The following is a 288358-nucleotide window of genomic DNA, read 5'->3' as shown; positions in this document are numbered from 1 at the left end:
GAGTGCATGGCCATTTTGCCTGGGACTTGGAAGTGCTATTGATTCTCAGTGCTAACTGAATTTGTCAGCCTGTAAGTGCATTTTAATGTGTGGGGATTTTGTTTAGATAAAACATACTACACTATGTTCTCTATCTTGGCAATTCCTTTGCATGTATCTGGAGGCGAAGTGGGCAAGAGCTGGAGAAGATGGGATGGGAATGCTGTGCTGCAGGGCAACCGAAAGTGGGGTACCCCTGTTCTTTCTGTATGGGGCCCAGGTGGGGTTAATAACAGGAAAAATGCCCTCTGCAGCTCTCTGCAGCAGCTGAAAGCTGGTTTCTCCGCCCCCCCCTCCCACCAGCTTTCAGCTGCCAGAGGGAGAGAAACACAGAGCACAGTTCTATAATTAAATCTTATGGTTGGCATTGAAATGAAAATTGCCCGCTATTTATATGTAAAACAAACGGGCATTTGTATGTAAATTAGGTTGGCATTTTAAGACCTGTCGGGATTCATAAGCAAATCATGCCCCTCCTCTGCTTGCCACCCACCTAGATGATGTAAATAGGTGGTTTCAGTCCTGCAGCAGAGGTGAGTACAGTGAAGGGGGTTATTACTTGGGATGCAAAGGTGAACTGAGAGGGTGCAGAGGTATACAGAGAGAAGGGATCATCATTTAGGGTACAAAGGTTAGCAGAGGAGGGTTTAGTATGACAATGTAAGCATAGGGGGCATGTAGAGGTAAACAGGGAAGGGGGGAGAGTTGGAGTGCAGAGATTAGCAGAGGTGGGATTTGGGGTGCAGAGGTTAGTAGAGGAGTGGGTTGGGGACAGAGGTTACCAGTGGAGGGATTTGGGGTGCAAAGGTTAGTAAAGGAGGGGTTTGGGGGGCAAAAGTTAGAAAAGGTGGGATTTGGGGTGCAGAGATTAGAAAAATAGGGGTTTGGGAGACAGAGGTTAGCAGAGGTGGTATTTGGGGTGCAGAGGTTAGTAGAGGAGGGGTTTAGGCATAGGTTATTAGAGGAGGGGTTTGGGGGACAGAGGCTAGTAGAGGAGGATTTTGGGAGCAGAGCTGAAGAGAAAGTGGTTTGGAGTGCAGAGGTTAGCAGGCAGAGATCTGGGGGGGGTGTAGAAGTTAGTAGAGTGGAGGGCTGGGGTGCAGAAGGTAGCAGGGGGATTTGGGATGCAAAGGTGAACTGAACGGGAGATAAGAAAGCCGAGATGAGCAGAGAGATGGGGGAGGTCACTGTAAATACACCTGTTGCATTGCTGGTCAGTGTAAAGATCTCCCTTACATTGGGGGTTGGTGTAAATACTCCTGTTGTGTTGACATCAGTTACATTGGGGGTCAGTGTATGGTCCCCTATTACCCCGTCCACACAAAACAGAAGACAGAATCTCCTCTGGCTATTGTGTTTGGACAACGGCAGCCGTGGCTGTCTGAATACCCAGACAGTGACTGTATCTGACGCTATGATACATCTGATTGTTTTGCTTATAATTTTCCATCCAATTCCTTCAATTTTAAAGCCAAATTTGTTGAGCTGTTCAACTGATTCGGCAAGAATTTTGTAAGTTACTCTATGTTTGTTTCTGCTAATAACGATTTTAGTGTTTTTTTAGTAAAAATATAATTTTTATATTTTTTTGGGGGGGGGGGCTGTACAGGGCCCTGTGATTTCTAACAGCAGCCCTGCTGTCCTGACATTTTTGGGCCTCGACAGGATTGATTTTCATATGATAGTTTGTGGACTCTATATAACTTTCATACAAACTCAATAATAAACACTGATTTAAGTTATTTTTACCAAAGAAATGTAGAATAGTAGAATACATTCTGGCCTAAATTTATGAAGAAAGATAATTTATTTGCAAAATTTTGTTTAATTACCAAAAAAATTAAAAACACAGTGATTAAATACCACCAAAAGAAATCCCTGTTTGTGTGAAAAAATCATAAAAATGTTATATGGGTATAGTGTTGCATTTCCACTCAATTGTCATTCAAAGTGCAATAGCACTGAAAACTGGCCTGGGCAGGAAGGGAGTAAAAGCACCCAATATTGAAGTCAGTGCTGTAGCGTGGGGTGGTAGCCAGGGCGTTAGCATAAAAGTCTCAACTTCCGCTGTGCCTGCCATTTCAACTCCTGCCTGTGCTGTCATTGTGAGCCTCAGCCTATCATTCCTTGTAAGTTGCACTGGCTGTGCTCCGCCTCCTGAGTCAGACGACCACTCGCCATCTATTAGCAAACTCTGGCTGTTTGAGCTCAGCAATGGGAGCCCTGTGATTGGCTGAACTGGGCCACATGTGGGAGCGGTTGTGAGTGATCAGGGTCATGCAGCCGCTTGCTCTCACCTCACTGTCCAGGCCTCACCTCTGGGCCTCTGAATCTCCTCCTCATCTGTTACATTCAGCACGGGATACAAAAAGAGCCCTAGTACCAGGTGAGTGGTCGCGTTTCACTATCGGGGCCAGGCTGGCAGGAGACAAGCAAGGACATAGAATCCTAGGGGGGAGAAATAGTTTAGTAGGATCTTAGCTTTCTCTACCATCAGCAGTAATAAATGGCTGTGGCAAAGCCAGGAGAGGGAGGCACAGGCTGGAAGTGGAGCCATAACCCTCCCCACCACCTCACTGCACTCCAAAAGCTTCTGTATTGCTGTTAATGGCTAAACTTCCATCTTGTAGGTTTTGGAGTCAAAGAAGCTCACCCCTAGCCACTCCAGTGCCTCATCACTAACCTTGCATTACTTCTAGTGCTACAACTGTTGAACTAAAATTAGTGGACACAGCCTGCTTCCATCACCATGTGATCTATACTGTCCCCTCAGTACTCCATTCCCTGTCACCAGTATTTTTCCCAAAAACCTTTAATCTGCCCTACATGAACCCGAATAGAGAGCCTGTCATTGCAGCAAACTGTCAATGGCAGGATGCACCTGATCTCAAATATGTGGGCCAGTAGGCATGGGCAGAGGTGGTGCATATCTTTACCACAAAGTAGTTAAACCTAGTTGTGGATAGGCAGCACGTTATGAGGAGTAAACCTATTGAATTTGTGGTACCACCACGAGTTGGGGGAGATTTGGCCACATTTGCCTTCTATACCTTTCATCCTATTCCACCCCTGCCCCCTCCTCCTTGTCCTCCTCTCTGGATCCTTTTTCCAAGGACACACCCTTTACATTATCAACACCACCATTTGGACCTCCCAAGCACAAAAGAGTATAAAGCAATGCACAAACTAAGTGGTAGAGGGCGTGGCCAGAATAGTGGATGAGACCATTTCTCAACATTGGACTCCTTGGTTGTTTCCATCCCTTAACTTGTATTGGCGGACACTGGAATTGCTCGGACCCATGCTCCCCTCTTCTCACTTGTCTGTGGGGTGATCCTTTTTCTTCTATCCATAGCTTGGAGTGGTACCATAAGGTATACTTTTTGCAAGCTAAGTGGTGTTAAACTTGTTTACCTAGGTCAAGACAGGCAAGGTCATGTGTAACAATGTGCCAAACACATTAGTAGCCCTTCATCTGGGAAAGCACACACACGTACCTTCCTTAGGCCCCATGATGAACCCAGTTGTCCAATATTTGCTGGAATTTTTTGGCTCAGGGACAGGGGTATAGAGTCATAGGGTGAGGAAGGCCAAAAGGAGAAAAAGGAAGGGCTTCATAGGAGAAAGAGGATGGGCTTCTCCCAAAATCAATATCAGCTGAACAGTGCAGAACATTGGTGGCGAGAGGCTTTGACTAAAAAATAGATGAGCAAATAGGCAAGACTTCCTTTCTATCACATCTCCATCCTTGGGACACAGATGTGGGAAGAGGAGGTTTGTGCTGGCACAGGAGAAGAGCAGGACGGGGAGAAATAATCAATGGTCTGTAACAATGGTCTGTTACATTGGTCCACAGACAATGGTCTGTGGATGCTGGGAATAATCAGAGGACATTGTTGTGTTCCTGACCCAAAGGAATCTGGGTCTTCAATGTTAGGCAGGCTGTCTTGTAACTTTCTGTGCTTACAGAATGACCCTCATATAGTTCATATCAAAAATACTGATCATTACAGGGTTGCCTCCCTTTTAGATCCACACTACAAGGCCAAAATGACAGAACACATCCCACCAGAAAAGAAGGAAGCCAAAATGCATCACTATGAGGAAGCATTTTAGGGTTCTTGTACAGAGCCTTTCCCAGTGGCAGCAGGGATGCATGCATCTGCTCTCTATTGCAGCTCTGCAACCCGTGGCAGACAAGCAAAAAACAGCTGTAGTACCACCACCACCAGAAAGGGAGGTCTAACTGAGGTGTTAAAACATTTTTTTAGGCCAATGCAGCCAGGCCTAGCCCCAGGTAGTCTCCCATCAGACTCTGACTGACCTGACCTGTGTCAATGTGTGTGTCTTCCTGACTTCCCCCCAGACTAAAGCAGAAGCTGGAGCCCTACTCAAACAAGGTTACTGGGATTGCAGTGTGCACCTTCACGAATAGTGCTGAGGCCTTCAAGTTCTTGTGACTGATGTGTGATGTGTGCAAGGCCCAGGAGACCTCAACGCCATCATCTTCCTGCACCTCCCAGGGGGACACACCATCCCTCAAGGCTGACATTTGCAGGTATTCTTTAGTGCCCTAAAATGGTAAAAATGGCATGGGTAGCTGGGCACGGCAATAATGGGACATGAAAAATAAAAATTCAGTGGGGAGCAGATATTTTAATAAGCCTTAAATGCCACATTAAAAATGCACAGTACCTTTAAATAACATGCTTGAGAGATGTTTTAAACCTGCACATGAAGTGGTACACCCAATGTACTCCAGCAAAAATGGTATTAAAAAAAAAAGCTATTGCTGCTTAACCACTTGCCGCCCTCCCACAGTACAGTGCAGCTGCTAAGGGAAAGTGACATAGAGGTATGTTGCCGCCTACTTCCGGTATGTCTGCCTCCTGCCCGGCGCCTACTGCGATTGCACACAGCGGGAGCCTGTCAGCAAGTCCTGGCCAATGATTCATGACTGTGATCTGCTCAAGAGCTCTTGTCTCTTGAGTTCTGAACCAAGGGAGTGATCTGTCAGTTTCTCATGTCTGCAAAATAGGAGTTTTTGAGCACTTTTTTTTAGCAGGTTTGCAAATAGTACAGGTTTTTTTTTCAGGTGTTTTTCATTTTGCATTTTTACTGTGGCCAATATAAACAGCTATTATTCGAGCTGAAAACACTTGAAAAAAAACACTAGAAAAACACTTGAAAAACTGATCATTCCCACTGTTCAGGACTTTTCCATTCAAGTCTATGGGGAAAAAATGCTAAGATCTGCCTGCAAAGTAGCACAAGTACTTTTTTGAGTGATAGGTGTTTTGCTACAGGAGACAGAACAATCAAATGTGAACAGGGGCAATTGAAAATAATGGGATTTTACTTGTTGAGTGTTTCTGAGCATTGAGTTTAGAGCTGAAAAATGTTCAAATGTGAACGGGGTCTCAGAACCCTGGCAGATCTGAGTGTTTTGTCCCCATAGACTTGAATGGAAAACGCCTGAACAGTGGGGATGAGCATTTTTAAAGCGTATTTTCAAGTATTTTATCAGGCTCTTTCAGCTCAAACAGCAGCCATTTGTAATTTTATGTCCGCAGTAAAAATGACTAAATGAAAAACACCTGAAAAAAACGCCTATAATATTTACAAATCTACTAAAAAAAACCTCTCCAAAACACCTGGAAAAAAAAATGCTTGAAAAAAATGCCTGAAAAATGCTCAGCTTAGTGTGAATGGGGCCTTAATAAAAGAAGCACACATTACAGTGTGGGTACAGCATTGCATGACCACGCAATCGCTAGTAGAACAGTGCCAAATTGCAAAAAAAATGGCCTTATCACGAAGGGGGTAAAATCTTCTAGAGCTCAAGTGGTTAACCACTTTCCCTCCGGAAGATTTACCCTCCTCTATGACCAGGCTATTTTTTGCTATACAGCGCTGTGCTACTTTAACTGAAATTGCGTGGTTACACACAAATAAAATTTCTTTTGGTGGTATTTGATCATCACTGAAGTTTTTATTTTTTGTTTTATAAATGAAAAAAGACCGAAAGTAAAAAAAAAGCTATATTTTTTAACTTTTTGCTACAAAACATATCCAATAAAAAGTAAGAAAAATAAAATTTCTTCATATACTTAGGCCAAAATGTATTCTGATACATGTCTTTTATAAAAACAATCTCAATAAGTGTATAATAATTGATATGTGTGAAAGTTATAGCGTCTAAAAAAAGGCATTATACAGTATACACTGGATTTTTTATTTATTTATTTTTTATGCTAGTAAAGGTGGCGATCAGAGACTTATAGCAGTACTGCGGCAGGCATTCTGACACTAACTGGCATGGGGTGTGAACTGACTAACTGCCACTGACATCTACTGTACAGTGACACTAATACAGTGATCAGTGCTAATAAAAAGAACTAACACTGTACTAATGACACTGGGCTGGAAGGAATTACCACCTGGGATGATCAAAGGGTTAACTGTGATAGGGAGTGTTTTTACTGTGTACTTTGTTGTGTTTTACTAAGGAACTTGCTGGTTTTTAGCAGCAGGTTCCCACTGTTATTTACACTCACAGATCTCTCCCCTGTCAGCTGCTCTGCTGATAATTGAGTCCTGGCCATGAATCACTGGCTGGGACCAGGTGATTGACATCTTCAGGGAGCCAGGCACAGCGCAGGTAGGGCTGCATGTGTGTGTCCCTACCTGAAAATGCAAAATCACGTATGATACATTTTACCTTGCTTCCCAGGCCCCCCTGTGTGCTCCCACAGGGCTGCCAGCTTCCCTCCTCTCATTCTTACTTACAGCTGCAAGCACACAATAGGATCCTTCAGGACGAAGAATGGGGGAAGGGTCCAAAAAACATGTCATATTTACCAGTCCATTTCTTTCCTGAATGAGCACAATAAATAATCAGTCCTGATCACTCACTGTGATAACTGAAGCACAGTAAACAGGTTTTTTTTTTTGGGGGGGGGGGCCCTGTCAGGTTGACTGTATATGGACTCTGTGGTTTCTAACAGCAGCCCTGCCCACCCCCACAGATTGTAACATTCACTGGACGAGAGATGTAGGAGTGAGGCCTTTGCCCTCATCAACAACTCAATATTAAGCCAGGGCACCTCAGATTGATACCCCTCTCATGTTGGGGCAAGTGGACTGTTATGGTTCAGGAGAGAGAGCTGAACACTGCTAAGCAGCCAGGGTGCATGCTTGGAGCAGATACCATGCTGCTTTTTATTTATTTCTTTTTACATACAAGACTACACTTTTTTTGTTTGTTTTGCATGGGGTTCCCCTTAAAAATCAATATCAGACCCCTAACTAGGGGGTCAAGTATGGATTGAAAGGGGGGCCCATGTCTGTTTTTGTTTTTTTTACATGGGGTCTCCCTCAACATACAGTACACACCAGACCCTTATCTAGTCATGCGGCCTGATTGGCCAGAAAGGGATGACAAGTGTGCACCCCTTCTCCTGAAAACATATTAGGCAAAATGCCCTGCAGAAGAAAAAAAACAGTGTGGTGTCACCCCAAAAACTATACTAGACCCTTATTCTAGCTAGGGGTTTAATATGGATTTTCATGGAAGACCCTGTGCAAAAATGTGTATGTCCCTAACTACACCACACTTGCTGACTGGCTTGGATGTAGAAGGGGCTAGTAGTAGCATATGTGGCAATGACACAGAATCCTATTTCTAGCAAGTCAAACCACAATTGATTAGCTCAACACAATTTTACATTATATAGAAGGCAGCAACTTGTTAAAAAGGGGATATGGAAGCACAATAGAAAATATTTGTCAGAGAATCTAGAAGCAATATTATCCAAAAGAAGATCAGTAAATTAAACTCATCTACTTTACCAACTACTAGACTCTGCCAATCCCTCCACTAGCTTCCGATTGCCCTTCAAATTAATTCAAAATACTAACAACAACATACAAAGCCATTCACAACTCTGCCCTGAGCTACATCACCAATCTAGTCTCCAAATATCACCCAAACTGTCCTCTCCCTCCTCCCAAGACTCCCTGCTCTCTCTTCAGGACTTCTCCAGAGCCTTTCCTATCTACTGGAACCAGGGGTGGACTGACCATTTGGAAACTTGGGCACTGCCAGAGGGCCCAGGGTCGGTAGGGGGCCCCATGAGATGCCCCTGGTACCTTTTTCATAGGCTTTTTTTGAGTTTGGGCAAGGACATAGGGGCCCCATGATCCCCTATTGCCCGGGGGCCCCATGAGTTGTCAGTCCACCCCTGACTGGAACTCTACCTTAAATTGTCTGGCTATCTCCTACTCTGGCCACCTTTAGGCAATCCTTGAAAATCCAATTCTTCAGGGAAGCCTTAACTCTTCCATCTGCTCATCACCCACAGTTATTACCCTTTGTATTACGTGCCCCACCCTATTAGATTGCAAGCTCTTATGAGCTTATTAGGCCCTCTTAACCCTCTTGTATTTTATTGTATTGAAACTGTACTGACTCCCTTTAGATTGTAAAAGCTGTGCACAAAACATAATAATAATAAAAAAAAAAACAATCAATAAGCACCCATAGCTAAAATGTTCAGATTTTGAGTAGACACAGTCTATGTTAATTGATTTACAATAAATACAATTAATTACATGCATGAAATAAAAAAATGAATAATTGTCATTGGATGAAATACTAAAATAAATGATGAAGTTTTCTATTTATCAGTATTATAGTTATGTCATTTTACCTTTATTATTTGTATTTATTAACTGCTCTATCCTATTCATACATCAGTTAAGATGAAGGCATCATATTTTTTAGCTAGCTAGGCAATCATTGATTTTGTGCCATTAGGTGTAATATGTTTCTATTAGAATGCACTCAATTCAAACTTTACTTGTTAAGCTGATAAATAACACAAACTGCTAAATGTGATTTAAAAGTGATAAATGACTTACACCCATTCAGTCAGCCATGGCTGCAGGGTATTAAGTAAAAATATTTTACTTTGTACATAATTAAAAAAAACTGAAATGCCTTTCTTTGAGTACTTTCTGCACATTTCATTTATTTTTAATTCCGCAAATACTTTATTGAAAAGAATACAAACATAAAGGTCCAAAGACCCACGGGATCTTAACAGTGTGACACAAAAAATAAGAATAATACTATTTGGTAGTATATAGAAGCATCAATATACAGTGTATATACACATGAATCTTCCTAGCCGGTTTCTGAGACATCAGTGGAGGCGCATGATATAACATCTTTTAAAAAATTTCGAGTACTATCCAAGAAACATAAACATAAGTACCATAAGTGGTATTGAGCCAGAGTCTTGGGACCAGGGAAGTAAATTGCATGAAGCCCAGATGTCAAGGCAGAATAAGTCTCAAGAAACACTTCAGGAAACTTGACAATACAGCTGGTGGTCCTTTATGGGAAAACCAGCTGAGCCACGCACATATCAGGGGAACAGTATAAGAACAGAAGAGAAAAAAAGGTGGTAGGAGGGATAGGGGGAGGGAAAGGGGGGAAGAGAGAGGCAGTGGGCGGGGGGGGGAGGAAGGAACAGAGGGGATAAAGGACAGAAGAGGGGGATTGGGGTGGGTAATAAGGAGGGCAGGGCAACAAGGGTAAGTTCTCCACTCACCTGGCCTCTCCATCATTGACCTCCAACGTTAGAGTATTGAAGCGCTAGTATGCAAATAGGAGGCTTCTTCTCTCGTACATATGTGCCAGGAGTTGGTGCCCATTAGGTGGTTGTATTCTGTTGTGGTTTGAAAATGCAACCAGCAAGACCAGCATGTGGTCAAGATGGTGATCAACTGCTCCATCTCAACAATTGTGTTGAATCTATGAAGCCATTCGCAAACAGATGGAGCCTTGGCAGAGCCCCATAATGCTAGAATACCAAGCCTGGCTGTATTCAACATGTGCATGACCAGAGATTTAAAGTATGACCATCTAGGGAGAGTAGTGTGATGTAAGAGGAATTGTGCAGGGTCGAAGTCTAAGGTGTACATAAAGACTTGGATGGTCACGTGGTGTACTTTGACCCAGAAGTTTTGCAGTTCAGAACAGGTCCACCAAATATGCATTAGCGTGTCAGGTTCCACTTCACATCTCCAAAACAGGTTTGATATGGAGGGTGAGAACTACCTGCATGAAGTTTGCATGTACTCTCTGTGTCTGCATGGGTTTCCTCTGGGTATTCCAGTTTCTTCCCACACTCCAAAGATATGCTGGTAGGTTAATTGGAACATGTCTAAATTGGCCCTAGCATGTGTATGTATGAATGTGAGTTAGAGACCTTAGATTGTAAGCTCCTTGAAGGCAGGGATCAATGTGAATGTAATATATATGTATATATCGCTGCGTAAATTGATGGCGATATATAAGTACCTGTAATAAATAAGTAAATAATAGTACTTGAACAAATTTGTGAACAGCAGGCCAAGATTCACAAATGTCGTTGCACGTACATTCACAAAATCAGAACTGGCACACATTGGTTTACTTCAAAAAAAGTGCATCTGTATTTATATATGTCCCCACTTGTATCCTCAGAACAGTTAACATCTTAAGGAGGTCCAGAGGAACACAAGAAACACTCATAAAGTGTTTTTAGCACCATCACTGCTTGTACCACATATGGCAGCCTAAGTGACCAGCATTTTTCCACACTGGAATAATGCCAGTCACAGCTAGGGCACACAAAAAGAATTGTTTTCTATGTGTCCTATTAACACTACAAAGCTGCCCAGAGTTGTGCTGCAGTGATAGGCGATATAAATGCAGCCATGCTGCCTCTTATTGCAGTGCACTGGACAAAATATCATTGTACAGCAGTGTGTTTAGTATGCAGTAAATGCAGCAGGGAACAGTGCTGGGTCAAAAGAAGACTCAGGCAGTGTCAAGGAGAGAACAGAGAATGCATTAGGGTAAAAAAACTTTAACATTTGCAATCACTTTAAGAGGCCAGACAACTCCCTGCACTGCTATTGTTGCCAGTTTGGACATTAATTTGTTTGGATAAACCAGATAAATGCTTTGTTGAGCCCGTCAATCCTCTTATTTTAGTGGAATAGTAAGTAAGTCTTCTTAGTATTGAAAAGCTGAAAACATATTTCTCTGAAATTAAACATAAGCAAGCATGAAACTTAGGCAAAAAAGACATTGGCACGGCATGGTTTACAGTGGTTTTTATACCCATAGTTCCTAGCACCGCTATGACTCAGGCAAAAAGCTGTTTCCATCTCTTCTGTAGCCAATCTGGAAAAGGGATTGGTAAAGCACATACAAGTCACAATCTCCGCATTGGATAATGTAGGTATTCTGAAATTATTCTGCTCATCATCTCCCCTTTTCCATTCACAGAATGCCTTATATTCTGTGAAAAGAATGCAAAACATTTTATGAAAGGAGAGTTTCAGCTCCGGTTGTTCATTGCTTTCAGTGGTGTGCAGTTTTAATAACAGTTTAGTGAAAAAATAGAAAGCTCTTAACCAGAATAAAGCTACTGGGGCTTTTTAGGCACAATACCAGCAAAACTGCATACACAAGTTATAAAAAATCAAAGCTTTATTAAAAATCAATAAAAAACCATGATTGTAATATAAAGATTGAGCATCAAAAGATCCCTATTGATAAAAACATGTAACCATTACATATTGTGGCTATACAGAAGATCAAGCTTATTATAAATCGCTCCAAGAATTCCATAGATAATACAACAGGTAAATATGTAGCTCATATGTAGTTTCTTTAGGGTTTTCTCCAATGTGTTTCACAGAAAAAAAGCATGCTTCCTTAGGGAGATTTAACACACATCTCAAGAATTGTAACTAGAGCCATAATAATCAAACAGAGCACATAAAAAAGCGAAAGCCGAAAACATCAATATATTTACATTTACCGGGAGATAGCATCTGGCTGTTCGTGACATATGATCATTCAAGTCTAGAAAGGACCCTTCCACCCTTCCAAAAGATTGCAAAAGAGGAATATAGGCCAAGTGGGCAGTTACATTGAGCCCCTTCTGTCTAGAAAAAGAAAAGGACAAAACAGTAATAGAGAGGAAAAAAGAAAAAAAAAAAAAAAAAAGAGGTGGTGGCATTCTCAACCAAAAATGAGCTTACATACATTTCAATGAAGAAAGATGGGGGACCCAAGGTATAAACTAGTTAGATACACATATCCACTCATTCAAAAGATGACTGAGTACCAACAATCTCCAAACTACACACCTACTTCCCAAAATAGTTTCCACACAAAAAAGAAATACATAAATTGGGACCCCATATATAAGGTCAGGTCATCCCATAGTAAAATTCTCCATCCATGCAAAAGTGGTAAACATATATCCATTTAGGCAAATGAGACCAAATTAAATATCTTGCCAAAAGGGAGGCAAAATATGCACAAGCCATAAAGGTAATCAACAATAGTTACTATGGTCACAGAGCTTTCCAGCCTTAAGTTTCAGCCTCCGTGCATATTCCCAGAGGTAGTAAGTATGATGGTATGCGCGTTCCATAGTGGAGCCCAACAGTAGACTCCCTTTTTCTTCTATAGGGGCTTTAAATAGCTGAAAGGGAGCCACAGGTGGTGCTTTACCTGCACTTCACGTGTGCAACTGCGACGTCATCGCGTATGTGCCGTGCCGTGATGTCATGGACATGTGTTGCGCTGTGATGTCATGGACATGCGTCAAAACGTCTTTGGGTTTGGGGTTCTATCCTGCAAAAAACTTTGATGCGTTTGAGTCAGTGAAGGACATTCATTTGTTTTCAAGAAAATTGCAAAATTGAGGGTCTTACATGAGAAGAATAAGGCTCGCAAGAGCTGTATTCAAAGCCTTGATTTTTCCAACTATAAAAAACAGGATTTCATAGCCCTCCAGGAACTCATTGAGCTACTGGAAGAAAGAGATAACATGGAATATATTGATGAAATTGATAAATGGGATCTGGACAAGTTGTTAACAGTGGATGAGAATCCATCTAGTCCAGCCTAATTTCCTTTACAAAATGTTTTTAGATAAAAACATTTCCCTCTTTGACCTTAAATGGCAATATTCTTGCTTTTGTTAAACAGACAGCTAAGGAAATCATGAACAAACCTGTCACTAATAGCTCTGGGCAAAACCTGAGCAGGACTCATGCTCAGGCATTAGAAAGTTTGAAGAAGAGAAAGGTCTTGGTTATCAAACCCTCTGATAAAGGCAGCAACATCGTAATTATGTCCAATGACCAGTATGTCATGATGTGCCAACATATCCTTAAAAACACAGAATGAAATAAAATGATCTCTCAGCATCATATAAACTAAGCTCAACAAACTTACTATAACATCATTAATAATGCTCTGCAAAAAAAATCTTATCCCTAAAAGTACCTGGGAATTTTTAAACAATGAATGGCAAGGCCTACCTACCTTCTACACCCTCCAAAAGGTACACAAGAACTTAACAAAACCTCCAGGTAGATGGATAATATCAGGTTGTGGTGGGCTTACAGAAAATGCCAGTATTTTAGCAGACATGCATCTTAGACAACATGTCACTAGTCTGCATTCCTACACCAAGGACACCATACATCTGTTACAGATAAGTGAAGACGTGCAAGCCCCTGATAATACATGGTTGGTAGCTTTAGATGTGGAAGCTTTGGACAGTAGTATCCCACATCTTAAGGGCTTGAATGTGGTCAATATGTTCCTGCAGGAAAGAAGTAAGGACCAGGCTTAGTATAATAGGTTGTTCTTGAGATTGTAATACAATCTCAGAAATAACTACTTTACTTTTGACGGTTCCCACTTCCTCCAGGTACAGGGTATAGTGATGGGAACATGCTGTGCCCCATCATACGCCAATCTGTACCTGGAGGGGGTGGGAATGTCAATTCTTTGGTGATGAGTTTCTCTCAATGTATCTGTGCCATGTTTTATCCTAACCCAGGTACATCGATGACATTCTCATACTCTGGAATGGTACAAAGGAACTTTTGGAGACCTTCATTAAATGAATGGGGACAAATGATTACAATTTGACCTTTACAATGACCTGTGATCAAAAACAAATCTCATTCTTAGATTTGGGAATTTTTGTATAGGAGGACCATTTTCTAGATTCCACCCTGTAGCGGAAGGCTACAGCCGGAAATACTATTTTGAGGGCAAACAATGGACATCCATAAAATTTAATAAGGTCCATACTCTACAGCCAATATCTAAGCCTCGAACACAACTGTTCTTACCAAGTAGACTTTAAACATGAGGCTGATGTATTGAAGGCTAGATTGTTGGTCCGGATATATTCAAATAAAGCTATGAAAAAAGCATATCAACGAGCCAACCAGTAACCTCATGCAGACCTAATTTTAGAAACATCTCATCCCAAGAAAGATATGGTGGCTACTACAAAACTAATTATGCGTTTTAACAGACAGCAACAACAAATCTGTCATATTATTAACAAATATTGGTATCTACTAAAAGCTGATCCGGTTGTGTCTATATGTATAAGTAACAAAGCGTAAATAGTATAAAGCAGGAACAAATACATCAGAGATGTACTGGTACATAGTCACTTTTTTTTTTTAAACCAGTTTTTATTGCAAGTTTGTAAAATAAGTACAAGAATACAAACTAGATATCTAAATTGTTCAGCCTACATTTAGACAGAGAACAAAAGCCAGTGTAACAGTTACAATGGGAAAAACAGTGTCAGAAATAGACATAAAAGATACAATATGGCAGTAAAAAGAGCTGAACCTTAAAGCTGAGCAAATCCCTAGGAATGGAAGATTGGTAGTGGAAGCCTGAAGAACCGTATATCTCTCAACAAGAAGACATTTGAACAGAATTTCTATAAGGGCTAGATACCTTAGAGACGAGCGTGAACGCCACTCTTGGACAGGGAGGAGGGTATCTGTGGGGTGGGGCTAAAAGGTGGGTTGGATACTTGGATTTTGGAGTATTGGTTAGATGTGCCTTGAGATACTAATCTGTATAACGGAAGGGTTCCATATGAGCGGCTAATTCAGCAGTTGCAAAGGAATGCTGCATGAAGCGCCTCCATCTTGAGATACAGCGACATGTGGACTTGAGGTTTTGAGTGATGGTGTCAAGTTTCTCCAAGTTGAATAGATTAGTTAGCATCTGTGTCACCATTTTGAGAGATAGGGGGTTTGGATGGATCCAAGCTTGCATAAGGGTTCTGCGAGCTACTAAAAGACAAATGTGTATCCACTGGGGAAGAGAGGTAGGATGTGCCGAATTCATAGGGTCCTGGTAGCTGAAAAGACAGAGCATGGGATCTGTGGAAATTGCAATGTTGTATAACTGATTAATGTACCGTAGAACTCAATCCCAGAAAGAGGAAACTCTAGCACATTCCCACAAATGATGAAACAAGGTAGGTTGAATGTAGCCACACCAAGGACATGCTGGGAGGGCAGATACAGCCGAGTTTGCTAAGAAAGAATAATAGGCCCGGTGGATGATTTTAAATTGAGTTTCGCCCCATGTTTCACAGATGACAAGTGAAGCAAACTTTCTATATCCCGACAGTATTTTATCTGGTGTGTCGTCTGTAGACAGTATGGGGGTCCATGGTTTAAATGGAGTAAATTAATAAACACTATAATACATTAATCAAAACAATATTACACCAACATAGTAAAGCAAACAAAAAAAAAATATTACTTACAAAACATCAATACATTTTATTAAATAAATTATAATACATAATATAGATAAATTACAAATGATGGCTAGATACCACAGGAATAGATAATGTTCTAATGCAAGCTATTCAAAGAGAATGGCTTGAGGTAGAAACAGTTTAAAACTTAACCCCTTCACGCCTAAGGGTAAAACAAATCTAAATGCCTAAGCACAATTCTGCAACGTTGACATGTGATAGTAAAACCGTACATATCATCACAACTACTTTGTACATTCAGGTGGATTATACCTTGTTTTTTTCAGGACAAATTGGGCTTTCATTTGGTGGTAAATGGTAATGGATATCTCCTGATTTTTTTTTATTATCAAAGGAAAACTGGCCCAAAATAGTAAAAAAAAAATTGTTTTTTTTTTATTTAGCTGTGTGTTTCTTGTTACGACCATAACCTACCTCCATATAACAACCCAAAATAAATTCTCCAGCTCTTGACAATCGCAGAAATACCATATATGTGTATGTTATTTGTTGTTTGTACCCGTAGTACAGCCTAGAAACAATAGTGCGCAATTAGCGTTAATGTCAGTGTCAGTGTGTTTTAGGTAAAAAAAAAAAAAAAGACAAAAACAAAATGCGCACTATTGTTTCTAGGCTGTACTACGGGTTCAAATAACATACACATATATGGTATTCTGCGATTGACAAGAGCTGGAGAATTTATTTTGGGTTGTACTCTAAACTGCAACAACGAATAGACTCCTGCTATCTCTGGGTAAATTGCTGCTATCTGCTCTCTCCACTCTAAACTGTAACAATGCATAGATTCCTGTTAATTTCAGAACAAATAGTGTGTATATATTTTTGTCTATGTTGATTAGTTCTCACCTCTGGTTGCACTCTTTTTATGACTGTGGCCTGTGTCTGGTCTGTGTTTGAGAAACATCCCCCCTATTCATGTGATCCTTATCAGTTCCTAATTAGGGCGGGGAAGAGTGCTCATTTGACCATCTCCCTATAAATTTAGATCAGCTCAGGGGGGTGATCACAGATTGGGGGGGGGAATAGTCACAGATAGGGGTGCTGTTTTTGAGTGAGTGTTGCTTTTGATGGAGTGCTAAGAAGCAGTTGAACACAGCAGTTTAACTAAAGCAGGATAACTCAAGCAGCAGGAAGATACAAGAGCAAGAAACTCTACTGCATGCTGGACAGACTGCAAGCAAACACCCTGGAAAACATCTCTTACAAGTCTGAGTCCCATTCTGTGTACCTTTTAATATGTCCCCTCTACTGCTCCTTTTCATATTACTTTCCTGCGTTCCCAAAATCTCACTTCTTTACCCCTCTGCTCCACCCCAAAACTTGTACATCTCACCCTCACTGCTACCATCTCCCTACTACTGCTCTCATCACCTCCTGCTGATACTTCACTCACCTGCTGACCCAAACACCAGGACAGGAAGGCATGTGCACAGGTATATATATCCTGCTCCGATCTTACTTTCCTCACCCTTCTTCTTCTCCTAACCTCTGGGGATATCTCCCCTAACCCGGGTCCTCCAGTATCTCACCCCCACACCAGGCTTCCTCTTTCTTCCAGGAATAGCCGCAATCCCCTTAATTTAATATCAGTCCCCGTGCTCCCAAAAACCACCCTCCCTTTTTCATGTGCGCTCTGGAATGCCTGCTCTGTCTGTAATAAGCTCACGTCTGTCCATGACCTTTTTGTCTCCCGCGACCTTAACCTACTAGCAATTACAGAAACCTGGCTTCAAGCAGCAGATTCTTCTTCTCCCTTCGCACTTTCCTATAGAGGCCTTTTCTAGACCCACTTACCCAGACCCAGTGGTCGGAAAGGTGGTGGAGTTGGTTTGCTTCTATCCCCACTGAGCACCTTTCAAGTCCTCCCTAACCCTCCCTCTCTATCCTTCTCTTTTTTCGAGACTCACTGCATCCGGCTGTTTTCTCCCATTTCTCTGAGGATTGCAGTGATCTATCGGCCTCCTGGACTGGTGTCCCGCTTTCTTGATGATTTCTCCCCCTGGCTACCGTACTTTCTCTCCTCTGAACTACCCACTATCATTCTCGGAGATTTTAACATCCCTATAAATGTGAACAACCCAGCTACATCCCAACTCTTCAACTTAACCTCATCTTTTGCATTAGCACAATGTATACAGTCCTCCACTCACTCTGATGGGAATACATTAGACCTTGTTTTCTCCTGTCTTTGCACTCAATACAACATCACAAACACCCCCTTTCCTTTCTCTGATTACAATCTCATCACCTTCACAGTGTCCTCATCTTCAAACACCTATCCCTCCAAGCAGCAAACAATTACCCGCAGAAACCTTCACAACATGAACCCTGCTCCTTTCCACTCTGCAACTGACCAACTCTAGGACAGAATCTCTTCCCTGTCTTGCCCTGACTTGGCCACTACTGTCTACAACAGTTCGCTTTCATCCACATTAGACTCACTTGCTCCTCTAACAACACGAAGCATCAGGCCCCGACCATTACAACCTTGGCAGACTGATGACACCAGAAATCTTAAACGACATAGCCGTGTGCTGGAGCGATTGTGGCGTAAAACCAAATCTCAACAAGCATTCACCCTATATAAATCTGCTTTATTAACATACAATTCCTCCCTTCATGCTGCCAAACAAGCCTACTTTGTCACTCTTATTAATATCTTGTCATCCAGTCCTCGTCGTCTCTTCTCTACTTTTACTCTACTTTCTACTTCTACTCTACTTTCTTCACCTTCGCCTCCACCCAGTACCTCACTCACTGCTCATGAGATTGCGAATCATTTCAAAAACAAGATTGATGCAATTCATAGGGGCATCGCCACTGCACAGACATCCATCCCACTTAGTATACCTGATACTAAAAATCCCTCAACACTTTCCTCTTTTGATCTTGCTACTACCGAAGAGGTCACTAAGGTTTTCTCAGAAGCCCATCTCACTACCTGCCCCCTGGATCCTGTCTCCTCACAACTACTATGGTCACCCACTTTTTCTAACCTATGCTCCCTCACTCACATCTTCAATATTTCCCTCTCTACTGGTGCCTTCCCCTCCCCTCTAAAGCATGCACACCTCACTCCCATACTTAAAAAGCCCTCCCTGGACCCCATCAACCTGAACAACTTAAGACCCATCTCCCTGCTGCCATTTACATCTAAACTCCTAGAACGCTTAGTCAACAATCGCCTGAGCTCCTGCCTCACTGACAACAACCTTCTTGACCCTCTACAGTCTGGCTTTTGCTCACTACACTCCACTGAAACTGCCCTACTAAAACTCACTAATGATCTACTAACTGCTAAAACCAATGGCCACTACTCCGTACTTTTACTACTTGACCTCTCTGCGGCTTTTGATACGGTTGACCATCCCCTCCTCCTCAAAAAACTCCACTCTCTTGGCCTCAGAGACTCTGCTCTCTCCTGGTTCTCCTCCTACCTATCGCAGCGCTCCTTCAGCATTACCTATAACCCTGCCTCCTCCTCTTCATTCCCTATTTCTGTAGGGGTCCCTCAAGGTTTTGTCCTTGGACCCCTTCTCTTCTCCCTCTACACCTCCTCCCTTGGTCACTTGATAAACTCCCATGGCTTTAAGTACCATCTCTATGCTGATGACACACAAATCTATCTTTCTACCCCTCACCTCTTCAATCTCCTCTCGCATTACTAACCTACTAAGTGACATATCGGCATGGATGTCACTCCACTTCCTCAAACTCAGTCTTTCCAAAACTGAGCTCTTAGTATTCCCTCCAGCCCGTGCCCCCTCCCCTGACTTCTCCATCAAGATCAATAACACAATCATCCCTCCCCTCCCCTCCCGCCAGGGTACTAGGTGTAATCCTAGACTCCCATCTGTCCTTTCAGTCCCAAATCCATTCACTGTCCAAATCTTGTAGACTTCACCTCCGCAACATCTCCAAGATACGCCCTTTCCTAACCTCGGAAACCACTAAGCAACTTATTCACTCCCTTGTTATAGCTCGCCTTAAATATTGTAACTCCCTCCCAGGGGCAGACTGACAACTCATGGGGCCCCCGGGCAATAGGGGATCATGGGGCCCCTGTGTCCTCACCCACACTCAAACTGCACGCAAAAAAGCCTATGAAAGGTACCAGGGGCATCTCATGGGGCCCCCTACTGACCCTGGGCCCTCGGGCAGTGCCCGACTTCCCAAATGCTCAGTCCACCCCTGCTCCCTTCTCATTGGCCTACCTAATCGCAGGCTATCCCCTCTTCAGTCTATCATGAATGCTGCTGCCAGAATCATCCACCTTACTAACTGTTCTGTATCTGCCACCCCTCTCTGTCAATCCCTCCACTGGCTTCCCATTGCCCAACGGATAAAATTCAAAACATTAACAATAGCGTATAAAGCCATTTATAACTCTGCCCCAAATTACATCACCGATCTTGTCTCTAAATGTCACCCAAACCGTACTCTCCACTCCTCGCAAGACCTCCTGCTCTCTAGCTCCCTTGTCTCCTCCTCCCATGCTTGTCTCTAGGACTTCTCCAGAGCTTCCGCCATCCTCTGGAACTCTCTACCCCAATTCATCAAACTATCGCCTACTCTGCTCACTTTTAGGCGATCTCCGAAAACCTATCCCTTTAGGGAAGCCTATCCTGCCCTCAGCTGATAATGGAATATTCTATTCTTCCAACCAGTCCATCCCCCACAGTTACTACCTTTTGTACCACTAGCCCCTCCCTCCTAGATTGTAAGCTCCAAGAAGCAGGGCCCTCCTATCCCTCTTGTATTGAACTGTATTGTTGCTGTATTGTCTCCCGTTATATTGTAAAGCGCTGCGCAAACTGTTGGCGCTATATAAATCCTGTATAATAATAATAACAATATTTGAATGATCCAGAGTTCTCTGTAACGTATCATAAAATACAGTATGTCAGTATCTTATGAGTAAAAGTAATAAATTAGAAAATGTGATCTCAAAATTGTTGCATCACAGTTTCTTCATTTTAGGAAACACAAACCACAATACTTGTTAATGTTTTGAAGTCCTATTGCTGCTCTACATTTTCATCTTATTTGTCATAACTGTTACCATCTATTTAACATTTTTTATAAATAATTTGTACTATCAAAATGTACCTGAATACTGCTGTGGCATTTATAAACAACAATACTATCGAAGTCATAAAGTTGCATAATTTCAGATGATTCTAATTATGACTAATTTATGTGTATATGTATACATATACAGTATATGTAGCTACAATTTGTTCTGCAGTGCTGTACAAAGTAAAAAATTTAGACATTTAACCATAACATGCAGAAACACAAGACTACTAGCACTGATAAAGAAACATGCAAATATCAAATAAGAAAATAACAACTTATTAAAACAGTTTTGTATAAGATTGTACATGTCTTTGAAAGCATGAGAAGCGCATATATTTGGTCTAGCACATTGAAGTCAGGCCATTTCATACTGGGTCAGGGAGTAAGGTGTTTGCATAGTTTAATTTTTTTAGCAACGACCAGGTGGTAAGAGTATTCTTTAAATTCCCTGACAGCCTGTCAACCAATAATTTTGGCTGTTAACACTGGTCATGGGCTTTGAGAAGTTAATGCAATGATCACAGAAAACATCTTTGTGCCACAAGATTTTTTCCTGTTTGTTAAATGAAAATGTAAGCCAAAAAAAAAGAGAAAAAAGCGCACAGCTGCAAACGTCTGCAGTGAATTCGTAATGCTTAGGATCTGAGCCAAGGCAAATATAATATGTATAGCAGACATTTGCCTATGAATTAACTGTTGCTACTAGCGATTTTATGTGTTCTACAATGCACACACACACAACATTCTAAAACTAAGCAAAAGTATAAAACAAATGTCTAAAATGTAATTTTTGCACATTTTACTTACTGCATTCAATGGTTCAGCTGTAATTTTCACAAGTGTTTATCTATAAGAATGTACTTTTTATGGCCTATACATTCTGATATTTATAATTGTCACATAAAATGCATTAATATCTTACCAATGGTAATTTTTTTTTAAAAAATAAATTTTTTTTAATTTATCAATAGAAATACCTTATTTCCTCAAAAGATAACAAATTTGTTTTTTACAGTATTATAAAGTTATTGAAGAGAGACCCACCTTTAATGTCTCCTTAAATTTCCTAAAATATGATTCCTTTCCAAAACATCTACATTATTCTGCAGTCACACCAAATAAGATTTACATTTCCAGTCAATGTACATTTTTGAAAACGGAATGGAATTCACCATTCTTATTCATTACTTTTAATGTTTACATACTCTACTTATAAGTGTAATGAAATGTAGGCTGAAATTGCATACTGGTAAAAATTAACACCTTAAAGGTGTTTTCCTTTTATAAATGCTTAGAAGAGGATGAATGTTTTCATGTTTAAAAGGATTGAAAACTTTTTTTTTTTTTTTTGAGGAGCTGCCAAAAATGTCAAGAAAATTATACTTAGAGAAATATACTTTTCCTTTTTTGTTCATGTAGAACAGCAAGCTATGTTCACCCACAGGCAGTAACAGCTAGCCAAAAAACCTGTACAATATGTAAAAAAAATCACTACTGCCAATTCATTCTTATAAGCTTACTTTGAAGAAGTCTTAATGTCAATGTGATGTCCTCGTAACTTCAAAAATAACTTTAGCAGAAGAGAATGAAGAATGATCACTGTGGCATAAGATGTCGAGCTAAAGACCTAGCACATCAATGTGCAGCTTTTCTGTCTGTGGAGATTATTCACTCAGTCAGCACATTCCAACAGTGGTTTTTAATGCCAGATAAACGGTGAAGGATAAAAGGTGGCAACAAGAGTACATGTCGTCAGGCTACAGTTAATGAAATTTGCATTTGTTTTATTCAGTAATTCTACTCATTAATATTTACTACTAGCCCAAAAATAACAATCAGTACAACCATATGTATCACATTTATTCATTTATACTGCACACAAGCAATACAATTTACAAATCAGCAGCATACGCATATTTTCCCATTTTCCTTTCTTTTATTTCCATCTCTTTTCTCTGCCAGCATACCTGCATGAACTCTTGAAAATAGTCCTTTTCTTTGGGGGCTTTATGCATAATCTTCTTAAAAAGATAAGGCCATTCTTGTGTTTACACTATACAAAGTTTTGAAAAACAGGTTAAGTATAAGAATGATATTAATCACAACACTAATCTGTGAAAAAGAGCCTGAATCGGATTAGGAGACTATATATTAACAGATGAACTGCTATTTGTATTACTACAATACAGAACTCAAGGCCATTCTATCCAAAGATACTAACATCGGAACAATAATACAACCATTAAGTTGTTTTTACTTAAGATACTGTTACATATTGATAAGAAATATGCGGTACTTGCATGTATTTGTGGATGCCGACACAAAGCTTTACTCCATTTTCCTTAATTTAACATGATTTAAAGATGATTTCAAGCATCAAGTCTTTCCCTCTCAACCAGGGGTGGACTGACCATTTGGAAACTCGGGCCCTGCCTGAGGGCCCGGGGTCAGTAGGGGGCTTCATGAGATGCCCCTGGTACCTTTTTCATAGGCTATTTTTAGTTTGGGCAAGGACACAGGGGCCCCATGATCCCCTATTGCCCGGGGGCCCCATGAGTTGTCAGTCCACCACTGCTCTCAACCCCTGAATAAATGTCATTTTATTATATTTAAAAAATCCTAGTTTAAAAGCTCACTTCTCTCTTCCTCACTGCAGAGTAGGAAGGTCCTTCTTCCGGATCCTCATCATTTGAGTGACATGGGGTACCAGTTGTCAAGTGATGAGTTCCTCTCAGGTGATGAGATCCTCTCAGGTTCTTAGAGTAGAGTGACATAATTAAGTGACTACAACGGGACCGGTTGGAGCAAGAACAGACTGTAGTGCCAAAAATTGATGAAGTAGGCAGAGGCAAGAGGTAGGATTGGGAAGGTGGTTTAACTTTTCTATGATATAGGTTTTAAGAAATACTGTGATTTAAGCATTGCATATAATGTTTTGTGAGCCTACATGCTTATTATTGCATCAGCTGCTTATAATAGCTTGCAGTACCACGGTTCTTCAGGATGCACATGATCTGAGTGACATGGGCTACCAGTTGTCAAGTGATGAGATCCTCTCAGGTGATGAGATGCTCTCAGGTGATGAGATGCTCTCAGGTTCTTAAGAGTACAGTGACATAATTGACTACAACAGGACTGGTTGGAGCAAGAACAGACTGAAGTGACAAAAATTGATGAAGTAGGCAGAGGCAGGAGGTAGGATTGGGAGAGTGGTTTAACTTTTCTATGATATGGGTTTTAAGAAATGCTGTGATTTAAACAACGTATATAATTTTTTCATCAGCTGCTTACAATAATTCTCAGTACCACGGTTCTGAAATAACCACTAGATCCCACCTTGTGTCCTTATTTTTGTCAATTTGTGCTGATGTTACACAATGTTGTCCTTCAATATTTCTTCAAAAATATATAATAGGGTTAGTAATAGTTGGTAATTGGACCCTTTTATTTTCCTAAATAACTGACAGATGAAGAACAGCTTCCTGTATCCTGTAGGAATTCCTCCAAGTATAGTGTATTTGGTTATGTACGTAGCTAGTAACTCTGACTTTTGCACAAAAACTTTGAAAAATCAATTTCTTTACCATGTCTCTAGGCCTCTGGGAGTTCCAATTCTGCTCTTTCCTCTTCCAACTCTTCCCTCTGGCTATACACACTCACAGAGGCCAGAGGGGAGAGCTGGAGCAGGGGAGAACACAGTAGGAAATTTCAAGGTCCAGAAACCGGGAACCAAAACTAAAGAGGGTCTCTGTATTCTGCTTCCTGGAGACAGGTAGTAAAAGTAAGTGGGAGCACTGGGAGACAGAATGACTTTCAGTTGTAATTTTTATTATCATTGCTCACGGATTGTAACACTTGCCTATTTGCTGCTAGCAATTGCAACATTTGCCTGTCTACTGCCCAAGTACTGTCACAGTTATCGTTTTGTTGCCTGTCTATCATCAAGATTGCCCATTTTTTTTTTTGTATTGTCATGACAGCTCATTTTTTTCACTGTATGTTGCCATTATTGTCTGTTTGCTGCAAGCTTTTTGTAATGGTGTCAAGGTCCTACCTTTCCTCAGACCTTGTGCTGCTCCATGTGCTGGCATCCATCTTAGGTGTCTGCAAAGCATTGAGAGATCCTTTATGCTTTCAGTCCTCTGCAGCTCCTCCCCCAGGAGGTGGCCGACTTATCACATATAAGTCTGCTGTTTGTGGCTGTCCATTGCATTCATGTCCTGTCTGTTGCACAGCAGCAAGCTCCTGTTTAGCTACTCATTGCTTTCCTGGATACCGACTCAGCTTTGGCTAAGACTCCTTCTGGCTTCTGACCCCGGCTCTGGCGACCATTCTTCCTGGCTCCTGATCCCGGCTCTGTCGACGATTCTTCCTGGCTCTTGACCCCGGCTTTGGCTATGATTTCCGCTGTTTGACTTGCATAGACTCTTGTCTTATTTTTATATTAATAAACCTACCTTTAATTGCACCTCCTTGTGTGTCTGGCTCCTCGCTCCCTGACAAATGGCTACCCATTTATTACCTGAGAAGGGAAGCAGTTGCCCGTTGGTTGCTCGCTAACAATTGCTCATTTGTTGCCCACATATTGTCACTATTGTACATTTGTTGTCTACGTATTGTCACTGTTATCCATTTGTTGTTTGCATATTGTCACAATTGCCCATTTGTTGTCTGCACATTGTAAAACTTGCCCATTTGTTTTCTGAGTATGGAACAATTGCCTGTTTGCTGCCTGTGTATTGTTAGGATTGATAAAAGTGTGCATCTGATTTAGTCTTATTACAGCAATGCTGGAATTAGCCTGTCAGTTGTTATGCTAATTTTGTGACAATATAACATGTTTGTATTGCCCTGCCACTAGAGGGAGAGAACAAAAGTGCTTCGGAATTGCAAGTGAATATATGAGTATTACAAAATCCAACTGCCAACACTTTATTAACAAGAAAACAGGTAAAAAGCAGGAAGAATCAAGGATTCCATCATACTCAGTATTAGATCACAACTATCATTACAACCACGAAAAGTCAACTTTCCACTCATGGACTCTCTATTATTAGTTGCCTACACCATGTAAAACAATGTTGCTAGGTGGCCCAGGCCACCTGCAACCTAGCAACCATTTACACCTTTTGTGAGCTGCAAGCAATCTTGGTTGTGAGGATGCACGCTTCCTAACAATGTTATTGATTGCTAGAACAATAATGTCCTGATAATGTCATTGATCAAATATGACCACTCTCCTTTGTTTACATTCAAATGCTAACCAGCATAATGTCATTCATGACAAGAGAATCATCAGGAGCAGATTATCAGCTTGGAGCATTGTGTTATTGTTTTCAGGTCATTGGAGAGTCATTCATCTTGATTGACAATAAATCTACATTGCTTGATCTTAGATCTGCATGATAGAAAATTTGGTGTGGTCTGTGTTTTAGTGTTCCGTTCAATGGCCATGTTTTTTTTTTTTGGGGGGGGTAGACTTAATTTTCTTTAACTTTAAGCATGGATTCCCTCCTAACATACAGTATATACCAGACTCTCATCATGAATAAGAGTCTGGTATGGATTTTGCAGGAGACCCCACATTGTTTTTTTTCTGTGGGGTTACCCCTTAAAATCCATACCAGACCCACATCAAGGTTTAAAATATGGTTATGGTATTGATTTTGGAGGGGACTGCACCTTTTTTCATCTCATTAAAGAAAAGGGTCTGGTATAGATGTTGAGTCAAATCCCTAAGCCGCTTTGTTTACAAACATACAGCCGGGAAATTATATTTAATAAGAAATACTTTTTCCCTCTTCCTAATGCCTCTTTTCAGGGTACTTTGAGTGTTCCCTTTTTTGTGCAGGTTTAAGACATCATGCAAAGTATGCTATTTAAAGGATGTATACTTTTAATTTTGTATCTTTATTAGTGGTATTGAAGAAACATTTAGCTATTCTGGAGCAGGCTTTGGTCCAGTTATCAAGTGATATTGAGTGTTTAAAGTCTTGCTCTCAGAGTCCTGTATATGAAGGAAGGGAGTGTGATGAGTGGGTATTCATAGTTGAGTATAAGAGAGATGTGAGCTTAGAGGAAACCCTGGGTGTAAAGGCAGACATGTAAAAAAAATGAGATTCTATAGGGGAAATATGAATTTTTAGAAAGTGAGGTTTTACAGTATAGTGTCGGCAATGTAAGCATCTGTAATTCTTCATTTAGGGAGAATTCTGATATGCTTGTAGGTCTGATCATGATGGGAATTGGCATGAATTAAGTGGCCGACATGCATGAATCAATGTGATGTCCACTAAGAAAAGAACCTGGAATTTTCAATCCTCAGTGAAAAAAGAGGTGGTTGTGGGACAGGAGTATACTGGAGTATTATACCTCAACACGTAATTTTAGGCTATGAAGCATCAAAGGGCTAACTTAAGGATGTTGCTCAAGCTATTCTTAGTTGTTTGTGTTCATATGAAGGAGAAAATCTGATCTTAAAGAAAATGTGGATAATGCATCCCATACAGGAAGGGTTTGAAAGAAATTTAAGGTCTTGGGCAGCAGAATCATTTTCACTGCAATGATACAACCCATCCAAGACAGGGAAGGTACGTTCCAAGTCTTTAGAACAGTAGACACAGAACAAAATAGAGGGTAATAGATCAAAGCAATGAATAATGTGGAGTAAACTTTGCTCCCAGGTAGTTAAGTGCCATGGATGTCCAGGGAAAGGGGAAATTCTGGCAGATATAAAACACATTTCAGTGAAGGAGAGTAATTTTCAGGGCTAGATACTTGAACTGATTTATTTTGTTTGTTTTCAAAGTAGCATGGAGCTGTATGTTACATGTTAGTAAAAAGGATATGTAGCGACTGTATGGACTCAATCGAACATCTGAGTTTGACAGGTGTGCATGTTTCTGGGGCTACTGTCTGTTTCTGCGGATACTCACCAGTTCCTGCATGCTGGTCAAACTTGGATATGTAGTAGAGTCCAGACAGTGTTACATCTCTATTATTTATGATTAGCCTAGGCTGCCGGCACACAGCTACATTCTGCTCCAAAAAGGTAATCAAATGGCTGTTGCATGCTGCCTGAGCCATGGCACCCAGGTGAATGAGCCCTAAACCCAGAAATTGCACAAACTGATCTAGGACCGGGCAAAAGTCAGGGAGGGATATGCAGGGGTTAGAGAGGATGAAGAGTGCATCATCTGCAAAGAAACAAAAAGGTCTTGTAAGTGTCAACTGATAAAAGAAATCCAGAGACTTTATTTTGTTGTAGCAGATGTATAAGAGGTACTACTCTCCTGATGTTGTCTGTAGCTTGATGCTCAGGGACAAACCCCACCTGGTTCCTGTATACTAGGGATTGCAGGTATTGACTGAGCCTAGACTTTTCCAAGCCACTTCATGTCATCATTCAAGAGAAAGCTCAAATGGAAACCTTGTTGCTTCTCTTTTCTTTGCACATTTTTTGGAGCATTGCAATATGAGTCTCTGGAAAGTGTGGTGATGGGGATGTATCAAAAACAGGGGTAGTCCCTGTAGGGGGTAGCTTTAAGTATAATGCCAAAATTGAATCTCCCATTACCATCAGAATTCCACACTGATGTCCAGAGATTATTTTTTGAACATATGGGAGAATAACCTGTTCTGAAATCTTTTAGATGCATAATTTGTGATCAAGGTGACTTAAAAATGGTACCTTCAAAATATTTACCTGTTGTACCAGTGATCTCCTAGGTGCATGTAAAGGGATAGTTGTGACAAAATGTGATAAGGGCTCCCCAAACCACATTCTGGGTATTGGACATAATATATGAAGCTTTGAAAAAGGGTTAGGGAAAAATGAGTCAAGGATGAAAAAAGAAGGGGGGGATGAGGGATGCATAACACAAATGTGAGACTAGTGGTCAGAACCAGACAGTTAAAATATAATCAGCTGTGCTGAGTGCTAAAAGAAGTGCTCTCAGAAGTGCTGCACATACATCACAAACATGTAAAGCCTGTTGTGTATCTGTTTTAAAAATCTATCCAGCTATCCAAGTAAAGGCATGCCTCCCCACCATATATTAGCCCCAAAAAAGTCTCTCAAGGTTCCATGCACTCCCAGGGGATAGCCTGTACTGAGTGAAAAAAAGGAAAGTCAAAACAGGATAACATAACAAAACTAAAACTCACTGTTCCTCACCGTTCTCATGATCATTGACACTCCACGAGGTGAGATCTTGCATGGTGCACCAGACCTAGGGAGACTGACAGTTATTTTGTGTTTCTTCCATTTGCGAATGATTGCACCAACTGTTGTCACCTTCTCACCAAGCTGCTTGGCGATAGTTTGGTAGCCCAGTACAGCCTTGTGTAGGTCTACAATCTTGTACTGTTTTTTCAGATTACAATCTTGTCCCTGACATCCTTGGACAGCTCTTTGGTCTTTGCCTTGGTGGAAAGTTTGGAATCTGATTGTTTGATTGCTCCTGTGGACAGGTGTCTTTTATACAGGTAACAAAATGAGATTAGCAGCACTCCCTTTAAGAGACTGCTTCTAATCTCAGCTTGTTACCTGTATGAAAGAAACCTGGTAGCCAGAAATCATGCTGAATGATAGGGGATCAAATACTTATTTCCCTCATGAACATGCAAATCAGTGCATAATTTGTTAGAAATGCATTTCTTTTGAGATTTATTTTGCTATTCTGTCTCTCAGTGTCACAATACACCTACCATTCGATTTTTAGACTGATCATTTCTTTGTGAGTAGGCAAACATTCAAAATCAGCAAGGGATCAAATACTTATTTCCTTCACTATATATATATATATATATATATATATATATATATGCATATATGCTAATTTAGTTTAGTTTACTTTACAGATTTTAATAAAATGTTAGAATAATTCTATATATTTAATAGAATACATTATTACATTGCATAAAACTTTTATTCAATCTAATCTATGAAAACTGTGAAGAACTATGGCTCCACTTGCAATAATACATTCATTTATTCGGTTGGACATTAAATTAAAATGTGATGTTTAATGGCTTTTTGAGGAATGTTAGTTCTGGCTTGGATTACTCAGATTACTTGAACAGTTAATTCTGCAATATTTTGCACCTGGAGTTCACTTGAAGTAATCCCACTCATATTGCAAATGTGTTCAGCTGTAGACAACTCACAGTGAAATGTATGCAGTCCACTGTTTCATTTCCAGCAAAATCAGTGTATGTCTTGTGAGAGCTGCATTACAAATGTGGGTATTAGGTTATTGCACAATGCCTTTTTCAGTTGAGTGGTATTACATCAGGGCTTATCACTTTTAGAGATGAGGTTCTCTTTCCAGTCTAATATGGGTTTGAGGTAAACCCTCCATATTCACAGATCCACCAAACTCCTACAGGAATTCACTATAGTAGCCCTAGTACATTGCCTAGCTTTTGAATTTAAGTCAACTGGCTTACAAGGGCCAATAAGGAGGCTTTTAAATAAGCCACACCCACATCATAAAAGGTTGGGTTATCATGAGCCACATTGACAATATAATTTAGTTGCAATAGGGAAATCATAGGTTGGACAGCTGATAATGTATATGGAGGGTTTAGTCAAGGGATAGTAGGCACTGGTTGGTTCCTTAAAGTAGACGTAAGCCCTTACTGTATGTAATGTAGATAGAAAAATGCTGTGTATCATGCAGGGTCGGTGCTAGACTATTTTGAGCCCTAGGCAAGACCAGCTACTTGCACCTCCCCTCCCCCCTCAAAAAAATTTATTTTTTTAAAAACAGTAGAAAATATTAAATCAACAAAACATGAAACTGTTAAATTCCTTTTAATTTGCAAAAATAAGTACCATAAAATGCCACCAGCACCAATATTAAAAGAAAAATATATAGTAACCAAATATAAATGAACTGTATTAACCAATCAGACAGAGGAACTAAAAAAAAAAGAGACATAGTTACAAAATTCCACAGTGATCAGCAGCTGCAAGCTGGATTGCAGTAGAAGACTGAGCCTGAGGGGAACACTGGAAGGAGTGCAAGCTCAGCTTCCACACTTGACCTCGCATCCAGCATCTTTCTCTGTCTTTTCTTCCTCCCCCTCTGCCACCCATCTCTTCAACTGAAGGATCATTCATGACATGGCGGCATCCCACACAATCAATCAGCATCTGCTCCCTCATCCCAACCATTGTCCGACCCCCTCCTCCTTCTGTCACCTCCGTGACCTGTCAAGTTTACTACCGCTTTAATCTCTTAGAGTAGAACTATAAGCAAAACTTTTGGATAGAATAAGGGAGGATTATAACCCCTATCAGTTTATTTCCCTCTATTTACCTTGACTTCCTGCCCAATTGCCAAAACAGGAAGTGAGAGGAAATCCCTGCAAATTAAGGGAATTTCTTGATACCCCCCGAGGTCTTTAGTGTCCCATTGGAAGATTCCTCTTCTATTACTTTTCTGGAGACAACCCAAAATCTGATATTTTCTTTTACTTTCACTTACATAGTTACATAGTTATATTGGTAAAGTGAAGACACCAGTCCATCAGTTCAACCTGTGTAGGTGTGAGTATGTGTGTTTATGCCAATGCCATTTCCCATATCCCTGCATATCACTAGCCATTCCACTGCATTTTGGAAGGGAAGGCAGCCTTTGGTTGTATTTTTTTTACCTGAAGCTATGCCACCAGGGCCTTGACTTTACTGAATAAATATAAGAACATTCAACTGGCTGCTGAGTGCCTTGGAAAATAAAGACTATGTTGGCCGAGCAGGGGAACTGCAAATGTGCCTGGTCTTTGCTGCAAGCAGCCCAACCACTGCATCAATACCAAAAAATATGGTATATTTGAAATAAACATTTAGAAAGTTGTGGGTGGTCAAAGTATATTTTTGTTTTGCAAAGTGTGTTTTTTGTTTTGCAGCTCCCAATGACAACTGATGCCCACTGCTATATGGAGTTACACTGCCCACATACATTTGCAGCTATTCTCTATCAAATAATACACTTGAATTTTTATTTCAAAGTTATACTTGTCATGCCTGTCTTCTGTTATTGCGGCTCAACCAAGCTGCTTTCATATTGTCCAGCCACTGAACAATAATTACAGTTGCAAGAAAAAGTATGTGAACCCCTTGGGATTACGTGGAGTTTTGCATGAATTGGGCATAAAATGTGCTCTGAACATCATCTAAGTCACAATAGAAGAACACAGTCTGCTGAACATAATACTACACAAACATTAGCTGTTGACATGGTTTAATTGCACATAACATGTAAACATTCACAGTGCAGGGAGGAAAAAGTATGTGAACCTTTGGACTTAATAACTGGTTGACCCTCCTTTGGCAGCAATAACCTCAACCAAATGTTTCCTGTAGTTGCAGATCAGACCTGCACAACGATCTGGTGTAATTTTGGACCACTCCTCTTCACAAAACTGTTTCAGTGTAGCAATATTCTTGGGATGTCTGGTGTGAATCGCTCTCTTAAGGTCATGCCACAGCATTTCAATCAGGTTGAGGTCAGGACTCTGACTGGGCCACTTCAGAAGGCGTATTCTGTGCTGTTGCAGCCATTGTTTTGTTGAATTACTTGTATGCTTTGGGTCATTGTCCTGTTGCATCACCTATCGTCTGCGGAGCTTCAGTTGGCGGACAGATGGTCGTACGTTTTCCTGCAAAACGTCTTGATAAACTCTGGAATTCATTTTCCCATCAATGACAACAATCCGTCCAGGCCCTGAGGCAGCAAAGCAGCCGCAAACCATGATGCTCCCTCCGCCATGTTTTACAGTGGGGATGAGGTTTTGATGTTGGTGTGCTGTGCCTTTTTTTCTCCACACATAGTGTTGTGTGTTCTTCCCAAACAACTCAATCTTGGTTTCATCTGTCCACAGTATATTTTGCCAGTAGTGCTGTGGAACATCCAGGTGCTCTTTTGCAAACTTCAAACGTGCTGCAATATTCTTTTTGGACAGCAATGGCTTCCTCCGTGGTGTCCTCCCATGTACTCCATTCTTGTTTAATGTTTTCCTTATTGTAGATGTGTCAACAAAAATGTTAGCATGTGCCAGAGATTTCTGTAGGTCTTTAGCTGACACTCTGGGATTCTTCTTTACCTCATGCAGCATTCTGCGCTGTGCTCTTGCAGTCATTTTTACAGGACGACCACGTCTAGGGAGAGTAACAACAGTGCTAAACTTTCTCCATTTGTAGACAGTCTGTCTTACCGTGGACACATGAATATCAAGGCTTTTGGAGATACTTTTGTAACCCTTTCCAGCTTCATGCAAGTCAACAATTCTTGATCGTAGGTCTTCTGAGAGCTCTTTTCTGTGAGGCATGGTTCACATCAGACAGTGCTTCTTGAAACCAGTAAACCCAAAACAGGTGTGTGTTTTTTTAAGGGCAGGACAGCTGTCAGCAACACATCCAATATCATCACACTGATGGGAGTCAAGGTTGGCTCACTCCTGGCTCCAATTAGCTCTGGGAGAAGTCATTAAGCTAGGGCCTCACATATTTTTTCCTCCCTGCACTGTGAATGTTTACATGTTATGTGCAATTAAACCATGGCAACATCTAATGTTTGTGTAGTATTATGTTCAGCAGACTGTGTTCTTCTATTATTGTTACTTAGATGACGTTCAGAGCACATTTTATGCCCAATTCATGCAAAACTCCACGTAATCCCAAGGGGTTCACATACTTTTTCTTGCAACTGTATGTCTATTATTTCTCAGATAATACATACTAATTGTACTGCAGGATCAAACTTGCCTTGTCTATTTCTATTTGCTGCTTATTTGAGTGCTCGTGTAATGTTCATATGCTAGCCACTTTCTACTAAACACATATTTGAAATCTATATTTTGAACATTTTGGGAAAAATTTGGGGTATGGTGATGGGAGGGGGTGTTGGAGAATGTGAAACTGTGTTTTTGAAGTTCTTTGCACATTTTGTTTTGATATTTTATTCAACTTTTAATTCAATGCAGTGTGGTATTGCAAAAATAAGCCCGCAAAAATAAAATTCAGTTGTTTTTCTACTGGACAATCTATACAAAGTTGAGGGCTTTAAGTTTTATTTTTTAAAGTACACATTCCTATAGCTTTTAGACCTGTTATGATGGTTAATTTCACTAGTCATATCAGGCCTATTACTGCTGGTTAAAAAGCTGTCATGGCCAAAAATATCCCCCAATTTTTTTTTTCAAGTTCAAATGAATCAGATTGAAGTGCTGCTGTTGTATGTACAGTAATTTCAATTTAAAATGTCAATTACACATACAAAATATATGATGTTAAAATTTGCTGTCGCTAATGCTGTCTATGAACATTGTACTGTTCCTTAATAGAACTTACAAGCCTCTTTGAAGCATGTCATTTAAAGCATTTTAGTTTTGTTAAATGTCCACCATGGCAGTGCCCAGCTCCCCGAGCCCTTTTTGACAATAGGTTGCTTATTAGCCTTGACTATGGCCAGACTGTAGTATCAAGATTTGCCTGCTATAGATTTCAGTGGGGTTCACTAATTCAAGGGTTCAAGGTTTCCAGATCTCAAACAGGATACAATGGACCTGTCACCCAAAGAAATCAGAAGTCTTGCTGGTTTATCTGTCAATGAAATGTTGAACCTGCGTGTAGCTTGAAGCAAGATAGTTACCAAGACACCTAAGCAACCAACGTTTTCAGGAGGAAAAGCCAGCAGTGGTAACCTCTATACTTCTCTTATTTCTAATTTCTTTTATAAAGATGTATTTTTTTATTGACTAAAGTTGTAACAATAGAATTGGAGGACAACAGAACCTAGACATGCAATACAGTGGGATACAATAGGGATGAGTGTGATTTTCATATTAAAGTCATCTCAGTCTCATAATTTATGATTAGATTTACCATTTAAAAAATATTGTCTGGAAATGACAATACACCCCTAGACAGATTTTAGGGTTAAATCAAACTCCTTGTTTGGTTACAGGCTGAGATCTCAGATTAGCAGTATTTCTGTGTCCTATGCCCCCGATTGGACTCTTCCGAAAAGTATGTGCAAATTATTTAGGTCACAGACAGTAGTAGCTCAGAATTTAAGCCTTCAGGTCTCAGTCTGTGACAGCATTTTCTAGGAGGGAGAGGATTTGTGTGTGGAAACAGCTTGAGGTGATTGTAGCCGTATTAGTGCACTTGCGACAGAAACAATTGAGTACTGCCTGGACCTTGAAGAAGGGGACATACCCCGAAAGCTTGTCCTCAATTGTATGTTAGTGCAAATAAAAAAAGTATCACGTCAGTACTCAATTGTTTGTGTGGAAACAGGAATGTAACAGACCTGAACTAGTGCTCCATATATTCCTAGTAAGATTTCTACAATTAAAGGAACTTCAATAAAGGACCATCAGACTCAGTTTCTGTCTGAATATTTGTGGAAGTAGAGAGCATACAGTTAAATGCAGCATGTTGCAGGCTGTTCTTTAGTAGCATGTGACACAAAAATAAAGCTCATGTATATTTCCAAAATATTTACATTTTTTGTTCATCAAGCGGATAGGGACCAGGATAGGGAACATGTAAATGAAGGGAGTATGTTTTACAGTAATTCAATATTCTGAGTTCTACCATAATCCTCACATGCAGTTTATGCATAAAGATAAAAAACCTTCTGTGTGCAGCAGCCCTCCCCAGCCTCCAATACTTAACTAAGCCCCATAACTTACATGAGTGCCCATCAGTGGTGCTGGCCAGTGCTGTTCAGTGCTGCCTGTTATTGCCCATCAGTGCCCATCATTGCTGCCTATCAGTTCCCATTGGTGCTGCCTATCAGTGCAACCTCATCAGCACCTCCACATCAGTGCCCACCAGTGCTGCCTCATCAGTGCCCATCAGTGCTGCCTATTTGCCCATCAGTGCAGACGCATCAGTGAAGAAGAAATATTACCTTTTGCAAAATTTTAAATTAGGATTTTTTTTTTCAAAAACTTTGGTCTTTTGTTTGTTCATTTAGCAAAACATAAAAAACACAGTGGTGATTAAATACCACCAAAAGAAAGCTCTATTTGTGTGAAAACAAAAAATTTCTTATGGGTGTAGTGTTGCATGACCGCACAATTGTCATTTAAAGTACGACAGCGCTGTTTTGCATATCATTTTTAGGAGTACAAATAGTATCATAACCAGTTTAAGACCAGCCCATTGTAGCTTTACTGCTAGAGGGTGGCCGCACTGTGCAGATTCATGTATATAGTCGTGATTCTGAATTTCTGGATAAGTGGCGCGTGTGCTTGCCCGCTTGTGTTGTGATTAATCACAGCACAGCTTGCTCCTGACATAGTTACATAGTACGTCTGGCTCAAAAAAGACAAAAGTCCATCCAGTTCAACCATTAAAAAAAAATTGTTAGAATTCTACACCCACAGTTGATCCAGAGGAAAGCAAAAAAAACCAACAAAGCATGATCCAATTTGCTCCTGCAGGGGAAAAAATTCCTTCCTGATCCCTCGAGAGCAATCGGATATTCCCTGGATCAACTTTACCTATAAATGTTAGTATCCAGTTGACCTTATCTTGGATTCTGCTTCTGACTTGGCACCAGTTCATGACCTGACTTTGTTCCTGACTTTGGCACTGCTCATGATTTGGTACATGTTGATGACCCTGGCAAATCCTGTGACAATGTTTCTGTCTCTGATCTTGGCTTCCCAACCTGTTTGAGTGCCTGCCTCTCTGTCTGCTGTAGCAGCTCTGCGCACCACTGAGTGTTCCTGTCTCAAGTCTGCTGACAGCTCTGACAAGCCACATGTCCTGGACTTGCAGCGCCTTGCCCCTTTAACCTTAGCTAGACTACTGTGCACGCCTACTGTTCTGAACCTGATGGTCTTCCAGACTCCTTGGGACCACATCTCCTGCTGCAAGTTCTCCTATCAACATCTGCTTGCACTTGTGTTCCTCCTGTCCCTTGGCACCCTTTATTCCACTCTCAGTGGAGTCTGGGCTGGAGATACAAGAGATTATACCTTATAATTTCGGTCAATTCTCAGGTATGTGACAGTTTGCTAGATCTTTTGGCAATCACCTCCTTTGCTGTCTTGTTATAGTATTACTTGTAGCAATTGTGCATACAGAGATGGACGCGGTCACCCATCTTGTTAAGGATCCTCCATCTTGTATCATTTCTACTCCCAAACCAGCCTCCCTCAAATTTCCCCCCTCCCTCAGGAATGTGGTCTGGATGATGCCAGAGATCAGAGGCTCAGCAGGAAAGCTTAATGGTTATAAATCTCACTAGCTGGTGCCCGGGTGTCTGTTAGCTTCTCAATCTGAGATATCGTAAAGCCGTAAACCAACTCCTTCACTGAGCTTCAAAGACATCATATTCAAAATCCACTTTCCCCTATGATTTCATATCTTTGAATATGAAAGACTTACAAGGAGACCAGGCATATATTCAGATCGGTCACTTTAATACAAGTCGGCTGATATTTTACGCCCCCTAGCTGGAATCTACATGAGAGCAGAAAATGATATCACCTTAACCGCCATAAAGCAGGTATGTCATATTTCATATCTAGACGTTCAGCAGATGCTTCAGCATATTAATCTACTAGTGGTTAGGCTGCTACATGCACCGAGGGTAAGTTATGGATCATGATATAAATTGCGAGGAATTTTGGTTCTAGCTTGGGTCTCTGCCTCCAACACCCTCCCCAATTGAGGCGATTGGTTCTCTGCTTCAAGGAGACACCCTGCTGAGTTTCTAGAAAGGCTGTTATGCTTGGAGCAGAAAGTTAAGCTGAGTAGGTCGTGTTGAAGTTGAATAATCCTCCCTTTTAACATCAGAACCAACTTTGGGAGATAAGGCACCCTTTTGGCTCAGGAAACTTGATCTTCTGAACCCAGGACTCCTGGCAAGTACTTTATCTCTTTAAATTTCTTTCTGTTATCTCTTTGCTGTGTTATTGCTCTCTGTATATTTATACATATATATTGGCTACATCTTTTTCTGTAAATATTTTTATTGCACCCTTTTGACCTTTTAGTAATAAATCTTACTTTCTGAAAGTGTTGAACTGTTTCTAAAGCTCTTTAATGCAAACAAAGAATCCCTGCCTCTGAAGAGCTCTACTGTGTGTTTTAAACGTCTGCACACATCTGTCTGTGGTGACATTGTGTATACAAACAAATATTCAAACATCATAGTGTTATTGCTGATATTGCCGAGTTTTTTCTTTCTCTGTACAAAAAGGAGGTGGTGGCAGTGTGAAGGGTTAATTGCGTAATTAACCTGACCCAGTAACAATCGCTCCCAGTCTGCAGGTACACAGATTGTGGTCCATTAGCTGGAAAATCTTTGGGCAGGGTGCAGCTGGGTGTGGCATTGTTACGCACGTGACAGCGTGGTTTTAGATTGGCTAGTCCTTCGATCACGAGTTTGGTGAGAAGGGCTGGGGTCTGACGCCGCGATCATTACATTACTCACAATAAAAGAAAGTAACCAAATATAGCTTGGATCTAAAAGATATAAATGTACCAGAGAAGCAACCGAGATTTTTATCAAATAGCACAGTTACATGGGTACATATTTTGTCAGGCTGAAAAAAGACACCATCTTGTTGATGTTATTACCTATACATTTTATACAGTTAAGTTTTGTTCATTTAGGAATGCATCCAGCTGTTTTTGAAAACAATCTACTGAGCTAATCAAAACCAATTCTTGAGTGAGCCTATCCCACATTTTCACAGCTTTTACTGTAAAGAATCAATTCTGTATCTGAAAGTTATATCTCTTTCCTACAGACGTAAAGAATGCCCCCTTGTTCTTTGTGATGACCTTAAATGAATAACTCCACCAAGATTACCATATGGACCCCTTATGTATTTATACATGGTGATCATATCCCCTCTTAAAGGCCTCCTATCAAGAGAGAATAAATTCAGTTCTGCTAATCTTTCCTCATAGCTGTGCTCCTCCATGTCTCTTTTCCATTGGGTTACCATTCTCTGCAGTTTTTCTATTTTACCAAATATCCTTTTGTGTACCCAAAACTGAACTGCATATTCTAGATGAGGTTTTACTAATACTTTGCAGAGAGGAAAAATAATGTCTTTCTCTCGAATTAAACAGTGCATCGAGGTTATCTTGTACTTTGGAGATGTCCTATGAGGAGGTTATTCCACTACACACCTTGGTGTCATCAGCAAACACAGAAATTGTACCTTTCATCCCAAGCATTATATCATTTATGAATAGGTTAAAAATGAGGGTCACAACACTGAACCTTGGGGTATTAGTGGTAATAACCTTCGAACTTTCAGAATATGAATCATGAATCACTACTTTCTGAACACGGACTTTTTTTATCCATTTACACTCTGACTTTTCTAAGCCTATAGCCTATAACTTGCATGATAGCCATGTGCGGGGAACTGTGCCAAACACTTTTGCAAAGTCCAAGTGTACTATATCCACAGCCACTCCTTTATCCAAGTTTTGGCTTTAAAATAAAAGATCTCAACTCTTCGAGGACACATGGGTGTAAGCCACCTGGTCAAGGTGCTTTAATAGTTTTGGTGCCATTACAGAGGAGTAGCCCTTATAACATTTGATGGGCAAATCATCAGCCCCAAAGACCTCACAGTTAGGGTAAAAATGCATGGAGTCAAGAATTTCCATTGTTGTGAATGTTGATAGCTGTGGAAGTGTATATGGGTATAAATGTCATGGAAGGCTTAGTTCACATTGTTAGGGGCTGTTACCAGTTGCCCTTTGGAGTCAAAGATTTGAGTGATGCTAGGTGGCTGCTGTTTGATTTTGAAAAGAAGGCTAATTATTTACCAGTTTTTCCAGCTGCTCATAAATATATTATATATATTATATAGAAGAATGCCTTGGCCTCCAAGGACATTTTTCGCTGAGTATATGCATGTTGCCAGCATTGTTTAGAAGCAGGTGAAGGTTTCCTCACATATTCTGCCTCAGTTTTGAGCATTAAATTAGCTGAACACTATACAGTGTTGATTATCTTCCCATGTGCATATGCTTTCTAAGGAATCCAAGCTTGAGGTGATTGCAGCCGTATTAGTGCATTTGTGACAGAAACAATTGAGTACTGTCCATGATTCCAAGCTAACAATACATCAGCAGTACAGTTTAGTTAAAAAAAGACCATATAAGGGTAAGGTCTGCATCCTTTGGGGAAAAAAGTGAGAACTAAAAGGAAATACATTTTCACAATGTTAAAGGGGTATTAATCCTCATTGCAATTAAATAATAAGAGTGAGAGAGAGTACTCCAAGAGCAGTCTTGGCATGAATGCAGCTTCTTGAAAGAAAGGAAAGATAGAATGGGAAACATATGCATAGTTGATCAGCTCCATCTCCACTGCAAGGGTCAGCTGCTCATTTATTCTAGGGGACAGTAAGAGCACTGTTACTTACCTGATCCTCAGGTCTCCTCAGCACTCTTCCTTACTCTATCCTGGGCCATCTTTAATATTGATTAGACTCCGGGCAAACATTTTCTTGGACTCCCATGCAGTTTCGATCTCCATCTACTCTGACACACACAATAAATAGTAGCAGATCAGGCAGTGATTGCGATTGGTTGCCGAAGGTTACAGCATATCATTTCCGCTCATTGACTGGTTGCGAGAGGTTACTGCACACAGTACTGCTCACGGATTAGTTGCTAGTGGTTACAGCACATGATTTCTGCTTGTTGATTGGTTGCTAAAGGTTACTGCACATCATTTCGGCTCACTGGTTGGTTACTAGAGGTTAACGCACATCATTATTGCTCACTGATTGGTTGATAGAGATTACAGCAGATCACTACTGTTTACTAATTGGTTGCTAGAGGCTAGTGTACATTATTATTGCTCACTGATTGGATGCTATTGATTACTGTGCATCATTACCACTCACTTATTGATTGCTAGAGGTTACAGCACATCATTACAGCTCACTGATTGGTTGCTAGAAGTTAAAACACTTAATTACGTCTTACTGATTGGTTGCTGAAGGTTACAGCACATCATCTCCTCATTGCCTGCACACCATGGACTGAGAAGGTGAGGGGACTCACCAATACTTACCATCAATGTAAAGGAAAATTTGCACTGACCACCAATGTAACGAAGAATTGACACTGACAACTAATGTAATGGGGGATTTTATACCAACAACCAATACACTGGCCAACAATGTAAGGGGGAGTTTACAGTGACCACCAATGTAACGGGGCTTCTACATGGACCATAATTGTAAGAGAAGATTTGAAACTGACCACAAATGCAAGTTAGGATTTTGCCTATGACAGCCAATCACAGCAGTCACATGACCTGAATGCCCACCTCTGTCTCCCAGCAGCTAGAAGCTCTTAAAGGGCAGGGAGGCTTTAGTACGAAGGGGTTAAAAAGCAGTTAACCCTTGCAGTTGGGCTGCCCTCACACTTTTAGTTTTGCTGGTGTTCAGCTTTAACGCCTTCCCACCGCTGTAATACAGCTCATGCCACTGGTCAGAGCGGTCCTATTGGACAGGAGAGCTCGGGAAAGGCAGTGGTGGAAGAGGGAACCCCTTCAACGGCCTGTAGAAGTAATTGCGTGGCTGTACAGCTGCTGTAAATTTTAATACCGGGATAATGCCTGCAGGTGCAAGCATCATTCCAGTATAACCACTGAAAGCCCAGGATGTCATATGAGGTCCATGCGGGTGAAGTGGTTAAACAGTCAAAGTAACTAACCATCCTGCACTACAGTTGACACGTCTGGGCAGCAATAACTGTTGTAAACATGCATTATAAAAAAAGTGTTAATTTACATATATTGGGATTTTTTTAGCAAAGACATGTAGCAGAATACATTTTGGCCTACATTTATGAAGAAATGTTATTTTTAACATTTTTTTAGTGGATATGTTTTACAGCAAAAAGTTAAAAATATAGTTTTTTTCTCAAAATTGCTGCTCTTTTTTTGTTTATAGCACAAAAAATAAAAAACGCACATGTGATCAAATACCACTGAATGAAAGCTCTATTTGTGGAAAAAAAGGCCATAAATTTAATTTAACAATGTACATTGTTGTATGACCGCGCAATTGTCAGTTAAAGTAACGCAGTGTCGTATTGCAAACAATGGCCTGGTCAGGAAGGAGGGTAAATCCTCTGGAGGGCGAGTGGTTAAATGGATAGTGAAGAGAAACTTCATATCAGTGACAGTGAGCTGTTAAAAACACTAGTTGTTCCATACTGTTCTGCAAAACTTGATGTGTGAAAATGTCACATCTTTTGAATCACACTGTCATTAGTGTAAGTAGGACACCACAGAGATATCTATAAAGGGTTGTGCTACAGTTTTGAATATTAGTTTTTCCTATAAAAATTCTGGCTTGTGCCCTCCTGCCTCATGGACCTTAATAGTGGCTATTGAAGCTGCCCATAACAGTGATGGGCCAACAGAAAGGGACACAAGGGTAAAAGCTGGGCAAGATCAAACAACATGAAAGCTAGCCATTGTTTTACAATACATGAGTCCTGGGATGCAAAGGTGAAATACAGGAGATTAGAGGTGATGTGCAGGCATCTACAAGCGCCTTTTATTTGCTATACGCAATGGTTTAAAAACATTTATTCTCCCACAGGGGCACTTAGGGTGTGTTAGAAAGATATTTAAATTAGCATTCCATTCTGCATTTTTACTGCTCTAGACTAATTGTTGATTTATTGCAGTACAAATTAAGTTACTGGACAAATCTTCATGAAACATGGCAGATTTATTACTATTGCCCTCTAAATTTGCCTTAGGTTTATGTGTATTTGGATAAAGGTGGCGGTGTAAAATGTTTGAAGACACCGGTCATGAAGGTCAACAACTGTAAATACTTGTGACATATCAAGTATCACAGAAGTGTCCTCACCTGTGTTGCTACTTGAAGTAATTGACGTACATTTTGACAGAACAATGGTACAAACATTTACTCAAAACATTTCCTAAATTTCAGACAAACAAGGTATCAAAGTTACAGAGTCACATGAAAAAGTACATGTTTTCAACGTGAAAAAATAATGGCTCTTAATAATAAAAGTCTTTTTGACTAACATGGGGAAAACTACTGATTATCTATCTATCTATCTATATATCGTATTGTAGATTTATAAACATTTATATATATATTGTATTCCTTATCTTACAATTCAGAACATAATTGTGTTGTACCTTTTGTGTTGCCTTCTTGTAGTGCTGATGAAGTAAATCCATTTGAATTCCCGAACTACAATGACTTTAAGGGCTCGTTCACACTAGGCTGTTTTGCCAACGCTTGCCAAACGCCCCTATAGCGTTTGGCAAGCGTTGGTCCGGTGTTTGCGGAGCGTTTTTAACGCTCGGCAAACGCTCCGCAAACGCCGCATGTGCGGTTTAGCGGCGGTTGCTAGGCGTTTGCCGAGTGTTAATAACGCCCCACAAACGTCTATAATGCATTTGAGTGGTGTTACCGCTCCGCAAACGCCCCGCAACCGCGTCGCAACCGCACCGCAAACGCCGGCCGGGCGTTTGTGGAGCGGCACCATAGACGAGAATAGGAGGCTTCAAAGCCTCCTGACTCGACCAGAGGCGACCGTTTTGCCACGACGCAACGCGACGCGACGCAAACGCTCCTGTTAGAACAGCACCATGTGCTGTAATGTGCAGAGCTGGCAGAGGCGTTTGGGAAGCGGTAAAAACGCTTCCCAAACGCCTCTCTGCCGCCTGCACACAAGGCTAGTGTGAACGTAGCCTAAGAGAATGTGACTGTTAAGAAAAACAGCTTCTGGACTTTACATAATGTGCCTGGTATTTTCTTCCTTGTACACCCATCTATCTGAGACATGCAGTGTTTTATGAGTGTTACTCCCATGAGATTGAGATCCACCTAAAAGCTAACCTTCTCCTATACCATACCCCTAGCAACCTCTGAGGTAACCCTAGGGCTCTATGGAATCCTGGTTGAGAAACCCTGCTCTAGACAATATTGCTATTCCTAGTGCTGAAATATTCCTGAATACCAAAGTATAAAATATCATTTTAGGAGAAGATTAAATATGGTTCAGCTCTGCCCTATGCCCTGAAATGTATTATAAAATGTACTATTTATTAATTTACAGAAGGTGCTTTAAAGCTGGTGTTAAGGTATCAGAGGAAATGTGGATTTCTACAGAGAAACTCTCTAGACATGCATTAAAAGCCTTCATAGAAATAGTTGTGTTTCATAAAATAATATGCTAAAATTAGGTCATATGATTTGGGTGTCCTGTTTATAAGTTTAAAAGATTCAACCTAGGAGGAGGAGCTGCTGCCAAGGATCTAGTGATAAGAACTGTAGATAGTATATGTGATATAGTGTTAACAGATGGAAATGGAGAGTCTCCCTTTGGTGAGAGCTACACAAGTAGCATGTATTAATGTAGGACTTAAACCAAAGTTTTGTTTTAAAATTTGATAGAGTAAGGGAGGGTTATAACCCTTTCCTGTTTCTTTTGTGTTACATTGAGGAAATTTTCTTTCATGTCCTGTCCCATAGTCACAACAGGAAGTGAGAGGATATCCCTCTTAATTAGGGGACATCCCTGGTTGTCACCAGAACTAGTGTCCTCAGTGAAAGATTCCCCCTCTATTCCTGTTCTGTGGACAACTCATAATTTGGGATTTTTTTTCATTTCATTCCCAGTGCCAGCAGTCACAAGGACAAATAAAGTGGGTGAATCTATCTAATAGTGACAAAGAGAACAATAAACACCTGACAGACGTTCTAATCACTTTCAACTTCATCCAAAACTAAAAAAAAGTTTGGGCTTTAATTAGACTTTATTTCTAATCTTTTTATTGAAAAAAAGGTTTCATATCATACAGAGGTTAAGAGGTAATAACATCAAAAATATAAACAGGAAAAGGAAGAACAACAAAAAAAAAATGTGGGAGAAATGGCACTTAAGAAATCACATACAGAAGATTACCAGGTGTTGTAGGCAGCAATGCAGTACAGCTAAGGCATCCTATGTAAATTAGGTGAGCAAGCATGTTAGGGAGGGGTGAAAAATCAAAAGAATTAACCTATATAATTCTTAGATTATAGCCATGGATTCCATGCAGATGTGAATATGCTAAAAGTATAATTATTTAGAATGTACAGACATTCAAACCAACAGTTATAGTTCAGGTCATAAATTATATCAGATACTATATATTAAGCACTGTTAGAGATCTCCAGTTTCACACAATGTTAAGTTTAGAAAGGAGAATCTGTAAAATTTGCTCTAACTGATTTAGAATGATAATTTATGCCGAGATACAGGTTAGTATGTGCTTGGAACAGCTTGTGGTGATGAAGTTTCTTGTGAATGCAGGCATAAAACTCATGGATATCTACAGATGACTTCAAGCACGGTAGAGTGATGAGAAGACATTTGAATGCTGTAAATGTTTCAAAGATGGCTGTACGTCTGTCAGTGACGATTCCGGCTGTGGTGGTTCCCAGCCTTCAGAAGTCATTCCTGTGAACATTCAGTGCATGGAACACCAGGATTGGATAATTGATGCATGATCTGTCGTGAAATTGCACAAGAGACAAATCTTTCTGTGGTCAGCATTTCTGCATTGATGAAGAAGTGAAGCAGACTGTCCTAGGATAGTTCAGGCATAATGACAAATCTTTCTAAGCTGAAGCTTTCCAGGCATTAGTTAAACTCTGTGATAAGTGTATAAATGTAGCAGGGGAGTATGTCACAATTTTTGGGAAAATGAAGGAATTCATTTTTTTTAAAAACATACTGTCACCAGTGCAGTACAGCGTCATCACATAACTATCGTGGCAGTGATCAGGGACACTGACTGGTGACAGTATGTTTAAAAAATATTAATCATTTTTTTTTTCAATTTTATTTTTTAAGAGTTTTTTTTTTACATACTGTGACCAGAGAATACAGTGTTACCATAGTAACACTATACTATTCTGGAGAGGTGATCAGGATTTATTTTTTGTACACACTATAATTTCTTATAACAGTGAATTTCACTATTATAAACAACCTTTTTTTCTGACTGAATCTATTCATTCAGTGTTTACTATTGTTATTAACTGTGACTTGACCACAGCTAATCACGTGGTATAGTAGCACTGTAATTGGCCCTGTCTGTGCCATGTGATCACTGCGACCAATCACAGAGACCAATACAACAGTACACAATGAATGGCATGAATGAACACCATCCATAATTGCCATGTGATCTACTATGATTGGTCAATGGGCAGTAGACTGATCCATCATCCGCTGTTTCTGGTGGACACAGTGGGTGACAGAAGCACTGCAGCATGACTCGAGTGGTGAGCGTGAGGCGCATTCTGGGGAGGAAGTCCTATGATATCTACCCAGAACAGTGAATGTTCTGCCTGGCTTTCATTTTACTATAAGCCAGTTGGGAAGGTGGTAAGAAGTTTGATGTGCTTCTCATGTTTGTACATTAGCAAAGTACAAAGATCACATCTAAGTTTAAATAATTTAGCAGAGTTGGAAGAAGAGAGCTCCCTTTTGTTGATCTCTTCAGTTTCCCAAATTTCTTGAATGAGCGAGTCACACTGCTGAGTCCATCTAATTTTCGCATGGGAGCACAGCTGAATCGCTATCACTCGCATAAATGCCTTATGGGTAGTCCAATTGGTAAGCACACTAACATCAGGGGTATCATTCAGTGCAAAGTAATTGGTTAAGGCCTCAGAAAGTGAATGCTGGTAGTCAGGATCAGATAGGAGGTAGATACTCATCCTCCACAGAGGAGAAGATTTAGAGTAATGAGAATCAAATATTTGCAAGGTTATGGAAGCATGATCTTTCTAAGTGATTGTTTCTATGGATGAGGAGATAACAAGGGAGAGACCATCTGTCCATAATGAGCATGTCAATCCTAGAATAAAGTGGTGAGGGGTGGAGAAAAAAAGAGTAGTCCTTCTCCACACCATGTTGACATCTCCAAATTTCATAAAGATCACGACTCATCATCTAGCGGAAGCTGTGGAGTCCATCACTGTTCAGTGATGAGTAGGAAAGTTGCCATTGTAGCGCAGAGTTTTCAAATATGTGCCATGCCAAACAAGAAGGAACAAGTGGAAACAAACAGCGAACGCTTTACAAAACAGCTCAGAAAAAATACAGAGAAACATGTGCAATTGCAGAATCAGATTGCATAAGCCAGAGGGCGAAAGAGAGTAAAAGTTTACGGTGGGGACCGAAAATAATAGGTGGAGACCCAAGAGTTTTCCTAGGTGCCTTGAAGGCAATACTAAGAAAATGGGTGCTGGTCACGACTACTCCATGGAAAACATCGAAGGAGTTGACTTGTTGGGTAGAAGATCATCTGAGGAGAACATGTTCCAAGTCCGCAGAAGTTGTAAGCCCTTCTCTAAGAAGTGCACCACATGGGTCTTGCCTTGGCTGATGATGATTAACTTTGTAGGATGATTCCACTGATACTTGATGTAATAGTCGCAAATGGCCTTTATGATAGTTAGAAGTTGGCATCAAGATTGAATGGTAAAGGTAGTGAAGATAAGTCTGTATAGAGGGTAACTCCAGCAAATGTTTAAGATAATTTAGGTTGTTTTCTGGTGGCAGCCATGACACTTTCTTTAACAAAAAAAATGTACTTGAGCAAGTACATTTTGCAGGATGTTATCAGAAAGAAATGTCGGTTTGGGAATTCTTTGGGCTATAACTATGAGCAAATCCAATTCCGTGCTTCTGGAAGAAGTTTAGCCATAAGTTGATGCACAAATCATCCAGAATGGGCTGAGTTGCTGTCTTGGGTATGCCACTAAATTTAATCTTGTGTATGTCCGCATCGTGTTAATTAAAAACATCTAGAAGATCGTTGTGCGCATGGCAGATATCACTGATTTTTTTCTTCAGCATAAGTCACTCTAACAGACAGGTCTTGAACAGCTGTGGAAATATTAGAGACCATGGAGGACATATCTAATGGTAAATATTCTCTTGGGGAGAGTAACATATCCTTGAGGTCTGCAAGTGTAGCAGGCTAAGTGGAGGCAGGAAATTCTTCTAATATCCACAATAGCAATGTGTGAGTAGGAACAGCAGCAGGGGCGGATTGACTATTTGGAAACTCGGGCACTGCCCGAGGGCCTGGGGTCAGTATGGGGCCCCATGAGATGCCCCTGGTACCTTTTTCATAGGCTTTATTGAGTTTGGGCAAGGACACAGGGGCCCCATGATCCCCTATTGCCTGGGAGCCCCATGAGTTGTCAGTCCGCCCCTGGACAGCAGTCATAGGGCCATGCATATCCCTTCCAAGTTCCTCACCTGTTTTAGACTTTTAGTTTTGGCTGGTCTATGAGTTGTGGAGGTACTCAAGGAAGATTGTAGCTGAGAGTGAGGAGTAGCAGGGTCGAGGAGACAGTGCTGGCTGTATGTGGATCCCAGGAGTTGTGATAAGAGACATGCTATCACCGCCATGTTGCTGAGATCGCTTCCCAGCCAAATGGTAGAAATCAGTTAGTTTTTGGGGTCTAGAATGAGCATTGTTTGCAAGGTTCTGGTCTGCCTGCAGGTGCAGCCAAGATGAAGAAGATGACTCCCCTGTTGCTGTGAAAGCCGCTGAAGCAATGTCTTTGTTGGAGCTCCTCTAACAAGCATAAATGCAAGTCCATGGCTGGCCATGCTTCCCCCTTTAGTTAGACTGAGTACACACAAATGCAGCCCTGAAAGATCATGCATGATTAGTTACTTCTACATGCTACTTCTGTAGCTTATTCATTGTGTAGCATACACCATACCAAGGCATTTGTAACATCTCTTAGCATTAAATTGCATCAGTTAGTGATTAATCATAGAAAGTTTTAATAGCATGAGCAAGCTACTAAAATTTTTCCTTGTAGCTTTGGTAGCATGACCGAACTACTAAAATTCTTCCATGAAGCTTAGATCTTCATCTGCCAAGATACTGTAACAATGTCAGTTGCTTTTGAATCAGATAGTGGTATGTTTTCCCCCTTGTGTTATTCCCTGGAGTCTAAAAACTAGGACACTTATATTACTTAATGTCTGACTGTACAGACTATGTAAGATTGAGTAAGGAAGAGATACAGAGTAACGCTTATGTTAATATAGGTTTTCTCTCACTTACTACTTCTTTTTACTTCTTGCACCTCTTCACTTCATGGACTATTTTTCTTCTTTAGTGACTATTAATTACTTGTCATGTTTCACCTCACTGATATGCTACTATGGCCTATTTTCTCTACCCTGTTATTATGTCAAGTATGTTTAATGGCCCTTTAAAACTAACAAAGAAACCAGCAATGTGGTTGGGCCTATCTGCCTTAGGCAATTCAGGCACTCCACATGAATGCTACAAATGAATTCCTGTTTATTACTGTGGAACAAAGTGCATGGAAGTGATTCTGAAGATGTGCCCTTTGATAGCTGTGAGTTATTGTAATGCACCAATGACATATTTAAATACTAAATTGATACACCATCATCAGTACTTCCCCTTATAAAGAAAACAATGTGTTTATAGTACTGTAACTTTAAGTTAAGTCTCCGTTATTGGTTTTATGGTAAATATTACTAAATTAACCAAATAAAGTGCTGATATAGCAAAACAGTCAGGGTTTCATTCTTTAATACAACTGAAAAATGAAAACTGTTTGGGTGTAGTATTTGCTCCAGTTATGATAAAATAATTTACTTATTTGTTGTTTTCTGCTGAACACAAAAATAATTAAAATGTTGTCAAAATTTGCTCATGTTGAGACCAGGTACTGACCCCTCTAGCGCAGCCACCTAAGGCACTGTCCCACAAGAACCACATGGTGCTTTCAGTCCCACTTTGACCAAGGACTCATTGGGGTTTATTTACTAAAGGCAAATATACTCTGCACTTTAAGTGCTCTTGCTCCAGAGCTTAGTAAATGAAGTAAAGTTTCTCTTTGCAAAGAATACCCAACCATGTGCAAAGAACATAAAAAAAGCTTGCACATGATTGGATAATAGAAATCAGCAGAGCTTCCACTCATTTCAGAGCTTTCCGTCAGATCCAGAGCAAGTGCACTTGCAGAGCATGGACTATTTACCTCTAGTAAATCAACCCCGATATACCCACCTCCTTCAGAAACCTGGCACAAACTGCCATTTTGTGTTGGGTGAAAAAGAGAGGGCAAAAGTGTAAAAAGGAGAGAGTGAAAAATGGTAATGGGTTTTAAACAACTATAAAAAGTCTCTATTTTTTCCAAAACACCATTATTTTTCTCTCAAGAGCAGTGACAGTCTGTTTCCACAAGCTGTTAAAACTCCTCAGCATTGTTTTGGTACAGTAAAATACTAAATCTGAACTCTAGTAAAAATAAAAATAGTTTCCCCAAAGATGCCTCTCCTCGCCACTCCATCAGTCACAAAGTCATCAAATGCAATGCATAACCCCCTAGTCCTACATTGGAAGTGAGAATGAAGATGGCTGGCCCACAACCTGGAGAACAGAAAGGTGTGACATCTGCCACCGAATCACATTATGTGGTAAGTATGACTGCTTTTTCTATTACTTTTAGACAGAAATGAGCATTTAATAATTTCAGCAGGTCTTCAGTGGCAAAATACCTTTAGTCTACGCACTAGGATAATCCATTCCTAAAACCAGTGTACTAAAAGCTACATTATTAACAAAAAAGTGATTTATTTTGATATACTGCTAATAAAGTCTAGTCTCAAACTTAGTGTACTTAAACCTACATTTTAAGTCAAAATTTGGGGTTATACATGTCAAAATGTGCTTTTGTAGTTCCAGGAACTTACTATCTATATGCACAGCATGGTAAAAGCAGCTACTGGTGAAAAAATGTAAGCTTGTTTTGTCATATTTCCTAGCTATTTAAGGTTCAAGAGCAGACTATCCACACCATAACTGTACAGAAAAAGCTGCATTTTTTTGTGGTTCAAATGGGATAAGTTTGGAACAAATCTGTACATTTGTATTTTATTCCCAGGAACTGACACCTCTGGACATTTTTTTACTGAATTCAGGAAGAGTACTGTGGGGACAAGGAGGATAAAAGTGGGGTGTGGATGGTGCTGTTGAGATGAGTTGGAAGGCTTATACATGATTCTGGAAACATAAATCTTTATTTTGTAGTTAAAAATGGATCTCAGTCTGAGTTAGAAAAACTTAAACCCAAAACCTTTGACTTGTGAATGTGCTTTGCACAAGAGAAAAAAAAGGAGCGTTATAGTAAGCAAATGTCATATATTTATATAGAAAAGAGAAACAAATAAACTGCTAGAAAAAAATATTCCAACTACTACTGTACCTGCTCTATATTATGGCATGTGCACAATTTTTTGAGTTTTTTAAAACTAAATCTGAATCCATTTTGGTGAGTGAACACTTAGTTATCACCTTAAAAAAAAAAAGTAATGTTTTTAATTTTCATGGTATACCCTTATAAAATTGCTCTATATATATTGCGTGTTAACCATTTCTAAATTCTAATTCAAATTCTAATTTTTAATTCTTCATTTTTTGGGGGTTTTAGGATACAGGTTGGTGTTTATCATAAATTTAAGTATCCTTTTTGTTGTATATTGTGGTTGGCTTTTTGACTCCATGAGAATACCTCCTCAGAGCAGCATGGGTCCTACTGTAGGTAATATCTCATTCTCAATGAGATATGGGTAATATAATTATACTTGAGGATCCCCATGAAAGCTTAGAGGAAAGCAAAATCAGCATGAAGCAGGTCAAAAGAGAACAAGTGCAAGTTAAATGCACCTTGCAATGAATCGTGAATGATCTCAGAAGTGTCTCAAACTAATGTCAAAAGCAAGCTGCATTTTCCTAACAACATAAGCCGAAAGCCCATTGACACAGGTCCTCAACAACATTGATGAATCTGAACTCACAAAATGGAACAAATTGGATGAATAATGGTCAGAACAAGTATTTGATAGTTTTCGCTTCCTGACATCTACATATTAAATGAAAAACATACTTGTGTTTGCTACCTGATATCTTGCTATCTACAGTACACTGGAGTGAAAGAGATGTGTGGCTGTACCAGGATAAATTGTTTGAGCCAGACTTTGAAATGATGGTGAAAGCAAGCCAGACTTTGAAATGATGCCTTCTAAAATGCTGCCACAAAAAATATCAATCACCAAGACAAAAAGGATCAGCATTACCCTTTCTTGGTCTAAATTTCTACCAAACTGCAATTGAATATTTCCTTTGTATTCTGCAACGTGCACATACTGTATGTGAGTACAGATATTAGGTTTCCCAGATTTTTTTCAACTGTGAAATGTACATTCAGTATACTCACTACTTTATATATATTTAGAACATTCCTAAAAATGTTCATCCTCCATAAATCCATACTAAGACACAAAATGCTGTTTATATCCGTATTTACTCTTATAAAGAAACCTCTGAACAATCATTTATATTTCTTTTGTTCTGGCTCCTCAAGTGAAGTAATGTGAAATGACAGCATTGTATTTATGTTGTTGGAAAAGAAATATCTTGTATAGGCTTGCTAATGACTGGAGTAGTTACAAAATCATAATCGCTTGTAACTGCATTTAAAAGATTGTAAATTTAGTCCAAGCTTGCAAAAGGTAATATACTCCAGGTGTGATTTGCAGGTAGAGTCACTCAGACAGACTCTCACTTTCTCCTTTGTGACAGGTTGGTTAAAGTCTACATATTTACAACAGTCGTGACAAATTGTTACCGCACCTGGGCTGTAATTTATCAGATTTATGGGAAATGCCTTTGAGGTTTTACACTGACTCTTTACTTCATAAGATTTAGATTTTATCAGAGCACAGAGCAGCAGTGTCCTAGAATACACCTCATAAGAACAAATGGTTACTTGCAGACATCTGTGAACCTTTCTATACTTAGGTGACCTAGTACATCTTATCAGCATTTAACCTGCAAGTAAAACAGTTTTTCTTGGTGTGAGCTTTAATGGCTTTAAAGATATTTCACACCAAATAAAAAACGGTTTTAGCTGTATCCCTTTTTTCACAGATATAAATCATCAGTAAGCTTGTTTTAGATCTGGAGACTGTTACTTACCACCTCTTTTTTGTTTGCCTCATAATTTCCATTTCGTCTTTGATTGTGGCCAACTTTTTGTATACATCATGCAAAAAATGTAGTATTAGTTTAAATTGATGAATAATTATTCATTTATCCAATGATTGCTAAGAACATCAGAATTTACTATAGTGTGCTAACACCTTACACTTTTCTATAACCCAAGATACAATCAAGACTGTGAACAGACTAATATAGGCATTGAAAACAAAATCCATGAATGTTCCATCATGCCATTTTTGACCTTTTGCTCTCTCCTCTTTCAGACAATGCAGGTTAGTATTGTTGTTGCACCTTTACTTATTTGGTATGCGGCTAATAACTTTGAAGTGCTGTCTCATCTGAAAGAGAATGTAAAGTGGTTTTATAGTTTTAATTTTAAAAATTAAATGTTTGAAAATATTTTTTTAGCCTAGGTAATTATGAAATGTTGCATATTAATAAGTTGGATTGTTAATGCATCCAGTGGGAGGTATTCTGGGTTTCTTAGCAAATTTTTTCCATAGTCTCTTAAAGTGAATTCCAGCTTATACCTAACTAACTAACTAACTAGCTAACTAACTAACCTTCCACTACCCCAACACCTATGCTAACTAACCTGTGCAAGAAAGATGTACATACTTATTTTCAGGCCGCTCCAGTCTAGTCACGTGATCTTCCCTGTGTAAGCCAGTAGCAGCTACAGGGAAGAGTTCTCTGACAATATTTAGTAAAGTCTGGACCTGAGACATCACCCATAGGCTTCAATGGCCCATACATTGTTGGATTTTCCTCTTCTCCCCTGCAACCATGTTGGATGACACAGGGAAGCCAGATCACTTGACCGAACTGGAGCAACTTGCAAATAGGTAAGTGTATACATCTTTCTTATACAGATTAGTTAGCATAGGTGTTAGTGGAGGGGGGGGGGAGTTTTATAGATTAAGTTCACCTCTTTAAAAAAAATAATAATAAAAGCACATCTTTTTGCAGTTAAAAAAATTTAATTTTTTTTTTATATTAGGAGCTTGTAAAGTATTGCACCCACTATCAGAAGATTGCAGGTGCAATCTAAGGCTCCTGCAGACTGTCAATGTAGCTGTCTGCCCTTACTTGCAAGCTAACATGCTTTACGCTAAAGCAGCCCATGTATTTTTTTAATCTGCTGCCAATGTGCTGTAAGGCATATGTGTGACAAAGGCAGTGCCTGACCCCTGCCCTCCTCACCAACTCATGACAAAGGACCAGCCAATCTCACACTGTGCTGTCACTTGCGTAACAATGCCACCCTCAACTGCACCCTGCACAGAGATTTTCCAGCTTGCGGGACCACACTCTATGTGCTAGCAGCCTAAGAGCGATTGTCACTGGGTTAATTAATTATGCAATTAACCCTTCAACTACAAACTGCCACCAGATAGCTTTGGGACTATCAACCCTTCCTAAAATGTTAGCAAGAACAAATGTGCACAATAAACGTCTGTAACATACACTGTCACCACAGACAGGTATATTCAGATAATTATTATGTACAGTAGCACTCTAAAAGAGGCAGGGATTCTTTAGTTTGCATTAAAAGCCTTAGAGATAATTTTAACACTTTTCAAAATAGGGTTTATTAATGAAAAGGTCAAATGGTGCAATCAAAATATTTACAGAAAGGGATGTTACAAAGAAATAAAGTGAACAATAAAGCAACAGAGGAATAAAATAAAAAGGCATTAAGAAGGCAGAATACTTGCAAAGTCCTTGGTTTTAGCAGAGTTTAATTGTCCAAGCAAAATATTGCCGTGGCTCTCTTGGGTGTTCCTTGGTTGATGGTAAAAACGAGAGCTACCTTACTAAATCCTGACCATCCCTTTTCTGTGATACCAAGTTGGTGTGGACAGAGACCAACTGACCAATAATCCGATTTAGGGGATGGGTGCTAGGAGGTCACCAAGTTTATGACCAAGGCCCAACTACAGGTTCATACTAATATTAACAACTTCCAGTATGTACAGGTGGTATTCTAGCAAATGGCAGATTAACAGTCAGAATTATATTTCAAACCCAGGAAAACCAAACACAGTATACCTTGTCACCCAAATGGCAGGAGACTGCTTTCTTCCCTTTCATATGTGCTAACATAGTCATGTATGACCTTGATTTGTTTGGTATGATATTTCCCATTCAAATATATACCTATTATTAATGTGTCTTGTTCCTGTTGAACTCTATGAATTGTATGTGGAGTTGTTAAGTTGTGGAATAGACATTTTATGGCGTGCTCTGCATTCCTAGAGCCTCAATGGCCTTACACATCATGTGTGACAGCTTGACTGAATTGTTATGATTTTATGATAGAGCAGAGGAAAGTGTTTTTCATGGTTTATGGAAACAGACATCCTGCCAAGACTAATTAGCTGTTTACAGCTCTCACCAGGTCTGGACGCTATCTATTTGTATTTTAGTTAACCACTTACCCGCCGCCTTATAGCAGATATACTGGTACACAGCTGAACGTGTGTGCAAAATCACGTATATATATATGAGATTTTGCATTTCCAGATAGGGGGCGTGTGCAAGCCGCGTGCACGCCCTACCCGCGCCGCCATTCATGGCTGTGGGCGTCAATCACTGGGTCCTGTCCGATGATTACCTGCTGGTGCCCAGTGATTAGCAGAGATAGCCGACAGGGAGGAGGGCTGCATTGTTTACCAAGAGCCCTCCTCCCTGTGGGTTTGGGCACACTGCTCTGGATGGCTGAGTGAAGTACACACTCCCACCCCCTAGTAAAACCCTTTGATTGTGAGTCATTGTTAACCCCTTCCTGCCCAGTGCCATTAGTACAGTGTCAGTGCTTTTTTTGAACACTGATCTGTATTGGTGTCCCTGGCCAGTTCCCCCCAGTGTCAGAATGCCCGCCGCAGTCTCGCAGTCCCCCAGTCCCGCAGTCCCGCTATAAGTCGTTGATCACCGCTATAAGTTGCTGATCACCACCATAAGTTGCTGATCACCGCCATTATTAGTATGAAAAAAAATCCAGTATCTATACCGCATTTGTAAATGCTATAACTTTCAAGTAAACCAATTAATTTACATGTATTGGGATTTTTTTGGGACTTGGTGTCATCCTTTTTCCATATGGGGTACCACTTATACGTGGAAACATTTTTATTCAAGCGTGCCGCTATTTAGACATTTCTACAATCTTGGAATTGGCGCATGGGGCACCATGCGACCTAGTGTGTGCCCACCATTAGAAGTGGGCGGATGCAGGGTGGTATATTCTTATGGTGGGCATACCACAAACTTTTTCTGGCAGAGATATCTTCTCTTTTTTTCATTCAGCCCACAGGCTGCATAAAAAAGAACATAGCATATATACCCAACAAGGACCAGCGACGTACTGGTAAATCACTGGACTTTGAATGGTTATGCCAGGATGATGCCTACAGCTGCAGGCACCATCCTGGTATCGTTTTTTTCAGCCGGCGATTGGATTTCATGCAAAAGCAATCCTAGTGGCTAAGTAGATGCAGGATTGCTTTTACAAGCAGCAGGAGATGATAAACTCCCTCCCCAACTCCCTTCCACTGCCTTCTTGGGCAGTCCCGTGCCATCAGGGGAACCTGAGAATGCAGCCGGTGTTTCTGCCAGCTGACCATAGAGATGATTGGAGACCGGAATGGTGCCAATCATCTCTATAGTCTAAGAAATCGGAATCTACGAGCATTTCATCACTTCAGTTTCGCAGGATATAAACAGCGCCATTTGTAAATTGGTAAAGCCTCTGATCACACTGATCTTGGTGAGATTAAATAAGGGCAAATGTGATATCTAAAGTCTGATAGACCGCAGATTTCTCAAAAAAGAATATATAACAATGTCCATTGAAGTTATAGGGGATATTTGCATTCCCTGTGATAGCATTAAAAGTGATAAAAAAATGAAGGGGACAGTGTAAAAATAATTTAAAAAATCAAGATAATTAAAAAAAAAAGCCCCCTCGCCCCCCTGCGAGTGCACCTGCGTGCTTGAGCATTGACCCTGTGCCAGTATGTAAACATGCATGTGAGATATTGTCAGGAACGTCAGATCAAGGGCAGTAATTCTAGCACTAGACCTCCTCTGTAAATCTAAAATGGTAGCTTATAAAGGAGTTTAAAGCATTGCCTATGGATATTAAAAATGTATGCAGTTTGTTGCCATTGCACGGGGCATACCCAGTTTTAAAGCATGTCATGTTTGGTATCCATTTACTCAGGATACCATAATCTTTTGTATTCTACCAAATAATTGGCCAATATATTGTGTTTTTGTGCATTAAAAGAAAAAAGTGTATTTTTTAAAAACAATTTGCGTGTGGAAAATTGCAGCACCCACCATTTTATTCACTTGGGTGTCTGTTTTAAAAATATATATAATGTTTGGGGGTTCAAAGTAACTTCCTAGCAAAAAATACAGATTTTTTTCATGTGAACAAAAAGTGTCAGAAAAGGCTTGATCTTCAGGTGATAAGAAGAGTGAGTGATGTGTGACATAAACTTCTAATGCTGGGCATAAAACGACCCATTTTTGGAAATAATAATAGGGAATCCTGCAGACTCTGATGTAAAGGGGAACTCTGAGGACACTGATTCAAGGGGGAATTCTGGGAACTCTGATGTGGGGGGATCTGGTGACCACAGACCACCTTCTGCAGAGTGAATACACTAAGGTAAGGGGTTTCTGATATAAAGGGTAACCTGTTTTATCAGTGCCCTCTCTTACTTTACTGTATTCACTCTCCCCTTACATAAGTGACCCCCGCCTCAGAATGTCCTAGCGGCACTGTCTCTGACCTCTTCTCAGGTGCCTCGTGCAGCTCTCAGTCAGATGCTTCTCTCTGAGCTCTGGTTTTATCCTATACTCTTCTCTCCATAGTCCACACACATCTGGCTCCTCCCATGACCCCCGTCCTGGCAGCACTCCCGCTCTTTACTCCTATCCAGGCTCCCCCTTAGAGACAAACTACAAGAGATGGTGAAATACTGCAGACATACTACAGGAGATGGTTAGAGACTGCAGACATAGTACAGGAAATGGTCAGAGGCTGCAGACCTACTACAGGAAATGGTCAGAGACTGCATACATACTACAGGAGATGGTCAGAGGCTGCAGACCTACTACAGCAGATGGTCAGAGACTGCAGACATATTACAAGAGATGGTCAGGGACTGCAGACATACTACAGGAGATGGTCAGACACTGCAGACATACCACAGAAGATGGTCAGAGTCTATAGGCATACTACAGAACATGAATGTGCACAATGTTCTGTGTATGGGGGATGGATGTCAGTGAGGTACTACACACTACACTACACAGGTCAGTGCAGTGGGCTCAGTACACACACACGCACACACACACACACACACACACACACACACACACACACACACACACACACACAGAATATAGGCATGTACAGAATATGGGGTAATCTTGTGTACAGATAATCACCTTTAGTCCTGTCCAAGTCAGTCCTCAGACTCCTCCACTCACATCCCGATCTCTCAATTCACTGGTGTCTCTAGGGTGGTGTGCCCACTTCATTCATAAAAGGTCCCATGAAGTCACTTTCATCCCTGGTCATGCAGGATCTCCTGCATGGTGGGGGTTGGGGAAAGACCTGGCAACCTACCCTGTAAAAATAATTGCTAAGAGAATTCATGGAAAAAGTCACTTACGAGTGACGGTCCATGCAATTGCCAAGGGTCGGATACAACTGAATGAATAGATAGAAGTCACCTTGCATGTACCCCTCCAGCCCAGCCATAAACAGATGAGCTTGGCCGAGCTTGCCCAAGCCAAGCTGACTTTGGAATGCATATGTGCAGTTTCAAAGTATGTCCTCGGCCATGTTTTTTCAGGCAGCCTCTGTAGGGTTGTCATGAATGCCTAAAGTGAAAGGCAGAGGTTTATATGCAGCTTACACTCTGCATCGATTCTGTACAATATTTTTTGCTGTCGTCTCTGAAATAATAAACTCTATTTTTTTTTTACGCAGATTGGCAAGATTTTAAGAGTAGAACTTTAAACATAGCCGTCAAGAGTAAATAGTAATTCAAAATGTATCAATTTTATTGACAAAGCCTGAAAAACTTTAGTGGATATGCATCCATAAAATCAAAATATCTGTGCATATCTATTGTTTTTAACATGTTATTTATGACTACAACAGCATGTAGAACATTTCCTTGGGCTATATGCCTTTTCTAAATTTCCACTGTCAATGCATTTAGCAGGCTATACAGGTTTCTTCAAGACTAAGGTAAAGTATATCTGTTGAAACTTGGCAAAACATCAATCTAGGATAAACATTCATCATAATGAGTATACAAACATATGACACTTATTTGGAACAACCATCACAAATATGAATTCACAAATAATTAAAAGGTACTTACAAAGTTCACTTTTAAGAAAAAGTTGTTGGTAACTCTACCTCGTAATACAGAACATAAGAAGAAAAAGGAAAGAAAATTCCCTTTATTAATCCTTAACTGCCTACATACTGTGCAGAAAATCTGTACAATATTTATGGATGTTGTCTCAGAACTAATGCATTATAATTTTTATTTCCTGATTAAACCTGCCTGGTCCCTCCTTCTTAATCTGTGGCCAACTACAGCTGCAGTAAAGTGTGAATGGAGTCTGTGCAATGTTTCTGGTCTTTGAAATGCTACAGTATAATTTTGAAACCTGAACTCTCCCTCTCAAAATGCTACTTCGTAAACTGGCTTACATATTGTGCATTAAATATGTATGATATTTCTGGATATTATCTCTAAAATACAACAGTCACATTTGCACTTCCTCATCTCTTTGTCTTAAATCGTGGCCTAACAAAACTGTTTATATACTTAACATTGAGTCTGCAAATATTTCTGGCTATTCAGAATGAAGACAGGAATGTCTGCCTACATATTTCTGTCAGCATAGGTATCCTTTACATGAGCTTATATATTTCATTATCATTAAGGAAACCACCAGCAAGCCTCCCAGAGGAGCTTACAGTCATAACCAGGTAAATTAATGTTTAAGCATGGCTCCTCAGTTTTTTGCCCCTGTAACAACCATTAGGACCAGTAACAGAAGGTGAAAAATTGTATAGTGATGATTTCTGTTTTGGCAATACAATTTTTTTAATAATGTGAAAAAAAAATCTTTTTATCAAGAAAAAATACATTTATATAAAAGTAAGCAAGCACCAAAGCGCAGGAAAACAATATTCTTTAAACTTTTCACAAGCTACAGGGCAATGAGGTCATTTCACAGTGTTGGGCTTAGCAAGAATATTGTCTAATGTAAATTTTATGAATGGATAAAATGCACTTCTGCATTTTCTTTAGAGAAAAAAATGAGTAGCTATCTTGACCTAAATCATTCCTGCAGTTTTATTGAAAACAGCTCAATGAGCACCATATGCATGAGAAGAATTTATATTCATCTAGTTAGTTTGGGGCAGGGGCCAAGTATCTTGTCATTACTAAGATCAGTGTGGTATGACAGGATTGTGGAGAGCAAATTATATGGTTACAGATGAACACTAAAACTGAACTTCTTGGCAAAGTGATTTATACCACTTTCAATAGACGATATACTCATGAGGCACTAAAACATGTCCTGAGACAAGGAAGGCATGCAAGGGAAATTAGAGGATACATTTCAAATTGATCTTGAAAAAAAATAGATCAGTCCAGTTTTTATTTTAATATGATAGTGTCAAGATCTAAGCTTTTGTTCATTATTTCAGCTGGCTGCTAACTCCAAAATGGTTTCTAATGTAAATACTGCTAATTTAAAGATGGGAGAAAAAACCTAAATGTATTTATGTAAAAAAACACATTTTTATCAGCAGGGCAACACAGATATTAGATTCCCGGGAAGCAGAAAAAACTAAGGAGCTGACACTTAAAAATAATAATAATAATAAAAAATAATAATAATACTTTTATGTATTTCTATGGGGAAGCCAACTTAAAATGTATGGGTACTGTTTTTCTTTTAAAGTTTTTAAGGGTTAGTATAATTAAGTGGTTTTAATTTCAGTATATTAGACAGTAATACATTTGAATACATACATGCAGCTTTTTGGAAGGAATTTTATTTGGTAAGCCTAAGACACCATTTTTGGCCAGATTTTGTTCTACCTTTTACTACATTAGAAAAAGTAAGAGATTATTTCAGATTTTCCATGAAAAAAAAATCTAAAATATTTTGGCTTTCTGACAGATGATTTTTTTCTCTGGTGCAAGGTCTGAGAGATACAACATATCGAGAGACTTGAGGAACTCAATATGTACAGCCTCAGGGAATGCATGGAAAGAGGGAAGCATGACTGAAATCTTTAAACACATTAAATATGTAAATAAGGTTAAAATGAAGCTGAAAGATCACTGGGACATGACCTTTAATTAGCAAAAAAATTAAAACTAGCCTTGGAAAATATTTTTCTAAAGTAGTAGTGGATGCTTGAAACATAGTTTCCAGCAGAGGCAGTGAATCAATCAACCATAATTTAAACATGGTTCAGATAAACATAAGTCTATACTCAAAGTGGTTAAAAACAAAACCCAAATGTTTAAAATTGACTGACCAATTGGTATTTTGTTCCCATCACTGCTTATGTTTCCATTATTATGACTGAATATATCCAAATAAATGTTTTTATGGATTTACAATGACTTGGGTTACTGTATCCTTTTTTCTTAGCCAATTGTGGATTACTTACCTATTATAGGTTACTTCACCTATTACCTATTTTAAATGCTACTGCCTCATTACAAAAAAGAGAAAAGCTTAGCTGCCTGATTCTGTTATACAGCATGTCCTTATGATAATCATGTGGTAGATTTGTTTAATTGTATTTTAATTTCTCCTGTAGCTGTAGTAAAACTTGAAGTGAAGCTGTTTAGGTTGCAAGTTAGTGGAACCTGAAAAAGACAAGTATACCTAAACAAATCACGTCTTTAGTCTCTAATACAATTGCAATTTTTTTTTAACTGAAGATGCTGCCTTGGATATTATCTAATTTACAGATAGAAATAATGTTGAAGTAACTTGCGTATTTCTATGGCCTCATTCTTAGGAAAAAGGTGTTGCATCTAAGAAGTTCTTGTCCAAAATTCCCTTTGTAGGAAAGATCCTTTTTTGGATATTACAGAAGAGTATTAATTGAGGGAAAGGACAAAATAGTACAGTTCTTCCCCAAAGTAAGGAAAAAGGCTCTTTCTCTTCAAATGTATCTTTTTGCACCTTCCTGGGGAATAAGACAAATATGCTAGATCAACGGTCTCCAAACTTTCTAAATAAAAGGCCAGTGTATTGTCTTTCAGAATTTAGGGGGTGGACTGTGGTCAATGGGAGTAAAAATATGCCCCAGCATCAGTGGGAGTAAATAATGCCTCAGGCTTGGTGGTAGGAATACCACTAGTGAAAAATATACTGCCCAGTCACTGTTGTCAATGGGAGGAGGAATAGGCCCAAATTATTGGTGTTAGTGGAAGGAATAGTGGCCCATTATTGGTGTAAGTGGGAGGAATAGTGCTTCGTCATTGATGTCAGTGGAAGGAATAGTGTCCCATCACTGGAGTCAGTGGAAGGAATAGTGTCCCATCAATGGAGTCAGTGGAAGGAATAGTGTCCCATCAATGGAGTCAGTGGAAGGAATAGTGTCCCATCACTGGAGTCAGTGGAAGGAGAAATGCTGCACTGCTGCATCTTTGGTGTTAGTGGGAGGAATAGCGTTCCATCATTTATACCAGTTGGAGTAATAATGTCCAGTTGTTGGCGTCATTGGAAGAAACAGTGCCCAATTTTTGGCATCAGTGGAAGGAATTGTGCACCACCCTTGGTGTCAATGAGAGGTATTGTACCCCACTGTTAGAGTCAGTAGGATAAATAGTGCTTTGTATCAGTGGGAGGAATAATGCCCCATGGGCTGGATAAAAGCAGACTGCAGTTTGGAGACATCTGTGCTATAGCTTCAGAATATGTAGGAATCCTGACCGATAAGTCATCTTGACTAATTCCATAAGGTTCTGGATCCAGATCCTCTAGAGCAGGGGTGTCAAACTGGAAGCCCTCCAGCTGTTGCAAAACTACAAGTCCCATCATGCCTCTGCCTTTGGGAGTCATGCTTGTAACTGTCAATCTTGCAATGCCTCATGGGATCTGTAGTTTCTCAACAGCTGGAGGGCCGCCAGTTTGACCCCTGTGCTCTAGAAGCTTGCTTTTATGTTTTAGGAAACAGTGAGAACCTTGTATGTCTACTCCTTAGGTTAAGCAAAATAAATACTGTAAATAAACAAAATGACAGATGTTTTAGCTATTCCACCCTATCCAAAACTAAAAAAGTTGAATTTACATATACTTTAAATACATAAATACATGTGGCAAGTTTAATAATTAACATGCTGTTTAGAAGTGGAACAAATTATACACCTTGTAAAGTAATTATTCTTAGTGCAGTTGTCATGTATGTTTTTAACCCACTTTTAGAGCAACTTCCTCCTTAAAACTTGAAGTTCTACAGTCTGTCTGCACATATTTACAGGTGGAGCCTCATTTCAAACAGTGACAAGACTAATGACATGTTTATTAGCTTGTCAAGGCCTCCCCTGTTTAGAGAAGACTCACCCAGCTAAACAAAACATTCTGTTTCCTATTGGATAATTGGGTTTGCTCCTGTTGAGAATCTCAGCAAAGTGCTTGATGAGGCATAAAATGATGATTAATTAATTTACTACTCATTCGATCATCAAACTGAGAGGTTTATGATTCACACAGCAGTCAACACTCCCACCTCAATGTGCCACAGCATGAGCAGGTTTGGCAGTGGCTCACCACTGCCTTTTATGTGACCTATGTTATAGAATGGTAATTCATTCATCTTGCTCATCCTTAAAAGAAACTTTAAAAACTACTGGACAACTGCTAGAATCCTGTTCATATAAAAGGGAAAGGAAGAATATTATTAGTGGATGGAAACAAGACAGTTTTGAAAGATATGCTATGTCATCTTAGACCTGTGTCTTAAGAAAATAAGCTTCAGATATCATCAATCATGTGTAGCCTGCCATTGTTATGTCTAGTCGAAGATAAACTTAGACCAGGCTGCTTTTATTCTGAATATGTATTTGACATCAAAGTCAAGAGGAAATTGTACTGTGATAAAAACAGCATACCGGTCTACTTTATTTTATCGAAAGCCAATATAACAATTTCATTGGCAGGCCATTTACATTTTGTGGAGATAAATAGTAGTAGCACAATATAGCACATAACATTTTGGGACCATTACAATGTCCAGTTTGATAACATTTAAACCCCCTTTCAGTTACAAGGTATGTCATCAGATTGTCAGCTTTTGTGCAGAAACTTGCTGTTACTATTCTTAGCTGCTTTCACTTTACTATTGCTAAAAATAAATATACAACCATGATAGAAACTAAAATATATTTTCTTTTTTTTTTCTGTGTTCTTATATAAGAAATGCAGAAAGTAAATCAAAACTCAGTCATGTCATGAAAAAGAGTACATTTTTATTAGTTAACTTCAATCAGCAAGGAAAAGTTTTTAATTGAAAGGGTAACTCCACTTTTGTGGTGGAAAAATAGCAAATGAAAAAAAATAATATAGCGTACGCATTTGTGACCAGGGGCGGACTGACAACTCATGGGCCCCCCGGGCAATAGGGGATCATGGGGCCCCTGTGTCCTTGCCCAAACTCAAAAAAGCCTATGAAAAAGGTACCAGGGGCATCTCATGGGACCCCCCTACTGACCCCGGGCCCTCGGGCAGTGCCCGAGTTTCCAAATGGTCAGTCCGCCCCTGTTTGTGACACAAGTCATATTGTAATTGAATGTTACCTTTCCTTTGCAATATGGCTACCTGGAGGCATTTGGTACACAGATGGTGTACAGAACACCCCCAGAAATGTAATTTCCTGCTTGTGTGTTTGGCTTACTGATTTTCTCAGAAGTCTGCACTAAGTTACAAATCATATTTTGAGCATCCCCTGCAACAAAAAATTTATTTTTGGAGATATACTTTGAAATGGAAATCACATCTAAAAGGATGCAGACCCTGAAAGTTTCCTCATTAGTGCACTGCAGGAGCAGCAGCTGACTGATAATTATAAAACCACTTCCATATAGATTCACTCACCACATGGACAGAAACAGCTATTCCTTCAGAATAACAAAAGGCAGGTATCTGCAACAGTTTGTTGAAATCCTTGAAATGTACATAGATCACCTATAGGGAAATTCTTTTTGCCAGCAAAAGTGAAGCTACTTTTTAACCACTTGAACTCCAGAGGTTTTACCCCCCTTAATGACCAGGCATCTTTTTGCTACTCGGCGCTGCACTAATTCAACTGATAATTGCGCAGTCATGCAATGCTGTACCCAAACGAAATTTACGTCCTTTTTTCACACAAATAGAGCTTTCTTTTGGTGGTATTTGATCACCTGTGCACTTTTTATTTTTCACACTATAAACAAAAAAAGGCCAAAAATTTTGAAGAAAAACGATATTTTTTACTTTCAGCTATAAAAAATATATAGTAAACTCAAAGTTGGTTATAAATTTAGGCCAAAATGTATTCTGCTACATGTTTTTGGTAAAAAAAATCCCAATAAGTGTATATTGATTGCTTTGTGTGGAAGTTATAGCGTCTACAAACTATGGTATAGATACTGCAATTTATGCCATTTTTTTGCTATACAGCGCTGCGCTAGTTTAATGGACAATTGTGCGGTCATGCAATATAGTACATAAATGAAATTTACATGCTTTTTTTCCCACAAATTGATCTTTCTTTCGGTGGTATTTGATCGCCTGTGTGGTCTTTATTTTTTGCGCTATAAAAAAAAAGCCTGACAATTTTGAGGACAAAAAACAATATTTTGGACTTTTTGCTATAAAACATGTCCAGTAAAAAAAAATTTAAAAATCAAATTTAGTCATAAATTTCTGCCAAAATTCATTCTGCGACATGTCTTTGCTAAAAAAAAAACCCAATACGTGTAAATTAATTGGTTTACGTGAAAGTTATAGCGTTTACAAACGGCGGGAAAGATACTGGGATTTTTAGGGTTTTTTTTTATACTAATAATGGCGGCGATCAGTGACTTATGGCGCGACTGCAGGACTGGGGCGGACATTCTGGCATTGGGGGGTACTGACTTGGGGTCACTGACATCCCCAGTGACACCAATACAGTGATCAGTGCAAAAAAAAAACCCACTGACACTGTACTAATGGCACTGGGGAGGAAGGGGTTAACTTTATTATTCAGTGAAAGGGTTAACTGTGTGAGGGGAGTGTTTTACTAGGGGGCGGGGGTGTGTACTGTACGGGGACACGCTGATCGGGAGAGAGAAACTCTTCTGTCCCTGTCAGTGTGTCCTGGAGCTGACAGGGAACTGACAGAAAGCACAGCTACTGCAGCTGTGCTCTCTGTCAGCGATTGCCGCCTTTCGCCGGGACATAACCGGTAACGACCGGCTGTGACCCGGCGACTGACATCCGCCGCTGTGATCGCCGGGACAGGTAGCGCTGCGGTGTGCCTTGCGCGCCCCTTACCTGTTTTCAAAACACACGTTTTAAAACGTGGTTTTGCCCAGCCGTGCCGCCCTGCCGCCGTATTTCTACTGTGGTTAAGTGACAACAGCCAATCAGGTTAAGGCATCATCCACTGTCTCTGCTGATGACAGAGCATCAGAAATGGAAGATAATTGATAGCTGAACGGTTAATGCAGGATAGCTGAACTGTAACATAAGTGAAGCAGTTTATGCAACTGATACCCTGGCTAATTTTACTAAAAGAAATATCTTTTTATGTTGATTTTGTTCTGCATCACTGGCAAAATATACAGTACCTGCATGAAATTATGTCAACTCAGAGGAGACTCAATTGCATGGATTGCATAAAGAATTGACTAAACACCGGTACATTGCCCAGACTTTCCATTTAGGTTTAATTATTTTTTAACAATAACTTTTTTTAATGCAGCCCTTTTGCTGCCAGAGCCGTTTTTGCATTTTTTTGAACACATGTTTAAAAAATCATTTTAGGCCTGAAGATTACACAAAACCCCCAAACATTATATATTTTTTGAAAGCAGACACCTACAGAATAAAATAGTGGTAGTTCCAATTTTTTATGCCACATGATATTACAGCAAAGGTCTAGGAAATGCAGAATTTGTAGGAAATGCAAAAAAACACACGAAAGTGAATTTTAGGGCAAACAGACGTAATAAATTACTGAAATTTTAGGTCAAATATAAAAGATGAGGTTGCACCAAGTAAATAGATGTCCAACATTCCAAGCCTTAAATTCATGTGCACCTATGAAATGGTGACAAACTTCGGTACTCTATATTTTCTCTAGGCGACGCTTCAAAAGCCCCTATAGGTCATCGGTTTAGCATTATGTGGAGGTCTTGTGCTACAATTATTTCTCTCTCTCCAGTGTGTCAGCGATATGTCACATGTGTATCACAAACAACGTTTTCACGCCTAGGTGCCCTGACTTGTGTGTTTATGATTGTACGCTGGTATATGTGGGGGTGGGGGCTCAAAGTTTTGGGGGGATATTATGTGCATAGGTCCCCTATGTGATGATTTCTAGGTGACAGGTTTTCTTTATTGAGACATGCAGGGTCTAAAAGACCCTGCATGTCTCCTCTGGGCTCCACTGGATGTATTGCAAAGCAGATTGCATTACAATATATCTCTCCACAGATATTCTTGCCTGGGAAAGTGACAGCCAAAACTCGGAAGTGATATCATACACATTGCCTTCTGGCTCACAGAAAAAAGAGGAAGAGAGTGGACAATCGTCTAATCTCCTCTCTCCTCTCCACCTGCCGACATGATGCTCCCCGGGCCCTCAGATGGGCAAGCAGAGCATGGCAGGAGTGCTTGTATGGAACTGGTACCCGGGGCTGTGGAAGCTGGCCGACTGCTTCCACTTGCAGGAGTCTGCTTGTCAGTTTATACACAATCCTGGTGGCTGCAGCCACTGTATTGTGTATAAAACCCCTGCTGTCAGGTCCTTACAATGTACGGACCTAGCAGCGAAAGTGTTAAAGAGATCCTATGACCACACAATTTATTTCTACAAAAAAATCTTTATATAGGTATATGTGCATATGTAACATATTTATCTGAAAAGCCTCCTTTGCGTAGACATCCAAAAGCTCCCTGAGATTCTTGCTGGGCGCCTCCATCTTGGATGTCATGTCAGCAGCCCCAGAAGACTCAGAGCTGTCACTCAAGTGACAATCTATTGTATTTCCCTTTACTCCCCCCCCCAGAAGCTACATAAACTGTACTAACAATTACGCAGCTTGCTGGAAGGAGGGGGTGGGGATGCTGGGCCAGCACAGACAGTAATTAGACACTCTTAAACAAGGACAGCGCTATCCTGTACAAGGATCAATGTTGCTATGGGAGTAAGTGTGAATAAGAAATAATTTATTGAAAGATAATTACTGGAAGTAAACATTCAAAATACTTACATTTGTTAAGATGGTGACAAGGTCTGCTTCACTCTTGATTACACTGCTACAATAGCTTTTCCAGGTCTGTGATACATAAACTTTGCCATTCACATTTGCACACTTTCTCATCCAAAAATGAACAACTCTTTTTCAGCTGTCAGTTAGCAATAGAAAAATACTGGTAACACAACTGTGCCTTTGTGTTTATTGCAATGTGGATGCAGTGTAACTGCGTTTATGATTTTGGTCTTGCAAAATATTGCATTTTGATTGTTGGATACAAATGGAGAAACAGAAAAAGGGTGCACCGACCTAGTGCATTATCGTTTAAAATAATTTATTAAAGAAACAAAAATAGGTATCATACTCACAATGGACATAGTACCACAGGCATGTCAAACTGAACAAGACGTATGATCCAAACAACATATGAGTCCATATGATGGAACCCTGGATGACCAACTGGCTAACGCGTTTCGAGGACATAACCTCTTCCTCAGGGCTCTGAGGAAGAGGTTATGTCCTCGAAACGCGTTAGACAGTTGGTCATCCAGTTGGTCATCCAGGGTTCCATCGTATGGACTCAGATGTTGTTTGGATCATACGTCTTGTTCAGTTTGACATGCCTGTGTTATTATGTCCATTGTGAGTATGATACCTATTTTTGTTTCTTTAATAAATTATTTTAAACGATAATGCACTAGGTCGGTGTGCCCTTTTTCTGTTTCTCCATTTGTATCCAACAATCAAAATGCAATATTTTGAAAGACCAAAATCTGTAAGCATCTTTCTAATTACACTGATGGACTAAGGTCAAGTATTTCTTCTTCTTTCCACTACCCAGGTCTTTTGAAGACAAGAGATTAGACTAATTAAAACCTAGGAATAAAAGGAATGAATTGGTTTTTTTTTTTCACATATGTCTTTATTTCTGTACTGTGTTCAAAAGCAAAAAGCATATTATATTTGTTTTAATCAGTTTAATATGAAAATTGGATATACATATTTCACCTTCATTTTTTTTGCAGCAAGCATGTGGCAAATGCAATTTTAGTGTGATTCTAATATTACAGTGTTTGCATTTTGTTATTAGCTGCTGTGACTACAGACCAAATAACAGGACACATCATTGTACATCAATTTCCTCATATTGGACTTTGACCTGGATGGGGCATATTAATATATTTTATTTTAAATTGTGTATTGCTTTATCTTTAAACAGCCCATTCCCCCAATGCTACTTTTAAAGAATTCCAAGCCCCCAAAACTCATTCCCACTCTGCACCATCCAATAAGGTGTGGTCATACAAATGACAAGCATTGTCCTGCACATAAGTTGACATTTATGTGGTCTAATAGGAAGAAACTGATATTCCTTTGGGTATACTAAAATAGAAGAGTGGGACCTGGTGGCATTGGCAGTCAAGCTAATAGTCCTGAGTCTATAGCTAAAGCCTTTGAAGAAGCCTTTGATCCCTTTCTTCCAGCAGCCTTTTGAAATCCCAAAGATTAAAAGTAGCATTAAAATTAGTCATCATCGCTTTTCTTTCCAATTTGTCAGAAACATAGTATTGTGTCTCAAAACACACACACACACACACACACACACACACACTCAGGTGATAGGTGCAGACAAATGTAAGAGATTTAAGAAATTGTTCAAATGTGTATACCCCAACAATTCTGGTCATCTAAAATCCCAATACTGACTTTTTTCTTTGAGAAGAACTAGTTCTATTGGAAATGTTTTTTTTTTATTGGAAATACACTACATCCCCTTTTCCATTGATACATACAAGTTTTTGGATGATCCTACATTTCTTTTTCTTCCTGCAACCAAAGTTGTAGTCTATGGTTCACTTATAGTGTTACTATATCCAGGTTCCTGCATTCACTATATCTGGTCTCCCACAGTACACTTAACATGGAAGTGCAATTATTTTAGTAAATATAAACTGCTAAATACCTTTCCTCATCAGCAGTTAGAACAGTATTGTAACTTCTATTAGTGTCCAGCTGAGCACTAATTAAAGCGTGTAGGAGTTTTCATTTGGCTCTAGGAGGATGCAGAACCCCTGACCTCCCCTTCTTCTATTGTTCGTAATGCATCTGCTGATAGTACATAGCTCTAGGAGTCACTCTGCACATGCTCAATTTAGTGTGTATTGCTAGAGAGTTTTTCTTTTTCTTTGGGATGGTGCATGTCATCAGCACAGGGCCAATCAGCACTGTCCAGACAGAAGGTCAAAGGTTATGCAGCCTTATAGGACAGTCAGAGCAGAATGAGAATCCTATCAGGCCCTTTGTTCATAATTCCTATCTGTACATTGGATGTATGTACTATTATTAAACGTTTATTATGTAAAACTCATATTATTCCCATGTCAGTGTGTATCTATATACCTATGGTTATTGCTACTGGTATACTGGTTGCATTAGTTCCTTTTATTACATTGATTAGATTACTGCTTAATTTGTCAGGAAAATAATATCCTCTGGTCACAGAGGCCCTGTCCTGGGAGGAGGCACTGCCGACTTTATTAGTAAAACAACTCTTCCACTTAGCGAAGGTTCGGGTTCTCTTATTTACCTACAGGTTTGGTGCACTATCCTGTTTGGGGAGGGTCATTTCGCATAACCCCTGCCAAAAGAGGGCTGCAAAAATTTTATATTTTAAAGAAATAATGCTCTATTGTGGGCTTGGCAATCTACCCCAAGTATTTTCCAACTGAAACAGCATTTTGTCAGTCTACTTGCGCACCTACTGTTATGTAAGGGCAATATACTGTGGATTTCATAACACATTTTGTACTCCTCCTCTAATCTCTTTTTAGAGAGTGTAACTGCGCCTACTACTGGTGATAGGAGTGTATTATTGTGTACCACTACCCTTCTCTGCATTTCCAACATTAGCTGCTACACCTACCAATCTGCCAGTACTGTCAATGTTGCTCACAACATCCCTGCTAGGACTTCCAAAATCTCTGCCAGTACTTCCAATGGCAGACCTGCTAGCATCCCTTCCAGAACTTTCAATGACACTTACAAAATCTCTGCAAGTGCTTCCAATGGCACCCACACAGTCTCTGCCAGGACATCCATTAGTGCTCACAGAATCCCTTCCAGGACTTTCAGAGCAACCTGAAGCTTTGCCTGGTGTGTTCTCCGACCCAAAGGGGTATTTAATCCAGGATCTGACTGGTGATGTGTCTTTTTTTCCAGCTACTATGCTGTGTGCAAATGAACTATACTATACGGTTGTTTGTCTGTTTTTTGCTGACCGAGATTGACCTTTCCTTCTGCCTGCCCAACGACACTCTGTTTGAATCTGACCTATCTTTTACTGTTTTGCATATTGCTGACCTGGATTTCCATGACCTTTCTCCTGCTGTCTTCCCTGTTTCTGACTCAAATTGTCCTGACCTCTTCTTCAGTTCTGGCTGCCAGGTTCCAACCTCGGCCTAGACCCAACCAATCTCTAGTCACTCCCTGGTATACCATTGTTACATTGTCGCCTCCTGGTCCCTGATCATCCTTTAGTGGGGTGATCCTAACGTGGGCAACCTGGTACCAGCACACATTTAAACCCATCTCTACCACCAGGAACTCTGGTTAAAACCAATTGATACTTAGACTCTACACCTCTTAGATGAGCCTCCCACAAGGAGGACGGTACTATAACAACTCACCTGTTCCCGATCCAAAAAAAAATTGGTTGTGCAGCTTGTCAGTGTTGCACATCCACTTGTGATGGTCTTCCCAGACAGGCCTATGCATGTGCTCTGCACTCTCCAATCAGTCCTGTTCAGGATATTTCATATCCTGTTCTCTGTTACTGGCTGCAAAGGCAAGATCTCTAAATAACCTAATCAAGGACAGGTAAGTGTATTGCAAGCAGGGTGTGAGGGGTGGGGGCTAGAGCAGGGGTGGACTGACAACTCATGGGGCCCCCGGGCAATAGGGGATCATGGGGCCCCTGTGTCCTCACCCACACCCAAAAAAGCCTATGAAAAAGACAATGAAAGGTACCAGGGGCATCTCATGGGGCCCCCTACTGACCCCGGGCCCTCGGGCAGTGCCTGAGTGCTCAAATGGTCAGTCCACCCCTGGGCTAGAGTATAATGGCACCAAAACATCAATGCAACTACACCAAAGGTACAATAACTCTTTAGGTATGTACAGCTGGAAATGATCTGAAAGCTAAAATCTTTCTTCATTTATGGAGGGATACAGGATTTTTTGACATTTGGTTTATACTACCACCACAAGTAGAATTTGGACATTATCAAACAAAAAAACAGTGACTAGCCTGAGATAACCCCTTTCAATCCAAACATGACTCTGTGACAATAATGAGAACCAACCCTCAAAGTGAATAAAAAGATGGAGGGCTGTACAGAACTGTAACCCTTTTTTCAAAAGGGTTTCCAAAAGTTCATAATTCAGAAACCAAATTGTAAAATTGAACAGTTCAAATTTAGATGCAGACAGGTTAAAATAAATTCCAAAAAAATCATTCTTAGCAGAAGATTGTAAAATATTGGCAATATCATGAATTCCATTGATACAACTCAAGCAGGGCAGGGGAGTATCTAAATGTGGTTTGGCTTAGTGACACCCAATAGAAGGTCCACAAAAAGCTGCTAAGATTGAAACCTGGAGCTCTTACCACCAGACTGAAACTAAGCTGCTTTGAACTAGACCCTGCTGGAATCACAGATCAGGAAAATCCTTGTACTTTTGCTTTTTTTCCCCACTGTTACTGTTGTTTGTTTATGTTTGCAATATCATTTTTTGTAAATATTTTCTTATATTGTTTTCTTTTTTCAGCAAGCAATATTTTAAAATCATTACACTTTATCTCTCAATGCTCTAAACAGGAACTTGCAGTTTGAAAAACCATCATATTTTCACCTCTGTCCTGTCCCCATCTGCCATGACAGTATTAACACATATGTTTATTAGAAATCAGAATTGCTACAGCAGCTGCTGAGACTGGTATGCATTTCCATGAAAACACAAGGTTGCAGCTACGGAGAAATGTTTAACTGATTTACTAGCTATTTTTATCTTAATTGAGATTATTTTTGTCTTCATTCAAGACTTCATCTACAGGCTGCTGAGTTGGCCTCAGCTATCCAGATCACTTTATCCTTTGCAATAGCTTTGAAGGACCCAAGTGCTGCTACACTTTGAAGCTTCCTCTAGTGTTGCTACATGTCTAGGGTCCTTGAAAAGGCTTAAGATCACTTTTCCAAGGCCCCGAAATCTAAATCTCCCAAACTTCCAAACAAGTCCTAATTATGATGAAGGGTGCCACCATTTTTCAAGTGGGGGGACATACATTAACCTTTCGGAATATTTGGACAGATAGCAGCTCAGATACTTTGGTGTGGGAGTTGGTTTTAAACATTCTACTAGTTGGTCTTCCTTTCCCAACCCTCTTCTCAGTTAATGTCTTCCAAATTTTTGACTCTGTCAATGCTCAGTTTAACAGACACCCATGCAGCCCATGTGGCTCTTCCCGAAAAAAGGGTTATTGCCCCAGTTCCTGTTCAGAAAGGTTTTAGAAGTTTAATTCTAACCTTTTAACAGTTGCAGAAAGAGGCTTATGCCCCATTCTGGATATCAAGGCCCTGAATGCCTTCATTAGGTCCCATAAATTCTGTATGAAATCCACCAGATCTGTAATAGCCTCCCTTCATCAAGTAATTTTGCAGCCTCTGTTAACATCAACGAGGCATATTTTCATGCCCCCATTTTTCTACCACATTAGTGATTTTTTTAGTTTTGCTGTGGGTCCTCAACTCATCCAGTTTATATCCTTATCATTTGGTCAGTTTCATAAATCCATTTTTTCACCAAAGTTCTAGCCCCTGTGCTTTCTTTGCTACTTCCCCAAGAAATCCCCCAATTTTTATAGGGTCGCCAACCATCCATATTTTTATTGAAAGTTTGTAAAAAAAAAATTCTCACATTTTTTTAAGTCAATGGTTGGGAGAAATTAACCATTAAAATACTGATTTGCTGTGTTTGTAGCTCAGCAAGATCTTTATGAAATCATTTTCCCCATGGCCATCTAGTATTCTCAGTGCCCAAGTCAGTATGAGATGGCAGGAAACTTCATGATGCACCTGTCTTGTTCTGCCTTCTTCAGCCACAGTTCATTATGTTGCCTCAGCACTGTAACCCCACTCCTTCCCCTGACACCATATCTAAATGCAGCCAGGGCTTTTACCAATTTGTTCTCACCTATTAAACTAACTATAAATGATGATTTTCTTGTAAAAGCAACTTTTCTTCTGAAATGAAACAATATTGGGAATCAGAGGTGAGGGTTTTCACTATTTGTCATGCTCTTTTAACAGAAATAAGCAGATGATCAAATTACATTTTGCACTCAGCCCAGTTACCAGCTGCACCAATTGTATGATTTGAAACTTCACCAGTATGATCATCTATGCTTTGTACATAGGTAGACTTTAACTCTCCCCCCCACCCTCTCCATCACGACCAACAACGCCACCATCCGTCCCACCCCGCAAGCCAAAGTCCTAGGTGTCACTCTAGACTCAGAACTGTCCTTCCAACCCCATGTACAATCATTGGCAAACTAATGCAGGCTCCACCTCCGCAACATCTCCAAAATACGTTTTTTCCTATCCCCAGACACTACTAAACAACTCGTTCACTCCCTTATTATCTCACATCTGGACTATTGCAACTCCCTTCTCACCGGCCTACCCCAACACAGGCTATCCCTGCTTTAGTCTATCCTGAACTCAGCGGCCAGACTCATCCACCTCACCAACCACTTCGCTTCTGCCACCCCCCTCTGTCATTCCCTCCACTGGCTCCCCATTGCCCAACGCATTAAATTCAAACTACTAACACAGACATACAAAGCCATTCATAATACTGCCCCAAACTACCTCACCGACCTGATACCCAAATACCACCCTACCCGTAATCTTCACTCCTCACAAGACCTCCTACTTTCTAGCTCCCTGGTCTCCACCTCCCACGCCCGACTGCAGGACTTCTCCTGGACTTCCCCCATCCTCTGCAATTCATTACCCCAAACCATCAGACTGTCACCTACCCTCCTCACCTTTAGGCGCACCCTGAAAACCCATCTCTTCAGGGAAGCCTCCCCCACCCTCACTTAACAGCCGATCTCCTCCACTCCTCCTACCACTCCATCCCCCACAGCCACTTCCTCCTGTACCACTATCCCCTCCCTCCTAGATTGTAAGCTCAAAAGAGCGGGGCCCTTGAACCCCTCGTGTTTTGTTTTGTTACTGTATTGTCTCATGTACTGTCCCCAATATAATGTGCAGCGCTGAGCAAACCTTTTAACGCTATATAAATACTGTATACTAATAATACTAACTCTATAATGTAAAAAATGCATTGAAACACAGTGGCCACTGGGAACACACTTCTAAAATTTCTACAGAGGGAGGTCAGCTGCTAAGCAGATTTCTTCAGACAGATTGCACACAACCAATGTTTGGAGGTGGACAGGAGCAACTACTGTATTTGAATAGCAGATTGGTGTTATGTAATATGCTAGGGATCCTGGAATACATGGAGGGTTTTTTGGAAAATGGCTATTAAAGGTGAACTATCCCTTTACAACTAATTATAAATGGATTCTAATTTGTTTACAACAATCAGCAAAATACAACACAATTATTCCACAGTCTCTATCCCCGAGTTGAAAAAACTTTTAAGACAGGTATTATGGGAAATCTGAAGGTGCTAAATGACTAATTTCTTATGAAGTATCACATTTTCAAACCTGAAGATGTGATTATTAATTTATGAACCCTTTATAGCAACCAATTTTGTAACTCTGTGTCCTTAACTTTTATAAACACTGGAGATTCTTTTATCATAATGCCTTTTTTCATATTAAAAAAAAAATTTAAATTATGCTAGGCTTTATATACTGTAAAGAAAATCATTAACAAATGGACTGTTTGTATGTTGATGTTTATGTGATTATTTTTCATCCCTGCGTATTCTCACCAAATAAATCATCCATCAACCTGACAAAGAGGAAATAAATAAGGCTGAATAACACTTTGTCTTTTGGTGTCCAGGTGTTTCTGAGATTTTATCTCTATGGAATTTGACTTTTACCGTGGAAGGTAAATTTGCCTTAAGACTCGGTAACATGACACAGTAATAGTTCACTGTAATGACAATGTGATAGTTGCCATTAATTACAAACACTTCTACAACACACATTTTTGTTTGACACCTGGACAGCTCAAATCTTTCTGTGCCTAACCACAGTTATTAACATTTAGTTGTTCAAAACTAAATATTTCTGAGGCTTTGATAGTGAGTAAATAGATAGAGAAGTATTTAAAGTGTCATACAATAGAGTTACAATACAGTTCTTTCCAGATTTTTTAGGGTCCCTATGTGTGTGCCATTTTGTTAATACAGTACTTATTCTAAGTGTTCATAGCTTCTATTAAAAATGTAACTGAATGATAACTTTATATTTATTCAAAGCTTATGACCCTGTGCCCTGAATGAATGCCTGCTTGGGATGGCCCCTACCAACAAGAAGCTGCAAGCCTAGCAGGTCCAATATGCAATAAATATATCAGACTCCAGATAAACAGGAATGCTACACAAGCAGAACATGTAAAGATATTTTTCTGATCTGTTATTTAGGAACATTGAGCATGATAGCTACAGTATATACAGTTTAAGATTTTAGTACATTTAGTACATTTGATAATGCCAGCAGAAACGTGACAAATATCATTTGAAATTCCTTGCAAATTTAAAATTTAAAATTCTTAGTTTGCTTTTAACATTCGATTTTGGTATAAATTGAATTTTCAGAACCAAAACCACATACGCTGTTAGAAATTTGTTCACATGAGCAACATTTTACATCCTTCTCTTTCACATTTTCTCACCACTATGGTTGAAAACAGGTGACAATTGGACCCTGCTGACCATTAGAAAATGTAATCAAAATTTGAAAAATGAAAATTGTTGAACACAATCCTACTAGTGTATGGCTAGCTGTACTAATAAGGAGTAAATATCAATATCGGAATAACAAACACATACAGTGGTAAGGCTAAAGATGAATGCCTGTGCAGAGTAAATGGATCAGGTGAATAATATAATAATGGCAATATGGTATGATTAGCTCAGTGGCAGAAGTGTTTTCTTTATTGAAGTCCATATCAATCTGAACTGTGTTTTAAAGGCTTGTTAGCCCACTTTTATTCAAAAGAAAAGCAAAGTCTTTACAAGGATGCCTAAGTAGGGGTTTTGTCCAACAAACAACAATGAAAAATGCTAGCCCACCTGGCTACATTTCAGCCTCTCCACTGCTGTTAGCAATGGTCTCCCTGACCACAGGTTCCTCAGGCTCCCTCAGCCTTCTTTTCACAGCATGTTGCTGTTCGGGCCCACTCCTGGCCCGCTAATAGGGTTTACCACTCACACTAGGGGCGTACTTATAACTCATGGGGCCTCTGGGCAATAGGGGATCATGGGGACCCTGTGTCTTTGCCCACACTCGAAGCACACCCAAAAAAGCCTATAAAAGGTACCAGGGGCATTTCCTGGGGCCCCATGGTACCTTGCTCAAATGGTCAGTCCGCCCTTGACTCACACACTCCTTGGGAGCCCAGACTTCCACCAGAACCCCCTGTCCTAACTTTCCCAGTGCTATGGGTAAGAAGCCCCTCAACATGGGGTCTTGCCTCCCAAGCAAGCCACCCCTCCTGGCTGGGGCACACCACTATCTTCACTCCAAGGCTGTGTCTCTGAATGACAGCAATTGCTCTGAGCTACTCTCAGACCTGACTTATAATGACCGCGCACATCCGTGCACTCACACAGGCTGCAGGTGTCTAGTTATGCCCAGACTCCAGATTAAAGATTCCATCCCACCCAAGACACTTTGGAACCTTCAAACTACTGTCTCCAATCTGGGATTACAAACCTGGAGAAGATTTACAACAGAGTTTTCTCTGCTCACAATAAACACTCTGGAGCCTCTCAAACTGCAGATTTGAGAATCATGTGTCATCCTTACCTCCTTTTCCTAATCTCACAATGTGGCAGGGCCTCACACTGTCACATAATGTAAATGTGTGTTTGAAGTGGTATTAAACTCAAAGCCAATAATGTAATATATGGCAGCTTACTAATCATTAGATGTGATTGCTGCATTAGTTTTCTTTTTTTACCTCTGTTTTCACCTGGTGATCTGTCCAGTAACACACTTCCTGTATTAGAGTGCTCCCAGCACTCTATGAATGAGCACAGGGGAGCAGCTTTGGACAGTGGCATTGTCAGTCTGAGGGGATGGGAGTGTTAGAAGTACTAGCAGATTTAGACACAAATTGAATCCGAACTCCAGCTAACATTTATAAGCTGTTACAGCAAACAGTTTTTACATGAATAAATAAAAACTGATCATTTTAAGCACCCTGGCAGTGGTAAATGGTCTGTCTCATCCTTGTAACTGCAAGTGAGCTTTTCTGTTGAAAAACAACACACTTACTGGCTGGATCACCAGATGAAAATAGAAGAAAGAAAACCTAGAGAAGGAAATGAATGTAGACATCACATCTAAGAACTGGTAAGATGCAATATAATAAGTGTTTGCTTTTGGGGTTAATACTGCTTTAGGTGTATATATATATATATATATATATATACATATATATACCTTAAGGCAGTAATAAGTTTGAGTTCAGTGCTATCATGAGTTTGAGGTGAAATCTCCATGTTCATGGTTCATAGTCCCTGTGAGCTAATGTGGGAATTCTCCGGGCCAATTTCTTTGTGACCATAATGCACTGCAAGGGTCTTTGAACTTATGCCAGCTGGCTTAGAAGGGCCAATACTGTTTTTTATATGTTATGTTATGTGCGAGCCCCCAAATTAAAAAAAAGTGAGACAAGGAAGAATTGCTATATTGTCAGTGTATTGGAAGCTGTTATAGAGAAATGCTGAGAAACTGTGTAGGGAAAAATGAAATGTTCTTTGATTCTGATTGCTAACTGAGTAATCAACCCCTTTGCAGCATTTTGTGGATTTATTGTTGTTGACTTATTTGTCTTTAATTTTATTCTGTGGTTGATATAATATCAGCAGTCACTTTTAGCTGCTGTCCTGTTCTTAGCAAACCTTTTTTATTGCAAGACTTCCTTCTAAATAAATAGGCTTTTATTTCAGGGCACAATAAATTGGGTTTTTTTTTTTTTGAGAATATATTGTTTTTTATTTTATGTTGATGGGACTTTTACATTAAACTCCTTTTGTACAGGAGGACTTCTCTTTAAAAAGTGAGTTTATGTTTCAGAGGGTATTATTTTGGCCTTCTCATTTATTCTGGGGATATATTGTTTTTTATTGTATGTTTGTAGGTCCTTGTTTAAGTTATTTAGATTTAGGTTTTTTTGCTATAAGCCTTCTCTAAAGAGTTTTTCGGTGCTCAAAGCACAGCATTATTTTTGTTGCCGATCTGTTCTGGTTGTTTTCCTTTTATTTACTGCACACCGGTGAATATTTGGAATGTAAAAAAAAGAAACCTCAAAATTAAGAGCAAAATCAGTGTGCACCAAAATCACCTCACTCTATCACCCATATTTACTGCTCCCCCTATCCCCAAGGTAAAAATAAAAGCCTGTTTAGGCCTGTTATCCCTGATTGAAACTGACCTTCTGTTGGCCAGTTTTGCACTTCTATTTCTTTTGCAGTACCATGATTCTTGTGGTAAAACCCCTACCAGTGGCTTTTGTGTCTAGTAAATTTGGGCCTAGGCTTTTTCATTTAAATTGTCCTGCTGCTGGCCAAATTTACACTGTGACCTCTTAATTCATGCAGTAACATATTTTTTTTTTTATCTTTGACTCTAGCACTTTTGGCCAATTATGTACACTGCTGTATCGTCTGAAGTTTATTTATTCTTAATGAAAGCTTGATAGAAATTGGCCTGTGTGGGTCAGTTTTGCATCAGCAAGAACAGCGTCATCAAACTACCGGTCAATTTCTTTCTACCAGTCAAAGCTGGCCTATTATCACTGAAAGAAAAAGCATCTGTTGATGCTAAACACTGTTTCACAAACATAAGATAAAAGCAGTTCCCAAAGCAGCAATAATTTACAATACTAAGTGGTCGCTGAACCCCTAATAGTGTAAATAAAATTTAATTCCAGTGTCAAGTAATGCCTAAAAATTAAAGTGAAGGTACATTTTTATTTAAAAAAAGGGAGAAAAAGGAGTGGCGTTTCTCTTAATATTCCAACCACAATGGTCTTGTATGAAGAAAAAAGAAAGAGAGGCTGAGCACCCATTGTCCTCCCTTACCTGGCTACTAGGGATCAGTTCAATACAAACCATATTTAGTCAATGATGTCATATGCATCCAAGTGAAAACATTGACATATGCTCATGTCTACATCTGGTCAATGACATCACCCAGAAGACCCTGCTCCTTTGTATATATGAGTTCTCATCTGCCAGACCTATCATTTGGTAGTAGTGAAGTAACGGGACAAGACATGCATTGGAGAGTGGCAATTTTTTTTATTTTGGCAGATGGGCAGTTGTTGGGGAGAAAACTTTTTTTTCTTTAGAGGATTTGTCAGAAACTGTGTTTTTTTACTCTTTACATTTTTTTTGTTAATGAGTACGGGTACTACCTATGTACCCCTTACTCATTTGTGTGGGGTAGCAGTATCTGGGGAAATGCTTATTTTAAAGGGGCTTCCACATACTGACAGCCCCCCAAACAGACTCCCACAAACACTGGACCAGGGTTGTTGGGATGAGACCTTTGTCCTCATTAACATGTGGACAAATACTGTTCCATTGGGGACCAACTGGTAAGGTCACCCCATGTTGAGAGCATGTAGCTTATGATTCAGGAGATAGAAGACACACCCCCCCCTATTTCCTGGCCTGCTAGGCTGTATGCTCAGATAAGGGTCTGGTATAGAATTTAAAGGGGCCTGGTATGAATAAGTGTGAGTCACATGCCTATTATTTGTATGTGGGGTACAAAATAACATCTATACCAGACCTTGGTCTAGGATAAGAATCTGGTATATATGAATCGCTGACCACTTTATTTACAAACAGAATAAAGCATCTGAGAACTGTCATTTGCTGACATTTTAAACACACCTTTTCTTTGTAATTGTCAGTGTTGCTGTTAGTTTGTATAGATCGCGCAGATGAGCCACTTCACAGGAAGAGTCAGGCATCTCCAAGACATGTTATTTATTAGAGATTTGCATTTTTAATGTTTCACTTTAACTACTTGCTGTCCGCCTTATAGCATATTTACTGCTACAAGCCACGTATATAAACGTGATTTCACACTTCCGCCACTGGGGGACATGCGCCTCTCATCGGAGCACTGCTTCTGTTGTGAGTGGACACAGCAGAAGCTGATAAACAGGTGTCGGCCAATGGATGAGCGCCAGCACCCGTTGATCGCCAAGTAGACTGACAGAACACAGCTCTGGCTATGTAAACAAGCTAGAGCTGTGTTATGTCAACAGTGATCTGCTAGATTGTATTCAGGGAATACAATCTAGCAGATTGCCTAGTAAAAACAGTCCACTGTACACATGGCTAGGCACACAATTAACCTTTTGATCATCCTAGATCTTTAACTCCTTCCCAGTCAGTGTCATTAATACAGTGACAGTGTTTATTTTTAGCACTGATCACTGTATTAGTGTCACTGGTTCCCACAAAGTGTCAGTTAGTGTCAGACTGTCCACCGCAATATTGCAGTTCCACTATAAGTCGCTGATCGCCGCCATTACTAGTATAAAAAAAAATTCCGGAATGTGTACTGGCATTTGTAAACGCTCTAACTTTTGCCCAAGCCAATCAATATACGCTTATTGGGATTTTTTTAACCAAAAACAATAGCAAAGAGACAGCCGATCCAGAAAAGATGTATCCCCATATAGCAAAGAGACATCCCCATCCAGCAAATAGACATCCCCACATAGCAAAGAGATAGTCCAATCCAGCACAGAGACATCCCAATCCATCAAAGAAATATCCCCATCAAGCACAGAGACATCCCCATATAGCAAAGAGACAGTCCGATCCAGCAAAGAGACATCCCAATCTAGCAAAGAGACATCCCAATCTAGCAAAGAGACATTTCCATCCAGCAAAGAGACATCCCCATATAGCAAAGAGACAGTCCAATGTAGCAAAGAGACAGCCCAATCTAGTAAAGAGACATGCCAATATAGCAAAGAGACAGCTCAATCCAGAAAAAAGACAGCCCAATCCACCCTCACATCACCACTACTGAGCGAGCCTGTTTGGCTGTAACACTGGATCAGTGTAGGGTTCAGTGCACTTACCTTCCTCCCAGAGAGTGACTGCCCTCTTCTCCCCTAGGCAGCTGCCACAGTGTGCCAGCCAGTAAAGGAGAGAGGCCACCATTGTCGCTTCAGTGCTGTTGTATCTGCAGTGGCCAGCCTGGGAGGTGCATCCCCCGCAGGCGCTACCTGATTGTCACTGGAGTCATCTCTGCCACACCTCCAGCTGGCTCTGATTTAGGCATAGCCACATAGCGAGAGGTGAATGATGGCTGCGGTCTGTGTTAGCCCTGTCTGTACTGCTGTTGCCACTTACCTCCTGCTGTGCGACCCAGTCATCAATTGGCCGCTCTTCTTAGGCCATGCAACCCGACGGCACAGGCCCACTGGGCAAATGCCTGGTATGCCTATGGCCAGTCTGGCCTGATGACAATTGTCAGTTAAAGTAATGCAGCGCTGTATCACAAAAAAATGGTCTGTTCATGAAGGGGGGGAAATCTTCCGGAGGTCAAGTGGTTCAGCGTTACTAAAATCGGGGCTCTAAGCTAAACAAAATGTAAGCTTGTTTTGTTTTGGTACATGTTACTCATGGCAGCTCCCAGCCCCCATGCTATTTGACAACCACTTGCCTATAAGCCTTGAAAATTGCAAGAAGCATTTATAATATTTGGCACCCATTGACTTCAATGGGGTTTGGATTCGGCACATGTTGGAACCCGGGTGTGTCTGGCTCATCACTACTGACTATTAAGACTGCATGCCTAGATAAAGGTTTAATTAGAAAATTAAGGGGAACACCACATTGTTTTTCTTCCTTTATAATTACCTATCTGATATTAATCAGATATCAGTGCTGCTGTACATAAACCAAGCTAATTGCAAAAGAAAAAAAAAGTCAACCAAATATCCGTTGTCATTGTACTCTGTTGCCAGAACTTTCCATGTATTCCTTAAGCATCTTATTCAAAGAATTTGTGTATTTATAATACAGTTACTCAAAAATCTCCCTGGACAAGTAAGATGGGTGCCACTATCCCTACCAAATGCTACAAATGTTTCTAAATTCCAAAACATGGGTCAAAAGTGTCTGTTACCCTTTGCCAATGTTTATTATATATTTGAAAACATGTAATAAATATTTACAATTTTTATTGAAGTGATATTGATATTTTTGGTGCCAGGAAAGCCCAATTTTTGGTAATTGAGAAACAATGGCGTATATGTTTCCCTTGAAGCCACCTGCAAAGATACTCTCCCTGCTGTACGTTTTTTTTTCTTTAGATGTTTTTTGCTGGCACATGTACTCCATGGGAGTGCTCAGCTTCCCATGGCATTTTTTGACAGTAGTATGCCTTTAGCGCTAAAAATAGAAAGAAAATTACAAACCAGATTAATCTCCCATTGACTTCAGTGGAGCTCAATTCTAAGTTATAGTTTCAAGGGCTTAAGGCTGGATATCATGAAACCCCTGTGTACTGAACCCAAGCAGATTAAATTATTCTTAGTCCCTGCTAAAAAAAAAGCAAATATTTACATGCATATATTATTTTTATGTTTACCAGTTCAAGTTGGTTACATGACAGCGCAGGATACTTTTCTTCTTTACCTCTTTGTGCAGTCTGAAAAAATTCATTGATTGTTGGTGTCAGTGCTGATCTCTGCATCATTTCATGTGAGTGAAAAGCACTGTGGTAATGGCCATCTAGGACGATACTCTGTACTCACAGGAGGTGAGTTGTTATTCAACACAGAAGAGAATTGCTGTTGAATTGCAAGAGTCTGTGGGGAGTATTGAATAAAAAGCTGCTTTTTTTTTTCTTATAGCCACTGGGGGCATTTTTTAAACATTTTCATTAAGTAGAAAGTTGGGGTTCAAATAGACATTTAGGCATTTATTTGCTAAAGCTGGGCAGCACAAAATCAGGGTCACTTCTGCATAGAAACCAATCAGCTTCCAGGTTTTATTGCCAAAGCTTAATAGAACAAGCTGAAGTTAGAAGCTGATTGGTTTCTATGCAGAAGTGAGCCTGATTTTACACTCTCCAGCTTTAGCATATAAACCCCATTGGGCCAATAGGTAAACTAACAAAGATGAAGCAGAGCTACAGAACCAGATTTGGTCACTGATCTGAACTATACTAACAGCATATATTAATGTAACAAAAGTGAGATGCTAAAGGACCATGTTAACACACAATATTAATTCTTCAGCTACATATTTTAGTAAACATATTTGTGTAGAATCAAGGATTCTTGGATTTTTATTTATTGCATAATATGTTTAAAATGGTGACTGCATTGACAAAGAGGCACAACCAATGGACATAGAGGCATAAGGGAACATAACTTATCCTTGGCTTACACATCTGTGAACCTGTACTTGGCTCACTGACAGCAACTAATAAATAACTCCCCAGAATTTTACAGAATGACTTACCCCTGAAAAAGTGACATGTAGGATATAAGTTTTATGGCTTGAAGTAATTAACCACTTAATTACAGACTGCCTGCCCACAATGTACTGCAGACAGGCAGTCTGTACAGGCACAGTGACATATCTGTAAGTCTCTGGCCTCTTCCCAGTACAGGGAGTGTGTGTGCTTCTGCCTGCCGACTTCCATTGTGATTATACACACCCAGAGTTTGTCAGCAGGTCCCAGCCAATGATTCATGGCCAGGACCTGCTGATTGGCTGTGTCCAATCACAGCCCAGAGCCCTGTGTTGACATAGTTACATAGTTAGTCTGGCTGAAAAAGTCAAAAGTCCATCCAGTTCAACCACAAAAAAAAAAAGGTTACAATCCTATACCCACAGTTGATCCAGAGGAAGGAAAAAAACCCACTAAAGCATGATCCAATTTGCTCCTGCTAGGAAAACCATTCCTTCCTGGTCCCCTGAGAGGCAATCAGATATTCCCTGGATCAACTTTACATATAAATGTTAGTATCCAGTTATATTCTGTGTATCTAAGAAAGAATCCAGGCCTTTTTTGAAGCAATCCACTGAGCTGGCCAGAACCAACTCTTGAGGGAGACTATTCCACATTTTCACAGCTCTTACTGTGAAGAAACCTTTCCATGTTTGGAGATTAAATTTTTTTTCTTCCAGACGTAAAGTGTGCCCCCTTGTTCTCTGTGATGACCTCAGGGTGAATAGCTCTACACCAAGTTCACTATATGAACCACTGATGTATTTATACATGTTGATCATATCCCCCCTTAATCTCCTCTACTCAAGAGAGAATAAATTAAGTTCCTCTAATCTTTCCTCATAGCTGAGCTCCTCCATGCCTCTTATCAGTTTGGTTGCCCTTCTCTGAATCATTAACCACTACTCTTTGAATACGATCTTTTGGCCAGTTTTATATCCATTTACATACGGACTTTTCCAAGCCCGTAGACTTTACCTTACACATTAGCCGTGTGTGGGGAACTGTGTCAAACGCTTTTGCAAAATCCAAGTGTACCACGTCCACTGCCACCCCTCTGTCCAAGGTTTTGCTCACCTCCTCATAAAAAGAAAACAGATTTGTTTAACAACTTCTGTCTTTCATGAATCCATTCTGTCTATTGCTTAAAATATTTTTTTTCCAGCAAGAACTCATCTATGTGGTCTTTTATTAAACTCTCCAGTATCTTCCCAACTATAGAAGTTAAACTAACAGGTCTATAATTACTTGGTAAAGATTTTGACCCCTTTTTAAATATTGGCACCACATTGGCCTTATGCCAATCCAGTGGTACTATGCCAGTCATTAAAGAGTCCCTAACAATTAGAAACAATGGCTTTGAAATGACAGAGCTCAATTTTTTAAGGACCCGTGGGTGTATGCCATCTGGTCCAGGTGCTTTATTCACCTTTATAGTATCTAAATATTTTTGGATCATATCAATTGTGAGCCAATGTGGATCATCTGGAGCTGTGTCAATACCATGTCCGTTATGGACAAGAGCCCCCCCCCCATGCTCCTTTGTATACTCAGAGATGAAGAAGGTATTAAATAAATTTGCCTTCTCTTTGTCCCCATTCACCCACTCTAGATTATTTTGTAAAGGGCCTACATGCTCGGACCGAACCTTTTTACTATTAATATATTTGAAGAATTTTATTGGGTTGCTCCTGCTATCTTTTGCAATGTGTAGTTCATTTTCAATTTTTGCGGCCTTTATTTCCTTTTTGCATATTCTGTTATATTCTTTGTAATGTTTAAACGATGATAGCGCTCCTTCATTTTTATGTTTAATAAAAGCTCATTTCTTATTATCTATAGCTTTTTTAATTTTGGCCGTAAGCCACATAGGTTTGATTTTTAGCCTTTTAAACTTGTTTCCCATGGGAATATATTTTGCAGTGTGTTCACATACAGTCTTTTTGAAGAACTCCCATTTCTGTGTTGTGTTCATCGATGCCAAAATTCAATCCCAGTCTAAGTCTTGGAAAGCAGCTCTCAGCCTTGGAAAATTAGCTCTCTTGAAATTGAGCGGTTTTATTTTTCCCGTATGTGTGCGCTATTTACAGCTAACAATAAATTAAATCATGTAATGGTCATTGTTACCCAGATGTTCTTTATATGGACATTCGTAATAAGCTCTGCATGGTTTGAGATTACCAGGTCCAGCAGAGCATCATTCCTAGTAGGGGCCTCTATGAACTGTACCATAAAATTGTCCTGTAGTAGGTTTAAAAATTTTTGCCCTTTAACTGTTCCTGCAGTACCATTACTCCAGTCAATTTTTGGGTAGGTAAAATCCCCCATTATTTTCACTGTCCCAGCCCTTGCAGCCCTTTCTATCTGTGCAAGGAGCTGAATTTCCGCCTCCTCATTAACAACCGGGTGCCCTTTAACAAACTCCAATGATTACCTTTGTAGTACACACCCCCATGTGCAGTTCCACCCATAATACTTCAGCCTCATCACACTCTCCATCAACTAGGCCCTCTTTCACACTCGATCACTTCTCACATAGAAACAGACACCACCACCTTTCCTATTTACCCTGTCTCTCCAAAAGAGAACATAGCCAGGAATATTGATGGCCCAGTCATGTGAAGAATAATCACATGACAATCAACACAGTGCTCTGTATAGTGGGAACAATCTCTTTGTATCTTCTTCCTGCAAAACAGGGAGAAGGAACAAAGACATTTTTTGTAAAAAGCAGCACATAAAACACACATTGGCATATGTTCCTAGTTTTTGCCAGGTGAATATGTTTCACGTACCTGATTGGAGACTGAAATGACGAAGTGGGCCTCAATTGTGTCACTAGCCCTGACCCCACTGGAAGTGGAACAGAGGGTGTCTATGGACCAGGGGGACAAGAGCGCCAGCAGATGTTGTTTGCAGCTCTTGCAGCTGGAGACTTTGGAAGACTGATGAACCTCCGATTCAGGAACAGTAGAGATATGCAGAGCTGGTATGGTAGGTCGCCAGGTGTGGACCAGTGCAAGGCAGGAAGCAGGGGTGGGAGACAGGAGCAATGTCATAGGAATCATAGGTAAGCCAAAGTCAGGAGCAGAGCCAAAGTCAGGAACAAGTATCAAGCAGGAGAGTAATCAGAGTCGGGTCAGGAACAAGCCGGCTCAGCAACAAGGAAATCACACAGGAAGGAGTAGACGGGGAACAGCTGAAGACCAGTCAGCACTCAGCACAGGCAGAGGCACCTAAATAGTCTGTCTGGCGCCAATCTTCACCGTGTGTGTGCACATGCACGTGCGTGTGAGCGATTGTGCATTTCTGTGCCCATGCACACTTCTATTCACCAATTGTCTCACCGGGATTCCCTTAAAATATGTCTGGTTTTTCTGCTCCTGGGGGGGTGATGGAGATACCATTTGTGCTAAATTAGCCCCTAGGGGTAAATGATTGCATCTTGATGTCCTTCAGTCCTTTTACTCCAGTTCCCACTAGCAGAATGAAGATATCATCAGCTAGTGGCTTTTTTTTTACTAAACTTGGGCGGGATCTGCAACCGCAAGGCTCTCTATCTCCATTTGAATCACTGTGGGTGAAGCTCCCAGATTCTGGACATTTCTTTTCCCACATGTACAAGCTTGTGTTGAGTGAGTAATTGGTGTCCACCCCTATTATACTAGAGAGTAGGAGAGGGAGCTGGGCTTGGAGTTTACTCCCCCCCAAATCCAGAAAATGATTCAACTGACGCATACTGCCTCCATTAATACTCGCATTCAAGAATCCTCTTACTAATTTCTTACTAGATAGTATAAAACCCCTTTCTGTCTGGTACAGATGTTTCGCTGTTGGTGGGGCTGTAACCAAAGGAACATGTTTTTACATCTTTGGTGGTCATTTCCCAAGATCAAGGCCATTTTTTGAAGAAATTACTCCATGGATTAAAATTTGACCCTTAAACCAATGGCAAGTACTCACTTGCTATTTCTATTTTATGACACACCCTCATCTATTAAATTCTATTTAAAAAAATGTTATTCCCCACTTGCTTAATGCAGTGAAATTTCTTATCCCACGCTTTTTGGAAACAAGCCACCTGTACCTCTTTACTAGATTGGAATCCAGCGGCTTCCATGATCTTATCTCTCATAAGATCATGGAAGCTGCTGGGTGCACTTGGTCAAAAACCAGCAGCATAAATTTAAGGATGTTTGGGCAGGTTGGACGTACTACTCCACTGAGACACTTGATACAGTCTATAAATGCTTATTTGCTAGGGCACAACCCCACACTTAGTAGCCACCAGGATCATTATTGCGGATTACTTGAAAGACCCAGCTCCCGGATTTCTTCTTAGTGTAGGTTTTAGGATGAGTCCCTTTTGTTGTTTTTCTTTTCATCTTGGTGTCACAATACCTTTAATAAACATTACTACTGTCATTACATTGACTGTCTTGATGACTGTGCTCTACTAAATTATTTGTTTTTTCTATTACAATGTAATTGACCTGGCAAAGTGTATACTGTATGACCTTTTCTCATGAATGTGACTTCATGAACAATGAATTCCTATTTCTTATAAATGTGACTTCTATGATGTTTTTTTCTGCCTTTCCTTTTTTATATTGTAAAACTTTAATAAAACTTGATTATTTAAAAAAAAACACTTGGGGGGGCGCATGCGCGGCAAGCCAAGATGTCGGCCACATAATAATTAACCTCCACTGACCCTTGGCTTTCCTGGCTCTCCTGCTCTGCTCCTACAGCAATTATAGACCCTGGAGAGCCCTCTCCTTGCCCAGACACATCCCGCCGACCATAAGGGAAAGATCGGGCGTTGGAAACCGCCCATGCCACCGCCTCCGGATCCCTGGCCTTCCCTCCTGGACAGATTTTTTTACTAGGCCTGAATCCCCGGCCTCAAGTAGCAGCGAGCTCTGGAGGGGCTGCGGAAATGGAGGGGACAGACACGGTCACCCCTGCTTCTCAGCACCCTACCCAGAAGGCTTCCTCTTTGACCGTGGATACCTTGGAGGCAAAACTGCAAGTATTCCTACAAAATATTACTCGCACTATTTCTGCTAAAATTGGGAAACTTGCTCAGGAGCTTAGGGGGGAGATTACACAATTGGGGGACCGCACTTACCACCTTGAGTCAAAATTTTATGAATTGGTGCAATATGTCCATGTTCTAGAAGAGGATAATGCAAATATGAAACATTCTGTGTCCCGGTTACAGCTCCAACAGGAAGATCTGGAGAACAGGGAATGCCACCAAAATATTTGGGTTCGCGGTATCTCCGAAATGGTCTCTGACTCCCATGTTCAGCGTTATGTATTGTCTTTATTTTCCACATTGGCCCCCAAGGTCCCAGATGCTTATTGGTGAATGGATCGGGCCCATAGGTCACTGGGCTCTAAGCATCCGGAGGGCACCATACCTAGAGATGTTATTATCTGGTTTCACTACTTTAACAGCAAAGAAGCCTTGCTCTCTTCTACAAACAAAAAGTTACCCTGGCAAAAAGGCAGGTTTTGAAACCAGTTACCACTCATCTTCAGCAACATCATGTCGCTTATCGGTGGGGATTTCCTTTCAAGCTTGTTGTCTCCAAGGATAACACCCAACACATTCTTCGTGATTTGCATGAGATGGACTCCTTCTTTAAACAGTTGGGACTTCCTCCTCTGCCTGAAGAGTCCATTCTGTAACCACCTACGCCATGCAGGCCTTTTTCTACTCCATGCAATACCTGGACACCCTCTAAGCCTGGGAGGAAGGGATTTCCATGCACTCCTCAAAGGCTTCGAATCCCTGGCTCAGTGGGCACCATCAATTGATTCTTCCCTTTATCAGGTTTTCCACCCTGCCAGTGGGGTTGTCCTAATCCAGGAGTAGGTAACCTGCGGCTCTCCAGCTGTTGCATGACAGTTCCATCATGCCTCTGCAAATCATAGCTGTAACTGTCAGTTTTGTAATGTTGCAATGCCTCATGGGAAATGTAGTTCCACAACAGCTAGGGAGCCGCAGGTTGCCTATCCCTGTCCTAATCCAATGTGTGTTTTAACATTTTAACATTTTTTCACATTGTTGTGTCCTGATTACCATTGCCATGTGAAATGCTGAGGTAGGCACCTGACATGTTGGGAATGCTGCCGTGTTGCCCCCTGGTACGTCAGACCCCTGGTCTTGACGACCCGGGATATTTCCAATGTCCCAGGTATATATATCTGGTGATATCTTTGTTTTTAGCCATAATCCCTATTGCTTCTGTTTTGAGTGATGCACTTGTTTGTGATAGTTCTGTTACCATGTTAATCAACTGGTTTTCTTTTCTGTTATTTTTTGTTTTGCATAATCGATGACAATTTTTCTGTATCCTCAGGTTACAGAGCTGTTATGCCCATTACTGTTACATGATGGCTTTAAGGCTGTTGTCATATAATGTCAAGGGTCTTGAGTCTATCCAAAAATGGTGGATGGCTCTGAAGGAGTTCAGATCATCAGGAGCAGATATCATATTAATTCAGATGACTCATTACGAACAGGATGGCTCTTTTCACTTTGCTTCTAAGAGTTTTCTGCAATCCTATTCAGCTTTTGATCTCTCTGGGAAAGCCGGAGAATCAATTTTGATTAGGAAAAACTGCTCCCTGCTGGTCTCCTCCTCTGGGGTTGACCCACTTAGTCATTATGTACTGCTGGAATGTATGTACGAAGGTTCCCCAGTTGTGCTTTTGAACTTGTATGCACCCAACTCTGGTCAACTGTTATTTCTTTCTCAAACATTACATAAATTGTTCTCCCTATCCACTCCATGCATGATTATTGGGTGGGATTTCAATCTGGTTTTGTTCCCTCACAAAGATAGGAAGGTCCTTCTTGCACCCACCCCATCTAAGAGAATATGCTCCTCCTTGACGGAATTTCATAAATTGATCAGGGAGCATTGCCTTTTTGATGCCTGGCGGGTCAAACATCCTCTCCACAGGCAATACACATTCTACTCCAATCCACATTGAATGTTCTCTTGCCTAGATTATTCCTTTGCCACAGCCCCCCTAATTCCCTTTCTGGTCTCCTCTGAAATTAACATGATGACCTGGTCAGATCATGCCTTGCTGATGCTTGATTTCCTTCTTCCTGGTAACCCACCTAGGGTCTGCCATTGGTGCCTCAACGAGAGTTTTCTGCACTCAGAACAACTTCAAGATGAACTCTCCCGAGGTCTGGATGCTTATTTTCAGCATAACGTTAGCTCAGTTTCTTCCTCCTCAACCCTCTGGGAGGCCCATAAGGCCATCTTCAGAGGCCTGTACATTTCCATGGGTGCTTGATTAAAGAAGGCCACTGTTTGCGCTAGACAATCTCTCTTATGCCAACTATCCTTAGCCAAATTACGATTGTTAGCTTACCCCTATATACTTCGGTTTCAGCAGGTTTCCCATATATGGGATCAAATTCAAGCTCTGGATCTACATAAAACTGCCCAGTCTCTCGCTTGGGCTAGGCAAAAATTTTATGAGTTTTCTAATAAACCACATTGCATGCTCTTTAATAGACTCAACAAATCTGCCAGCAGATGGTGCTATGTATGTGAAGCATAGGTGGTGAAGCCTGGCAGAGTCTCCAAGATGTCCGGGGTTTTTGCATTACTGAAATAAATGAGCTTTTGCACGATATTCTAATTTTTCGAGTTTCACCTGTATATACCATAATTTGTAGACAATATAACTTTCATGCAAACCAATTATTATACATTTATTGGGATTCTTTTTTAACAAAGACAAGTAGCGGAACATATTTTGGAGTGAATTTATGAGGAAATTTGTATTTTTTTTACATTTTTGTTGGATTTGTTTTATAGCAGAAAGTAAAAAATATTTTTTTTCAAAATTTTTAGTCTTTTGTCATTTATATAATAACAAATAAAGAAAAAGTTGTCATGCAATGATCAGTTAAAGTAGAGCAGTGCTAAATAGCAAAAAAATGGCCTGGTCATGGAGGGGGTAAAACCTTCCAGAGCTGTACTAAATCAGAAAGTATTTACTGGCAATAATCTGGAGAACACCTCTTAGGTTAGCAGGCTTAGGCTAGAAGTGTTATTTCTGAAGCTTTTTCTGTTTAAATTCTTTTTCCCCTTCTTCTGGGGCGAACCAGTGCCCTACAGCAATGTCTGAATAAAAAACTGTAGTTCTGAGAAGAAAGACTATGCGACCTGTATGTATCTTGAGGTTTAACCTTGAATGTTGACTGGTAGGTACTTTTAATACAGTAATATACCTCAGTACCAAAAGATGAAGCTCTTTGAACAAAATATATATGGGCAATAATAGGTGAGTGTAGTTAGAGCTTAAATAATACATATTAACAAGTAACTCTAGGAGCACTTCAAAGTCACATTGTATCCCATTCAGCCTGCATATGTCGTAAAATGTAACTAGTTCTGACTCAGTTAAAGCTGATCCATCAAAGTTGCATATATTCTGAAAGGTAATAGCTTACTATTAGCTGAGCCACAATGCATGTAAAATCCTGCTTCAAAAAGTCACCACAGTAATCCCAAAAGATCAGATCAGAATCCACCGCAAGCAGCAGAAACATTTCTTGACCTCCTAATTTACATGGATCACCAGCTCCAGCCTCTTCACGACCTCAATGGAACCCTTGAAAGGGAAACAAGTCATATCACCAACCTTCAAAACCAGGGACTGATATGGTATGTGCTTCTGATATTCTCGATGATGGATTCTGCTACAATTTGTTTTTTTTTCCAGTACAATTGGCACATTCTGAATATTTATTATGTTGTGTTGAACAAGATAATAAATCTGATTGCTCGGCAGAGCATCACAAAGCCTTTAATGTCTTACTGGCCCCTCTATTTTTATACTATCTATAACTATTTGATGTTTTGAAATCAATCTAGCCTTTGGACAGTGCTTGGAAAACCCGACACTCATCCTATCCTTCCTACATTGGAAAAAGTGAAGTCATGACTAATTTCTGTTTTTGTTCTTATGTTTAAAATGATAACCTAGGTTGCTTAATTTTTATTTGTTCTTTGTATTTTCATGTTGCATATCACTCTACTGTCTTACTCCGGGGCTTTTTCCTGCTAAACTCCACTGCTTGCCTAGCTGGCTAAACACCTTCCATAACCAGGGGCCTCTCATCATAAATGTAAGTCCTTTCTGCACCCATACACTTGACAAAAAACACAGCACACAAAACGAACTGTAAATTCAAGCCCTTGTTTGGCCCTTACTGTTGTTTGGTTTGTTTTAAACATGTGAAGCAAAAAATTATGTTTTTTAGCATTGTACAACTCAGCAATGCACTGAGGTGTACTACAACAATATATGATATGTGCTGCCAATGCTTATCCCATTAATCCTGATAACAGACCTTCTAAGAGGATACTTTTAATTGTTTAGCAGCAGTGTAAAACCATGGGATATATTGTATCTGTATGCCATTAAAGGCTAAACCTCTATCAGGTCCACTGTGGGCTGTTATTCTCTTGATTCAAAAGTAAATGCCTAAAATGTGTTTCCTTTCTGATACATTTTGTTTTACTAATTTTGTTTTGTGGATTCTTTTCAGAATTAGTTTAGTTTAGTTTTGTTTCAAATTCTGTGTGAATTTAAGCTGGTTGCCAAGGAAAAGACCGGGACGCCAGCCACCATGTTCTTAACCACTTCATGTCCAGACACTTTCTCCCCTTTCCAGTCCAGGCCAATTTTCAGCTTTCAGCACTGACACTTTGAGTAAAAATGACTCAGTCATGCAGCACCGTACCAATATGAAATTTGTAGCCTTTTTTTGAGACAGATAGATTTTTCTTTTGGTGGTATTTGATAGCTACTGGGTTTTTTATTTTTTGCTATATAAATGAAAAAATACTGAAAAGTTTGAATAAGTTTTTGTTATAAAATTTTGGAAATAGATAATTTTTTCTCATAAATTTAGGCCAAAATTCATTCTGCTACATTTTTGGGGTAAAAATAACCCAAAGCAGTTTATATTATATGAAAGCTATAGAGTCTACAAACTATGAGATATATATTTTTGAAAATTGATCAGTTGAGATCCTAAAATGCCGAACGCTGGTATGGCATATGGCAGTGATTAGGACGCTGGTGTGGGTTATGGAAGTGATCAGAAAATTAGCATGAGTTATGGTGGTGATCAGGACACTGGCATGGCAGTATCCAGGGTGCTGTTATGGGGTATGGGGGTGATCAGGATGCTGGTATTGGGTATTGCTGTGATCAGGATGCTGGTATAGGGTATGGTGGTGATCAAAACGCCAGTATGGGGTATGGCAGTGATCAGAACACTGGTATAGGGTATGGTGGTGATCAAAGTGATGGTATAGGGTATGGTGGTGATCAGGACACTGGTATGGGGTGTGGCAGTGATTAGAATGCTAGTATGGGGTATGGTGGTGATCAGGGTGATGGTGTGGAGTATGGCGGTGATCAGGACGCTGGTATGGGGTATGGCAGTGATCAGGATGCTGGTATGGCATATGGGGTGATCAGGATGCTGGTATGGGGTATGACAGTGACCAGGGTGCTGGTATGGGGTATGGCCAGGGGTGCACTGACCAGTCGAGCACTAGGGCACTGCCCGAGGGCCCAGGGTCAGTAGGGGGCCCCATGAGATGCCCCTGGTACCTTTCATTGGCTTTTTCATAGGCTTTTTTGGGTATGGGCAAGGACACAGGGGCCCCATGATCCCTGGCACACACATCCTCCTCTGCTGGCTTCCTTTTTGGTCACGTGTCTGTAGAACTGAGGAGCAGAGGACACAGGAGACGCTGGGCGTGTGATAGGAATCATGTGGGACCATGAGGGGAAGGTAATTCAAGTGGAAAGCTTCAGGAGTAGAGGAGAGGAGAAGAAGCGTTTCTGATGATACCTTCTATTGATACACAAGGCGTTTTTTCCTATGATTTCTGGTATTTTCCAACTTTTGGGAGCCAGCTTAAACATCTTTAAAGAAATACCAAGTTGGAGTTTGGACATTGTTTTATTAATTTAAATTTTGGACTTTGAATGACACTGGATATTAATTTTATTATTTTTGTGGAAATGACTTTATATTTTTCTCTTATTTTTATAATTTAACACATTTTGCGTGTATATTTGTATTTTTTTTGGAGATTTATTTTTTAAAGATTTGATTGCCACTAAGTATAGGGTGGGAAGTTTAGAGGGTGGGGACCCATTCATATTGTTATTGAATTATTTATCACTTTCAAGGGTGAAAGTTTCTTTGTGAATATTGGGATAGTTTGATAGATTTATTTGGCACCGTATTTCATACTTATATAAAAAAAAACTCAGCAAAGCATAATCCAATTTGCTCCTGCAGGGAAAAAAAATTCCTTCCTGATCCCCCGAGAGGCAATCGGATATTCCCAGGATCAACTTTACCTATAAATGTTAGTATACAATTATATTCTGTGTATCTAAGAAAGAATCCAGGTATTTTTTAAAGCAATCCACTGAGCTGGCCAAAACCAACTCTTGAGGGAGTCTATTCCACATTTTCACAGCTCTCACTGTGAAGAAACCTTTCCGTGTTTAGAGATTAAATTTATTTTCCTCCAGACGTAAAGAGTGCCCCCTTGTCCTCTGTGAAGACCTCAGGTTGAATAGCTCTACACCAGGTTCACTATATGAACCACTGATGTATTTATACATGTTGATTATATCCCCCCTTAATCTCCTCTTCTCAAGAGAGAATAAATTCAGTTCCTCTAATCTTTCCTCATAGCTGAGCTCCTCCATGCCTCGTATCAGTTTGGTTACCCTTCTCTGTACTCCAGTTCCCCAATGTTCTTTTTGTGAATTGGTGCACAAAACTGAACTGCATATTCCAGATGAGGTCTTACTAATGATTTGTACCGGGGTAATATGATATCTCTCTCTCTGGAGTCTATACCTCTTTTAATACAAGAGAGGATTTTGCTCGCTTTATAAACTGAAGCTTGGCATTGCATGCCATTTTTAAGCTTGTGATCTACCAGAACCCCCAGATCCTTCTCCACCATTGATTCCCCCAGTTGTACCCCCCTAGTATGTATGATGCATGCATATTCTTAGCCCCAAGTGCATAACCTTACATTTATCAACATTAAACCTCATTTGCCACATAGTTGCCCAATTAAACAGTGCATTGAGGTCGGCTTGTAAGTTGAAGACATCCTGTAAGGACGTTATTCCACTGCACAGCTTGGTGTCATCAGTGCCGCCTAACAGTGCCCATCAATGTCGCTTATCATTGCAGCTTCATCGATGCAGCCTATCAGTGCCCATCAGTAACTCCTCATCAGTGCCCGTCAGTGAAGGAGAAAAATTACTTTTTAAACAGAAATTAAGAAAAACTTTTTTTTTTCAAAATTTTTGGCCTTCTTTAGTTTGTTTAGCAGAAAGTAAAAACCCCAGTGGTATTCAAATACCACCAAAAGAAATCTCTATTTGTCTAAAAAAAAATTATACAAATGTAGTTTGGGTACAGTGTTGCATGATCGCGCAATTGTCATTCAAAGTATGAGATCACTGAAAGCTGAAAATTGGTCTAGGCTAGGAAGGGGGTAAAAGTGCCCTGTAGGCAAGTGGTTATCTGTCAGTGGACTGATTTTATAATTAGCAGATAAATTCCTGAATATTGTATATGTAATTATGTAAATATGTAGTATTCTAATGGTTTGGTTAGTGATATTGCAGTTTTTTCTCTCTCTCTGCCTAGATGTGTATATCCATTCCACTACTTCCTGGATGTCCAGTGAAACAGAACAACTAGAGGCCAGGTGCTGAAATTTGAACATCAGTGTATATGTGTGTGTTTCTTAGCAGGATTCTCTTGGCACTTCTGGTGCTGACCTTGCCAGTGAGGCTCAGTTCACATTAGGGCAATTTCAGATGTGACTTGAGTTGCACAGATATCTCATGACAATGGCAATCACATTATTTTCAATAATTCTTGTTCAGATTAATACAACTAAACATAACACAATTTTGGAAAAGGATCCTGTACTACTTTGCTGCAATTCCACCGTGTGTTTGGCCCCATAGAATCCCCAAGCCACATCCAAGATGGACTACAAAATTGCATTGAAAACTGGAACAAAATTGGATTGCAGCAGTTTGAACCTAGCTTGAGAGGATACACTGGGGTCATCAGCAAGTTTGGCTAATGAACATTACTTCCTGACTGGCCAAATATTGTAAAATCTCAATCACTAACAAGGAAACAATGATGGAGCAATATCTTGCTCGTTCCATAAGAAAGGGAACAGTCCCAAGAGAAAGCGAACGCACTTTTGGTTGCATGGCAGGCAGTTTTTGTAACCCCCTGTGGTTCTGTTTTAAATAATGTTACACACAATAGAACTTCAAGAAGGGCTCAGTTGTGACAATATCAAAATACCAATGTGGTTGAAAGCATAAATTGAAATCTATATAGGTAATATATAGTGTACCTCTTTCATATATACCAAGGCATGTGAAAAATGAAAAACTAGTATACACGCCTTTAAAATAACTACATAATCTTACAGCATGTTCTTCCATGTCTATTTTTATATTCGAGCCAACATGAAGACAGAGGTATCATTGTTTAAAGTGATGTATTGTTCTTTGTGGAAACATTTGACTTGTTTGTTTAACCAACTGAGAACTGCAGATGCACCTTTAACTTTACTAACACCTGAATCTGAATCTGTAAGGGGAAAACCCTGCCACAGGCAAAGGAGCCCACTCTCTTTAATTAATCCTCACATATTACAAAAAAATATTATAGCTTTTGTACCTTAAAAGGTTTTAATTTCAGGTACAACACCTTTCCTGTTCGGGGGAAAGAAGACAGCATTAAGAATTAGATTTTGAAACAATATTGTATTGTTTAAGGAAGTTCCTACCCATATCTATTAAGCAATACAGTACAAATGTTTTAAATATTTAGAGGTGAGCTGGATATTAAAGAATCATTCTGCAAACCAATTTGCACATTCAAACACAAAACACACCAGTGCAAATTGGTAAATCGACAAGCTAAACTATTACTGCATTCTAAAGTTTTAGGTGTGTGTATGTGAGGGGAGGGGGCACTATTTCTGTACTTAGAAAGGTGACTAGACAGGGCAAAGAATGAAGATGATGAAAATAAGAGCATAGTGGCAGGGTGATGGGGTGGTGGTAGTAATACTGGTATACCTGTCTCTGGACAAGTAACAAATTACAGTCACAACAAGCTGGTACAGCTGTATCAGGCAGTCATGACATATTGTATAAATTTCAAAATTTGAACAGCGTGTGAGCTATTGGGCCAAGTAACTAAATACAGCAATGAATTTGGTACACATATATCAGCCAAACACAAGGTAAATGTATGTAGTATTTTTTGGTTTGGCAGTACATATTTGTACAATTTTTCTACGTTTGTGGAAAGTGTCATTCAGTCAGAAGGTGAAAAAAAAAATCTTACTATTGCAGAGCAGTTCATTTTGCTATAAAGTAAAAGGCATTAGAGACTGAGCAAACAAACGGAGCAGGCTATGATCCAGAGGGATTAATGCATTTTCATCCATTACTTTTACGATGGAAAGTTGCTATTTTCTTTTTGCATGAATGCTATACCATGCTCTAAAAGCTAGTTTTAAATTGGGGAGTTTGCCATTTTTTGTTAATTTTTTGGAATTAGAGCAATGGTACATTGGACCCCTTTAGCTGTCATTGTGCTGTACTGGGCTTCTAGTGTGTCCATGGGAAATACATTTCATTTACAGGGAAATACATTTTGTTTTGTTGCCCTGTGCAATCAGAGTGAATGCAATTCCGCTTAAGCTATCAGACTTTAGAACAGAGGCTCTGCTTTAAAGGTCTGGGGAACTAGAAGAAGGCAATTGGGAATTAACCCACTGAATCACCTATAAAAATAATAAATAAGTGGAGGAGTAATCTTACCACCAGTATCCACTGTACCATGCCTCAGCTTTTAGTGTCCACTTTGTTCTGCTACTTGTCTCTGCCTCCAGTGTTCCCCAGTACACATCCAACACTTCACCTATATTGTTGATGTTCTTTTCCTTTAGTGTACACCTCTTCCCCCTGCGGGACATTTTCCCTGCAGAGATTAGAGATTCTGGTGTCCGTTTATGAACCAGCGATAAATGATCGCTGCTCAGTTCTCTGGCATTCTCGGAAAACACAGTTCTCCTGTGAATGCCTTTTATGAAGCAGTTCTCCGAACGAAGGGAGAATGGTCTACAAACGCTAGAGAACGGTCTACAAACGGTGGAAGATGGCTCATTTTACGATAATCTCACGAGATTACAGTAAAAAATCAGTTTACTAAGCAGAGGTAAATTATCGCTGCTTAGTTTTCGGTCCTTCCGATTCTCCAGCTCTGGGCTGGAGAATCTGGAGGGAGAACACAGATCTCCAGTGAAGGGCTGAACATGTTCTCCGCTGATCTCCTGAGTGTCATAAACTGTGAATGACCTGAGAATAGCTGCGATCCTCTGAATCGCAGCTATTCCCTGTGTCATAAACAGACACCTCTGTCCGTGTTGGGTTCAGCAAATCCTATTTCAAATAGGCTTTCCAAGCTTTCCGGAAAATCCCATTGAAATCAAATAGATGTCTATTTTGTTAGTAGATTCTGGCCTTTTTAAGGGCTAATGGGAAAATTATTCAAAAAGAAGCATGGATACAGGGGACACAGGGGACATGTACCAATGAAAAATAAAATTAAAAAAAGACTGTATAGGGGAGAGGGTTTTTTTTCAGCAGCTTTGAAAGCAGCATTAAAAATGCAAAAATCTTTAAATGCCCTAAAGCTGTACATGATGTTATAGAACTGTACAGTTTTACATATAGTCTCACTGAAACACTGACAGCACATTTTTGGCTATAGAAGCACTTTTTTCTCTTACATTTAGCCTGGCTTACAAACTGGAGGAGCATCTCAATTTGTTTGATTTCAAATAAAAAGTCTTTCATCAACTGGTAATAAGCTCACTTTTGACTTGCAGATATTAATTGTCCACTGATTGCAAAATTGTCCTGCTTCTGATCGATTACTATCAAACTTAAAAATAAGAATTAAAGGACAAGTTCACCTTTGCAAAAATAATAATAAATGCACATCTTTTTGCAGGTAAAATTTAGTTTTTTGTTACTAGGAGTCTGCAAAGCATTGCTGCCATGATAGGCAGATCATGGGTGCAATACAGGGCTCTTGCAGAATGTCAGTGTACGATAAAAACTGACAGGAAGCATCAATGTGCTACCTAGAGCACTTCAACAGAGCCCTGGTAGTTCATTGAGAACTACAATCCATCGGCCACAAAGGCTGTCGGTACATGTAGTTCTCCCATTCACAGAACTCTGTGAATGAATGACACAGCCTGGTGGACAGAGCCCCGCACAGCTGCATTTAAAAAAAATTATGACAGCGTGTGAGGGCAGAAAATCCCCCACTCATTATTACCACAGGGAATTGGGGGGTGCAGGGGCTGCTGCAACAGTAACATGTTACATTTACACCCTGGATATGTTACAAAGGGTGAACTTATCCTTTAGGAGCCCAAAGAAGGACATTTCTATGGAGTGAAAATTACCAAATAGGCTGTTCACTTTGCAAGGGAATTGTCCATTAGCTTAGTGAATGTTGTACAGATCTGTTGACTTCCATCATCCAATCATGTAAAGTAAGTGTGCAAGTAAAAATACAGTTTTTTTCCTTGAGCGTGATTGGGTATTCTTCTTCTACATTCACTATAGTAAAATGTCCTTGCAAAGTGAAAATTCTCTTGTAAAGTGAGCAGTCTATTTTCCTGTAGTAAATCAACCACAAAGAGTACATGCAGAGGTTTTACTACAAGAAATTACATCACAGAGGATACAACAGTAAAAGAGAAACCATGAAGCTAAAAAAATAAAAACAGTTCAATCTAAGAAAAGACCCAATGTACATACAATAAAAAACAATATACTCGAAAAATAAATTAAAACTTCAAAGTCAACCCCCAGAAACAAAGGCTACTTTAAGTTGAGCATTGTTGCAAAAAAACAAAAACAAAAATAATTTTAACCAAAAAATATAAATTAATAAACCCTAAAGTAGAAAGAAAAAATAGAGCAGGCAGCAACTAAAAGTGACCACAAAAAAGCTCTTAATAATATGAACAAAAAGGTAGCAAATGTGTTGATTGGCCAAAGAGCTGGCAATGAAGTTGGCTAGCAATTAAAGTATAGTTTCTTAATGAACCCTAATCTCTCTCTATGCCATTTGTCACCTTTCCCTATCCTTTCTCTACAACAGCTTCAACACATTGACACTATAGCTGCTTTATGGACCCTCTTTTTTATAGTGAGGGACCTAGCTTATACAAAAGCAGGGGCGGACTGACCATTTGGGAACTCGGGCACTGCCCGAGGGCCATGGGTCAGTAGGGGGCCCCATGAGATGCCCCTGGTACCTTTTTCATAGGCTTTTTTGGGTGTGGGTGAGGACACAGGGGCCCCATGATCCCCTATTGCCCAGGGGCCCCATGAGTTGTCTGTCCGCCCCTGTACAAAAACCCTCTTATTGAATCTCCAAAGCCTGATAGTCAACATATCAAAAGCAAAACATGCATTTTGATTTAAAAATATCTTCTGGGTGAATATAAATATTACTGAAAACTTGACCCACAGGATTCACCTCAAACCCTTGCTAGTAGCAACAGTAGAAAAACCTAATGTTTACTATTCAGTCATATGATTTACCAGTTCACCTCCACCTTATTCTGGTGTTGTCATCATAACCCCTCAAACTTCAGCAAAAACAACCAAAAACCCCATAGAGTGGGCACAGTGGTTGTTTCCAATGACAAAAAATGGGGACTGGTTGACAAAGGAAAATCTACTTTGACTAATATAAAAAAAGTTTATTTTCTCAAAAAATATATATATATGTACATAAAAACCACCAGCGTGGACCACAGACATTAATTGGCTTGAAAATTTCAGCACAGACAAACAAACGAGACAGAAAAGATAAACAAATACAAATTAACGTCCGAACGCCCAAGTTAAACCATCCATAGGATTATACTGCAGCAAATGCCACAAATATTAATAAAGAAACCCCGACTAGGTATTTTCTAAGCATGGATTATTAGGAATCTATCATGGCCACTGCTATATAAAAGTGCCTAGAATTGCAACTTTTGGAACTAGATGTTCAGTCATAACTGTAAATTACTGGCTTCATCTAGGTAACGTGGCACAGGAGAATTAGAAATGCCAGTCCCAATAAACAGAAGAGTACGATCTTTTCCTCCAATAATTGACAACTTAATCTTCAGGGAACTAGTGTGCTAATGTAGAATCACTTTCTCGTAAGATCCCATCAGAGTTGTTAAAAGCATGGACAGGAGACAGTCTGTCTCTGAAGATACCCAAAAGGATGGGAGAAATGCATTAAACCAGTTTTTGGTGACCTCACGTCCTGTCCGGTGGCATGGACACGAATAGCAGTGTTCCACAGGTGTTGTGCTGCCCAGCAAGTATACACAGCCTTTGATTTTAATCTCTTGTAAGTGCAATACTTATATATATTTTTAATAATAAAAGCAGTATTACACTATGAGGACCTCCTCTTTCCCTTTGGTTTCTATGAGGTATGAGAATTATTATTATTATTATACAGGATTTATATAGCGCCAACAGTTTGACATTACAGTTACAATACAAATTGGTACAAGAGGAAACAGAGGGTCCTGCTCATTAGAGTTTACAATCTAGGAGAGTACTTATAATCTGGGAGAGTGTATTGCTGGAAGGATGAAAGCAAAGTAAGAAGTAAAGAAAATCCACCACCAGATAAAGTGGTATATGACTCTTTTGTGCAAGCAAAGGGTCCATCAACTCTAGTCAGTGTGGTTTCGAAGGGGGGGTCACTGAAGAGCACCTTAAAAAGCACCAGTCACTTTTTATGTCAATTTAGCACTGAGCACTTTAAGAAGACACATGCACATTATTATGGATTGAGGTTTTTTTTTATTATTGGACGTCTCTTTTGGATGAAAATGACTGCATATGTTACACTGATGAGCGCTATTGTCTTAGTCTTTTTGATTCTTATTGGGTATAACAGTTTGAATAACTTAATTCCAGGTTAAAATAAATGCAGACTGATGCACTTCTTAATGGAATATTTTATTTCTTTTACAGATCTTCTGCTTGGGAAAGTATCAAACACAGCTACCAAACAAAGCAAGTTTTACGTTCACCATAGACATGCAGTATCTCTATCCAATTCCCTAAATATGAATGGTAGCACTGGGCAACCTGCACATGTTTATTACATGAAGAGGGTTACGAGAGACTTATTGACACCTTTGCACTACTGTGGCTTAAATAGGGTAGTGGAATTCAATTCCTATTTACCCCCTAGGCCAGAAGTGTATGAAGGGAGGTGAAAGACACTAGATGAAAAACAGCCAGTTCAGGGGACTGTCATCTAAAGTTTAAATATTACAGAATGATGATAAACAGAGAAATGAGAAGAACTCTAATATCCAAAATAAATGATTTCATTAATGGAACCTTTTTTTCATTTGATGACTGAGAGAGAACAGAACCCTATGTTACTGAACTGTGAAAATGTTGTATAAATCAAAATGTTTTTGACTGTAAAAGAGCAATGCTATTTTCAGTTCTTATCATCAATACTTGCTGAAAATGTGTGATACAAAATTGGCCGAGATTGTTTTCACACTGGTAACTGTGCTGAATCACACTGAAAGATGGAAAGTGAAACTCTCACATATGCCAGTGAAAACATGATTAGGAATTAGCTGAATGTCATTAATCATACGATATCACTGAAATGGAATTTCATTTTTGCTTACATGTATTTAAAAGCCAGTATACTCACTTACTATAGAATAACTATTAATGTAAGATTTTCTATGGCAAAACATTTGCTGCCAGAACAGACTCATTCGCCTGAGGTGAAAACGTTCCTTCCCTCCACAATTTGGCAAACGTATCGTTTGTGAACAGAAACTATTACTTATCTTTTTTTGTTATGCATATATGATAGGGAAAAGTGGAACTACCATCTAAGCTATTATTTATAACCAAGGGTATGCTATGCCTTCATAACCAGTATAATTATGGTCAGAAAGCTTTAGCCATTTTTAAATGAAAAATGCAATGTTTATAGTGAAGCTATTTTTGTATAATTTTTATCTTTAATTTAGTAATACACAATTCATCCAAAGGGAGAAAAAAGGAGCAGCCAGTGATCTGAAATCCTCTCTGTTTTCCTACAGTGAAAAAACCTGACACATGAAAAAAAGTTGTGTCGCCACACCCCCTCTCCTGTGACTGACCAATTAGGAGCTAGATCCAGCCTGAGGAGACTGAAAAAACAGTTATCCTCATAAACACTGGGCAGCATTTGAGGCATTGGAGACTGCAGACTTTCATAGGCTGGAGGGAGCTGCACAATGGTCAGGGAGGGAGGAGGAGGAGAGGGGATACATGCTTTCACAGGTCATCATTATCAACTAATGGGAGCCAAACAACCTCACACAGATTTAACCCCACAGCTCTTGGGGAGGGAGCAGAGCAGAAGGATCACAATTAACCCCTCAATGGTTGGGCAATTTTACTGTAGTGTCCTACATTCAAGTAACACCTGATAGTTACACGGTAAAAGTGGCCAGTCATTGAGGGGTTAATTGTGATCTTCCTGCTTGCCTTTTTCCCTGACAGTTGTGGGGTTAAATCTGTGTGAGGCCATTTGCTCCCCCCCCCCATTAGTTGATAGTGATGACCTAAGAAAGCATGTATCCCCCCTCCTCCTCTGTTAGTAAAGATAAGCACATATTGTGGGCACAGTCCTCTGAGTAATTCCCGTGCTAGGCTATTTTGGGAGTGATCTGTGTGGATGGTTGAGGGACACATGCCCCCTTCTCTCATGCCCATGCAGAAGACTCCTAATTAGTCTGTCAGTAACAGGAGAGGAAGTGTGAAAAAACAGATCAGGCAGCAACTAAAAGTGACCACAAAAAAGCTCTTAATAATATTAACAAAAAGGTAGCAAATGTGTTGATTGGCCAAAGAGCTAGCAATGACGTTGGCTAGCAATTAAAGTATAGTTTCTTAACGAACCCTAATCTCTCTCTATGCCATTTGTCACCTTTCCCTATCCTTTCTCTACAACAGCTTCAACACATTGACACTATAGCTGCTTTATGGACCCTCCTTTTTATAGTGAGGAACCTAGCTTATACAAAAGCAGGGGCGAACTGACCATTTGGAAGCCCGGGCACTGCCCAAGGGCCCGGGGTCAGTAGGGGGCCCCATGAGATGCCCCTGGTACCTTTTTCATAGGCTTTTTTGAGTTTGAGCAAGGACACAGGGGCCCCATGATTCCCTATTGCCCGGGGGCCCCATGAGTTGTCAGTCCGCCCCTGGTGGCGACACAATTTTTTTTCATGTGTCTGTTTTTTTTTACAGTAGGAAAGCAGAGAGGATTTCAGCTGACTGACTGCTCTTTTCTTTTGCCAGGCTATTGACAAACGACTTCTGCTGTTATGCTGTGTGAGGTAGACTGGTCATTTCAATTTAGATTTTTTTGGGTTTACAATCACTTTAAGCCTAGGTTTACACTATTGCGGGCTGTGCACCCCATGTTTGCTGAGGCACTGCAGCCCATTCATTTGACTAGACTGCTGTGCCCACATTTCCTGTAGGAAAAAGATGTGTGCACCTTTTAAAAAATGCGCCCACAAGGAAACTGCATGGCCTTTTTGACCTCGCATTTTCCCTGGGGTTACCACAAATGAGCTCCAGGCTGAGACCCATGGGGATGCCATCCAGAATGAATGGCAGCATGCACTTCTCATAAAAACAGCACAATTTGGCTGTGGGTTCAGAATCAGGTGCAATTCCTGCACTCACAACCAGCCAGCAGCTTGCAGACAGGTGTGAACCTAGCTTAAACCTTCGCTCTTTAAATAAAATATGTACTCAGTCCTACAGATCTTGAAGAGGGAAGTGGAGGGAAGCAAATTAAGATATATATAATCTGAGTTCCAGCCATGTAGCTCTATGTGTAAGGATGTGTTACAGGGCATTAGCGAGGTTTGACCACACTTTCCCCACTGTAGTTTGGTGAGAGGTTTTCCATAATTATGAGAAAGGACATACAGTATGTGGCTGGTGTGTGTGAAGGTCGTTTTTTGGTTGCAGAAAGATAAGTAACAACTTGCTCTGTGTGGATGAAGTAAAAAAATTGCTAAGTACTCACTAAATCCAGGAGATACATGAAAAGTATGCGCTCACTTTGTGCAATGTTCTTCAATACAGATCAAGGTCATAACATAGTTGTTGCCCCACCTTGGGCATATGTGGCATCAGCTATTCCTCTTGCTCCTTCCTCCTCAGTATTCCTCACAACGGATACATCACATGCAAAAATAGAACGGGACCACAGTAGTGCTCTCTATCAATAGTAACTATTTATCAAAAGCTCCCAAAATCAACACTTACATTTAAAAAGCACACACAGTGCTATGTATCTCAACATGAATAAACATGGGTCATAGTGATTAATACAGCCAGTGTTCTCATATCCGCTACAAATTCTGAATGCGTTACGCTCCTGTACCAGAACTTTCTCAGCAGCCTGTTTTAAAAGGTTTAAGAGTATGATTAGATTGTTAAAGCAGGGCCCTTGGAGATCCAATGCTGAAGATTTAGGTTAGGGGTGAACTGATGCAGTGGATCAATGGAGAGATTGATCCTTTGTACAAATGAGGAGGTATTAGATTGTAACAAGATTTGAGACCAAACTTTGTGTGATGTAGTAATTGCTAGATAATCAGATTTAGAGTAAGTTAGTCCTAGTTTCATTGCCAGCATTGTCAGTTTTGGGTTTTTATTTATGAAGAAAGAAGACTCCATCAGGGGCCAAGTTTTATCTTGTTTCGGGTTCCACCAATAACGAAGTTGGTCTAAGATAGAAGCTTTATATTGAAGGGATTTGTTAGGTAGCCCTATACCATTAGATCTATGTCTCATGATGTTAAGCATACATCTAGGACATTTATTACTACATACATTGTGTTATGAGATGTTGTAGTAACATAAAATATGATGATGTAAGTGGAATAGTAATGGCTCTGAATAAGTAGAGCAGTTTAGGGAGAAGTATCATTTTTAGGGCTGCTATTCTACCTGCTATAGAAAGATTGTGAGACTGCAATCGTTTTAGTTCCAGGGGTTGAACTAATATTTAAATATAGAACGTCTGCAATGCATGTTCTTCACATCAAGAAAACTTACTTTACTAGAAAAGTAGTTTATACATTTAAAATCTGACCCCTTATTTAGATCCTATTCAAATTTCTGTTTGTACAAAACACATGCATTTCCATATTTTCAATATACCCTTTCTTGTCAATGTAGTGGTATTTCTAAATGTTTTTATTTCTCATGTGGTGAATATTTGGCTGCATTTTAGCATACAAAGCATTTGATCCATTTTTTTTGTGCATTTTGAAATACAAAGCTTTGAACAAGCACTTCAGTGTAGGAACGTAATCTTCATTATTGACAATTAGAGGTCTATTTATAAATATTTTCACCCAAGAATCACATGTTCACTTGAGATTCACACATTTTCTAATTGAACTCAATGTTTAAATATTAGGTAAAAACATTTATACATAGACCATTTGGAATTTTCTAATCCTTCTGGACCCTGCAAACCCAGACACAATTCCAAATGTAATTCATAATCAGTCTATCTATACTCAGTTTAAACAGTCAGCAGTGTAGAAGGGGATACAAATATTAAAAAGTACACATGGCATGATTGATCACATCTGTCAAAATGATTATGTATATTAGCGTTAATGTCATAGTAGTAAAAAAAAAACCCATTCAATTGAATGCCATTTGTATATTGTTGTATTTTTCCTTTTAATGTTTGCAAAGTTGTAGCATTTTGCTAAGAACATTTGTATTAATAGGCTTGAGTGAACTGTTCTGTAGCTTATTTGTGTCAAACACATTTTGCAGTACAGACAAGATAGTGATTTGGCCTCGAGGAAAATGTAAAGTCCAATAAATTCAGTTCTCATTGATGTTATGTTAATAGAGTGCTACAGTCAAAACCAATAAGGGAAGAAATACAAATGCCATTGTAAACTAAATAATAAAAAGGTAACATTTAATGATCTTGTATTGACCGGTATTCTGCAAGTAATGTAGCTATGGATTTCTGCAATGTCTCCTCGTACCTCTAGAACAGTCAGTTCAAGCTTCCATGACAGGAAAATGTCTGAGTAAGCTCCATTCTCTTTTCAGCTTTCAGTTCTAATCAATTTAATACTTGCTCCCTTTGTCCAGATATAGAACACCTTTGCTTTACAAATGTGCTTAGCAGAGTCCCAAAGCAAGCAAAACCCTATTCATCTTCATGAATGAGAAAAAAAGTGTCAGGAGGAGGAAAGCCCAATCACATGAACTGTCAAAGTCATGTAAACCATCCCCACATGCACAGTGCATTTTATGAATTACTTTAAACACTGCAGTATCCAATGGAGAGATCTGTTTTAAACAGGCCTCTAAATTGAAAAATAATGAATACAAAATTATTGTAATGCAAGCTCTTTTTTCATTATTTCTTTGAATGGTATTGTTTTGTGCAATGCCAAACATTTTTGACTTGTGATTTGGACACTGAGTTCTTCACTTCCCTCTCACCTTGTCTGCTGTTGGCCCCCTCTATGTTAGTACCACAAATCATGGCAGTTGATGCGTGTGAGAAGCAAACACAGTATGCTAGAAGTGGTGGTACTAAGATCCCATTATTTCTCCTCTGCACTTAACCACTTGCCGTCTGACTGCTGTTTATAAACGGCAGGATGGTGGCACTCCAGGGGCGGGTTGCCGTTAATAAACGGCACCCTCTATTTCTAGTTGTGTGCGCTCCCTGGGAGCACGCAGCACCGCGATCCGGTGCCCGCTGTGTCCTCCGGACACAGTGAAACACCGATCGTCGGACGGGACCTCTGTATGAGGTCCCGATCATGTGATCACTGATTGGCCAATCAGTGATCACATGCAAAGTAGTAAGCAAGATGTCACTTGTGACATCATTGCTTACTAAGTGTGAAATCTGTGAATGATCACAGAGGTCACATGGTACAAAGCTATTCACAACAGCCTTGTACCATGTGACAAGCTCTGACCAATCTCAGCTCACACAGTATTTCTCAATGGCTGCAAGAATGCAGACAGAGAGAAAGAGAAATGATTGCTTTTCCATCCTACAGTTGTGGCCAAAATTATTCAACCCCCACTGAAATTGAGTGTTTTGGCCAGTTTGACATTGCTTTTGATCATTCAGTCATCTTGCTTACATTTACATTAAAGAGGCACTTGTAGGTCAGACAAATATAACATAACAGTTATAATGAAATAACCACAAATGTCTTTTCTGTGCTCACAGCATTATCAGTTTTATTCAACCCCCAAGTGACATTCAATCTTAGTACTTAGTACAGCATCCTTTTACAGTTATAACAGCTTTTAAACGTGAAGCATAGCTTGACACAAGTGTCTTGCAGCGATCTACGGGTATCTTCGCCCATTCTTCATGGGCAAAGGCCTCCAGTTCAGTCACATTCTTAGGCTTGCGCACTGCAACTGCTTTCTTTAAGTCCCACCAGAGGTTCTCAATCGGATTTAAGTCTGGTGACTGCGATGGCCACTCCAAAATGTTCCAGCCTTTCCTCTGCAACCATGCTCTAGTGGACTTGGAGGTATGCTTGGGATCATTGTCCTGTTGAAAGGTCCAACGTCTCCCAAGCCTCAGGTGTGTGACGGACTGCATCACGTTTCCATCCAATATCTCCTGGTACTGAAGAGAATTCATGGTACCTTGCACACGCTGAAGCTTCCCTGTACCTGCAGAAGCAAAACAGCCCCAAAGCATGATTGACCCTCCACCATGCTTCACAGTAGGCAAGGTGTTCTTTTCATCATAGGCCTTGTTCTTCCTCCTCCAAACATAGCGTTGATCCATGGGCCCAAACAGTTCTAATTTTGTTTCATCAGTCCACAGAACACTATCCCACAACTTTTGTGGTTTGTCCACATGGCTTTTGGCATACTGCAGTCGACTCTTCTTATTCTTTGGAGACAGCAAGGGGGTACGCCTGGGAGTTCTGGCACGGAGGCCTTCATTACGCAGTGTGCGTCTTATTGTCTGGGCTGAAACTTCTGTACCCACATCTGACAAATCTTTTCTCAGTTCCTCAGCAGTCACACGGGGACTTCTCTCCACTCTACGCTTCAGGTAGCGCACAGCAGTCGAAGTCAGCATCTTCTTTCTGCCACGACCAGGTAGCGTTTCAACAGTGCCCTTTGCCTTGAATTTGCGAATGATGCTTCCTAAGGTGTCTCTTGGTATGTTTAACATCTTTGCAATCTTCTTATAGCCATTGCCCTTCCTGTGAAGAGAAATCACCTCTTCTCTTGTCTTCCTGGACCATTCTCTTGCCTTCACCATGTTTGTAACCACACCAGTAAATGTCTAGAAGGAGCTGAGTATCACAGTCATTTTAAAGCTGCCTAATTGGTGCTTATTATGCTTGATTGCTGCTCGGTGACATCCACAGGTGTTTTCAATACCTGATGGAAAGCACCTGTATGAACCTCTGTTCTTCAGAGTGGTAGTCTTTAAGGGGTTGAATAATTGTGGCAATGAAGAAACCACATAAGAACCATTTACTACTGTATTACATAAACAATTGATGTCATTTTAGTTGCATTTGGGTAGTTACAACGTCCTTGTAGGATTTGATTCTGAATACAATTCCAAATGTACACTATAGTCCCTAAACCCCTTTACAGCATTGGGGGTTGAATAATTTTGGCCACAACTGTATATGGGTGTAAAAGCAATCACTGTAAAAAAAAAAAAAAATCTTCATCACCCCCACAAGTAGTACAGTGTCACCATGGTGGCACTGTACTGCTAGGCTGATGGTATGTAAAAAAAAAAAAAAAAAAAATTTAAAAAAAATGTTTAAAAATTATAATTTTTGGCTATAAACTAATTTGGATTTTTTTTTTACTAAAAAGATAACAGAATAAATTTTGGCCAAGATTTATGATGAAATACTATTTATTTGCAAAATGTTTTACAAAAAACACTTTTTTCAAAATTTTTGGACATTTTCATTTATATAGCAAAAAAAATAAAAATCCCAGCGGTGAATAAATACCACCAAAATAAAGCTTTATCTGTCTCAAAAAAATGGTAAAAAATTAATATGGGTACAGTGTTGCATGACCGCGCAATTGTCATTCAAAGTGTGATAGCACTGAAAGCTGAAAATTGCCCTGGTCAGGAAGGGGGTAAAAGTGTCCGGACAGGAAGTGGTTAAAGGATAAGTTTACCTTTCTACAAAAAAGAATAAATGCACATTTTTTTGTAGGTCAGATCGCTGATGGCATGCAGGTCTCCTGCATACTATCAGTGTATCTGCTTGCTTGTACATCCCATACAGGCAAGCCAATACTTGTTGACAGGAACACTCAATGAGCTACCACGGCACTGGTAGTTCATTGAGGACTCAAAGCCGACAACCGCTGAAGTCCATTCATTCGCAAAGCACTGTGAATTTTTCTTTTTTTCTCAAATATGCTAAATAATAAGTGAATTTTTGGTTTGAAAATGTACTTTAAATTTCCAAAACATTATATATTTTTTGAAAGCAGAGGACCTGTAGAATACAAATACAAATGTTTTTTAATGTACTAAGTGTATGTGTGTACATACGGTGAAGGTGAGGGTCTATTAAATATTTTTAAATGTATTTTATGAAATGTTATTCGTTTTTACACTAAACTGTTACATTTTTTAATAATTAACTTTATTACTGTCACAAAGGACCTGACAAGCTTCCTACAGTATGTTATAGTGTCATACATTGACGTCCTAAGGGTGTTTTTAGTGGTCCTAGAGTCCTAGGAGAATCAGGTGAGCCCAGAAACCATAACAGGGAAGTGGGATGTACACTGTTCTGAGGTATGTAGAAGTGATTAGTTGACTTTATAGCTGCTCAGAAGGGATGGGCTTGATGTTCGAGTCAAACGTAAGTTTGACTTGAACATCTGCTGTTTGAGTTTGCTGAACACATGAACAGTAAGGGCATTCGGCAGGCTGTTCGCCCACCACACCCCACAAGGCACTGCAATCTACCAGTGCACAGGTCAGGTGCAGAACTAGCAGTGACGTCACCACTAGCTCCACCCAACTGTTTACATCTGACTAACAAATGGCAGATTGTGGCGAGTGCTCGGCTGGTGCAGACGGGTCGGCTGGCATAGTTTTTTTTTTTCTATTTCGGCAAGTATCGTGACAACGCTGAACGCCATTATTGACATTGGATTACAATGATGGAACCATTTTTTTGGCTTTTTTAAAAATAAATGACTTGTCAAAAACCTTTGTTTTGTTCTTTGCTCAATAAAGGAATTTTTCAAAAGTCTGGCGTCTTTATTTTTTACTCAATTTAACCCTTAGTGAATGGGTAGGGGTACAAATACCCCTTTCTCATACACAAGGGGGGGGAAGTATCAGGGTGCCCCCTTATTTAAAGGGGTTCCCTTATGCTAATGACCTCCCCTGCCCACAGACACACACAAAAACCGGGACAGGGTTGTGGGGAAGAGGCCCTTGTTCCCATCAGCATGACGCTCATTTGTCCCCCCCTTACCTGCCCTGCCAGGTCTGTGCTCATATCAAGGGTCTGGTAGGAATTTAGGGGGGACCTCATGCTTTTTCCCCCCTAATTTTTTTGGGGTGGGGTTGCCCTTAAAAGTCCTACCAGGCCTAAAGGGCCTGGTATGGCTATTAGGGGGAACCACACGCACTTTACCCCCATTTTTGGGAGCTGGAGTTTCCTTTAAAAGTCCTATCAGGCCTAAAGGGCCTGGTATGGCTTTTATGGGGAACCCCATGCTCTTTGTTTTTAAATGTTTTACTGTGGGGTCCCTCCTAACCTTCCAACCAATCTAATGGGTCTGGTATGGATTGGAGGGGGGATCACACGCTGTTTTTTTTTTTTTTTTTATATCAGTCCTACTGCAGCAGGTTATATATATTGTACAGATGTGCAACTTTGCAGGCAGTTTAAGGGAACCACCAGGCATAATATTTAAATTACTTTATCTTTTTTTTCTTTTACTTTAAGCAATGAAAAATGACGGCTCCTTTAAAAATTTTACTTTTTATAATATTTTTTTCACTGATTCATGTCCCTCAGGACAGTACCTATATCCCTTTCATGGCCAATACCTCGTATATAAGCCTTCAAGAGGGGCACTTTTGAATTTACAAGTTCAAGTCCCATAGACTTGCATTGAGTTAAAAATTCACTGTTGAACATTCATAAGGTTTGAATGTTCGACCACGAACTGAAATATCAGTTCACATGGGTGTTTGGCCCATCACTACTGCTCAGATCACCTTTCTTGGAGAGGAGAGCCTGCTCAACTGTGAGCTTGTTTTTCCCCCTTTTACCTAAAATATAGGACACAAGCTTGGCATCCAAAGGGTTAAAAGTAAAGGTTTTATATATTAGTGTAGGCAAAAGAGATGAAAAACTGTTTCCTGTGTATAAATGTCCCACAAAACCTAGATAAAATAGAGGGGTAGGCAGCTACAGTATGTGTCAGATGAGGTTAAACACTGAAAAACTTAGAGTAGCGCGCTTGGGAGCTAAACATATGCATATAGGAAACTCACTCTGGGAGAATTGAGAATCTCATGATCCTTGTAGACCCCAAACTCAACAATATCATGCTATGCCAAGCTGCAGCAAGCAAAACTAGCAGGCTAATATGCATTAAAAATATATTGATTCAAGAGATAAAACTGTAATCCTTCCATTTTACAAAACACTGGTTCAGCCAATTCAGAATCGGTCACTAGTAGTCAGGAAAAAATGTTCTTAAACTAGAGAGAGTCCACAGAAGGGCAAAAAACTAATAAAGGGGCTGAAAGACCTCAGTTAAGAGAAGCAAATACAAAAATGAGACATATATTTACTGGAGAAGAGGAGATCAAAAGGGCATTTGATCACAACATACAAATCTTTCAATGGTGAGCGTAGCATCTGGAAAAACTGTTTAATATATTATCTCATTGTCATTGTGACCACACAATGAAGTTAAATGAGAAACAGTTAAAGCTTAAATGAAGTTGGATGAGAAGCAGTTCAATCTTTAACTGCATAAAGGGTTTTTTTGTAAGAGCGATAAAGATATGGAACTGACTTTCACAGTTAGTGGTATCAGTGGAAAGTGATATACAGGGATGTTAAAATTATTAGCAAAACAAACACACATGTTGAAGTGGATGGATCTGTATTTTTATTCAACCTTACCAACTATGTTCAGTACCTATGCCAGAATGGGAAAAGTCCTAGGTTTAAAGTAAAGTTGTCAGTTAATAACCCCCCCTCCCCAAAGGGGTATAAAATATTACCGTGTATGAATACAGTTGCAAGAAAAAGTATGTGAACCCCTTGGGATTACGTGGAGTTTTGCATGAATTGGACATAAAATGTGCTCTGAACGTCATCTAAGTCACAACAATAGAAGAACACAGTCTGCTGAACATAATACTACACAAACATTAGATGTTGCCATGGTTTAATTGCACATAACATGTAAACATTCACAGTGCAGGGAGGAAAAAGTATGTGAGGCCCTAGCTTAATGACTTCTCCCAGAGCTAATTGGAGCCAGGAGTGAGCCAACCTTGACTCCAATCAGTGTGATGATATTGGATGTGTTGCTGACAGCTGTCCTGCCCTTAAAAAACACACACCTGTTTTGGGTTTACTGGTTTCAAGAAGCACTGTCTGATGTGAACCATGCCTCGCAGAAAAGAGCTCTCAGAAGACCTACGATCAAGAATTGTTGACTTGCATGAAGCTGGAAAGGGTTACAAAAGTATCTCCAAAAGCCTTGATGTTCATGTGTCCACGGTAAGACAGACTGTCTACAAATGGAGAAAGTTTAGCACTGTTGCTACTCTCCCTAGGCGTGGTCGTCCTGTAAAAATGACTGCAAGAGCACAGCGCAGAATGCTGCATGAGGTAAAGAAGAATCCCAGAGTGTCAGCTAAAGACCTACAGAAATCTCTGGCACATGCTAACATTTTTGTTGACACATCTACAATAAGGAAAACATTAAACAAGAATGAAGTACATGGGAGGACACCACGGAGGAAGCCATTGCTGTCCAAAAAGAATATTGCAGCACGTTTGAAGTTTGCAAAAGAGCACCTGGATGTTCCACAGCACTACTGGCAAAATATACTGTGGACAGATGAAACCAAGATTGAGTTGTTTGGGAAGAACACACAACACTACGTGTGGAGAAAAAAAGGCACAGCACACCAACATCAAAACCTCATCCCCACTGTAAAACATGGCGGAGGGAGCATCATGAATTGGGGCTGCTTTGCTGCCTCAGTGCCTGGACGGATTGTTGTCATTGATGGGAAAATGAATTCCAGAGTTTATCAAGACATTTTGCAGGAAAACGTACGACCATCTGTCCGCCAACTGAAGCTCCGTAGAGGATGGGTGATGCAACAGGACAATGACCCAAAGCATACAAGTAATTCAACAAAACAATGGCTGCAACAGCACAGAATACGCCTTCTGGAGTGGCCCAGTCAGAGTCCTGACCTCAACCCGATTGAAATGCTGTGGCATGACCTTAAGAGAGCGATTCACACCAGATATCCCAAGAATATTGCTACACTGAAACAGTTTTGTGAAGAGGAGTGGTCCAAAATTACTCCAGATCGTTGTGCAGGTCTGATCTGCAACTACAGGAAACGTTTGGTTGAGGTTATTGCTGCCAAAGGAGGGTCAACCAGTTATTAAGTCCAAAGGTTCACATACTTTTTCCTCCCTGCACTGTGAATGTTTACATGTTATGTGCAATTAAACCATGGCAACACCTAATGTTTGTGTAGTATTATGTTCAGCAGACTGTGTTCTTCTATTGTTGTGACTTAGATAACGTTCAGAGCACATTTTATGCCCAATTCATGCAAAACTCCACGTAATCCCAAGGGGTTCACATACTTTTTCTTGCAACTGTAGATGTTACTATAGATGTAAAAGCTGCTAGTTTAAATTCACAGTGTACTATGAAATTTTATTGTGAAAGTTATTTACTCAATAAAAAAAATAAGTGCATCCCCCGATATCCCCGCTGTTATTCATGTTATGCCTAGAACCATTAGCCAAGTCAATTAGACAGAACCCAGATATTAAAGGTGTTAAAACCAGAAATCAAGAGTTTAAACGTTCGCTGTATGCGGACAATATCCACTTGATGTTTACAGCCCCACACACTTCACTACCAATCTTACACAATACTCTACAGGTTTTGAGTGATCTATCAGGTTACAAAATCAACATGTCCAAGACTGAGGCTCTACCAATAACATCTCCGAACCACACTTGTCTCTGCTTCAGCAGAATAATGCATACCAATGGGTCGTTCATTCTATTAAATACTTAGGCACTCACATTACACCTCAATACTCCCTACTGTATAAAGCTAACTTTATTCCATACTCTCCTCCATTAGTGGAATGCATACAACATATCTTTTATTAGGTAGGATCAACATGTTAAAAATGTCTATCTTACCAAAATTATTTTATCTCTTTGAGACTCTACCTGTGGAAGTTCCTAAATCCCAACTACGTTCTATACAACGCCTTTTTCTCAACTTTATCTGGCATAATAAGAGACCTAGAATAGGGAAAACTGTTCTTCTATCCCTTAGATCTAATGGTGGCCTAGGAGCACCAGACATTACTAAGTATTATTTGGCAGACCATTTAAGACAGACACTACCATGATTAAATAGGCTCCCATGATGGACTGAAATTGAGTTAAACCAATCATACCCGATCCATCTATCCTCTTTATTGGGCACTTTTCTGAATATATCTAAACAAATACCCCATACAAATCTATTACACCCAATTCACAATGAAAATCTGGCATGAATGCAATAACATTTTTAACTTTGTGCCACCTTGCTCCCATATAACTAATGTTCTATATAACCCATCTATAACTGACAGCCTGTCTTACACTCAAATGCGACCTTGGGCACATGCAGGCATATTCCAACTACGCCATATGATTAACCCAGTCACTCGTAAATTTCTATCCTATGAAAAACTTAGTACACGGAAAATATCTTATCATTACAAGTTATCTGTTGCTTATAAGCTTTGCAACCGACTCTCATGTATATTTTGTCTCAAATGTTATGTTTGATCACGTCCTGTATTTTAAGTCAGTCTACCATATGGACACCTGGATTATGCCTATCTGTCCTTGAGGCAGGCAGACTCTATGCTAGTGCATTTTAGTTAACCTCAAGTTGTATCTTCTTATGCACCAATTCGTCATGGATATGTACATACATTTATTAAATTTACTGTACATGTTAAAATATAAAAAAAAATACAATTACAAAACAATAAATAAATAGGTGCATCCAGCAGTGCAATAACAATTAACAATGTTTTCACAATGTACAAAAGTACAAATACATGCGCTTTATTGTATAAACATCAGGAATCCAACAGAAAACTACTTATCACCTCAAGCCATGTCCTCTGTGTATTGCCTATTGAGCTCCTGAGGGGCATTTAGGTGCCTCAGGCACCCCTGAGGAAGTCTTTAAACAAAACAGGTAGGGTGTGGCTTCAAGTGATATATCATTTCCTGTTTTCTGATGGATCCCTGGTGTCTGCTGGGACTGTTTTTTTACTGCAATGTGCGTGTTATTTTATTCCTTTGCTGAGCCAAATTAAAAAAAAAAACATATTATACTATTTTTGTGCAAAACATAGTTTTTTTTTAATTGTTATTAGACTGGATGCAATTTTTTTTAAAAGTAAGTGAATAGCACTAGTTTTTCGCAATACCAATCCAGTACCAATCCTTTAGCACCAATCCAGAAATGTTTGCTATGAGGCCTTGTAAGGAACTGCATATCCATACAGCCTTCAAAAAGAAAACTTCTGTCTAGCTGCTCTTCAGTGTGCAGCCCTGCTCATCTCTCTATGATGGCTATACTTCGCAGGACGGCTGGAGCCCACCCTATAGGAATGAATAAGGCCATATTATGCATTTGCAATGTGAAAAGCAGCCAGATGGAGATACATCAGGGCTGAAATTAGGAATGTTACCAGGTAAATGTTTACTTTGTTTCATCTAATGCATTAAAACGGGTGCAAATGCTCTTTTTACAGTGAAAATTCACTTAAAAAGTAATACTTTAATAAATTAGCACAGAGTGTGAACAAGGTGGCAACTTTTCATAAGCTTTCAGAAGAATTATAGCTCAACTCACTTCAAGGGAATTATGTATTTAGTTTACTTAAATAACATACTAGTGCTTCGTTCAGATACAAAAATGCTTATAGTCCACAATGAACCCATTCTATGGACACCTACAGGTCTAAGTACTTATGAATCATTCTAAATATCAAGTGTTTTCCATTGGACATTCCTCAAGAAAGGATATGTTCCAACAAAGCCACTAGTCTCAAAGTATTCAGAAAATAAAGGTGTTGAGAATCTGCACACAACATAAATAAGAATAAGCTTTTCATATGACTGGTTACCTGAAAGCAATATTCACACAATTTCTGGTATCCTTTAGTATATTAGCCTTTTATGACTGCATCATTTGGTAGTCATTAATGGGCAGACTGATAACTCTAATGGATAAGCACTAAAGGAGTGTGAAACACGTCTACTGATGTTCCTAGAGCCGTGTATTGCTGTCTTATTATCCTTATGGAATGAGCAATAAAGAAGTCTGCTGTTCATACATTGGAGTGCCGCCACTTTCTTTTGTCATGTCTACTGATTGCGCCTGCGGACCAGGCAGGCACACAGACACATCCAGCAGCATGGGATCTCTGGCAGGTTAGCCTTGAACGGTGTGTACCCTGTATGTTATTTCCATAAACTGATAACTCTCTCCAAGTTTTTAGACAGAACCCTTTTTGTTCCAAAACTCTTAGCTGTCAGTGTCAAAGACTTTGTCTTACCTCTTTGTTTCTCCAACAAAACTTATTAGTGATTGGTGCATTATATTTAATTTTAACTTTCATTTCTTTGTCCACTTTTTCTGCCATCCCTGGGCAAATGTGCCTCTTTCCAGGTTGGGATGGATTAGTGATTTCAAAACCTGTAAAAAATGTCATCATTTTATTTAGGACAGTTGAACCTATTGCTAACTGGATGAGAAGGATAAGGTTGAAATGTTTTGTCAGGGAGTGTATGTTCCTGAGAAATAAGCATATTCTACAAAAAGTGGATCCAATATATATCTAGGATTGCAGTGAAGGGCTTTTGTATCCCTTAAATTTGAAGTCCTTTATTAAAACATGTGGATAGACATTTTTTTAGGCAGGTAGAACCAAATTTGTTGTTAAGCAGCTCCTTTTTCATAATTTTGTATTTATTAAGCTTTTTCCAGGTTATACAAATATCAAAATCACCATCACAGATATTCAAACTACAAAAGAAAATATGAAAGGGTCAACAGAAGACCTATATACAGATAAGGTAGAAACTTTATCTAAACCATCCAGAAAAGACATTGATCAATGAAAGGACAAATCTTGCTAAGTAGGCAAAACATGACCGTATACATAGGATACATATTTGCATCTGTAATGAGATCAGAGATAGGGGGGCAGAAGGAAGCACACCATGGACCAAGTGTATAGGACATACAAAAAAAGGGCAATTAAATTTTAGAAAGGGGAAAGGGAGATAGTTAGCTAGAGTGATGGGATGATGTTTTAAGACCAAACTCTGATTTGTCCCCAGTCCTGGTAGTTTGAGACATAGAATTATTCACTACTGCAATAAGGTATTCCATTCTATGAATATCAGCTACAGTTTGTAACAATGGAGAGTGAGTCGGAGGTGTCAGAGACAACCAGCTTAAAGTTATGGTAGCTGATATAACAAATACAGCCAACTTCTTAGCATGCTTGGAGATGCCTTGGAAAGGCAACTCTAGTAAGTAATTGACAGGATGTAGGGGTAGTGTAGTGTCAGGGAGGTTTTGAAGGAGGGACTGAACTGAGACACACAAGGGCCGAATACTGGGACAGTCCCAACAAATGTGATAGTGTGTGCCTGTATCACTATGACATCTCCAACATAGCTTTTAAAGTGACGGATTACATTCATGAAGTACCTCAGGAATTTTATATTGTACTAAAAAAATAAATATTTTTTTAGTTGGTCTCTCTCTGTGCCACACATCTACAGTCTTTGGAAATAGATTCCCAGATTTTACTCCACTGTGAGAAGGGAAGGGGGGTGAAGAATATGATCCCATTTGTGCATATATGAGTGGCTGGTGTCAGCAAGTGGACTGGCTTCCTGAAGAATTTTATAAATGGATGATATTAAATGTAACTGCTAAGGGCCTTGAGAACATACAATTTCAAATTGAGTTTGTTTATCTAGAATTAAAGAAGGAGACTTAGAAGCAAAAAAAAACTTAATTTGGAGATAAGTAAAGAAAAAGTGTTGGGGAATCTGAAATTTGGTTTGGATATCAGCAAAAGAGAAGAGTTTGTGAGACCTGGGATGTACCAAATGGCGGAGTTGAAAAGCACTAGCTTGAGTCCATACAGCATACAGCTATCCAGGCTATCTGGGTTAAAAAGCACATTTAATAAGGGTGGGTATGGGGAAGAGAGAGAGTACTGTTCAGAACATTTTGTCCAAATAGTGAGGGTAAACAAGCATTGGAGCTAGACATAAACTCTTTTAAGCAATTGATGTAAAAAGGTCTGACCATAGCAAAGAACAAGGGTGTACAGAACAGGTGATTCCCATTTCAATCTCTGACCACCTGTTGGGGTGTATCGGGAGGACCCGGAAGAAACTGCCCTAAGGTGGGTAGCATAATAGTACTTAAAAATGTCCTGGTTCCCCAAATCTCCTCTGGATCGTAGCAATATTATCACTGAACTGGCAATGTGATTGGGTTTATTGTGCCAGATAAAGTTGAAAAAGGACCCCTGGAGGGATTTAAGGTGCTTTAATGAGATAGTGACTGGTAAGGTTTCAAAAAGATATAAGAGTTTTGGGAGTATAGACATCTTAAGGATATTAATTCTTCTTAGCAAAGAAATAGGATATGTGTCCCATTGTTTCAGAAGGCTGTTGATTTCCTGAAAAACAGGGGGATAATTTGTTTAGTAAAGAGTGGAATAGGAGTAAGACGTATGTACTCCTAAATATTTGAGAGAGTAGAAATCTAGTGGTAAGGGAAGTTTTGCTGTAAGGTGGGGGAGAAAGGGATATGAAGGGGATGGGCCTCTGTTTTTGTTGGGTTGACCTTATAACCTGATAGGGAGCCAAATAGATAATCAAGATTAGGGAGTGAAGTGTGAGGAGGTGTTAAAGTTAGGAGGATGTCATCAGCAAAAAGGGAAAGTTTGTATTCCGTCTGTCGTAGTGACACCACACTTGTATCCAGGTGGGAATGAATGCAAGGGGTTCTAAGCACAAAATAAAAAGTGAGGGAGAAAGATCACGACCCTGCCTGGTGCCATTGCTCAGGGGGAATGAATGCGACAGAAAGAAAGACATTTGTACATGGGAAGTAAATTGAGAGAATAAGGATCGTAAGGCTTGGATGAAGGGATCAGAAAAGCCATAGCGAGAGAGCGTAGCAAACATAAATGGACTACTAAGCCTATAAAAAGTCTTTTGGGCATCTAGACTCAAGATAAGGGCCGGGCGATTGTTTCTGTTTAATAGATCAATAAGGTCAATGGTACGGCTAGTATTATCGTCAGCAAGTCTGGCAAGTACGAATCCAACTTGGTTCTTATGTATGAGTTTTGGGAGTATGCAGGTGAGCCTATTAAAATTTTAGTGATTTTAGTGCATATTTTATAGTCTAAATTAAGTAGTAATCAGCTCTCTTATTTCTAGAGCTTTGGTAGTAGTATCAGGTATTAGCAGAATATATTTTTTGATTTTTTTTTTGGCTAAACTAGATTGACATGGCTTTATTAACCTGACTATGAAACTATGTTTGGTGTAATACCAATTCATATTGCATTCCAGATATGGACATTATTCAACTCATTGCTTTTTTGACTGAATCAATCAAAAGAGTAAATACTTAGTTTTAGGAGTTGGAGCTAAAATAATTGTGAAAATGTACTGGAAATTAACTAAAAACTATATAAAGACTTTTAGAAAACGTATGTGTTATAGGTCATAACAGTATAAATCACCCAGCAACATCTATAAGAATACTTAATTGCTAAATAAATTATTAAAATAGCTGCAAACATAATCATTATAAATAATAGAATAATGCATATTCATTTTGCTTTAAATTGATATTGCTCAATTATTATTTTTTAGTAGATACAAAACTTTGTCAATGCTATCTCATAGTTATTTTTTGAGAACTAATGTATATTAAAGCCCAACTCACTCCCCCCAACCCCACCCATTTGGAGTATGCCACAATTAAAAAAAAAATCTTTATGCATGCCTTTTTCCAGGTCTCTTCAGTTCTATCATATGATATCAAGGATAGTGGGCAGGTTCTCTAACACATTCTCTTGTTGGTCCATGGAAATCTGATGACATGCCCCTGAGACGTGGATCAACAATATCCTGGACTTTTGGAAGTGAGTAGAATGAAACGTTTTTATTTTATCAAGGGCTGGGAATACTTTTAAATTTTTCTTTTGAAGTTTCACTTTAATTATCATGAGCTCTACTTTTGCAGCATCGTGGCTGTTTAATCAGTCCTCTTTCTATTGGATATTAGAAGGTGCAAACATCTATTTATGATTGCTGTGAGCATTTATGCCTCAATGATACTGAGATTTTCCTTGTCACATGCCAATATTAGTGCAATGACATTAGCCTCTAGTAAATCTGTGTTTCTACTCTTTACAAACCCTTTTGGTAGATCTATGATCATTGTTTTTATTAAAGGGACACTAATAGGTTTCATATTTTTCAGTTCTGCTGTTCTTTTTAGATTGTAGCTATCATGGTACATTACTATTTATGGTTACATTACTATCACACCTTTAAACTGTTTGGTAAAGGATTGATGCATCCTTTACAATGAAGTGTTTTTGAGGAAGTTTTGATGATTGTGAATAAACCTATTTTTGCTTTCATTTTTCTGTACTGAAAGGGGAGGGGGGTGATACTGGGGGGAGAGCTCTCTACTGGGAGTGCATTAATACAGTGATTGGTGATAATACTATACAATGTCACTGTAATAATGACACTGGCTGGAAAAGTGTTAACATCTAGGGTAACCAAGGGGTTAAATATGTGCCTAATTATGTGTAATGTGTGTACAGCATGCTGCTACAGTGCAGCTGATCTCTCAGTATCTCATGCCTGCTTTGCAAGCATGAGAAACTGACAGATTGCTTTCTTGTTTTAGAGCTCTGTGTTGTTTACCAACACAAGAGTTCTGGGATGTGATTGCACACAGCCAATCAGCAGGTCCGGGTCGTATATCATTGGCTGGGACTTGCTGAGAGTGCGCAATCACAGCAGGTGCCGGGCAGGGGGATTGCCCCCTAAACTCGGTATTAGGCTGTGGCATACCATTATGGTGATTTGCCTACAGCCACCACTTGCCTGCAGTACAGCATGGGCGGGTGGTAGGCAAGTGGTTAAATTATATTTGGAAATAGCCTTGTCCTTTTGGCTTCTAAAACTAGCCGTATTATTACAATTTAATTGTACAATCTCTATATAATCTCCTTTAGATTTCTTAAAACACCACAATTAGAGACCCACCTTCGATTTGGAAACAGCTAAATATGCCCTTTCACAACATAATTGTTATAAAATGCTGAATTGATTTTTAATGTGTATGGGCAGGGCTTTTTGTCAAATATAACAACAGAAGCTAGGTTTCTGTACTTATAAGTGACAGCAGTCTTTTCCTGGCGTCATGAACAGAACCCTCCATGCTCTCCACATGACAGCAGAGGAGGTTGCAGGGGATGGGATATGGAAACAACCACTCCAGTCTCCCTACAGCAGCTCCTCCTGAAGCCCACACTGACAGCCTGTATTCCTACTGTAGGTTCTCCTACTTCTGCAGCAGCCCCCGCTCTGATACTCTGTAGGTGGTGGAGACAGGATTTGAGGGTGGGAGGATTGATATGTACTGGAAGGGGGGGTTGGGGAATACTGGGGGGAGAGCTCTCTACTGGGAGTGTGGTTAACTGGCCTGTGATATATGCCACATAACACGTTTCTGAGCCATGAACTCTGTACATAGCACACTACCGAACCTTGCATTCTGTATGTAGCACACTCCTGAAACCTGCACTTTGTATGTAGAGCACTCTTAAACTCTGGACTCTGTACATAGCACACGCCTGAACTCTGCACTCTATACATAGTGCACTCCTGAACCTTGCACTCTGCACATACAGCACTCTTGAACTCATCACTCTGTGCATAGTACACTCCTGAACCTTGCACTCTGTATGTAGCGCACTCCTGATCAGTGTACTCTGTATTTAGAACACTCCCGGTGTCAGAGCATGGGTCCAAAACTGGGACTTCTGCAGTGTGAGGCAATATTTCTTCTTGCTGAGCAATCTGGAATGCTGGCCAGCTCCCTTGACAATTATTTCAATGATCCTGCCATGACCTTGTCTGTCCCGAACCTTGAACCCTTTGCTCCTCCTATAAACTTCCTGATTTAAGCTATGTCTCTGCACTTTCTGTTTGCCAGATTATTGTGCTCTCTTTATCCAGTATCTCACTCCTTGGCTTCTCTACTATCATGCATATTTTACTACCACTTGTTATTGACCCGTGGCTTGTTCCTCGACTACGCTTCTGCCTGATCCCAATCTGCAACTGCTCATTACCGACCTTTGGCTTGTTTATTGACTATGCTTCTGTTTGATCCTTACCTGCTTAATACGCTACTGGACCTCCGTTTTCTCACCTTCCTGTGGGGTGATCCTGAGGACCATGTCCTGGTGCTAACATGAAGCAAAATCCATCTCCACCATTGAGAACTCTGGTGAACACCGGTTAGTTCTTAGACTCCACACCTCAGGTGAGCCCACTCCTCCGCCAGGGTGACCTGTCTGTGTACCTATCCTGCTGGTTTCAGTGTGGGCCTTTCTACTGCTACAGCAACTAGTCTTTGAGCCTGACACCTGATCATGACACCTGGTATTTAACAATGCCCCCTTAAAGCCATCCCACCCCTTAAGGTCACATTCATCATTTGATGCTCTTCCCCTGTGGGGTGGTCAGTGGTGCACTGGGGATGTAGTTGAGTTCCTGCAGTTTGTCAGTTTTTGCAGTAGGACATTTACACTGGGAAGCTCAGAAGGAACATGTAAATTTTAAATACATATATTTGTTGATTTACTGTTACGTTTCTCTAATGTAACTCTTAGTTTTTGTTTTTGTCATCTCCACTCAAAAATGTTTTTTATGTATTTATTTGAATCTGCTGCATTGAGGAAAGGGATACAGAACAAATTGCCCTATTATCCCATCATTATTAACATACATAGGCTGACATGAGCTTTAGTTGTATTGACATATATTATTGATTAAACAATTGTAGTCTGGCCTGAGCCAAAACTAGCATCAGTCAGTTGTTCTGGTTTGCTAAAGTAGTAGAGAATATTCTCTTATAAAAATGAAACAGTATTTTAATTTATATATCCAATCATGTGCAGGGATTCCTAAAAAAATATATGTTTACGAAACCTGATTGCATGATTAAATACAGGTTCTCTAAGAACTCTCTACTCTGCTAGTAAATCAACTCCCATGAATGCACATCAAAATATGAACAACCTCATAGTTATTTACTGTAATGTAAAGCTACTACTGCGATGTTATTATTATTATAATTATTATTATTTATAGATATATAGATGTACTGTATAAACACTTATAAAAGCTTGTCAAGTTCATGTTTGTAGATACTTACACATTGACTTATAAACTAAAGATATTATTAAAGCCTTGAAACGGAGACAGTGAAATGCATCATGTGCCCAGAATGGCAGTGGTGAAGTTTTAGCCATGTATGAAAATTAAACTGACTTTGGGGATGTGGAATTTAGTGATAGTATTTTCCCATTTTTGTTTATATAATAGCCAGATTTCTTGACTTTTAATGACATCCTAGTCTTATTCTGTAGGGTTCAATATTTAGTTAGCTAAAACAGCTGCAACTCTTTTGGGAAGGCTGTCCACAAGGTTTAGGAGTGTGTCTATGGGAAAGTTTGACCATTCTTCCATTTTGCTTGAGGTGATTGTAGCCGTATTAGTGCATTTGCGACAGAAACAATTGAGTACTGTCCGTGATACTTTTTTTATTTGCACTAACATACAATTTTGAGGACAAGCTTTCAGGGTATGTCCCCTTCTTCAAGGTCCAAGCAGTACTATACAAATACTATTTTTTACTAGTATTTGTATAGTACTGCTTGGACCTTGAAGAAGGGGACATACCCCGAAAGCTTGTCCTCAAAATTGTATGTTAGTGCAAATAAAAAAAGTATCACGGACAGTACTCAATTGTACCACTCTTCCAGAAGCGCAATTGTGAGGTCAGGCACTGATGTCGGACAAGAAGGCCTGGCTCGCAGTCTCTGCTTTAATTCATCCCAAATATGTTTTATTGGGTTGAGGTCAGGACTCTGTGCAGGCCAGTCAAGTTTCTCCACCCAAAACTCGCTTTATGGACCTTTGCGAACTGGTGCGCAGTCATGTTGGAACTGGAAGGGGCCATCTCCAAATTGTTCCCACAAAGTTGGGAGCATGAAATTGTCCAAAATGTCTTTGTATGCTGATGCCTTAAGAGTTCCCTTCATTGGAACTAAGGGACCAAGGCCAACCCTTGAAAAACAACCCCACACCATAATCTCCCCCTCCACCAAACTTTTCACTTGGCACATTGCAGTCAATCAAGTACCATTCTCCTGGCAACCACCAAACCTAGATACATCCATCGGAATACCAGACAGAGAAACGGGATTCGTCACTCCATAGAAAAGTCACTCTGCTCTAGAGTCCAGTGGCAGCCTGTTTTACACCACTGGATCCAACGCTTTGAATTGCACTTGGAAAACCATTCAGCTCTCTATGCAGTGTTGTTGTGCTAATCTGAAGGCTTCAGCATGCACTTACCCAGCTCTGTCATTTTACGTGGCCTACCACTTCATGGCTGAGTTGCTGCTGTTCTCAAATCCTTTCACTTTTTTATGATACCACTAACAGTTGACCGTGTAATATTTAGTAGGAAGGAAATTTCACAAGTGGACTTATTGCACAGGTGGCAACCTATCACCTTACCACGCTTGAATTCACTGAGCTCCTGAGAGCGACCCATTCTTTCACAAATGTTTGTAGAAGCAGTCTGCATGCCTAGGTGCTTGATTTTATACACTTGTGGCCATGGAAGTGATTGGAACACCTGAATCTAATGATTTGGAGGGGTGTCCCAATACTTTTGTCACTATAGTGTATATATATATATATATATATATACTGTACATTCAAGATATAAAAATATGGAAGTGATGCAGCGCTACTCTGATGATAATATTGATAATACTATATAAATAAACATATAAATGAAAAAGTGTATAACAGTGACACAATGTGCAACAAACCCATAAACAGTGACCTGATCCTCCAGGGATCTATAATAAGTGAACTGATCCTAAATGGATCCCAGGTGTACGCAGTGAATGTTGAACCACTCAAATGATGGTAATTTCAGATTTACCAATACTGATCGTATGGTATAATTGTGCATACAACCAAAGTTAGAATCCACGGTGATGGTGTAAACAGATCAAGCAAACAAATATATGAACTTCGGACTAAATAGTGATATGTCCAAGATAAAACTCAAGGAAACGCATGAAAAGTGCAAAACATGCATAAGCATAAAAAAAAAATCCAAATCCCAAAAAATATAAAAGTATTTTCACACACAATCAATGTATACACAAATCAAACACAATCAATACTATGAACAAATGTGAACCTATATTATGCAAAACGCATGACTCCAAATAAAGTGGAAAGCTAGTGAAAAAAGTCCAAATTGTGGCCCTACACCACTGTACTCGTGCACGTGGATGGTGTATGTGAGTAATCACATAAGGGTATCCGTCAAAAGCCGAATTGTACGCTCACCTTCTTGCTTCGATCCGCAAGGGGTCAAAACACTTTTTGGATCACTAACACAGATCCTCCATGTATATGATTCCTCTACTCCTGAATATCTCTCCCCTCAGCGATCTCACTTCCAGGGATGTACATATAAGTAGCAGAATCTTCGCCAGGTAAACGCATATGGTAAGAGCCAATATCTCAAAAGACATAGATAAAACCTCCCATAGTGTAATACCTTTTATTAAACTTGAGAAAAGTACAGAAATCCAAGTATTGCACTCACATTTTGATCCTTAGACAAACAGCATTTCAGAACCTCATGTGCTGGGTGTATCTGCATGGGTATTCAAATTGGGTGCAGCAAGATGGCGTCCGCGCCGGAAGTGCATCACTGTGCCTACGCGTTACGTCACTCAAGTCACATGACTTCCTCAGGGATAGCACTACGGAGAGCGGACGTCCTTTTTATAGGAGCCTGAATTTCACTCCCATGCTGTATTTTCCTAATTTTTCTCATCAAGCTATTCAAAAAACAAATTTGATGTGTATTTGGTACATATATAGCTGCTAGTGTGAATCTAGTGTTATTTATATCACATATGAGGATCAAAAAAATGCCCTAATGGATCTTTCAGTTCCTTGTGTAGCTGGAACGAGACAGAGTCCCTTACCACGATCATCACACCTCTCTTTTTCGCAGGCATATTCGCAGTAAAGTAGTGTTGAACATTTTTTATGGGTACATCTAGGTGATCTCTTGATGAAAGTGTGTTTCCTGAACACACAAGATATCACAGTGTGATCGGTCCGCCTCTTTCCACAGTGAAGCTCTTTTGGCGGGATGATTCAGGCCATGTGCATTAAGAGATAATATGGTAAATGGCATGTTGGTACGTTCTTAATTTGCTGTCACATTTCTGAACTAAGCATGGAGGCCTCCGGAAACAGGCGGTCGTTGCTGCGGAGTTGGGTGTATGTAAAGACCTTCTATTGGTATCTGAGTACATATCTTGCATATCGAAAGAAAATGGCAGTACAGTCCAATTATCCTGGTCCACAAAACAGCAAGAACACTGAAAAAACAGTAGAAAACAAGTAACTCTTGTATGAACTGGGGGTTTTAAAAAACCCAAGAGCAGAAAACTTCTGCTCAGGCATGTGGGAGCAAAAAATTTGGCTTGAGCTCATAATGGCGGTGAGTGCTATATTGGGCTATACGCTCAAAGATCTGAGAGAGTCTTTAAGGCACTGAATGTTATTCAAGAATTGGATACACGTTGCCAATCTGGTATTATTTTGTTAGGGCTACTGAGAGGCGGTGTTTTTGGTGCATCACCGGGAATAATATTCCAGGATTTCAGCAGTTGCAAACCTTTATTAGGCGATGTGATAACATGGGTGGTGCCATTTTTGGTGGTAATAAGCTTCCTAAGATAACCTCACTTGTACCCAATGTTATTGCTCCGCAGGGCTTTTGTGATGTTATTCAAACTTTTAGGCAGTAGTAGTGTATGCTGTGATAGATCTGTATTAAATTGAAGATCAGAATAAATGGTGGAGCGGTGTTCCTCTTTTCATGTTAACAACATTAGTTGCTCCTTTTACGTGAAAAAAGTGGACGCGAAGTAACAAGTCCCTGGGTACATGTTCTGAGATATGTGAAGGTTTGGGAATATGATGTATCCTGTCTATTGTAAGCTCCAGAGAGGACAGGTGAGGCATTAGGGATGAAAACATGGTAGTAGCATAAGAATGGAGTAAATCAGGTTGTACTGTTTCTGGGATCCCTCAGATTTTAACATTGTTCCACCTAGACCTGTCTTCTAGGTCAGCAAGTTTTGCCTTCACCCACACCTGTTCTTCTTCATTAGAATAATTTTCATCTATTAATTCATTAATTGTGGTGATGTATTCCCCCATCTTATTTTCAATGTGGTTTACTCTGTCTCCTACAACTGTAAGCTCGTTGTTAAATTTCCGAATACAAGCCATCATGTCAATATGTATAGTGCTTCTGAGGGAAACTAACATATCTTTTAGAGTGGTATCTAAAATTGGTTGATTTGAGCTGGGAAATGATGTAATGGACTCTGGTAATTCTCTAGTGTCCTCCTGTGAATCAGGGTTTGAGCTCACCTCACATTGCTGCAGATTTGAATCGTCCATCCTGATCCTGGACTTTTTAGGGCTTCTGACTGATGGGGTAGAGGCTTGTGATGTTGAAACTGACCCTGTGTTGTTCCCATAGAATCCATTCTGATTCCTGTGTGGGGAACGAGGGGTTGCTGGAGAAGAGGAATGTGAGCCGGCGCCATCTTGGCCACACTGCTGCTGAGGCAGGGAGAAGTATTCCGTAAGTTTCTGGGGTTTGTCACCCTCTTCTCGTTTTCTAGGCATGTTTCCAGAAGGTAGGGGAGCTGAACCGCCAGGTTGGGGTAGGTGAATGAAGCCCCTGTAAGCTGCGAGCCGCTGTTGTTCTCCGCCAGGTGCCGGAGCTCCGGTGTTAAGCTGCCATCTTGGCTGAGATCAAGCCACGCCCCCTTTTTTAATCACTTTTAATGCTATCACAGGGAATGCAAATATCCCCTTTAACTTCAATGGGCATTGTCATATATTCTTTTCTGAGACTCTAGATATCTCCTCTGCTCTTACATTATCTAATCTCACCAAGATTGGTGTGATCAGATGCCTTCCCAATTTACAAATGACGCTGTTTTTATATACTGCAAAACTGAAGTGCTGAAATGCTTGTAGCTTCCGATTTCTTAGACTATAGAGATGATTGGAACCATTCTGGTCTCCAATCAGCTCTATGGTCAGCTAGCAGAAACACCGGCTGCATTCTCAGGTTCTCAGGTTCCCCCCGATGGCATGGGACTGCCCGAGAAGGCCGTGGAAGGCAGCAGGGAGGGGGGCATCTTCTCCAGCTTGTAAAAGCAATCCTGCAGCTAATTAGCCACTAGGATTGCTTTTACATGACAGCCAATCTCCAGGTGAAAAAAACAGGCATCATCCAGGTATAACCACTCGGTGGTCCAGTGATGTACCAGTACGTCGCTGGTCCAAAATTGTACAAATGTCTAAGTAGTGGCACGCTTGAATAGAAATTATTCACATATAAGTTGTTCCCCATATGGAAAAAAGATATCACCAAGTCCCAAACTATCTTGCCACTGTTCCCCATGTAGTCTGGGAATCCGGGGGGTTCCACATGACTATCTTTTCCCTCGTAAATCTGAAACTTATATGTATAGCCTGTTGCTCTCTTGCAGGTCTTCTACATCTTGACCCCATATTTGGTACGTTTGCTGGGGAGAAATTGTTTGAATGCAAGGCGGCCAGAAAAATTAATGAGGGACTCATCAATGCAGGGGCTGAATTTTGTGGAACCGGTCAAATTCAGGGTCACCTCAAAAACGACAGTCTGTTGTCGTTGAAATGCATAAAACGCATTATACTCTCATATCTATGCCTGGCCATGGCAGCAGAGAACACGGGCATATGATGAATTGGGTCTGTGGACCAATACAACTGAAATTCATTTTTTTTAGTAATGCCCATGTTGAAGGTTAGGCCCCCCAAAAAATGTAAATTTGGAAACCGTAATGGGTTTCCATGCAAATGGTCTCGCAAAGTTTGAATGTGGGTAGGCGGCGATAAACTGTTGTGCATATAAATTGCTTTGATCCACAATCAATGCATACAGATCTTCTGTGAAATACAGCTCCAAAAAATCAAGGGGAGTAGTTACATTTGCTGTTTCCACCTGAATTCTGGGTTGGGCATTGAATGGAGGAAGTACGGGTGCTGCAGAAGTTGTGGGCTACCAATCGGGATTTGCAAGCACATCCAGAAGGATACTAGGGGCCCTACAGGCCTGTGTGCGAATTCTTGGTGGTTGCGGGACAATACTTGTGCTCACCACTGTACCAGCTTGTACTGCACTTAAGGGACTCGCCACATCACCAAGTGATACTGCAATGCTGGTATGTGAAAGACCAGAATGTATCAGGCCGCTGGTACTCGCCAGTTCACCAAAAGGTAGAGCGACACTAGTACTGGCACTCTGCTGCATATGAGAGTCATCATGCGTTTGGAACATCTCAGCAACCTGGGAATGGGGTCGGGTACGCCTGATCTTAACAGGGACCTGTTCTCCATCGTCTGATCTATCTGTCAGGAACTGCTTGAACCGCTACAAAAATATTTACCGACAAGTGCTAACAGAGATCAGGCCTGATACTGATTGCAAACACTGCGGTTTTGTGTGCAATGTATAAAGCGACAGTGACCTACTGACAGTGCACTTGCTGGGGGAGAAGGAGGGGGGTAAGCATAAACTGCGGGAGCATGAATCACGTATACATATATATACCTGATTTTGTGCACTTGTGCCGCCCTGTAGCAGTATTTCAACTACAGGGCAGCGTGGAAGTGGTTCAACATGTCCATTAAAAAAATCAAATTTTGTCATAAATTTAGGCAAAAATGTATTCTGCGACATGTCTTTGCTAAAAAAAATCCAAATACGTGTAAATTAATTGGTTTCCGTGAAAGTTATAGCATTTACAAATGGTCGTATAGATCCTGGAATTTTTTTTTAACATTTTTACTAATAATGGCGGCGATCAGCGACTTATAGCGGGACTGTGGCAGACATTCTGACACTGGGGGGGAACTGACTTGGTGTCACTGACATCCCCAGTGACACTAAAAAAAAGCACTGACACTGTACTAATGGCACTGGGCAGGAAGGGGTTAACATTTGGGGCGATCAAAGGGTTAACTGTGTGCTGGGAGTGTTTTACTAGGGGGTGGGGGGTGTGTGCTTCACTGTAAAGCACACTGATTGGGATGGCTGTGCTCAGGCATCCATAGCAGTGTCCCCAAGCTGACAGGTAAGAGGACTGTTGGTAAACAAAGCAGCCCTCCTCCCCGTCGGTGATCCTCGGCAATCACCGGGCTCTGGTAGACAATCACCGGCTGGGACCTGGTGATTGACACCTGGGGCCGTGATCAGTGGTGTGGGTAGGACGCGCACACTGCTCACGTGCGCCCCCTACCCGGAAATGAAAAATCACGTATATACATGATTTTGCGCACCTGTGCCACCGTGTAGCAGTATATTTGCTATACTGCAGTAGGTAAGTGGTTAAATACCTCATGCCTGGACCACAACTTATTTTATTCCTTCGTTTATTTATTTCATGAATTGACACTTACACCATTTTATGAGTTATTTTATCTCTTTTTAGTCTGTTAGGTAAGGTGATAGTGAACTGACATTTTCAGCATCTCATGAGATAATTGGAGAAATTGTGTCACATGATTCAATTATTTCATTAGATATTCTTTAATTAAGGAGCTCTATATGTGTTAGACAGCTGGCAGGTCTGTAACCTGCAGTAAAGGTTATTTACTAATTATTTTCAGTGGGTCCAGTACAGTTTCCTCACTGCAGCTCCTTTGTGGCATATACAAAGTTGCAGTCTTGGGCATTACTTTCCAACAGTGAATGGCACAGCAGGTGATTAAATAAAAATGTCTTTTTGTCTATTTATGGAGAAATCCAGATGTATAAATTATTATTATTATAATTTAACAGATTCCCCCATTTATACTAACAGCATATATAGACAAATCCACCCTAACAGATTTTTGTATTTTGACAGTTGATGCACTGTTTGGCCAACAATTTTCAGATAATTCTCTGACCTTTGTTAAATGGAGTGGTTTCAGTAGGGCCAAAAACTGTTTGAATTTTAGCTGAGCAAGCCTTACTCTTAGAAGAACTTTTATCATTTAAAATTTTTTTTATATTTTTTCTTCGAACTGGACTAGGTTTGCTGTTATATTAATACTTACTTTTGCAAATGTGTAAATCAAATTTGGGTCAGTAAATTTCTGCTTTCTTACTAAACATTAGGTTTCTGTATATGAATTTATCGATGATGCTGCAATCTGCAAAAAATTAAATGTTATGTATTCCTCAATAACTGTACGTTTTACCCCCCTCATGACCAGGGCATTCTTTGCACCACTGCACTAATATAACTGGCAATTGCGCCATGCAACACTGTATTTGCATGACATTTACATAGTTTTTGTCATAAAGAGAGAGATTTCTATTGGTGGTATTTGATCACCACTGGTTTTTTATTTTATTATATAAATTTTGAAAAAAAAGAAAACCATATTTTCTGTTATAAAACTTATCTGATACAGAAAAACAAAAAATAAAATTGTATATATTTAGGCCAAAAATGTATTGTGTTACATATCTTTAGTATAAAAATATCCCAATAAGTTATATTAAGTGGTCAGTGCAAAAGTTACAGCTTATACAAAAAATGGCATATATGCTGAAATTTTTATTTGTTTATTTTTTATACTAGTAATGGCGGTGATCTTATAGTGGGGCTGTTATAGTGCAGCAAGCAATCTGACATAAACTGATGCTGGGTGGGAACTGACTAAATGACACTGAAATCTCCAATGACACTAATACAGTGATCAGTACTGAGTTAATACTGAGTTAAAGTGTGACTAAACCCACAACAGTAAAATCAGTCTTTATGTGCAGTAAAGTATTCTTGTCACTATACTAATGACACTGGCTGGGAAGGGGTTGACATCTAGGGGAAATCAAAGTGTTAACTGTGTGCCTAACAATGCAAAATGTGTGTAATATGTGCTGCTTTTACTAAGCAACATGAATTTTATTTCTCCCTGCTCTGTAGGGAGAAAAAACAGCCACATCACTGCTGTCTGTACAGAGTCCTATATTGTTTGTCAACACAGGGCTCTGTACTGTCATTTAGTAAGCTGATCAGCAGGTCCTAGCCATGAATTATTGGAAATGCCGGATCACATACAAGTACATACATGTACAGAGGCCCCCTTTTTCAGTAACGACAACAACCTCCTTGATCCCCTACAGTCTGGTTTCCGTCCCCTACACTCCACCGAAACCGCCCTACTCAAACTCACCAACGACCTGCTAACCGCCAAAGCTAATCACTACTCAGGGCTCCTACTCCTCGACCTCTCCGCGGCCTTCGACATGGTTGACCACCCCCTCCTCCTTAACTTCTTGCCGACCGCGCATAGCCGAATGACGGCTTCACCGCGGCCGGCCAGTTCTGAGTGGACGTCATATGACGTCCTCCCAGAACGCGCTCTCCTGCGTGCCCCAGGGGGCGCGCACCCGGCGATCTCCATGATCGCTGTGTCCTACGGACACAGCTGATCACGTGATGTGGTGAAAGGCCGATCCCACCGGCCTTTTACCACGTGATCAGCGGTGTCCAATGACACGCTGATCACAGGGAAATGCAAGTGCCGGTTCTCGGCTGCACTTTCCTCACGCTGTCAGATCGTGAGGAAAGTACTGCCGAGAACCGGCAGTTGTCAGAGCGGGGATCGGCACCGATCATCAGGGCACTGATGATCAGTGCCCTGATGATCGGTGCTCAGCAGTGACACCCGCATGTTCCGCCCAGCAGTGCGCCCACTAGCCCCGCCCACCCGTTCCCAGCAGTGCCCCCACCTGTGCCCAGCAGTGCCCCCACCTGTGCCCAGCAGTGCTCCCACCTGTGCCACTCTGCAGTGCCACCTACCTGTGCCCAGAAGTGCCACCTACATGTGCCCAGCAGTGCCACCCACCTGTGCCCACCAGTGCCACCCACCTGTGCCCACCAGTGCCACCCACCTGTGCCCACCCACCAGTGCTGCCCACCAGTGCCACCCACCAGTGCAGCCCAGCAGTGCTGCCAGTCAGTGCCACCAGTCAGTGCCCAGGGGTTGTGCCAGTCAGTGCCGCCAGTCAGTGCCCAGAAGTGATGCCAGTCAGTGCCGTCTATCAGTACCCATCATCAGTGTCACCTATCAGTGCCGCCTATCAGTGCTGCATATCAGTGCCGCCTGTCCGTGACCCCTAATTAGTGCTGTCTATCAGTGCCGCCTATCCGTGCCACCTCATTAGTACTGCCTATCAGTGCCCTTTAGTGCTGCCTATCAGTGCCCATCAGTGCCGCCTATCAGTGCCCATCAGTGCCGCCTCATCAACGCAAATCAGTGAAGGAGAAAAAATACCTGTTTGAAAAATTTTATAAAAGAAACAAATAAACTTTTTTTTTTCAAATTTTTTGCACATTTTTAATTTATAGCGCAAAAAGTAAAGCGCCCAGTGGCGATTAAATACCACCAAAAGAAAGCTCTATTTGTGAGAAAAAAATGATCAAAATTTCATATGGGTACAATGTTGCATGACCGCGCAATTGTCAATCAAAGTGCGGCAGCGCTGAAAGCTGAAAATTGGCCTGGTAAGGAAGGGGGTATAAGTGCCTGGTAGGCAAGTGGTTAAAAAAATATACTCTCTTGGCCTCAGAGACTCCGCTCTCTCTTGGCTCTCTTCCTATCTATCCCAGCGCTCCTTCAGTTATCCCAGCGCTCCTTCAGTGTTCCCTATAACGCTGCCACCTCCCCCTCTATCCCCCTCTCTGTTGGGGTCCCTCAAGGCTCTGTCCTCGGGCCCCTTCTCTTCTCCATCTACACCTCCTCCCTTGGCCAGCTGATACACTCCCACGGCTTCAATTACCATCTCTACGCCGATGACACGCAAATCTATCTCTCTACCCCTTGCCTCACCCCTTCAGTCTCCGCCCGAATCACTTGCTTGCTGAACGACATATCAGATTGGATGTCACTCCACTTCCTCAAATTAAACCTTTCCAAAACTGAGCTCCTAGTTTTCCCCCCAGCCCGCGCCCGCCCCCTAACCTCTCCATCACGACCAACAACACCACCATCAGTCCCACCCCGCAAGCCAAAGTTCTAGGTGTCACTCTAGACTCCAATCTGTCCTTCCAGCCCCATGTTCAATCGCTGGCAAATTCATGCAGGCTCCACCTCCACAACATCTCCAAAATATGTACGTTCATAACCCCAGAGACTACTAAGCAAATCATTCACTCCCTTATCATCTCACGACTCGACTATTGTAACTCCCTCCTCACTGGCTTACCTCGTCACAGGCTATCCCCGCTTCAGTCTATCCTGAACTCTGAGACTCATCCACCTTACCAACCGCTCCGTATCTGCCACCCCCCTCTGCCATTCCCTCCACTGGCTTCCGATTGCCCAACGCATAAAATTCAAATTGCTAACATTGACGTACAAAGCTATCCATAATACTGCCCCAAACTACATCACCGACCTGATATCCAAATACCACCCAACACGTACTCTTTGCTCTTCACAAGACCTCCTACTCTCTAGCTCCCTGGTCTCCTCCTCCCATGCCTGGCTCCAGGACTTCTCCAGGGCTTCCCCCATCCTCTGGAACTCACTACCCCAATCCATCAGATTGTCACCTACCCTCCTCACCTTTAGGCGCACCCTGAAAACTCATCTCTTCAGGGAAGCCTACCCCGCCCTCGCCTAACTGCCAATCTCCTCCACTCCTCCTACCACTCCATCCCCCACAGCCATTTCCTCCTGTACCACTATCCCCTCCCTCCTAGATTGTAAGCTCCAAGGAGCAGGGCCCTCGAACCCCTCGTGTATTGTATTGTTATTGTACTGTCTCATGTATTGTCTCCCATTGTAATGTACAGCACTGAGCAAACATTTGGCGCTATAAAAATACTGTATAATAATAATAATAAAACTACAGTGGGCAGTCCAGAAGGCTTAAATAGAAGTGTAATTTTATTGTAAGCTAACCAGTATGGGCTATTACAACTAACAGAAAATGAATGTCAGCACAAAACATAAAACTAGCAGTTTGTTCAAACACCAAACATTTAGGATGTTCAATCTGGAAGAACTTGACAGCTTCCGGCTATTAAAGTGTGACTTAACCCATAACAGTAAAATCAGTCTTTATGTGCAGTAAAGCATTCTTGTCATACTCACTGTGGAACCTAAAGGGTTAATCCTCCAAATTGTGTAAAAAGGTTGTTTGATCCTGTGTTGTCTGATCCTCCCCTTCTTATACTGTCCCCAATCCATCTGCTGATAGTACAGAGCTATAGGAGTCACTCTGGACATGCTCAGTTTAGTGTGTATGGCTAGAGAGGTTTTTTTTTTCTTTGGGAGGGTGCATGTGATCAGCACAAGGCAGGGATTATGCTTCCTCATGGGACAGTCAGAGTAGAATGAAATCTCCTCCTAGAAGACTAACCAGTGTTCAGCTGGACACTAATAGAAGTCACAAGACCACTATATACTGCTGATGAGAAAAGGTATTTAGCAGTTTACTGTATATTTACTACAATAATTGCATTTCCATGTTCTGTGTATTGTGTGAGATCTAATATAGCGAATGCATGGTCCTGGGTTTAGTAATACTTTAAAGGTTTCTAAGGAAGCTGTGGCTGCTTGGAGCTGCTGTGTCCTTAGCAACCAGTAATGTCACATTAACTTACATGACCAGCAGTCCCCAGCTATGTAAGCAAATTGGCAGAGATTGGAGCGGGCTACATCATTGCCAAAATATGGCAACAGAGCCATACTTTGACAATGCTATCAATGGTTGTTAAGGAAGCAGTGGCCGTTGGCAGTCGATCGGTCCTTACCAACCACTGACATCACCTGGCCCATTCACGTACATGGCCGGAAATTCCTGATCAGCAAATTGGCAGAGAAAGAAGCCTTGTATTATTGCCTAAATTTGACCACATGGCCGTATTTGGGCAATCATGTTGCTACTATCTCTGCCCCTTTCTTTATCTAGTCAGTGACAGTGTGATGAGCTGTCATTTGGCCCATGTTAATATAGTTGATCGATCGTGTGCAGCCATTATTATTCTTTTCAGTGAGTCAGTGGGAGCATCATGATTGATGATAGATTTACAATGAGGTACATTTTGGGTATTCTTATTTTTCTAATAAATGACATGAAAAACGTTTGGGTGTTTTTACTTCTAGGCTATAACTCTTTTCTGTGAATGAGTAGGGGTATGATGTAGAGACTTCCTATGGATATGTTTCCATGAGAACACATAGAAAACCAAAATTGTCACTCCCAGAACTCAGAATACTACAACTGCCAGAAGGGCCCAAGTATAACCAATTGATTCTCACAAGCAACAAAAAATATTATAACACAGTAGACTTATTCAGTGAGTGTAACTAAATAGCTACAATCCAGAAAGCAGCTCACACTTACACATACTCATAATATGTGCATAATCTAAATAAAAGAACATACGGTGCCACACTTCCTTTAAATGCCCCTAAAAAACATGTGGATGCAAGCAAATATAATGAAATATAGTGAACAATCCTATTTGTAAAGTCTCTTAATAGTGTTGTTTCTTCAGCTTCAAAAAACTCCATAGCTCTATATCTTCTTAAAACTTAATTCACCACCACAAACACCAGATGTGCTCTCACCTGGAGTTTTTGACCTCACATAAAGTTAGGTAAAAAAAAATCTTGTATCTCGTGAAGTAAACATATAATGGTTGGTATATCTTGTATATAGAATCTTTCTCCAGTAGTGACTGGTCCCTTTAATCCTTCCTCCTCCACTCAGCATTTATATGTCAGAAAAAATTAGTAAAACACAATAGTGCTTTATCCTTTAAACACACTGCTTTATTAAAAACATAAAAATGGCCACTCACATTGTGTAGGTGCTCAATCGCACCTGATATTATGTGCATAAGGAACCAAAATTACCCTTCATAAGCATATACAGGTAGCCTCCACTTCCCTGATGTGTAGTATCAATGTATCAGCAGATCGTGAGCGTTGTGACGTCATCAAGCTCCTCCCCTACACATTGTGCAACAGTGTCACGTGGCCAAAAATGGATGACCATGGGTTTCACTGGGGATTCCTAGCTGGTGCAGTCTTCTACTTTTGTGAGTATCTATTTAGCATTCATTGGATTTTATAATCAATACACTGCTGGTAATGCACTAGGTGTTTGCGCCTTCATGTTCCCATGACTGATGTCTGATTAATTTGCCCTGGGTTGCACCATTCATATTATCTGTGTAGTCACCAATGTTGATGCTATTGGGGTATTACAGAGACTCTTAAATAGTGATAGGCAAATCTGCCTGGGTTCAACAGTCACAGAACTTTTTTGTATTCCTCTGGATCAACTGTGCATATAGGATTGTTTATATGGAGGTTTTCTATTTACTTGTTTTTTTTCTATTGGTTGAACTAGATAGAATTGTGTCTTTTTCGACCTGCCTAACTATATAACTCATCATAATATCCACAAATTGTAAACTGAATTCAAATTTTAATGTAGTTAATAGGAGGTGAATATTGAAAGCCAATTGTCATTTTTCAATGCAAATACTGTAGGCAAGGAATTTGCACACAAAGGACATGGGCACTGAAAGAAGAATTTGTACCAATGCAAAATAAATACCTTTTTGGCAGGTAGTGTGCCCTCTGTTGTATGTAAATTTGAGGGCTATATGAGTAAAACAAAAATAGTTCAATTCACATTCTTCAGAGATACCTTTAAGTTATATGAGTTATTACGGAACAGTACTGTTTTCTGGGACAGCATCAGTTACACCATATTTTGGCATCATATATTTTGAATTTGTAATCATTTTTTTTAATTAGACATCATTCCTTGGCTTAAATAAAGGCAGATGGCAGGTTAGTGCATTCTTACACACAACATTTCTTGACACAAGGGATTGTTGGTTCAGCCATCTTTTGGCCTGCCCTTGAAGAGCTCAGATAATTTTTGTCCCAGTATAGAATCTTTCCTCCATGCATACACCTGGCAAACAGCACAGCAGTTTTTTTTCACTGAGCTTTGCTTAGGCTCTTAGTTTTTTGGGTGAAATGATTCACCCAATGAGGCCAATGAGGAGGAGGGGATAGAGATGATTGATGATAACAGCTCAATAAGCTGATGATGACTAAGCTGCCATCATCACCAAACTGTATGATATGTGGCAGCACCACAAGCTCCAGTGGTGTGCCCCATTCTGCAACCTTATTAGTTGCCACCAAATGTACCCAATGGGCCACAAAATAGGTTCAATGTCCCTGCCCATGCTTGCAGGACCACATGTTAACCACATGCTCAAGTGATAGGTAGACATTACCTTCCATGTGCTGATGTAGGGAAGGGAGGGACATCTGGGCAAAAATATGGTGGTTGGGTACCTGCCATTGTAGTAAAGCACAGGCTGAAAATTTAAAAAAGGTGTCAGACTCCACTTGCTGGAAATTGGAGCTGTAAAGCCAGAAACCTTTCCAAGCTGACATTAAGATGCTAGTCATGGGGTGACTTGGTGAATGTCTTCCCTACACACCAGCAGCTGGGGAAAAGACCTGCCTGGTTAAGGATGTAGCTGGAGATGGTAGGATGGGGTCAGGAAATTTTGATGGTAGTTGAAACCTATAGCCTAACCTAGTGAATTTTTTGCACAGCGCCACACTGTATTATCTACAATATTACCCTACTAAGCATGTCCCCATGTTGACTTTCTTCCCTCCTAATGTGCAATAAGATATGCCTCTCTAACCCCTTGTCAAATTTATATCCCTTTCACTTGAGGCTGCATATGTTACAGTACATGGAGATTTCTGTGAGGTGGTGGAAGAGTTGGAAAGAGAGTGGTGAGAAGGATTGTGGGCTTTTTGCTGCCAACAGCTATTATTCGTGTGCTGCTCTTATGGAGCTTTGTGATAAAGTCTTGTGTCTCCTCATGCATGTGGTATCAGAATGACTAGTAGTTTTATCACAGTTCATATACTGAAAGTCTGCAGCACATGAAGAAAGGCCCAAATTCTGAACTCTGCAGAGTATACTTGAGGATTCCAGTAGCCTGCAACCATGTAGCAGTTCCATAAGATGCAGCTGCAGGAACATTACTGATAAGCAATGCACACATTAAGTTTCACGGTCATTTTGCTGTAACAAAAAGCAAGATACAACAGAGGACAACACAGCCAGAATACTGTACGTCAAATCTCTTCAACATAGAGATAGGAGAGATAATAAATGGTATTATAAAGAGTCGTTTAGCAAGTACAGCCAAGTTGACTTCCAACAGGGCAGCTGAAAGGTGGGTCTAAAGCAGCATTGAGATTGTCATACAGAAACATCTACAATTGTGAGCTTAGTGCGTATCTAAAGCAGGCAGGTTAAGGTTAGTCTAGCCAAGCATTAGGCTTACAGCCAGTCCTGAAATTGGACTTGACCACATAAAAAATGTGCATTCAGTGATATGGAGAAGATGACATGATGCACAAGCAAAAGCAAGTATGAGGGTTCAAAATAAGAAGATACAGGTAGAAGAAGAAAAGAGGAGGAAAATAGAGGAGTTAGAGGACAATGAAGGGACAGAAGTTAGTATTCCCCTGTGAACTCAACATGTGTAACCAGATAATAACTGGGGGTCACAGATCCAAAAAACATATGGGTGGCTACATAGTCGGAAACTGGTCCAACCAAGGTTGCTAAGTTCTTAAAAATTTGTCGTGAATGCCTGAGAGAATCACCATGAGTTTTTCATTCAGTAACGTGCTGTGTACTCACCTCTTCAGTTTGTTGAAGGAGAGCACTGACGTTTCCCAGGCTTTTGCGATTGTCTTTTACTTGGCCATGAAAATGTGGGTCACTAGGGTGTGTTCTTTCTTTTGTATGCCCTCTATTGGCTTGTGTACCAGGGCTTCCATGGGTATGTGCAAATTTAGGCAAAAGATTGTATTGATCATGTTATCAACTCATATCCACAACAGTTTAACTATGGGGCATGTCCACCATATACAGTATGATTCATATCCCCCTGGTCTGAGCACCACTAGAAACAAGAAGCAGAATAGGTGGTAAGGTATTTTGCAATTCTCACCAGGGTATAATACCACCTTGACATTACCTTGAATGAGTTTTACAGTGCCACCACATTACTCAAAGAGTAGAATAGAGCCTCCCACATTTTGTTCTAGTCCTCAAGGAATTGCAAGGTGGCAAAGTTCAGTTCCCAACATGCACGAGGGTTTTGGCCAATCGTGGTTCCTAGTTAGGGACTCCAATCCTCCTGCAGATGTTTTTTTCTAATTCTACACTCTTAATTCATATTTGAAAGGGTTATGTTTTTACACCTTTTCTTTTTGTCTGTTGCCACTAGCAATGCTTTTACGGGGATGCTCAGCACTGCCCAGTATTTCTGTTAGCTCCTCCTAATGAGGTCTGGACTGACTTTGACTATGAACACTATCTTATTTCTCTAAGGGGTTTCCAAAACTGTGGGACATACTTCCCCAAACTGCCTACTAGTGCAGAGCTTACCCCCACTACACATGGAACTGTACCATCTGGACTAAGAAGCAGTTACTCAGTTCACTAGAACAATCAGCATTTCTGTCATTTCACACTAATATCCTACTAAGATCATAAGCTCTTTTGTTTTCTCCCATGGTAACCAGATTATTGGAGTTCCCGAAAGCATTTTTATTTTTACCATGATCAAACTGACATTCTTTTGTTTATTTAACTCAACAGGGCAGTGACTGCAGAGGGAAGAGACACAGATAAACAGTTATCTCCCATGGCAACCTTGTGACACACCTACTCAGTGTTATCTGACACTCTTCATGCAAATTTCCTGACATTTGATATTTACCAAAAACAACCAGGTCTCTATCAGTGGGCACAGTTTACTAAAGCTTATCGCATGAGTTAAGTCAGTCACATGACCACATATCACATGCAATACTGAAAATGTCAGTTCATTATTGCTAGTATGCAGTATTTACCGAAAATAGCAAAAACATGCGGTAATTAAGTAGTGTTCCAGGCATTCGGTATCTATCAGTACTTTCATGGGTTGTTAAGGAATGGGTGGCCTCCGAGTCCTTAACAACCTATGTGTCATCAGCTGTCAGCGGGATTTAATTGAAGGCAATTGAAAAATAATAAAAAAAGGCATTCAGGTCTGGTATGGATTTTGAGGGGAACCCCCATGCCAAAATTAAAAAAAAATGGTATGGGGGTTCCCCCCAAAATCCATACCAGACCCTTATCCGAGCATGCAGCCTGGCAGGTCAGGAAAGGGGGGGATGAGTGAGTGGCCCCCCTCCTGCACCATATCAGGCCACATGCCCTTAACATGGGGGGTGCTTTGGGGTGGAGGGGCTCCCCCCAAAGCACCTTATCCCCATGTTGATGGGGACAAGGGACTCTTCCCTACAACCCCAGCCGGTGGTTGTGGGGGTCTTATCAGAATCTGGAAGTCCCCTTTAGCAAGGGGCCCCCAGATTCCGCCCCCCATGTGAATGAGTATGTTTTTGACAAGTCCTTTATTAAAAGAAGGAAAATAAAGGAATGTCCGCTGAAGTAGATCCAACATCAATCACAATGCCTGCCGCCACCGCTGACTCGAAAAAAAGAGAAAAAAAAAAGGCTCCACTCTTAAGCCTGGCTTGACAGTTCTTAAATATGTAAGGGGAAGAGCCACCCAGTGACATCACGTATGTGACTCTGCCCCCATGTGACATCATTGACCCAGCATGCCCCAGTTAATGATGTCATACGGGGCGGGATCACACACACGTGATGTCACCGGGTGGCCCCACCCCTTACATATTTAAGAACTGTCAAGCCAACGAAGCACTCAGACGGTGGGAGCCAGCGTTGAGGGCAGAGACTTTTTTTTCTTTTTTTGGGTCAGCGATGGTGGCGGGCATCATGATTGAGGATGCATCTACAGTTGTGACCAAAATTATTCAACCCCCACTGAAATTGAGTGTTTTGGCCAGTTTGACATTGCTTTTGATCATTCAGTCATCTTGCTTACATTTACATTAAAGAGGCACTTGTAGGTCAGACAAATATAACATAACAGTTATAATGAAATAACCACAAATGTCTTTTCTGTGCTCACAGCATTATCAGTTTTATTCAACCCCCAAGTGACATTCAATCTTAGTACTTAGTACAGCATCCTTTTACAGTTATAACAGCTTTTAAACGTGAAGCATAGCTTGACACAAGTGTCTTGCAGCGATCTACGGGTATCTTCGCCCATTCTTCATGGGCAAAGGCCTCCAGTTCAGTCACATTCTTAGGCTTGCGCACTGCAACTGCTTTCTTTAAGTCCCACCAGAGGTTCTCAATCGGATTTAAGTCTGGTGACTGCGATGGCCACTCCAAAATGTTCCAGCCTTTCCTCTGCAACCATGCTCTAGTGGACTTGGAGGTATGCTTGGGATCATTGTCCTGTTGAAAGGTCCAACGTCTCCCAAGCCTCAGGTGTGTGACGGACTGCATCACGTTTCCATCCAATATCTCCTGGTACTGAAGAGAATTCATGGTACCTTGCACACGCTGAAGCTTCCCTGTACCTGCAGAAGCAAAACAGCCCCAAAGCATGATTGACCCTCCACCATGCTTCACAGTAGGCAAGGTGTTCTTTTCATCATAGGCCTTGTTCTTCCTCCTCCAAACATAGCGTTGATCCATGGGCCCAAACAGTTCTAATTTTGTTTCATCAGTCCACAGAACACTATCCCACAACTTTTGTGGTTTGTCCACATGGCTTTTGGCATACTGCAGTCGACTCTTCTTATTCTTTGGAGACAGCAAGGGGGTACGCCTGGGAGTTCTGGCACGGAGGCCTTCATTACGCAGTGTGCGTCTTATTGTCTGGGCTGAAACTTCTGTACCCACATCTGACAAATCTTTTCTCAGTTCCTCAGCAGTCACACGGGGACTTCTCTCCACTCTACGCTTCAGGTAGCGCACAGCAGTCGAAGTCAGCATCTTCTTTCTGCCACGACCAGGTAGCGTTTCAACAGTGCCCTTTGCCTTGAATTTGCGAATGATGCTTCCTAAGGTGTCTCTTGGTATGTTTAACATCTTTGCAATCTTCTTATAGCCATTGCCCTTCCTGTGAAGAGAAATCACCTCTTCTCTTGTCTTCCTGGACCATTCTCTTGCCTTCACCATGTTTGTAACCACACCAGTAAATGTCTAGAAGGAGCTGAGTATCACAGTCATTTTAAAGCTGCCTAATTGGTGCTTATTATGCTTGATTGCTGCTCGGTGACATCCACAGGTGTTTTCAATACCTGATGGAAAGCACCTGTATGAACCTCTGTTCTTCAGAGTGGTAGTCTTTAAGGGGTTGAATAATTGTGGCAATGAAGAAACCACATAAGAACCATTTACTACTGTATTACATAAACAATTGATGTCATTTTAGTTGCATTTGGGTAGTTACAACGTCCTTGTAGGATTTGATTCTGAATACAATTCCAAATGTACACTATAGTCCCTAAACCCCTTTACAGCATTGGGGGTTGAATAATTTTGGTCACAACTGTACTTCAGGTGATATTCTTTTATTTTCCTTCTTTTAATAAAGGACTTGTCAAAGACTGTCTCTTGTGTTTTTTCACACTACAGGATTTTTTTTTGTGAATGTGTAGCGGTACCATGAACCGCATACTCATTCATATGGGGGGGGGGCAAGATCTGGTGGCCCCTTTTCTAAAAAGGGGTTCCAGATTCCAATAAGCCTTTTACCCGCAGACCCCCACAACCACCTGCCAGGGTTGTGGGGAAGAGGCCCTTGTCCCCATCAACATGGGGACAAGGTGCTTTGGGGGGGGACCTCCTTTGCCCCAAAGCACCCACCCTATGTTGAGAACATGTGGCCTGGTATGGTTTAGGAGGGGGGGGGCGCTCGCTCATTCCTCCCTTTCCTGATCTGCCAGGCTGCATGCTCATATAAGGGTCTGGTATGGATGAAGGGGGGGACCCATACGCCATTTTTTTTTAATTTTCAAAACCCATACCAGACCCGAAGGGCTTGGTATGGATGGAGGGTGGGACCCCACATTGTTTTTTTAATTATTTTTTAAATTGCCGGCAATTTTTTCTTTTACATTCAGCTGTCAGTGGGGAGCCCCGCTGACAGCTGAAACATTAACGCATGTCTTTCACTACTAAAATACCGCATGACTTGATAAAATAACTCATGTGGTATTTTAGTAATGTTTTTTAGTGAATTCAAACTTTTTTTTTTTTAAATGTTGTGCGGTATCCTACCACATACTCGGATGCGGTAAGATACTGCTTAGTGAATTGTGCCCAATATGTTAACTGGACAACTTACCAGCCTACTTATCCAACAATTATTATACCTCCCTGCACTTTAGGGGATTTATCTGGTTTATCACTTTTGGGTCAGTGACCCTGGATTCTTTACCACACTTTCACATTTTTTATGCACCTTTACCAACACATCTTTAATCTGCAATACTAACTCTTTAACACCTTCCTGGGCTGTAAACAGGATATCTGTTATTTCCTTGTCATTTATCTGCCCTCTTCCCAGAGGGTTATCTGCTGCTTCAGCATGTTAACCTTCAACTATAGGCTGCTCAGCAGCAACTCGGACTTGAACAGCAGAAATATTGTCAGTAACACTTTTACACAGAAAGGCCTCTGACATCTCTAATTCATTAAACCTGTCTAACAGTCCTCTGGGGTGACCTCCATACACAAAATTATATGAAACAACCCAGCATTGGCTGTGAGACCTCTTTCCTCAGCAATAATAAAAATTAGCAATAAAAGTTAGCAAGTGGTCATATCAGGATAATAGTTGCAACTGCAGCCATGAGCCTGGTATAATTTTACTCTAAAGCCTTCTGTATTGCCATACGCACATTTCACACGATTGTGTATCCTCATCATGCGCAATGCGCCTAGGGCAATAGAGAGAGCGAGGGGTAGCGCCAGCACATCGGCTATCCGAGGGGTGGTGTCGTACGTACCAGTGGCTTTTCAATACCTATATGGTTTTAAAATTGTAAGTTTTTAACATTTTGGCTGGTATTTTTATAAGTCTAATAAATACTACGCTATATGGCGGTCTTGTTCTTATTGCCTTATGGTGATGCTTGAGTACAAGAGCAAAAAAACATCCACCTATAGAAGAAAATAGAAGAGTAAGAGCACTGATTGTAAGAAGGATAATCACTACCTGCACCTGATTCATGTCAAACACTATCTGGCTGGCAGGTTATTTGGGCACTGAGTGCTAATTGTGTATGTGTGATGGAGGAAATCTATGGACATGCACCTTATCACAACTGAAATTGTTTGAATGCAAGGGAGCCAGAAAAATTATGAGGGACTCATCAACACAGATTTTATGCTGGGGAATATAGACATCTGCAAATTTTTGGTTAAGGTGATTTAGGAGGGGCCGGTCAAATTCAGGGTCACCCCGAGGACAACAGAGTGTGTTTTCATTGAAATGCATAAAACACATTATACTCTCATATCTATGCCTGGCCATGGCAGCAGAAAAGGCGCCCTAAGCGCCCACCTAACTGACAGCAACCTCCTTGACCCTCTACAGTCCGGCTTCCGTCCCCTACACTCCACCGAAACTGCCCTCCTCAAAATCACCAACGATCTACTAACCGCCAAAGCCAAAGGCGACTACTCTGTCCTCCTCCTCCTAGACCTCTCCGCGGCCTTTGACACAGTCGACCACCCCCTCCTCCTTAATAAACTACTCTCCCTTGGCATCAGAGACACCGCTCTCTCTTGGTTCTCGTCCTATCTATCCCAACGCTCCTTCAGCGTTTCCTACAACGATGCCACCTCCTCTTCCCTCCCCCTCTCTGTTGGGGTCCCCCAGGGCTCCTTCTCTTCTCCATCTACACCTCCTCCCTTGGCAAACTCATACACTCCCACGGCTTCAATTACCACCTCTACGCTGATGATACTCAAATCTACCTATCCACCCCTCACCTCACCCCCACATTCTCCGCCCGCATCACTCACCTCCTAAACGACATCTCTGACCGGATGTCGCTCCATTTCCTCAAGCTCAACCTCTCCAAAACCGAGCTTCTCGTCTTCCCCCCAGCCCGTGCCCCCCCCATCCTTTCCATCACTACCAACAACACCACCATCAATCCTGCCCAGCAAGCCAAGGTCCTTGGCATCATTCTGGACTCAAACCTTTCCTTTCAACCTCATATCAAATCACTTACAAACACACGCAGGCTCCACCTCCGGAACATCGCCAAGATACGCTCCTTCCTTACCCCAGACACCACTAAACTACTCGTACACTCCCTGATTATCTCACGCCTTGACTACTGCAACTCCCTCCTCACCGGCCTACCCCAGTGCAAACTCTCCCCGCTCCAGACCATCCTGAACTCAGCGGCCAGACTCATCCACCTCACCAGCCGCTCCACCTCTGCCACCCCCCTCTGCCTCTCCCTCCACTGGCTCCCGCATTAAATTCAAATTGCTCACCCTGACCTATAAGGCCATTCACAACACTGCCCCTAACTACCTCACACACCTGATTCCCAGGTACCACCCTACCCGTACCCTTCGCTCTTCACAGGACCTCCTTCTATCTTGCTCCCTGGTCTCCTCCTCCCACGCACGACTGCAAGACTTCTCCAGGTCCTCCCCCATCCTCTGGAACTCACTACCCCAATCCATCAGACTGTCAGCTTCCCTCCTCACCTTCAGGCGCTCCCTGAAAACCCACCTCTTCAGGGAAGCCTACCCCACCCTCACCTTACAGCCGCTGCCCTTCCCTCCTCCTACCACTCCATCCCCCACAGCCGTTTCCTCCTGTGCCTCTACCCCCTCCCTCCTAGATTGTAAGCTCGAAAGAGTAGGGCCCTCTAACCCCTCGTGTGCTGTTTGATGTTACTGTTCTGTTTCATGTATTGTCCCCCCCTCTATTGTACAGCGCTGAGCAAACCCTTTGGCGCTATATAAACTCGATAAATAAATAAATAAATAAAATAAATAAATATGATGAATCGGGTCTACAAGTTACAGTTACAAGGTACCTTTTCCCCATGTTGGTCTGAAAAGAGATGTGTGTTTTTGAGGGGGGACTTATAAGAATTTGGAATGCCATTGTAGAATTAGGAAGACCCAAGATATTATGTCCCCCCAGGTGAATGAAAACGGGGTAGATTACTCTCATTACTCATTCACAAAAAATATAAATAGTAAATAATAAACTGTGAAAAAGTCCTGTATTAAAAAAAATGTCCCTCGATATACAGTTGTGACCAAAATTATTCAACCCCCAATGCTGTAAAGGGGTTTAGGGACTATAGTGTACATTTGGAATTGTATTCAGAATCAAATCCTACAAGGACGTTGTAACTACCCAAATGCAACTAAAATGACATCAATTGTTTATGTAATACAGTAGTAAATGGTTCTTATGTGGTTTCTTCATTGCCACAATTATTCAACCCCTTAAAGACTACCACTCTGAAGAACAGAGGTTCATACAGGTGCTTTCCATCAGGTATTGAAAACACCTGTGGATGTCACCGAGCAGCAATCAAGCATAATAAGCACCAATTAGGCAGCTTTAAAATGACTGTGATACTCAGCTCCTTCTAGACATTTACTGGTGTGGTTACAAACATGGTGAAGGCAAGAGAATGGTCCAGGAAGACAAGAGAAGAGGTGATTTCTCTTCACAGGAAGGGCAATGGCTATAAGAAGATTGCAAAGATGTTAAACATACCAAGAGACACCTTAGGAAGCATCATTCGCAAATTCAAGGCAAAGGGCACTGTTGAAACGCTACCTGGTCGTGGCAGAAAGAAGATGCTGACTTCGACTGCTGTGCGCTACCTGAAGCGTAGAGTGGAGAGAAGTCCCCGTGTGACTGCTGAGGAACTGAGAAAAGATTTGTCAGATGTGGGTACAGAAGTTTCAGCCCAGACAATAAGACGCACACTGCGTAATGAAGGCCTCCGTGCCAGAACTCCCAGGCGTACCCCCTTGCTGTCTCCAAAGAATAAGAAGAGTCGACTGCAGTATGCCAAAAGCCATGTGGACAAACCACAAAAGTTGTGGGATAGTGTTCTGTGGACTGATGAAACAAAATTAGAACTGTTTGGGCCCATGGATCAACGCTATGTTTGGAGGAGGAAGAACAAGGCCTATGATGAAAAGAACACCTTGCCTACTGTGAAGCATGGTGGAGGGTCAATCATGCTTTGGGGCTGTTTTGCTTCTGCAGGTACAGGGAAGCTTCAGCGTGTGCAAGGTACCATGAATTCTCTTCAGTACCAGGAGATATTGGATGGAAACGTGATGCAGTCCGTCACACACCTGAGGCTTGGGAGACGTTGGACCTTTCAACAGGACAATGATCCCAAGCATACCTCCAAGTCCACTAGAGCATGGTTGCAGAGGAAAGGCTGGAACATTTTGGAGTGGCCATCGCAGTCACCAGACTTAAATCCGATTGAGAACCTCTGGTGGGACTTAAAGAAAGCAGTTGCAGTGCGCAAGCCTAAGAATGTGACTGAACTGGAGGCCTTTGCCCATGAAGAATGGGCGAAGATACCCGTAGATCGCTGCAAGACACTTGTGTCAAGCTATGCTTCACGTTTAAAAGCTGTTATAACTGTAAAAGGATGCTGTACTAAGTACTAAGATTGAATGTCACTTGGGGGTTGAATAAAACTGATAATGCTGTGAGCACAGAAAAGACATTTGTGGTTATTTCATTATAACTGTTATGTTATATTTGTCTGACCTACAAGTGCCTCTTTAATGTAAATGTAAGCAAGATGACTGAATGATCAAAAGCAATGTCAAACTGGCCAAAACACTCAATTTCAGTGGGGGTTGAATAATTTTGGTCACAACTGTAAATCCAACATTACTCATGTAGTCCAACAACCTAGATCCACATCAGTTATGATGGTCTAATGCACCCAACGTTGTTCACAACATTGCTACTTCCTTTGATAATGATAGTTCCCTAGCTGGCTTCTGAAAGCCAACAATAAGGCCTGAGATGCTGGATGATGTCACTGACCATATTTGGAACTAAGATTTAATTGGTATTGCTGAATATTTGCTTCATCCTTCACATGACTGGTCCATTAATATTCCTGGCTAAGTTCTCTTTCGGAGAGACAGGGTAAAAAGGAAAGGTGGTAGTGTCTGTCTCTATGTGAGAAGTGATCTCAAAGTGAGTGTGAAAGAGGACCTAGTTGATGGAGAGTGTGATGAGGCTGAAGCATTATGGGTGGAACTGCACATGGCGGTGCATACTACAAAGGTAATCATTGGAATTTGTTATAGGCCACCCAGTGTTAATGAGGAGGTGGAGACTCAGCTCCTTGCACAGATGCGAATGATAATATTGGGGGATTTTAACTATCCAGACATTGACTGGAGTAATGGCACTGCAAGAACAGTTAAAGGGCATAAATTAATGACCCTACTACAAGACAATTTTATGGTACAGTTCATAGAGGCCCCTACTAGGAATGATGCTCTGCTGGACCTGGTAAACTCAAACCATGCAGAGCTTATTACTAATGTTCATATACAAGAACATCTGTGTATCAGTGACCAAAACATAATTTAATTTATTGTTAGCTATAAACAACAAGCACATACAGGAAAAATAAAAACTCTCAACTTTAAGAGAGCTAATTTTTCAAGGCTGAGAGCTGCTCTCAAAGACTTAGACTGAGAGGGAATATTGGCATTGATGAACACAACACAGAAATGGGAGTTTTTCAAAAAGACTGTTTGTGAACACTTTGCAAAATATATTCCCATCTGCAACAAATTTAAAAGGATAAAAATTAAACCTATGAAGTTAGAAAAGCTATAAATAAGAAGAATATATAAAATATATTTTATAAAATTTAATAAAATATAAAAATATAAAATATAAAAATGAAGTAACGCTATCAATGTTTAAACATTACAAAGAATATAACAGAATATGTAAAATGGAAATCAAGGCCACAAAAATTGAAGACGAACGACAGATTGCAAAAGATTACAAACCCCCAAAAATTCTTCAAATATATTAATAGTAAAAAAGTCAGGTCCGAGCATGTAGGCCCTTTAGCAAATAATCTAGAGTGTGTGATTGGGGACAAAGAGAAGGCCCATTTATTAAATAACTTCTTCAACTCTGTGCATACAATGGAGCATTGAGGAGCTCTTGTCCATAATGGGCATGGTATTGACACAGCTCCAGATGATCCACATTGGCTCACAATTGATATGATCCAGAAATATTTAGACAGAATAAAGGTGAAAAAAGCACCTGGACTGGATGGCATACACCCATGGGTCCTTAAAGAATTGAGCTCTGTCATTTCAAAGCCATTGTTTCTAATTTTTAGGGACTCTTTAATGACTGGCATAATGCCACTGGATTGGCGTAAGGCCAAAGTGGTGCCCTATATTTATAAAGGGATCAAAATCTTTACCAAGTAATTATAGACCTGAGTTCTTGCTTAAAAAAAATATTTTAAGCAACAGACAGCATGGATTCATGAAAGACAGAAGTTGTCAAACAAATCTGATTTCTTTTTATGAGAACAAAACCTTGGACAGAGGTATGGCTGTGGACATGGTATACTTGGATTTGACATTGTTCCCCACACATGGATAATGTGGAAGGTAAAATCAACAGGCTTGGAAAAATCAGTATGTAAATGGATAGAAAACTGGCTAAAAAATCATATTCAGAGAGTAGTGGTTAATGATTCATACTCTGAATGGTCTAAGGATGTTAGCGGTGTACCCCAAGGTCCAGTGTTGGGATCTTTACTTTTTAATATATTTATAAACAATATAAATTCGGGGATTAAAAATACTGTTTCAGTCTTTGCAGATGACACCAAGCTGTGCAGTGGAATAAAGTCCTTACAGGATGTCTCCAACTTTCAAGCCAACCTCAATGCTCTGTTTAATTGGGCAACTATGTGCAAATTAAGTTTAATGTTGATAAATGTAAGGTTCTGCACTTGAGGGCTAAGAATATGCATGCATCATACATACTAGGGGGGTACAACTGGGGGAATCAATGGTGGAGAAGGATCTGGGGGTTCTGGTAGATCACAAGCTTAATAATGGCATGCAATGCCAAGCTGCGGTTTCTAAAGCGAGCAAAATCCTCTCTTGTATTAAAAGTTGTATAGACTCCAGAGATAGATATAATTTTGCCCCTCTACAAATCATTAGTAACACCTCATCTGGAATATGCAGTTCAGTTTTGGGCACCGATTCACAAAAAGAATATTGGGGAACTGGAGAAAGCACAGAGAAGGGCAACCAAACTGTTAAGAGGCATGGAGGAGCTCAGCTATGAGGAAAGATTAAAGGAATTGATTTTATTCCCTCTTGGGAAGAGGAGATTAACATGTTTCCACCCGACCTATAGCAGATTGACGACTGAGCCGTTGTGACTGGGTGTCATATGATGTCCTGTCAAAACGAGCCGCTCATGCAGGTGTGGGGTCACGCAGCGGCGCGATCTATCACTGGCTGTCCACAGGACACAGCCAATGACATATCACTACTCTGGCTCGCCGCCAGTGTCATGTGACCCCTGTGACCAATCACAGCAGATCACATGTTGATTGTATACAATGGATGGCTTCCTATCATGCCATATATTGTATACAATTATGTTGTAAGCTGTGACTGGTCAAGGCAGTCACATGATACAGACAGGGCCAATCACAGACTATCTTTATCATGTGATCAGCTTTGCCCAATCACAGCTAATCACAACAAAAGACTGAATGAATCAGTTTCATTCAGTAACAATGATTGCAAATATCAATGAATTACATTGGTATTAGCAATCATAATGTGCTAAAAAAAAAATCCTGATCACTTGTTCAGAGTAGTTCAATGTTACTATGGTAACATTGTATTGCTTTGGTCACAGTGTGTAATGTAATGTAATGTATAGTAATAAAAAATAAAAAAAATAATAGAAACATTTGAAAAAAAAATAAAACTTCAATTATTATTATTATTTTCACCAAAGAAATGTAGCAGAATACATTTTGACCTAAATTTATGAAGAAATGTTATTTATTTGCAAAATTTTATAACCGAAACAAAAAAAAGTGCATTTTTTTCAAAAGTTTCAGGTGTTTTTTTGTTTTATTTAGCAAAAAATAAAAAACGCAGTGTTGATTAAATACCGCCAAAAGAAATCTCTATTTGTGTAAAAAAAAATTATAAAAATTTCATATGGGTACAGTGTTGCATGACTGTGCAATAGTCATTAAAAGTGAAAGGTGAAAATTCGCCTGGGCAGGAAGGGGGTATAAATGCCCGGTATCGAAGTGGTTAAGGGGGGATATGATCAACATGTATAAATACATCAGTGGTTCATATAGTGCACAGTGTAGAGTTATTCACCCTGAGGTCTTCACTAGAGATGAGCGAAGTATTCAAAAATTCGATTCGACTGATTCGGCGAATTCGTGGAAAAATTTTGATTCGAGTCGAATATATTCGCTGTGAATTTAACTTAAAAAAGGGTGTTTCTAGGCTTCAGAGAGACTTAATATTAGTGCTGAACACTGTACCTTTAATTTAAATGCCCTTGGAGTCTGCTGGGGAAGAGAAATAATACTGTCAGGCAGTATGACATGCAGATGAGTGCCGTCGATCTTAGAATCACCGCACACTTCACTCATTTGGCCAGTCACGGGGCCAAAACCAGAGTGTGGAGCCACAGTGTGGCGGTGGAGGCAGCAGCAATGGGAGGCCATACAGCACCCTATGACAAAAATGGAAACCACCAGCAGTGTGAGGAGACCTGAAAGTGGCACATGGCAGAGTGTGGCGATAGAGACAGCAGCAATGGGAGGCCGTACAGGGACCCATGACACACTCTGGACCTGGCAGCAGCATGAGGAGGCGGTACAGGGGCCCATGGCAGATTACGGGCCTGGCAGCAGCATGAGGAGTCGGTACGGGGGCCCATGGCAGATTACAGGCCTGGCAGCAGCAATGGGAGGCCGTACAGGGACCCATGACACAATCTGGACCTGGCAGCAGCATGGGGAGGCGGTACAGGGGCCCATGACAGATTACGGGCCTGGCAGCAGCATTTGGAGTCGGTACGGGGGCCCATGACACACTCTGGACCTGGCAGCAGCATGAGGAGGCGGTACAGGGGCGCATGACAGATTACGAGCCTGGCAGCAGCAACTTGGACAGGAGGACGTTCAGTTTCTGCACCGTCTGGTGCGTGCTCGCAAACTGTTGTCTCTTGGAAACGGATTCCAAGAAAGACTGCTGACGGAATCCGTGAAGAGGAGTAGCAGGAGAAGGAGCATCTGAACGAGCGGAATATGCCAACAAGCGACAACAGGGGCCCATGACAGATTACGGGCCTGGCAGCAGCATGAGGAGTCGGTACGGGGGTCCATGGCAGATTAGGGGCCTGGCAGCAGCTATGGGAGGCCCGTAATCTGCCAGCACCCTATGACAAAAAATGGAACCCACCAGCAGTGTGAGGAGACCTGAAAGTGGCACATGGCAGAGTGTGGCGATGGAGACAGCAGCAATGGGAGGCCGTACAGGGACCCATGAGAGACTCTGGACTTGGCAGCAGCATGAGGAGGCGGTATAGGGGCCCATGGCAGATTAGGGGCCTGGCAGCAGCTATGGGAGGCCCGTAATCTGCCAGCACCCTATGACAAAAAATGGAACACACCAGCAGTGTGAGGAGACCTGAAAGTGGCACATGTTTGGGGCATGATTCATGGCGGATTTAGTCAGTTGTGTCAGGAACTGGTGGTTTGAAATCCAGACTAATCCACGCCTGATTCATTTTCACAAACGTGAGTCTCTCCACACTTTGGGTGGACAGTCGTGTCCTCCGCGGAGTTGCAATACCTCCTGCCGCACTAAACACGCGCTCCGATGCCACGCTACTGGCCGGGCATGACAGCCTTTCAAGGGCAAATTCAGCTAGTTGGGGCCAAAGGTCAAGTTTCGTTGCCCAGTAGTCAAGGGGATTGTCTACCTCGGTTGGCAGGGTGCTGTCCAAGTAGGCCTAAGCCTGTTGTTTGAGGTCCTGCTCCAGGTCCACCTGATGCTGCTGCTGCTGCTGCTGCGGCTGGTTAGTAGTTTCCTCACTGCGCTGGTGAAGAAAGCTACTCATCATCGACTGCAGACTGAGGCAGCCACTGCTGGTGGAGCTGCCACTGCTCCTACCACCCCACCCCTCCCCTGCTGCCATGGCAGCGGAACGCGAGCGCACAGGGCCCACAGTGTCTGAGGATGGACGTTGGCGCAGACAGGCAGAGACCAGCTGACTACATAGGTGGTTTTTATAGTACGTTATTTTGGCCTCCCTCTCAGCAGGTGTGAAAAAGGCCACCATTTTTGAACGGTAGCGAGGGTCCAACAAGGTGGACAGCCAAAAGTCATCCCTCTGTCTGATGGTTATTATTCGGCTGTCGCTACGCAAGCAACCGAGCATGCTATGGGCCATTTGTGCCAAGGAATGCGAGGGACTCCCTGCCTCCATCTCCACAGCATACTGCCACGGTGCGTCTGGGTCCTCTGTCTCCTCCTCCTCCTCCTCTACCAGATGCTCCTGCTCCTCCACTCCTGTCCGCTGAGTGGAAAAACCACCCATTTCACTCAATAATTCCTGAGCACCAATGTCCTCCTCTACCTCCTCCTCTTCTTCCTGTCCTGCCCCCACAGGGGTCATGTGGCGTTGAGATCTGTGCGCCACGTCTGCCGCACCCTGACCAGCCATTGTTAACAGCATTTGTTCCAGGACGTGCAACAGAGGAATGACGTCGTTCATCCCATAGTCCTGCCGACTCACGAATAGCGTGGCCTCCTCAAAGGGCCTGAGCAAGCGCAGGTGTCACGCATGAGCTGCCAATGGCTGACATCTAAGTTACACAGGGAGTACCTTTATCCGCTTTTAACATCAGGAAATCGGTGATGGCCTTTCGCTGTTCGTAAAGGCGGTCTAACATATGTAGGGTTGAATTCCACCTTGTTGCAACGTCACAGCATGAGGAGTCGGTACGGGGGCCCATGGCAGATTACGTGCCTGGCAGCAGCAATGGGAGGCCCGTAATCTGCCAGCACCCTATGTCAAAAAATTCAACACACCAGCAGTGTGAGGAGACCTGAAAGTGGCACATGGCAGAGTGTGGCTATGGAGACAGCAGCAATGGGAGGCCGTACAGGGACCCATGACACACTCTGGACTTGGCAGCAGCATGAGGAGGCGGTATAGGGGCCCATTGCAGATTAGGGGCCTGGCAGCAGCAATGGGAGGCCCGTAATCTGCCAGCACCCTATGTCAAAAAATTCTACACACCAGCAGTGTGAGGAGACCTGAAAGTGGCACATGGCAGAGTGTGGCGATGGAGACAGCAGCAATGGGAGGCCGTACAGGGACCCATGAGAGACTCTGGACCTGGCAGCAGCATGAGGAGGCGGTATATAGGGGCCTATGGCAGATTAGGGGCCTGGCAGCAGCTATGGGAGGCCCGTAATCTGCCAGCACCCTATGTCAAAAAATTCAACACACCAGCAGTGTGTGAGGAGACCTGAAAGTGGCACATGGCAGAGTGTGGCGATGGAGACAGCAGCAATGGGAGGTCTCCCATTGTCCCAACATGGCCCAAATAGTCCCAACATGGGCCCCCTGGCCACGCTTGACTTTCTGGCCACATAGTCGACATACGGCTACGTTTACTTCCTCGGGCGGCTTGACGAAAAATTGCCACACCGCCGAGTAGGAAACTTTGCCCCCGATACTCCTCACTGGCTGACTGCTGCTTCCTCCGTGCACACCGGCACCACTACTGGCCGTGGTGGTAGGCTGCAGTGGAGCTGGTGCTCTACTCCGTGGCCGTTTGGCTCCACTGACACTGCTTCCACTGACACTGCTGCGACCCTGCTGCTGTCTCCTGGGCAACCCACCGACTGTTTCGCTCACTGCCAAGCTGCCACCCTCTTCTCCTGATGATGCGGAAGAAATTGCCTGATGACGACGAGGCTGCCAAGTGCGATCAACCTCCTCATCATCAAGTAGGGTCTCCGCCTCACTACTAGCCCCCTCGGCTGCGTCTGGGTCAGGAGACAGACCTGTCTCTAGACCGGCTACCGGGCCACTCTCCTCGCCACTACTTCTTCGCCTAGCTGCTGAAAAGGCGGATGTCTCCCCCGTTCCTGACCGCCCTCTGTTAGCTCTTCCTCACTGTACAGTGGGGCTGAGCCCACAGCATGCGATACTTCGCTTGGTGAGGGAACACCAAAGGACAGGGGCAGGTAGAGGACACGTGATTTCAGTGGGCTTGGTCCCGGGCCATGCCAACTAACGGTTGTGTCTGACGTACCCACCGACCGTTGGCTGTAGGTGTCAGAGGTGACCTGGGAAGAGGAAGACGACCGAGCCAACCAATCGATGACGGCAGGGTTGTCGGTGGAGACACGACCGCTGGATGACACCGGGAGCACTGGCCTCTGGCTGCGAATAGTGCTGCCTCGACCCCTTCCTCTGCTGCCACGTCTGCTCGCTCCTAAAACATTGCCTCCTCTGCCACTCCTCTGCATGTTGTCTGACATACTCTTTAATTAAACGATTATGTGTCCCTGAGTAACAATTCTGTGTCCCTGAGTAACAATTCTGTGTCTGTGCGAGTAACAATTCTGTGGCCCTAAGTAACAGTTCTGTGGCCCTCAGTAACAATTCTGTGTCCCTGATTAACATTTCTGTGGCCCCAAGTAACAGTTCTGTGGCCCTCAGTAACAATTCTGTGTCTGTGCGAGTAACAATTCTGTGTCTGTGCGAGAAACAATTCTGTGGCCCTAAGTAACAGTTCTGTGGCCCTCAGTAACAGTTCTGTTTCCCTGAGTAACAATTCTGTGTCTGTGCGAGTAAGAATTCTGTGTCTGTGCGAGTAACAATTCTGTGGCCCTAAGTAACAGTTCTGTGGCCCTCAGTAACAGTTCTGTGTCCCTGAGTAACAATTCTGTGTCTGTGCGAGTAACAATTCTGTCTGTGCGAGTAACAATTCTGTGGCCCTAAGTAACGGTTCTGTGGCCCTCAGTAACAGTTCTGTGTCCCTGTGTAACAATTCTGTGTCTGTGCGAGTAACAATTCTGTGGCCCTAAGTAACAGTTCTGTGGCCCTCAGTAACAATTCTGTGTCCCTGATTAACGTTTCTGTGGCCCCAAGTAACAGTTCTGTGGCCCTCAGTAACAATTCTGTGTCTGTGCGAGTAACAATTCTGTGTCTGTGCGAGTAACAATTCTGTGGCCCTAAGTAACGGTTCTGTGGCCCTCAGTAACAGTTCTGTGTCCCTGTGTAACAATTCTGTGTCTGTGCGAGTAACAATTCTGTGGCCCTAAGTAACAGTTCTGTGGTCCTCAGTAACAATTCTGTGTCTGTGCGAGTAACAATTCTGTGGCCCTAAGTAACAGTTCTGTGGCCCTCAGTAACAATTCTGTGTCTGTCCCTGAGTAACAATTCTGTGGCCCTAACTAAAGTTTCTGTGGCCCTAAGTAACAATTCTCTGGCACTCAGTAACAATTCTGTCTGTCCCTGAGTAACAATTCTGTGGCCCTAATAACGTTTCTGTGGCCCTAAGTAACAATTATCTGGCACTCAGTAACAATTCTGTCTGTCCCTGAGTAACAATTCTCTGGCACTCAGTAACAATTCTGTCTGTCCCTGAGTAAAAATTCTGTGGCCCTAAGTAAAGTTTCTGTGGCCGTGAGTAACAATTCTCTGGCACTCCGTAACAATTCTGTCTGTCCCTGAGTAACAATTCTCTGGCACTCAGTAACAATTCTGTCTGTCCCTGAGTAAAAATTCTGTGGCCCTAAGTAAAGTTTCTGTGGCCCTGAGTAACAATTCTCTGGCACTCCGTAACAATTCTGTCTGTCCCTGAGTAACAATTCTCTGGCACTCAGTAACAATTCTGTCTGTCCCTGAGTAAAAATTCTGTGGCCCTAATTAAAGTTTCTGTGGCCCTAAGTAACAATTCTCTGGCACTCAGTAACAATTCTGTCTGTCCCTGAGTAACAATTCTCTGGCACTCCGTAACAATTCTGTCTGTCCCTGAGTAACAATTCTCTGGCACTCAGTAACAATTCTGTCTGTCCCTGAGTAAAAATTCTGTGGCCCTAAGTAAAGTTTCTGTGGCCCTGAGTAACAATTCTCTGGCACTCCGTAACAATTCTGTCTGTCCCTGAGTATGAATTCTGTGGCCCTAACTAGCGTTTCTTTGTCCCTAAGTAACAGTTCTGTGGACCTGAGTAACAATTCTGTGTCTGTGCGAGTAACAATTCTGTGGCCCTAAGTAACAGTTCTGTGGCCCTCAGTAACAGTTCTGTGTCTGTGCGAGTAACAATTCTGTGTCTGTGCGAGTAACAATTCTGTGGCCCTAAGTAAAGTTTCTGTGGCCCTCAGTAACAGTTCTGTGTCTGTGCGAGTAACAATTCTGTGTCTGTGCGAGTAACAATTCTGTGGCCCTAAGTAAAGTTTCTGTGGCCCTAAGTAACAATTCTCTGGCACTCAGTAACAATTCTGTCTGTCCCTGAGTAACAATTCTCTGGCACTCAGTAACAATTCTGTCTGTCCCTGAGTAAAAATTCTGTGGCCCTAAGTAAAGTTTCTGTGGCCCTGAGTAACAATTCTCTGGCACTCCGTAACAATTCTGTCTGTCCCTGAGTAACAATTCTCTGGCACTCAGTAACAATTCTGTCTGTCCCTGAGTAAAAATTCTGTGGCCCTAAGTAAAGTTTCTGTGGCCCTGAGTAACAATTCTCTGGCACTCCGTAACAATTCTGTCTGTCCCTGAGTATGAATTCTGTGGCCCTAACTAGCGTTTCTTTGTCCCTAAGTAACAGTTCTGTGGCCCTCAGTAACAATTCTGTGTCTGTGCGAGTAACAATTCTGTGGCCCTAAGTAACAGTTCTGTGGCCCTCAGTAACAGTTCTGTGTCTGTGCGAGTAACATTTCTGTGTCTGTGCGAGTAACAATTCTGTGGCCCTAAGTAACAGTTCTGTGGCCTTCAGTAACAATTCTGTGTCTGTGCGAGTAACAATTCTGTGTCTGTGCGAGTAACAATTCTGTGGCCCTAAGTAAAGTTTCTGTGGCCCTAAGTAACAATTCTCTGGCACTCAGTAACAATTCTGTCTGTCCCTGAGTAACAATTCTCTGGCACTCAGTAACAATTCTGTCTGTCCCTGAGTAAAAATTCTGTGGCCCTAAGTAAAGTTTCTGGGGCCCTGAGTAACAATTCTCTGGCACTCAGTAACAATTCTGTCTGTCCCTGAGTAACAATTCTCTGGCACTCAGTAACAATTCTGTCTGTCCCTGAGTAAAAATTCTGTGGCCCTAATTAAAGTTTCTGTGGCCCTAAGTAACAATTCTCTGGCACTCAGTAACAATTCTGTCTGTCCCTGAGTAACAATTCTCTGGCACTCAGTAACAATTCTGTCTGTCCCTGAGTAAAAATTCTGTGGCCCTAATTAAAGTTTCTGTGGCCCTAAGTAACAATTCTCTGGCACTCAGTAACAATTCTGTCTGTCCCTGAGTAACAATTCTCTGGCACTCAGTAACAATTCTGTCTGTCCCTGAGTAAAAATTCTGTGGCCCTAATAACGTTTCTGTGGCCCTAAGTAACAATTCTCTGGCACTGAGTAACAATTCTGTCTGTCCCTGATTATGAATTCTGTGGCCCTAACTAGCGTTTCTTTGTCCCTAAATAACGATTCTGTGGCCCTCATTAACAAGTCTGTGTCCCTGAGTAATGGTTCTCTGTCCCTAAGTAACTTTTCTCTGTCCCCAATTATCGTTTCTGTGGCCCTAACTCTGTCCCTGTCCCTAGTACAGAGCGGTCTGCCTCTGTTCAATAACTGCAGGCAAATGAAGAATTCCAAAATGGCCGCTATTTATAGCTCGACCATTACACAGTGCTGGCTGGCTGGCTGCTGATTGGCTGATGCGATCACATGTAGTTGAGGAATGCATTATGGGTCAGCGCGCCTTGTCTGCGCGCCTTCCCAGACATCCCCGCTCCGTCGCCGCACATGTCAGCCGCCATTTTCTGAAAAATTTCGATTCGCGCGTCCGAATTAGGCTATTTTTCGGATTCGGCACGAATAGAAATTTTTCCGATATTCGACTCGAATTCCACTTCGGATACTTCGATTCGCTCATCTCTAGTCTTCACAGAGGATAAGGGGGCACTCTACATTTGGAGGAAAAGAAATGTAATCTCCAGATACGGAAAGGTTTCTTCACAGTAACAGTAGTGAAAATGTGGAATAGACTCCCTCAAGAGTTGGTTCTGGCCAGCTCAGTGGATTGCTTTAAAAAAGGCCTGGATTCTTTCCTAAATACACAGAATATAACTGGATACTAAAATTTATAGGTAAACTTGATCCAGGGAATATTCGATTGCCTCGGGGGATCAGGAAGAAATTTGTTTCCCTGCAGGAGCAAATTGGACCATGTTTTTCTGGGTTTTTCACCTTCCTCTGGATCAACTCTGGGTATAAGATTACTTTTTTTTAATGTTTGAACTACAGTAGGTGGAATTTTGTGTTCTTTCAGCCAGACTAACTATGTCACCCAGTATCCCCAGCCTGTTTGTTTTGCAGACATTGGATGAACTTTTATATATGGTTCTACCCGCTGAATTCTGATCTGGGTCTCTGAGCACAGGAGGTTTTGTATCTGTTTCCACTCGTCCATCGAATTACAGATAGAGAAGCGTGATTCATCTCTTCAGAGAACACGTATCCACTGCTCTATAGTCCAGTAGCACCATTGCTTTACACCACTGCATCCGACACGTTGCATTACACTTGGTGATGTAAGCCTTGGATGCAGCTGAAAAACCCATTCCATGAAGCTCTCTATGCACTGTTGTTGTGCTAATCTGAAGGCTACATGAAGTTTAGAGGTCTGTAGCTATTGACTTTGTAGACAGTTTATGACTTCTGATCACTGAGCGCTTCAGTATGTGATAACATCGCTATATAATTATATATGGCATACCACTTCATGGCTGAGTTGCTATTGTTCCCAGTTGCTTCCACTTTATTATAATACCACTAACATTTGACCGTGGAATATTAAGTAAAAAGGAAATTTCATGGATGGACTTAATGCACAGGTGGCTACCTATCACGGTACTACACTTGAATTCACTGAGCTCCTGAGAGTGACCCATTCTTTCACAATTGTTTGTAGAAGCAGTCTGCATGCCTAAGTCCTTGATTTTATACATCTGTGGCCATGGAGGTGATTGGAACAATCCAATGATTCAGAGGGGTGTCACAATACTTTTGGCACCAGTGCACAAAGCAAGGTCCCTAAAGACATGGATGAGCGAGTGTGGAGTGGAGGAACTTGACTGGCCTGCACAGAGTCCTGACCTCAACCCAATAGAACACTTTTGAGATGAATTAAAGCAGAGACTGTGAGCCAGGCCTTCCGAAATCAGTGCCTGACCTCACAAATGCTCTTCTGGAAGAATGGTCAAACATTCCATATACAGTTGCAAGAAAAAGTATGTGAACTCCTTGGGATTACGTGGAGTTTTGCATGAATTGGGCATAAAATGTGCTCTGAACGTCATCTAAGTCACAACAATAGAAGAACACAGTCTGCTGAACATAATACTACACAAACATTAGATGTTGCCATGTTTTAATTGCACATAACATGTAAACATTCACAGTGCAGGGAGGAAAAAGTATGTGAGGCCCTAGCTTAATGACTTCTCCCAGAGCTAATTGGAGCCAGGAGTGAGCCAACCTTGACTCCAATCAGTGTGATGATATTGGATGTGTTGCTGACAGCTGTCCTGATCTTAAAAAACACACACCTGTTTTGGGTTTACTGGTTTCAAGAAGCACTGTCTGATGTGAACCATGCCTCGCAGAAAAGAGCTCTCAGAAGACCTACGATCAAGAATTGTTGACTTGTATGAAGCTGGAAAGGGTTACAAAAGTATCTCCTTGAGCCTTGATTGCTACACTGAAACAGTTTTGTGAAGAGGAGTGGTCCAAAATGACTCCAGATCGTTGTGCAGGTCTGATCTGCAACTACAGGAAACGTTTGGTTGAGGTTATTGCTGCCAAAGGAGGGTCAACCGGTTATTAAATCCAAAGGTTCATATACTTTTTCCTCCCTGCCCAGTGAATGTTTACATGTTATGTGCAATTAAACCATGGCAACATTTAATGTTTGTGTAGTATTATGTTCAGCAGACTGTGTTCTTCTATTGTTGTGACTTAGATGACGTTCAGAGCACATTTTATGCCCAATTCATGCAAAACTCCACGGAATCCCAAGGGGTTCACATACTTTTTCTTGCAACTGTATATATAGTCTTTTACAAATGCATTATTTGATTTAAATTTCATAAATGTATCTATTATAAAATCTACAAGTTATATGGCCATATCAGCTACTTTCTAATACCTGTTTTGATGCTAAACACAAATCAAGACATAGTTACAATCATCTATCATAGAAAGCAGAACAAGAATGCATTAGATGAGTGATACTGACCATTGAAAGATTCCAGAGCAGTTTGTTTTTCATTTTAAATTCCAGGACAAAGCTGAGAATAGTTTTGAGTTGACTTCAGCAAGATAGCAATTTAAGTAAAGAAAAAGTGCAAATGTTAACTGTTTGTAAATCAAAACTTTCAAGTCCAAAAACAAACACATAATTATATGCTGTAATTTTTTTTTTCCTTAGTAAACAATATTGTACAATTTTTAGAAATGTACAAACATATCAAATCTTTCCTTATAACTTATGGCAACTATACATTTAGCATGGCAAATAAATGGGTTGATACTTCTTGTGCCGTACAATGGAGTGAAGTAAGGAAGCATTTCCAGTTAAGCAGGGTACACTCAAATTGAAATTCATCTGGTTCAACAGGAACCAGATAAATTTTGATCTGTATGTAGCCCTCTCTGTTCAACAGAAGCTGATCGTTATACCGGTTTCTGTTGAATGGTCCTGCTCTGCAAAACCAGCTTGTCATTAGCTGCTGTAGCCAATGGCTGCTGCGTTGATCATTGTAATCTGACGGGGGAGGGGGGTGTCAGTCCCTGCTGTCAGAATATAAAAGCACAGCATCCACATGTTATAGTGACATAATCTAGGTATGACATGCTGTAAACTAAAAAATATATCACAGGGTTATAATAAGTTACCTACCTATGCAAGCCTACATTATTGAACAATAACTTACCTTTAATATAGCCCTCATCTTTTTTTTTTTATGATGACAAGTGATATATTTATTAAAAAAAACCCTCTGGAGGGAAGCAGATGAAAAAGAAGCGTTTCCTATTGTTGTGAAGGGGGTATGTGATTGGACAAAGTGGTATATTTGGATATGATAGTCATTTACTTACTGCCCAAAGGAAATATAAACGGCACTGTCCTACCAAAAGTGGATGGGATATAGGAAAGCCAGATACATTTTAATCATTAAAGAAAAATCTAGAAGTAAGCCAAACTGTTTCAATTAAGTGGCTGGAGTAATAGTAGCAAATTGAATTCAGGATGTTAGGTTCATGGATATGAATACATTTTTTTTAGAAATGTTTTGAGATATATCTTGGCAAATTGAAATTGAAAACTGTTCTTTGGATATTTCTGTTTATCATAATATAGTGCTTAGGTGAAATGTTCATCTTTACTTAAGCCTTCCTTCCCGGTCAGGATTTATGTAACTAATTGAAGCAAAAGATTAAAAAAAATAGAATTTAGAATGAGTGAAAACGTACAGGTATTATGATTATTTGTATCCCATAATTGTCTGACTTCAAATGAAAGGCAGTCACTAAGAGTTTTATGCTCAGTGCAGAAATACCTCTTGGTGAATAAATTGTTTTTAATATAAATTCCACTTAGTCTTCATTCTTTTTGGTAAAGGAAATATCTTCATTCTGTAAAATGTTGAGCAATTTTCTAAATTTAAAAATTAAGGTATTTTATGGAACCAAATTTTGTATATACATTTATTCATTTATTATAATATTCAATTACAATTCATAGTCACATTCCTGGACACACATTAGACGCACATACATTTTCTTTTCAAAACAAACTGCAGAGTTGGCTTTATATAGCACCTGTGAAAGTCTACTCTAAACTAGGCTATCAAATCTATGGCCAGTGCTACAGAGGTTCACTTAGCTCTGATGCAGTTTAGAAATCCAGATCTCCAAGGTAATGATGTTTTGGTCCTTTCCTGTTTTCTGGGGTCTGCAACCAGTGTGAATTCAAGTTATGATGCAATGACTGCCTACAAACTTAGAAGAATTCTTACCACCAAGTCCCTCAAGTTACGTCTACAGTTTCTGATATATAGGGATACTTCAGCCTTTGCAATTATTCTTAAATGCACTTGTAATTCGTGGTTGGGCAAATGTGATTTGTTTCAACCACTAAAAGTGGAATACAGTTGCAAGAAAAAGTATGTGAACCCCTTGGGATTACGTGGAGTTTTGCATGAATTGGGCATAAAATGTACTCTGAACGTCATCTAAGTCACAACAATAGAAGAACACAGTCTGCTGAACATAATACTACACAAACATTAGATGTTGCCATGTTTTAATTGCACATAACATGTAAACATTCACAGTGCAGGGAGGAAAACGTATGTGAGGCCCTAGCTTAATGACTTCTCCCAGAGCTAATTGGAGCCAGGAGTGAGCCAACCTTGACTCCAATCAATGTGATGATATTGGATGTGTTGCTGACAGCTGTCTTGCCCTTAAAAAACACATACCTGTTTTGGGTTTACTGGTATCAAGAAGCACTGACTGATGTGAACCATGCCTCGCAGAAAAGAGCTCTCAGAAGACCTACGATGAAGAAATGTTGACTTGCATGAAGCTGGAAAGGGTTACAAAAGTATCTCCAAAAGCCTTGATGTTCATGTGTCCACGGTAAGAAAGACTGTCTACAAATGGAAAAAGTTTAGCACTGTTGCTACTCTCCCTGGGCGTGGTCGTCCTGTAAAAATGACTGCAAGAGCACAGCGCAGAATGCTGCATGAGGTAAAGAAGAATCCCAGAGTGTCAGCTAAAGACCTACAGAAATCTCTGGCACATGCTAACATTTTTGTTGATACATCTACAATAAGGAAAACATTAAACAAGAATGGAGTACATGGGAGGACACCACGGAGGAAGCCATTGCTGTCCAAAAAGAATATTGCAGCACGTTTGAAGTTTGCAAAAGAGCACCTGGATGTTCCACAGCACTACTGGCAAAATATACTGTGGACAGATGAAACCAAGATTGAGTTGTTTGGGAAGAACACACAACACTATGTGTGGAGAAAAAAAGGCACAGCACACGAACATCAAAACCTCATCCCCACTGTAAAACATGGCGGAGGGAGCATCATGGTTCGGGGCTGCTTTGCTGCCTCAGGGCCTGGACAGATTGTTGTCATTGATGGGAAAATGAATTCCAGAGTTTATCAAGACATTTTGCAGGAAAACGTACGACCATCTGTCCGCCAACTGAAGCTCCGCAGAGGATGGGTGTTGCAACAGGCAATGACCCAAAGCATACAAGTAATTCAACAAAACAATGGCTGCAACAGCACAGAATACGCCTTCTGGAGTGGCCCAGTCAGAGTCCTGACCTCAACCCGATTGAAATGCTGTGGCATGACCTTAAGAGAGCGATTCACACCAGACATCCCAAGAATATTGCTACACTGAAACAGTTTTGTGAAGAGGAGTGGTCCAAAATTATTCCAGATCGTTGTGCAGGTCTGATCTGCAACTACAGGAAACGTTTGGTTGAGGTTATTGCTGCCAAAGGAGGGTCAACCAGTTATTAAGTCCAAAGGTTCACATACTTTTTCCTCCCTGCACTGTGAATGTTTACATGTTATGCGCAATTAAACCATGGCAACATCTAATGTTTGTGTAGTATTATGTTCAGCAGACTGTGTTCTTCTATTGTTGTGACTTAGATGACATTCAGAGCACATTTTATGCCCAATTCATGCAAAACTCCACGTAATCCCAAGGGGTTAACATACTTTTTCTTGCAACTGTAGGTGTGAGCAAGGTTGCCTTAATTATGTGATTTTGGAAGCTGTGGAATCACAACTATTAAAAACCTCTTGGAAGAGAATCTGGACTAAACTACCATCTCAGACCATGCAACCCATAATAAATAAATAGACATTCTTTCCCCCAAAAAATATAATAATGTTTGCCATGTAAAAAACTATTTATTAATTTAAATGATGTTTGTTTATTCTTTGGTGTAATCCAGACTACTATATTTTCAGTATTTTTTAAACACCTATTTTGCATACAGTCTACTTTTCAGGTTTTATTTGATAATAATTTACATTATAGCAATTGTTATATTATGTGAAGGCATATAACAAAACATATGTACAGGTAGTAATTTTCATCTATCACATCATAATCCTGGAAAAAATATAATCAACACAATTTTCTTCAAGTATTGCATTTCCAGACACCATTTTAAATACAAATCTACCTATTCAGAATGAATCATACTATGAAAAGGTATTTATCGAATGTACAGTATCATATCTGTTGGGTATAAAGAAGAATGAATGCTATGATAAGCAGAATTTTCTATTGAAGAACAGATGTTGGTGAATGCCAGTGAATGTACCTTAATCCAGAGAATGAGCACCTAAATCTTTCATGAGAGTGTGTTTTTGTAAAGAAATGTGTTCACCAATTAATATGTAGCAAATGTGAAGGAGAAATTCCTCTTGTCCATTCCATTTGTGGAATACATGACACATTTATGGGCCTCATATATCAAAAGCATTAGTTGCAAATATTCTACTTTGTATCCATATTTAGAGCATATGAACTCAATATTTGACTTAATATAAAAAAACAGAGGATATTATAGGATTAATATATTATTGGGGCAATACATCATATGATTTCTTTTTATCTCCTCAGATGAAAATAAGCAACCAAAGTTGGATATGTAATTTGCATTGTTTCCAAGATGCAGTTTAGTGACATCTTCTGTTACTCACATCTACAATGTTTCTTGGTCATTTGTAATTGTAAGATTAGGATTTAGATTTTGCAGTTCTTTATTTATACTTGCTACACACCAGCAAACAACAAGAAAACAAATAGCAGTGGTTTTGCAAGGCAAGTACATCTTTCAGTTCATGTTCACAGTTTGCTTTAAGAAATTCTAGTCATGTAAACAACACCTGAGACTTGTCTCTGCATCATGAGATCCAATAACTTTACTCCTTTGTCATGACACCATAGACATTATATTTGCTCCTAGCTAGTATTATGTTGCTTAGTTATACTACTCTTGAATAGATGTTCCAACCAAAATTAAGACATTCTCTTACTGAAAAAAAAAATAAGGACGGCTGTCATGCTTTGCTGTATGACACAATAGCTTGCAGTTTGGTTTAGTGCTTTGTTTGCTAAACCCCCATACGTTTGTGATGAGACAAGTTAACCTTGCAATGTGCTTCAAGATTACAAAAGTGTTCTACAGTAACATGTGAGATGCATGGTTGTCACAGCAATAACTGTTGCTGTTATAATGATGTTCATAATGGTGCTCATAATATTTTATGAACATTAACCACTTCAGCCCCGAAAGGTTTTACCCTCTTCCTGACCAGGACATTTTTTACTATTCAGCACTGCACTATTTCAACTGGGAAATGTATGGTCATGCAACGCTGTACCCAAACAAAATTTATATCCTTTATTTCTCATATATAAAGCTTTCTTTGGTGGTATTTCATCACCACTGGGTTTTTTATTTCTTGCGATATAAATGAAAAAAGACTACTTTCTGTTATAAAAATATAAAAAAACTCCATTTTTTTCATAAATTTAGGCCAAAAAAACAAAATAAGTGTATATTAATTTTTTTGTGTGAAAGTTATAGCATCTACAAACTGTGGTATACAGTATATACTGGAAATTTACACAGCGTTTACTTTCTAACTGCCTATCACATTTTTTGAGGTGCTAAAATGACAGGGCAGTACAAAAAAACCCCAAATTACCCATTTTTGGAAAGCAGACACTCCAATGAATTTGCCGAGAGGCCTTTTGAGCCCATGGAAGATTTTATTTTTCGTCACAAGTTTTTAAAAATGCCCAAAAAAGTTTTTTCCTTTTAAATGATATATTGCTCACACATGCCATAGGTATATGTGGAATTACACCCCAAAATACATTCTTCTACTTCTCCAGAGTATGGGTGTACTGTATATGTGAAACTTTTTGGGAGCCTAGCCACGTACAGGGCCCAAAAAGCATTGACCACCTTCAGGCTTTCAAAGGGCATAACTTCCTCAAATCTCTTCCTCACTACCTATCACATTTTCAGAAGCTCTGAAATACCAGAACAGCAAACCCTCCCAAATGACCCCTTTTTTTTTTTCGTTTACAAACGATTTTATTGAGTATAAGTAGACAATAAAATAACAGCACATTTTCAAATATTAACAGCAAAAACAAGGCACTTTTGAAAAGAACAATTCAGAAAAATATATCATAATAAGGAAGAGAAGAAACAGAAGAAAAGTAGATTGCAAGTCCATGAAATACGTTAATGATAAGAGAAATTGAATGATACGTCTGCCAACAGCATCTGTCAGTCATTGTTTACTGAAAACATTATCAATCATGCAATAAATGTCTATAATCCCTCCATGACTCCCATTTTTTATCAAATAAGTGCATCTTATCCAGCAGAGTATAATGAATGCGTTCCATGAGCATTACAGCATCAATTCTGTGTAAGATGGAGGCCAAAGGTACAACATTGGATCTCCAGTGTAAGGCAATAGACCATAAAGTGGCAATACAAATAGTATGTATCAATCTCATAATGGCATCAGGGACCCCTGGGATATGAGCCCCCAATAGACAAGTCTGAATAGATAAGCATACTGGGGTGCCCGCCAGTGAGGTAGCCACCTCGGATATCTTGCGCCAAATCAAAGATATGGACGGGCAATCCCAAAATATATGCACCAAAGTGCCTGTAAAACCACAGCCCCGAAAACATAGAGGGGAAGTTTGTGGGTACAATCTATGTAGTCTTGATGGGGTATAATACCATCTAGTTAAAACCTTAAGGGCCGTTTCACGAACAGAAAGAGATCGAGAGCTTTTACAGATATTATCCACCATGGAATCCCAATCCTCATCCGAAAAAGTGGTACCACTATCCTCCTCCCACCTCTGTCGGTACAACGGAGGCGTATGAAAAAGACAAAGTAAAGATTGGTGATAAAAATTGGAAATAAGACCCCTACCCCTGGGAGAGTCACGGCTGGTACGTTCAAAAAAGGAAACCGGAGAAGACGGTGTAAGGCCAAATTGTGATTCAAAAAAGTGTCTAATCTGTCGGTAACGATGGTACTCGTGAAGGGGAATATCAAAAAGCGCGCGCAACATATCAAAGGTAATGTAAGATCCTCCTCTTTGAAAATCAGATAATCTGATAAGAGATTGATCATACCACCAACGAAACAGTTGAGGAGAAGAAAAAGCTGGTGCAAAAGTTGGATCACCAAAAAATGAAATACCGGGGGGAATAGGAGAGACCAAATTTAATTTATATTTGAATGTGGACCAAAGTGTCATTGAAAGGGTCACTATGGAGTTATAAAATGTAAGTGAACGTGGAGAGATCCTGGACCACAAAATACTCGGTAAGTAGAAGGGGCGTATGGACTGAGATTCAAACTTGACCCATGGGATCTGAGAGTTAATAGTTGCCCACTGTGATAGCTGCGCAAAACGAGCCGAAAGGTAATATAGCCAAAAATTGGGAAGACCGAGGCCTGCAGTCCGTTGTGAGCGGTATAAAATCGCTGAGGCAAAACGTGCACGCTTATTACCCCAGATAAAATTATTAATGGTCCGCTGAAATTGGTTCAAAAACGTTTTTGAGACTGGAACTGGAAGTGCTCTAAAAAGATAAAGAAGTTTAGGCAAAATATTCATTTTAACAGCCGTGACTCTACCCAAGAAGGAAATAGGATAACCATGCCAAATCCTCAGTAGCGTAGATAGACGTGATATACACGGTGGATAATTAGCAGCAAACATATCTGAATAACTGGGAGTGAGATTAATGCCTAAATAGGATATCCGGTCTGTAGACCAGCAGAATGGAAAATAACTGCGGAGAGATGCACTTAGGGAATCAGGAATATTAACTGGCATAACCACCGATTTGGTAAAATTAACAGTAAGACCTGACGTTATAGCAAAATCATTCAGTATGGCACATAAATTAGGCAATGAAGTCAACGGGTTAGTAAGAAAAAGCATAACATCATCAGCATACATGCTCATTTTAAATTGTGAGACTAACAATGGGTAGCCTGAAATATCCAGGTGTGATCTGATCGCTACTGCCAAAGGTTCCAACACCAGTGCAAATAAAAGGGGTGAAAGGGGACAGCCCTGACGGGTACCTCTACCCAATGTGAAAAAGTCTGAATTGCAGCCAGGGAGCCGAATTCTTGTCTTCGGAGAGTCATATAGGGCCTGTATACCGGCTAAAAATTTGTCATTAAAGCCCATTTTTCGTAGCAAGGAAAGCATATAGGGCCAAAGAACACTGTCAAAGGCCTTGTTTATATCCAGACTCATCAGCAGGACCTCTTTAGAATGTAAATTGGCATCTTGAATAACATTGAGCGTGAGGCGAATATTATCAGTGATAAATCTGTCAGGGATAAATCCAGATTGGTCCGGAGAGACTAAAGAGGAGATAATAGGGGCCAACCTGTCCGCCAAAATTCGGCTAAATATTTTCAGATCATTATTCATTACTGAGATAGGTCTATAATTTTGTGGTAAGCTGTGGTCCTTCTGTGGTTTGGGTATTAAAGACATGTTAGCCAACAGCATTTCCTCCGGGAACCTACCCCCCCTGCAAAACATCATTAAATAAAGTTATCAGATAGGGAGCCAAAGTGGAGGCAAAATGTTTGTAATAACTAGCAGTGAACCCGTCTGGACCTGGCGCAGTAGAGCTTTTCAGGGAGCTAATTGCACGAGTTATCTCCTCCAGAGTGCAGGGGGCATTAAGAGAAGCAACTTGAGAAGGTGTAAGGGCAGGGAGAGGTATAGAATCCACCCACGAGGCTGCAGGTGAAACAGAGTCCGACCGTGGAGGGGCTAATAGGTTAGAATAAAAGTTTTCAAAAATGCCCAAAACCTCCTGAGGCAGAGATGAGATAGTACCCGAGTTAGTACGCAATTTATAAATATGTGGGGGACGCATGGAGTGATTCAGTTTCCTAGCAAACATAGTGGAAGCCGAGTTGCTATGTAACAAAAATGAGGCTTTTGACCAGCGGAGAGCTTTTTCAGTTTTTTGGGATAGCAGAGTATTCAATTCTAAGCGCTTTTGAGATAATAACTGTTTATTAAGAAGAGATGGGTTGGCAATATGACTTCGGTAATGTGCTTCCAACTCACGGGTAAGAAGCAGAATTTGCTGCCATCGTTTTCTATTTCTGGATGAAGCCATAGAGATAAGGCGGCCTCGTAGGACCGCCTTATGAGCTACCCATAATGTGGCTGGAGAAATATCAGGAGTCGAATTAGATTGAAAATATTCCAAAATAGACGTAGCCACTTCATGGCGGGAGTCCACATCCGTAAGCATAGAATCATTGAGTCTCCATGAGAAGGGAGTGGGTGCAAATCCCATACATGTGATAGACAAGGCTATAATATTGTGATCCGACCAAGGACTCAAGTGGATGTTAGCTATCCTAGAGTTTGCCAATAAAATAGGGGTACAATAAATATAGTCTAATCTAGCATAAGAGTCATGTGGGTGAGAATAAAATGAATATTCCCTAGCTCCTACATTATGCGCCCTCCAGGCATCTACTAACTGGAGGGCCTCTAGTCTTTTAGTAAGTGATTTTGGGAAGGCGTGGGAAGAGTGCAAGGGTGAGCTACGGTCTAAAAGAGGATTTGCTACCAGGTTGAAATCACCACCCACCAACAGATGGGGTGACATAAATCTATCAAGAACATCAAAAAATTTTGAGAAAAAGGTAGCTTGTGCCGAATTCGGTGCGTAAACATTTGCTATTGTAAGTTCTCGGCCTGAAAGGGTGCCCTTAAGAATAATAAACCTACTGTCTGGATCACGGTACACATGTTGAACCTCAAAGGGGATTGAATTATGTAGAAAAATGGCCACCCCTCTACTCTTGGAGGAGTGTAAAGTATAATACCCTTGTCTATAGGATTTGTGAAAATATGTCGGGTGTTTTGCGGCTGCAAAATGTGTTTCCTGCAATAAAATAATTGTAGCCCCTAATCGCCTATATTGGAGAATGGCTGTTTTGCGCTTGTTTGGCGAATTGAAACCCTGGACATTATGCGAGATACATTGAATCACCATAATATGCAAAAATTATTACTATCAGCAAAAAAAACACACATTGACAAGCATATACTCAAATTATTTGGCTAGATGTAAGGACCTTCAAGTCCGTAACAAATAGACTTACGGGTAGCATTACCAGTCTGGGGGACATCCAGACCCCAAAATGAGGGTCGTGATGTCCGCACACCGGCATCAAGCCAACATCATGTACTAAAGTTTTGAGGAAAAAAAAGACAAAAAACAGTAAAAGTGAAGCAATGATAGCTTCTACAATGAAAAAAGTAACTGAGAGACATGGATCAGGCAGGCAATTAGCCGTACCTGAAAAAACAAAAAATTTCAACATCAAAGGGCCAATCGGGCCCAAACCCTGTCTCCATAACACATGAAAAACGGAGCCGTCACCCCACAATCGGGCGGTGACTCCTTCGATCATGTCAGGAGGCAGGGTGGGGTAACGTGTCCAAGAGTCGTGAGACCATGAATCAGTGGGCGATATTCAGAGGGCCCGAAGACCCTTGTTAGGCTTAAACACATCCAGTTATCAACGAGAGAGTATACATAGTCTATAGAAACACAGAAACAGCACAATAGCATCCACAAAAACACACATCAGCAAGGAGTAGGGGATGCTGAAAAATAGAAACCCAGTGGGTTGCCTCCTATCCCAATCAAGGGAAACCGTAGACCAGGAACATCGATACAAATAATAATAGGCAGGAAGGCATGGTCCCATCAGCCTAGTTCTTGTCGGGCCCTCCTCCTGTCTCTCCGTGGAGATGGAGTGTGCCAGATAGGAGAAACACGAGGTGTAGAAGGAGGACGCTGAAGCGATGGGGCACCTGCCAGGCCCAACTTGATCAGGATCTCTCTGCCTTCAGGAAGGGATGTAGCAATATATGTGCTCCCATTATGTGGAACTATCAACTTAAAAGGGAAGCCCCATTTATAACAGATACGAGCTGAAAAGAGAGCCGTTGTAACCTCCTTCATTTTCCTGCGCTTCTCCAACGTAGCCGGAGAAACATCTGGAAAAATTTGTAAAATTGAGCCTTCAAAGGAGATCGTTGGAGTATTGCGAGCAGCTCTGAGTATGTCTTCTTTGGTCAGGAAATCCTTTAGACATAGAACAATGTCCCTAGGCGGTTTATCACTAGGAAGTTTAGGGCGCAGGGCTCTATGGATGCGATCACAGGCAAAGGACCCGGGGCTGCGATCCGGAAGGAGAGATTTGAATAGCTTGGTAACGGTATGTGAGAGATCAGATACAGATTCCGGAATTCCCCTGACTCGCAGATTATTTCTGCGGTTGCGATTATCAAGGTCCTCAACCTGTGCCTGCAATTGTAAAAAGGCCGTGTGTAGATGATCATGTTCTCTGGAAAGGTCCCCATAGGCTAGGCTAAGTTCATCATGTTTAGTTTCCAAGCGATCGGTTCTAGAGCCCAATGTGGCTATTTCCTGAGAGAGAACGTTAGTGCTTTTGTGTAATTCTGATTGGAATTTGGCGGCCAGTTTGGTGTACATGGTTTCCAACCAAGATTCCAGGTCACCCTTTGTAAGTTGTTGTGCAGTTTCACTGACCAGAGTTAATGAAGGAGCTGTGATATCCTGCATGGGTTCGGATGGGGATGCTCGTTCCGCGTCACCTGGAGACATGTTGCAAATCTCGTGTGTCTTAAGTAGATATGTCGTGAGGGACTTTTGAGCTTGTCCCTTCTTTTTCTTGGTGGACGGCATACAGGGAGTCTCCTGGGGGTGATCAACTGAAAAGTGGATAACAAAAGGAGATATTGACCCCAGGGGACCTATAACGCCCGAATCAGGTCTAGGGTTGTAATTACATAAACGCTATCAAGCTTATCCGAAAAAACTTTATATTGTAAATACAGTTAGCAAGCTGTGAGGATGTAGAGTGGACATAGGCCGTGGTGCACCCCATTAATAGCTCCAGGATCTGGGAGGAACGGGGGGGCAAGCACAGATCAGAGGAGCCCTCATGATGGCCCAAGAGTCCTCCAGGGCAAATCCAGTCAGCCCATGCACCCCTCCAGGGCAGTATATAGGCCTCAGTGGGCTTCTGGGCCCAGCAAAGGCCGCAATCACAGATGAAGGGGGTCCCTGGAGTGGTGGGCGGGAGTCCCGTCTCCCGAGTCACCGAAGGGGGACAGGATGGTCAGTATCCACCAGCTTGCTGCACTCACCGTGGCTCGGATGTGAGGGGGAGGAGGTCCGGACCGGATGCAGTAGGCCGCAGCCACAGGGAACGGCAATATGCTGCGCCGCCGCTCCCCCAGGCCCAGGGGATGCAGAGGGTGTCACCGATGTCCCAGGGAGATCCGCCACCGCCCGGATGGCAGCGGATGCAGACACAAACCTCCGGAGTCCCGGACCATGCGGCCGCGCCAGGCCGCGCGCATCCGCCGCCACAGATGGCGGAGATATCCCCCGGGGCCTCTCTCCCAGGCACAGGGGAAGCACCCAAAGCTCCAGCCGCTCCGCCGCAGTCCTCAGCAGCACGGATGGCGGCGGATTGTATGGGTCGGCGACAGAGCTCCGGATTATGCGGCCGCTCCGGTCGCCATCTTGGACACGTCCCATGACCCCTTTTTGCAAAGTATACACCCAAATCTATTTGCTGAGAGGCATTTTGTGTCCTTGGAACATTTTATTTTCACCAAGTTTTTGCAAAATGACAGAAAAGCATTTTCTTTTACACAAAGTTGTCACTTAAATGATATTTTGCTCAAACATGCCATGGATATATGTGGATTTACACCCCCAAAAAACATACTGCTACTTCTTCAGAACATGGGGATACCATATGTGAGAGACTTTTTGGCAGCCTAGCCATATACAGGCTCCCAAAATCCAAAGCCCACCTTCAGGATTTCAAAGGGCATATTTCCTCATGTCACTTCCTTATTACCTATCACAGTTTTGGAGGCCCTGAAATGCCAGGATAGTCCAAACACACCCCAAATTGACCAATTTTTGGAAAGTATACACCTCAAGGAATTTTATAAGAAGCATGGTGAGCATTTTACAGATATCATTTTTGTCAGACGCTTTTGAAAAAAAAAAAAAAGAAAAGAAAAAATATGTTTGTTTTCTTTCTTCATTTTCCAAAAACTTGTGGTAACAAATGAGATCTGAAAAATATTCACCATGCCTGAAAATAGCTTGGGGGGGTGTCTACTCTCCAAAAAAGGGGTAATTTGGGGGTGTTTGAACTGTACTGGCATTTCATGCCCAATGTTAAAAGCTTCCACCACACATTACCCACTCTTCTAACCAAGGCTTTTCTGACACTTTTTATTTACATGCAAAAAAAATCAGGTTTTTTTGCTAGAAAATTACTTAAAATTTAGCTATACTTGGTCAGGTATGCCTGATCTTAGCAGGGACCTCTTCTCCATCGTCTGAGCTACCTGTCAAGGTGCATATGCTCTCTACAGGTTTATATTCTGAGGTGGATTCTGTTAGTGAGGACTCACCTTCACTCTCATCCTGTAGGCCTCTTCACTAGAATATCTTATTTTGGACAATAAATGTATAGGTACCTAGTGCGTCTCATAGGAAAATGAGCTCCTGGATGTCAGGGACTGCTTGCACTGCTAGAAAAAAATTCACCTGCTAGTGCTAGCAGAGATCAGGCCTGATTCTGCTAATGCTGCGGGTTTGTGTGCAATTTATGATAACAGTGATGAGAAATTACACTGACACTGCACTTCTTGTTGGGAGGGGGTGGAGGGGCTTGTGCTGGCAGTGAACAGGGATGATCCTTCTAACACTGCCTTTTTGGGGACACTATACTAGGGGGACAGTGGGGATAGTGTGCAGGCAATCTAAAGATAGCTGACCCTTGCTGGGAGGGGCGCTAACTGACCCTGACACTATCTGATTTTGCAAGTGGCAGTAATACAGTGATCGGTGAAAAATTCTATATACTGACATTATACTAATGGCACTGGCTAGGTGACAGGAGTAATCAAAGGGATAATAGGGGCAATCAAATGGTTAAATGTGCTAATATAACATGTGTGGGTGTAGAATGTAGTGCTTTTACTCACAGCATGGTGTCCATTTTTCTCTTCCTGGACTGAAAAGCGTCCAGAAATAGAAGAACCATATTTTCTATTCACTTTAGGAAATCAACACAGTCCTGGGAAAAAATAATTGGCCAGGACCCAGTGATGAACTGCTTATTCAGCGACTGACAAGGAGGTAAGCGGGGAGGGGGGGTTGAATGCATGCACACTCACTTTGCTCGGAACTTCTGCTCACCCGCAATGTACTACATTATGGGAGGGTAGTTGGCAAGTAGTTAAATAAGATTTGCTGTTTTTTTTACATACCGCCACCAGCGCAGTACAACATCATGGTATAACAGGCGTGGCGGTGATCAGGGACACTGACTGGTGACATTATGTTAAAAAAAATCTAAAAAAATAATTTTTTGTTCAATATTTTTTAAAATTATTTTTTATTTTTTTACTTTTTAAAAAAAAATATGTTCAACAGAGTAGTTTAACCCCCCTAGCAGTTTTCCTGAGTCTGGATCAGGGTTAAATCTAGCTGTCAAAAGCGGTAACTCGGGGCCGCCGCAAAATACATACCTGGTCCAGCAATCCGTGTGTCAGAGCTTGGGATCGAACCTGGGCCTTCTGGGGTGAGAGACAGTGTTTCTTCTCACTGAGCTACCTGGGATACTGGACAACACTCTGCCTGATCTATTGGATAATCCTGCCTTGTGCCTTGTTTTCTCTTGAACTTTGAACTCCTTGCTCCTCCCATGAACTTCCTTTAAAAGCCATGTCCATGCACTTCCTCCTTGCCAGATTATTGTGCCTTCCAGCCAATATCCCGCTTCTCTGTCCTGCTGCTGTCTACATCTTTGCTACCGACCTCTGGCTTGTTATTGACTACGATTTTGCCTCATCCTATCTACTACGATTTGTGACCAACCCTTGGCTTGTGACTGACTCCGCTTCTATCTTATCCCTGAACTGATTGATCCGCTATTGGTTTCCAGCTTCCCCTTTTACTGGTGGGGTGATCCTGAGACTGCGACCTGGTATTCATACGCAGCCAAATCCGTCTCCACCATTAGGAGCTCTGGTGAAGACCGGTGGATGCTTAGACCCCGCACTTCAGGTGAGCCTGCGTCATTCCCAGGGTGATCTGCTGGTGTACCTATCCTACTGGTTTCAGGTAAGCCTTACACTGCTGTAGCAACTGGTCTCTGAACCTGACTGCATTCCTTGACACTGTGTCCCGGGTCCTGCAGCCACCTCGAGCCATCTGCTCCGACTGTGCCCTGTCTCCATCCCGGCTATGAGACAGCCGTGATGTGCTGGTGCTGGGCGGGGCTTGTGGGAGGCAGGGGTTTGAAAAATAGACCTGTGTAAAAATAAAGTGTTACTCTAGTGGATACATTGTAACATTAACTCAGATATATCCATAGTGCAGTTTTTCAGTTTCTGTGACTAAAAAACGTTTTGCACTCATGGCTTCCAAAAAGCGTCTTGCTAGTGCCAATGCTGTTTTTGATGAGCTAGCAAACAGCAACAGTGAGGAGCTACTTGAACTGAGCGATAGTGACTCATGTGGATATTTGTCTTCAAACACCGACAGTGAAGACAGCGCCGAATCTGAAATTGACGTGAGTGATCTGCGAATGTGGCGCACTATTGATTGCGGTCGTCGCCAAGAATCCCGTTTACCGGAGCACCTGGTATAAAATTCCACGTTGAAGGTGACAACCCCTTGGCGTACTTAGAATTGTTTCTGACCGATGAGGTTATTGAAATAATCGTGACGGAGACAAACAGGTACGCAGAGCAACAATTAGCTGCTCCATACAGCAGGATTTCACGAAGCAGAAAATGGGAACCTGTGACCAAAAGGACATTTGGCTGCCTAATTAATCTGCAAGGAGTGGTGAGGAAACCGCTGCAGAAGTGGTATTGGACCACCAACAAAATTCTTGCCATGCCGTTCTTTGGCACAGTCATGTCGGAGTACAGCTTTTCACTCATCATGAAATTTTTGCACTTCGTAAACAATGACGATTTTGACGAATCGACTCACCCAGCTCCCAAACTAAAGAAAATTTGGGAAATCTCCCAAATAATTCTCAGGAATTTACAGCAGAGCTTATGTGCCAGAGAGAGACATAAATGTAGACGAAAGTCTAATGGCCTACAAGGGAAGGTTCATCTGGGTACAGTACATTGCATCCAAGAGAGCACAATTTGGTGTCAAATCCTACCTTCTGTGCGACTCTTCTACTGGCTATTTCTGGAACACAATTATTTATACCAGCAAAGGAACAAAATTTGATCCAAAGTACAGCAAATATGGAATGGCAACATCTTCCGTCCTGTCACTAATTGAGCCTGTGCTAAACCAAGGTTACTGTGTAACATCAGACAATTTCTACACCTCTCCAGAACTTTATGAGGTTCTTCTGCAGTACAAAATGGATGCCTATGGAACCGATAGGAATAACCGGCGTAACCTGCCATCAATGTTTGGAAAAAGCAAACTGAAGTCTAGAGAAATAGTTGCCTGGCAGAAAGGGAAAATGATTGCACTGAGATGGCGGGGAAAGAAGGATGTGTGCCTGATGAGTACCGTTCACAATGCCTCCACAGTGATGGTACAATCAAAAGGTGGGAAAAACATTCAGAAGCCACAGGTAGTTATTGACTACAACAGCATCATGGGAGGTGTCGACAGAGCTGACCAAGCTATGACATTCTATCCAGCAATGAGAAAGCAGCAGAGGAAATACTACAAAAAGATTTTCAGGCATCTTCTGGAACAGTGCTTGTGGAATACCTACATTCTCTTCCGCAAAAACAGTGACAAGCCTGTGCTTCATGCGGACTTTATTTGGAAAGTTGCGGAATCCATCTTCCTGAAACACCAAACACCATCAATGTCTGTAGGTAGATCCGGATGTCGTGCTGTGGGAGTCAACCCTGAATGCCAGACTGGATGTCACTTTATGTACCACATCCTACCAACCCAAAAAAAGGCACCACCTACATAGATGTGCTTGGTATGTTGCTCTTGGCGAGATGAGAATTGAAAATAAATCCGCAAAGAAACGAGGTTCCACTGTCCTGATTGTGATGTTGGATTTTGTTCAGTCCCGTGTTTCAAGATATACCACACCCGGGATGTTTTCTAGAACAAAATGCAGGGTCTATATAATATTGTTTGGACAGAGTTCCATGTGTTTGATCTGATTACATTATTTAATTTATTACTATATTATTATTTTTATAATTATTTATTATATTATAATTTAAGATTTAATGTATTAAACTTTATCTCACCCAGGATGTCTACAAGACTCATTTTTTTTAAACAGATTTCAGTGAGTTATTCCTAATAATTGCAGGCCTACAATAAAAAAACAATATATTTCCATTAAAAACAATGTACCACTTTGAGCACAGAAATAATGACATAATTATACCACTAGGGAGGTTAATGTTACCGTAGTAACATTGAAATACTTGGGGGGATCAAAGTTTTTCTTTTTTTTACACTTTGTTTGCTGGTGCATTGCTATGAACTGTCATGAATGGGTTAAGTTCATGACATGATCTGTGACTGACTACAGCTAATCACATGGTACAGGGTGCTGTGATTGGCTCACATGGTATTACATGGTACCTGGGCAAATCACCGCTCACTAGTATCAGAAGCAAATCAGTTATGAATGGAATTCATTCATAGCAGCATTGTTGACAACATGATCATCTGATTACAGGATCACTGGGTACGTTGCTTTGCTTATACATGCCACCCATCTGCAGTACAAGCACTGTGGGTGGTCAGCAAGTGGTTACTGAAATAATGATAACACACCAGTATATAGTAGATTGGTAAATAGTGTACTATCATGCATTTCACAATACAATGACATAAGCAGATATATAGGACAAGATACAGTAGATACATTTCAATGGAAAACATCACTCAATCAGATACAAAATATTAAAGACAACAAACAAGAATGAAGCAAATGAATAAACTAAAAAAGTAAGTATGCAATGGGGTTTATTTACTGAAACTGGAGAGTGCAAGATCTGGCTCAGCTGTGGATGGTAGCCAATCAGTTTTTAACTTCAGCTTCTTCAATTAAGCTTTGAAAAAAAAAAATGGAAGTTGATTGGTTTCTGTGCAGAGCTGCAGCAGATTTTGCACTCTCCAGTTTTAGTAAATAACCCCAATGCATTTGTAGGTAACCAGGCATCACAAGAAAATGGCTATACGAACCACAGGTTTACAGGTCAAGTATTGCAAAGCTTAACACCTTAGATGTTTACATCATTTATTTTATCACATTATGGATCAATTATTTAATTGTATTTTTGTATTTTATTTAAATATTTTTTTAATGTTTATGCTTGGTTCAAGGGATAATACCATTATATAATTAGCCCCAACTCAGAATCCAGCACTATTCTCCACAGACTCATCTATAGTTCCTTTACCTGTTATTTTTTCCTAACAAGAAATCACCTAAATTGATTCATTTCTTGCAAAACGTACCGATGTTTCACAAAGGACCAATATATTGTGCACAGGGAAAAAGAACTGTTGACACAGACATTTTTATAATAATTTGTTGGTTTCCTCCCACCCTCCAAAGAAATGCTGGTAGCTTAATTGGCTCCTGTCTAAATTGGTCCAAGTATGTGTATGTATGAATGTGAGTTAGAGACCTTCAATTGTACACTCCTTGAGGGTTAGGGACTGATGTGAATGTACAATGTATGAGCATGTGTATGTAGAGTGCTGCATAAATTGACAGTGCTACATACAGTAAGTACCTGTAATAAATAAAATAAACTATCAGTGTCAGGCTGTTTAGAAGGAACACTGCAGTCTGCCCTAGAACTGCTAACGAAGCATGAATTGGTAGGGCTCTGTGTAGCAGGACTCATGTTTGGAGTCCAACATTTTGTGCTAATGAGATAAAAGAAGTAGATCCTGATATTCAGCCCACAAGACAAGGTCACAGCAGAGGCTGTGATATGACCTTGGACCTGGAAAGCACTCTGTGGCTAACTAATAAAGTATACAAGGGTCAGAAAAGCAGCAAACATAGAACCCAGTGCCCTGAGGTCACATTCAAGGGCTGCAATCATTTAGTCCAGTAGGGCTTGGATATAGCTTCCAAAGTTGATATTGACGATACACTAAACCAGAAAGAGACTAGTTCAAGTACTGTGTAGTGATGCTTAAAAAAAGAATCTTGAGAAAAATAAAAAAAAAGGCTAATAAAAATGGTTAAACTTTTTTCCAGTAGAGAAAAATCCCTCCAACTCCTAGGATACTAGCAAAAAATGATAAGTGCTGGGAGCAGAATTAGTTTTACCAGGCTACTCACTGTCTTTTATTTTGCTGGTGTCCAATTCTACTGTCGGTGGCAGTATAACCCAGATATCTAAGAATTGCTACATTCTTATGTCCCTTAATAACAAAATGTGATGTTTTCCCCTAATTTTAGTATTTTATATACAATTTTTGTAACAAAATCATTTTACCTAAGAAAAAAACTGATTTATTAAAAACAACTGTGAGAATATCACTAAAACTGCAATTCAAGCTTACTACAGTGTTTTATCAAAGAGTCCCCCTTGTCCTTTGTGGTGATATTAACATGAACAACTTTCCAGTATATTACATGAACCATTGATGTATATATACAAGATGAATATATTGCCCCTGATCAGACTTTTCTCAAGGGTGAATATATAAATTCCAGCTATTCTTTCCTAATAGTGGAAGTCTGCCATATTCCTGATTAATTTAATTGCCCAACTCTGAACTCTTTTCGGTTCCAGGACATATTTTTGTCTAAACTCAACTGCATATTCAAGATGAGGTCTTACAAAAGCATGGCAGTCTTACTTTTAATACAAGTATCTTGCTCAGTTTAGAAAGCAGCATTTTTTCTAAGTCTATGATTTAGATCCTTTTCCATCAATGATTTGCCCAGGTTTACTCTCCTCTAGATTATACAATGCATTCATGTTTTCTTTTTTTGTCCTCAAGTGTATTGTACATTCACATTCATCAGCATTAAAACACATTTGGCATATAAACTTACCTAATTAAACATTGCATCCAGGTCATCTTGCAAGTTTGAGACATCATGTAAGGACATTTTTCCCCTACATACTGTAAGCTTTGTGTCCTCTACAAACACTGAATGGTATTTTTAATCCAAAAAAGCTATTTTATTTATAAACAAGTAAAACAGTAATGGTCCCTAAACTAAACATTTGGATACATCACTAACACATTTAGACCATTCAAGTATAAATCATTAATCACTACTCTCTGAAAGCAGTCTTTAAGCCAGTTTTCTATCCATTTATAGAGAGAATTGTGTAAGCCTATACACCTAAATTACACATTAGCCATCTGTGTGAAGCTATGGCAAACACATTAGAAAAGTCCAAGTATAATACATCTACAGCCATCCTTTTGTCTAAGTTTCCAATTATTTCTCATAAAAAGACAGTAGATTTGATAACAACTCTGTTGTTCTACAAGTCCATGCTGGCTATTGCTTATGATATTGTTCTATGTGGTCATTTAGCAAACCCTCAAATTCCTTGCCTCATGACAGCTCACATGACAACTGCAAACAATTGATGGCTTCCTTTCACGCCATCCATTGTATACAATTGTGTTGCTAGCTGTGATTGGTCACAGTGATCACATGGTACAGACTGGGCCAATCACAGCCTATCTGTGTCATCTGATTAGTTGTGGCCAATCACAGCTAATCACAACAAAACAAACTGAATGAACCAATTTCATTCAGTAAAATGCTTGTTTATAGCAATGAAATTCATTGCTATAAGCAATCATAATATATATATATTAGAAAAAATACTGATCACTTCCCCAGAGTAGTGCAATGTTACTATGGTAACATTATATTACTCTGGTCACAGTGTGTTAGAAAAAAAATCATAAAAAATGTAGTTAGAAATAAAAAAGAAATGAAAAAAATTATTATTATAATCGTGCTGTCACCAGTCAGTGTCTCTGATCGCTACCACAACAGTAACAGTGTATGATGATGCTGTACTGCACTAGTGACAATATGTAAAAAAAAATTGGAAACAATATCAAGTAAAATGTTTGCTTATAGCAAAGAAGATCATGCTATAAGCAATCATAATGTGTGAAAAAAAAAAAAAATACTGACCACTTCCCCAGAGTAGTACAATGCTACTATGGTAACATTATATTAATTTGGTCACAGTGTGTTAGAAAAAAAATCATAAAAAGGAAATGTAATTTAAATTATAATATATATTTTTTTGTACTATCTCCAGTCAGTGTTCCTGATGACCGCCACACCAGTTATATGATGATGCTGTATAGCACTGATGACAGTATAAAAAAAAAATTGTGAATTTTTTTTTAATTTCTTTTCTACAAAATTATGGCAAAAAATGAAAACTTCAAAAAAGTCACCATGCCTCTTACTTAATACCTCAGACTGTCTACTTTCCAAAAAGGGGTAATTTGGGGGATATCTGTACCATTCTGACATTTTTTAGCATTAAAGAATGAGATAGACTGTCAGTACAGCAGGATTGATCGATTTTCAGATATATACAACAGTTTGTGGTCTCTCCTACAGACTTTCCTACAGACTAAATATACACTGATTTGGGGTATTTTCACCAAAGAAATGTAGCAGAATACATTTTGGCCTAAATTTATGAAGAACAAATATTTATTTGAAAAATGTTGTAACAGAAACATAGAAAATATGTTTCTTTTTAAAATGTTCTGTCTTTTTCATTTATTTAGCACAAATTAAAAAAAACAGGTGCTGATTAACCTCCTCGGCGGTATGATTCTTTCCGATTTTTTTGTGCTGAAAGCGGTACCATTTTTTTGCATGGAAATATGTAGTTTTTTATTGTAGGCTGTAATTTTTAGGAATAACTCACTGAAATCTGTACGAACAAGAGTCTATTAAACATTCCGGATATGATAAAATTTGAAACACGAAATCATAAATTATAATTTAATAAATAATCATAAAAAATAATAATATAATAAACTTAATTCAATAATATAATCAAACCAAAAACACTGAAATTTGAAATACAGAGGCAAATTCGCACATCGCTGAGCAAAGTCACAAAATCGTTTTCAGTGTCTGATGATGAATTTCCCCCACGAATCATTATCACTCAATTCTGCAAGTGGTTCTGATTTACTATCGCTGTTCTAAAACCGCTTTTGACGTAAAGGGACGCTTTTTGGACGCCATGGACTTTTCTCAGTTTCCAGGCAGAAAGAACAGTCAAAATACAGGCAGGACACAGGACAAAGCAGTAGGGACAAAATATATGTGAAATGCATTGAAACAGCAATGACAGCAAAAATGACATTTTTTAAAAATTTCAAATTTCCCGCCGGTTCCGGCGCCCGTACGTCCCGACATCACAGGGACCGGAACACAGAAGCCGGATGCCGGCATCGGCCGGAGGAGATGGCTGGGGACGCTGAAGGGGACACATCGCGGGAGCAAAGGACAAGGTAAGTGCTGCAGGGACCCCCTGAGCAACGCCGCATGGTAAGCCCGAGTGTAGCTCGGGGTTACCGCTCTTGGTATAGAAATGTTACCCCGAGCTACACTCGGGATTACCGCTAAGGAGGTTAAATACCACCAAAAGAAAGCTTTATTTGTGTGAACAAAAAAAAAAAATCGATAAAAATCGAGCTTGGATACAATGTTGCATGACCATGCAATTGCCATTCAAAGTGTGACAGTGCTGAAAGCTGAGAATTGGCCTGGGCAGGAAGGGGATAAAAGTGCTCTGTATTGAAGTGGTTAAACATCAAAACTTCTACTTCTCTTCTAACAGAACTTTCTGCATACTAGATTGCTTGTTTATCTCTGCAACTATAATTTCTTTTTAGTATGAGATGCTGGTGTAGAGATGATCACCCAGACTGATTCTTTTGTTTGGCTTACAACTGCAATAAGGTCCCACCTCACGCTTCTTAATGTAAACTTAATGACTCTCTCTTTCTAGGTGAGACTGCTGTGTCCCGCTTGTCTCAATCAAATTCTGACTATTCTTCTCAAAATGAGCATTTCATTGATACATTTGCCCTCTTCCGGGAAGCACTTAAGGCTACCATGTTAGGTAAACGTATTCCTGTTTCATCCTACAGGAAATTATGCAAACTAAAAGATATTTCTATTCTTCTACAACAGCTATCACAATTGGAATACCGGTACAAAACATCTCCCGTTGTGTACAGTCAGATCTTATAGATCAGTAAGTAACCATTTTCACTGATATCTGAGCAAATTAGTACTTCTATCCTTTATACAGTACAGTCAATACGCAGGGGATAATACCAGATCAGTCATCAACTTGGTGAATGATGCAAATGATTGGAAGCTGTCCATGATCCTTTGATGCTGAGAGAGCTTTTAATAGACTATTAGCATTTGTTTTCTATCTTCACTGTCAGGATCCCATTTGGTGTCAATGGACCTTTCTTTCATATAGTTTTTATTAGGCAGAGTTGCAAAATAGAGCCAATGATGCATCATTACAGTTCACACAGTAAAGGTAGACTAGTCTGCTATTGTACTTATAATAAGTGAGCTTAATAGTTTAAAGATAGTAAATCCTAGGTACAACCACAGGAAATGTATATTTCAATAACCGTATTTAAAAAAAATGTTTTTTTGGTCACAAACATCTAGTAACAAGACAGGTGACTGCCAAGCATAAAAAGTTTAAAGAGGAATGAAAAAATAGGAGAAAAAAAAAACAAAAAGAAGATCAACAATAACATTATTAATAACAATAAGCACCAATATTCATTGCAAGAAAAAAAATAAATCTGTCAGATATCGTACTAGTTAGATAATGTACTATTACAAGTCTGACAATTTGGAAATGAGGTCCCAGTATACCCATTTGGCATGAAAAGTTTTCAAACCTTGATTATTATATTCAATGGATTTCTCATAGATATGAGTGTTAACACTACGCATCACATCTGTAATGTTTGGTGATTTACTTGTTTTACAATTACTGGTAACTGCCAACCTGGCTGCAATCTGAATATGGGATATTACTGATCTGAATCTGGTAGGGAAGGAGTCAATCTGAAGGCTTAACAAGGCTAGATAGGGCTTTGCAGAGAACACCCATTACTTGGGAGTTTAGGGAAAACACAGCATTCCAAAAGCTACGGATTGATTTGCATTCCCATAAAGTGTGGAATAGATTAACCACATTGATGCCAATATAAAGGAGATGCGTCATGGTAAAGTTCTAATAATTTATAGGGAGTTAAATATCCTCTGTAAAGTATCTTAAGAACATTATCCCAATGATTAGCACAGCTCGTGATCCTAATGTTATTAGCCAGAGAATATTGCCACTCCTCATCTGAGAAGGTCTTGCAAAAATCAGCTTCCCATTTTATCATGCGAGAGGTCTTAGAGAAATTATTGGAATAGGTAAAACCAGGAAATACCTCCATTACATGGTTCTGGTGTATTTAGACAGCACCAAAGAAATTGGTTTGTTGATATACTGTATGCCTTGATGGATTTTTAAGATGAAAGTTTTGTATATGTAGGTAAGTGTAAGCTAGGCTCCCCACATTTTTAGAGGTAAGGTCCCCCAAAGTAAAGCATCCAGCCTCCATCCACTTATTAACTTTAAGATTTTCTATAATATGTTCATATACCATTAGTGGAATATCAAGATTAAGAGTTGGTGAAAGGTGTTTGGATACAAACTTCCATGCTTCCAATGAAGCTGTCATGAAGGGAAATTTTGGCTCTTACTGTGGTTGGAGATAGTAGTTTCTTGAGTAATAAAGATTGTAAATTTAGATTTATTGGGGAGCATGGCTTTTTCTATAAAGACCCACAGCCTGTTCATAAGTAAAAACCAGGCCTTTATTTGATCAAGTAAAGAAGCATAGTAATATTTATTAATATTTTTTTTTTTTTATGTTTGACAAGTGCAGAGAAAGGTATACAAGATCTTTTCCCTTTCCATATAAAGCATTTAAGAAAGATATATCTCTTTCGAAAGAAGGTAGTTGAGATAGACTGTCCTATAACAGTCCAGCAATTTCGGCAAATTTAACATTTTAAATGCTGCTATTCTGCTCAGCCAGGGGAGCTCAAAATGTTCAATGTGAGAGAAGTCATCAGTTATAGTTTGGATTAATGGTTTATAATTGGATGCATATGTCTGGGATGTAGGCGAAGTTAATGTAATCCATAAGTAAGTTAATTTATGTGATTCCCATTGGTAGTTGACCTTGGTTGTTAAAGTTGCTAATACATCTTTTGAAAAACCTATGGGTAAATCTGAGGATTTGTATATATTACATTTTTAATATGAGACTTTGCTAAATTCATCCAGTACTGAGTCAACAGCAGTTAAGGAAAAAGATGGTTCAGAGAGTGTTAAGATCCCATTGTCTGCAAACAGACCTGTTTTATGCGGATATTCAGCTACTTCTATACCTTTTTTATTTATGGATGTGCTCTAATTTTGGTTGGTAAAGGTTCCATTAGTAAAGAGAAGATCAATGGGGATAATGGGCATCCTTGACATGTGCCGTTAGTGATTGAGACATTTTCAGATAAAACATTGAATGTATAGACTTGTGCAGAGGGAGTAGTATATGCTTCGATGGTATTCTTAATAAATCCTTGAAAACCAAAATGGGATAAGGTAGAGTTCAAGTACCCCCAATGCACCCTATCAAATGCCTTTTCAGCATCTAACGCCAAAAAGACTGAAGGGGATTTAGGAAGTTCCTCTTTTTTCAGTATGTTGAAGATACGACGGGTACCAGCTGCCTTCTGCCTTCCTTTGACAAAGCCCACTTGTTCATCTTTAATTAAAGCAGGGGTTACTGTTAATAGCCAATTCGCAAGTATTTTTGCATATAGTTTAATGTCAGTATTTAAGAGGGAAATCAGTCAGAAATGTTGAGGTTGATCAGGGGCTTTGCTTGGTTTAGGCTGAGTGACAATGACTGCCCAAAGCATTTCAGGAGGGAAAGCAATGGATGTTGCAGGACTATTGAAAACTTTGTTCAAACAGGGGAGAAGTAAATCAGCAAAAACTTGGTAGTATTCTGCTGAGAAACTATCAATACCTGGAGATTTGCTTTTTGGTAAAGATTTGATAGCTAGAAGAATTTCAGAATCTGTAATGGGCTGAAGGGAAGTCAGGGTTTGGGGATCAACATTAGGTAAATGAAGAATAGAGAAAAAATCAGCAGTGATCTTGAGAGAGGGCTGATTTGTCTCGGGGTCATCTTTCAAGTTGTAAAGATGAGAATAATATGTTCTAAATGCATTAGCAATTTCATTGGGATGGTATACTAAAGATCTTGATTTTGGATCCAGTATAGAGGGAATTTTAGATTTGGCTTGTTTGGCTTTGATATAGTTTGCTAAAAGTCAACCTGCTTTATTGCCTTGTGTGTAAAAGGAGGCTTTAAATCTCTTGATACAGTTTTCATGTTGTAGTAAAAAAAGGTGTCTAAGCTCTTGTATACAGACTTGTAAATCATGAAGGTCTTTGGGAGATAATGATTTTTTATGATAGTTCTCAAGGGATTTAAGTTTAGCCATGGTTTCTAACATGGTCTGCCACATCCGTCTGTTTTCCCTCGCTGACATTTGGATTAATAAGCCTCTACAGTAGGCTTTATAGAAACAACACAAAGTAAAGTCATTCATATCTGGAGAAGAGTTCAAAGTAAAAAATTCCTTCAGCTTAGTGTGAAGTGTAGTCTTGTTGATTTTTTTGGAAAATAAGGATGTGTAGTTGCGCACAGGGGCGGACTGACAACTCATGGGGCCCCCGGGCAATAGGGGATCATGGGGCCCCTGTGTCCTTGCCCACATTCAAACCACACCCAAAAAAGCCTATGAAAGGTACCAGGAGCATCTCATGGGGCCCCCTACTGACCCTGGGCCCTTGGGAAGTGCCCGAGTTCCCAAATGGTCAGTCCGCCCTAGGTTGAGCAATAAATATGTAGTAGATTGTTTACATTGTTCTTCAATAATTAGTGATATTAGAGCATGGTCCAATCATGTGATTTGAAGAGATGTGTGCTTGGGAAACTCGTTGGAGTAGAGATAAACCTGTAAGGAAAATGTAAGATTGTGTGAGGGCAGAATAATAAGTATAGTCCCTTTCAGAGGCATGGAGGCATCTCCAGGGATCGTACAGATTCGATTCTTGTAGGTATTGGAGCAGGGTACCTCTGTTAGATAAAGTTTTCCTAGAGGTGTCGAGAGAAGCATTAATAATAGTGTTAAAGTCTCCAAATAATAGCAGAGCTTTTTTGAGTTGTGGAGATTTTTCTTTGTATAGATTTTAAGAACTGCAGTTGTTGTACATTGGGTGCATAAAGATTTACTATGGTATAAGTGATGTTGATATCACATACCAATACTAAATATCTACCTAGAGGGTCCACAATTGAGTCACGTAGTTGGAAAGATATAGAGCTTTTTATAGCTATGTTGATTCCTCTTTTTTTTTTTTTTTGCTTCTGTGTTTGCTGTAAAAACATGTGGAAAGAACATTTTAGGGCCTTTTGAGCCTGGAATTGTGTTTCCTGGATGCAAATAATATCTCTCCATTTTGCTTTGCCTCTCTCCACATCGCTTGTCTTTTGGAGGGGCTATTATAATCGCGGGAGTTCATAGAGATAATTTTTATCCCCATATTGAAAAATTAAGGGAGTGAGGTGGATGCACACAATCTAGTGATGGTATAAATGATTGAAAAATACAAAACTGATGACTAGAAGTTACAGTTCCAATGAATGATGTGAAACAGATAGGGTCTTCTAAGAAGTGCGAATCCCCCAAATATTGAGAGTAGACAATGCTTTCTTGGTGCAAAGAACATAACAATGATAACGAATAAAAAACAGTTAAAAACACAAGATGTAAAAAAGGAAAGTCAAACAGCATGGAGTGGCTAGTGCCACATTCCAAAGTGTGGGAGCATAGTGTATGGCTTCGCCTCAGTGTTAGGCAACTGTATTAGTCAAACTGTGAAATACAATTAAAAGGACTAAGATGGTTTAGCCTGTTACTTGTTCACAGGTAGGAGGGACTCTTCCTGGTGAAGGTTTGTAAGGGTGTGTAGCATTTCCAGCTGGAAGAAATCCCCATTTCTTTGCCAGTTGGAGGCCTTCTTCTGAGCGCACCGTGTTGGTGCATTTATCTTTGGTAATGAGGAGTTTAGTGGGGAAACCCCACTGGTAAGTGATATGGTGGTTACACTGTAGTTTTGTAAAAGAAACAAATTTTCTGCGCTGCATGATAGTATGTTGAGACAGATCAGCATACAGAGTAATTCCTCTATATGGTTCTGGTAGTGGAGAATTCTTCCTAGCAAAGAACATCAGTTTTTCTTTTACATGATAGAAGTGGATTTTAGCAATAATATCTCTAGGGACATGGTCAGGCAGGTAAGAGAGGTTGCAGCCTATGAGCTCTATCCACTACCACCTCTCTATTAGGGGTTTATGGAAGTAAGGCAGAAATCATCTGTTGAACATACAGTATCTCCTTAAGTCAGAAGCTGGAACAGTTTCTGCTACTGCACAAAATGTGACAATGTTCCTATGGGAACGGTTTTCCAAATCTCCTAATTGATTTTAGCGCCTGTATCTCCTCCTCAGCATCATTATGGATGTCCACTAATTAGTTGTGAGCATTATCAAATTCCCCCATTTTAGATTCCACATGGCAGACTCTCCCAGGGCTGTAACATCAGCTTTACGTTGAGACATAAATGTAAGCATATCTTTATTCAGGGATCCTTTGAGAGTCACTAGCATATCTTTCATAGTGGTATCATTTAGTGGGAGACCATTGGTGGGGAAATCCTCAATGCACTCTATGAGTTCTCTAGTAGTGTTATGAGAAAAAGAATCCTCTTGCTCACCATATTGCTGAGGATTTGATGAGTAACACTGGTAGGACTTCTATGGGCTATTTGATGGTGTATTTCCTTGGCATTCCCTTTCTATTGCCACTGTGATTGGCACCAGATGGAAGAGGAGACAATCGCCACCTGCCCTTTGTGCGGATCTGCAATGCAGTGAAGCCGTGGGACTTGGCGCCATCTTGGGGAGAGGAAACACCTGTCAGAGTGAAGAACTCCGTAAGTTTGCGGGGTCCCTCGTTCATTTTGTCACATTTCTTTTTTGGGGTAGCCTGTGTCCTGGGGAGCTGCTAGTACTGTGTACAACTACCCCTGGTCGCTTTGGTGAAGCAAAATCTGGCGTTGGCTCATGAAGCTCTCCTTCTACACAGCCATCTTCTTAGCTGCCGGTCATGCCCCCTGACAATAGACTTTTCAATATTTCCAATAATACAACAGGGTTGCTCTTTTATCCTTTATTTGTTACCCTTTCTAATAAACTCCTTGTTGCCAGAATATGCCTCAATGCTAATATCTACGGTATTACTATAAAGGATTCTCAACGTAAGGTTTCTCTTTTTTTTGGATGACATTCTATTATTCTTCACCCACCCTCACATTTCCCTCATCTACACCAAATTGAATTTATATGGTCTTTTTTCAGGTTATAAAGTGAACAAAGACAGGTCGGAAGCCCTAATGTTACATATGAAAGGTTCTAAACTACTTCAACTCAAACCAAACTTCCCCTAAAATGGCAAGGAGGCTGTATAAAATATCTGAAGATTTATATGATGTCTTCGTATCATCCTTCCTTCTTTGTTAAAGCCTGCCAGAATCTTTTGAAAACAGACTCATATGCTATTTCTTGAGTTGGGAGGATGGTCTCTTTATAAATGAATATGCTGCCAAAATTGTTAGTTTTTTTGCTTTAAAAGTTAAAGTTTGCTCTTCTGACCTGCAGTCATTGCAACAAGCAATGTACAAGTTAATTTGGCAGCAAAAGAGACCTAGGATAGGCTGCAATATCCTCCAATATCCTGTCTTCTAATGAGGTTTCTCATTTCCCAATTTACTTTTGTTATTGTTATGCAGCACATATATCAGTTGGGCTGAGAGAGCACCTCTGCTAGCTCTGTTAGCACAAATTAATAATGAAATTTTTTTACCTCACCCACCTAAGTAGTTTATTGTGGTCTTCTAAGTCTACTTATCTTCCACTTCTACTGAACTATGTGCAATTTTTGTATAATGTATGGTCATATTGTTTTAAAAAATGGCATATTTGTGCCACCAATTCAGTTTTCACCCCGGTAGTAGGTAACTCGGCTTTTTCAACTATTATGTGTTCTATTCACCTTCCTATACCCACAACTCCACTTACAGACTTACTGTCTGTCTTTCACCACTGATTTAAAATACCCAATACCCTCCTTTTTTATAATCTTCAGATTTCTATATAAAATTATTAATTGATCAGGTTTATAGACATCTATGAAACTTCCTTGCTACTAAATATTCCATGGTCAACTGTTAGTGGTAATATAACAAAGCGGAAGCAACTGGGAACAACAGCAACTCAGCCATGAAGTGGTAGGCCACGTAAAATGACAGAGCGGGGTCAGCACATGCTGAAGTGCACAGTGCGCATAAGTCGCCAACTGTCAGCAGAGTCAATAGCTAAAGACCTCCAAACTTCCTGTGGCCTTCAGATTAGCACAACAACAGTGCGTAGAGAGTTTCATAGAATGGGTTTCCATGGCCAAGAAGCTGCATCCAAGCCTTACATCACCAAGTGCAATGCAAAAAGCATTGGATGCAGTGGTGTAAAGCACAATGCCACTGGACTATAGAGCAGTAGAGTTGTGTTCTTTGGAGTGACAAATCACACTTCTCTTACTGGCAATCTGATGGATGTGTCTGGGTTTGGTGGTTGCCAGGAGAACGATACTTGCCTGACTGCATTGTGCCAAGTGTAAAGTTTGGTGGAGGGTGGATTATGGTGTAGGGTTGCTTTTCAGAGGTTGGGCTTAGCTCCTTAGTTCCAGTGAAAGGAACTCTTAAGGCATGATCATTCCAAGATATTTTGGACAATTTCATGCTCCCAACTTTGTGGGAATAGTTTGGCCCAGGGGCGGACTGACCATTTGGAAACTCAGGCACTGCCCGAGGGCCCGGGGTCAGTAGGGGGCCCCATGAGATGCCCCTGGTACCTTTTTTCATAGGCTTTTTTGAGTTTGGGCAAGGACACATGATCCCCTATTGCCCGGGGGCCCCATGAGTTGTCAGTCCGCCCCTGGTTTGGCCCCTTCCTGTTCCAACATGACTGCGCATCAGTGCACAAAGCAAGGTCCATAAAGACATGGATGAGCGAGTTTGGGGTGGAGGAACTTGACTGGCCTGCATAGTCCTGACCTCAACCCGACAGAACACCTTTGGGATGAATTAGAGCGGAGACTGCGAGCCAGGCTTTCTCATCCTACATCAGTGCCTGATCTCACAAATGCTCTTCTGGAAGAATGATGAAACATTCCCATAGACACACTCCTAAACATTGTGGACAGCCTTCCCAGAAGAGTTGAATCTGTTATAGTTGCAAAGAGTGGGCCAACTTAATATTTAACCATACGGACTAAGACTGGGATGCCATTAAAGTTCATGTGAATGTAAAGGCAGGCGTCCCAATAATTTGACAATATAGTGTATGTGGGAAAATTCCTCTCATACTTTTGTTTGTACTCTGATAAGGGAGAGCATTTACAAAATTCTGATGAAAATGTACTGTATATGGTCTTTGTTAGGCTCCAGAGTGTCTATCCTGATAGATCTTCTCAGTGTTGGAGAGGTTGTGGTCAAGGTGGGTCACTGAGCCACAGGAGTTATCAGGCCTTCAAATTCCTTTTGATGTCCCCTATATTTGCATTCTGGGCAAACCATTCTGTGGTGCTAGTTCACTCACCCAAAGGCTATTCAATCATGTCTTTACTGTAGCCAGATGTGAAGTCTTCATGACCATCAGCTTGTCCTTAGCAGAGTTGAATTTGTCTGCAATTGGAAAGCTTTACAGCTCAATTGTAATATACAATACCTAAATGTAACAGGATTTGGGCTCCTTACCTTCACTTATTGATACCACCCCTTCCTCCTGACCAACTGGGAGACATTTAACAATTACCTTTATTTCTAGCTCTGCTCCAATGATAGATTTCAAAATCTGTAATAGGGGCAATAAACTTGTGAGGCGATGCTGGGGCAACCCCTCCCACCCCTTTCTTCCTTTTCTTTTTTTTTTTACCTGTCTTCCTTTCTCATGTATCTTTACTTTTCCTTTTCCCATCTCTAACTTTCAATCCTGCAGATTAAATTCCACCTTAACATACAGTTTGAAGGTGACAATGCCACTGCAGATATACTGAGGTGATGCCCACCTCTGCTGATCCCCTCAATACTACAGTTGGACTATATACACCTCATTTTATTTTTTTTTACACCATTCAGTTTTCGTCTGATGGACGTGGGCAGACCCATGCTAGCTCTATGAGTGGCCAGATTTGTCCATTGTCCATTTACAGTGTTCATTTACATCAGGCTGCCTATGATCCATCATGTTGAGGTCCAGAAAAATGGAAAATGATGCAATCCTTTTCTGCTTTTTCTTCTGGATCTGAATGGACCCAGAGGAAGGCTGGTGTAAATGGACACAAGTCCATTTACATGGAATTCCTGAAAAAAACTGACATGTGTACCTGATCAGAAAGCCTGTGTAAAAGGGCTCTAAAATGTTACTTCACCTTTAGTACCTTTTACAAAAATCACCCTTTGCAGTTCACGTTTCCATAAATAGTATATACCAGTGGTCCTAATGTTAAACGTCTGCTCTTGCTTTTCTTTACATATGCAGCTGGCCCCTTGATCTCCTCCATCCTGCCATTTGCAGGACAAGCTGAACTTTACAATTGTGTGCCCCTTAGCAGCCAATATCTCCTCTAGTTGCAGTGGCTTAGCTCAGCGCACATGCTTTTTACTTCCACTTGTTTGGATAATTAAAGTCAGTACAACTTTATGCAGTCATGAACCTAATAGAATTTTCCATTGACAAAGCTTAGCAAATGCACTGACTTCATTCATCCAACTGTGCTGGAATAAATCTTGTTTTTTTTAATTTTCCTTAGACATGATTGGGTATTTTTTTCAAAGTGAATTTCTTCTTTTTTCACCTTTAAGATAAGTACAAATTCACCTTGCAAAGTGAAAACTCACTTTGAAATTAAATATTCTTATTTTTTAGTATATTAGGGTCAAACTGATTGGTCCCTTGTCAAATGACACTTACAGCAAATAAGTAAGAAGTTTTTATTTTGTAAGACTGGATTTGATTGACAAATCCCTATTGTTTAAGTCAAGTTATGACAGGCACACATTTAACAAATTCAATAAATTTCAACAAATTCACCTATATTGCATGAACATGCTATTGGCAGGTTCCCTAATCCCAAATCTATCAACATCTAAATCTAGAGGCATTCTTTTGTTAATTGTGTTAAGCACTGCTGAACAATTTTTAAATATTAAAGCAGTGTGAAGTGAAGTGTAAGAAATTCAAGGGTTGTTACACATAATTTCCAAAACTGAATACTGGTCATACAGTATATCTGCTAAAAATTAAGCTTTGATGTTGAAATGTGCTATTATTTCATTAATATCAGTGGTGGGAAAGAAATGTGTTTGTTTTTACTTTAGAAAGCAAATGACTTAAATGACTTAATTAGCCTGCCTTGAATAAACCTTAAGCTTTGCTTAATGGCTTGAGGATGATGTTTTTGCATCATTCGGTGTACAGAACACAGGGATATTCACACATAACAACTCTGAAAGCTGTCACAAGACTTTATACAAACTTCATATTGGTTATTTAGTACTATATGTTTAACAAAATGAATTGAATAACCAAAGCTTATTAATTTGTGTAAACATTTTACTTTACCTTTTTGTTAATTAATCAGGATGGAGTTCAAGTTCACCACCGTGCAAAATTCATTCAAACTTTTGGTGGACAGGCAAACTAAATACGGTGTTTGCCCATCTGCTGAAGTGGACCACTGTCTGTACCCAGAAGTCATTCATTTAGTGGCAATATTACTACTGTCACTAAAGTAAAATGTCCTGCTGTGTGAGCATAGACATCTTTGGTCGATAGGACACAAGCAGGTGCCTGCCTCCTAGCAAGTAAGGACATTGTATGAGCTAGCTGCCTGCATCCTAGCAACCAATGAGATTATAATCTGCTAGGATGTTTGGCTGCATAGTCTTTGGTTGTTATTGTGCACCATAACAGCCAATTATGGATTGGCATGGGGTCTTCCTAACATACATTCCTGAACATTTTCCAGTTATGGATTGGCATGGGGTCCTACCTAAAAGACATTCCTGAACATTTTCCATGCATGTAGTCTGGCTGCCATGTAAAGATGGGGCAGTGAAACATGCAACCTCCTCCTTAATCATACTAGGTACCTAGCCAAGGCACCTAGTAAAAAAAACCATCACCTTGTTCTCATGTAGACAAGAACTCTGGCCCAATGGTTGTGGGAGTCCCAGGTGCCAGCTGCTCATATAAATGAGTAAGGGGTACTTTGTACAAGTTTGACACAGTCCTTTTTTTTTAAAAAAAAAAAAGTTCAACAATTTAAATCTATTGTTAATCCTATCATCCAGTAAAGTATATCCACATCAATCACAATGATCGATGCCCATTAATCTAACAAATAAATTCATGCTGATCCATTACACATTGGCTCCCCATCACTGCTTGTAGATGACAGCTCCTGACCCTTTAACTGAATGTAAACTGGTGGGGTATTCTGGTTGATGTCATTAAATAAATATAGACATGATCAAATATGGACATGATATCCCATGACATCATTACTCAAGCGTGGAATTTGGGAGGACCCTGCTTTTTTGGGGGAGGTTTGTGTTGGTTTCCTGCTTAAAACCTATATAAGACCTTCATCTAAAATTAAAAAGTATGCATTAAAAATAAATACAAGAACTTCATCCTTAATGAGGCCGGGGATCTGTCATTTGGGGCAAGCAGTCGTTTACAAAAGGTGTGTTACAAAAGGTCCATACCTCCAGTCCCCATACCTCTTTTGTGACCAATAACTTGCATATAAGCCTTCAAAATGGGCACTTTTGAATTTACATGTTTGAGTCCCATTGACTTGCATTAAATTTGAAGTTTGTGGTTGAACATTCATTAGATTCAAATTTTCGACTGCAAACTCTACACAGGGGTGTGCAACCCATCACTAACAACAACTTTTTTATTGAAATCTTAGCCAAAATATATATATAAGCATAGGAGTGATCCACCCACTGGCCAGCCCAGGCCGCCATGCTTGGGCATATATGTTCTTTTTTAATTGCAGATAACGCACTGATGTATATACTGAGAGTACACCCTGTTGCTGTCAAAATAAACAGATGGGTGCTGCAGCTGAATGGAGTTCCTGCAAAGAACACAACATTGGTTAACAATAAAACACTGTAATAACAAAATATTAACTCAATAAAACAGCAACTATTTTTAGCTTTTTATTTATTTATTTTTTAACTTTTTAAATTTTTTTTCATTTTTTACTTTTTCATTTAAAAACTTTTAAAATTTTTTTTTTTCCAGAAGTCAGTGTCTCTCAAAATGCGATAGCCAGTCTCCTGACTACCTAACATCTTTCGAGACTCTGTATATATATGTGTCCTAGACTGTACCATGCTGTGTTCTATGTATATATATATATATATATATATATATATATATATATATATATATATATATATATATATATTACTAACACATTTTCTTCCTATAAAATGTCCTCATGTTTATTGTTCTCATTGTTTTCCCATTGAGTGACATTGTCAACTATTCATAGCCAGCAAGGGGAGCAATGACACAAATTTATTGTATCAAAAAGGAAGTAGCTCTTAAGGCAGAAGCTACACATAACAAGGTAGAAGCTCAGTTAAGAATCATATGGACACAAGCACAGATCACGTGTGAGCAGGCAGATGCACAAAAAGATGTTGCACATAAAATATGAGATGCACAAGTTTGCATGTAATAAGGAAAGGTCTGCAAATATGACTGTAAAGGCAGAGGTCAGATGCACACAGGCCAATACAAGAAGAAACTTTATGCATACAAATGTTCCATTAGCTGTAATGTAAAAATAAAAAGTGAAGGCAGCAGCATTAGTAAAGGAAGGCCCGGAGTAAGAAAAAAGAAGACCTGAACGAAGGGCCAGCATGACAGGGGTTAAAGGGGGTTGGGAGAGGCAGAATCCTATTAGTATAAGGGGGAGTCAAGATAGTTAAGGAAGGAGTGGGGTGAGCAATGAGGGGTGGTCTTACAGGGTGTGGCAGGGGTTTTTTTCAGTCTGGGGAGAGTTTTCACAGGGCAAACTTGCCTCCCACCCGCCCGTTGTTTTATGGTCTGTCTGGGTGGTGTTTGTGCTATATTGGTGCAGGGGGACGTTTGGTGGGGTGCAAGGTCCTCGTTGGTTAAGGTGAGCACAAGAAAAGGAACTTTGTAGAAACCCATCTGAGGTACGGCTTCCAGTTGTGCTGGTGGGGGTATCTGCGGTGGTGTCTCCGAGTCGGTAATGTTGCAGCTGGAGGCCTGGTTAAGCAGGATGCAGATATTTGTTTTTCTTGATGCCTATTAGGACCTTGCAGGAACGTATGTTTATACTGTGTGTTTCTGTTATTTAAAATGTTATTTATTGATGGTTATAATAAACAGCTGGTTTTAAAGGTCATTAACTCCATTTGTTGTCAGTGTGGTTACTTAGGTTAGGGATGGGGTAGGTATTGTTTGAGTGGGACTTACAAGCCATCTTTAGTCCCCTGGTCAAGATGTCCACCTTATAACAAACTATGCAAAGATAGGGTTGAACCAATCTGCACATTTTTTTCTCCTCATACTCATATCTCATACTTTGAAATACAAATTAATCAACAAATCTAATACTTACTAAGTTCAGTGATTGCCCAGAAAAATGCAGAAGTTGGAAACACAACTTCACGATTAAACTCTATAACCTGGACATCACACCCGTAAAAAAAAGTTGTACAGAGAGGAGTAATGACGTATGGTTGGGCCATAAGAGCCTATGGGTGATGTCATCGCTCCAGGCTTTACCACCCATTGCTGAGCACTTGCTCCTCTCCTCTAAAGTGACTTCTGGCTAGGACAGGATATCATGTGACCAGATCAGAGCTGGATGAATATAAGTTAGTAAGCACAGGTGTTGGAGGATTCATTTTTAAGGCTAGTTAGGTTTATCATGGAACTTTAAATTGTTTAATGCTCCATCCATACAAATACGTTTTGGCCTATACCTATTTTTTAACACCAATACCTTTTTTCCAAGCAAGTGTTACAAACAATTTATCTGGCAGTAACCCTGATTTACTAGAGCAGTAGAAAATTCAGTTTGCAAAGTGAATTTTCACATATCGTAGTGAATGCAGTGAAATACAATGAAAATTTACTTTCAAAGAATTCAAAATCATGTGTAAGGAAAACATTAAAAACATAATTTTTGCTTACATATGATTTGATGATTAAAGACTGCACAACTTCCCCTCATTCTTTTAAAATTCTTTTACAAGAGAAAATCTACCTAAAGCAGAAATAAAGTCCCCATACTTACCTCCTCTCCAAAGTTCCAAAGTCTGCAAGATCCTGATCAGTGCCAGCATCTTCTCCCTGGCTGCTTTTGGGGGTTAGTCCTCAACCATCTTCATTAGCTGGTAGCGGAAATGCACAGGACTCAGTCATGCAGAGTTCAGTTTACATGCCACAGACACTTTGAAGAGACATTGCATGTATTCTTCTTCAATAAATAACACTGTTCAACAAGTAAAATGTTTTGGGCATAAAATTAGCTAATCTTACATAATTTTGGGGTGCTGAAAACGAAAATGACCCTAAAAAATGTTGATTGGCTCTAGTTTCCATGATATATTCACCCATCTAATGACGTAAGCCATTCAAAATTATGATGCAACTTCAGCTGCATATTGCGCAATTGATACTGGTGACCAATAGAAAATTGCATGTATACTGAGATGATGCAATATTAGCCTTTAATTGCATCACTTCACTGCATAAAAGCTGCAGTATCTGTAGCTGATTGTAGTTCGACAGCGTCTTTACATTTCGTTTTATGCTTATATAGGCTACTCAGTAATGCCTCGAACTTGTGTGAATAAAGCAGATAATTTCTGCTATATCTGCGGTGAAATAACTTTTATCTCACAAAAAAGGAGGATAACAGGAATGATTAAGAAAGCCTACAACTTGTATTTTGGCTGCAAGATAGGAGACCAGGACAAGAGCTGGGCACCACATATATGCTGCAATTCTTGTGGGACGGCACTGGAGCAATGGTTGAATGGAAAAAAGGCATCTATGCCTTTCGCTGTGCCAATGATTTGGAGAGAGCCAACAGATCATGTTAGTAATTGTTACTTTTGTATGGTGCCTCCAATTGTAAAAGGGCTAAATAAGAAGAAAAAGTTATCTGTGCACTATCCAAATATTCCATCGGCAATACGTCCAGTTCCTCATGGAGAGGGGCTACCAATTCCTAAAGCACCAGAATCCTTCGTGGTTGAGTCAAGTGAGGAAGAACCTGAAGCGTGTAGTCACGTGCAGTTGTAAGAGATAGCCCTTTCCTCGAATGCAAGAGAAAAGCCAAGAGAAGCAAAACCGACACAAACTGAAGACAAAACTAGTGAGAATCCTAAGTATTAAAATGATTCAACTTAGCTTATGGCTATAATTTTTCTTGGTAATCCTATGCAATATATTATGCCATTTAGGCTTTGTTATGTAGTCAATATCACTTGCTTTATATTTGTGGAAAGACATCTATCTATATAATTATTGTGCATTATGTAGTCATTACGCCTATAGTAGAAAACTTTCCGTTTACAGAAAAACTAGAGCCAATTGACAAATTTCATTGTTATATTTGAACTCAGAATGTGAAATTCATTAAGAAATGGATCCTTTTGTTTCCAAAACTGGCAAAAAATAAAAATTTGTTGAACAGTGTAACCTGCCTGCTTGTAAGAATTTTTTATGTTGCCTTCAGGTCCACTTTAACTTACTGAATAAGGTGAAGTTGGGCTGACCTCAGTCATCCAGTTATGTAAGCACAAATATCTGTTTTTAAAAAATGTTTCTTGTACATGATTGGTTATTGTTTGTAAAAAGGTATTTCATTTTGTTTGACCTCTTTCACTAACATAAGTGAACATTCCCTTGACAAAGTGAGAATTCACTTTGCCATTGAATGTGCTCTACTCTTTTAATAAATTAGCCACATTAAGTAGCCTATTTGGTAAGGATCAGAGCTTGCAGTCCCATTCAGTGTGCCAGGACAATCTCACAGGCTGGTACCAAAAACTGATCTGCATATTCCAGATGAGGCTTTACGAATGATTTGCACAGAGGCATTGATCTTTCATTGGGTTCCTTGAGTTAAACTTCCACATCCATTGAGATTTCAGTGTCCACATTGTCCAATATACTATTAATATCTTCTTTCCACCACCAATTCCATCCAGAGATGCATTTTAGGAAAGGGTGAAACATTTTGCTTGAAGCCTCCCAAAAAAATGAATCTTCCTCCTCATTGCCAGCACAAGAATACCATAAATCCTAACAGCTAGCATAATTTCCCTCCTCCATCTGCTGTAGCCTTCCTTCCTCACTGTGCTTTGTAAGGATGAGCAATCTATGACATTGGTTCTTCCCCTGTAGCTATGCCACCAATTCAGGGGGTCCAGCCACCATGAGGAAATGTAGCAAATAGTTTGTTTAACCTCCTTCTCAGAGTGGAGCATTTTGGACTCCCTCTTGAATGGTGATAGTAGATCCCCTGAGATGTTCCACTTGTATTGGGGAGGGGTGAAAAGTCCTCCTTAAAGCCACTGAACTTTCTTTGTCCTCCACGCTGTCAGCAACAATAACCCACCTCCCCTTCATCACCAGTATTGCAATTCTCCTCCTCCTCTCCACTAGCATTTCAAAACTCTTCCTCTTCACCACCATCACCCCAAGTTCCTGCTATACACCTTTCAGGAGTAGAAGAGGGAGGAAAATAATGCATTAATGTTACACTAAAAATAGTGACTGTTAGACATTATTGAGAAAGGAGGAAACCTTTTGCCTACAACATCTCATTGAGGTGCTGCTCCCACAGAGCTCTGTTGTGCAATCATGTGTTCCTCCATGCATTTGTTACCCAAATTGCTGTTACTTTTACCATGACTACTGTAATACATGGCAAACAGTGGTAGCAGACTATAATGGTTCTGGTATCAGCTCTTTCAACTTACTGCCTATTCAAAGCTCAAGAACTGTCCTGCCACTAGCCAAACACATACCACATACCAAACACATATCTGAAGTCTATAATTTGAATATTTGGGAATAATTGGGAATATGGATAGGGGGGGGGGGTTGAGGAATGTGGGGTTGTTTTGAAGTGTTTTTTTTGCACTCTGTTTTGAACATTCAAGAAAATACAGTGGTGTACTTCAAAAAGGAAGTGCACAAAAGTGTGCTATTAAACTTTTGTACCATTGTCCAATTAGTACAAAGTTGAGGGCTTAAGATTTTTTTTAGAGTTCAGTTTCCTATAGCCTTTAGATTTGTTGTATTCCTGTCAGTCAATTTAGGCTTGGTACTGCTGTGTACTGCTGTGTACATATCCAAAAGATCTCTCTGTTCAGCACTAACTGCTTTTTGCTTTAACCCTTTCACTGCCAGACTCCACTTTTAAACTCAGGTGGCCTGGCCATTTTTCTAATTTTGCAATTGTTTTTTATTTTTGCCTTACAGCTTTCGGAGTTTGTAAAAGACCCACCAAACCATATATTTTCTGAAAGCACATGACCAGTAGAATAAAAAGAAGTTGGTACTGAATTTTAAGACCCCACAATATTTGTGCACATGTTTATCAAATCAATATTTTTTTCTACAAAAAGATACACTAAAATCATTATTAGCAGATGCAAGCAGCACATTTTACAAAATTCCTGCTAAATTCCTACTAATAATAAAAGCTTAACTTGTAACCTGTATTGAGTTAATAACAAATATTTGTCAATTTTAAATTGTGCCTTTTTGAAAAATGGTAAAAATCGAACGTACTCAAAAATGTAAATAACCAAATTTCTCTAAAAATCCAGAGATTTTCATTTTTCATCTACAGCTTTCAGAGTTTGTAAAAGACCCCCGAACCCCACCCATATATTTTCTGAAAGCATATAACCAGTAGAATAAAAATAAGTTGCTACTGATTTTTAAGGCCCAGCGATATTTGCACAAATGTTTATTGAAACAATGTTTTTGCTAAAAATACACTAAAATCATTGTTTGCAGATACAAACACAGAAAATTTTACAAAATTCCTACTAAATATAAAAGCTTAACCTATATTGGCGCCTTTTTGCCAATTGGTGAAAATCAAATGTACACAAACAATAAGTAAATAAGTAAATTTCTCTAAACATCTGAAGGTTTTCATTTTTCACTTACAGCTTTCAGAGTTTGTAAAAGATCCCCACCCCAAACCATATATTTTCTGAAAGCACATAACCAGCAGAATAAGTAAAGTTGCTACAGATTTTTTCAGGCCTCACAATAGTTGTGCAAATGTTTATAAAATCACTATATTTACAAAAAAATCCATTAAAATCCTTATTAGCACACATAAACACATAACTTACAAAATTCCTGCTAAATTCCTACAAAGGTCTTATTCAAAGGGGTGTACTAAAGTGTACACCCATGGAGAGCCATGTTTGCCTGCACAGGGATGCACAGGCAGTTCTATTTATGTCAGTTTGGAAGCAGCGGCTACAAGGATGGAACTGACATCCATATGGGTATAGGTGCATGGTGCCAAAACACAGACAGTTTAAGTTCAGGGACATGCGCCCACATGGCTGTCAAGTTGGGAGCAGTGGCTGTCTCTATGCAGCTACTGCGCCCCAATTGACATCAATGGTACTGCCTGCTTAGGTGTGCACAGAACACCTGTGCATCCCTGTACATCTAAAACATGACCCTGCAGTAGTATGCCCCACATTAATGAGGCCTTGGGCTTTGGTGGGGGGGGTTGGGGCAAAAATGAGCTGTGTTTCTGCCGGCCATCAACCCCACCCCCTTAAGCTGCAATAGGAAGTGGCCGTAGGTGTTTATATGCTGGGGATGCTATGCTTTGCACCTGTGGCAAAGCTGATCTGACTTGTAGCGAAGCCGCCTGCCAAATGCTACATACTGTATTCAAGACAATAGGGAAGCACCACAAATGCCCCACAACCTCATGCAATGCATAAGGTTGAGGCGCATTTGTCTGCAATGATAGAGCTAAAACAGGTGGCGAGGAGGTGTTTCATTGCTTCCTCACTGCCTGTCAGTAGCCTCGGGCTTCAGAGGTAAGGGAGATTTAGATGCATGACTAAATCTACCCTTATCCCTGGTTCACACTAGCTGGCAGGCTGCGGACTGGTTGCGAGTATAGGAATTGCCCCTGTTCCCACACCCATAACCACACACAGCAGCATTGTATTGCTCTTGCGAGATGCATGGGGTTTCCATGCATTCTGAATGGCTCCCCCACACATCTCAGCCCACAGAGTGATTTTGGGAGCCAAAAAGAACATACAATTTCCCTAGGCATGCATTTTCGAATAGGTGCATGCACTTTTTTTGCATGAAACGTGGGCAAGGCAGACCATTTAAATGAATGGGCTGCCATGCCCACACGAACGCAGGCCACGTGGCCCGCACTAATGTGAACCTCCCCTTACTTTTTTTTAAATTAGTATTTTTATTTTTTTCACAAATGTATTTATTTATTTTTGTTTGTGGGGGGGGGGGGGCTTTAATGGCTGTGCAGTCCCTTTCTCTGCAGCTAGACAGCTCTCCCTCCTCAACCTCCCACGGGCTGCAGTGCTGACAGCTGTCAGGATGGAGAGCAGGGTAAAGAGGGAGAGTACACCTGTGGCTCTCCCCCCTCAGTGCAAACCCTGCCTTGCACCCCCATCCCCTGTGGCACCCCTGATCCCCCAAGGCACATTCATGCAGTGCTGCTAGCCACCTCTCCCTCCTCACCCTCCCACCGGCTGCAGCGCCAACAGCTGCCAGGATGGAGAGCGGGGATGAGGAGGGATATCCAGCTGCAACCAACTGACAGCTATCAGGATGGAGAGCAGGGGGGCTGGTAAGTGCAAGGGGGGGTTTGCACTGAGGGGGGAGAGCCACAGGTGTGCTTTTCCTCTTCACCCCGCTCTCTATCCTGTCAGCTGTCAGCACTGCAGCCCATGGGAGGGTGAGGAGGGAGAGCTGGCTAGCAGCACTGCATGGGGGGGGGGGGGGTACAAGGGATCAAGGGTGCCATGGGTGATGGGAGGTTTGCACTGAAGGAGAAGCCACAGCAGCAGGGATTATTTGTCCCTTTAGGCTGCGGATCCCATGCAATTACCAGTGGGAGAGGAAGAGCAGGGAAGAATGGGAGCCACAGAGGATTAGTGCTGGGGGGGGGGTAGAGTGGGGTTGGGGGGGGCAAATGGAGTGGTTGGACTCAGATAAGGGGGCAAGTAAGGGAGGAGGGATTCAGTTTAAAAGCTAGATAGGAGAAGTGGAGAGGGCAGTGGCACAGCAGTGGCAGCGGGTTGGAGGTCACATTTTAAGTGAATAGCTTTGATCACTGGCTTGTTATAGTCTGCTGAACATTTCTGCTACAAGTTCATGGTCACTGAAGTGACAGCAGAAGCAGGAATATGAGGAATGACTGGTCCATACGGCGCATGGATCTGGCAACAAAAGGGTTAAGTCCAAACGGTACTGTCAAATTAAATAAAAAGCTATGCTAGATATCTTTTTTTGTCTTGTAAGATCGTCAAATTACCATATACTCCAAACAGATTGGACTTTAGGAGGAATGCCACTTGCATAAAACAACCTTTAAACAGAACAAAATATTTTACTCTCATTCACATATTCTATATTTTCCAATACATATAAATAAAATGTTGCAGCTATTACAGTGTCTTTTTAAAAATGAATTTAGGATTCTTTTTGAAAAAAGAGTTAAACAAGCAATTCCCTGGTGGTCTCACTACTACCACAGGACAGCCAAAAACAATACAAACGTTTATCTTTTGGCCTTGCAGTTTGTCTTCTCAGTGCAAATCATAATTGCTTTAGGAGTTTCTGAATCCACTTTTAAATTCTAAGCTTGAGACAAATAATTGGATTTCCCACAAACACACTGAGCTATGTTACTTTTTCTGTTTTGCTGTGTGTCCTCAGGGCTTCACTCTATGTTTTATATCAAACTCTATCTTGCTGGCTAGAGGGGAAAAGGACAGATCAGTCTTCATTAAGCTGTCCATTTGTTTAAAGAAAAAGCCCCTCAAACAATTTTCACCGTCTTCAAATGAATTATAACAACAGAAGTTAAGAAATAGAAAACTGTTCACAGTGACTTAGTAAATTACTAGCTGAAATGTTTCTTCACCCTGTGGAACTACAATCCAAAACAATTACATTTTACCTGCTGTATTTTTACAACACTTTGAGATTGTATATAGGCAATCCATGTGTGTCATTGACTACAGGGTAGCCCTAAATTTGCTTTGGGCTACATGACTAGACATTTCTAGCTCCAGGATAAATACTGTATGAAAACAGAAAACTACAAAGTGTGATCTGTTAAATCATGCACAAAACAGGATCATGCTTTTTACCACTCTAGCCAACCTGCCTTTCATTATTCCAAAAGATGTATGGCAGAATTATAAATTGTATAAATAATTATGTAGTCTGTCACAAATTCATCCAAGAAAACAGCAAGGGGTAATATTTTATACTACTGCATTTGATTAAATAGATGAGCAAGTATTTATGTTTCAGACAGGTGTCATTTATTCCCAACATACTGCTTTAAAAGCTTGTAACAAACTCATATCTAGTTAAAAGTGTCCTAATGTTACTGATACCCAAATTACCATTAGCTTAACTGCTTCCCTACCTCCCTATAGTAGATATACTGCTACAGGGTGGCATGGGTAAGCAAAATCACGTATATATATGTGATTTCACATTTCCGAGTAGGGGGCATGCGCTCGCCCTACCCACGCCGACATTCACGGCCGCGGCTGTCAATCACTGGGTCCCGGCCAGTGATTACTCGCCTGGTGATTGCTGATCATCTCCGATGGGGAGGAGAACTGTTTGTAAACAAAACAGTTCTCCTCCCTGTCAGCTCGTGCACACTGCTTTGCATGGCTGTGCACAGTACAGCCATGCAAAGCAGTGTGCTTACTGTGAAGTACAGGGACACAGTACTATGTAAAACAGCACACAGCACACAGTTAACCTTTTTCTCCCCCCTCATGTTAACCCCTTCCTGCCCAATGCCATTAGTACAGTTTCAGTGCTTTTTTTTTTAGAACTGATCACTGTATTGGTGTGTATTGGACACAAAGTCTGTTCCCCCCCAGTGTCAGAATTCCCACAATCTCGCTATCAGTTGCTTATCATCGCCATTACTAGTAAAAATAAAAAATAAAAAATAAAATTCCAGTATATATACTGCCATTCGTAAACTTTCACGTAAACCAATTAATTTACATGTTTTGGGTTTTTTTTTTTAGTAGACATGTAGCAGAATACATTTTGGCCTAAATTTATGACGAAATTTGATTTTCTAAAAAAATTTTTAGTGGACATGTTTAATAGCAAAAAGTCAAAAATGTTGTTTTTTACAAACGCGTCGGCATGTGGTGATGTACTTCCAGTCGGACGCCATTTTGAGACACCCAGAAGACAGCCATGCAACTACATCTGATCTGGGGTTTGAATTATCAATGCCATAAGAAAGATGATATAAAATGTGGTACTATATTCAGTATTTAATAAACAGTATTAGACTATGGAAGTGTTCACTTGTATTTTATGAGGGAATTAGTGGCCATGTAAAGTTTAGGGTGGTGGTCATGAGATGGCTGAGAGATCTGCCTCCAATAGCTTGGTGAGAAATAATGCAATACTAAGCACCACAGCCAAACATCAAAAGTGCATATACATTTAACCTTCTTGGTTGGTCTTTACAACAATTAAATACAAGCTGGAATCAAAAGGACACAAAAAAACAACCTGGAGAAGCATGTGGAAAATTTTTATTTTGCAAATGTAATAAGAGGGAGGTGGAAGAAGTTGGACAGTATGCATTTTGGACTTGGATTACCATATATGTTACACTGTATGTGTACACTATTTAATTGTGTCTATGCTACTTTTTCTTTAGTTTACATTGAAGTGCATATGTGCTGAAACTAATTGTGTATGCGTTCTGCACGTCTATGTTCTAGTATAAATATGTGAAATATGGATCTTTAGGCTAGGTTCATACTGATGAGGTATGGATTGATGTGAATTCACAGTGTAATTTTATAGTGTGATTTGTGTTGTGATTCTAATGCAAATTTAAGGTGATTTGATGTGATTTCTATAGGGATTGGGCATAGCTGGAGATAAAATTTGTACCTCACCCGCACTTAACTTGCACAGGACCCATTTTTTAACAGAGCTGGAGAGTACAAAATTAGGTGCACTTTTGCACAGAAATCCGCTTCCAGGTTTTATTGCCAATGAACAAGCTGAGGTTAGAAACGGATTAGTTTCTATGCAGAAGTTAGCCTGATTTTGCACTCTCCAGCTTTAGTTAATAGACCCCAATGTCTTTTCAGATGACATGTGAATCTATACCTTTCAGATCACATCTAATCCACATCAGAATTGCATTAGTGTGACCCGGGACTAAACATTTTCACAGATCCTTGCAATATATAGGTCAGCTGCATACCCCAACTCTTCCAGTAGGAATGGCCTAATATAGATACCAAATTCTAGAGTAATTTGCTTCCCTCAGTCACCTCAAAGAGTCATGAAGAATTTCTGATGGATACCTCTTCAACTTGGCAACATGATTGTACACTCAGGGTGATTTGGGGTGACTTGGGTATGTGTTCCTCTTGACATAAGGTTTGCATTGGACTATTGTTGATACCTTGGGTGATGTTATTCTTCCAATGATGTACGGCTTTCTAAGGTTTTTTGCCTATCTGGACTTTGTGTGTCAAAGTGATATTGCAATCCTAATAGCATATTTGACCTTACAATTGGACTGTTATGTACTGTAGATGAAAAAAATCAAAATCAGTCAGACTCTGAGCTGTCAAATTGTTGCTCATTGTTTGTGACCACCAATATTACGTACAAGCTATAAGGTACCTTGCCCTATTCAATTATTGTTCTATGAAGTGGTGTCACATAGTGCATTTATCTCTCAGGAGTGTGAATAATAATCAACTATTATAATGTAATCTTGTCCTGGTATGAAGAATTTGGAGAATATGTACAGTATGTAATGTAATCTTGCCCTTGTATGAGACTATGGTTTATGTTGGTGCAGAGTAGGCCACAATTATGACCAGAATAAAACATTTGGCCTTGAGGAAATATTCCTTAATGCTTTGTGACTCCTCTACATAAATCCCATCCTGTATTTCGATTTGATTTCTAAAGATCCAGTACTTTTTGACACAAATTTGTGTCCCTTTGTTTTGGTGTGGCCATGCATTTATAGCAATGGTTTTAATGCCTGTAAATCTCATCTTGCTCTATATGGTATTGGATCAGTTGCAGGTAGGTGTCAGTCCCTTTTAAACATTCAACAAAGTTAGGCCTGGTACACATGGGCTGAAAGTCAGCTGGGTCAGCAGGAACTGGCCAACTTTCAGTCCATGTGTACCACTGTCTGTTCTAATGACCGGCTTTTGTCAGATGGGCGTGCTGGAAGACCAGCATTCAATCAGCGTTTGCAGCCAAGGCAACTGGCTAACCATCTGTATAGAGTGGTTCAAAGTCTGTTCTCACTGGCATCACATTGATCTGTAACTTTTTTGATTGCCACATAATAGTTTGAAGGTTAGATGCACAGTCACTGTTTTTATTTGTTACAGGAGTTCATTATGGCTGGTTTGCCAGACTCATACTCTGTCCTTGTCTGTCAGCTTTCCTAAAAGTTCATGTATGTCACAGGTTTTATAAAACGTTTTCTTGTTCAAATAACTTTATTTGTTTTTGACAGGGGGTTGGAAACAGAACAAATTGGAAAATCCATAAACAGGTAAACAGAGGTGTTGGTTACTGTAGGAATGGTGTCCTTACAAAGGTGGGGAGAAAAACACAGGTACATAAGTATAACATTTTGAGAAATGGAGGGAAAACAGAGTCACACATAGACAAATATGATCAAGATATGTTGTGAATATTGAGGTGAGCTCCCCAGAAGCTGGTAAGGGGAGCGGGGAAGATGAACTTAAACCAGTGTGGGATGGTCAGGGGGTAGGCGGTCAAGTGTGGGGGGGGGAGTGGGTAGTATAGCAATTGTACGTACAGAGAAGGATGCAAACCTCCATTTTGCCAACAGCCCTCCATCTTGTATCATTTCTACTCCAAATCAGCTTCCCCCCTCACTCTCTGTTGAGTGACACGTGGTCCCTGTGTGCTGGGTTCAGAAGTGCACAGGCAATCAGGCACAGCAGGACAGCTTCATGGTTATAAATCCCAAATTATCTGGTGCCTGGGTGTCTGTTAGCTTCTCAATCTGAGATAATCGTAAAGCCATAAACCAGTCCTTCTCTGGGCTTCAAACGCATTCCTAGGTAGCCGTAAAACAGGCCTCACATTTAAAACCCACTTTTCCCCATAATTTCATATCTTAAGGTAGGAAATAATTGCATAAGAATAAAGCACATATTCGGATAGCTCAGCTTAATGAGAGTCGTCTGACATCTTACACCCCTGGATTACGTATACCCGAGAGCAGAAAACGATATCCCCTTAACCATCCCAAGCAGATATGTCATAACTGGTATCTGGACAATCAGAATATCATTCTGCAGATTATCCTACCTGTGGATAGAATGTTACATGTACCTAGGGAAGGTTATTGACCCTGGTATAACTTGGAGGGATTTTGGTTCTAGCCTGAGTCCCCCTAAAACACCCCTCCCCAAATGAGGCGATTGGTTCTCTGCTGTAAGGAGACACCCTGCTGAGTTCCTAGAAAAAGGCTGTCAGGTTTGGAGAAGTAAGTTGAAGAATTCTCCCTTTTAACATCAGAACCAACTTGGGAGACGGTATCCTTTTGCTCTGAAACTTGATCTGCTTAACCCAGGATTTTTGGCAAGTACCCTACCTCTCTAAACTTCTTTCTGTTATCTCTTTGCTGCATTATTGCTCTCTGTATTTATATATATATATATATATATATATATATATATTGGCTACATCTTTTTCTGTAAATACGTTTATTGCACCATGTTGACCTTTTTAGTAATAAATCTTATTTTCTGAAAAGTGTTGAACTGTTTCGAAAGCTCTTTAATGCAAACTAAGAATCCCTGTCTATGAAGAGCGCTACTGTGTGTTTTTAAACCTCTACATACCTCTGCCTGCGGTGACAGTGGTATACAGACGATCATTCAAACATCATAGTGTTATTGATAATATTGGCAAGTTTCCTCCTTTTTTCTACAAAAAGGCTGTGGTGGCAGTGTGAAGGGTTAATTGCGTAATTAACCTGACCCAGTAACAATCGCTCTCAGGCTGCAGGTACATAGATTGTGGTCCATTAGCTGCAAAATCTTTGTGCAGGATGCAGCTGAGCGTGGCATTGTTACGCACGCGACAGCGTGGTTTTAGATTGGCTAGTCCTTCGGTCACGAGTTGGTGAGAAGGGCTGGGGGACTGACGCTGCGATCGTCACAGGGAGTATTGGAGGAGGGATGGGAGGACGGGAGGGAGGTGTGACTCCAAAGATGGTAGCGTGAGGATTAAATTATATTGCTTTGGTGGTTAACTAAGAATCAAATCTGAACAATGGGTATGGGTATGTCAGGGAGGGAGGAGTGAGTCGTCAAAGTTTGATGGGAGGAAGCATTCCACCCATGGGTTCCAGATTCTCAGAAACTTGGGGATAGTGTCCAGGGTTGTGGCTTCCACTTTGGTGTGGATAATAGCCTGTGTGACTTTGTGCTTTACTGCTACTACGCTTAAGGAGGGAGAATTTCCATGATTTGGATAAAATCTGCTTAGCGACTGTGGTGACTTGCAGAAGTTTAAATTGTAATTTGGTTTCCCGGGGAAACGCGTAATCTGATGGGTTTTGTGATTTAATCAAGTCTACGGAGTGAGAGGGCCAGAAACGTGTCAGGTTTGTTTGCTTTTGTATAATATTTTTGTCGAGATCTACGAAGTGACAGTTTTGCCTGGTCCGTGAGGAGGAGATCTAAAGCTAGTCGTGATTGCTCCAGGTTTTTTCAGTGTGCGGGGGAAGGAACCATCTGAAAAGCCAGGTGAGATTGGCTATAAGCCTTTGGTGTCAGAGGGAGGGTAGGTAGGGCCATTTTGACCCAGTATGTGATCCCTAAGGTCCCCCAGTGGTGGGGTGGCTCAGGGAGCCTGAGTAGCCCAAGCAGTATTAAAACTGCAATACCACTGGGGCTAGAGGCGAGTGCACAGTTGCGCGTGCCGTGGGGATGGCAGCATAAAAATAAGTATACAGCGTTAGGATCCTGCAAGCAAGGCAGGGTATTAAGTATCCGGAGAGGCTAGGAGACCTCAGTTCTGGGCGACAAGTGCTGACAATGTAGTCCGACATGGATTTTGTGTTGTGTTTGATGTGTGTGTGTGGTTGGGAATGGGGTTCCCAGGTAGATATAAACATACAGCTGTTGACATGGAATACAAAACAGGTTGTTGAATCATAAAAAACCTTTCCAAAAAGAGGAGAGGGAAAAAAATAAACAAGTGAATTGTTAACCGGTGGAAAAAAAAAGAATTTCCCAAAAAAAAGTTCAAGGATACAAAATATCTTCAGCTGGGTGAAGAACGGAAGGTGGTGGAGGCCGAGGGTGTTTGGCCGGCGAGTTGTCATGGTTCTGTGGTGTTCAGGCGTGGGGGCCTATACAGGTAGGCAGGCTTCAGTCCATAGAGGCCTGGAGGGTTAGAGCAGGTGAAGAGAAGTGACCTCTTCTATGGGCATTGAGTTGGCCTATGGCAGGATGTGGAGGATGTGGCTTTTGCGGGAGCAGGATGCTGATTGCCAGCAGGAACCATCAGATGGGGTTGTTGGTGACTGAAGTTGGATATTTTGCAGCGTGTCCAATAGATCCTCGGGGGTCTTGCAGGTGTATTCTCGCGCTTGGAAATGGAAGCGTACTGCGAATGGAAAGCTCCATTTGTACGGTATGCCATGTTGTTGGAAGGTTTGCAAGTGGGGTTTCATAGCTCTGCGTTTAGCTATGGTTGAAGGGCATAAATCCTGGAACATCTGGTATGGGTGACCCTGGAATATTAGGGATCCTGTATTGTGGGCTGCCTGTAGGAGCTGGTCTTTGGTGCGGAAGAAGTGGAGCTTGGCGATAATGTCGCGTGGTGGGCCGTCAGAGCATCGTGGTGCCAGAGCTCTATAGGCATTCTATTGGAATGGCAGAGACAAGTTCAGAGGTGGGAGCATGCATGGGGTCCCCAGTTCTGTGTCGGACTCACCATCCGACGTGCAGGAGGGACTGGGATGAGCTGGCTGCAGGGCTGCATAGGAATGAGCCTGTTGCTTGCTGCCATGTGTAGCTGTGGTGGCCATCTTGGTTGAGGCTCGGGCCAGGGCCTCTTTGATCAGTTTGTTTGGCGGCGGAGCCTGGTGTCGGGATGCTCCCCTGACCATGCTGGCTGGTGCCAGGGGGGTTGCCATGGCAACCGAGGCCACTTATTATACTGCACAGGCCGGGATCCGTGTATGGGCGGCTGCTGTCCCTGGAGCGTGACAGAGCTTCAGGGAGACATGTCCGTCCCGCCGGCTGTGCATGCGCACTTTTATAAAAGGTTTTCTAAGTGGTTTACAAATCCTAACCCCTTGGGACAACTGGCACATTGTCTAGCTTAGGCATCCTTAAAATGGCTCTTACTTTTTCAGAATCTGAAAGCAAGCGCTGTCAGTAAATAAAAATAAAATGAAAACCGCATTTCTATCTATGTGAATTAAACTTAAAAGACCACATACATCATCTCAATGTAGCACTGCCCCTTGGGACAAGCTGGAATATATTATGGGTCCTGCGCTCAATAGATCCAACCCTAAGCAAACCCAATCCCTCTGGCACAACTGGTAATGAATAGCAAATACCCCGCCAAGAAATTTTCTGACACAGGGTTAAATGAAACAAGAACAATTTTATGGAGAATGAAATGCAGTGTAGAGGGGTGGGGTTCCCCTTTCAACTTCAAAACTTACTTTTCTTCTTTTATGCAATGCAGTAAATTTGGTCTGCCACTAGAGGGCTTCACAGCCAAGAGTCTCCGGATGGCAGAGTCGCACTTTAAGCAAAATACAACTGATATCAAACAAATAAACTTACTTATGCTCTATCAATGAAACGTATTACCCACACCGGTGTATGATTCTGCTTCTGAGGGGCGTTAGCCAAAAATCACCTCAGAGTCAGAACAGAATGCAATAAAGAGGTACCTCTAATAAAGCTACTAAGCCAGATTCCCCCACTTCAGTCCTTGTAACGGTGGAGCTCTAGTTGGTGCACGTTTAGTCCTTACAATGAAGTAAATAGCAGCTGAAGGCTTCTTTGGAGTTTCAGCTGGTGTGGGTTACATCAGATTTCACTAGGTTTCTGGGCTGAGAGGGTCCAACTTCAGTGTCTAAAGGCAACAGAAAGCACCCCAAGACCAGGGGCAGTCGCAGGATGCAATCTCCCAGTATGTGTCAGTCCCCGGGGCAGACAGTCTCAATTACACTGGTGGTGAGGGGCAAAGCAGGCAGGGGGATCTGTGGCTTGCACAGGGCCCCGGATGGGTGAGATCCCAGCAGTGGGGTGTGGATGTCCCAGTCTATATGCAAAGTGTAAATGGTGTGTCTTACTCTCTCCAGTGGGACAGCTCACCAGACTCTGAACACACAGCAGGGTCCCTCTATCCGCGCTGGGTGCTGTAGTGCCTCCTCCTCTCCTTGGACGGGCTCCACATGTCCCTGTCTTTTCTCCAGCCTCGTGTCTCTCTGTTCTCCCCCCTTCACTTCCTACTCCCTCCCCTCCCAGCGTCCTTTGCTGTGTAGTGGATGAGTCATGAGCTTCGCAGAATGCCCAGATTTTACAATAGGGGAGGGAAAGAAAGGACCGACTGCAGAACGTGTGATAAATCCTCTTGTACAAGGAGCCTGCTACATCAATATGAAACATAAGTGTATGCTGTGAATGTAAACAGTGATGACAAATAGTCCAATAAAAGTCTCAGTATAACAGTGCTCTCAATGTACAGTATAACAAGCTCATGCTCCTATGGACACAAACAAGTGTCACTCAACACAGGATGTTAACCCACTATTGCTAGAGAGGTCACACTGTGCTTTTGGGATAGCCCCCATATATTTTTGTCACTGTTCACACTTCACCCGATGATCTTCCACTTGTAATGCACCTCCACTCAAGAGAGAAGATACCAGAGGAGAGGTCTCATAGTATAAAACCATTCACTTTATTTTAAAAGTACAAAGTAAAATATTCCTCTCACTTGTTCCAGTGAATATACAAAACTGGCACTAGGTGTATACAGTTTTCGGTTTAAAAAAAATGACTGCTAGATGGAGGTAAGTATCATAGGAAATGTTCTATTATCTAGTAGACATATGCTGTATTTTCTATTTTAAATCAATAGCTCATTCGCCCTTTTGAACAGACACACAAATGAAACAAAGCTCTTGCTACCCTAGATACCCTTACTCAAGCTCGTCAAACTCTCAGAGAAAAAATAGGTTACTGGATTTGAAGGCAGTATACACTATGCTCAGCACCATTCTATGAACATTTTAATTTTAATTAAAGTGGCCACTTGTTGGTCAAAGCATTGTGCAAAGAAAAAGCGAAATTTGATCATTCACATGATTCACATGAGCAGGGCATCAGATGGGAGTGCTCACCACTCCTCAGAAGACATAGCTGCACAATTTGTTCATTATTATGAGGGTCTATACAACCTTCCACCAAACAGTGAGCACACTTCCTTTCTTACAGAAAGATCAATAGCCATTCAAGACTATCTCTCACACTCTGGCATTCCCTCCATTTCCCTATCTGTTTTGCAAAACTTAGACAAACCTTTGCCAGCCGAAGAAGTGGTGAAGGCACATAAATCCATCAAGCCGGGAAAATTTTCAGGTCTAACCACACAATATACTATACTATACTATACTATACTATAAGAGCTGTACTGGCCTTCTCCTCCCACACTTCCTTAGAGCTCCTAAAATGTTGCCACCCAGCCTATAGCGGATTGACATTCACGCGATCCTCCTCTCCCTGTGGCTGGGCGTCACATGACATCCTGTGAAATTACGCTGCGCATGCGTGCCCCCAGGGGTGCGCAGTGCGGCTGTTCCTGTCAGGCTGTGTCCCTCAGACACAGACGTTCCCACTGCAGGTAAAGAGTCAATGAAATTGGCTTTTTACCACGTGATCGACTGTGATCTGTCACAGCCAATCAGAAATGTCAACATGATTGGCTGTGACCTGTCATAAGTGATCATAAGTGTAAACACACAGTGATCACTCACTGTTACTCTTTTCCTCCTCACACACCGATCTTGTGTGAGGAGGAGAACCTAGGAACAGTGAGTTTTTCAAACCCTTTCACTACTGTGTACCACACTGCCCCAAATAAGGAGTTCCTGTCAGTGCGACCAGTGGATCTGTCAGATCAGCCCATCAGTGGATCTGTCAGTGCCGCCATCAGTGCATCTGTCAGTGCCATCACTGGATCTGTCAGTGCTGCCATCAGTGGATCTGTCAGTGCAGCCCATCAGTGCATCTGTCAGTGCTGCCATCAGTGCACAGCCCATCAGTACATCTGTCAGTGCATCTGTCAGTGCATCTCCATCAGTGGATCTGTCAGCGCAGCCCATCAGTGAACAGCCCATCAGTGGATCTGTCAGTGCAGTCCATCAGTGGACCTGTCAGTGCAGCTCATCAGTGCATCTATCAGTGTACATGTCAGTGCAGCCCATCAGTGCATCTATCAGTGTACCTGTCAGTGCATTCCTCAGTGCAGCCCAACAGTGTACCTGTCACCACAGCCATAAGTGCACCTTAATCAGTGTACTTGTCACAGAGTCGACACAACTGCCGGCCATCAGCAGTGTACCCGTCATACCCACCCATCAGCAGTTTACCCCTCATACACCCTCAATCACCAAAGCCGCAATGTCCAAAAAATATTTTACTAGTGAGGGGGAGCTCAAAATCCTCAGCATGTTGGTTGAGAGCAGCGGGGAGTTCTCACCATCTGATTCCAATTCGAATACAAGCCAGTAGAAAGTTGTGGGTCAGTGACTGAATCGAAGGAGGAAGCAATCTCTCCTAAAAGGATACTTCGCTATGAAGAGCAGGCAACCAACGATGCCTTTGCCTGCCGTCTGAATTGTTTCTAAACTGCTTTTCTGCCTTCCACCTGCACTGACCTTGGCCTGTTAATCGACCATGTTTTTTTCCCTGCTACTGTAGTAGTGGGATGCAGGATACCACAGGGGTCTCACATATGTGAGGAGTTTCAGAGTAGAGAAAACCAGTTTTTGGTTTTCACTGGGTTTTGTAATGTGTAGTGTGCTGACAGTATTCTTCACTTGGTGTTCAATCACTTGAGTGCCTTGAGATGTTTTACTCTATGCCTTAGTATTTAATGTAACCTTGTTGTACATGTCTTTTTGGAATGAACAAAAATGTTTCTGTTAAAAAAAATGGAGGGAGAGAAAAGAAGAGGGTATAAAAAGAAGAAAAAAAAGAAAAAAAAGGAGGGGAGGGGGGAAGAGATTTAAAGGGAAGAAAAAGTCTGAAGTCTGAATAACATGGCAAGCCCTAGTACCCTAAGGGCTCATGTACACTGAAGCTGATAAACTCACGTTTAGGAGCTGTTCAGCGGTTTTTTCAGCAGCCCCTGAACTCACCCTAATGTTTTCCTATGTGTCCATGTACACATCTTCGTTTACAAGCATTTGAGTTTACAGTCGTTTTTTTGAACACAGAAAACTTGCGTTCAGCAGCCAATTTTATCGGCGTTTCAAACGCAAAACACTTGTAAACGCTTGTAAACACAGCAAATAGCGTTTATAAGCATTTGCGTCTGAAATTCTTTTTTACTCTTCCAGCTCTTGATGCTGTCCAGAGCCTTTTTTGATCATGAAAAGAGTTTTCAAGGTACCTGGATGGACAAAACACTGAAAACAGGATGTTCCTACCAAGCTTGTCACACATTGCAATGACCAATTCACACCTCAGACCTCTCCCACCCTTGGAAATAAAAGATATGTTAATGCACATTCACACCTCAAATTCCTCATGAAAACACCATGCCAGGTGGCCTTAATTACTCACTCCACCAGACACCTGTCCCACCCTTAGAAACAAAAGAAATGTTAATGAGCAACTTACACCTAAGCAACTCAAGACATGCTGCTGTCTCTGCTTCTACTGTCTGTATTTCTCTGAAACAGTCTGAAATAGTTAATAATTTACCACTTTTAAGTGCATTCTGGGCATTTGGGAGGTTCTCCTGTGCTTATCTTTAAAAAACGCTTCTAAACGCAAACAAGAGTAAACGCGTTATGGAAACACGGCTAAACAGACATTTTTTAACCTATGTTTTCCAGCAGTCAGTTTCCATCGTTCAGAAGTGTCCCGTGTACATGGGGCCTTAGATTCACCTCAGCCTTGAGACCTAGGAAATTGGTCACTTAAGTAGATAGTCTGGACAAAGAGAGATAGAAAAATCTCTTTAGTAATGTTACAAATGTATGCATGGATTTAGATGCCAGGAGGGAGGAGTATCAACTAGATATACTGGGGGATGTCACTTCTGTGTACTCTACTGTTGTTTGGAATTGATGCTAACAAGTCCAAGTCTTGTAGAATGTAGAGTATTTGTCATGGGTAATATGAATAAGCTCTTTAAGTTCTGCTATCCTGTTTAGTTTTGTGAACCACTCCCTAGTAGTGGGAATACTTTTTTGCTTCCAGTAACATGGAATACACATGCAGGCTGCTGTATTCATATGCATTGCATTGCTAGCGATTTGTGGAAAATATTGATGCAGAATGGTACTGAGCAAAGTCTAGATTGACTGAAGAAACTCTCAAGGTTATGTCATGCACCTGTTCCAAAAAGGGTTTAAAAAATGGGCAGTCCCACCAAAGATGAAGCATGGTGGCTACAGCTTGCGAGCATCTCCAGCAGGTATCATTTTGTGCAGAAAGTGGGGTGTTCTGTACCATCTGGAGCAGATTTGTAAATTGTGTTCTTGTACAGATACATTGATGGACCCTTTATGGATAGATGTATGCAGTTGATTACATTGTTCATCTGATAAGGATATCCCCAAATCAGCTTCCCATTTCTGTATAAATCGGCATGAGTCAAGAGAATAGTTGTTAAACAAGAAATAATAAATAGAGGAAACACAGAGCTTCAAAAGGTATGGGAGGTCAGCTATAATCTGAACAGGCAGCATTATTAGACAGAAAAATGCTTCAATTGCAGGTAGGACAACCAAGGAAATGGAGAGGGTGAATCTAGAGTCTTTAAGGATTCCCGGGAACAGAATAGGCATTTCTTGAAAAAGGTAACTAGCTCTCAGGCAGTTTAATTTGTGACATGTTACATATGATACATAAACCAGCAAAGCAGGTGAGAGGTGGGCCATTCAAAGGATGTTTAGTAAAATGGCTATTTTGTTTAATACAGTTTGGGATCCAAGGAGCCAATTTTAGAGAGCCGCCTGTGAAATCTTGTTCCAGCTGTACACAGGCTTTGGTTGAAGCATGAATGTTCCAATCTACAAATTTAGTCAACAAGCAAGCTCTATGATAGGCCTGAATGCCTGGGATGCCGATGCCGCTCTCCATCTTTGAGAGAGACGTTTGGGCTAAGCTAAATCTCGGGGAAGAGCCTTTCCAGATGAAGCTGAAGAAGAGTTTCCTCAGTGGGGAAAAGAAAGCATTAGGGAGAAGTATGGGTGTGGTTGATATTGTTTGCATGATATATAGGCATTGGGGCAGCACTGTCATTTTCAGTGAAGCTGCTCTACAAAATCATGATAGGTAGGTTGTCCCAGCCATCTAGTTCTTGTTTGAGGTTATGTAGTCAAAAAAGAAAGTTAAGTGGGTCGAGATTTGAGAGGGAGGATGGCAATTGTATGTGATATTCTCTGATTTCCAGGTAAATGGGAAATTATGCTTGCACTGTTCTACCACTTCCAAATGGAGTGTAATGTTTAGGGTGTGAGATTTGGATAGATTTAACTTGAAATTGGAAAGGGATTGATAGGTATGGATTGCTTTCAAGAGAGCTGGAACAGACGTTAAAGGGCGGGAAAGAAATAATAAAATATCCGCAATCTTAAAAGTCTTGTTGGGGGTGGATATTTTAACTATATCTGGATTACCCCTAAGATGCTGCATGAAGGGCTCTAATGTCAGGATAAAGATGATAGGAGACAAAGGGCAGCCTTGTCTTGTTTCATTGGAAATGGGGCGACATATGACCATTGATCCTCACTGAGACTGAGGGGTTGCAATATAAAGATCGAATAATAGGGTCCTATTCCAGCATTTTAGGAACCACAGACATGTAGTCCCAGGCCACTCTATCAAACTCCTTTGCTGCATCCATCTACATCCAATGGCTGCCCCGGACGTTATGTATCACTGCTTGTGCGCCCTGAGTGATGGAATCATCGTGCCGGGTGCTTGCGTGACATCAAATTTTTCACGGGTGTCGGCGGCGGATGTTGGGGGAGTTTATCTCCCTCACGGACGCCCGGGTGGCCACATGGAGATGCCATTTTGGCATCATGGGTGGTATTTTGCCGCCCCTTCCCCTGGGCTGATGGCACAAGTTCAGTAGATCACCCTTTGATGAGATAATTACCCTACATTGAACCCTGTTTATTGGATGCATTATTGCAGTAGTCTTCTGGCTTTTTGCCTTGAAGATGGTCTCTCATTTTATCTCCTTGGTTTGGTGAGCATGATCTCTTGTTCTATTTGGAGAGAGAAGTACTTATTACTATGGATAGATTTGTCAATGGGTTCATGGTCTATTTTCATTGTTATTTTTTTCTCTTAATCTGGATATAGCTCTTTTGTCTGAGGCCTTTTTCGTCATTGCCTTTTACTGGTCTGACATCCCAGTGTTTTAGGGTGGTTTTCTGCATTATCTCTATGTTTTGGTGAGCAATGAACCCCATCCTGTTATAGGAGATCAATATCTATTACTATGTCAATCTGTCAGCATTTTCACTGTTTGATGTGTTTTTCTATTTATAGATATCCTAGCTGGATAGCTAGATATAATTCTGCCCGTGGAGAAACTTTCCATACCTTTACTTTGCATTATTCTGAGTCAAGGATACTTTTATATTTCTATATTCTAGTAAGCGCTATGGATAATTATAACAGTGATGACTTCCAATACCATTAAAAGCAGTTTGTGCCAGTTTGTGCTAGTGCACTAATAATTTTGTTGTTTTTTTATTGTAGTTCAACAAACTATCTTATGTCTTGGTCTTGGGTGATTTAAGACATCTTCTCTATTGGAAGAAAAAACTTTTAATCTTTCAATCAATTGTGTCGTGATCCTGCGGAACAAGTAACATCTTTACCACTGAACAAAAAATATTTTAATTCATCACATTTATTGGCCATGTCTAATGTGGTTAGTTTCACTTCTTATAGATTATTTTCAATTCTATCTTCAAAGTAACATGGATTAAGTCTTATATTTCTTTCATATATCTTCCACAATGTCCTTAGAAGGTATAGAGGGTGATTTGATGTTTCCCAGTTGCCATTGGATCCATGGGGTTGACATCTGACCACTCTTGCTCTCCTTGAGTCCACTACATTGGGGCTTCGGTCTATGCAGTCTCATCCCGGATGTCCATATATTACAATTGCTCTGATCAATATTGATTTTCTGTAAGTATCATTATAGCAATGACATAAATGCTATTGACCACTGTTTATATATGCATATTATCAGTCCCTTTCTATGTGCTCATTAGAAACTCTCTTTGTATCTACGCCCCCTGAAAAAGATAAAACATTTGGAATGATCAAAACGCGTTGGGGTAGCCTCCTCCCTTTATGGGTGGTTTTTCATATTGTGAAGAAAGTTTTCTTGCAATATTTGTCAGAGTATGTTTTTTAAAGATTATGTATTTTTTGCAAGTATAAAGATTATGTATTCTCATGAGTATGTCTTTGTAGTAAAGTGTATTCCTTTCTAAAGAAAGATTTTTGTTTACATGTGCAATGCTATAGTTTGCTGCATAAAAGTCCGATAGGGTTTTTTTTCTTTCATACATCCATTAGGGACGAGAAGCCAGATACTCAACTTTTTGACAAATCTTCCAGCTTCCTATACTCCCGTAATACCAGGTCCCAGTCTCAGAAGTTAAGGAGTCAGAGGATGAACATGCGTGGAGGGGCTTCTGGAGAATAGCAGTCTGCTGGCATCCGATGGGCCTCCTCCACCGTAAAGAAGGCTGAAAATGGCACCTGAAGGAGGAGGGAGTGTAGTAGGCATTCAGCAAAGGCCACAGAGTTTTTTCCCTTCAGGCAGGCCTAGGATATGGAGATTATATCTCCTATTACGGTTCTCTGCATCCTCAGCTCTGGATTCTACCGCTTTCACCTTCATGCGGAGAGTGTGTAGGGTGGCTGTATGATTGTGCAAGATGTCTTCTGACTCTCCTACGCAGCTCTCTGCCTCCGATAAGCGGAACCAGAATTTGTGCATATCCTTTCGGATAAGACCTATGTCGATCCGGAGAGAGTCAATCCTCCCTGTGAGGGTGGTTTGGCAGGTGGTAATAGCCTGCATAAAGGCTGTAAAGTTAGTTTGCTCCAGGAGCACAGGCTCCATGTTTTCTGTTTGGGTTGCCATGCTGGTTGCTTTGGCGGGAGAGACTTTCGCCCCGACAGTAGAAGAGGTTGAATGGGCCAAGCGGGTCACTGAAGACTGTCGGCCCTTCGGCATAATAGGTGCAGGAGAGCAGCGGGATCAATAACAGGTAGAATCAGCATGAGGTCTGCAGGGAAGCAGGTAGAAATCATTAGACGGCGGAGCTCCCTCAATATGCTGCCACTCCGTTCACCATCTTGGACATGTCTTCTCTCCCTTCTTTACACTCATTATTTTCTGTTGGCCTCTTTTCTGTATTTTACAATGTGGTTGGTAGTGACATGCCCTCATTGACTCCCTACCATGAGATGTTAACTGGGGAATAGCAGTATGTTCTTATCAATAGACATTTTTGCCCTTCTGTTCCTCCATTTTTCTCTTATATTGTGTTTTTCTCTCTGCTTACTCCACCAGCTTGCTGTTGTTCAAATACAAAATTCTGAAAGCTTCTGCTAACATATCTCCACTCCTTTTAATTCACATACTGGCGCCATCTGTGCAACAAGCTACTATGCTTTGCTATTCTTTACAAGGCTAATCAGTTGTATAGATGCTACTATAGCTCACCAGATGGACCCAGCTTCTGATTAGAAATACATTTTTATATTCAACTTGTTTTTATTAAAGTATTACAGATAACATGGTAGAAGAGAACAGGTTAAACAATAGGTTCACAGATGTACATTTGTATAGTTTTGAGGATACGCCTGGTAGAAGTACATTGTTATAAGATTAGTACATAGGAGGAGTTAGATCGGATATTGAACTTATTTGAACTAGTACACAAGGAACTTTAGGGAGGGATGGGTTAAAGGGGGAGGGGGGAGGATAGGTGTGGGGGGGTAGTAAGTAGGACAGAAAGGATGGGGAAAGGGTAAGAGGGACAGGTAACTATGGTAATAAACAGGAATCAACAATACCAGTCATAGAGGAAGAAGATAGTAGTATGTAGCCCGGAAATGATTATACTCCAAAAAGTGATGCTATCAAACTTGAACTGTACATTTAGAGTGAAGTGACCATGATAGCCAAGATCTGTGGAATTTAGGGTAGGAAAGATGGGATATGGGGAATCTCCTTTCCATATCACACTGGATGTTGAGGTTAGTTATCTAGAAATACATTTTTAGTTGGTTCTAGGTCAATCTTAACAGAGTAGCACACACAGAAAATTAACTCACCTTTGGTAAAAGCTAGCCTTACTACAGACACTTCTAAACACCTTCTCCCTGGGGCCATATTTCTACCTTTAACTCTTTTTTCTTTATATGCCTCATGCACCAATCTGTAAGAGGAAGTTTTCCAATGATTGTTTAAGGCTTTTGTATGCTATGCAACTTTACTTTTTTTTTTTTTAACTTCTTGAAAAAAGAACAGACATTAGTTGCATTTTAATTATTTGCATGTTTAACTTTGTCATTCATTCAATAAAAAACGATTATGGTAAAAGGCAGCATAATGATCATGAAAACAGTCAGTCAATTACTCTGTTTGTTGAATATGGGACAGTACAGTAATCCATTCTCACAACACAGCACTGCCTGGGGATCACAGCCCCCAGAGAAAATATGAAAAAGAGGGACATAAACTTTTTTTCCTGGAATACAGCCTCAAAAGAGGTACAATCCCTGTGAACCCTGCCCCTTTTGTTAAGTTAAAGTGTTACTAAACCCACAACAGTAAAATCAGTCTGTATGTGCAATAAAGCATGCTTGTTATACTCACCATGGAAGCGGTTAATCCTCTGCATTTATAAAAATACAGTTTGATCCTGTCTTCCCTGATCCTCCCTTTCTTCCACTGTCCACCATCCATCTGCTGATAGTACTGAACCCTAGGAGGCACTCTGCACTTGCTCAGTTTGGTGTTTATTGCTAGAGAGTCTTTTTTTTGGGGAGGGTGCATGTGATTAGCACAGGGCCAATAAGCACTGTCCAGACAGAGGGTCAGGAGTCATGCAGCCTCATAGGACAGTCAGAAGAGATTGCAAACTTCTCCTACAAGCTTTAACCAATGCTCAGGAAGACACTGATAGAAGTCACAATACTGCTATATACTGCTGATGAGAAAAGGTATTTAGCAGTTTATATTTACTAAAATAATTGCATTTTCATGTTCCGTGTACTGTGGGAAAACAGATATAGTGAATGCAGGGTCCTGGGTTTAGAAACAATTTAAGCCACCAACTCCTATGTTTAAAAGTATTGCAGCCAGGGTAAGGAGCAAGAAGTTTAATGAGAGAGTAAAGGAGTTTTAGGTGGCCAGCAGATATTGCCTTTGTTAAAGTATAAAGGGATTAACACCACCAACAGAGGAAGGAAGTGCAGTGAGCCTGAGTATTGTTGATTCCTGTTTATTACCACAGTTACCTGCTCCTCTTACCCTTTCCCCATCCTTTCTGTCCTACTTATTACCCCCCCCCCCACCCCTACTCTCTCCCCCTCTCCTTTTACCCATCCCTCCCTAAGGTTCCTTGTGTACTAGTTCATATAAGCGCAATATGCGATCTAACTCCTCCTATGTAACAATATACTTCTACAAGGCTTATCCTCAAAACTATACAAATGTACATCTGTGAACCTATTGTTTTTTTTTCCAATAAAGATTTATTGAGCATCAAAAAACATGGATGTGGAGAAATTACACTGAGGTACGTTAATTGATAATGTGATTCTAGGTCAGGTATGAAAATGTTAAGTTTAGCATGCCGGAAGCACCTCCCAGCAAAAAAGGGGAAAAGAGAGAGAAAGAAAAATATAAAAAAAATGGGGGGGGGGGGGGGGAGAGAGAATTGAATGAGGGAAGGGTAGAGAAGGCGGGAGGGGAAAGATAAGTGCTAAGAAACGTAACTTAAGTTATCGAGGAAGGATGACAGAGGGGGGTAGCATGTGCCTCTCACCCTCTCCGCTGGACACCGAAGGATCACACCCCCCCTCCCCACCAGGCCATAGAAGGCCGTGAGGCAAAGGGGAAGGAGTGCAACCAGACAGATAGGATTCTAATGTACAATCCCTTCCTCAGAGAAGAGTAGCCTGGAGAGAACCAGGTATATACGGGTGGTCTTACAGGTGGGCTGTAATGTCTTTATTGGGGTGAAGGTTTGTCAATCAATAGAGCGAACTCTTCTGTTGTCTGGAAATGTGTCCAACAAGCCCAATTAAAAGCAAATTTGACAGGAGAGTCTCGGGCAATAAAAATGAGTTCTTCCATTTCTCCTATTTTACATATGTAGATGAGCCATTCTCTTATAGTTGGAGGTTGTGGGGACCCCCAGTGAACTGGAAGACATTGTTTAGCTGCGGTAACCATATGCATGGCTAGAGACTTAAAATAGGTTGACTGGGGGGATAGAGGAATGGTGCAGTAAGAACTGAGTGGGCGTAGAATCAAAAGTGTAGGTAGTTAAGCGTTGAATAATTTGGTGTATTTCAGACCAGTAGTGTTTAATTCTACGACACATCCACCAGATATGTTGAAGGGTTCCCTCCTCCTTCTCACATCTCCAAGTGTCAGGGGTATCTGGGTTAAATTTATGGAGAAGAGCAGGGGTGCGATACCAGCAGGATTGAATTTTGTAACCATTTTCTTGGGTGGGTACATTTACGGAGCCTTTGAGTGTGTTCAGAAGAATGCGTTCCCAGTCATCTTGAGTGAAGGAAATTGAGAGGTCTCTTTCCCATGCCGCACAAGATGTGCCACTGTTAGAAGGGTGGTCGAAGATCAGTTGAGAGTGGATGGTGGAGATTACATGACTTTGAAGCGATTGTTTAGAGCAAAATTTCTCAAATGGGTTCAGAAGTCTAGACACCTGTCGGTTTTTATCAAGTGAGTTGTACAAGCAGGTATGGCCATGGTGGTAAAGGATTTGTTCCAAGGTTGGAGGCTAGCTGTTCCCTGGAAAGCATTGTGTTTCTGTTAAAGAATTGGTGGGCTATCATCTTTTTGAAAGGCCAATGGTCCTTGAGGAATCGTGGGTGTAAGCCTGGTGAAAAATCGGGGCATTGATGTAATAGGGTAGGAGACCCTGGGACTGATGAAATCGATTAGGAACTTTTGCAAATAGTACTAAAGATGCAAAGGGTTGGGTAAATTAAAGGGTAGTTCTTTGCTTCTTGAAGGGTATGGTGAGAATGCAACCAAGGCGTAGAAGTAAGAGGCGTGGGTAAAAAAGAAGACTCGAGAGAGACCCAGTCTTTAACAGTGTCATGAGTGTTCCAATCTACTATCCTGGAAAGATGGCATGCATGGAGATAATTCTGGATGTTGGGTAGGCCTATTCCCCTTTGTGTCTGGGAAGCGGCATTCTAGCGTAACTAATTCGTGGTCTGTGATTGTTCCACAGGAAATTGGAGCAGAGGTTCCTGTAAGAGAGTAAGAAATTGCAAGATAGGTGGATGGCTATAGTTTGTAATAGGTAGAGGAATCACGGGAGAGCACTCATTTTGAGGATAGCGGCTCTGCCAAACCAGGAAAAGATAGGTTTGTTCCATCATTTGAAATAAATAGTTAACTCTCGCAGGATGGGTAGATAATTCTTACTGTAGAGGTCTTGTAGGTTCTTAGAGAGCTGAATGCCTAAATAAGTGATGGAGTCCTGTTTCCATAAAAAGGGAAAGTTTCGCTGAGAGCGGATTACATCAGTAGAAGAGAGGGTCACATTGAGGGCAAAAGACTTCGAAAAGTTGATTTTGAGGTTGGACAAGGATTGCAAGTGACGAAATTCTGCTAGGAGGACTGGAAGAGTAGCGTGGGGGGCTGATAAAAAAAGCAGAATGTCATCTGCAAATGCTGCTAAAGTTAGCAATTAAAATTATAAATATACTTCTAACCTGCAGAGCTAAGACCTTTGATATCTGGGTTGTGTCTGAGACAGTGAAGAAAAGGTTCCAGCATCAGGACAAAAAGGATAGGGGAGAGTGGGCATCCCTGTCTGGTACCATTACAGATGGGGAAAGCATCTGACAGTGTGGTATTTACTCTAACTCTTGCCGAAGGAGAGGCGTATAGAGACATTATAAAGGTCAGCAAATGTGAACCAAGCTCCATCGTCTGTAATACTATATAATCCCATGCGACCCTGTCAAATGCTTTCTCCGCATCTAAGGAAAGAAAGAAGCCTTGTTGGTTTGAGGTAGTCAAAAGGTGGTGTATATTGATAGCTTTGATAGATGGACCAAAACATGATATCCCAGAGGTGCTCTGTTGGATTTAGGTCAAGCGAGTGTGGGGGCAATTCAATGGTATCAATTCCTTCATCCTCCAGGAACATGTTTGTTATTATTGTTTTACATAGATCTTAAAGTTTTCTTTCTAGTGGGTATTTGCTGATTAAATGGGCATTATTATGTCCTGATGAATGACTACTGCAATAAAGTTCAATAAAGAGTAAGTTGATTTTAGCCAAAGCAGAATGACAGTACAATATGCAGACAAAGCTCCTTCTGCTCTTGGTAAGCGCAGGCTCTGACTTTAGTCACAAATGAATTTCCAAGCAAATTTTGACGAGAAATGACAGAACATGAACTCACCTGCACTGTGTCCTATCAAAACGGGGATTAGTGTTTTGGTAGAAACCTATGACATTTTTCTGTGCCTTTAGGATAAGGTTTATTGTTTTTTTCAACAGGCCATAGATGTGTACTGAGATAAATGAGCAGAAAATCACAATGCCTATACAGCACAATTAAAATATAGAATAAGTTTATTTTTAAAAAATGAGTAAAACTGTTCCCAAGTGTATATAATATATGTAAATATGGCATTCACTTGTACTGTATATACATGATGAAAAGGTCAAAACAGTGTCATTAGCAAGACCCTAAAAGTTGAATAGGTCTAATTATTATTTTTTTTTAAATTACAGGACACTTTTTAATCAGAGTATAGCATCAAGTCAGTTAAACTCCTGGGATATTGATCTGGTCAGTTAAGTAGCAGAAGGGGTTGTTAATCAGTTGCAGATGCTAATGTGCTAATGTAATTAACAACAGGTGCACTAGACAGGCAACAATGAGATGACCACCAAAATAGGAATGGTTTTAACGGTGGAGGCCACTGGTATTTTTTCCCCTACTCGTCTTTTCTGACTGTTTTTCATTCGTTTTGCATTTGGCTAGGGTCAGTGTCACTACTGGTAGCATGAGGTGATACCTGAACCCTACAGAGGTTACACAGGCAGTCCAACTCCTCCAGGATGGCACATCAATACCTGCCATTGTCAGAAGGTTTTTCTGTGTCTCCCAGCACAGTCTCAAGAGCATGGAAGAGATTCCAGGAGACAGGCAGTTACTCTAGGAGAGCTGGACAGGGCCGTAGAAGGTCCTTAACCCATCAGCAGGACCGGTATCTGCTCCTTTGTGCAAGGAGGAACACAATGAGTACTGCCAGAGCCCTACACGATGACGTCCAGCAGGCCACAAGCTAGTGGGGGCCACCATACAAACTACTGAGTACCATTTTGAGTTGCTGCAATTAAATTTCAGCAAAATGGACAAGCCTGCTGCATAATTTTTTCACTTTGATTTTTAGGGTGTCTTTGAATTCAGTCCTCTGTAGGTTGATAATTTTCATTTCCATCAAACGATGGGGCATCCTTATGTTCCTAACACATTACCCAGTCCACATCAGTATAGATATCCAGCATGATATTTTTGTCCATTGAGATCTGATGTGTTTTCAAAGTGTTCCTTTATTTTTTGAGAAGTGTATATAAATACATAACTGTATTAGATATAAGAAAGAGGCATGCAAAATTAATTTAAAATGATGTCTCATTATCTCAAATCTCACATGTAAGGTTATCACATGCTCGTAACACCACACCATCACATGCAAAGTATCATTAACATGCCACATCAAGTAATATTACTCATAAGTAAAGAAAGGTAAGTACTGAAATCAGATGATTTACCCATATATACTGATTTAAACTGATGATATACTTATATTTTGGTCAGGTACAGCAGCCCTTCTTGTTGAATTTGTTGATCGACTTAACAGGAATGACTTTAATCTTACTTTTACTTTATCCTACCACACAAATACTTTACTTGTTTACTTGTATTTCTTGATCTCCTGATTAAAAAAGATAGCCTTGGAAACATCCAGACTGATTTATTTAAGACACCCATGGCTGGAAACTCTCTTCTGCACTTTAACTACTTGCCTTCCAGAGAATTTATCCCCCTTCCTGACTAGGCCATTTTTTGTGATGCGGCGCTGTTTTACTTTAACTGACAATTGCGCGGTCATGCAATGCTGCAACAAAATTACATTTACATCCTTTTTTCTCCACAAATAGATATTTCTTTCAGAGGCATTTGATAACCTGTGCATTTTTTTCTTTTTGCGCTATAAATAAAAAAGGCAGACAGCTTTGAGAAAAAAACAATATTTTTGACTTTTTGCTATTAAACATATCCAGTAAAAAAATTTTAAAAATCAATTTTCATCATAAATTTAGGCCAAAATGTATTCTGCTACATGTCTTTGCTAAAAAAAACCTAATACGTGTAAATTATTTGGTTTATGTGAAAATTATAGCGTTTACAACTGGCAGTATATACAGTATACTGGAATTTTCTTTTACATTTTTTTCACTAGTAATGGTGGCAATCAGCGACTTATAGCGGGACTGCGGGACTGTGGGGAGCATTCTGACACTGGGGGGAACTGACTTGGTGTCATTGACATCCCTAGTAACACCAATACAGTGATCAGTGCTAATAAAAAGCGCTGACACTGTACTAATGGCACTGGGCAATGAAGGGGTTAACATCTGGGGCGATCAAAGGGTTAACTGTGTGCTGTTTCACTACTTGGGCTGTGTCTGTGTTTCACTGTAAGCACACTGCTTTGTATGGCTCTGCTATGCAGAGCCATACAAAGCAGTGTGCAGGAGCCAACAGGGGAGAGATCTGTATTGTTTACATACAGGTCTCTGCTCCGTCGGAGATACTCGGTGATCCCCGGGTACCAATAAGTAATCACCAGCCGGGACCCAGTGACATAAGAGGTTGCAAATGGCATCGCGGGTAGGGCACGCGTGCCTCCTACCCGTAACTGCAGAATAACGTATATATATGTGATTTTACGCACCGTGCCGCCCTGTAGCAGTATTTCTGCTATAGGGTGGTGCAGAACTGATTAATAATCAATCAGATAAAATTCAATCAATATTAGGTTAATATTGATACATACTGAAGGATGACACTAATATAAGTAAATTTATTGATGATAAACCACACAACATTTCATAGGAACAGATCTCTACAAGACAATGTAGTATCTAGTAATTTTTCCGCACTGGGCCGGAAAGACCCACGTTTCTCCTTTCACAGATGTACCTTCAAATGTGGCAAATGTGATTATTGTACATACTTCAATGAAAGTAGGGAGCTGCATCTTCCTAACTCACAAATATTCAAACCAAAACACTTTGTCAATTGTAATACTATAGGTATGGTCCATTTGATGACTTGTGGATGTGGATCATATTACATTGGCAAGATAATACATACATTCTGGCAATGTATTAAAGATCATGTCACAGACATAACTGCTGGTATGGTTGAAAAACCAATTCCTAAACATTTTGCGTTATTCATAAATACCAACCAGATTTTAAACATTGGCATTTATCCACCCTCCATCACATGGTGGTCATTTTGATCGTATTATTTTACAAATTGAGGCAAGATGGATATACCATCTAAAGGCAACCTCACTTCCAGTGTTGAATGATAGAATTAGTTTCACTTCATGTTTGTACCCAGATTAGATATTCCCTCTCTCTACATGTTGTCTGTTTTACAGTATTTGTTATTAGCCTTAAAATTTATAGCTGAAAATTCTGTAAGTCTATGGATATATTTCTATTTATGTATATGTTCACAATGTTATGGAGATACATTTTCATTATATACACATTTTTCTTGCTAATATATTTTTTTTCTTTATGTATTTTTTGTTAACCCTGGTATCTGACTAAGATCCAGTTGACGGTGTACTTGCACGTGCTGCCAGCCCAAGTCCCCTCTATCCAGCTTTACCTTATCACCATTATGCCCCTTTTGTTTGGATCTATTGGTCATTTTGGTGATTTTAATGTTTGATGTATTTCCTACTTGTCCACATGAGGGAATTGTGATGGATTACTTGTTTGTGATGGTGTTATGATAGGAACCCTCTTGCTGCTTATTAAGATTTCTGACTTTCCCTTCTTGGGTGAAACCAGATGTGATGCCAGACCGTGACTGCGCAACTTCCGGTATTGTGCGGCACGTCCGCTGGCTCCATCTTGGATTTGGGCAATAAGTATATGGAGGGGGTGGCCCTCCCACACGCCGTGGACACATCTGGTCCTCATTTGAGGTCATACACAGTGCATGATCAGCCCCCAGAACCTTCTCCCTGTATACATTTGAGGCCATTGGCTATTCATGGTCTCTTTCCACTTATTGCCTTATGGGAGTCTGATGTTTGTCTCCTGAAGTGAGGTAAAGTGGCTTTACCTATGGTGGTACCTATACTTGGCTTTATATGTGTTTTTCAGACTATATGGCCCCCTCTTACCTTCCCTTAGGTCTCTTTCTTTTAGTAACTTGTATACAGTCTAGATATCTAGACTAAAATCTATAAACCATCTTGAACCTACGCCTCTATTGTGAATTCACTGGTTTTCCATTGCAGTCTGAGGTAAATTTTGCCAGTTACTATGGAGCATATACTGGGGCCCTACATCTAACATACACTACCTTTCTTTAGACAAGCATCATATTATATTCATATTACTCCTTATCATCCTGAGGGGTGTATGTTTAATATCACAAGATTAGATAACATACAGACACTGTAGACTAGACATCTTTCTTTTTGGAATTTTTAGATATGTATACTTTAATCTTTCCAGGACTTAGTCTCTGCCTCTCTTGGAGACAACATCTGCCATATAACTGCATCCTACATGAAAGCTACTTCTGATTTACATTGGGTATGTATATACTGTGGCTAAGTGATTTATGGATGAATAATGACATTACGTACATCACTGTGTTTCTTGATGGGTTTCTAGGATGCATTTTCCTATATTCATTTACCTTTGTTATTATATGATCACTCTATAGAATCTCTATTCTGACTCCGGGGTGATTTCCCTTGGGCCTGCAGGCACATATAAGTAACACATAAATCTCATGTGTATCTCAAGATCTTTTTCATTTGATACATTTGTCCCCAATATTCAGGGGTAAGAGCATTGCACAATATATAGCTGTATTGTATGTTTGACTATATATACAATTTATATGTAAAATTGTTTTACTTTAACTGGCTCTCTTCATGTCAGATAGACAGGGGCTTTGTTTCAATACATTTATTTGATTTGTTTGTTAAATATGTATCTTTTCATTGTTATTTTCTTTCTCTTGACTTGCTTTAGAGATCTTTCAGATTTTAGTATGTATACTTTCAAGTAAATGATTTGTGGGTCCTGAAGAAGCGCACAAAACGCATCAACCAGCATCAATGGACTCATTGTTTACATTTAAGAAATATGTTTGTATCTATAGATGGTTCTTTTTATATGCCAATTTAATACATTTTATAATTGTATGCATATCCTTGTTTGAGTGTATAAGAAACACGTCTGTCTGTGAACCTCTGAGGTATATCTAAAGTCCCACTTCCAAATACCCTATTTTATTTTTTTTTTATATATGGGATGATACCTCAGGGGCTCCTATTCTCAATTTATTATACACACCACTCCTTCTACCACATATTTTATATGAATATGTACTGAATTAATTATACTTGTATAGAGAACCTGCCAGAAGCTATCCCTAGAGTAAATTTAGCTAGGCTGTAATCAGCCTGAGCTCTGATCATTTACATTATCTAGGTTTGTTAGATTTCTCCTAAGCTCAAGGGATTGATTGCTTCTGTCTTCTATGGAGGAGTGTCCTCCAGCAGATAGGGTGAGATATTAAAATGTTGTGGGTTATGAATATTTTTCGTGTTCTAGCTAATCATTGAGAGATGTATTCCAGCAATTTGTTCACAGGAATACATATTCCCATCCTCAAAATACATTATTGTATTCTGTTAGAAGAGTATTCTTCTAAAAGGCTTTCCCTGAAGAGGATGCAAGAGTAAAGGTTCTTGGCCTTTCCTCCTAGACTTTGCCTAGAAAATAAGTGTATGAATGGTCTAATCTTGGCCTCTCAGGCTTGCTGCCTAGGGAGGATATGAGTTCACAGATCCTTTACTCTATTGCCTACTGTCTGGGAAGGGTACATCTCCAGGGAAGTGTCTAGTTCATGTTTCTCTAGCCTGCTGCCTGGGGTAGGAAGTTGAAGCTGAAGATCATGTTTAGTTAATTGCTGGTCAGGGCTTAAAGCTCTAGACCTATAGATACTGACCTTGGCTTAACGGTCCACTACTAGCCTTTAAGAGGTGTTGGAGATACATAATGTAACTGTCAATCTGACCTACTTAACATGCATTAGCCTGTTGCAAAGACATACAGATACTCAGAGTCAACTGAGCACATACTACAGAGTGGTTGGAACTATTTACTGCTGTTTTCCCCAACTCTCTGTAACAACCTGCTATTATTCAGACTGCAGGATGTTAAAAGAGACACAAGGTGGCAGTGTCCTGCAACTCAGTGGCACACACTCTGGAGAAAAGCTCTATGGATTTTGTAGGCTGAACCCTGCAGTACTTTACTGGAGGGCAACTAATTAGAAGACTACATTTCCCAGGGGAGCTGGCGTGTGGGTGGTGGTATATTGTGTATGTGTACTCGGGGACAGGAAGGGAGCTGGGAGAGAGTTGAAAGTGAGGTGTGAAGAGAAGGCTGTGGCCTGGTCTGGTCCCCTGGCATTTTGCACAGAGTGAGAGAGTGGAGAAAAAGGGAGGAACAACTGATTGCTGAAATCACCAAAGAGTCTGAAGAACTACCCGGTCGGCTGGGCACCCAGAGGGCTGTTGTCATGAATTAACTTTTTAGGAGAAACTGCAGGACCGCTGGGGTCCCTCATCTGCAAAGAGATCACTAGTGACCCAAATGATATCACAGATCAGGGGTGAGAGTCCCATTCCCCAGCAAATTAAGTTGTCACTGACATTCTCTTAAATCAGCCATTATCTCACATCTAGCTACTGACATTCAAAGTTACGCAAGTTACACATGTTGAGGCCTAGTTCACCCCGGCCTATTAGCAAACACATCGTCAGCATAATCCAGTCATTAGAGCCTAGTACAGTGTCTGCTCTTTGTGGTCCAAGCCACACCACTGCTTCACTTGCATTTGGCCCACGTTTATGAAGGGACACTTTCCATTGCTGTCATTTGCTATGGTGGCCTAGAGAGAAATCAGCCTTTACCAACAAGTGCTTCTGCCCACTCCTCAAACCTCCTGTTTAAAATCTTCAACTCTGCTTGTGTATTAAGGTGGTACCGCCAAGTTGAATATTGCTTAAAGGGGTAGTGCCTGTTCTTGCATTAATCCTTTAAGGAATTTCCACCTACTGCATCCAAATAGACCTGAATTCTTTTAGTGCACCAACTTGGACCCCAATGAGCATACAGAAGATCCTACACTGCAGTCAAAGGGACATTTGTTTCCTGTTTTACAGAGCTCTTTCTTTCTCTCAGAATTGAACCTGGTCACCAGCTTCTGAGGGCCCAAAATGAGATAGACTTACTCTTTGGTAGTTTTTGTTTTCTGCTCACTGGGGAAAGAAACATCTCAGAACTGAAGTCTTTTGGGTCAAATTCTGAATCGCTGGACATCCAAATCTGATTGAGATTTTTGCTGTGTGTATTGACTTTTGCTTAAAAATGACTAAGAGTGTAAAACTGTTATTATTTACACACATATTACTTTATGTTGCTTCACTGTGCTCACATTCAATTCCAACATAAACAAAACAGTAGTTCACCCCAAACTGTGCGTGAGTCTATTTTCTGGTAATGTTTACAGGGTTTACTCTGGCCAGAAGTGTACGATGGTGTCAGCAGGGGTTGGGCTTTCAGAGTGGGGTCAGGGAACCTGAAAATAATTCAGCGTCTCCTAAGGAGGTAGTGCTACACCTCTATCCCCTTGATGTTTGAGCCATTAAAAATTAGATTGAGGGAGTAGGAGTCTGTCAGTGGCTTTTGGTTGATTGGTGAGTGTTTGGGTGCAGCTAGAGGCCAAATCACCAGTAGAAAGGCTAGGAGAGCCCATAAAATCCAGCAGCTTCAAAGAGAAAATGGTACACTTGATTTTAATGTTTACAGGATCTTAATTATTATGATGGTTCTTTAATCCTGAAACTCTGCAGCATCTGTAACACTGGGGATAAATAGCAGCAATCCAAACTGTATCTGAGCAGCTGGATGAATTAACTTTATTCAGCCATTTTTGTATTTTTAAAGCTTAAACAGACTCAAACCATTTCTTGGGTCTCTAATTCCTCTAGACTTAAAATGGCAGCAGGGGAATATGGACTTTAGATGCTTGCAATTTGAAAACAACATAATATGTTTATGCCATTTTGTGCAATATGTCTAAAAGCAACACCATTTAGGCTAGCTGAAAAATAACAATAATATAAACAACATGGTTTAGTTGCTTTATCCTGGAAAATGTACAATTATTTTTTATAAGCTGTTCAGTGGGTGATTAAAGCTGTCTATTAAAATATACTGTATCTAAAGACATTTTTTTTTATTTTGGGTAGAGTAAGGGAGGCTTATAACCCCTTTCAGTTTTTTGTCAATGGTATCCCATTGGGGAGATTTCCCTTCACTTCCTGTCCCAGGTCACTTCCCAACCACAGCAAGAAATAATTGGAAATTGCTCCAAAATGAGGTTCTCAGGTTGTCATAAGGGTCACCAGTCAAAGAGGAAACCAGAGGGATTAGCTGCTAACTGTTATACCAAATATGAAAAATTATGGAAGTACATAAATTTCCATTTGTCCATTTTAAATAACAGCAACATCATGGCAGCCATCCTCCAAGTATGCCAGCTCTATATGTGAAAAACAAGAAAAGAACAAGGGGGGGGGGGCGCCACTAAGTGCAGCATTAAATACACTCATTTAATAGGCAAGTGATAATGTACACTCACAAGAAGAAGATAATGTCGCTTGTCATGAATAAAGTTCACCATCTATCCTTCCCAGCCTATAGGGTCCATCTGCAAGTCCCACTATAATCACTTGTATAGAGTACAATTATTGTTTATTTAAAATTAAAGCTTCAAACACAAAAGGCATTGAAAGGATAAAAATAATTCCCCCGCTAGCCAGGGGTTCAAATGAAACCTTTTTTAGGTATTTAATGAAAATAGTGGTCTGAGCTGTATATATTTGCAAATATGACTATAACCTCAATATAACGTCAACAGTGCATCAATGCATCTATTAATATGGATTCACTATAACTGGAACACATATGTTATAGCAATTAATATACTGTATTAATATCAATCAAGCCTACCTGTGTAGTACCATTACAATCTTAGCTCTTTCACACTATTGGCCAGTGGGATGATAAAAAAAAGACTGCTGAGCCACAGTTTTATTGCCCCCAAGTTGCCCACTAGAATTCTAACATTACATACTTTGCTTAAATATTACAAAGAAGATGACAGAATATGTAAAAAGAAATCAAGAGTGCAAAAATTGAAAACGAATGACAGATTGCAAAAGATAAAATTCTTCAAATATATTAATAGTTAAAAGGTCCGGTCCGAGCATGTAGGCCCTTTACAAAATAATTTAGAGTGGGTGACTTGGGACAAAGAGAAGGCAAATTTATTGAATACCTTCTTCAGATTTGTGCATACAAAGGAGCATGGGGGAGCTCATGTCCATAATGGGCATGGTATTGACACAGCCCCAAATGATCCACAATGGATAAAAAAAGATAAGATCCATACATATTTAGACAGAATAAAGGTGAATAAAGCACCTGGACCAGATGACATACACCCATGGGTCCTTAAAGAATTGAGCTTTGTCATTTCAAAGCCATTGTTTCTAATTTGTAGGGACTCTTTAATGACTGGCATAGTACCACTGGATTGGCGTAAGCCCAATGTGGTGCCAATATTTAAAAAGGGATCATAGTCTTTACCAAGTAACTATAGACCTGTTAGTTTACCTTATATAGTTGGGAAGATACTGGAGAGTTTGATAAAAGATCACATAGATGAGTTCTTTCTGGAAAAAAAAAAATTTTAAGTAACAGCATGGATTCATAAAAGACAGACGTTCTCAAACAAGTCTGATTTCTTTTTATGAGGAGGTGAGTAAAACCTTGGACAAAGGAGTCACTGTGGATGTGGTATACTTGAATTTTGCAAAACCATTTGACACAGTGCATCATACATACTAGGGGGAGTACAACTGGGGAAATCAGTGGTGGAGAAGGGTCTGGGTGTTCTGGCAGATCATAGGCTTAAAAATTGAATGCAATGATTTTGGTGTAGAGTTATTCACCTTAAGGTCATCACAGAGGACATGGGGACAATCTTAAGTGTGGAGGAAAAGAGATTTAATCTTTAAATACGGAAAGGTTTCTTCACAGTGAGAGCTGTGAAAATGTGGAATAGACTCCCTCAAGAGTTTGCTCTTGCCAACTCAGTAGTTTTCTGTAAAAATGGCCTGGAATCTTTCCTAGATACACATGATATAACTGGATACTAACATCTACTGTATAGGTAAAGTTGATCCAGGGAATATCCTATTGTCTCTTGGGGGATCAGGAAGGATTTTCTTTCCCCTGCAGGAGCAAATTGGATCATGCATTACTGGGGTTTTTGCCTTACTCTGGATGAACTGTGAGTATAGGATATCATTTTTTTCCCCTTTTATGGTTGTCTTTTTTCAGCCAGGCTAACTATGTATTCTGACAGGAGTGTACACGTGCTGTGGCCACAATACTTTTCTTCATGATAATTGTAACTCAAGCATCAGGGTTTGAAAGGTAACATCACCAACCAAACTCGCCCATTGAGATCAATGGGAGCACACCTCAACTGCGAGCCATATGCTTGGCTCACATTGGCGTTGCAGTTCCACAATACCAGCTGCTGAATTGCACTGTGGATGGTTTTTAGAGGGTGGTAAGCATTACCGCCACTCTGAAAGAACTCATAACCTTCTGTGAGTTAGTTCCCTTACTACGTATAGACTGACAAGCGGTTTACTTGAAGTTAAGAAGTGGACATAAGTGTGTAATCAAACTTAATGGGTTTTTTTTGTTTGTATCTTTGTTTGTTGAACCAAACAAGAAGTCTGAAAATTTCAAACCTAAAACCAAACACCAATGAGGGGAGAATCTTGAAATAAATTCTGGCCATTTTTAGGACTAATACTCAAGGGACTGTAAAAAAAATAGACAGGGGACTGGGCACTTCCATGAGGGACATGTTCCAAAGCAAACAAAAGACAAAAAATTGGGGGTGATACAGGAAAAACACCAATCTTTTCAATAACAAGATGCCTTTAAGCTGTATGTGGTATTATAGAATAGTACATACAGACAGTGTCAGCTAGACCATATTCTGGTTTCACATATTTTTGGATGTGTAATTTATTTTTTAACTTTAATATCATAACTTTACCTAAATACAGCAGCATCACCCCAATATAATTCAATACAACTTGATAAAAAGATTTTTAAAATAGTTTTTACTGTGACACCTGATTTTTTTTTCATTCTGTAGCAATATGTAGTCCTTAATTCAACAGTGGAAGTAGCAGGCAAAAATGTAGTACCCCAAACTTCTCACCAATTGGCAATTGACAAGACAGCTTCACAGTGTAGTATGTTAGCTTCTTTTTTCACACTACCACCCTGTATTCTCTTAAAAGTTTAATAAAATGTCAAAACTGGATGCAAAACAACATTTCAAAACCACAACCCCCTTTCCCCTATAACCCTTTCATCTCTATTGAATCCCAAATTATTCCCAAAATACTACAATCAAAGACTTCAGGTTTGTGTTTGGTAGAATAGCATCATTTCAGTACCCTGAACACTTGAATAGACAGCAAACTGAAAGAGACAAGGCAGGTTTTGTCTTGCAATAAAATTTAGAATGTATTTTCTGAGAGACGTAAGCCAAAAATATCGTTCAGTGGCTTAAGAATAAGTAAACCGCTTCTTTAGGAAAAAGCATACCTGGGAACTTTCCAAAGTTGGTGAAGCTGGGATTGTGGTGGGATGAGTGATATTTAAATGGAATGAAAAAGTAGTGAAGCTTGTAGCATGCCATGCCAAAGTGGCAGCCTTGGTTCTGAAATGGAGAACAGTGTGCACAACAGTCAAATACGGGGTTAACGGTGCTGAGCTTTATAATATCTTCTGCCTGCAGATTAGTCTGCTTCAGCGTATCATCCATGGCTTCTGGATCATCCATGTGTGGCTTCTGAAATATGTTGGATGCCCTTTAACCTGCTTCTTGTAACCAGTTTAACAATAAAAACTCTAGATTCCTAAGGATTTTTCATTGGGTTCTCTATTTGACCTAGTACACTCGGACGTCCCAACTCAGGTGAATTACCTCTCATGGGGATCCCCGTCTTTGTCATGAACAGCCAAATACAAACCAATTGAACTCAAGTAAGCACTTTTTCAACATCTTGACAACCAGAGCCTCTTTACTATTATAATTACCATTTGTTTGTGTAAAACTCTGTGATCAAACCTTTGAGAAAGAAATAAAAATCACTAGCAGATTTTTAAATTTCTAAGTGACATAAATTGGTTTGTAAAAGCCCTGTTTTGACAATACAGAGAAAAATTGTGAGCAACAAATGGCCAATTTTTACTTCTATCTGGGGCTCCATTAGAGAGATTTACCTTCATCACCTGTCCTATTAACATTTTACCATGCAGGAAGTTAGGGGAACTCTCAAACAGCAGCAGACAGAAAAATTATTATTATTATTATTATTATTATTATTATTATTATTAGAGAAGGCTTTAACCCCTGTTAGATTTTGATTTCTATCTGTGTACAGCATACATGTTGCAGATTTTCCATCACTTCCTGTTTCCAGAGATAGTAAATGTTTTCCTGAATAACCCCTTCCAAGCAAAATTCTCCAAAATAGCCCTCCCACCAAAGACACAGTGGGGTTTATTTACTAAAGCTGGAGAGTCCAAAATCAGACTCCCTTCTGCAGAGAAACCAATCAGCTTCCAGGTTTCATTGCCAAAGCTTCATTGAACAAGCTGAGATTAGAAGCTGATTGGTTTCTATGCAGAAGGGAGTCTGATTTTGAACTCTCCAGCTTTAGTAAATAAACCCCAGTCTATCACTCTCCTCTGCACCCTAGACCTACCACTGCTCACCTCTGTGCATACCCCACATCCTCTCTTACACTGATCACCTCTGTGCATACCCCACATCCTCTCTTACACTGCTCACCTCTGCACCCCCTGAGCACTGCTTACATCTGCAATCTTCAACAACCACCACAGTCTACAACTGCATTCCCCACACCCATCTTCAAACACTGTTCCCCTCTGTATCCCTCTTCCACCACTCAACCTTCAGCACAATGTTCACCTCTGCAGTCTGTGCATCTGTTCAACCACTGTACACCTATTTAATCAATAACACTGAGGCCCTGTCACACCTTCCTGTCCCATTCAAGTATTAAACTATTGCAACCCCTACACATGTTTGCACCCCCTACACATGTGTTTTATCACTCTACACAATCCTGAATAACTTTTAAACCTGTTACACCGTTGTACTCCCGATCACCATAACACAATTGCACCTGCTTCTGCACAGCTGTTCTACCACTATTCCCCTTCATAGAAACATAGAAAAGTGATGGCAGAAAAAGACCGAGTGGTCCATCGAGTCTGCCCATTTTTTTTTGTTAACTTTTTTTGTCTGAGTATAGATCTATGTTTGTCCCACGCATGTTTGAAGCTATGCAATGTTGACTGGCTCACTACTTCTGCTGGAAGTTTATTCCAAGCATCAGCTACTGTTTCAGTAAAATAGTACTTTCTGAGATTAGTTTTGAACTTTCCTCCAGTTAGTTGAAGGTCATATCCCCGTGTTCTTGATTTTGGTTTCATGTTGAAAATTCTGCTCTCCTGAACCTTATTCACCCCCTTTATGTATTTAAAGGTTTCAATTAGAGATGAGCGAATCGAAGTATCCGAAGTGGAATTCGAGTCGAATATCGGAAAAATTTCGATTCGTGCCGAATCCGAAAAATAGCCTAATTCGGACGCGCGAATCGAAATTTTTCAGAAAATGGCGGCTGACATGTGCGGCGAAGGAGCGGGGATGTCTGGGAAGGCGCGCAGACAAGGCGCGCTGACCCATAATGCATTCCTCAACTACATGTGATCGCATCAGCCTATCAGCAGCCAGCCAGCCAGCACTGTGTAATGGTCGAGCTATAAATAGCGGCCATTTTGGAATTCTTCATTTGCCTGCAGTTATTGAACAGAGGCAGACCGCTCTGTACTAGGGACAGGGACAGAGTTAGGGCCACAGAAACGATAATTGGGGACAGAGAAAAGTTACTTAGGGACAGAGAACCATTACTCAGGGACACAGACTTGTTAATGAGGGCCACAGAATCGTTATTTAGGGACAAAGAAACGCTAGTTAGGGCCACAGAATTCATAATCAGGGACAGACAGAATTGTTACTCAGTGCCAGAGAATTGTTACTTAGGGCCACAGAAACGTTATTAGGGCCACAGAATTGTTACTCAGGGAAAGACAGAATTGTTACTGAGTGCCAGAGAATTGTTACTCAGGGACAGACAGAATTGTTACTGAGTGCCAGAGAATTGTTACTTAGGGCCACAGAAACTTTAATTAGGGCCACAGAATTTTTACTCAGGGACAGACAGAATTGTTACTCAGTGCCAGAGAATTGTTACTCAGGGACAGACAGAATTGTTACTGAGTGCCAGAGAATTGTTACTTAGGGCCACAGAAACTTTACTTAGGGCCACAGAATTTTTACTCAGGGACAGACAGAATTGTTACTGAGTGCCAGAGAATAGTTACTCAGGGACAGACAGAATTGTTACTGAGTGCCAGAGAATTGTTACTTAGGGCCACAGAAACTTTACTTAGGGCCACAGAATTGTTACTCGCACAGACACAGAATTGTTACTCGCACAGACACAGAATTGTTACTGAAGGCCACAGAACTGTTACTTAGGGCCACAGAATTGTTACTCGCACAGACACAGAATTGTTACTCGCACAGACACAGAACTGTTAATGAGGGCCACAGAACTGTTACTTAGGGCCACAGAATTGTTACTCGCACAGACACAGAATTGTTACTCAGGGCCACAGAACTGTTACTTAGGGACAAAGAAACGCTAGTTAGGGCCACAGAATTCATACTCAGGGACAGACAGAATTGTTACGGAGTGCCAGAGAATTGTTACTCTGGGCCACAGAAACTTTACTTAGGGCCACAGAATTTTTACTCAGGGACAGACAGAATTGTTACTGAGTGCCAGAGAATTGTTACTCAGGGACAGACAGAATTGTTACGGAGTGCCAGAGAATTGTTACTCAGGGCCACAGAAACTTTACTTAGGGCCACAGAATTTTTACTCAGGGACAGACAGAATTGTTACTGAGTGCCAGAGAATTGTTACTCAGGGACAGACAGAATTGTTACTGAGTGCCAGAGAATTGTTACTTAGGGCCACAGAAACTTTACTTAGGGCCACAGAATTGTTACTCGCACAGACACAGAATTGTTACTCGCACAGACACAGAACTGTTACTGAGGGCCACAGAAACTTTACTTAGGGACAAAGAAACGCTAGTTAGGGCCACGGAATTCATACTCAGGGACAGACAGAATTGTTACGGAGTGCCAGAGAATTGTTACTCAGGGCCACAGAAACTTTACTTAGGGCCACAGAATTTTTACTCAGGGACAGACAGAATTGTTACTGAGTGCCAGAGAATTGTTACTCAGGGACAGACAGAATTGTTACGGAGGGCCAGAGAATTGTTACTCAGGGACAGACAGAATTGTTACTGAGTGCCAGAGAATTGTTACTTAGGGCCACAGAAACTTTAATTAGGGCCACAGAATTTTTACTCAGGGACAGACAGAATTGTTACTGAGTGCCAGAGAATTGTTACTCAGGGACAGACAGAATTGTTACGGAGTGCCAGAGAATTGTTACTCAGGGACAGACAGAATTGTTACTGAGTGCCAGAGAATTGTTACTTAGGGCCACAGAAACTTTAATTAGGGCCACAGAATTTTTACTCAGGGACAGACAGAATTGTTACTGAGTGCCAGAGAATTGTTACTCAGGGACAGACAGAATTGTTACGGAGTGCCAGAGAATTGTTACTCAGGGCCACAGAAACTTTACTTAGGGCCACAGAATTTTTACTCAGGGACAGACAGAATTGTTACTGAGTGCCAGAGAATTGTTACTCAGGGACAGACAGAATTGTTACGGAGTGCCAGAGAATTGTTACTCAGGGCCACAGAAACTTTACTTAGGGCCACAGAATTTTTACTCAGGGACAGACAGAATTGTTACTGAGTGCCAGAGAATTGTTACTCAGGGACAGACAGAATTGTTACTGAGTGCCAGAGAATTGTTACTTAGGGCCACAGAAACTTTACTTAGGGCCACAGAATTGTTACTCGCACAGACACAGAATTGTTACTCGCACAGACACAGAATTGTTACTGAAGGCCACAGAACTGTTACTTAGGGCCACAGAATTGTTACTCGCACAGACACAGAATTGTTACTCGCACAGACACAGAACTGTTACTGAGGGCCACAGAACTGTTACTTAGGGCCACAGAATTGTTACTCGCACAGACACAGAATTGTTACTCAGGGCCACAGAACTGTTACTTAGGGACAAAGAAACGCTAGTTAGGGCCACAGAATTCATACTCAGGGACAGACAGAATTGTTACGGAGTGCTAGAGAATTGTTACTCTGGGCCACAGAAACTTTACTTAGGGCCACAGAATTTTTACTCAGGGACAGACAGAATTGTTACTGAGTGCCAGAGAATTGTTACTCAGGGACAGACAGAATTGTTACGGAGTGCCAGAGAATTGTTACTCAGGGCCACAGAAACTTTACTTAGGGCCACAGAATTTTTACTCAGGGACAGACAGAATTGTTACTGAGTGCCAGAGAATTGTTACTCAGGGACAGACAGAATTGTTACGGAGTGCCAGAGAATTGTTACTTAGGGCCACAGAAACTTTACTTAGGGCCACAGAATTGTTACTCGCACAGACACAGAATTGTTACTCGCACAGACACAGAACTGTTACTGAGGGCCACAGAAACTTTACTTAGGGACAAAGAAACGCTAGTTAGGGCCACGGAATTCATACTCAGGGACAGACAGAATTGTTACGGAGTGCCAGAGAATTGTTACTCAGGGCCACAGAAACTTTACTTAGGGCCACAGAATTTTTACTCAGGGACAGACAGAATTGTTACTGAGTGCCAGAGAATTGTTACTCAGGGACAGACAGAATTGTTACGGAGTGCCAGAGAATTGTTACTCAGGGACAGACAGAATTGTTACTGAGTGCCAGAGAATTGTTACTTAGGGCCACAGAAACTTTAATTAGGGCCACAGAATTTTTACTCAGGGACAGACAGAATTGTTACTGAGTGCCAGAGAATTGTTACTCAGGGACAGACAGAATTGTTACGGAGTGCCAGAGAATTGTTACTCAGGGACAGACAGAATTGTTACTGAGTGCCAGAGAATTGTTACTTAGGGCCACAGAAACTTTAATTAGGGCCACAGAATTTTTACTCAGGGACAGACAGAATTGTTACTGAGTGCCAGAGAATTGTTACTCAGGGACAGACAGAATTGTTACGGAGTGCCAGAGAATTGTTACTCAGGGCCACAGAAACTTTACTTAGGGCCACAGAATTTTTACTCAGGGACAGACAGAATTGTTACTGAGTGCCAGAGAATTGTTACTCAGGGACAGACAGAATTGTTACGGAGTGCCAGAGAATTGTTACTCAGGGACAGACAGAATTGTTACTGAGTGCCAGAGAATTGTTACTCAGGGACAGACAGAATTGTTACCGAGTGCCAGAGAATCGTTACTCAGGGACAGACAGAATTGTTACTGAGTGCCAGAGAATTGTTACTTAGGGCCACAGAAACTTTAATTAGGGCCACAGAATTTTTACTCAGGGACAGACAGAATTGTTACTGAGTGCCAGAGAATTGTTACTCAGGGACAGACAGAATTGTTACGGAGTGCCAGAGAATTGTTACTCAGGGCCACAGAAACTTTACTTAGGGCCAGAGAATTTTTACTCAGGGACAGACAGAATTGTTACTGAGTGCCAGAGAATTGTTACTCAGGGACAGACAGAATTGTTACTGAGTGCCAGATAATTGTTACTCAGGGCCCCAGAAACTTTACTTAGGGCCAGAGAATTTTTACTCAGGGACAGACAGAATTGTTACTGAGTGCCAGAGAATTGTTACTCAGGGACAGACAGAATTGTTACTGAGTGCCAGATAATTGTTACTCAGGGCCCCAGAAACTTTACTTAGGGCCACAGAATTTTTACTCAGGGACAGACAGAATTGTTACTGAGTGCCAGAGAATTGTTACTCAGGGACAGACAGAATTGTTACTGAGTGCCAGAGAATTGTTACTTAGGGCCACAGAAACTTTACTTAGGGCCACAGAATTGTTACTCGCACAGACACAGAATTGTTACTCGCACAGACACAGAATTGTTACTGAGGGCCACAGAACTGTTACTTGGGGCCACATAAACGTTAATCAGGGACACAGAATTGTTACTGAGGGCCACAGAACTGTTACTTAGGGCCACAGAATTGTTACTCGCACAGACACAGAATTGTTACTCAGGGACACAGAATTGTTACTCAGGGACACATAATCGTTTAATTAAAGAGTATGTCAGACAACATGCAGAGGAGTGGCAGAGGAGGCAATGTTTTAGGAGCGAGCAGACGTGGCAGCAGAGGAAGGGGTCGAGGCAGCACTATTCGCAGCCAGAGGCCAGTGCTCCCGGTGTCATCCAGCGGTCGTGTCTCCACCGACAACCCTGCCGTCGTCGATTGGTTGGCTCGGTCGTCTTCCTCTTCCCAGGTCACCTCTGACACCTACAGCCAATGGTCGGTGGGTACGTCAGACACAACCGTTAGTTGGCATGGCCCGGGACCAAGCCCACTGAAATCACGTGTCCTCTACCTGCCCCTGTCCTTTGGTGTTCCCTCACCAAGCGAAGTATCGCATGCTGTGGGCTCAGCCCCACTGTACAGTGAGGAAGAGCTAACAGAGGGCGGTCAGGAACGGGGGGAGACATCCGCCTTTTCAGCAGCCAGGCGAAGAAGTAGTGGCGAGGAGAGTGGCTCGGTAGCCGGTCTAGAGACAGGTCTGTCTCCTGACCCAGACGCAGCCGAGGGGGCTAGTAGTGAGGCGGAGACCCTACTTGATGATGAGGAGGTTGATCGCACTTGGCAGCCTCGTCGTCATCAGGCAATTTCTTCCGCATCATCAGGAGAAGAGGGTGGCAGCTTGGCAGCGAGCAAAACAGTCGGTGGGTTGCCCAGGAGACAGCAGCAGGGTCGCAGCAGTGTCAGTGGAGCCAAACGTCCACGGAGTAGAGCACCAGCTCCACTGCAGCCTACCACCACGGCCAGTAGTGGTGCCGGTGTGCACGGAGGAAGCAGCAGTCAGCCAGTGAGGAGTATCGGGGGCAAAGTTTCCTACTCGGCGGTGTGGCAATTTTTCGTCAAGCCGCCCGAGGAAGTAAACGTAGCCGTATGTCGACTATGTGGCCAGAAAGTCAAGCGTGGCCAGGGGGCCCATGTTGGGACTACAGCGTTGCGGCAGCATATGCAGCGTCGCCATTTGGTGGCCTGGGAAAACCGTGATAAAGATACGGCGGTTCTGCCTGCCCCAGCCCCCGCTCCATCACCCGCTCCGTTACTTGCTCCGTCACCCGACGTCAATCGCCCTCTATCAGCCAGTCAAGGCTCCAACACCTCTGCTGAGGGGAGTTGTCGCTCGTTGGCATCTTCCGCTCGTTCAGATGCTCCTTCTCCTGCTACTCCTCTTCACGGATTCCGTCAGCAGTCTTTCTTGGAATCCGTTTCCAAGAGACAACAGTTTGCGAGCACGCACCCGACGGTGCAAAAGCTGAACGTCCTCCTGTCCAAGTTGCTGGTGCTGCAGTCCCTCCCTTTCCAAGTGGTGGACTCAGCACCTTTCAGAGAAATGATGGCTTGTGCCGCGCCGCGGTGGAGAGTGCCAAGCCGTCATTTCTTCGCCAAAAAGGCAGTGCCAGCCCTGCATTCACATGTAGAAGACATGGTGGGCCAGTCTTTGAGCATGTCGGTCTCTGCCAAAGTGCACGGCAGCGCCGACGTGTGGAGCTGTAACTATGGTCAGGGACAGTACATGTCATTTACGGCCCACTGGGTGAACGTGGTGCCGTCACAGCCGCACCAGCAACTTGGACAGGTCACGCCGCTTTTGCCTCCACGTTTGCACGTCCTTGGTCCGGCAAAGATGTCCGCCTCTACCACCTCTTCTTCCGCCGTGTCCTCAGCCGCCACCCCCGTGCCAAGTCCCATTACCCGACCGGCATATCACATGTGCAGGGCGCAACGGTGTCACGCTGTTCTGCACCTGGTATGCCTTGGCGAACGTAGTCACACAGGGGAGGAACTTCTGAGTGTAATGAACAGAGAAATCGACAGATGGCTGTCTCCGCGCAAACTGAAAATCGGAACCATGTTGACCGACAACGGAAAGAACATGGTGTCTGCTCTGCGTCAAGGAAGGTTGTGCCATGCGCCATGCATGGCTCACGTGTTCAATCTGGTTGTCAAGCGGTTCTTAAAATCCACCATCCCACTGCAAGACATCCTTAAAATGTCATGTAAACTTTGCATGCATTTCAGCCATTCCTACACCGCAAAGCACACCCTCCTTGAGCTGCAGCGGCAGAACGGAATTCCACAGCATCGCCTGATCTGCGACGTTGCAACAAGGTGGAATTCAACCCTACACATGTTAGACCGCCTTTACGAACAGCGAAAGGCCATCACCGATTTCCTGATGTTACAAGCGGATAAAGGTACTCCCCTGTGTAACTTCGATGTCAGCCATTGGCAGCTCATGCGTGACACCTGCCGCTTGCTCAGGCCCTTTGAGGAGGCCACGCTATTCATGAGTCGGCAGGACTATGGGATGAACGACGTCATTCCTCTGTTGCACGTCCTTGAACAAATGCTGTTAACAATGGCTGGTCAGGGTGCGGTAGACGTGGCGCACAGATCTCAACGCCACATGACCCCTGTGGGGGCAGGACAGGAAGAAGAGGAGGAGGTAGAGGAGGACATTTGTGCTCAGGAATTATTGAGTGAAATGGGTGGTTTTTCCACTCAGCGGACAGGAGTGGAGGAGCAGGAGCATCTGGTAGAGGAGGAGGAGGAGGAGACAGAGGACCCAGACGCACCGTGGCAGTATGCTGTGGAGATGGAGGCAGGGAGTCCCTCGCATTCCTTGGCACAAATGGCCCATAGCATGCTCGGTTGCTTGCGTAGCGACAGCCGAATAATAACCATCAGACAGAGGGATGACTTTTGGCTGTCCACCTTGTTGGACCCTCGCTACCGTTCCAAAATGGTGGCCTTTTTCACACCTGCTGAGAGGGAGGCCAAAATAACGTACTATAAAAACCACCTATGTAGTCAGTTGGTCTCTGCCTTTGTGCGCCAACGTCCATCCTCAGACACTGTGGGCCCTGTGCGCTCGCGTTCCGCTGCCATGGCAGCAGGGGAGGGGTGGGGTGGTAGGAGCAGTGGCAGCTCCACCAGCAGCAGCTGCCTCAGTCTGCAGTCGATGATGAGTAGCTTTCTTCACCAGCGCAGTGAGGAAACTACTAACCAGCCGCAGCAGCAGCAGCAGCATCAGGTGGACCTGGAGCAGGACCTCAAACAACAGGCTTGGGCCTACTTGGACAGCACCCTGCCAACCGAGGTAGACAATCCCCTTGACTACTGGGCAACGAAACTTGACCTTTGGCCCCAACTAGCTGAATTTGCCCTTGAAAGGCTGTCATGCCCGGCCAGTAGCGTGGCATCGGAGCGCGTGTTTAGTGCGGCAGGAGGTATTGTAACTCCGCGGAGGACACGACTGTCCACCCAAAGTGTGGAGAGACTCACGTTTGTGAAAATGAATCAGGCGTGGATTAGTCTGGATTTCAAACCACCAGTTCCTGACACAACTGACTAAATCCGCCATGAATCATGCCTCAAACATGTGCCACTTTGAGGTCTCCTCACACACTGCTGGTGTGTAGAATTTTTTGACATAGGGTGCTGGCAGATTACGGGCCTCCCATAGCTGCTGCCAGGCCCCTAATCTGCCATAGGCCCCTATATACCGCCTCCTCATGCTGCTGCCAGGTCCAGAGTCTCTCATGGGTCCCTGTACGGCCTCCCATTGCTGCTGTCTCCATCGCCACACTCTGCCATGTGCCACTTTCAGGTCTCCTCACACACTGCTGGTGTGTAGAATTTTTTGACATAGGGTGCTGGCAGATTACGGGCCTCCCATAGCTGCTGCCAGGCCCCTAATCTGCCATAGGCCCCTATATACCGCCTCCTCATGCTGCTGCCAGGTCCAGAGTCTGTCATGGGTCCCTGTACGGCCTCCCATTGCTGCTGTCTCCATCGCCACACTCTGCCATGTGCCACTTTCAGGTCTCCTCACACACTGCTGGTGTGTAGAATTTTTTGACATAGGGTGCTGGCAGATTATGGGCCTCCCATAGCTGCTGCCAGGCCCCTAATCTGCCATAGGCCCCTATATACCGCCTCCTCATGCTGCTGCCAGGTCCAGAGTCTGTCATGGGTCCCTGTACGGCCTCCCATTGCTGCTGTCTCCATCGCCACACTCTGCCATGTGCCACTTTCAGGTCTCCTCACACACTGCTGGTGTGTAGAATTTTTTGACATAGGGTGCTGGCAGATTATGGGCCTCCCATTGCTGCTGCCAGGCCCCTAATCTGCCATAGGCCCCTATATACCGCTTCCTCATGCTGCTGCCAGGTCCAGAGTCTCTCATGGGTCCCTGTACGGCCTCCCATTGCTGCTGTCTCCATCGCCACACTCTGCCATGTGCCACTTTCAGGTCTCCTCACACACTGCTGGTGTGTAGAATTTTTTGACATAGGGTGCTGGCAGATTATGGGCCTCCTATAGCTGCTGCCAGGCCCCTAATCTGCCATAGGCCCATATATACCGCTTCCTCATGCTGCTGCCAGGTCCAGAGTCTGTCATGGGTCCCTGTACGGCCTCCCATTGCTGCTGTCTCCATCGCCACACTCTGCCATGTGCCACTTTCAGGTCTCCTCACACACTGCTGGTGTGTAGAATTTTTTGACATAGGGTGCTGGCAGATTATGGGCCTCCTATAGCTGCTGCCAGGCCCCTAATCTGCCATAGGCCCCTATATACCGCTTCCTCATGCTGCTGCCAGGTCCAGAGTCTCTCATGGGTCCCTGTACGGCCTCCCATTGCTGCTGTCTCTATCGCCACACTCTGCCATGTGCCACTTTCAGGTCTCCTCACACACTGCTGGTGTGTAGAATTTTTTGACATAGGGTGCTGGCAGATTATGGGCCTCCTATAGCTGCTGCCAGGCCCCTAATCTGCCATAGGCCCCTATATACCGCTTCCTCATGCTGCTGCCAGGTCCAGAGTCTGTCATGGGTCCCTGTACGGCCTCCCATTGCTGCTGTCTCCATCGCCACACTCTGCCATGTGCCACTTTCAGGTCTCCTCACACACTGCTGGTGTGTAGAATTTTTTGACATAGGGTGCTGGCAGATTATGGGCCTCCCATTGCTGCTGCCAGGCCCCTAATCTGCCATAGGCCCCTATATACCGCTTCCTCATGCTGCTGCCAGGTCCAGAGTCTCTCATGGGTCCCTGTACGGCCTCCCATTGCTGCTGTCTCCATCGCCACACTCTGCCATGTGCCACTTTCAGGTCTCCTCACACACTGCTGGTGTGTAGAATTTTTTGACATAGGGTGCTGGCAGATTATGGGCCTCCCATTGCTGCTGCCAGGCCCCTAATCTGCCATAGGCCCCTATATACCGCTTCCTCATGCTGCTGCCAGGTCCAGAGTCTCTCATGGGTCCCTGTACGGCCTCCCATTGCTGCTGTCTCCATCGCCACACTCTGCCATGTGCCACTTTCAGGTCTCCTCACACACTGCTGGTGTGTAGAATTTTTTGACATAGGGTGCTGGCAGATTATGGGCCTCCCATAGCTGCTGCCAGGCCCCTAATCTGCCATAGGCCCCTATATACCGCCTCCTCATGCTGCTGCCAGGTCCAGAGTCTGTCATGGGTCCCTGTACGGCCTCCCATTGCTGCTGTCTCCATCGCCACACTCTGCCATGTGCCACTTTCAGGTCTCCTCACACACTGCTGGTGTGTAGAATTTTTTGACATAGGGTGCTGGCAGATTATGGGCCTCCCATTGCTGCTGCCAGGCCCCTAATCTGCCATAGGCCCCTATATACCGCTTCCTCATGCTGCTGCCAGGTCCAGAGTCTCTCATGGGTCCCTGTACGGCCTCCCATTGCTGCTGTCTCCATCGCCACACTCTGCCATGTGCCACTTTCAGGTCTCCTCACACACTGCTGGTGTGTAGAATTTTTTGACATAGGGTGCTGGCAGATTATGGGCCTCCTATAGCTGCTGCCAGGCCCCTAATCTGCCATAGGCCCCTATATACCGCTTCCTCATGCTGCTGCCAGGTCCAGAGTCTGTCATGGGTCCCTGTACGGCCTCCCATTGCTGCTGTCTCCATCGCCACACTCTGCCATGTGCCACTTTCAGGTCTCCTCACACACTGCTGGTGTGTAGAATTTTTTGACATAGGGTGCTGGCAGATTATGGGCCTCCTATAGCTGCTGCCAGGCCCCTAATCTGCCATAGGCCCCTATATACCGCTTCCTCATGCTGCTGCCAGGTCCAGAGTCTCTCATGGGTCCCTGTACGGCCTCCCATTGCTGCTGTCTCCATCGCCACACTCTGCCATGTGCCACTTTCAGGTCTCCTCACACACTGCTGGTGTGTAGAATTTTTTGACATAGGGTGCTGGCAGATTATGGGCCTCCCATAGCTGCTGCCAGGCCCCTAATCTGCCATGGGCCCCTATATACCGCCTCCTCATGCTGCTGCCAGGTCCAGAGTCTGTCATGGGTCCCTGTACGGCCTCCCATTGCTGCTGTCTCCATCGCCACACTCTGCCATGTGCCACTTTCAGGTCTCCTCACACACTGCTGGTGTGTAGAATTTTTTGACATAGGGTGCTGGCAGATTACGGGCCTCCCATAGCTGCTGCCAGGCCCCTAATCTGCCATAGGCCCCTATATACCGCCTCCTCATGCTGCTGCCAGGTCCAGAGTCTCTCATGGGTCCCTGTACGGCCTCCCATTGCTGCTGTCTCCATCGCCACACTCTGCCATGTGCCACTTTCAGGTCTCCTCACACTGCTGGTGTGTAGAATTTTTTGACATAGGGTGCTGGCAGATTAAGGGCCTCCCATAGCTGCTGCCAGGCCCCTAATCTGCCATAGGCCCCTATATACCGCCTCCTCATGCTGCTGCCAGGTCCAGAGTCTGTCATGGGTCCCTGTACGGCCTCCCATTGCTGCTGTCTCCATCGCCACACTCTGCCATGTGCCACTTTCAGGTCTCCTCACACACTGCTGGTGTGTAGAATTTTTTGACATAGGGTGCTGGCAGATTACGGGCCTCCCATAGCTGCTGCCAGGCCCCTAATCTGCCATGGGCCCCTATACCGACTCCTCATGCTGTGACGTTGCAACAAGGTGGAATTCAACCCTACATATGTTAGACCGCCTTTACGAACAGCAAAAGGCCATCACAGATTTCCTGATGTTAAAAGCGGATAAAGGTATTCCCTGTGTAACTTCGATGTCAGCCATTGGCAGCTCATGCGTGACACCTGCGCTTGCTCAGGCCCTTTGAGGAGGCCACGCTATTCGTGAGTCGGCAGGACTATGGGATGAACGACGTCATTCCTCTGTTGCACGTCCTGGAACAAATGCTGTTAACAATGGCTGGTCAGGGTGCGGTAGACGTGGCGCACAGATCTCAACGCCATATGACCCCTGTGGGGGCAGGACAGGAAGAAGAGGAGGAGGTAGAGGAGGACATTGGTGCTCAGGAATTATTGAGTGAAATGGGTGGTTTTTCCACTCAGCGGACAGGAGTGGAGGAGCAGGAGCATCTGGTAGAGGAGGAGGAGGAGGAGGAGACAGAGGACCCAGACGCACCGTGGCAGTATGCTGTGGAGATGGAGGCAGGGAGTCCCTCGCATTCCTTGGCACAAATGGCCCATAGCATGCTCGCTTGCTTGCGTAGCGACAGCCGAATAATAACCATCAGACAGAGGGATGACTTTTGGCTGTCCACCTTGTTGGACCCTCGCTACCGTTCAAAAATGGTGGCCTTTTTCACACCTGCTGAGAGGGAGGCCAAAATAACGTACTATAAAAACCACCTATGTAGTCAGCTGGTCTCTGCCTGTCTGCGCCAACGTCCATCCTCAGACACTGTGGGCCCTGTGCGCTCGCGTTCCGCTGCCATGGCAGCAGGGGAGGGGTGGGGTGGTAGGAGCAGTGGCAGCTCCACCAGCAGCGGCTGCCTCAGTCTGCAGTCGATGATGAGTAGCTTTCTTCACCAGCGCAGTGAGGAAACTACTAACCAGCCACAGCAGCAGCAGCAGCAGCAGCAGCATCAGGTGGACCTGGAGCAGGACCTCAAACAACAGGCTTAGGCCTACTTGGACAGCACCCTGCCAACCGAGGTAGACAATCCCCTTGACTACTGGGCAACGAAACTTGACCTTTGGCCCCAACTAGCTGAATTTGCCCTTGAAAGGCTGTCATGCCCGGCCAGTAGCGTGGCATCGGAGCGCGTGTTTAGTGCGGCAGGAGGTATTGCAACTCCGCGGAGGACACGACTGTCCACCCAAAGTGTGGAGAGACTGACGTTTGTGAAAATGAATCAGGCGTGGATTAGTCTGGATTTCAAACCACCAGTTCCTGACACAACTGACTAAATCCGCCATGAATCATGCCCCAAACATGTGCCACTTTCAGGTCTCCTCACACTGCTGGTGTGTTCCATTTTTTGTCATAGGGTGCTGGCAGATTACGGGCCTCCCATAGCTGCTGCCAGGCCCCTAATCTGCCATGGGCCCCTATACCGCCTCCTCATGCTGCTGCCAAGTCCAGAGTCTCTCATGGGTCCCTGTACGGCCTCCCATTGCTGCTGTCTCCATCGCCACACTCTGCCATGTGCCACTTTCAGGTCTCACACACTGCTGGTGTGTAGAATTTTTTGACATAGGGTGCTGGCAGATTACGGGCCTCCCATAGCTGCTGCCAGGCCCCTAATCTGCCATAGGCCCCTATATACCGCCTCCTCATGCTGCTGCCAGGTCCAGAGTGTGTCATGGGTCCCTGTACGGCCTCCCATTGCTGCTGTCTCCATCGCCACACTCTGCCATGTGCCACTTTCAGGTCTCCTCACACTGCTGGTGGGTTCCATTTTTTGTCATAGGGTGCTGGCAGATTACGGGCCTCCCATAGCTGCTGCCAGGCCCCTAATCTGCCATGGGCCCCTGTTGTCGCTTGTTGGCATATTCCGCTCGTTCAGATGCTCCTTCTCCTGCTACTCCTCTTCACGGATTCCGTCAGCAGTCTTTCTTGGAATCCGTTTCCAAGAGACAACAGTTTGCGAGCACGCACCAGACGGTGCAGAAACTGAACGTCCTCCTGTCCAAGTTGCTGCTGCCAGGCTCGTAATCTGTCATGCGCCCCTGTACCGCCTCCTCATGCTGCTGCCAGGTCCAGAGTGTGTCATGGGCCCCCGTACCGACTCCAAATGCTGCTGCCAGGCCCGTAATCTGTCATGGGCCCCTGTACCGCCTCCCCATGCTGCTGCCACGTCCAGATTGTGTCATGGGTCCCTGTACGGCCTCCCATTGCTGCTGCCAGGCCTGTAATCTGCCATGGGCCCCCGTACCGACTCCTCATGCTGCTGCCAGGCCTGTAATCTGCCATGGGCCCCCGTACCGACTCCTCATGCTGCTGCCAGGCCCGTAATCTGCCATGGGCCCCTGTACCGCCTCCTCATGCTGCTGCCAGGTCCAGAGTGTGTCATGGGTCCCTGTACGGCCTCCCATTGCTGCTGTCTCTATCGCCACACTCTGCCATGTGCCACTTTCAGGTCTCCTCACACTGCTGGTGGTTTCCATTTTTGTCATAGGGTGCTGTATGGCCTCCCATTGCTGCTGCCTCCACCGCCACACTGTGGCTCCACACTCTGGTTTTGGCCCCGTGACTGCCCAAATGAGTGAAGTGTGCGGTGATTCTAAGATCGACGGCACTCATCTGCATGTCATACTGCCTGACAGTATTATTTCTCTTCCCCTGCAGACTCCAAGGGCATTTAAATTAAAGGTACAGTGTTCAGCACTAATATTAAGTCTCTCTGAAGCCTAGAAACACCCTTTTTTAAGTTAAATTCACAGCGAATATATTCGACTCGAATCGAAATTTTTCTACGAATTCGCCGAATCAGTCGAATCGAATTTTTGAATACTTCGCTCATCTCTAGTTTCAATCATGTCCCCCCTTTCCCTTCTTTCCTCCAAACTGTACATGTTAAGTTCCTGAAGTCGCTCTTGATATGTTTTATACCCCAGACCTTTCACCATATTTGTTACCCATCTCTGGACTAATTCTATCTTATGAATAACTTTTTGTAAGTGAGGTCTCCAGAATTGGACACAGAATTCTAAATGAGGTCTAACTAAAGATCTATATAGGGGAAGCAGGACCTCCTTCCTCCTGCTGGTGACCTCTCTAGTGATGCATGCAAGAATTCTATTCATTTTCCCCACTGTCTGGCCACACTGTTTTCTCATTTTGCAATCATCTGAAATAGGTACACACAAGTCCTTTACCTCTAAAGTGCTGGCCAACAATGTACCCTCAATCTTGTACTCTCTCAAGGGATTATTTTTCTCTAGGTGCATTATTTTACATTTAGAATCATTGAACTGCTATTTCCACTTTTTTGGCCAAACTTCTAGCAATGCCAAATCATGTTCCATGTTACAAACACCTCCAGGGATATTAAACCTTTGTGTCATCAGCAAAAATACATACCTTACACAACACGCCTTCACACCTAATGTTTCACCCCTGCACCCTCCATGTGTTCAATCACTATAATCTCTCCCCACATACTTGTACCACTATCATGTCTGCCACCTGCCTGCACAAAACCTCCACCATGATTACAAGTGTGGACATGGAATGCATGCAGCCATAGATAGTCCTGGGATCTGATGGTAGCAATGCTACAGATCAGCAGCAAAACTACATGCAGTGAATGAACTCTGGGATGGACAGAAACAAGCAGATCAAGGAAGCTTTTGAATGGGCCAACAGGCCAGTCTGAGCCTGAACACTGTCACGTATGATGAGAGTGTTATATGGGTGTTTTCAGAATTTTTGGAGGTGCTGTTGCTGCTGACCAAGCTTACTCCTGGCCTACCTTTGGATCTTGCTCTTCAACTTCACGCAGCACACAGGAACAGAGCTGAGGCTGTCAATCACAGACTGTGCCCTCCCTATCACCATTTTTCTCTTGGTGTCAAAAAACTTGTCCGAAGGGGCTGATAGCAGAGGAACAAAGCAGCAGACATAAATTACACTTGGTGCTCTGGATTGAGGCAAGCACACACTATAGAGGGACATGCTTTGTTCACGTAAGAGCTTAAGTAAAACATAAAAAATGCAAAACTCTATTAACCACTTCCCACCTGGCCAATAGTAAAATGATGGCAGGCTGAGACTCTCGTTGATGCGGTCTTTCCTGGATCGCGCCTCACTGTGGTGAGATCTGTCACCGACTGTGTACCTCGGACACGGCCGATGACAGATCTGTGTAGCGGCTCCATTGCCAGTACCATGTGACCTGCTGTGACCAATCACAGCAGGTCACATGACAGTTGTAAACAATGGATGGCTTCCTTTCATGCCATCCATTGTATACAAGTGTGTCTAGCTGTGAATGGTCACAGCAATCACAAGCACAGGCTGGGCTATTCACAGCCCATCTGTGTCATGTGATTAGCCGTGGCCAATAACAGCTAATCACAACAAAAAATCTAAATATATCCATATCATTCAGTTAAATGCTTGCTTATAACAAAGAAATTATTTGCTATAAGCATCAAATTGTGTAAAAAAAAAAAATACTGAACACTTCTCCAAAGTAGTACAATGTTACTATGGTAACATTATACTACTTTGGTCATAGTCTAATATGAAAAGAAAATCTTAGAAAAAGAGAAATAAATTTAATAAAAAAAAATTAATAATAATAAAATGTAAAAACATTTTTTAAAACATCATTTTTTTTTTTTGTACTGTCACCAGTCAGTGTCCCTGATCACCGCCACACCAGTTATATGATGACGCTGCTCTGGTGACCTTATGTAAAAAAAACTATTTGTGAAAATGTTTTACATTTCTTAATTTTCCAAAAAATTATGACCAAAAAATGACAACTTCAGAAATCTCGCCATGCCTCTTATGAAATACATTAGACTGTCTACTTTACAAAAAGGAGTCATTTGGGGGATATCTGTACTGTTCTGACATATTTGGGCCTCAAGAAATTAGATTGGCCGTCAGTATTTCAGGATAGATCAATTTTCAGATATATACCATAGTTTGTGAACTCTATAACTTTCCTACAGACTAAATAATAAATACTGATTTAGTTTATTTTCACCAAAGAAATGTAGCAGAATACATCTTGGCCTAAATTTATGAAGAACAATTATTTATTTGCAAACTTTTATAACAAAAACAAAGAAAAACATGTTTTTTTTCACAATTTGTGGGGTTTTTTTTGTTTATTTAGCAAAAAATAAAAACCCCAGCGGTGATTAAATACCACCAAAAGAAAGCTCTTTTTGTGTGAACAAAATGATAAAAATTTAGTTTGGGTACAGTGTTGCATGACCGAGCAATTATCATTCAAAGTGTGAGAGCGCTAAAACCTGAAAATTGGCCTGGGCAGGAAGGGGGTAAAGGTGCCCGGTATTGAAGTAGTTAAATAACATGCCTCGGGCATACGTTCACCCTACTTGTGAGGTGGTACATGTGCAATGTATACAACCTACTACAGATGGGGATTCCTAGCCATGGAAGTGAATGAGGCTGGTTGTTAAGAACTGGTCAGTGTCTGCACCTGTCGGCATCCTTAGCAATCACTTGCTGGACGAAGCTGTCATGTATAACAGCAGAAGTAATACTATTATTTATATGACCAAACAGCCCAGGTATGGTCTGAACTTGTGTTTGGAGCAAACCTTTCAGCTCATCCCTAATACTGTGGTAACAACTAAGGAATATTGTTACTCTGACACTAATACTGGACATTATCACTTTCACTCACCACTGATAAAGGGAAACTTTGTTCCTCCCACTGACACTAATACTAGGCATTCTTACTCTCACTCACCACTGATAAAGGGAAACTTTGTTCCTCCCACTGACACTAATACTGGGCATTCTTACTCTCACTCACCACTGACAAATGGAAACGTTTTTCCTCCCATTGGCTGCTAATGATGGGGTATTTTTGCTGGGGCTTTTTTTCTTTCTGCATACCACCAATGCTTGGTCAATCCTCCTTTCAATGACCACCAAGGGAATCAAAGAATGCTATATAGTGTACTTAATCACTGCACTCTTTGCAGTCTATGCAATATGTTGTATGTTAGCTAATCTGACCAGTGGATTGTATATATTATGTGCTGCTACTGCTACCCTCTAAAATCTGTGATCTCTCATGACATCTGAACTCCATACACTATGCTAGATTTTAAACATTCCTGGCCTTTGCACTGTGTATGTTATGTTGGTACTCTGGACTCCTGACCACTATATGCTATGTTGTACATAATCCTGACCCCTGAACTTTGTAAATTCTGCTGTGAGTTACATACTCCTGACATTCAAACTCTATATGCTAGGCTATACAGTACATAACATACTCCTGCCTCTACACTCTAAAAGATATGTGGTAAAATACATAGTCCTCGCTGATGTAGTCTGTAAGTTGTGCTGTACATTGTATACTCCTGAACAAAGTATTAGTTGTCTGAAACAAGTTCTTCTTTAAGGCAGGCTTAGTCAAAGTGCTAGTTAAAAGTGCTATTACACACCTTTGCACCACTCTGATATTTGACCTTGTTCCCTACAGCTCTAACATATTTTCTCTGGCCTTCATAGTGTCCTTTCTCATTATTTTAAAACATTGGCAGATCTGTGGACATACATTAAAGTAAATGTAAACTTCAATCACCAAAGTCTCACAATAATCTTTTACAAGTAATTTCACATTTAAATGATCAAACAAAAAACATGAAAAGCTATGCCAACAGTATTGCATTTTATTAATAATAATTATTGCTAAAACATTGTAACGTAATAAAACAAAACAACCCTTAACCCATCCAAACATTTAAAAGTCTTCAACACACTAGGGAACCCTCCACAAAGCATACAGTGCATTCAATGTTAGTTGTTAGTTGATGAAAACACACACACACACACACACACACACACATATATATATATATATATATATATATATATATATATATATATATATAAAAATATAATGCCCAGCGTCTTGAACAGTTGATCTAATGCAAAAATGGAACATCAAAATTTCTGCTCCAGAAAAGAATCCCAGCTGGTTTTACAAATAAACTACCAGCCAAGGACGACCTGGGCTCCCCAAAAGAAAAACCTTAAACAAATGCATGTTACATTAAGAAAAAAAAGTAATTCCAAGTTATCACAAAATATGTATGTGTCAGAACAGCAATAGAAGCTCTGAAAATCAAAAAGTTATAAAATTCACTGATCTATTCAGAAAGCAAGTGAACAATTGCAGAAAACAAATGCACAAACATCTAAAAGTATAAAAGTATCCAATATAAGTTTGGCTATTATATAGATTACAACTATGTAGATTGAGTGAGAGAACCCATGTGAGCAAAAAAACAGTCCATATTCCTTTTGTATGGTGATGAGAGAATGTGCATGGGTTTTATTCAGAGGCTGTTCTGCTAATAATAAGTTTTAAAATTGCAAATTGTAGCCTCCCTATCGGTCTGATTATGTCCATATTTCTGTGCTCAAAGCGGTATATTTTTTTGCATGGAAATATGTAGTTTTTTTATTGTAGGCTGTAATTTTTAGGAATAACTCACTGAAATCTGTCCGAACAAGAGTCTAGTAAACATTCCGGGTATGTTAAAATTTGAAACACGAAATCATAAATTATAATTTAATAAATAATCATAAAAAATAATAATATAATAATTAATTTAATTCAATAATATAATCAAACCAAAAACACTAAAATTTGAAATATAGCGCCAAGTTTGCACATCACTGAGCAAAGTCGCAAAATCGTTTTCAGTGTCTGATGACGAATTTCCCCACGAATCATTATCACTCAATTCTGCAAGTGGTTCTGATTTACTATCGCTGTTCTCTAGCTGGTCTAAAACCGCTTTTGACCTAAAGGGAGGCTTTTTGGATGCCATGGACGTTTCTCAGTTTCCAGGCAGAAAGAACAGTAAAAATGCAGGCAGGGCACAGGACAAAGCACTCGGGACAACATGTATGTGAAATGGTTTGAAACAGTAATGTTTTACTATGTGATTTTAGTGAATTTAGTGAATGTCACTGACAGACAGCAGAAATATTCTTTTTTTTTGTGTTGTCTGAAGTTCCTGTGCCTCGCAGGGGGGAGGGGAAATGGGATGGATCTCAGCATAGAACAAAGACAACATGGCCTTCTGTGTGGCTGGGAAAACCAGTCCAGGCCACTTCTTAGCAGGAAGTTGGGGGGTGGGGACAATTGCAGGGCCATGTGGTCTCTGGTTGAATGGGAGAGCTAGAGAGGGAGGAAGCCAGTCAGTCACTCCTAGCTGAGCCTAACTATAAGATGCAGGGAACTGTGCTTTGCTGTGTGCCTGGGAATTACCTCTGCCGGCTGCCGCTGTGTGCCTGAGAAGTCACCCCTGCCTACTGTTGCTGTGTCTCTGGGAAGTTACTCCTGCCTGTTCAGCAGACCGCTGTTTGTCCCTGGAAAGCTGCCTCTGTCTATGGACCGCTGTTTGTTCCTGGAAAGCTACCCCCTGCCTGCTGATCGCTGCTGTCCGTGGAAGTGTTTATCATCTGCTCTGTGTGTTCTGTCCCTGCCTATGCTCCGTCACAGTCACTTTTAAAATTTTCAAATTTCCCGCCAGTTCCATCTTCGTACGTCCTGATGTCACAGGGAACGGAACACGGAAGACAGATTATTATTACATCGAGTTTATATAGCGCCAAAGGGTTTGCTCAGTGCTGTACAATAGGGGGGACAATACTTGGCACAGTACAACAAAAACAGACAGCGTACGAGGGGTAAGAGGGCCCTACTCTTTCAAGTTTACAATCTAGGAGGGAGGGTGTAGTGGAACAATAGGAAGTGGCTGAGGGGAATGAAGTGGCTGAGGGGGATGAAGTGGTGGGAGGAATGAGGGAGGATGGCCGTCAGGTGAGGGTGGGGTAGGCTTCCCTGAAGAGATGGGTTTTGAGGGAGCGCCTGAATGTGCGGAGGGAAGGCGACAGTCGGATGGATTGGGGCAGTGAGTTCCAGAGGATAGGAGAGGACCTGGAGAAGTCCTGCAGTCGTGCATGGGAGGAGGAGACCAGGGAGCAGGATAGAAGGAGGTCCTGTGAGGAGCGAAGGGTACGGGTAGGGTGGTACTTGGGGATCAGGTTGGTGAGGTAGTCAGGGGCAGTGTTATGAACGGCTTTGTAGGTCAGGATTAGAAGTTTAAATTTGATGCGTTGGGCAATCGGGAGCCAGTGGAGGGAGAGGCAGAGGGGGGTGGCAGAGGTGGAGCGGGTGGTGAGGTGGATGAGTCTGGCCGCTGAGTTCAGGATGGTCTGGAGCGGGGAGAGCCTGCACTTGGGTAGGCCAATGAGAAGAGAGTTGCAGTAGTCAAGGCGTGAGATGATGAGGGAGTGTACAAGAAGTTTGGTGGTGTCTGGGGTGAGGAAGGCACGTATCTTGGCAATATTGCGGAGATGGAGCCTGCATGTGTTTGCAAGTGATTTGACATGAGGGAGGAAGGAGAGGTTCGAGTCAAGAATGACGCCAAGGACTTTGGCTTGCGGGGCGGGAATGATAGTGGTGTTGGTGGTGGTGATGGATAGGCTGGGGGGGGGGGGGTGTGGGCAGGGGTAAAGACGAGGAGTTCGGTTTTGGAGAGGTTAAGCTTGAGGAAATGGAGCGACATCCAGTCTGAGATGTCGTTTAGGAGGTGAGTGATGCGGGCGGAGATAGTGGGGGTGAGGAGAGGGGTGGAGAGGTAGATTTGGGTGTCGTCAGCATAGAGGTGATAATTGAAGCCATGGGAGTGTATGAGTGTGCCCAGGGAGGAGGTGTAGATGGAGAAGAGAAGGGGTCCAAGGACAGAGCCTTGGGGGACCCCAACAGAGAGGGGGAGGGAGGGGGAGGTGGTACCATTGTAGGTGACGCTGAAGGAGCGTCGGGATAGGTAGGATGAGAACCAGGAGAGAGCGGTATCTCTGATGCCAAGGGAGAGTAGTTTATTAAGGAGGAGGGGGTGGTCGACTGTGTCAAAGGCCACAGAGAGGTCCAGGAGGAGGAGGACAGTGTAGTCGCCCTTGGCTTTGGCGTTTAGTAGGTCGTTAGTGATTTTGAGGAGGGCAGTTTCAGTGGAGTGTAGGGGACGGAAGCCGGACTGTAATGGGTCAAGGAGGTTATTGTCAATAAGGTGGGCGCTTAGGCGATCGTAGACTATACGCTCAAGGAGCTTGGAGGTGAGTGGCAGCAGGGAGATGGGTCTGAGGTTGTTTGGGTTCGCGGGATCCAGGGAGGGCTTTTTGAGGATGGGGGTGATATGTGCGTGCTTTAGGGGGGAGGGGAATGCGCCAGTAGAGAGGGAGAGATTGAAGATGTGGGTGAGGGAGCGGATGAGGGAAGAGGGGGGTGACCGGAAGAGTTGAGAGGGGATAGGGTCCAGGGGGCAGGTAGTGAGGCGGGCTTCTGAGAGGACCTTGACGATTTCCTCAGTAGTGACAGGGCTGAGGGAGTGCAGTGCAGGGGGGGTTACGGTGGGCGGGGCCTTGGGAGCGGTGGAGGGCAGTGCGGTTGTGAGGGCAGAGGAGGGGGGAGAAGAAGGGGTGACGGGGGTGGGGAGGCTAGGTGGGGAGGTAGATTGCGAGTTGACAATGTCCTTACGGATAGTGTCAATCTTGTTACGGAAATGGGTGGCAATCTCGTGGGCGGTGAGTGAGGTACTGAGTGGAGGAGGGGGGGGAGAGAGCAGGGAGTTGAAGGTGGAGAAGAGTCGGCGAGGGCAGGAGGAGAGGGTGTTGATTAGGTTAACAAAGTAGGCCTGCTTGGCGGCGTGGAGGGAGGAGGTGTAAGTGAGGAAGGCAGATTTGTAGAGGGAGAATGCGTGAGGGGACCTGGTTTTGCGCCACAGTCTCTCCAGTGCGCGACTGCGACGTGCCAGGGTTGGAGCGGTCTGGGTTTGATGATGCGTGTGGTTAGGGGTGCCAGAGAGTCTAGGGCAGCTGACAGTGAGTCGTTGTACAAGGTGGTGGCTATGTCAGGACATGATAGTGGGAGGATGCTGTCGTGTAGGCGGTCGGCGGCTGAGTGGAGGGGGGCCGGGTTCAGGTTGCGGAGATTGCGGCTGGTGATGGTTTGGCGTTTTTGGGGGGGGGAGTTGGGGGAAGGGGAGATGGAGAACGTGATGAGGTGGTGGTCAGAGAGAGGGAAGGGGGTGTTAAAGAACTGGTTGAGGGTACAGAGGTGGGAGAAGTCGAGGTACAGGGTGTTCCCTCCGATGTGGGTGGAGGATTGCGTGTGCTGTGTGAGCGCAAAGGAGGAGGTTAGGTGGAGGAATTGGGAAGTGGCCGGGTTGTTGTCGTTGATGGGGATGTTGAAGTCCCCGAGGATGATGGTCGGTAGCTCAGAGGAGAGGAAGAAGGGGAGCCAGGCGGCGAAGTGGTCCAGGAAGTGGGGTATGGACCCAGGAGGTCTGTAGATCACTGCGATCCTTAGGGGGGTGGGTGAGAAGAGTCGGATGCAGTGCGCCTCAAAGGAGGGGAAGGATAGAGAGGGTGGGTTAGGGAGGACCTGGAAGGTGCTCAGCGGTGAAAGGAGCAGGCCGACACCACCACCTCTGCGATCGCTCAGTCTTGGCGAATGGGTCCATATGAGACCTCCATGGGTGAGTGCCGCAGGGGAAGTGGAGTCGGTGGCCTGTACCCAGGTTTCGGTGACTGCTAGGAGGTTTAGGGAGCAGGAGATGAAGAGGTCGTGGATGGCGGTAAGTTTGTTGCAAACCGAACGAGCATTCAGGAGTGCAACCGAGAGAGGGGGGATAGGTATGGGGAGGAGGGGTACATGTATGAGGTTGAGGCGGTCGCGTCGGCTGGCGTGAGCAGGGGGGGCTCTAGGGGGGGGGGGTGAGGTGGTGAGGGGCCAGGGTTCGGGGAGATGTCCCCAGCTGATATGAGAAGGAGGAGGGTAAGGAAGGTGGCATGGGAACGGGATGTGTAGGAGCGTGTGGGTCTGGACGTGGTGGCAAGTGGGTCAGTGGGGAAGTGGAGTAGCAGGAGGAGGTGGTGGGTGCCGTAATGGGGAGAGGGGAGAAGCGAGGGGGCGATATAGAGCTGCTTAGTGGGGGTGGGCGGGTAGAGGGAGGCGGTTTTAAGGATGGAGGAGAGGAGGAGATGCCGGCATCGGCCAGAGGACATTGCCAGGGACACTGCAGGAGGGACATCGCGGGAGCGCAGGTTAAGGTAAGTGACGAAGGGATCCCAGAGCAGCGCTGCAAGGTATTCCCGAGTGTAGCTTGGGTTACCACTTTTGGTGCTGAAACTTTACCCCGAGCTACACTCGGGAATACCTCCAGGGAGGTCAATCCTCAATAAAGTAAATGGGGAACAAATCTTGAAAATAAATTCTGACTACCATCAATGTTAATAGGCAATGGATTGTCAAACAAAGGGCATAGGGAGCTGGGCACTGCCATGAGAGACATGTAACTATGCCTCTTACACATTACAACTTTAGAGACAACCTTTGTAATACATGCTTGGGAAATACCTTTACAGTGTATGTGGTATTACAGAACAGAATGATTATCAAAGACAGCTTCAACAACACCATATTCTGGAATTCGTGGTCTGATCACGACCCCCTTTTGGTGGTTTGTCGATCTCTCCTCTGTAAGCGATCCCACTCCTCTTGGATTATGAATGACTCCCTGCTTTCGCTAAAGGATATTCAGGTGGAACTACTGCACAAATCCCAAGAATATTTTCAGCTAAACTCGGGTTCTGTCTCTTCTTCAGTGACATTGTGGGAGGCTTACAAGGCTGTTCTTAGGGGCCATATTATTCAGATAGCTTTGAGGCGGAAGAGGGATAGACAACATAAACAGCGTCAGCTTGAATCAAAGCTAGCTTTCGCGTCGGCTCAATTTAAGCATGTACTGACCCCATCGAACCATAGATTATTAGATCAGGCTCGCCTGGAACTGGATCTCTGTTTGACTGATGAGGCTGAACGCTCTTTGCGTTGGATGCACCAGAAATGGTATAGTAAAGCAAATAAACCAGACTCCATGTTAGCACGTAGATTGTGCTCTTTTACGCACTACCCTAAACCGATTTCTCTACGCAGTCGACAGAAAGTCAGGGCCTGGACTGAGCTAAGCTAAAAGGGAGGGCCAGCATGACTGAGGCTTGCAGACAAGGCGGAGACTGGGTTTGGGTGGGAGTATAGGAGATTTTGGTGGTTACTCACCTGATTGGAGCAATTGGACTTGAGGGTGGTCTTACTAGGATGAGGAGAGGGGTTGGGACTTGTCGGAGGTCAGTCGGAGCTTGTGCCAGCACTGGTGAGGTTTCTTCGGCCTTCTCTGGTACCTGCAAAGATAAAACTTAGGCCATGAGTGACGTGGATGGGATGCTCTCCCAATTGCGGGCAGCGGCGGAAGCAAATGGCTTGGGGTGGCTGCATGAGAGGCTGTCAGACCTGCTGAAAACACCCAGGCCTGTGTCACCAGGCCACTCTCCTGGGCGCCTACGTGCTTGGCGGTCTGTGCCTCCGGTGCACGTTAGCCCAGATGTGACAGCGCAGGTTTGGTGCCATTCTGGGAGCCCCTTTGGGGACCCTCCGGCCCCGTTGGCCTGCTTCTCCTGGTGGGGGGGCTTGGAGGAATCCTGGTCACCAGCGGGACCCCGGCAGGAGCACTTCGGCTACCACCCACTCCCTTGCCAACTCACCTCCTGGTCAGGACCACACGGCTGGCCCTGCGGGCTCCGGGCCTGCAGCGGATGCGGCCCTGCGCGGGAAAGTGATGGGGTGTGACAGGCGGCCTCCGGGGGAGAAGAGGATCGGGATCTCCATCATTGCGGCTGGCCCGGAGGGATACCGCCGCTCAGCAGGTCCGGATGGCAGCTGCTGGGTCTTCTTCGACCACCCAGCGAGCTTGACGTGGGCAGGGCTCAGCGGCTCTGAGCTCTGGGGATGCAGCAGCTGATGACATCACTCCCATGCGCACCTTCGAGCGCCGCGTGGGCTCAGGAGCCCGGACTGATACATTAGGGCATCGCCGTGCTGTCCTGGAGCCAGATGAAGCGGTGAGCCAATCGGAGGGGGGGCTCAGTGGCTCTGAAGATGCTGCGGTCCCTTTGTCCCTGCATGGATCCGGAGTGGTGGCTGGGAGTCCCGGTGGGCGGATGCAGCCTGGTGAGTTGTCTTCTGGGGCTGTTTTTCTGTTGTCTTCCTCTTCTTCTCTGCTGAGGGGCTTTCAGGACGTGGGGGGTAGCGTTGCCGTGTTTGTGGCTGCGGGCACTTCGGGTGGTAATGGGGTTGATGCGTCATGGCTGGGGGGTTCCCTGGGCACTGGGGGGGGGAGGGGTTGTTGGCATGCTGCTGGCAGGTTTTAGGGAAGTGCTGATGAGCTGTGAGGCGGGGGTGGTGGCTCAGGCTTCAGCACCATCTTTGGCTGCATGGTCGGCTGTTCAGGATGCGACATCGGGGGCGGTGTTGTCACTGTGGGTAGTAGAGATGCTGCTGGGGTGGTTCCCCCTCGGGTGTTTCCAGTGTCGGTTCCTCAGTTCGCTGGGGCTTCTTCTGCCATAAGAACGGTGGTGGCTCCAGCTGTGGGTGGTTCTTCTAATATTATTATTATTATACAGTATTTATAAAGCGCCAATAGTTCGCTCAGCGCTGTACATTACAATGGGGGACAGAACAATAACAATACAATACAATGCAGAACATGAGGGGATCGAGGGCCCTGCTCTTTTGAGCTTACAATCTAGGAGGGAGGCGGATGGTGGTACAGGAGGAGAAAGCTGTGGGGGATGGAGTAGTAGGAAGAGTGGAGGGGGTCGGCAAGTTAGCAGGGGGTGGGGTAGGCTTCCCTGAAGAGGTGGGTTTTCAGGGTGCGCCTAAAGGAGAGGAGAGTAGGTGATAATCTGATGGGTTGGGGCAGGGAGTTCCAGAGGATGGGTGACACCCTGGAGAAGTCCTGGAGGCGGGCATGGGAGGAGGAGACCAGGGAATTAGAGAGAAGGAGGTCTTGTGAAGAGCGGAGTGTGCGTGTTGGGTGGTACTTGGATATTAGGTCGGTGATGTAGTTCGGGGCAGTATGGTGGACAGCTTTGTACGTCAGTATTAGGATTTTGAATTTGATCCGTTGCGCAATTGGAAGCTAGTGGAGGGATTGGCAGAGGGGGGTGGCGTAAACGGAGCGGTTGGAAAGGTGAATGAGTTTGGCAGCCGTATTCAGGATCGACTGAAGCGGGGATAGCCAGCGGTGAGGCAGGCCAGTAAGGAGAGAGTTGCAGTAATCGAGTCGTCATATGATGAGGGAGTGGATGAGCTGTTTAGTGGTTAATGGGGTTAGGAACGTGCGTATTTTGGCAATGTTGCGGAGGTGGAGTCTGCATGAATTTGTTAAAGATTGGACTTGGGTCTGGAAGGATAGTTTGGAGTCCAGAATGACACCAAGTACTCTGGCCTGCGGGGTGGGTTTGATGGTGGCGTTGTTGGACATGATGGAGAAGTCAATGGGGGGTGGTGTGCGGGCTGGGGGGAAGAAAAGAAATTCGGTTTTGGAGAGGTTCAGTTTAAGGAAGTGGAGCGACATCCAGTCTGATATGTCGCTCAGTAGGTGTGTGATTCGGGCGGAGACTGAGGGGGTGAGGTGGGGGGTTGAGAGATAGATTTGTGTGTCGTCAGGCATATAGGTGGTAGTTGAAGCCGTGAGAGTGTATGAGTTGGGCAAGGGAGGAGGTGTAGATGGAGAAGAGAAGGGCCCGAGGACTGAGCCTTGAGGGACCCCAACAGAGAGGGGGAGTGAGGGGGAGGTGGTAGCATTATAGGTAACACTGAAAGAGCGTTGTGACAGGTAGGATAAGAGCCAGGAGAGAGCAGAATCTCTGAGGCTGAGGGAGTGTAGTTTTTTGGCTGTTGGGGGGGGGGGGTGCGTCTGTTGAGGGTCCTGGGGCTCACGGTGGGGACAAAGCAGTGCCGGGGTTTGATGGGATGCGTTTGGCGAATGTGGCCAAATGCGAGGTCTATGTGTGCTTTGAGGGGCCCTTGGGGGCTCATTTGAAGCAAGAGGTGAAGGAGCGCATTTGGGGGGGTGAATATGTGGAGATCTTTTCTTTGTTGCCATTGGAGAAATTCAACTTGGACAAAGTGCGACCAGATGAGAGTAAGAGGGAGGAGGAGGAAAAACGGTGGTACCGTTTGATCCCCTGCACTTTCTCTAATTGGCTTCAGGCTTTTTCCATTCTGGAGAGCGTTATTGGTGAGCAGACTCCGAAACATTGTTCTCCTCTTTTTTGTTACTTGGATGCTATCGGCGAAGCACAGCGGGTTTATGGGGGCATTGCGTGGTTGTGTTATGACGAGCAGTTTCGGCAATGGAAAGCGGTTCGGCCGTCTTTGCGTTGGGACCACAAGGATATCGGTTTCTGGATGAAGCTGATGACGCCTGTGTGGACCACAGCTCATCCTTTTCCAGGGTGGGCCAGAGGTGTAGCTTCTGGTGCACAGCCGGCCACACATAGAAAAGGATACTGCTGGCAATTCAACGAGGGATCGTGCAAGTTTGGATCCGGCTGCCGATTCTGTCACGAGTGCTCGGGCTGTGGGGGGTTCCATTCCTTGTCCCAGTGTTTTAAACAGGGAAGGGGTGGTGACACTAGAAAAAGGGATGACACCGGTGAGAGTAGGAAGGATGGTGCCATTTTCAAAGCGGTACCCTGATCGGGCGGCGGCTTGCCTGTTGCAGCAGGGTTTTGCTGAGGGTTTTTTGATCCCATGTGCATTGGCGGTTGTTCCTCCCCCAGCGGATAATTTAAGAACGGCGTGGCTGAATCCTGACGTTGCTCTTGCTAAACAAGGAGGTGTCCTTAGGGCGCATTGCTGGCCTGTTTGTCCGCCGATGTCTAATCTGGTCATTTTACCGTTGTTCCTAGAAAAGAGCGCAATAAATATAGACTAATCCATCACCTGTCGCATCCGAGAGGGGGTTCGGTCAATGACGCGATTGACCCGGATTTGTGTTCCATTTCGTACACTTCTTTCTATGCTGCAGTCTTGGGGGTGCGGCGGTTTGGACGGGGTTCCTTGTTGGCAAAACCAATATTGAGGCGGCGTTTTCGCCTCTTGCCTGTGCATCCCAGTTGTCTCCGTCTGTTGGGTTGCAAATGGCGCGGGCGCATTTTTGTGGATCGTTGTTTGCCTACGGGTTGTGCCATTTCTTGTTCCCTGTTCGAGACATTTAGTTCCTTTTTGGAATGGGCGGTGAGGGATGTTTCTGGGCTCGCATCCGTCATCCATTATTTGGATGATTTCTTGTGCATTGGCCCACCGGTAAGTTTAATCTGTGCGTCACTACTGAGCACGGTGCAGCATGTGTTACAATATTTTGGTGTTCCCTTGGCTCCGGATAAGATGGGTCCGCACACGGAGTTGTGTTTTTTGGGCATTATTATTGATACGGAGGCCATGGAATGTCGTTTGCCTCTGGATAAGTTGGAGCAGCTCCGGTGGTTGGTAACTGCGATGGGCAAGTGCGGAAAAATTTGACTTCACGATTTGCAGTCCTTATTGGGTAACTTGAATTTTGCTTGCCGCATGATGCCCATGGTGCTTGGCGGCTGCCACGGCTGGTGTGGCTGCCCCGCATCACAGGGTCCGACTGAATAGTGAGCTGTGGGATGACTTCCTTTGCTTGGTGTGCCTGGGATGTTGTGGTCCCAAGTAGTATCTGAGATCCATCGTTATTCCCGGTTAGACCGCCCTCTGGATGTTCTGGTTTTGCATGTGGGCGGCAATGACCTCGCTCTATGCGTGAGGTGATCCAGGACATTAAATTAGATTTTTTGTGCCTTCGGTCCTTTTTTCCACAGACTGTTATGGTGTGGTCTGACATGGTGACATGGTGGCCCATTCTGCTTGGCGACAGGCGACAGGCCCGTTCGGTCGAAAAACTTAACTTAAGGTCAACAGGGAGGTATTTGTGGGCGGATGGAGTGCATCTCAATGCTGTAGGCATTGATTTGTGGTCATTAGGCCTCCAGGATGGTATCCAGTGGGTATTGCGGGTGTGGCGGGCTACACAAGTGTAAGGGTTCACACTCGTGTGCTGTGGCAGGGGTCGCTGGGTCTTTGAAGGTGGTGCTGGAGTGACAAGTTGGTGGATTATGGGTTGGGCCCATCATAGGTATGGGTGTCCCTTCCCAATTATAAAGTCATGTTGGTAAGGTGGGAGGTCATTGGCTGTATCTGGGACTACGTAACTGTAGTATTGTCCCCGAGGTGGTGTTGTAGAGGTTGGGGGCCTTTTCGTTGGGTGTCAGATACAGCCGAGTTATTGATGTGAATAACAGTGCCTTCAAAGACCTTGGACCCGGTTGTGGTTGTTAATGTCAGTTATTATTATTTGATTGTACCAGAAGAAGTGTTATGTAAGAGTTATGTTAAATAATGGGCTGCTATGGCCAGTTTTCACCAAAAAGAGAGTCGCGTGGTTATTTAGGTGGGGGAGGTTGAAGGGGGGTGGTTGTTTTATGGTTTTAGGTGGTAAGCACTAGCCTCGATATTCTGCATGTCCCTCAGTCAAGTCAGGGCCTGGACTGAGCGAAGCTAAAAGGGAGGACCAGCATGACTGGGGCTTGCAGATGAGGTGGAGACTGGGTTTGGGTGGGAGTATAGGAGATGGGGGTGGTTACTCACCTGATTGGAGCAATCGGGCTTGAAGGTGGTCTTGCTAGGATGAGAAAAGGGGTTGGGACTTGTTGGAGGTCAGTCAGAGCTTGTGCCAGCACGGGTGAGGTTTCTCCCATCCTCCCTCCCTGGAGCTGTTTCGTTGTTTGTCTTGCTGTTTTGTTTGTTTGCTTTGTTTATTGGTTTTGTCTTTTTTGTGTTTGTCATGTGGTGGTTTTGTGTGGGTTCCTTGCTTTGTTTCTTTTCTTGCTTGCCATTTTGATGTCCTGTGGTGTTGTCTGGTTTTGTTTTGTCATGGAAGCCGGCAGGGGTTGCTGGGTCTTTGAAGGCTGTGCTGGAGTGACAAGTTGGTGGATTATGGGTTGGGCCCATCCTATGTATGGGTGTCCCTTCCCAATTATAAGGTCACGTTGGTAAGGTGAGAGGTCATTGGCTGTATCTGGGACTACATAACTGTAGTATTGTCCCCGAGGTGGTGTTGTAGCGGCTGGGGGCCTTTTTGTTGGGTGTCAGATACAGCCGAGTTATTGATGTCAGTAACAGTGCCTTCGAAGACCTTGGACCCGGCTGTGATTGTTAATGTCAGTTATTATTATTTGATTGTACCAGAAAAAGTGTTATGAAAGAGTTATGTTAAATAAATTGGCTGCTATGGCCGGTTTTCACCAAAAGGAGAGTCGCGTGGTTATTTAGGTGGGGGAGGTTGAAGGGGGGTGGTTGTTTTATGGTTTTAGGTGGTAAGTACTAGCCTCGATATTCTGCATGTCCCTCAGTCATGTTCTTACAAGTAATCCTGTAGCGGTGTTGGAGAAATTCCGGCATCGACTTGCCAGACTTTATATCTATCTTTGACTTCTTGTCTCATTTGTCTTTGCCTACTTTGACTCAGGCTCATAAGGACCTGATGGATCGTGATATTCAAATATCGAAAGTTTTGCATTGCATTGCGGATCTGAAGACGGACAAACGGCCAGGTCCAGATGGATACACGGCTTTATTTTACAAGAAATTAGCTGATGTGCTTGCTCCTCACCTTGCTGCTATGTACAATGCGGTGAAGGGAGGTTCGATTTTTTTCCCCTGACTCTCTGACTGCTAATGTGGTTATGATCCCAAAACCGGATAGAGATCATTCCTCAGGGCAAATTACTGGCCAATTTCTCTTATTAACTTCGACATGAAAATCCTTACCAAGATCTTAGCCACTCGTTTGAATTCTTTCCTTTCTCATCTAATTAAGAAGGACCAGGTGGGTTTGGTCCCCCACAGACAAGCGGGTGATGCCATCAAACGCATTTTACAGTTACAACATCTGGCTCATACTCACAAAATTTATATGATGCTCCTATCTGTAGATATCAACAAGACCTTTGACACTTTGTCCTGGCCTTATCTCATGTTGGTCTTTCACCAGTTTGGCTTTGGTCCCTCGTTCTTGCGCTGGAATTCTTCACTATATACGTCCCCCCAAGCAAAACTCAAATACTACGGTTTTGAGTCCTCAACGTTCCCGATTGGCAGGGGAACTAGACAAGGTTGCCCACTTTCTCCCCTACTATTTATTTTGGCTTTAGAACCTTTGGCAGAAGCCATTCGTATGCATCCTGATATTAAGGGAATGGATGTATCCGGTTCTCAACATAAGTTATCTCTGTTCACTGATGATATATTGTTGTCAGGTACAAATCCGGGGGTTACTTTGCCAAACCTACTTGCGGTTTTGGATTCCTTTGCAGTTCTCTCAGGCCTCCATGTCAACCCTGCCAAATCTAAGGCTATGTCGATTACCCTTTCACCATCAATGTTGGCGACTCTAAAACATTCATTCCCTTTTCAATGGCTTTTGGCCCTGGACTCTATCGGGCTAATTTCCCCACTGTCTTTAGTGATTTGACAGAGATGTTGTCCTCCTGGGCTCACTATCCGCTTTCATGGTTCGGTAGAATCAATGCGATCCGCATGACTTATCTTCCCAAATTATTGTATGTGTTTCGAGTTCTACCAGTTCCTGTTCCCTCACATATATTGCATATTCATCAGCGAAAACTCCTGTCTTTCATTTGGGGCTCCTCTCGACCCAGAATTAGCAAACAAATCTTATTTGCCCGTAAGACCAAGGGTGGGTTATCTGTCCCAAATCTTCAGGCTTACTATCTGGTGGCCAATATTGCCCCCTTAGCCCATCTCCATGCATCTCGCAATATTCCCTTGTGGGCTACTGTAGACTTGATGGATACCACCCGATACCACTCTCTTCTTTGCCGTGGCTTCCTCCTATTCATCGGCCTTCATTCCTTAGTCCGACGCTGGCGCTTACACTTCGTCTTTGGGATTCCGCTGGTCTCATTTCCGCCCACCTGCCATTACTCCTATTAATTTGGAAAGGGGAAGAACAAGCACTCATTAACTTTTTTAGCACTTTATATAATAATACCCTGAATATAAAGCTTTCTTATGAATATAGTACACAAAGCATTAATTTTTTAGACTTAACATTATTGAATCAAAGAGGGACTATTATCACAAAGTCATACTTCAAGGAAACGGATCGTAATAGTTACATTCCAGTGAATAGTTGCCATCACCCAGCATGGCTTTCAAATATCCCAAAGGGCCAATTTTTAAGGATTCAAAGAAATTGTACTGAGCTTGACACGTATTATTCTCAAACTTCTATTCTAAAAGATAGATTTGTAGAGAAAGGTTATAACGAATCCACACTTACATGCACTTTAAAATCAGTGGCCGACATGAACAGGGATCTAATCCTGAACAATACTATGGAACAAAGGCAACCTAAGCTGTGTCTTTTTGTCACAACCTTTTCTTCTCAACATAAAACTATCACAAGGATTATTAAAAATAACTGGAAAATCCTGTTGGCCGATCCAACATTAACTAAAATACTACCAGAGAAACCGGAAATCACTTTTAGGAAGGCTATACCTTTGAGAAACAGAATAGCCCCTAATGTGATCAACCCTACATCTATGACATCCTTTTTAGTAACATGGTAGGCTTTTTTCCATGCAATAAATGTGTGATATGCACATGTAGTAATAATAGAAAAAGAAAGGTAGACAATTTTACCTCTACTACTACTAAGAAGCCGTATGATATCAATAGTTTCATACCATTCAATAGCAGTTATGTAGTTTATCTGCTACAATGCCCTTGTATGAAGCAGTATGTAGGCCGTACTACGAGAAGATTGAGAGATCGCCTACGAACACGTGTATAATATTAAGCGTGGCTACAAGGAACACTCTCTCTTGAAGCATTATAGGCTTTGGCACAACAGGGACCCATCATCTTTGACATTTATGGGGATAGATATCGTACACCAGCATTGGAGGGGAACCAACAAAAGGAGGGCTGTGTCTCAGTTAGAGACAAAATGGATTTTTGAGATTGGGTCCATGCATCCCAGAGGACTGAATGTTGATATAGACATAACTTGTTTTATCGACAACAGTTGAACAGCCCCCCTTTTTATTAGCCCTTTATTAGCTATTTATTGTCCTTTAGGTGTATTAATATTAACTTCTTATTATTCTTAGTATACAGTTTGGGTATTTTTGATTATGTGCAATAGCATGAAACGCGTCAGTAGGAGCTACAGCGTCGTGACGTCATGCCACCGGCACCACGTGGGTCCCAGTGGCCATCTTGGAATTCAGCTCATGGGCAGTGATTTTGTTTGTTTCCATGTCAAAACTGCTAGGTTGGAATAAATATATACCCTATCAAAAACGGTATCACGCTATTGGCCTCCTCTTTTTTGGGCTCCCTGTGAGCTTCTAACAACCCACAGAGCTACATGAAAGGAGAGATAGAGCCATATTGACAGCAGGAGTGAGCAGTGAGGGGAACATTTGACCAGATCCATCCACAAAGGAGCCTCCAGTTCATCCACAGAGAGTATTGTCTCTAAATGCGCAGATTAATTGCGCATCTGGTGAGTGCGCAGTCTTTATAATATCGGTCATTTCACCACATTATTGGATGGAACATCTACTATTGGAGATATTTTGATCTTCCATATTCATATTGGGACAATATTCTAGCACTATAATAGCACTACTGGTCACTCAATAGTGATGGACTTCACATCATCACTTCATCTGTATGAATTTTGGCACCTTGTCACAAGTCACTTTAATTTTTATGATGATTTTATGATTATTGGCATATTTTATATATTGAATTTTCATATTATTGGTTGGAATTTTAGCGCTGCACCTTATTTTATATCTATGTCTTAGAGGTTATTTGGTATCCTTTGGTGTTACAGCGGCTTCTTGGCTTTTAGCGCTCGCTTGTTCTATTTATGATTTCTACTTCCGTTACTACGTTTGCTACATAATCCATTATTTACCCCAGGTCGTGACAATCCCGGACAGTTTGCTTGGTGGCTTCCACGGTGTACATTCCTTGCTCTCTCCCACTCGAATACTCACCTTTGAAACTCTGCGCTCTTCTTATGATATCCCACTGCGGGAGCATTTTGGCTACCTTCAACTCTGCCATTTTATCAATACATTAATACAAACGCATTCGGGACCCTACAGGTTGACCCCCTTTGAAAGTCAATGCAGGCATAGACCCCATGCTCCGGGCTTAATCTCTCTGGTCTACTCCTCCATTATTTCTTATAGAACGCCTCCGGTCCATTCTTGTCATCAGCGTTGGCAGTCGGAACTCGGGGGCACTCTGGATCAGCAGGATTGGCGGACCATGACCCAAGCATTATCTAAATGTTCTAGGAATGTTATCATTCTAGAAAATGCCTATAAGGTTCTTTATAGATGGTATTATATGCCTGCTCGTCTGGCTTGTTTTATCCCCACATACTCCCCGACTTGCTTTCTGGGTTGTCAACAAATAGGCACCATGGTCCATATTTGGTGGACTTGCCCTAAGGTTTGCAGATTGTGGATCAGGGTTTATGCCCTTCTCTGCACTGTTTCACACAGATATTAAGCGCAACCTGCATGAAGAGCTCTTATTTAAACCATTAGTGGGCCTACTTCATCCTGAATGGCAGCTGGCATCGCATCTATTTATGGCTACCAAGCTGACGATCGCAAGGGCTTGGAAGACTCCCCTCCTCAGCTTCGAGGCTGTCAAAAATCGGATGAACTTTATAATGGTTAATGAAAAGCTGACGGCTATACTGTTAGACACCCATATAAAGTTCCTGCAGACCTGGCATCCCTGGCTTGATATAGCCAAACTGTTGAGATTCGACCAGTCCCTCTTGTCGTTATAAGATTTACATATTATTTTATTTTTCTTTTATTTCTCTTCCGTCGCGGTCCCCCTGGAGCCCTTTTCTTTGTTTTTGTTTTTTTTTGTCTCCTTTCTCTTCATTCCTCTTTCCTCCTGTTTAGTCTGTCTTTACGATATTTGTGCTGATTGTGATTTCTGCCTTGAGTATCGTACCAGCAATACTATATCCATTTGCCGGAATCCATCGAGAGCCCAGAATATAGAGTATCAATATGCATTCAGTGAGGCTTAATTTTCCATCTTCCCTGCCTTCTGTATGCAGATATAGTGACAGCTTTTTATTTTAGTTTATTATGTCATTGGTCTCTAAATGTCTACCATTTTTGCAACTTATTGTTTTGTTTTCCTTTTTTATATACGGCACTTGTGTACGAAGTTTATTTTCTTGTCTTTCCATCAGTTCATACTCTGTATTATTCACCAGAAAACTTGTGTGTTTTATTTCTGTCGGTCAGTGCATCTGTTTTTGACTGATTCTCTGATGTTCTCTTTTCTACAATACAATTCTTTGTAAGAGAAAAAAGACAAAAGTCCATCCAGTTCAGCCATTAAAAAAAAGTTATAATCCTACACCCACAGTTGATCCAGAGGAAGGCAAAAAAAAACCCAGCAAAGCTTGATCCAATTTGCTCCTGCAGGGAAAAAAATTCCTTCCTGATCCTCTGAGAGGCAATCGTATATTCCTTGGATCAACTTTACCTATAAATGTTAGTATACAGTTATATTCTGTGTATCTAGCAAAGAATCCAGGTCTTTTTTAAAGCAATCCATGGAGCTGGCCAGAACCAACTCTTGAGGGAGTCTATTCCACATTTTCACAGCTCTCACTGTGAAGAAACCTTTCCATGTTTGGTGATTACATTTCTTTTCCTCCAGACGTAAAGAGGGCCCCCTTGTCCTCTGTGATGTCCTCTACACCGAGTTCACTACATGAACCACTGATGTATTTATACATGTTGATCATATCCCTCCTTAATCTCCTCTTCTCAAGAGAGAATAAATCCAGTTCCTCATAGCTGAGCTCCTCCACGCCTCTCATCAGTTTGGTTGCCCTTCTCTGCACTTTTTCCAGTTCCCCAATGTTCTTTTTGTGAATTGGTGCCCAAAACTGAACTGCATATTCCAGATGAGGCATTAGTAATGATTTGTACAGTGGTAAATTGATCTCTCTTTCTCTGGAGTCTATTCTTTTTAATACAAGAGAGGATTTTGCTTGCATTAGAAACTGCAGCTTGGCATTGCATGCCATTATTAAGCTTGTGATCTACCAGAACTCCCAGATCCTTCTCCACCATTGATTCCCCCAGTTGTACTCCCCCCTAGTATGTATGATGCATGCATATTCTTAGCCCCCAAGTGCATAACCTTACATTTATCAACATTAAACCTCATTTTCCACATAGTTGCCCAATTAAACAGTGCATTGAGGTCAGCTTGTAAGTTGAAGACATCCTGTAAGGACGTTATTCCACTGTACAGCTTGGTGCCATCTGCAAAGACTGAAATGGGATTTTTAATCCCAGACCCTATATCATTTATAAATATATTAAAAGTAAGGGTCCCAACACTGAACCTCGGGGTACACCAATGACAATCCTAGACCATTCAGAGTATGTATCATTAACAACTACTCTTTGAATACAATCTTTTAGCCAGGTTTCTGTCCATTTACATACAGATTTTTCAAAGCCCATAGACTTTACCTTACACATTAGCCATGTGTAGGGAACTGTGTCAAAAGATCTGATTAATTTTGCAAAGTGCTATATAAATCCTGTATTATAATAATAATAATCATAATAATTATTATTATTATTCTTTATCTAGCCATATTAGGCAAGAATCAAGCTGTGGAAGTAGCAGAAAGATGTACTCTTCCAAAAAAACAAGAGAGAGTATACACTGCATTTATGCACAAAAGAGCAGGATGGCACTCCCTCCCATGGCACTAGGTCTCAACATAACTCAAGATGGAGGGGAGTGGGGTGGCTGGCTGACAAAGATAATATCCACTTGAGATTGTAGCTCTCCATACTCATGGCCTGCTGGAGCTCATAACAGCGATACTGGGCATCGAAGGATGGCGATTTTTGCTGATGGAGAGTTGGGCACACAGACACAAAAGCCAAGATGGTGCAAGCAGTCCTCATAGCTCTCCCCTTTCACCACATGGCTGATCCACAAATATAGAGGGGAATATGCGGAGCCACTTTGCTGATCACAGCCTTCCACATCAGCTCAAGGGCTTATCCTCCCAGGCTGCCTCAAATACATCTAGCCCAGTGAAAAAAATTAGAGCACATATATCAACTGCCTCCGAGGTGAGTGAAACCTATATGGGCTTAAAGTTACCAGGGAACTACATGACTCCATATTGTAAGTTCCCACTACTGACCAACCTGTTCTGTACACCACCTTAAAGGACATGTTTAGGAGTGCTATCCATTCAGATATCCTGTCACTATCACAGCAATTCAAGTCTGACCTAAGAGAGGTGGGATACAATAACTCACATTGAAGAAAAAATGGAGGAATTTGTTTCAACCTTTAATGATTCAGTAGAAGCACACAGCAAGAGGAAGGATGAGATAGCCTGGATCAAGCCAAAGCTAGCAGACCTGGAGGATAGGTCCAGAAGAAACAATGTCAAAATATGAGGCATACCTGAATCAGTCAAAACATCAGAGCAGAAAGCCTCCACCATTACATCCCTAACCAAAGTTATTTATCTTTTAAAAGATTGGCAAATCCTGAGAAATGACAACTCCATCTCAGCTGCACCCCACTTGCTTGATCCAGACCCTCCCGACCATTCAGCCCTTCAGACGGATTAAGCCCCAGTGACCGTCTTACTATGCTTCACTACAATTAGTTCATAGTTGTTCTGCACTCCTTGTCTTGTGGTATCATTCCACTCAGATTCCAAAAAGGGATAGTCAGTTTTCTAATATATATAACTTTGGTGTCACTGCTTCTTTTTTTTGTGTTTCCTCCTCCAGGATGGCACATCAATACATGCCATTGCCATTTGCTGTGTCTCCCAGAACAGTCTCAAGAGGATAGAGGTGATTGCAGGAGACAGGCAGTTACTCTAGGAGAGCTGGACATGACCGTAGAAGGTCCTTAACCATTCAACAGGATCGGTATCTGGTCCTTTGTGCAATGAGGAACAGGATGAGCACTGCCAGAGTCCTACAAAATGACATCCAGCAGGCCACTGATGTGAATGTCTCTGACCAAACAATCAGAAACAGACATCATGAGGGTGGCCTGAGGGCCGACGTCCTCTAGTGGGCCCTGTGCTCACTGCCTGGCACCATAGAGCTCGATTGGTATTTGCCATTGAACACCAGAATTGGCAGGTCTGTCAATGGTGCCCTGTGCTTTTCACAGATGAGAGCAGGTTCACCCTGAGCACATGTGACAGACGTGAAAGGGTGTGGAGAAGCCATGGAGAACATTGTGTTGCCTGCAACATCATTCATAATGACCCTTTTGGGGGTGGATCAGTGATGGTCTTGGGAGGCATATCCATGGAGGGATTTACAGATCTCTACAGGCTAGACAATGGCACCCTGACTGCCATTAGGTATCGGAATTAAATCCTTGAACCCATTGTCAGACCCTACGCTGGTGCAGTGGGTCCTGGGTTCCTCCTGGTGCACGACAATGCCCATCTTCATATGGCAAGAGTAGTTCCTGGAGGATAAAGGTCCATCTGACGCCACCAGGTTGAACATTAGACTGTCCAAGAGCTCAGTGATGCCCTGGTCCAGATGTGGGAGGAAATACCCCAGGACACCATCCATCGACTCATTAGAAGCATGCCCCAACAATGTCAGGCATGCATACAAGCAGGTAGGGGCCATACAAACTACTGAGTACCATGCTGAGTTACTGCAATTAAATTTCAACAAAATGGACTAGCCTGCTGCATCATTTTTTCACTTTGATTTTCAAGGTGTCTTTGAATTCAGTTCTCTGTAGGTTGATAATTTTCATTTCCATCAAATGATGGGGCATCCTTACATTCCTAACATATTACTCAGTCCATATCAGTATAGATATCCATCATGATATTTTTCCACATTGAGATCTGATGTATTTTCAGAGTGTTCCTTTAATTTTTTTGAGCAGTGTATACGATCTAACTTTTACCATCATGGTAAGAAAGTGAGCAAACTATTTGCCCAACAATTGCTGGAGAAAGTTGCTGAGTTGCTAAGCAGAAAATTCCACATGTATTTCACTCAACTTCTGGCAAAAGCTCCTCAATCTTCAAGAAATAGCGGAAGCGTTTAGAATATACCATACTATGGGTCACTATATAATCTCTATCAGGACCCCTCTATTCCCCAACCAACTCCTAAAAGCATATAGGATTTTCAAGACTCGGTCTCTTTTCCTAAATTGGCACCTGAGCAGTTGAGAACCCTTAACCAATCCTTTACTGCTAAAGAAATTATAGATGTTATCCATTCTCTACCACACAACAAGTCACCAATGGATTTACATCAGAATATTATCAATTATTTCAATGAACTTTTTCTCCATTTCTGGAACTGGTATTCAATGCTGCTGTGTCCAGAGCTTCCTTTCCATTTGAAATGCTTACTGTGACCATCATTATTTTGCCTAAACCTGGAAAAGAACCATTGTTTACACAGAATTTCATAATTTTTGCATCAATATGTACTTTGCGGTAGTCATTTATTTATATACTATATTTATGATAGCTATATACTAATAGAACTATGCATTTAAAATTGACTGTCAGTTTGAGGTCCACTATTCATGACTTCAATACTCTATTAAACTCTGTGGGGCTTATTTACTAAAGGAAAATAGCTGTTCAATTGCAAGGGAATTATCACTTTACAAGAGAATTTTCTTTTAGCTTAGATGTGGTGAAAATGCACTTTGCGAAGCATACTCACTCATGTGCAAGGAAAAATAACTGTTTTGCTTGCAATTGATTGGATGATGGAAGTTATCTATTCAATTCTGATTGTTATGTGGACTTGTCATGTCTACATTAGGGGCTGGTTTTCCCACTAGGTAAATGGATTTTGTGTGAGATTAGCAGACACGTGTATAATCTGTATTTATTATGATGTCTAGTGACAACATTCCTATTTGTAGGTGATGCCTTTGGAACATAAGAGTAAAGTTAAACTTGAAAGAAGAGAAATGTAAAAATATATGATAAAACAAAGATGGATTTAAATGATATGAGGTTTAATAAAAAAAAAAAGGGGGGTAGAGGATTTCTAAAGGCTTGGAAGGCAGGTTTTTCTGTCTGTGGCATCTACAGTTGACACAGAAACCCCGACTAATGAAAAGTGGATAACAGTCAGACTTCAACTTAAAATATCTAAACAAAAATGATTTTCCCAGACAACATTCTAAGTACCTTAACAATTACCTGTGAAAATAATAGCCCCCAGAGCCACTCATTATAGGGGACCAATATGTTCCTTG

This window comes from Staurois parvus, unplaced genomic scaffold (genome assembly GCF_062004578.1).
Source record: "Staurois parvus isolate SC_StPar_1 unplaced genomic scaffold, SC_StPar_1.0 ptg000850l, whole genome shotgun sequence".
NCBI classification, from domain to species: domain Eukaryota; kingdom Metazoa; phylum Chordata; class Amphibia; order Anura; family Ranidae; genus Staurois; species Staurois parvus.
Note: the sequence above shows the minus strand (reverse complement) of the source record.